The 288,358-nt window shown below is 46.0% G+C and overlaps 1 protein-coding gene across 2 annotated transcripts; it reads right to left on the bottom strand.

The window, feature by feature from the left end:
• Nucleotides 1-49,177: 49,177 nt before the first annotated feature.
• Nucleotides 49,178-284,933, bottom strand: LOC146796297 (meiosis-specific coiled-coil domain-containing protein MEIOC-like). 2 transcript variants are annotated; one of them, XM_085628809.1, is made up of 7 exons: nt 284,859-284,933; nt 270,492-270,658; nt 247,595-247,696; nt 176,699-178,517; nt 142,128-142,262; nt 130,900-131,080; nt 49,178-51,579 (listed from the first exon to the last, which is right to left on the bottom strand). In XM_085628809.1, the coding sequence occupies exons 1-7, from the start codon at nt 284,910-284,912 to the stop codon at nt 51,299-51,301; spliced, it is 2,739 nt and encodes a 912-aa protein (XP_085484935.1). In that variant the 5' UTR covers nt 284,913-284,933; the 3' UTR covers nt 49,178-51,298. The 2 variants fall into 2 exon arrangements, with proteins under 2 accessions (XP_085484935.1, XP_085484936.1); XM_085628810.1 differs by lacking the exon at nt 284,859-284,933 and adding an exon at nt 275,876-275,946.
• Between the last annotated feature and the right edge of the window lie 3,425 nt (nt 284,934-288,358).

The following is a 288,358-nucleotide window of genomic DNA, read 5'->3' as shown; positions in this document are numbered from 1 at the left end:
CAACAAGAAGAAGTCCATGCCCACCTCTGACAGGTGAACCCCGTCCTCCTCAAAATACCCTTTGGTGTTGGTTTGTACAAGTCCATAGCTAATGAAGCCAAAACCCCTCTGCTCAGTGAACGTGTGCATGGCGCAGTTTACCCTTCTACGGGAATGTTCGATGGCCTCCCTTGACCTGGCCCTGTTGTCAGACCCTCCACGGGGTGATCTCTGACCACCATAACTCACATTGCCCCATGCAAATGCTAATTTCTTTTTTTTTTTTTTTTTTTTTTTTTTAAAAACCTTTATTTGTGCATAGTAAAAGAACAAATACGGGCCTACAACCATCAGGCCGGCCACAATACGGTTGAGCACAGAGACAAACAATACATCCCCTGTGCGTCAAGGTCAAGATTAGCAACGATTCAGGATTCATATACTGGAGGGATCCTTGACACCGGGGGAAGGAGAAGTGAAGGTTAATTTTAAGATTTTCAAAAAAAAATTTTTATCGGGAAAAAAGTCAGTAAAGGATAGAAACAAGGAGATTCGAGTCCGCAAGTCAGCGTCATACACTGGAGAGCAGCAGCATCATTAAAACAGCCATAGAAAATCTCATACAGTCAGGCGATGCAATTAGATAACAGGATCATCACAGTAGTAAATACGCACCCCCTAAAAGCCGCCCCCACTCAATCCACCCCACACCCGGACCCCGAATCGAAACAAGTATAGCGCAGAGACATGAAAGAAAGAGGCCCATAGAACTAAAAAAGAAACAGTAAATTACCCCCCCACCCTACACCAATGCGGAGGCTATGGCCTACCCCCCCCCCCAGCATAGTGCCTGTCGCCCAATGAACCCGAAATATAGACGAGAGAGAAAGTAGGAATAGAGTAAAGAAACTAAGAGAAGAAAGAAGAAAGGAGGCGGGGAGGAGCCCACGTATCCTCAGGAGCGCCCGACACCACCGGCCAACCAAGCCTCCACTCACTGAAACCCCACTACACCCAAAGGCGGTCGTGGGAAGATAGCATGTAACACCACGGAAATGAAGGCAGACAGATCGCGACGAGTGCGCACAACATAGGTAGACAATTCCAGTCCCAGTCCAGCCCGGCCGTGAAGCCATGATGATAGAAAGTAATCTAGCCCTGGCCCGATCGCGGGCGTACGATTAGACCCGCCCCCTCGTGAATGCCCCGCATCCCGAACAGACAAAGACAATATGGCCACTTGGGAGAAGATGGAGAAGTAGAGTCACAAAATGGCCGCCGATCATCTATTGAGGTCCCCTTGCACACCATATAAAATCCAGACCTGGCTTGTAAAATACATGAGTTCCACATAAAAGGAGTCGTAGGCCACCGTGAACAGTTCCTCGAGGTCGCCAGGTGTAGTTCAGCTGGAAACTCCTGCGGGCACGGTGAGGCAGGCAACAACAAAGCAGGCAGCAATGACCGGGGAAACAAAGTATCTGCCATTGAGCAGGAGAGCGATTGATCCTGAGCGCCGGGAAAGCCAAATGCAGACACCAGTGTAGCACCGTTATACCCAGTCGTTGCTTCCCCGCAGGAGGACCACAGCACTGGCAGACTCACGTCTTGTTGATCACAAACGGGGCGCTCACGGCCCGCAGCAGACAGTGTAGAGTCGAACCGCTCACTCAGCGTTTGCAAGCCGACACACAATTGCAGACGAAAGTCCCGCAGGGCAGCCAGAACGGAGCCGTATGTCAGCGGAAGCTGCGTCCCCCCAACGGCAGCAATCCGGGACGGCACTGGGGAGCTGGAGTCTGGTAGAGGGAGGGCGAAGCGGGCAGCGGGCGAGACCGGAGCATCACCCCCCAGCAGCGAGCAGGCAATCAGCGCCATGTTTCACCGTTGAACGGTACCGTGGCCAGGGGGGGGATCGTGACAAGGAGGCAATTCCCAACAGGTCTGCGCCGCAACAGGTGAAAGCCAGCAGTCTCTTCCCCTCCCTCAGGCTCTCTTTGCAGCCGACTAGACCATAGAAGAAGGGGGTCTGCAGCCTTCTACAGCGTGGTCCACAGAGCGGGGTAGGAGACCCGCCACACCGGGGCTTACCCTCTGGCTCCAGCCCATCAGATGCAGGGTACAGGAGGTGTCCGGGCGTCTCTCTCCCGGCTCTTCTGGCGACCGTGCGTGGCGTGAGGCGGGATCGGGACCTCGGGCTCAGATTTGCACCAGCGGGTCCGGTGACTGCAACGATTCCAGGGGGCCGGCCGAGGCCACAGTAGAGCAAGGGTCCAGGGCGGGGAACAAAGGCACCAAAAACTCCGGCATCCGGGCGGGCTAAGACTTCGGGAAAGCGGCGGCGCAGTCAGCGCGTCGTCGCACGCGTTGCACCTCGAAAATCGACAAGGATAGGAATCAGGATGATAGTCCGAGGCCAAGGGCCGACGGAGCCGGGCGCTCAAGCGACTGCTCCGGTCGCCATCTTGGCTCCTCCCCTGCAAATGCTAATTTCAACCATCGTGGCTTTCATTGCCTGTATTAGTGCACCTCTCCCCATAGAAATAAGGTTGTTGCCACTAAGATGAATGACCATAATGTTAGGGGTGTGCCTCCACAGCTAGTCTCTGCTGCTGCTTGTTGATCAAGCTGTGCCATTGCATGCCAGGGAATCCCAACCAGGCTATCTGTGTGCACTGTGTGCAGAAGAACCCATGCCTCAAGGTCCTGGTTTCTGCCCATTGCACCACCCTAGCGATGCATGAGTTGCCGATCACCTACACCTTGAACACTGGCAAAATAAAGAAATGAAAATTTACACACACAATCTACTATAGTGAATCCTGAGATACACAATTCAAAGTTACAAAACCACAATGTAGATAAACAAACACTGCAAGCTAATAACATACTTTTGCAAACCACACTAGCTTACCTGGTTCGCCCCCTAGTTTCCTTTCAAACCTTATGGGGAAATATTTCGCTTATAGCACTGGGAATCCCACCGGGCCACTTTCTTGATGTGGTCATGAGGGAGGCCCACCTTAAAGGCTGAGGTGGCCACTCCAATAAGAAAGGAATGACTGCAAAAGCCCTTTCCTGGTCCAGAGTTTCCTGACAACTCTATGCAAGACCTCATAACCTGCTCAACTTGGAATTTGGTGAGGGGCATGAGAGCCACATGTATTAACAGGTAGCCTCCTAAATTGGGGCCTAGGGCTAAGTAGTCTGAGACCAGTCGCACAAGGCAGTACCTCCTGTCACCCAGGAGTTGTAGCACTATTACTTTCCCCTGCCCTGCCTGGTCAGTTTTGGATCTTCTTACAGATATGGTTAGGGCGTTTACTAGCAACAAAATGTCCTGTCTGCATATAGCATCCCCTGACCCATCCCTCTCCGATCTGGCTACCAACTCTCTGATTCTGAAGTTCCCTAAAAAACATGCCAGGCTGAATGCAGCAGCAAAGAGGCTGGCCTCATAGGTTGAATATGGGTCCCTGTGCACTTCATCTATCATACCCTGTAGTGTGTGAAATTCAATGGGCAACCTGGAGTCTGGTATCAGTGTCTCCCCTCTAGCCCATCCCTTAAGTGCAGTTCTTATGGGGAAAGCCCTGGCAGGGTCCTGTTGCCCCCCCCCCCCCCCCCGAGTTTGGCGTGGTGGCTCACTGTGGCTAAATGGCCCATGATCCAGGAGTGGCTCTTGCCCTGATCCTTGGCCCACAGGACAAATTGTTGCACCTTGTGCTTCAGTGACGGCGTGACAAGGCGAAACAAAGAGGAAGGTCCTTGGGCGGGAGCAGGTATAAGTACCTCGCCCGACTCGGAGCGCTGGAAGTGACATGGCATCGGTGCCGGATTTTGGGAGACTCCCCAGGGGTCCCGACAACTGGAGTGGGTGATGTGCCTAATGTGGCACTAAGGTGGCAGCCCTTCTGAATGGGCACAATGCAGGTGCCGCCGGCAGCCTCAATCCCTCTCTCCTTTCCTTCTATTACTTAATTTCAGCTATAATCTTCACCCCTAATAGGTGGTGCTGCAACACTAGAATACACCTGAGGAGGTTCTTTTGTAAGAATGTTTCCTGTCATGTTTACCTAACCTCTCCTCCTTGTGTTCTTGTTTTTGCTTATTTCGTTCTCCCTTTCTATTACAAATAAGTGGCGCTGCCCCAGGCCAGGAAGACTCGTCAAGGAGTGGGCGCTATTTGGAAGAGTCATGCAGAAAGACTAGGTGCATTGCATTTCACTTAATTGGTAGGCGTACCAACCTCCTCACGTTGGCCAGAAACTTGTTCATAGGGACTTGGGATCTCTACTATAACTCTCTCCACGTAGAATGTGCATTCACTTCTATTTAAAAGAGAATAGTAATTTGCAGGCACAGTCCTACTGCTTCCTGAAGTTTCCTGAACGGGCGCTCTTCAGGCAGCTTTGTTTTCAACCAGCAATACCCCTCAATCATTAAACATGTCACACTTTAAAAGATCGCATTTGAGGCAGTACATTACACTGCAGAACTCACCTTTGCTCCATGTGTTGGCCCCAGGGCTGTCGGAGGTTGGAACAGGTCACCAGTGTGGGGTTGCAGAATACAAGGGGCGCAAACCACCGTGGCGGAAAAGCAGGCAGGTCGAAACCTGTAACTGGCGGCTGCTATGGCAGTGAATCAGTGTGGGTGGATGGTAGTGCATCATGGGGGCAGGATAATCGTAGGATACCGGGGCTTTCAGTGCTGAGCCTATGGAATTGCAGCTGCCATTTTAACTATGCAGGTCAGTCGCCGCCCCCCCCCCCTACCTAACAAGGTTGGCAGGATTAAGGGTTATCACTCTTTTACCTATTTCTTTCTGAATTTGGAATTACCTGTAGACTTCGAGTATGAAGGGGAACTTTCACAGGAACTGCTTGTAAAGGAGGAATGGTCACTGTTATGATTTGTATTGTACCCTAATATAGGCCTTAGTAATCACCTAACCTTTCACCTACATTTTCCCTGCCATTGTACTGCATAACAGCTTTTGGTACTGACCTTTTACCTAGTTAGGTGCTGAATAAAATGTAGTGTGGTTTTCACGGAAAACTAGCCTCATTTATTATGCAATGAATATATCATGGTGGAGACACCTGATACAAGGGTAAGCGTCCCACACCCATTATACGAAATAACACTCCAAATGGAGGGGGACAAACCCAGAAAAATTAAAGGTCGCTTTTGGGAGAACCTGACTTATGGCTATGACATCCTTTTGACTGAAAAAGGTTGTCCGTCTGAGATCATTATGGAGTGCCCAAAGGGAGAAACAGTAATTTTACCTGCCTTTTCCAACCTCGTTCCAGTATCACTAAAACATTCATACGCACAGGAGTGGGTGGTAGCACTAGCTCCTGCATTATATCGCAACCATGTACGGTGGGATACTGAGTCACCTCATCATGTAATCCCAGTAAAAACAACTCCACGGAGACAGTACCCAATAAAACAAGCGAAAAAACAAATAGAGAATTCCACCTCTTCAATTAATAATCCTTTGATTCTCGTAATGAAGCCTGACAATTCATACCATCTAGTTTTAGACTACAGACATTTGAATACATGCACAAAGGCATTTGCAGTACAAAATGCACACAGTGCTGCATTAATGAATAACATTGTGTGGAAAAAATACTAAACAACACTAGATATCTCAAATGGATTTTTCTGCAAAAATATAGTGCCTGAAAGCAGATATTTGACAGCATTCTCAGCCCTCAGCGTCAATTCTGTTGACTGCCCCAAGGGTATGAGAATAGCCCCGGGTTGTTCTCGGAAAGGGAAACAGTGTTACTTCAAAGTTTTGATGAGGCATTGTCCTATGTAGATGATATTTATCTGATGGACGATGATTTATTGGATCATTTGACCAGGGTGAGCAACATCATTTTGTGATTCACATCTGAGGGCTACAAATTCAACTTGAAAAAATCGAAAAATAGCCCACCTCAATGTCCTATTTTTGCGTTACCAGTTATCAAGTGAAGGAAAAGGCTTAGCAGTTAACCTTTTAGACAAGTGCGCACTGCTCCACCCTCCCAAAACTCTGAAAAATTTACAATCATATTGGATTCCTAAATTTTGGCAGAACATACATTTTGAATTACGCAGAAAAAGTAAAACCTTTCTATGATCTAATCAGACCTGATTTTTCAATTAGACATTGGACACAGGAACACACGGATATCCTTAATTCCTTACAAGCTGACATGAAAGCTTCCAAACACCTACACACACGTGTAAATACCACAAATCTGGTGATCCGTGTAATCGCGGTCAATCAGGGTACACTTACTTAACCTTTAATGAAGGCAAAACTGTACCCATAGCATACAAACCTCATCTGTACACAAACGCTTGGATGTGCTTTGCATCCACTGAAAAGGCAAGCGTTCCGAATGCAAAAGCTTTACTTCCGCGATGGATACAATGGGCTAATTCTCTCACTGCAACAGATGTAGACTACAAATTTTATTCTACATTAAAAACACATACATTTCTGCAATACGAATAAGAATATCCTCTCCAAAATGAAATAACGCCTCTAGATCAGTATGAATACTTTATTTACACTGACGGTTCTGCTCAGCCTGCCATAGAAAGTAAACAGCAATACAGCACAGTTTGTGTGATTTTGAAAGGACGTATGCAGGTAGGCAAGTTCCATCCTAGCAGTACGAAGACAGTCTCTGGGAGACTGCACGGCACAGCTGGTAAAATTAAAAGCCCCATTACTGGCATTTATAAAAATCGATTGGGAATTCCCCACACTTACAGTGTGCGATTCATTTTACTGTGTCCAGTTTTAAAATGAATATCTTCACTACTGGGGTCAGAATGGGTTTAAAGACTCAAAAGGTTGCACAATAAAGCAAAAATTGCTTTGGGAACAAGTGGCAGAGCTGAGAAAAGACTTGCCAAGAGCTCACGTGATATACATGCTGAGTCGTCAAGGTGATATCGTTCACATTGAAGGAAATCCATCGGCTGATAAAGCCGCCAAGTCGACAGTGCGAACTGCTGCTGTAACTGCAATCACTCATTCTAGCACAAGAATTGATGGACAGATAATGGTAGCTCTCATTGCTTCACGCAAAAACAGCTCAGCTGTGCCAAAAAGCTTTCCACTCAAGTACTCCTACAAGATAGATGCAAAACATATTCCGTTTGCTAAAATTTTAGGAGTGGGGGATAGAGTAATACCAAACATGGATCGCAGATTAGGTTTAATTCTAGCTCCACACGAGGGTCTGGGTCCTGCACACGCAGGGATTACTGCAACAGTGTCTCTACTGAAACAATGCTATTGGTGCCCAGGTTTAACAAAATAGACAAAAGCATTTACCCTTAAGTGCGACATCTGTCAGCAGATGAAGCATTCCACCTTAGCACGTCCGGCACAAACACCACTACTAATATCAGACAGACATCTCGCATGTGTCTATTTGGACCACTGCGGCCCCTTAGAATCAGATGGGGCTTACAAGTACATCTTGGTGGCAGTGGATTCATGCTCTAGATTCCTGTGGGTTTGGCCGCAGCGCTCGGCTGATGCCGAAACTGTTATAAAGGATTTGCGGATTTTCATAGGGACATACGCAATTGGCACATTACATTCTGACCATGGCCTGCGTTTGGCTCTCGGGCTTACAAGGAAGCCATGGGAAATTTGGCTGTAGCATTGCGGTACTCATCTCCATATCATCCAGAGGGAAATTCGATTGTGGAGAGGAAAAACTGGGACTTAAAGCAATCCTTAGCAGCAAGGGTATGAGGCTCGGGTGGTAGTTGGGTCAATCACCTATATGGGGTCCAGAGGGCACTTAATAACACGTCAAGAAATTCCCTAGGTGGCATCACTCCTTACGAAGTCCTTTTTGGGACGAGAATGTGGGTACCTGACCTCGATTGTGGCAGCACAGTGGTGGATGAAAAACAATTTGACATCGATAAATGTTTGGCTGTTTTACAGGAACTCAATAAATTACGGGCACTACAAAGCAACGTCCAAGTAAAATGCACCGCCTCTAGGGAAGTAAAAACAGTAACAGCAAGACCGGCCTGGATCCTAAAAGTCGGGGACCTGGTCAGAGAAAAGATGGTAGACAAAAAAGAATTTGGGCTATCTTACAAAATGCTGTACCTGTCCTGGCTGTCGAAGGAACAATAACAGTACTTCTTCCATCTCTTGCCGGCAAGAAAGAAAAGAGATTTGTCTCCATTGATCTGATCAAACCACGCTATGTGGCCGATATTGAAAAACAGTCCGCGTGGGCTCCTGGGTAGTCACCGATCTCCTCTTGCTACCATACAGGAGGTTCATACAGAGAGACTGATAACATTTTAAGAGACTTCTATACGGAATAATGAAGTAACCAACAATGAAATGGAACTCGTTCCTATTGAAATTGAACATCAAAACACAAATGAAACACGGATATCAATTCGGCCTACCACCAACATCTACGTCAATATGCCTCTACAGGAGACATCTGCAAGTTCAACAAAACCTGCTGAGCTACCAAAGATAAATTGAACTGCATCGGGCTACTTCATCGATTTCGACACATTTTCTCTGGATCAAAGTGAACCCGAGTCACCGCCAGCTCCAGTTTCCCACAAAAAACAACTTCATGATTTCGACATTTGGCTGAAAAAGACATACCAAGTCTCACCATGGCTTCAGCTCTGGATAATAACTGTAATAATGTGCCTACTCTTCTTGCTAGGTTTAGTGACTCTTTTTCTTGCTCCTGAATGGACCCTATCTCCCAGAACGCTCCGCAGTATCAGATGTGAACTTGGTGCTCAAAACCTCAAATGTCTTTTCATCGTGAACAAAACGACCTGTCCTATGAGAACATTAAAGTGGTTCCAGAGTTCCTTACTGAATAGTTTGGGACAGGATTTATTTGATGTATTTGGTCCCACTGAACCTTTGAAAATACCACATGTATTTAACATTTCTTTAACCCCTTCCATGCTCAGGACGGCTCCCGGCCGTCATGAGTCACGGTAGTCGTGTGCTCATGACGGCCAGGAGCCGTCCGACCGTTGCCGCTCCGCCCACGTGCAGCACATTCCCCGCCTGTGCGGGCGAATTAATTAGCGGGCGGAGTTCGGACGGCTCTCGCCCGTCATGAGCACACGCCCACCGTGATTTATGACGGCCGAGAGCCGTCCTGAGCACCTGAGCGCCACGCCCAGCCACGCCCCCCCTCGCACCGCGGCGGAATTTGCCCCGCATGGAAGGGGTTAAATGATATCATCACCTCCAGCCCATACTCCAAGGATTGGGATTTTGAAACTGTAAATAGCATGCTGTCTGATTTAGCAATGTCCGCAGCATTTACGAAAAATGAAATGTTGGATGATGCATCTGATTTTGACACCATGTATTGTTACCAACACTATGGTCATCATTGATTGCATAAAACAAGTGCACCACGTAATGTTTTCACATACCACCAATGGGAACATTGCACAACACTTCCGAAAGGTAGTTCAGAAACACTTGCACAAAAGTTTGCTTATTTTTCTGGGTTTAATACATCAGATCCACACTCATATTAGTATAAGCTTAGAACTACATCTACAAAGAAAAGTATGCTTACTAACACAAAAGAGATATACTCTGCATCCTTTATTGCCCAACTATCTGAACAGGGTTTTGACTTATGTAAAGACACTAGAGACATAAAATCAGTCTGGGGTACTAAGAAATGGCATGTTCATGGAACTGAGGCACTATTTGGAGCATGCCTTCTACCACAACAGATTATTTTCTTGAAAGACACTGTGCAACAGACTTCCTGTCTTAGGTTAGCCAAGATTAAGGACTTAGGCACACTTCGTATCCCCTTGCTTTCACACTTGGAGGGCTGGCAAAACCATACAGAAAATGGTGAGGGTACACTAGATTACATCATGCATGGTGTTTCATACAATTCGATATCAAAGGGAATAATGGAAGGAGCGTTTGAGCAAATCAAACACTCACCCCCAGTCAACTGATCTGGGTTTAATCCATCATCATTCTTTAGCTCACTCCACGACCCCAGTTCAGACATGGCCATATGCAAATCAGTCTGACCCTGTGCCTCATGGGAACACTCCAGCCCGAACTGCCAAGCCATGTCTTCCCTGGACCGGAAACAAGCATCCTGGGACCGGTTTCGGGTTCATAACCCTCATCAGCCAGGCTATCTTGAACCCAGTGGCAAAGTGAGCAAGGGACCCACGTCTGGGCATACCCTGCCAACTTAGGGCAAACTAAGCGATATCAAATTCAACAGACCTCAATTGGAAGGTATGGTTAGTTTGGCCTATCGACACAAATAGATGTCAGTCAAGATTCAGGGGTACCACGAAAGATTTAGTATCCATAGGCCTGACGTACGCCATGTACAACGAGAGCATCTGGGGGTGGTGACCAGTGTTCCTTCGAAGGCGCGCGCCTGCGCACCTCCGTGTCCCGGAGCGCGCACTGCTCGGTCTGTTTCGCGCACACATCCCCGAGCGCATTTGCGACGCCGCTGCATTTAGCAAGTGCTCCCTCTTGCTAAATGTCTTGTTTTCTAGAGTGCGGCTGTGGGGTTCATTGTGTTAATTGCAGAGGCCGTCACGAGCTGCGATTAACATTAATGCTTTAAACAAAAGCACAAATCTACCCGCAGCCACACTCTAGCAAACAAAAGAAATGCAGCACCAAACACAGCGTGTGCTTTTAGAATCACTGAAAAGCACATGCTGCGTTTGTAAGCTTGCTGCATTCCTTCTATAAATAGAGCTGGGCTGCGGGGTAATAGTGTGCCTTTTTAAAAGTTTTCATGTTAATTGCAGCCCATGAAGGGCGCTGCCATTAACATGAAAACGTTAACAGAGTTAACAATCACCCGGCAGCCGCGCTCTATTATGAGAAGAAATGCAGCAAGCATACAAACGCGGCATTTGCTTCGAGGTCACGTGTATGTGGTATGTGCAGTAACCACTTTGTAACTTCTAAAATCAAACCTGTTTCTAGCAATTTAACAATGGTATTTGACAGTACGTATAAGCCAATGGCTGACAAGTAATTTAAATAGACAATTGCAATACTCCTTTATGAATTTTCAGCATATATTTAAATACCTTCACTTCTACATGGCTAGATAATGAGAGCTAGTATGCGATCTCAATTTTCTGAGGCATATTTGAGAGTAGCTCATACAGTCAAGTTTTATTATTTGCATGCAGGACTTTTAGTTATTATTTAGATTGAACTCCAATACCAGAATGCAATGAAAAATCTGGTCTGGATAAGCTACACATGCGTGGACCTAGAACATTTTAGAGCTCTCAAAGTTACTTTATTTAAAGGTTTCTCTTATCTTCTGACACCAAGAGAAAGGATATTGTGGTTACAACCACATAATGATGTTTTCTAAAGGAGAAAAAGGGCCTGAATGAGCCAGGTGCTTAGACAGACCCATAAACTAAAGTTTGTATTTTCATTTTCCTTTAGGACAAGATCAAAGAATGGCCAAATACCAGATGTAAGAGCTGGCCTATTCCAGAAAGTTACATTCCCGTCAAGGAAAGTGGTGTATTTTTGGGCAGAGCTTTCAGTCCACCGTCAAATTAGAAGACGGTTACTGCCACCAACCAAAAAAAAGCCTATTTTCACATTACACAAATACTGCCTTCACAGAATGTACTGAAATAGGAGGTAAAAGAAGCCTACAGGATTCCTAAAAAATTAAAAAGGTGCTGGCTCTTCCCTTGCAATTGAGGAGTGTACAAGAAACATGAAACACAGTTCACCACAGCACACCTACATTAAAGGACAAAAGTTAATCATGCCAATGACGGCAGTTGTGCCCAGCTGGCATAAAAAGAGCAGAAAATATAACAATACTTACCTAGCAGCAGAAGGAGCAGAAATACACACAGCTGCGTTTGCGAAGGCGTGCTTGGAGGAAGGAGCCCGATAACATGGTAAACAATCGAGTGGCTCGAGGTCAGAAGGGCCTGGTTACATGGAGTAGCAGGGAGCAAACGCAATGATTTACATTCAACAGATAACAGGATAAAGATACTTGTGTCGCTTATAAATTGTGAGAATATATTACCAATATACCACTGAAATACCTGGATTAAAATGGAGAAATCTCAATAAAAACATACCTGGCATTTACATAGGTCAAGTCTGTGCATGCCGCACTTGTAAAAGTATTTTAATTTAATGAGCTGCTTAAGGAACATTGATTCCAGTACAGAGCGCTCTGGTGGATTCATGGCGGGACGTGATGATCCTTTAGCAACATCCCTGCACGAAAAGTGAACGAGCAGCTGTGTTACCGATCAAGTGCAGCAGAGTGCTTTCTCCTGTGCTTTCTCCCGTGAGCTGCGGGAGACGCAAGAGCCGCGAGTACAGCGAGGGCCTCCAACGCGGCAGGAGCCATAGGGCATTGCTGAGCGCTGTGGCGGAGAGCCGCGAGTTGCCTTTCAGGGCGGCGGGAGCCGCGAACTGCTCTCCGGTATGGCGGGAGCCGCGAGTAGCCCTCCAGTGCGGCGGGAGCCGCTAATTGCTTTAACGTGCGGCGGGAGCCGCTAATTGCTTTAACGTGCGGCGGGAGACGCGAGCTGCCTCCCGTGAACCGCGGATAACTTGCCTGGCGCGGCAGTGGCCGTGTGGAGTTCTCATCGCAGCAGGGGTCGCAAAAATATTGCCGAGTGCGGCAGAAAGCCACGAGTTGCCTTCTTACATGGCAGGAGCCGCAATCCATTTTGGCAATAGCAGAGGAGTAGCAGCAGCTGTAGAGGGAGGACATCGTGAAGACACCGTGTGGGCTGTGAGGAGAGGCCATGAGTACAAGAGACGGGGGTCCATGTGAACAAGGGGGTTGCGGTGGATGAAGCTTTCCACTGGCATCTGCCTCTAATCACATCTAAGTGGCCATCTGTATTTACTATAGTGCCTATCAAGACCCTGGTTGTGGTTTAAGCCTAAGCTGGAGACAGGCTTTAATTACCAGGACGCCTAGGCAGCAGGAAGAACCAGCAGTAATAGCAGTCCAGTAATCAACTAATTAATGACCAATGATTAATGACTAGTGTCTGCAAAAACTGTAAAACCGCATAAGAAGTTGCGAGTTAGGGAGTGGAAACTTGGCGCTAGGTCCGGTGTTGCATGAGTGGCGCACCGGTGCATTGGTGCTTTGGAACTAAACCTCCCTGGCTGTGTTGGCTGGTATTGGCCAAGGGTATTTTTCTAACGTGGGATCATGTCGGCTTAATAAGGAGTGCACTACTGTCTACTGCTACGACCCCCAAAAAAAAGTAGTGGGGGAACAGTAGGATTAAGTGCACGGCTGGCCACGACTCACCAGGTAGTACCCCCTCAGCATGACCAGCACAATCAAAATCTTCTGCACTCTAATGGCATACAAAAAAATTAAGATCAAGAACTATCTTTATGAAGAGGATGGGAACAGAAGAGGCAACTGAAAGAGCGGTGGAAAGATGATAAGAGCAGGAAAGTCTGTATTGATCCCCGGAATTAAAAAATACTTCGCAAAACTAAGCTCAGATGAACAGGGGCAATTACAAAAAGATCATCAGATAGACCATCAAAAAAAGGGAATATTGAGGCTGGAAAGAATGGAATACAAACTAATGATCAAACCCAAATGCAAAATCAAAGAACACCAGAGGTTCCCCAAAAAAGTACCCCGATAGACCTGGATGACTCAATTACTAACCTTACTGTATCGGAATCAATAATACTGGAATCATTCCAAATACAGCAATCCCAAGAGTACAACATTACTTGCCCAGATATTAATATCAAAGATCTGATATTCCACACTGGAACCCAAAAGGAGCCACAGAATGTTCAGAGTAGTACTCCACAAAAACCATCTGATCTAGAGGGTTCCCTCGATAAATCACCAGATTGTTCTCTTTTTAAAACTACAGGACTCTCTAATAATCACACCCCAGTATCCAAATCTCTGTTCACCTTGCAAAGTATTCTGGAATCAGTTCTTACTCATTTAGGGAATATATTGGAAAATTCCGATCCAATGCTCGATACTCAATTAGGAAGGCTAAAATATTTAGTGGAGAAAAAAAGGAAGAAAGAGCAATTCAAATCTACACTAACAGCAGGAGTTTGTGGAAAATGTAAAGTGGAAAATTCTCCTAAACCAAAAGGTGAAAATTCTAAAAGTTCTTTCCCCGCTGAAGAAAGAAATCGCACCTCAAACTGGAAGGAAATTACCTAAGGATTCTAAGTTTAAACAGGAACATAACCAGATATATTCACTCAGAAAACCTTTCAAGGAGGATTATAAATCAGAGACCCATCAACTGCCTTTAGCATATTATCCAATTTTCACAAAAATAAAAACTAAACCACAATTGAATTTGAGCAGTCCTGTAACTCCACATTCTAAAGCAACACCTGCTACTGGGCTATCTACCAAAGCTTCACAGGGCCCAAAATCTCCAAATAGCAAAAGAAAACAAAAGAAGATCAAATTGAAAAGGAGAAAGGCGCTAAGAAGGATAGAGAAAAAGAAAGCCCGTAAAACAAGGTTCCAGAACATTTGCCGTACCCTAACCCGATCACTAGATAATGAGGAAAAGTTAGAATTGGCTCAGAACTCGAAGGTAAAAGAGCAGAATTCGGCAGTTGAAATACAAAGAGTCAATTCTAACCAACTTAATAAACTTAATCCAAAGGCGACAAGTTTCTCATTAGTAGATCACGGACCTACGACCCCAGCATTTAGGGATATCCCAAAAAGAACTTTCACCATCGGGAAAAAAGAACCCACAAGTAGAGGAGATTAGACCAAGCCATCTGGAAATCACAGATCTATTCCCTTCAAGTGATGCTCCACTCAACCGTAACCAAATTATCAGTCTGCTTCAAAAGATACAGCCGTTACACTCCCTAGCGAGGAATGAAATAAAACTAGTTACGTTCCCGGAAAAAACTAAAACAACAACAGCGATTGTAGAATTATGGTCCCCAGTAATACCAGGAATTATATTAAAGGAGAATGAGACTCTCCACAAATACGGCTATGATTTGACTCCAGTAATAAATCGCAAACTCCAAAAGATAGAAATAACAGAAGAATCTTTTAAAATGCAGCAACTGAAACAAAGCCTCAACGCCACGAACATTCCCCCAGACCCCTATGCAGAAAATATATTTGTCACCATAAAGAATGCTGAAAGAGTAATTTGGTGTAAAAATACTCCTAAAAGGGATATAACAACGAGGGATTACTCATGGGCCTGGATCTCAGAGAACCTGAACAGTAACAAACAACTCAAGGATAATAAATCTTCTGTTTAACACAGGCTTGACAATCTCTTCTTGGAATATTGCTGGGAAAACTCAAGATAAGATGGCTGAAATAACAAAAAACTGTCCAGTGATAGTCGCCCTACAGGAAATCTGGTCTACCTCACATTTTGATCAAGAAAAATACTACGTATATGATTTCCCCGCAGAGCAGGTTGATCGGGGACATGCGAAAGGTGGGATAGCGATTTTACTCAATGAAGATTACAAGTGGGCCCAAGAAATAATCCCAACTAAATAAAAGAATTTTCAATGTATCAGGATTAAGTTTGGGATAGACCCACTAGAAACTCTAAAAGATCTACTAATTTGTAATGTTTATATCCCACATGGAGCAAAAATGCACATTCTTACTATAGAAATCCTCGAGGATATCGAAAAGACAGTAGAAGGACAAGGTTATCCATCATTCTACATCATGGGCGACTTCAATGGGAAAATATCAAATGAGCTACTTCAAAAATGGGCAAACTGGCACAAAGAAGAGGCCTTGGCAATCTCCATTCCACTATTTCCAAAAGAAAACAAAGCTGATAAAAGAGGGGAGATTCTATTAGCCTCACTCCCATTGTTAGGTGGAATAACACTAAATGGTAATGTAGGAGGAGACATTTCCGCATCAAAGACAAGACAAGGGAATTGTAGCTCCTCACTCCTGGACTACATGATTTGTAGCTCGGATCTATTCGGAACAGTCTCACACCTCAAAATGTATTTTGTACATGGCAGTGACCATGCTATCCTGCAAGCAGATACAGAGTGGAAGACACAACTTTCTATTTCCAGACATATTATGTACATTCATAGCACAGTTTTGGTAAATCAGGCCCAAAGACGGATTCAATGGAATTCAGTAACACTAAATAAAATCATTACTATAATCTATACAATGCAACTATTACATACAAGTCACTCCACAAATCCGATAATAAACTTCGAAATGGTCATCAAAAAGTTATTACAAAAACTACAGGAAAAGCTAAAGCAATGGGTTCCAACAAAGAATCAATACGAAAAACAAAAATTCGTTACAAATACAAGACAATTAAATAAATTGATAAGATCGCAGTTTATTGAATACTCTGTATCAAAACAGCTAGAAATTAACAAATTGAAAAATCAACGCAGGAGAGAAAAGGCAAAAAACAAGGGAATAACTCAGGATAAAAACTGGGTAGACATTCAGATAGCAGCAAAACAAAATAACCAACGCGGCTATTGGAATACAATTGCTAAAGAAACAGGCACGAAAAAAACATTACAAGCCATCCCGGTGCCTCCGGCAGAATGGGAATCATACCTTGCCAATCTATACAAACTAAATACTAAGTCAGAAATTTCTAATAATCTGGCGAGAAATCCAGAAGTAAAATCTTTAAATATTGGAGCACCAAGTCCCTTTTCAATTGAGCTATATATAAAAAAGGCGAGATCAACGGGTCCTGACCAAATCGCGATCAAGGTCCTCCAATGCAATCCTAAAGCATGGAGTAAGATGTTATCTCCCCTTTTTAACCACATCTTTGTCACCGGGGAAATACCCAAATCTTGGAAGGGGAGCATTGTAATACCTATACACAAAAAGGGTTCAAGGCTGCATCCTGGCAACTATAGGCAGATAACCCTTCTAGATGCAACAGGAAGGATTTTCACAGCAGCAGTATTAGACCACCTTAAGGACTGGGCTTTTTCATCAGGACTAATCCCCCTATATCAAGCCGGATTCAGACCAAAGCACTCGGTCACTGACAATATTGCGGTGTTGCAAACCAACTTAGACAAATATGTGGCTATAAATTCCCAGGTTGTGTATGCTGCTTTCATTGACTTTACCACCGCATTTGATAGAGTGGATAGAGGAGAACACTGGAGAAAACCCAGCAAAATGGGTATCCCGGATAAATTACTTCATATAATAACATCATTACATTCCGGAACCTGGTGTCAGGTTCAAATGGGGAGGGAAAAGGGTCTCACAAGCCCTATCCTGACCTCAAATGGCCTTAGACAAGGATGCCTTCTTGCTCCCCTATTGTTTTCCCTCTACCTCAGCGATCTGCCTGAATGTTTTAAACAGATTTGCAACTTTCCACCTAAAATTACCATCCACAAAATTCACACCTTGATGTATGCAGACGATGTAATCATAGTAGACCTAACACCATTTGGCCTGCAAAGAACCTGCAAGCACTCCACATTTATACGGAGGAAAACTATTTAATACCGAACATCGCAAAAACAGTTCCGTTTTCAGGAAGGAAACAGAGTGCCAAATTCAACTGGACTCTAGGGGGAAAAACTTTGGAAGTGACAAATGAGTATACCTATTTAGGTCGAATCTTCACAAAGTCTCTACAAAATGTGCTCCATACTCAGAACCTGACTCGTAAATCCGACGTTCATGTGGGGGCAGTTTCACGCTTATATGTTTCAACTGGACAAAGACACTTTTCTTCACTGCTTCAGGTATACAGCGCCAAGATTCCACCAGTGCTGTCATATGCTCTTGAATACATCCCAATAAGCCAATGGAATTATTTAGACCTGAAAGAAGGGAAGATCTTACGGAAACTAACAAAGCGGTCTCAAGCTGTACCGGTACAAGCTCTCCGCCTCGAGTTCTCATTAATCAGCTCCTATGCCAGAGGAATTACTAATATCATCAGATGGGCATATAACCTCCTCCATGCTGAAGAAGGACCGCTTCGATCTTTACTTAAAATAGAGACATTTGGAAAAGAATCTTCGAAACATGTATTTTCAAGGAATGTTTTAATTGCTTTTAAGTCATCTAATGTTAATATTAATTTGTTACAGTCATGGACTCCTGCTCAGCTAAAGCTCTTCTTAAAACACTTTACTCCAAGACTCAGCTTTGATCTTGACTCAACACTGCGCTAAATTGTCGTTATATAAAAAATTTGCAGAAACTATGTTTTTAAAGAAAACACAACAGTATATTAATTTTAATTTAAAGCATGGGGTTAGGAGATTGATTGTATTGCTTCGATTTGGGATACTCCCTTTAAAATCTTTTACATATAAGTGGCTACCAAAAGAAAAATCAAGTATACTTTGTAATCTGTGCAATGGCGGAGAGCAGGCCTTGGAACATTTGTTGTTCACTTGCCCAAATGAGACAGTGGTAATGGCAAGAAAAAGGTTTTTACAACCAATTTATATAAAATGTAGAATTAACTCTGTACAGGAATTGATCACACTATGTAAGGCTCTGCCAAATGAGTTTGTCTGCTACAATTTATATACATTTTTAAAACCTATTTTAACTTTGTATTAGAATGAAAACCTTTCTTTTAACTAAAGTGTTTAAAGTTTTATACCATGTATTGAATATTTGTGGTTCTCAGCCGAGAACTAAACCAAATAAACTTGAACTTGAACAAATGTCTTAAGTCTGTGGGAGAAATAAATATCTCTTGATGCCGCATCGAGTTTGGAACCTTGATTTACTAATACTGCAGGGACCGGTAATACCGAAATGCAGGAATGTTTTGGTATTCCAAGGAGAAGCCTATAAAATGGGCTATTGCCACCCATCTTCAAGCTGGGTCTCAAGTGTTCTATTGGACATTAGCAGAGGACCTTTGATCAAAGGGCAGACAAGATCATGTGTGGACCTAGGGTCACCTTTCCAACTTTAGCCTTCTCTGGATGCTTTTTGAACTGTGGGTTTGCAAAATAGTGATGGATGTAACGTTTGAATTAATCTCTGCCACTGTTAATTATTCGGGCCACATCCCAAATTTGCTCTCCATGCCACCTCAGTTTGGAGCCAGCCATATGCAAATCAGTCTTGACTCTGCTCCAATGAGAACAGTCAAGCCCGACCAGTCAGACCAGCAGCTGCTGGCCTGTATATTAAGCTGCACAGCTCCTTTACACTGATTCGCACCCACACTTCTTTCTCCCTCATCGCTGCTAGAGCCCCTTATGTTGTGGACAACTCCTAAACAACAACCTACTCCCATGTTTCTGTCTCCTGGTGTTGCCACCTTGCCTCGCACAGCGCAGCAAACGCTCCTCTATGCACAAATGCCTTGCCCAGCCCCTCCTCCCAAACTGCGATCAATGGATGTTGTTTACTTTTCCATTATAAGTTTCAAAGTGGCCAACATGACATCTACCAAGGTTATTGACAGAATCCATGATGGGTTTGCTGGCAGGAATTTGGAGGTATAAAAGGCCCTCTTCCTGCCTGTACTGACATCACAACTTTGCCCTAACACTTTGGTGGGTCCCTGCTATTGGTTCTCCTGATCTAGTGGGTTATTTTCCATCTTTTCTACAACTGGATCTTAGGAGTTCCGTGTTTCTGCCTTCAGCTTTTTTCTTATGAGTTTTTTTCTGGCCACTCTCTCACATTGTTCCAAGACTTTTCCTCAAGGAGGATCCTACAAGGAAGTAGCCAGCAAATGAAAAGATTCCCACTTTGCATCATAATCTGCAACTTTTCTGCTAGCATGTTACCACACCCAAAGTCAGCGCCTGGTGCGATCGCACCACCCTAGAGCCAGGTAGATAGGTTATGTGACTTCTCAGCTGGGGGGTGCGAAAAGGAAAAATAAAGCTACCACCCGCCGGTGTGTCCAATCTTTGAAGCATGTGTGTGCTTCTGGTCACCAAAAGGGTGGTGTGATTGTGGGAAAACAGCAGGCAAGACCCGCTCCATGGATCACCCTTGTGATGGCTGGTACCCCCAGAGTAGACTCACAAGAAGGCTGGTTAGGGCAAGGCTAATTGATCTGTTAAGTTCTATCCTGCCTGCTCAGCGCAGTTCATGAATATTTTATCTCGGACGCATAGCATTTTGAAATTGAAGGCACAGTTGCATGCTCTCATATGTTAGACAATTTTAGCATGCTGGTGCTGCCTCATTGGCAGTGTGCCTCAATTGCAGTATTGTCAGAGGGGTGCTAGAATACGTGACTAATGCATTTTAATGAGGTGATGCAGACACTAGCATTAAAATGTATTAGTCAAAAGCCTGATGCGGCCCTACCCTAACCCAGCCCTGAAACTATGAAAAGTAAAATTATAATAACGTTATTATAATTTTATTTTTCCCGCTCAAAGAGAGCATTTGTTAAAGTTTTCATGTTAATTGCAACGCCCATCATGAGCTGAAATCAACATGAAAACTTGAACAAATGCACACAATCATCCCGCAGCCCAGCTCTATTAAGATAAGAAATGCAGCAACATAGCTGCTAAGGTTTCAAATTGCTATGTGGGACAGTTTCAAACCTGCCTTAACACCGACCACGTGGATCTGTATGTGAGGAAATGCACCGTCTTTTCACTTTTCTAAGCAAAAGTTTGGAGTGATATTTAGCGCTCCACCCACACGTGTGCCTGGTTACTGGCACACACAGACCTTACACTGCGGAAAAAAATTAGAGGGAACATTGGTGGTGACATCATACAGTGTTGGGAGGTGTGTCTAGATTGGCTAAGAACCCCTCAAAACTGTCACAGGTGAAACAACACTTGTCCTTACTCTCAGATGAAATGGATCTTAGGGATTTTTTGCTAGGTCCCCGAAAGCAACGTCGTAAATGTTTCTTATATGCTATCTATAATGAAATTTGGAATATCTCTTCAGAGAGATTGTGTGAAATTGACAGAGGTAACTTAGAAAAGGCTTTGGCTGTGGTTGACAATGGTATGACCACACTGACATCCAGGATTTATTCTCTGGGCAACATTGTATCTTCTGCTATATAGTGGAACTGGACCTGTCCATCTTACAACATGGACATTCACAGTTACGGTCCATCTTATTATTAAGCTGGACGCGACAATCTTTGCGCTCTGGTCATGTGCCCTGGTAATATTAACAGTACGTCTCAATTCTCTACATATAATCTATCAGAGAGACAGACGAGAATGACACAAAGAGATGCAAAATATACGATGCTGCACATTGAGAAATTGGACCAATTACCTTTCACTGTGGCAGAATCACCATCCACGGAGTGGTTAATTCATGGCCATATAACATTGCCAGTTTCCAATGTTAACTGGAACATTACAATTTCAATATTGCCTAGAACACCACCAGGTAGGCAGATATGAAGCAATGGGTAAGGACTTCATGAATCTTGGGAATTACTGAGACACTGACCTCTTCATTAAGTGGGTCCCTACTTTGCCAGGATATTATGCTTCACGGGGCTTGCAACAGTTCCGTTGCCAACTTATCCTGTCATTTAAAGCTGCAATGATTAATCCGGTGTCTAAGCTGCTCTCAAATGGGAGTTGCTTAATGCTGAATGATCAAGGTTGTTGTGGGATGTTTCAAGGCATCGCATATCTATTCACAGTGAGTTACAGGGAGGCGCTGTTATGGCCTTCGTTGAATGTTTCCTTTATACGGTTTGATACTTTGAGCCGTATGAAAGACATGCTTTTACAGAAAGATGTGCCCTTAACCTCAGCCCAAGAGACTTTTGATCTTCAGGTTGCAAAGTCCTCAGCTGAGACACAGGCTCTGGTATGATCTAACTGCCCTTTCCATTCAGAGAAACGGTACAGCGTATCTTTAACATGTCTGATACACCTCTTTAACACCATAGGTTCTGGTCTGTTAAGCACCTGTCAGACAGTCTTCGGAGTGATTCCAGCTTTTATGCACTCTGTATTTGGAAGCATTTTTGGAGGGCTTCCGCTAATCCTGATTCTGGTAGTGAGTATCCTGATTTTAATTCTGCTGCTTTGCAATGGACGTCTCAGTCACCAAGGAGATGGAAAAAACGCTCTTGGAGTGATGTTACCACGATCACATGATACTCCATCTGGGCACACCTCGACTTCGGGAACTAAGCGAGTCTTGGTTCCCATCATCCCGACCAGTCTGAATTGACTGTTTTGCCTGTTCTCTGATGCCTATTATGCGGTCAAGAATGTGTGTTGGATCTCTGTCTAACACTTCCATCTGTTGCGCCACTGGACGTGGATGTATTGCTGGACCCGTTAAAGGTCTACGTAGTGCAGTGTCCTCAGCGTGTTCCAATGTTGATGTCGGCATTTTTAGAACCACCACAGGTTGCTTCAGCTCCTGTTGGATCGGATATCGGCTCTACTACAGGCACACAGGCTTTTGATGTTTCAAATGCTTCCCCAAAATCAGCTGTGGGAACTGAAGATCATCTTTGCTCGCCTGACCTCATCTGTGAGGTCTTACAGGGACCGTCTGCAAAGGCAAGTAGCAGTGATGTTGCGTCTCCCACACAGGACACATTAACATTTGGCCCTCCGTGTGCTGGGAAGAATTCGGCCTTTTTCCAAAACAACCAAAATTGGAATTTTAAACAATTATTTTTCCTTCTATACTATTAGAGCACCATGGCTTTCAGATGCTCTCAGTTGCTCAAACTATATATATGAACAGATTTGAAAGGACTTATAGGGCTTTTTAACATATATAAAAGACTCAGAGTTTTTAGGCATATTTGTATACTTTTAGGAATTTAAATTCTGAACATTTTTTAACAATGTTTTATGATCACCTTTTTTAGTATATCGTCCGGTCGGATGAGGAGTGGGTGTTATGATTTGTAATGTACCCCAATATAGGCATGGGTAGTCACCTAACCGTTCACCTACATTTTCCGTGCCACTGTACTACATAACGGTTTTTGGTATTGACCTTTTACCTAGTTAGATGCTGTATAAAATGGCGTGTGGTTTTTCCACAAAACTAGCCTAATTTATTATGCATGAGGATTCTCAGAATCACAGCAGGAATACCATCTTTTGCATAATAACTATGTACAAGGGTCATCCTTAGCCGACATGACACAGCAAGGTAGAACACCTGAGGGTACCTTTTGGGTATATAAACACCATATCTTTACTGGGACGGGCAGAGGAGAAAGACTTCCATGCCAACACACTGAGGTTCCTGCATGCAGACACTCCAGCACGCAGTGGTCTGACATCCCTTGCGGGGTGCCCATCTCGAGACCAAGACGAGGTCTTCATTCTCTCACACCAGGTAATGGGGTTGGGTTTATCCTAGGGGGATTCTTGGCTATACACATACATACATGCTAGGTACATCTAGATAGCGCCTACATTATTACAGCCATGTATTTGTATGCTTACATATATTAATTGTTTTAGCACTATGTTATAAATCTACCATCCATTAACTCTGTTGGTGCTTATAATCGTTCACATCGTTTTTTGTCTTATGGTTGTTTTCAGCACACATTTTACACCAGAATGACGCTGGTTCAATAAATGCTTATTGAAAACGTCACCACCGTTTATTCTGTCTGGGACAAAATGAACACGAGTGACTGAGCGAAAAGTACTGTACTATTTCCACGATCCCTGATGGGACAGGGTGGTCATGTTCGATAGTTGCCAGAAACTATTCTCTCCTTAGTAAGAGGAGTTCATAGTGGCACTGTGAGCAAGCTGGTATACAGGCGAATACCCAGTGAGGGTGTCTATTATCAGTCTGGACACCAATCCCACAGTCTATGTTGTGTAACAGTGCAGATCCTATATATATTTATAGGAACTACACCTCGACCTGCCCTCATGAACCTTCTGACTGACGATTGGGATCTTGGCGTTGTGGTCTTGAAACACATTGGGAGTCTTCAGGGAACAATCCCAGCAAGGCTTGGAATCATGCAATGACCTAGGGGACCAGAGACACACCTGGTGAGGATCGGTCACAGACAACTGCTTGCGACCACACCTACAAGGTTTAAACCCTGTAGTTTGGGGACGGAACATAATCCCTTACACAGCACGATTTTGTTTTTTTGTTTTTACAAAAACTTGGCAACAAGACACAAAAAAGTTGAAGAGCAAGTTCTAGATCTGCATGCGTAGGTGGGGAAAGAAAAGAACTGATGTCAGCACGCAGGGAAAGCATGTATATGTAGCTCTGCCATCACTTCCGGGGAGGACAAAGCAAAGCTGCACACCACCTACAGGCGTGCAGGAATAATGCAGAGAAAAATCGTCAGATCCAGTCTGGCAACTGGGGTATTCACAAGGTGAGGAATCCAGGATTAGCAGTATCCGTCAGAAATAATCATACTAGGTTGGGCTTTGGAGGGTATTTACCCCCCTCCCTTCCCCACAAAGACAAACTAACCACACTGCTCCTGGTGGCCAAATAAATGATACTGGCTCTATGGTGGAAATCTACAGTCTCCCACACTGAATACTTGGTGGGCAAGGCTCTGCTCTACAATAGGCATGGCTAAAGTTGCATATAGAGCAAATAAAAAGTTACTAAAATGTGGCGTCTGTTTGTGTAGTATCCGTCTGTGAGGACTCTGGTGTATTATATGGTATGAAACCATCTTGGGTCCAGTCGAAAAAGTTACTTACCTTTGGTAACAATATATCTGTAAGAGACATAAATTAGGTAGGTACTTAGACGCCACCCTGGCGTGCTGTCAGTTCTTTTACACGACATTCCAAACCAGAAGCGCAGAGCCATGCAAGACACTGACCACTGGTGCACACAACTAGGGTCCTGAAAGTTATTCACTGACCCTAGAAGTCAGTCCACTGAACAGGGAGGATGGGTGGGGCAGTAAGGAATCTAGAACTAATCTATGTCTCTTAAAGATATATGGTTACCGAAGATAGGTAACTAGTTCATCTGAAAGAGACAATTAGTTCTAGATTCCTTACCTTTAGAATAGATACCCCAGCAATACCAACTCCGGAGGTGGGTGTGAACCAAGTTCACACCAGAAAGTCCTGGTGAACAGAACGGCCAAATAAGTCGCCTCTCCGGACTTAGCTGTCCAGGCAGTAGTGTTATGTGAACGTGTGCAGAGACACTCACGTAGATGCCTGACAGATGTCATTGAGGGGGACTTCCCGTCCCAAAGCAGTGGTAGCTGCTGTCGCCCTGGTGGAGTGGGCGCGCAACCCCACTGGAGGCTCCTTCTTCACCAAAAAGTAGCAAGCTTTAATGCACAAAATGACCCACCTAGAGATGGTCCTTTTTGCATGGCCCAACCTTTTTTGGCGACCAGGTAACCGTCAAAGAGCTGGTCATCCACCCGGAATCATTGTGAGCGTTACAAATAAAATGAAAGCGCACATTTTGGATCCAGACGGTGGAGCCTCTCTTCCTCCTCAGAAGGATGCGGAGGCGGAAAAAAGAGGGGCAAAGTGATGGTTTGACCAATGTGGAAAGAAGTAACCACCTTGGGAAGAAAAGAAGGTCTGGTTCTTAGGACGACCTTGTCCGGATGAACAGCCAGAAAAAGAGGCTTTGAAGAGCTTGGAGCTCCCCCTACGAGCAGAGGTGATGGCAACCAGAAAGGCAGTCTTTAAAGTAAGAAGTCTGAGAGGACAGCGGCTCAAAGGAAGCGCGCAAGAGGTGAGTAAGAACCAAGTTCAAGTCCCACTGAGGCATTACGAAGGGAACAGGAGGAAAAAGATGAGTAATGCCATTAAGGAAGCGATTTACAACAAGGGGCTTGAAAAGAGAAGGCTGATCAGAAATCCTAAGAAAGGCTGAAATGGCTGAGAGGTAGCCCTTTAAAGTGCCCAGAGCAGAGTCCGGCTGGCCCAAAGACAGGAGGAACAAGAGAACCTCAGAAAGAGGGGCAGAAAGGGGATCCACAGCCTTTGCTGTGCACCATGCCACAAATTTGTTCCATCTGCAGGCGTATACAGTCTTCGTGGAGGGACACCTGGCTACCAAGATAACATCACAGACTTCAGGAGGAAGGTCGAAGGCTGTCAACTGTCTCTGCTCAATCTTCATGCAAGGAGGTGGAGACTGGACAAGTTTGGGAGGTGGACCGTCCCCCGCTGCTGCGATATAAGATCCTCCCGAAGAGGCAGTCGGATCGGAGGATCGATGGCCCTGTTTAACAGCTGGGATACCAGACTCTTTGTGCCCAATCCGGAGCCACAAGAATGACTTGGGCTAGGTCGAGCTTGATCTTCTTCAGCACTCTGGGCAGAAGTGGTATAGGCGTATAGGTGACCGCAACTCCATTCACGATGAAAAGCGTTGCCTAGCGAGTTCCGCCTTGGAAATTCCAACGTGCAGAATTGCTGACATTGCACGTTCTCTTCAGTGGCGAATAGATCTAACCAAGGCTCTCCCCACTGCTGAAAGAGACCTTGCACCACTTTCGAGTGAAGACGCCATTCATGATCCATCATGCACCTGCGGCTGAGTTTATCCGACCTGGCTGTCACGGTGGCCGGGGAATTCTCTCCTCAGGATGACGCTGATGCTTTAATGGGGTCCACCTCCCATCCGTCCCCAGTCCGGGAAACGTGTGACACACACGGACTAAGGAGACAGGTGGGCCAGGGAAGGAAGGGAAGGAGCAGCTGGGAGAGGGACCTGGAACGAAACAAGCACACCGTAAGAAACACGTCACTTGTGACCCTCCCGTTACCTCCCCACCACTCTGTAGTTGAGTTCTCACCTGCTACCTTCCCACCCGTATGAAGGAAGGTCCCCCGGCTTGGAATGACGTGTAGCTCAGTTGAACGCGAGCACTGGCTTACGGTCGCAGAGCCAGGGCGGACCCTTGTGTCTGATTCGGATGGTCAATGGGGCGCGACCTCTCTGGGTGCAAAGACCAGCACTTCGACTGCAGTGCTTAATGCCCCAGAGCGCGTCCCGGATCAGGGTCGCACTCGGAGAACAGAGAAAGACGCCTCCCTGAAGGCAAAAGAAAAACAGTACTCACAGTTACGTAGAACTGAGAACGGAGCGGGCGCTGCGACTCTGAACCCGGAACTCCGTGGGCAGAGGAGCGCCTCTGTTCGCGCTTCTACTCTGGACCCGGCACTCCGTGGGCAGAGGAGCGCACCTGTTCGCGCTGCTACTCTGGACCCGGCACTCCGTGGGCAGAGGAGCGCACCTGTTCGCGCTGCTACTCTGGACCCGGCACTCCGTGGGCAGAGGAGCGCTTGGGATCTCTTCTGGAAAACTGGAACGCTGAGGGCTCAGATCTCTCAGACGCCTACCAGCGTCAGGGGTCACCGGCGAGGTTTTCACCTTCGCGCTACCACTCTGGACCCGGTACTCCGTGGGCAGAGGAGCGCCGGTGGTGACTTCCGGGAGGCTGGGACGCTGAGGGCAGGGAACTCCCCAAGGTCTTCCTCGCGTCGGGGCTGCCGGTGAGGACACACCGCTGGAGCAGGGGAGTCTGGATCCGAAGGATGAGGGCAAGGCCGAGGATACAGGACTGAAACGTTGCGTCAGCACAAAGGTTGAGACTGGACAGGCAGGAATCATCGCCACCGCTCGTTGTCCGGCGGCGGCTTTATCCGCTGTCGCGCTCGAGGCAGGTCACGTGGGGCGTGTTCCGCCGGACGTTCTGGGAAATGTAGTTCCCCTGGAGTCCGTTCGGCGGGGAATGCGTTGCGGTGATGCGAGCAGCGCGCTACCGGTTCTCGCCACCTGACAGTACACCCCTCTCCCCACCGAGTCACGCGCTGAGAGCAGCACCGGGCTTGCCGGGGCAGCGGCGGTGAAAGGCAGCCACCAGGCGGGGGACGTGGATCGCCGTAGCCGGCTCCCAAGAATGTTCCTCCGGACCGTACCCTTTCCACGCCAAGAGGTACCACACCCGGCCCCGCACCAGCTTGGAATCAAGTACCCTCTCCACCACGTATTCCCGCTCGTGCTGCACCCATACAGGAGGAGGGACTTGCTTCACAGGGCAAAGCGAGGGTTTGATCAACGAGACGTGGAACACGGGGTGTATGTGCATGTGCGCCGGGAGACGGAGCTGCACAGCCACAGAGTTGACGTGACGGACCACTGAATAGGAGCCTATGAACTTGGGGTTGAACACACTGGGTTTTTTGAAGGTGATGTTTCTCGTGGACAACCATACTTTATCCCCCTTACGGTATACGGGATTGGTCCTACGGTGCTTGTCGGCCTGCGCCTTGTACCTCTCCTTTGCTAGGCGAAGGTTTTCGCGGGCAGTCTTGAGGGTCGAGCGTATCTGCACGAGTCGGTGTTGGAGATCGGGCAGAGTGACGCCAGAGCGTGGGAGCAAAAAAGGGGTGAAACGAGGGTGAAACCCAGAAGAGAGGTAGAAGGGAGTGTGTTGTGTGGAAGCATGGACGGTGCTGTAGGAAGCTATCTCAGTTACCCATAGCCAATCCACCCAGGCCTCAGTGGCTTTGTTCATGTAGCATCGGAGGTACTGCTTCAGGGTTTGGTTGAGGCGCTCGGTTTGGCCATCGGATTGTGGATGAAAGCTTGTGGACAGGGATGATTGAATACCCAACTCGGTGCACCAGACCTTCCAAAAACGGGCGGTGAATTGGGACCCTCTGTCCGACACGATCTCCAAGGGAAGGCCGTGTAGCCTCACGATGTCTTTTAACATGAGCTTTGCCAAGGTACCTGCCGTGGGTATCTGCTTGCACGCTATGAAATGCCCCATCTTGGTGAGGTAATCGATGACGACCACAATAGCCGTGCAGTTCTGATCTTTAGGTAGTCCTACTATAAAACCGACGGAGATCTTTTCCCACGGAGTCATAGGGGTTGGCAGAGGACGCAGGAGGCCTTGTTGTTTGCAGTGATCGTTTTTCATCTGGGCGCATGTGGAGCAGTTCTTGACCCAGCGCAAGACATCCGGCCGAACCGATGGCCACCAGAACTGTCGCAGAACCTTTTCCAGGGTCTTGGAGCTACCCATGTGACCGGCGCTGGGGGCGTCGTGACACCAGCTGAACACGAGTTTTCGGAGGCGGAGAGTAGGGACCAGAACTCGGGATCCACACAGAGGGAGGCCTTGCTGCATTCGCCACTCCCTGTGGCTGCACAACCAGGACGACCAAGCGAATGTTCTGATACCTCGTTTCACTCCGTCTAGGAACGATTCTGTTTCCACTCCTCCCACCACGTTGTCGGGGGTTATGATAGCTCGTTCTGTGTCCGCTGAGGGGAGACAGGCCATACCCTGGCGGGACAAGGCGTCCGCTTTTTGGTTCTGGGTTCCTGGTCGGAACGTAACGAGGAAGTGGTACTCCGCGAAGAATAGCATCCACCGTTGTTGTCTGGGAGTGAGATGCCGAGCTGACCGTAAAAACTGGAGGTTGCGGTGGTCGGTATAGACCGTCACCTGGTGTTGCGCTCCCTTCAGCCAGTGTCTCCATTCCAGGAAGGCTTCCCTTATGGCCAGCAGCTCTTTCTCGGCGATTGTGTAGTTCTTTTCGGCGGGGTTTAGTTTCCTGGACATGTAGGCCACGGGATGGAGATGGCCGGTGTCTGGATGTCTCTGCGACAGAACCGCCCCAACTGCGATGTCAGAGGCGTCCGCCTCTACTATGAACGGGAGTTCGGGTTTGGCGTGGCGCAGTACAGGGGCGGTGGTGAAGGCTGTCTTGAGCTGTTCGAACGCCCTCTGCGCCTCGGGATGCCAGGAAAATGGAACGCCTTTGTGAGTTAATCTCGTGAGAGGGGCCACCAGTTGGGAGAAATGGTGGATAAAGCGCCGGTAGAAGTTGGAGAAGCAGAGGAAGCTTTGGACGTCTTTGACAGTTGTGGGTGGAGGCCACTTCACCACGGCTTGCACTTTCCGATCCGACATGACTTGTCCGGCGGGGGTTAGAAGAACGCCCAGGAATTCCACAGTAGTCACGTGAAATTCACACTTAGTGAGTTTACAGTACAAACGGTGTGCACGAAGGGCTTGCAGGACCTGTCTCACATGGACGACGTGTTCCTTCGAGTTGGACGAATAGATAAGGATGTCGTCGATGTATACTATGACGAATTTGTCCAGGTAGTCTCTCAAGGCCTCGTTGAGGAAGAACTGGAAGGCGGCAGGGGCGTTGCAGAGCCCAAAGGGCATAACAAGGTATTCGAATAACCCATACCGCGTCTTGAAGGCCATCTTCCATTCGTCCCCCTCTCTCATCCGAACCAAGTGGTACGCCCCACGTAGGTCCAGCTTGGTGTACAGGGCTGCCTCCCGGACCTGTTCGAGTAGCACCGGGATTAACGGCAAGGGGTACTGGTTCTTTATTGTTACTGCATTGAGCGCGCGATAGTCAATGCAGCAGCGCAACTCGCCGTTTGCCTTCGGGATGAAGAAGAGAGGAGAGGCCGCGGGTGACCAAGAGGGGCGAATGAATCCCAACGCGAGGTAAGTGTCCAGGTACTCTCGGAGGTGGCTCGTTTCGGGTCCCGTGAGCGCATAGACACGGCAACAGGGGACGATAGCTCCGGGTTCCAGGTCGATGCGGCAGTCATAGGTCCGATGAGGTGGCAGCTCTTCGGCCTTCTGTTTGTCGAAGACATCCGAATAGGAGCTATACCAAGCCGGAAGCACCACTTCTTTCTCTGCTGCCGTGGCGATGTGTTGCGGAGGGGCCAACGACGGGCTGGCGACGACTCGGTTAGCGTACAGTGTTGACGGTAAAAGGTGGAGCAAAAGGAAAGGGTGTTCGCGGACCACTCTATGGTTGGTTCGTGTTTTCTCAACCACGGTAGCCCCAGAATGAGCTTGCACCGGGGTGCTTTGATGATGTTCAAGGCCAGCCATTCGCCGTGGGTTTTCCCTATGGTCATCCAGAGGGCCGGCGTGACATAGCGAATGGGCCCTGAGTCCAACTCCTTGCCGTCTACTGCATAGACGAGTTCAGGCGTGTGTTTAGGTAGAAGAGCGACCCCCAACCTCTGGGCTTCGGTCTCGTCCAAAAAGCAGCCAGTGGCACCTGAGTCGATCATGGCCCGAATAGTCGAAGTGGTATGGTCTATCTCAACTTGAAGCGTAAGGAAGAAGTGATGCGGTTCTGCATCCGCGTCTGCCTCCACAGAAGGGATGGAGTGGTAGCTTGAAGGCTTCCCTTCGTGGTCCTTTAAGCCCGGGCGTTTCCCGCCTCCCCATCTCCTGTCACTGCCGCGGCTAGTCCTGCGCGAGGCCTCCCGACCTTGGGACGAACGGGACACTCCCGGAGGTAGTGACCTTTTTTGCCACAGTACAGACAGAGGCCCTGTTTTCTGCGGTGGTCTCTCTTGCTCAGCGTTAGGGACGCTCTTACCGCCCCTATCTCCATGGGATCGGGCCGGGCCGGGCCGGTTCGTGATCAGGTGTTCGCGTCGGGTCAGAGGACGGAGGGGGTCTTTCCTTCCTCCTATGGTCCCCCTTTCTCTCTCGGAGGCGATATTCCAACCGTGAGGCTAGCTCCACCATCGCGGCACAGGTGCGTGGTTGGGGGTCTATTTGTGCGATGACGTCCTTCAGTTCCTCCGTCAAACCCCGGTAAAAGATGGCGGATTGTTTCGACTCGGGCCCGTCCGTTTCCGCCACCAGCCTCCTGAAACTGTTGAGGTATCCGAGGAAATCGGAGCTGCTCTGTTTGAGGTCGAGAAGATCACGGTCCGCGGAGAAGGTGTCGGCCCGTCGGTCGAATGTCTTCTCGAACTCCACGCGGAACGTATCCCAATCATAGAGCAGGGCGTCGTCCCTCCTGACGATAGGGACTGCCCATTGGGCCGCATCTCCTGACAGGTACGAGATAAGGAACGCCACCCTGGACTGGTTAGTAGTGAACAGCTTAGGCTTACAGTGGAAATGTAAGAGGATCTGCGTCATGAAGACCTGCACTTTCTGTATATCCCCATGGAACCGCTCCGGAGGGGCCAGGGGAACGTGCGTGGGCATCTCAACCACTACCTGGGGCGCGGGGGCAGGCCCTATGGGCCCGGCCTCAAAGGGGTTCCTTTGGAGCCGGTCCATCCGGGAGTGTAGGGCAGCAGTTTCCTGCCGCGAAGCAGCTAGCTCACCCTGGACAAGGGCCAGGGCCGCCAGCACATCCTCTAAGGTGGTCATCCCCTAGGTCAGCGCGATCGGGAGGAGCGTTAATTCGTGGGTCGATGATTCTGTCACGGTGGCCGGGGAATTCTCTCCTCAGGATGACGCTGATGCTTTAATGGGGTCCACCTCCCATCCGTCCCCAGTCCGGGAAACGTGTGACACACACGGACTAAGGAGACAGGTGGGCCAGGGAAGGAAGGGAAGGAGCAGCTGGGAGAGGGACCTGGAACGAAACAAGCACACCGTAAGAAACACGTCACTTGTGACCCTCCCGTTACCTCCCCACCACTCTGTAGTTGAGTTCTCACCTGCTACCTTCCCACCCGTATGAAGGAGGGTCCCCCGGCTTGGAACGACGTGTAGCTCAGTTGAACGCGAGCACTGGCTTACGGTCGCAGAGCCACGGCGGACCCTTGTGTCTGATTCGGATGGTCAATGGGGCGCGACCTCTCTGGGTGCAAAGACCAGCACTTCGACTGCAGTGCTTAATGCCCCAGAGCGCGTCCCGGATCAGGGTCACACTCGGAGAACAGAGAAAGACGCCTCCCTGAAGGCAAAAGAAAAACAGTACTCACAGTTACGTAGAACTGAGAACGGAGCGGGCGCTGCGACTCTGAACCCGGAACTCCGTGGGCAGAGGAGCGCCTCTGTTCGCGCTTCTACTCTGGACCCGGCACTCCGTGGGCAGAGGAGCGCACCTGTTCGCGCTGCTACTCTGGACCCGGAACTCCGTGGGCAGAGGAGCGCTTGGGATCTCTTCTGGAAAACTGGAACGCTGAGGGCTCAGATCTCTGACGCCTACCAGCGTCGGGGGTCACCGGCGAGGTTTTCACCTACGCGCTACCACTCTGGACCCGGTACTCCGTGGGCAGAGGAGCGCCGGTGGCGACTTCTGGGAGGCTGGGACGCTGAGGGCAGGGAACTCCCCAAGGTCTTCCTCGCGTCGGGGCTGCCGGCGAGGACACACCGCTGGAGCAGGGGAGTCTGGATCCGAAGGATGAGGGCGAGGCCGAGGATACAGGACTGGAACGTTGCGTCAGCACTAAGGTTGAGACTGGACAGGCAGGAATCATCGGCACCTCTCGTTGTCCGGCGGCGTGTTCCACCTGGCATTCTGGGAAATGTAGTTCCCCTGGAGTCCGTTCGGCGGGGAAGGCGTTGCGGTGATGCGAGCAGCGCGCTACCGGTTCTCGCCACCTGACACTGGCGTTCAGAGAACCTGCCATGTGTTGAACCACCAGGGATATGCCCTGATGTTCCAGCCATGTCCAGAGACGGAGAGCCTCTTGACAAAGTCCACGACCCCACCCTGCCCTGTTTGTTGCAGTACCACATGGAAGTGATGGTGTCCGTGAACACCTGCACTACTCTTCCCCGGAGAGAGGGAAGGAATGCTTTTGTGCAATACGGATCGCCCGAAGCTCCAGAAGGTTGATGTGGAGCCCAGACTCCGTCGGAGACCAGAGGCCTCTGATCTCCGCTTCTCCCATGTGGCCACCCCTCCCCAGAAGTGAGACGTGCGCCACCACTGTGAACTCTGGTTGTGGAAGGGAGAGGGATCTGCCGCTGACCCAAACCTGGTTTGTTAGCCACCACTGCAATTGACGTGCAGTGTTCTCCGAGATCTGAACGCAATCTGACAGATTCCCTTGATGCTGTGCCCACTGAAACTTCAGGTCCCACTGCAGAGACCGCATATGCCACCTGACATGATCTACCAGCAGGAGGCCATGAGGCCCAGCAGCCTCATGGACATTCTGACTGAAACCCGGGATAGAGGCCGAAAGATCGGAATCATAGCCCGAATATCCCGGACTAGCTGCTTGGGAGGATAAACCCAAAACTGCGTCATGTCCTGAACCGCTCCGATGAAAAGGAGCTTCTGGTAGGAAGTCAGGTGTGACTTTGGTATGTTCATAGTGAACCCCAGCGAGTGCAGGTCTGCCGTAGTTTGGAGGTGGGAGACGAATGCCTGGAGCGAGTCCGCCTTCAACAGCCAGTAATCGAGATAGGGGAAGACCAGATCCCCTGATTTGCGCAGATGAGCTGCGACCACCGCCATCACCTTTGTGAATACCCGAGGGGCGCTGGTAAGGCCGAAGGGGAGCACGGTAAACTGAAAGTGCTTGTGGCCCGCCGCGAACTGCAGCTAACGCCAGTGGGCCAGTAGGACGGGATGTGAAAGTAAGCGTCTGGGCAGAAAGAACCTGAGCTAGCCTCACATTTTTGAACTTCTCCTTCCGGAGGAAGCGGTTGACGTTTCTGAGATCCAAGCTAGGATGCAGGCCTTTGTCCTTCTTGGGTACCAAAAAGTAGTGGGAATAGCAACCACGACCTACTTCTGGGGTAGGAACTTGCTCGATTGCTCCCTTGGCCAAGAGAGCCGTAACTTCCTGTTTGAGAAGGGCCAGATGATCCTCCGACATTCGATAGTACTGAGGTGGCTTGGCCAGGGGGGTAGTCTCGAAAGGGGGGGGGGGGAGGGAGGGGTAGCCTCTTCGGACTATTTGCAAAACCCACCTGTCCGACGTGGTGGTGCGCCAATGGGGGAGGTGATGGCGAATCCTGCCGCCCACTGGCGACTGGTGGCCCTGAAAGGTTGGACTAGGAGTGTTGCAGAGGGGGCGGTGGTGGACTGCTCGCTGGCCCCCCGCATTGGTGGGTCCCACATCCCTGGCCGCACAGGCGCTGAACAGCTTGTGCTGGCCTGTGGCTCTGGGTGGAACGTGGCGGTGCACCCCTTCCGTAGCTACAAAAGGGGGGAAAAGCAGACTGCGCATGGCGGGTGGTGGAGAGGCCGAAGGACTTGGCCGTAGCCTGAGAGTCCTTGAAGCGCTCTAGCGCGCTGTCTGCTTTGTCACCAAACAGGTGACGGCCATCAAAGGGCATGTGCATGAGGGTAGCTTGGACATCCCCGGAAAAATCAGTCGACCTCAGCCAGGCGTAGCGTCGAAGGGCTAACAACGTTAAAATCGTTCTGTCCAGCGAGTCAGCGGTGTCCAGTCCACATCGTATGGTAACCTTTGCTGCATCTCTCCCCTCGGCAACTGCACATGAGAGCACGGCCCGGCCTCCTTCGGGCACTGGTGCAGCACTTGCTCTACCCTATTCCACACAGAGTGGGTGTAACAGCCCAACAGACATGCGGTGTTTACCAACCGCAGTCCAAAACTGGAGGAAGATGGTCCAGCTTTTTGGATTCTCTATCAGGTGGAGCGTTCGGGAATGCGCCTTTGGAAGTCGAGGCTTGGACCACCAAGCTCTCAGCGGTGGGGTGTTGAGAGAGGAAAGCGGGGTCAACCGTAGACGGGCGGTGGCGTCAGGAAATCATCCTATCCACAGGAGCCCCTGTGTTGGGACTGGACCAGGTGCCCAAAATTATGTCAGTTAAGGCTTCATTAAACGACAGCAGGGGCTCCGAAGAGCTCGCTGCTGGTTGAAGCACCGCTGTCAGCAGGTTAGTCCTGACGGCCACCATAGGTAGGTTGAGAGCTTCGGCTGCCCTACGCAACACCACTGCGTAAGAAGCTCCCTCCTGCATAGCCACGGTAGGAGGAGACAACATGCCAAGGTCTGGGGAAGTATCTAGACCACTGGCATACCCCAACTCCTCTCTCCAGTCTGGATAAGACTGCAACTGGTCAGTTAAAGGGTCTTCAGACCCCTACCAGAGCAGAGGGTAGAGCAGGGGTACCAAAGTACCCGTCGGCGCCAGATTCGGCGTCGGTTGACGATGGTCCGGCTCCGTGTCCACGTCAGGGTGGAGGCCGGGGTCGACACCAGCTGGGGACACAGCCGGCGTTGGCTATGGACGTAGTGCCGGTGGAGGTGTTATGAGGTCGACCGGCGCCTAACCTATTCCAGGCCTAGACCCAAGGGGACCCTGCAGTGACGAGACAGAAGCCCCCTGTGTCGAAGGCCCAGGGCCCCCAGCTGAGTCCGCGGGGCCTGAAGGCGCGTCAGCAGAGTTGGGCTGCCCAAAGATGGCATGCATCGCTTTCTAAAAACTTCGAAGCTGGGCAGGAGTTGCTCTGGGTCACGGAAAGGGAGAAACTCTGAGCCGACACTTCAGGCTCAGTACACAAAGCCGTGGGAGGGGCACCACCCGCATCCCTCATTGCGTCGGCCGACAGACAGGGAGAAGTCGAAGAGCGACGATGCTTCTTCGACTTCTTGTGCTTCGACTTATCTGAGGAGTGCGAAGACTTTGAAGACAAGTGGTGGTGGTGGTTCTGCGACCTTGAACGGAACAGAGTGGACTGCCAGGCCTCGAGAAGCTTTCGGGACCGCTCACGCAAAGACTTCGGATGCATGGTCTAGCAATCGGAACAAGACTTGGGATTGTGGCGCGTTCCTGGCACCACAGGCACACGCAATGCGGATCCACCACTGACATCAGTTTTCGTCAGGAACCGCAAGCATTGAAACTGGGCATCCCTAACATGCACCAGGAGTCGAAGACTCAAAAACGGTGTCGACAAAAGACGCCAAAAAAGTCAGTCAAAAAGTGACTAGAGGTACTGCTCTCTCTGGATCTGCGCTGGCTAGAACGTAAAAAAAGAAAGAACGGATGTCAGCGAGCGAGGGCATCGTCTATGTAGCTACCGCGACATCATCTCGGCGACCACGACGCCAACAATGAACGCGGAGCCAACCGACGCCACCTTTTGACGCGCAGGGATACTGCTGATGAAAAAATTCTCACGTCCAGTCTTACACTTGGGGGTAATTATAAAGGTAAGGAATCTATAACTAATTGTCTCTTTCAGATAGACTTATTTGTAAAACTTCTAGCTCAGCCCAAGGTAGCTGTGTCTTCAAGCAACAAGGCTTAAACAAAGGAAATAGTGTGAAGCATTTAGAAGCACCAAACAACAGAATAACTAAGTCACACAACATGAAAGAAACACAACACCAATTTCTCAAAATAGATTATATGGTTAGGAATGTTTAGATACCAAGGTGAGAAAAATCCACTGGAGAAACAGATTTTTTTAAGTAAAACGTATCTATCAGCTTTTTAGTCCAACTTGCAAACGCACTGGTAAACCGTAAAGTCTGGAACCTTTCTAAAAGTTTTAGAGTTATGTTTGATTACTCTCCAGTCCAGACTGTGCATCTAATTCTGGTTTGGAGGGGGGAGCAATTCGATGAAGCTGGCTACTGACTCGCCAGACGGGCCAAACGGGGCTATCTTCAGCTTTTTTGTCCCTGGTGCTGGAACAGGGAGTCAGCCAACTGACTCTTGGAGTTCACCTTTTCTGTCTTATAACCGGGAGTGACTGTCCCAGGAGCCAGGCATCACAGACACAGTCTTCTCTTCACTAGCCCAAGTAGCAGCAGGTGCAGTCCAATGATTGGTGTAGCCTCTCGTCGGGTCCAGTTGTCAGCAAGGCAGTCCTTCGGTCCACTCTCCAATCCAGATGTTATCGGAGGTTCTGGGTGCCATATTTATTCCCAGAAAGTGCCCTGGGGGGGCTGAAGTAGCCACAAGCCAATGGGCTATCAGGATCCCTCCCACCTTATGATGACTTCCAGCAATCTGTGGAATCTAGCTATCCCAGAGTGCACTTTTCTACCCACTATCAAGATGTCTGAATCCTTCACTCTGTGCAGGGAGCTTTGTAGCCAACGCTAGAGAAGTGGCTGTCTGTGGGCTTCATGCCCACAGAAAAACTGGTTTGGCAACTAGTTTACCAGGTCTATTCCTGTACCAGCCCATCTACCTGAACAGAAGGGCAGCCCCTCTCGAGTGTGGCTGCCATTTGCTCAAAGACAGTTTCTCCTTTGAAGCTCATCTTTTGGGCCAACACCATTGTGCGACTTCCAACAAGGAGGTAACACTTTCCTCTGTAGTAGGCCTCTATTGTTCCTGGGCCTGGGAGCTGTTCACACTACTCATCAGGAGGGCAAAAGACTGTCAGGTGGCTAGCATATGTGAATGGCCACCAGATTAACTGGGCAGAGTGGCAACTTTCTAAAAGTGACTTTTCCTTAAAAGTTACATTAAATTGAACTTGAGTTTATGTTGGGTTCAATGCCATGATTAATTTGATACCTTGAAGTACTGATTTCAGTAGGCCCAATCAGAAGTTAGCAGTGCCAAGTTGCTAGCCTGTACCTCTGTATTTGCGAATGGGGTTACTAGCCTTTCTACCGTAAAAGTGACAATTTGGAGGTTTTGCTGTTAGAATACATTAAAGTTCATTTCCTACTTAATAATACACAGCACCTTTCCTTAGGGCTCGATAGACCGTTCTCAGAGGAAACATAAATCAGGGAGGTTTGGGATTTGCCATAAATTTAAATAGTAAAGTCAAACTAGCAGTGTAAAACTGCCCTTCCACTCTGCAGTGGCCGTCTGGGAGCCATGTTGTGCTTTGTCAGACTAAGGGTGGCACAATCAGTGCTGCAGTCCTAGGTGGACAGTGTAACTTACATGCCTTGTACCATAAAGTAGGGACTTATAAGTAAGTTAGCTTATGCAATTTGAGGTTAGTCAATTCAACATACATTTTGTATAAGGTTAGAACACTGGCACTACTGTTTGGTTACCACACCTCAGGACACTCTCAAACACCAGCCGCATCAGTCCAAAATTGCATTAGTCCAAACTTTGGAGCTGATCATGCAAAAAGAGGTATTTTCTTACACTGGAGAAGGACTATAGAGCACACCAATGCCCAAGAAGACAGAGTGCTTCAGATAGTAGATGCACCTTTAGGACTGACAAAACGAATTATGAGATACTCTGAAAGAGCGCATGAAATGGCAACAATGAACAGCCTGTAATGTGATTGGGGGATGGCCAGGTAGAGATATTGGAAGGAAGGTGAATGCTGGGAAGAGAATTACTAAGTTTTTTTTGCTCAATTTCTTGTTTTTGAATAATGCACATCTGCCACTGATTGAGGATGACTGATGAAGGTGAAGCAGTTGAAATCTGAAACCAAGAAAAAGTTTTTGAAAACGAAGGACCCAAGTATAATTTCATAGAGATCAAAGATTTCTGATAATGAATTAGTAGGTTCATTTGAGAGATTACAAAGTACTAAGTTTTTGTCCATTTTACTGTTCGGTGCCTGCCTATGTTGTGGAATCACTGCAGGGTTGTGTCGGCTTCAGTACACTCACCAACACTCTAAACTCTGGCTTTCTTGCGTTAGATATATATGGTATATGTTGTGTCACTAGTTGGTTTCTTTACTGCATTATTTAGGCCCTTTCATAGGGAAAGCGACAGGTGCTCTCAAGAGACGGTTTTCAGATTAGTGCTCTCTGGAGTTTGTTGAACAGCATGTGAAAGGATAAAACGTCTGAAAACCAAAATTTCAAGATGTTTATATCATTTGAAAACACAGGAGACAATCTGACAAGGCGTTTGCTGCTATATTTCCAGGACAAAGTTCATGGGTGAAAAGTAAATGATCTGAAAGTCTTTGCACCATTTTCAGTGTAGTTTTCGTATAAAATACTTCTCATCAATGATTAATCTTCAAACAATTATTTCCCTATAACACAGCATTTAGTCACACAGGAAGATTAGGATTAATAAAAAACTGCTACTACATCCTGTTACCATCTTGATCTCAACATCACAACAGGTCTGGGAGTGGTTCCAATGGCCCGGCCCAGGGAACTCGCGAAAAATGCAGCTGTGTTGGAGACTCTATTTTATGCTGATTATTACGACAGTGTTTACTATCAGCGTATTTTAGCTAAGTGATACAGTAGGGATTAGACGGGATGTTTTCCAGAGCCACAGTAGCAAAAACCTCCCCACTGGCTACGGGGTAGGGGTGTTATAGCTATCCACTTCAGTGAATTATCCATTTCGATGGCGGTCTTTTCAATTACTTCTTCATATTATTCTTTACCTTAATTGAGCGCAATTTCAAGTGCTATGGAAGCACTCTTAATGTTTGAAGATGTGAGAATGAAAGTAGTGCATCATGAGGACTAAAGTGCCATTTCATTCCATTGCAATAAAAAATTAACTCACTTTGTACACCACACTAACCAAGGGTAAAGATAGCATGCTGAGAAGGCTTACTGCATGGCATGGTTGAGTGATAGAAATGCAGAGCATGAAACAGTAATCCGAATGGATACATTTAGTGAATAGTTAGATTCTATATAGCTCTCATGCACACTAGAGGCTTAACTTAGAAGAGTGCAGTATGAAATGAGCTCTCATAAAATAAGCTAAATGACGCTCAGTTCACATCATGTACATGGTTTGCCCCAAACTACCTCATCCCAAAGTCACCCCCTTACCTGGCATCAATGTGATCCTTGACCACACCACAAAGCACATTTTGTGGCCCCTACTGAAATGGACCCAAGCAGTCTCTACTGACTGAACGTGGATACGAAAATCCAAGAACTTTAAGATGGTAAATAACTTGTCTGGTAACTTTGTTTTCCCTGCTTTGTTACACCTCTTCATTTAACCAAAGGAGAAACATCAGGTCATTGTAAGCCTTTTTGGAAATCCTGTTACTGGCAGGTGTGAGGACCAGTCTAAAAAACACAGCAGTGTGCAATGCTTGGCTACTAATCGGAAGCTTGGATATTAAAGATCATCAAAAATGAGTCGCATACATTCTTGCAGATAACAGACTCAAAGTACAGTTAAAAAAAAAGAAGTCTAAAAGAAACAATTTAGACGGTTAAGGGGTTACTAAATATGAGGCGTTGTGGAGAGGTAGCCATGGGTGGATACAAATAGAAGGCGCACACGGATATTCATTTACCACACTGTGTTCTCAATATTTATGGCCAATTTTGTAACCTTCATACCACTGCTGTAGATACAATTCATAGGAAAATGGCTGAATGAAATTTCTCATAATGTGAATTTAGTTCTAAAGTGATCCACTATTAGCCATGTCAAACTGAGCATTCAAGTTGGAGGGGGTGGAGGGGGGTTGGAGGCATCTAAACCTTTTCAGAGAACCATCCAAAAACAAGATACATTTTAAAGATTTGATGTTTAGAAATAGTAAATCAAGTGAATAAGTGCTCAACAGAATTACAATAAATCCACAGACCATGAAATGGTAAATATTTTATTATCGGTTTACGGTTTACATGTTTAACAAAATTTTATATTTGGTTAGCAATAAAAACATCATTGCTTTCAAACGCTACATCATATCTGTGTGCATTGAGTGAATCCATTTTAGCAGTTCCAACTCAGATGATGAATTTGAAATGATAGCACCCGAGAATGCATTCCCTATAATGAATTTAAACAAAGTACTGGTTTTGAAATGGCACTGGTTACAATAGTGTGCATGTTATACACACACATATTTTAAGGTAACATTACATTATTTACGTGAATAATTTAACATTCAAATAATAGAAATAGAATTCTCTAGGATATGAAAAAGCAGCTAAAATGAATGGAGACAATTACCTTGAATGTGAATTATAGATCACGGAGAACAGCAGAAGGTATAGGTGCAGATTGAAGAGCTCAATGCTACAATTGTCTGGGATGTTGTGGGGTTCTTTTGACGAACATGATTCTTTTAAAAGTTTCACTTTACAAAACTGAGGTGGATAACTGCTGAACTTGAGTCACTCAATCCTTTGTCTATGTTGACACACACCATTAAGAACATTTTACAATTGCAATGCCCATTAACTGGTTTTTAATAAATCACAGTGATTTAAAGTACGTTCGTTGCTATGACCGTCAGTGTTACCAAGAACACACACATTTGTTATTTCAGTGCTGTGTTTAACATCTTACATAGTCAACAGCACCAGGAACACAACACAAAATGTAGGCCAGAACAAAACAATAGTCATCACTATTTATTATTCAGACACAGTTATAGTTGACTGGTTAAATTATAAAAACACATCAAGCAAACATAGAAGTGCTGTACATCTTATATGAAATTATAAAGGATATTCGTACAAATGTGAAATCTTTCATCGACCTTAAAAACAGACTTTAGGTGCAACATCTCAATGTTCCACTTTTTACAGTTTAATCCCACTAGTATACTTCAACAAACAGTCGGACATCAGTTGAGAGACTCCAATGGTGCACAAGACTCTAAAAACAGGTAGCTACATGTTCCAAACAAACAAATGTATATAGATTGTATACAAACTCCCTCCCACATAGAAAATAACCCAAACATACACATGTAGAGGCGTACAGGCTTCACACAAAAAGAAGGGAAACCAAAAAACGGTGACATTTATTTATGGATCAAATGTGCCACATTACTGAAGAGGTAGAAGTGAAAGATTCTTAGATTTTACTAATTATTCAGTCATTTACAGAAGACCATCAAAAGCAGATTACATAAACTGTTTGTTATATCCAACATTTTCAACACTTTAAAACACTTCTCTGGCCTTTGACTCTCCTTTGTACAACAAATGCAAATCCACCAGCAATATTTTATAAGCTGTGAACACCTCCTTATATTGAACAATATGAGATGTTCTGCATCAGACATTTAAAAAAAAAAATTAAGCATTTGAATATTTTGGCAATAGACACTGGTCAAGTGTCTAATTAAAACTACATCATCGGTGTGTCAAATTTGGCAATGTTCATAAGCATTTAACAGAAATAAAATAAAGTAAGACAACAACAATTTGCACTGAAATATTAATTATCTAAAAGGAGATTTTTTTAAGAACAACTGATCTTATTTTTATGTGTCCTTTCTCAAAGCATGGGCCCACAATTGTTATTCTACACAATTTCTTATAGATTTTGGCTTTGAAAACTATTACAATAATCATAATCATGAAAATGTAAAAGATGTAGAGCACTTCATTAGCAGATGATGTTCTGCATCTTTTTTTCCACACTTAATAACTAAACACTGAAACACAGGCATGCTCTGTGTGCAGAAGAGCACTTTGTGATAGTTTGGTAAATACTGAAATAAAGTTATGTTTGAAGGAAAGTTATTCTTCATGGCAATTAGATTCATAACTATAAATTTAAACTTACAAAAATATTGTATGCCAGGGCACTTAAATAAACTATACGCTATGCAACTTTTAATTTCTACATTTGTTGTATCAGTTAGGAAAGTAACTAATAGTTTTCATACAGCTGATGCTCAAAAATGAGTCAAAGATATTTAACATTCAATTATAAACCTGAATACAGTTGTGAAAACACTAGTCTTGAAATTTAATTTCACTTTTAAGATCTACTTCCACTCTTTTTCTCTGCAGCCTATATCAATGATAATGTGTTAAACACTAGCTTTCAAGGTCCATCATATATACAGAATAGGTCAGCTAGTGTCGAAAGCATGGCCAGGACGCCTAAATCCATACAAGATTTTCTGAATCTCCAAACAAAATAAGTTTACATCAATGAAAATAAATGTAACTTATTTAAAGAGTCAATGGCTAGCCTGAAAATCTGGTGTGCATTTGGTCCTCTTGGGCCTATGATGCACGCCTCTGAAATAGGGGAACGAACAGCCAAATTGCAGAGACCTACCAAGCCTTGCCAGCAACCTTTCTATGGGAAAGGCCTTTGCGGATTATCGTTCCAACTAATCTTTGGAATCCAATACCCTCCCATAACTACTTTATCTGCTGACTACTATATAGTGCACATCATCTTAAAAGTAATTTTTGAGTGTAAGAAAATTTAATGGGAGCTCTTAAAGACACCGGCTGAAGACCCATTCATTTTTTTCAAAATCTTTGGCACTACATTCCATGGTTAAATGAAAATATATGTGCACTGTATTATTAACAGGTTTTCAAGACACTAGTAGTATAAATACATCAAAATCCGTTGTATTAAATATTTAGAAAGCATTGCTAATAAATTGCTATGATTGTAATATACTTTGTGCATGCATTACTTTTTCTCTATCTTCACAAAGAAGCCAATGTCTTTTGTCATGGCACCACTGATCCAAACTTTGGAAACTAGTGTATGCTTTATATTAAAATAGAATATTTGCTAATTATCTAAAGTATGGTATTTCACGACAAACTGATTTCACAGCAGTCGGTAAGTAGCCAATTAAGTACAGCAAGCAGATATTTCCTTTGATTTATTTAAATATATAAGCTGCTGAATGATTATGCCAGACAACTAGCAATAGCATGCAAAAGTTACTATTAAAATTAATATGTCTGATGGGTAAGATGGACTAAAGAGTGAAATAGTAGCAAAGCTACACTGTATTAAAAACTGACCACTTCAGTACCCAAGTATTTAACAGAACCAAGCTCAAGCATGCAGATGGCAAGTAAGAACCTCTAAACATCCATGCTTAGAGAAGTGTTCCAATACCCAATATAAAAAAACAGTTATGTGCCATACGTTTAACAAGTTAATGTACTTCTATGCACGTTTTTGCAATTTTTTTTAGTCTTGCCAAAATCTAGTTTAAAATTTGAATATTGTCTTTAATATTTACTAAGCAAACATTTTTTTACCTCTGCAGTTAATTTTGCGACTATTGTGAATTGCCTAGAACATGTAATGTGTACTAAGGAAATAAACATTTTGTGAAACGTATTACCTGAAATGGAAAATAAGTTTAAAAACACTAGTTCTAATCATATTCAAAGGAAAAAGCACTCTCACATGGAATGGACTGTAATAGTGTCAGAAGCTGCAATCTTAATGATATGTTCCTTTTAAACTATATACATATTGTGTATTATGAAATAAGAAATAATGTCAGTTTTAAGATTACGTTTTATTAGTTACGTGGTCCTGATACACCTTGCATTTTAATAAAGCATATTTATTAATTATGAAAATAAATATAATTATAAAGATACAATATGCTTATTTGGCCCTGTTTAGTCAACATAAAAGTGTAAATCGAGCCCCTTCCAAAAAGTAACTTTTACAGGACTCACTACTAATTGCATCTCCTCCCAAGTCAGGCCTAGGGCACCATTGTTGGGAAGGTCCCTGCTGGGTTTCCAATCACATGCTTGAACTCACTCAAATATTTCATAAGAAATTCTTAATTCATGCTCAAAAAAGTAGCACACCAAACAATTAGTTGAAACCATGCCACAAATGCATCCTTTGGAAATAAACACATCCAACCATAATTTCAGACATCATTTGGATAGAAATATGACACTTGTTGTCAAACTGAAATTTACAACCAACTCAGCACAATTTTTGCACTTTCCTATTAACTTACAAAACATTTTTCACTTTACCCTGGGACTGTAGATTGTCCAAGGATAGAAAACATACGTTTCATTGATACAAGAAAAACCCAACAAAAGCCTAGATCAATGCACAAAATACTGTGTATATTCTTTGTGTGAATATATAACTGATTTGTTTGCAAATATATCTCTGAAATCCATAAACACTACAGGCAGATCATAGTAATGTACACTTGTTTAAATAAGAATGCACTATTCTGTGAAAGCATTATTGGGTGTTCTGTTTGTTTAGCAACACACAAACACGGTTTTGCAGCAGGTATTCCCTTTTTTTTTAAAATCACACAAAAAATGAAGTTATTAATTTTTTTTAACAACATTCAAGGCACATATAAAAAAATTGAATGGATTAGTGTCACATGGAAGTAACATAATAAAGAAAAGGTGATTAAGATACAATATGCCCAGTGCAGTCACTACTACAAAGCAACCGTGCAAGGCTTCAAATTCTATCCCGTAAACAGTTTTGAAAATATAAAATAATCAAAGCTACATTCAGTTAGTACACAAACAATTAAATGGTATCACCATACATTTCAAACATTGTAAACGTTCTTACAGCTACTTTAATTTCTAAACAGAATTTATCATTCAATCACAAACACAAGTTTGACCTGAAATTTTTGTGCAAAATATTGCACACAAAAATGCACCCCGTGCAAAAAACACACAGCTAAAAATATTTGAACACATCTTGTACTAATATTGAGTATAGTAACAGCAAATGAGTTCTTTAATCCATTCATCTGCACTACAGATATACAAAGATGATGGGAGTTGTGCTCAGCCTTCCAGAAAAAGGAACAGTTTCTGTCACTGAGAAAAGGTGCTCATGAAACCTGATTCCCTCTAACACCATCCAACTCCTGCAGACATTTGTCTAGGAGACACGTATTCTCGGTCTAGCTGGCATTTATTCGATAATAGCAGGAATAACCTATTCCTTCTCCTGCGCAGTAAAGCACTCAACAAATTTGGTATAGCTATAGTTTATGATGGCACAATATGTTAATATGAGCTTCTTCCTAGCATGAGATCTTCCAAACAGATGACAAGGGTACCCTTGTCTTGTTAGGACCACTAAAGTTTTGAACATAGCAAATTTTCAGTGACAGAAACAATTAATCAAGACATTTATGTCATTGCTGGGGATGCAAACAAATGCTTCATTATAAGAAGAATGATGATCTCTGAGAAAAAGCAAAAGGAATAGCCCTGCAAACATTCTTGATGAAGGTAATGGATATCTGGGTATAACTACAAAGTGTGCCAAAAAAGCTAAGATTGTCTGGAAGCAAAATTCAGCACTGTAATGTTTTGACAAAAGCAACAGATTCTGAAAAACTATTATTTATGGAAACAGTTTTTGTTGGAGTAGCATACTGTAAAAGTAGAAAAATGAATCGGGTGACAGAAATTTCACTCTAAACAAAGATCATGGGCACTTTATTTGTGAACAGATTGTTTGATAGAAGTAAACTGACATGTCTTATCTTATTCCAAATTGAAACACCCAGCTCCAAGTACCAGTTGCTTTGCATTAAGGAGCATAAGTAATAGCTGCTTTCGTGTGGTTGCGATGAAAAGACATCTTTGTTTTGCAATGTTTTACACAACAGATTGAGTGAAATCCATTTCCACTTAGGAACTGTTAAAATCGGCATAGACCTCGGAATACTTTTGGAAGAATTATTTAGGAAAACTATTCAAGCCCTTACACCTAGCCCTGCCGCCACCTTCTCATCAAGGAATAAAAAGTGTCTAGTTTTTGAAAACTACATGGCTGTGGCTATCTTTTTGTTTGGTGGTTTGTAATAGTAAATGTTTTTAGCAGCAATTAATATGAATCCGTATGTATTTATCAGTATCAGAGATAAGCAGTACTGTCTCCTCTATCCCAGCATTTATTAAGATGAGCTTTTGGTTGTCAAAAGGACCACTGCTCTTTATTGACCTGTTTTAGCTAAACACAATCACAGTGAAGGCCAATAAACAAGAGTTGACCTGCCTCAAATATATAAAGTCATACAAGAACTATAATTGTTTTTCTGAAGCTTAATTTAAAGCATCAGCATTTCTAGTTTCTACTCTTTTAAGCTTTACACCTACAAACAGCATAAGAAATATAATCAAAAAGCTAATGGATGTGACCTCCAATGTAGGTAAAATGCACATTGCTTGACTTAAATGAAGCCTTTACTTTGTTCAGGAATCTGAGTTTAATCCAGTATAGTTAACCATTGTGCGTATCAAGTTGTTGTTTGCTTACCATATGAGGGAAAAACATTTTAACATAAATCCTACACGCATGACTTACGTGCATTACTCAATGCACACCTTTAGATTTATTATTTAAAAATGAACTCTGCTCAACCGTAAGTACTTGTGCTTCCATTATGGTACAACAAGAGATACCTTTTGAAACTGTGCTATCGTTAGGGTATTTAGACATGTTAATACCATAAAAAAAAATGTTTTAAAAAAGGAGTTGAGCAATTGAGAAAACTGAGAAAATTAGATAACTGACAGACTTAAAAGACCAGAAATGTATTTGGTAGCCCCACATACTTTTATAAGTCACCAATAGAATGTTAAGTTGTGAAATATAATACATAAAATAATGCTCAGTGTAAGAATACTGCTAATAATTCCAAGAACAGTGCAAATTATAGGCGAATCACAAACAACACAGTTTGGATTGCTGCATGGGGTGAAATGAGAAATTAATTTGAGGAGCTCAGTTGAGCCATCAAAAAATAAAATTAAGGTTGGCGGACATTTTTGGTTACAACAAGTAAAAATGCCATAAACCTAAATTAACGATCCAAACGTTTAAGAAAAAGGTCTACTATCTTTGAAGTCCATTTATGGATGACCCATTTAACTGGGTATGAGGATTGTTCCGTTAAAATGCACTTGCAATGAAAAAACAATTTGAAAGCAAATTGACCTCTTTAAAATGGAGGACAGTGATGGGTGAAGCAGTACAACAACTGAAACAATGGAGGTTTTGGAGAGAAAACAGACTAGTTGCTAATCTGGAACCCTAAAATCATCTTTGGCTTTGCAGAGTTCTTCAAGTTGAGATACATCTAGATTCCTTATTCACTCTTCAAAAAGAATGAGAAGACATTTGCAAACACTGCAGAATTCCAAACTATGGTATTTCTGAAATTTGTTGGAAATGTATTAACGTAGTTGTTCCTCATAACAGATTAAAAAGGTAATGGTCATTTTAAAGTACTCAACCTTGGAATATTTCTATAAGACACATTGGGTTCTTTATGAGTAAATACAATACTGATAACAGTTTAATGCGGATGTAGAAATTGAACTCTAGGTGTAAAGAATTATCTTTATGCTTCATATTGTTATATAGAACTATTATTCAAATATTTATGCTGGAAACACATCTTAAGTAAATATGTGCGGATCTGGGCATACATTTTTTATCAATATAGTTCAATACAACCACCACTATAAATATTCCCTATCACAAACTCCTACACTGGGTGAGAAACAGTCTGCTTTCTTAAATTCCCAAAATTAAGTTAAAGTAAAATAAAATGTTTTGTTGTTGAAACAGAGGGAATTGTCTTACATCATTAGTTGCCATGGTGGCTGTCTAAGGGAAAGGCTGATGAATGACTGGATAAGTTAAGTAACCCATCTAATTTGGCCGATCTGGGCAGCACATCTTACAACTTTAAGCAGTGACTTGCCCAGAAATTTGAGAAGTCAAAGCATTTTCTAGTTTTAAAGGGAGTGAGCTTAGATTTTTGGAGGCACATTTTATTTTTTTCTTTGGAGATGAGGGTCAGACGGAGGTAAAACAAATTCACTTTCCTAAACTCTGAGCTTGAAATACAAGTTAAATCTTAGAAGAACTGACACTGTATGACGGTTCTGAGGAAGTATAGGATAGGCAAGAAGAAGAGTTTGAAAATGCACAGGAACATCAAATGATTTGCCATTCTGCTATACGACTCTGAAGAGATCAAAGTTGTGAGTACCATGAACATGAATCCTTTTTTAGATATACGAACAGCCACATTATTTCAACTATTCCTTGAGAAGAGAAAGAGGTCTCAGATTGAGAGATTTTGAGACGTTTGAGCATCAGAGATAAGTCTAAATGCTGGCGGCTGTAATTGATGAGGGAAAATATCTTGAGTATTAAGGATGCAAGAAACGATAATCCACACTAGGAATGGACAGAACTGTATTTCAGTACAGTAGAAAATAAATAACCCCTTGATGAATCATCACATCAGAGATATGCAGCAACAGGAAGAGTAGAAAAAAGAAAGAATAGATAGTATCATTTATCTGAACATGCATGACTTCCTAAAAAAATGAATGTTTATCTTGTAAGGAGGCTGGGCACAAAAGCCATGATCTTGAAAGCTAATCTACAGAATAAAACCTTTTGTATTATAAAAGGAAATGTACAATATTAATCTCCTATCATCTTGCAGCCAGTTTTCTTCTTCCAATTTTACAAAAGTGGTAAAAAAAAAGTTTTTATGATCAACTGATATTTGTTGTCCAAAAATACATACCATTTCTAAAATACTATAGCAACAATATCAAATACTTTACCTACTTGAGGTTGAAAACTATTGACTTGCTTGAAGTAATTTTAAAAAAATTGCTTTGACTCATATAGAAATGAAGACATTAACACCATAATAGCAAGACATATGAGGCATCAATCATTTAAGCTATTCAGTCTTTTTTCTTGACCCTTGTGGTGATATTTATATTCCTTAATTATTAAACACTTTGAAAATATAAATGCCAAAGAACATGGACTGGTTATTTGTAAAATTATTTTTTAAAACAGTCCCAAATTAAGAAAACTGTTAAAGCGGTAAAATACTCATTTAGTGTTACCAGAAGAAAGCAAGCAAGGACGTAATTTCCTAATATCCCATTCTGTACATTCACATTAACACATAACACTTGTGATTGTCTAAGCCACAGGATGAACACCAGTTGTAGAAATTAAATACATTAAACTCGTTAACCTAAAACAAACTGGTTAAAACTGCTTTGGTAATCTAGGAGAGTTAGCCTTTTGAAAATACTTTGCAAACCACTTCCCTCCCATCCCAAATTCTGTATGTTATTTATTTATATATTGACTATACACATTTCCTGAGTATTGTTACATTGTATTAGTGGGAAGGTTGGCAAATATCTAAATGTAGATTTATATATGTATATGTATATATATATATTAACCTGGCCCTTTAAATAAAAAAATGTATTCAAAACACTAAAATAAATAGGGAATGTTTCTGAAAACGATAGTACCATAATCTATTAATAACCATATAATTCTGAATAAGTGCATACTATGTTAAACAGATATTCTTGTGGCAATATTACATCTAAATGCCAATCCTGAGAGACATTCTTTTAATCACCTGATAACTAAGACTTAATTAAATACTCCTACAAACGGCTTTTAATACAAACCATTTGATGTATATAAAAAAGTACATTTGCCACACGGAACACACTACACCACTTGAGTTGCATGAAGTTTAGCTCTGATTAACCAATCACAAAAGCAAACCAGAAAGAGTATTTGGGATACAAAACAATGAGTATTACCTACAACCAGATATTCCAAGACATCCTAATATAGAATGGTCAAAAAATACTTGTGCAGAACAAACAAGTTGGGAAACAGAATTTTGTTAGAAAGTCAGAGCTAAGTAGCTTATGCTTAATTTGCAACTTAATATATTCATTGTATACACTTCACACTCGAAATGTGTAACTTGTAAACCACATACTTTGCACTGTGGAAACAAAGCTCCATGACTATCAATTGTGGTATTCCACCTATTCGTAGTCAGTTCAACATTTTCTACAGTACAAGTGAGATCTTCCATACATTTTACGCATGGTTTCTTGCATCCTTGCATGGTTCGGACTGTTCTTCGTTATTCTGTTTTTTGCATTCATTGTGGACACGTTCTGCGTTTAAGTCCAATGCACTGCTATCAATAACCCATCCAAGACACAACTCCTGCAAAGCTCTCTCCACATCTTCTTGTTTCACAGGAGTAGTCAAAGAGGTTTTCGGTAAGGTCATTTGAAGGGCACACCAGAGTGCTGTACGTGCCTTGCGAGTTGAAACAACTAGCTCTTTAATAGCAGCAGCTAATCCAAGGACATCTAGGGGCAATAAGGCAGAAAAAAAACTATCAAAAAGTTGCACAATATTAATACAACTGATTGTTCTACACAAATGACTTAATGTGACAGGCAAATTCAGAGCACAAGTTTTAAAGAAAATTCAGGTATCCTTTACAAAATCACTTTTTTTTTGTGTTAATCGTGGAAAACAGGTAACTGATAACATCAATACAAGTACACTTGACTACTCACTTTCAAATTAACAATTGTCAATGTTATTGCACTTTAACACCTAGAAACATAACCTCCATTCTGATAAAGAGCAGCTGCGTATGCCATAAGTTGTCCTCCTTCTGTGTTAGATGACAACAGAAGGGCAGTTGTTTGTTAAGGACACATAATTTTATACAAGCACTCGATAAGTCAATAGGTTTTGCCTGTGACACTTATGTTTCCCACATTTCAGCTGCAAACGCGCGAAGGTATGACTGCCATACTGGAATGATTGTTCTTACAAAGAAAAACTACTGAAATATGGTCATTGTGAGCGCTTACACATGGGCATTCAACGCAAAACCATTTCTCCTTTGCTTTAGGAAAAATCACTCAATGACGTTTGCTGTGCAGGCTTTTGCATGCACAGTGGCCATCTTTGAATGACATTTCTAAAAACAGTAAAATTATTTCAAGATGGCCACAGGGCAGCTGTGTGCATGGTGACAATCTTCAAATGATTTTCTTTTGTTTACCATAAGAAAAAAACTCAAAGATGTTTACAAACAAAAGATGCACGCTTGCAGCCATTTTGAAACAATTGTAAAGTGACCAGCAACCAATACAGCAGCGGGCAGAGCTCAGAGTGTGAGAGCCCCAGGGAGGCAAGTGGCCGCCGAGAAGGAAGAGATTCATTTTTAAAGGTAGAGAGAGGGAAAGATAGAAGTCACTCATGTACTGCAATGCAAGGTCCGACAGTAATGGAAGGCTACAGGTCATCCAAGCAAAACAGTGGGAGATTGAAATGCTCAGTGGGCAGGGAACAACAATAGGGAGGAAAGCCAACAGAGCAGGAGCATGGCAGTTAGATAGACAAGAAAGTCATTGAACCATAAGAAAGGAGTGGATCCAAAGCCCACTCTAAGTTTTTAATGGATAGAAAAGGTCCATAGGCAAGTCCTAAAAACAACTAATACATTCAAGTGCAGTTAAGGGAGATAGATTAATTGTTACATTCAGGTATACAGTTCCAATCTACCTTATAAATACACACTTTCCTGCCCATGTTTCTGCAGAGCTTCAAGCCTCATACCACTTTCTAAAGGTATAGTTAGTCTAATATGAAGCCCGTGCTATTCACACAATGCATCAAAGGTATACTGTTCCTGTTGACAAGAGTGCAAGTACCTGCTTTGGGCTTTGGTAAGATGAAGCAATTTATGAAGTGATACTTAACAAGGACATTGTAAAAACTTAGTACTCAACACACATTATTATTAGATTTATTATTTTCTATGGAGTGGAAGTTAATGTAAAGCTTAGACATGATTTACTCATAAGCACGCTTTTTGAAGACTTACACTGCACTTCAGATAGTCTATATGCAATCGGGACTTGGTTTTGAAAGCGGAGATTGACATAGCCAATCAGAATTCTTTGAATAGTGGCACTATCATCTGCATGCATTGTACGTTCTGTGGTACGGACATGAAGCAGACAGGCAATGTGTACGTTTATTGGCGTGTGATGGGTGTTCTGAGCAAATGGGGCTAATAGTATTTAATGCCCAACAGGCTAGGGACACTAAATCTGTCAGCCCCCTTTTGCAGCCTTTTCTTTGGTTCTGGTTCATAAGCATGTGATGAGCTATTACCAGTAGCTAAAGTCTTCTGCACATAGGGCATTAACCACTGTAAATATCCTCAGCAGGGGAAATTAAATGTATTTGTCCCACTATTCATGTCCCAAAAACTTGTTGATTAGAAATAGCATTACATCTCAAACACCTTAATTGAAATAGATGAGAACCAGTTTGCTTATAAAGAAAATGAGAGCACTTATGACCTACATTGACACACAGACTACAGAACTACTGATTGACACATCCCTCTCCAACATGCATGCTAAACATTAGGCAAAACTAATTCAAATATACCAAACTCATTTAAATGAAAACGAACCAATAGAGTATTTAAGTGCTAATTTCAAAGGAGCAGACTGGTAGTACATAAGACATATAAGCTGTATGTACTGCATTTTCTCGGCACACACTAGTTTAACTAGACAATCTAAAGAACCTTAATCCTTGACAAAGCTGGTTCATGGATTCTCAAACATACTTTCCGGGTATGAAAAAGGAGGGGTCATGGTATGCCAGTTCCATATATCCATCTAAAAACAAATTCTACATTCAAGGAAATTCTAAATGTGCCCGCAGGTACTGCGTGTTCAATTACTTTGTCAAAACACCCATCGGGCGCCAACACGGGCCCAGGGGATGAGGTACCTGGGTCCTTGTAAGGCTTGGGGAGGAGGGCTGCGCGCCCTCAACGCCTCTATTGTATGGACCCAGGAGATGAGGTCTACCTGGACTATTTGGGCTTTGAGAAGGGCGCTGCATGCCACCCTCGCCTTAATCTAATGTGTTTGGTCCCAGGATAGGGTCACCAGGACTCCTACAGGCGCGTGGAGGTGGCCTACACATCCGCCCCACCATATAATTTGGCCTGGGGATGGGGGCCATCTATGGTTCGGGGCGCGGGGGGAGGGTGCATGCCCCCCCTCCCATTATATATATTTATTCACAATGCTGATGAACTTTCTATCTTTTTTTTAAATTAGTTGCGATCCCATGGGAGGCTCAATGGTTTGCAACTTTTTCCCAAGAAAATACATTTTTATATAATTTTAGCCCCCAGGGGTGCAGTGCTGGGGTCCCTCACAGGGCCTGGGGGTACAGGGTATCCCTACCCTGCCTCTTTATATTAAGGTTTCTGTCTTATCTTCAGGACAAGGAACTAAGCCCGAGTCTTGTAATGGCTGCCTGCAACACTTTCCCCTCATGTTCCAGGCAGCCAATCAGAGCCTTGCTCCTGCAGGAGCATGATGGCTCATGGGTAACTGGGCCAATCAGAAGCCTCGATTTTTAAAATCCAGTACGAGGGACTCTTGTGGAAGTACCTCGAACCCAACCGTCCAGATATATACAAATATATTTGATCATTAATATTTCAAAACAAGTAAATTCATTTTCACCAGATCAGTTCCTCTTCCTGACAAATGCAGCATAATTCCATTCACCAGTTTTTCGGTAGTGCTGCTCAAAGAAGTCCATGGAAAATGCATGGGGAGTGTGTGTTTTGGGACCTCCCTTTTTTATCCCCTTCCGCTTGGCGGATCTTCCCAAAATGTTCCATGCACAAACAAAACTAAAAGTAGCACATTTTGGAAAGTTTTGTGAAGATTCGACAAATGGTGCCAAAGTTATAAGCAAAACACAATCCTAACTAAAACTACCCAGTGGAGATTGCCACTGGGAGATAGATATATATATATATATACTCTGAAAAATTAAAGGTTAAAGTGATGTTCTAGTTTTAAATGTTTTCTTTTAATTGACATTTTCACATTACAAAACCACTGAAATTTAATAATTATGTTTGTTAAGTAACTCGAACTTATGCCCTTAAGTATATATAACTTGTGCTCTTGACATGCGCAGTGTTAGCAATGTTGCCATTTCAGATGTCATTCGAGATATTATCAAGAACATGTCATGAGTGATGTAACGTGGATGGCACACGGAATGCATGGAGAGGGGGAGCATTCTAGTCACTTTACGGCATAAGATATAGTTCCTTGAGATATCTAACTCGAGAAATTATGTGGTTTTGTTAGTTTCAAATATTGTTTTAACTAAAATTTACACCTAACTAGAACATTTCCTTAACCTTTGCTTTTTTTCAGTGAATTTCTAAGGATTTTTTGTTTAAATGTAAAGTAAGATTATTTTGATTCCCAACTATAACGCCGCCTTAACGTATGGTTTTACGGTTACTTACCTTCGGTACGATGGATATGTAAGAGACGTATATTAGTTATGTACTCCTTACCTTAGAATTACCCCAGGCGCCAGACTGAATACGGAGAATTTTTCTTCAGCGGTACCCCAGTGCGTCGGTAGGTGGCGTTGCTCGACTCCGCGTTTCTCGTTGGCGTTGTGATTGCCGGAATGATGCTGCGGTATCTACTTAGACGCCGCCCCTATGCGCTGATGTCTGTTTTTTACACATTACATGCCAGAAGCGCAGAACCATGCAAGACACCTGGTGCACAAAACTCGGGCCCTGAAAGGGAGTCCCTTACTTTAGAAGTCAGTTCACAGAATGGGGAGGTAAGAAATCCATAACTAATATAGGTCTCTTACAGATATATCGTTACCTAAGGTAAGTAACTTGTTCATCTGAAAGAGACTATTAGTTATGGATTCCTTACCTTAGAATAGATACCCCAGCAATACCAACCCAAGAGGTGGGTCTGCGAACCAAATTCACACCAGGAAGTCCTGCAGAACGGAGAGGCCAAAGAAGCCGTCTTTCCGGACTTGGCTGTCCAGCCAGTAATGCTTAGTGAACGTGTGCAATGAAGCCTACATGGCTGCCTGGCAGATGTCATGAGGGGGGACTCCACGTCCCAAAGCAGTAGTGGCTGCTGTCACCTTGGTGGAATGGGCGCACAACCCTACTGGAGGTTCCTTTTTCGCCAAAGAACTACAACTCCTAATGCAAAGAACGACCCGACCTTTCTTGGCACCCACATAGCCAACACAGAGCTGATCATCCACCCGGAATGGTTTTGTGCAATCCAGATAAAATGAAAGCGCGCGTTTTGGATCCAGACGGTGGAGTCTCCTCCTAGAAGGATGCGGCGGCGGGAAGAAGGTGGGCAAAGTGCTGGTCTGTCCTATGTGGAAAGAGGTAACCACTTTGGGAAGAAAAGAAGGTCGAGTGCGAAGGACAACCTTGTGCGGATGAACAGTTTGGAAAGGAGGTTTAGAAGAAAGAGCCTGAAGCTCACTCACCCTGCGAGCAGAGGTGATGGCAACCAGAAAGGCAGTTTCAAGGCTCAATAGTCTGAGAGGACAATTATGTAGCGGCTCAAAAGGAGCACACACAAGGTAAGTCAGAACATGGTTCAAGTCTCACTAGGGCATTACGAAAGGAATAGGAGGAAACAGATGAGTAATGCCCTTAAGGAGCGATTTACAATAGGGGACCTGAAAAGAGAAGGCTGATCAGGAAGGCGAAGAAAGGCCAACATGGCCGAAAGATAACCTTTAAGAGTGCCCAGAGCAGAGCCCTGCTGGGCCAAAGAAAGAATGAAGAGGAGAACCTCTGAAAGAGGGGCAGAAAGGGGATCCACAGCCTATGCTGTGCACCATGCCACAAATCTGTTCCCTCTACAGGCGTATACCGTTTTGGTGGAGGGACACCTGGCTGCCAAGATAACATTAGACTTCAGGAGGAAGGTTGAAGGCTGTCAACTGTTGCCGCTCAATCTCCACGCAAGGAGGTGGAGGCTGGACAGGTTTGGGTGGAGGACCGTGCCTTGCTGCTGTGACAGAAGATCCTCCCGAAGGGGAAGTCTGATTGGAGGATCGATGGTCATGTTCAAGAGCTCGGGATACCAGACTCTTCGTGCCCAGTCAGTAGCCACGAGAATTACTTGGGCACGGTCTCGCTTGATCTTCTTCAGCACTCTGGGCAGAAGTGGTATAGGCATAAAGGCGTGTAGAAGACCACAACTCCCCTTACGACGAAAAGCATCGCCTAGCGAGTGCCGCATTGGAAATTCCAATGCGCAGATTTGCTTACATTGCACTTTCTCTTCAGGGGCGAATAGATCTAACCAACGCTCTCCCCACTGCCAAAAGGGACCTTGCACCACCTCTGATTCAAGGCGCCATTCGTGATCCAGCATGCACTGGCGGCTGAGTTTGTCCGCCCTGGCGCTCAAGGAACCCGCCAGGTGTTGAACCACCAGGGACATGCACTGATGTTCCAGCCACTTCCAGAGACAAAGGGACTCCTGACAGAGGGTCTTCGACCCCACCCTGCCCTGTTTGTTGCAATACCACATGGCGGCGGTGTTGTCTGTGAACACCTGCACTACTCTTCCTTTGAGAGAAGGAAGGAATGCCTTCAGTGCAAGACTAATCGCCTAGAGCTCCAAAAGGTTGATGTGGAGCCCGGACTCCGCCAGAGGCCTCTGAGCTCCGCCTCCCCCATTTGACCGCCCCACCCCAGAAGTGAAGCATCTTTCACCACTGTGAACTGTGGTTGGGGAAGGGAGAGGGATCTGCCGCTGACCCAATCATGATTCGTTAGCTACCACTGCAATTGGTGTGCAGTGCCCTCTGAGATCTGGACGCAATCGGAGAGATTCCCCTGATGCTGTGCCCACTGGAACTTCAGGTCCCACTGCAGAGCCCGCATATGCCACCTGGCATGATCCACCAGCAGGATGCAGGAGGCCATGAGTCCCAGCAGCCTCAGGGTCATTCTGACCGAAACATGGGATAGGGGCTGAAAGATCGGAATCATAGCTTGAATATCCCGGACTTGCTGTTCGGGAGGATAAGACCGAAACTGCAGTGTCCAGAACCGCGCCGATGAAAAGGAGCTTCGGACAGGGAATCAGGTGTGACTTAGGCACATTGACAGTGAAACCCAGCAAATGCAGGAGGTCCGCCATTTTCTGGAGGTGGGAGATGACAGCCTGGGGTGAGCCAGCCTTAAACAGCCAGTCGTTGAGATGGGGGTGGGGGGGGGAGAGAGAGATGAGACTGGAACCCCTGATCTGCGCAGATGAGCTGCGACCACCCCAGCCGCTATCGTAAACACCCGAGGGGCACTAGTAAGGCCAAAGCGGAGCATGGTGAACTGAAAATGCTCGTGGTCTACCATGAACCGTAGGTAACGCCGGTGGGCAGGTAGGACAGGGTTGTGAAAATAGGCGTCCTGCAAGTCCAGCGCTACTATACAGTCTAGTGGGCAGACAGGACCTGACCCTATGTCAACATTTTGATCTTCTCCTTCCGGAGGAAGCGGTTGACGTCCCTGAGATCCAAGATAGTACACAGGCCTTTGTCCTTCTTGGGCACCAGGAAGTAGTGGGAATTACAACCACGACCTACTTCTGGTACAGGGACTCGCTCAATGGCTACCTTGGCCAAGAGAGCCGCAACTTCCTAACGGAGAAGGGCCAAGTGATCCTCCAACATGCGATGAAAAACAGGTGGCATTGTGGGTGGGGCAGTCTTGAAGGGGAGGGAGTAGCCCCTTCGGACTATCTGCAACACCCACCTGGCCGACGTGATGTTTTGCCAGTCTGGGAGGTGATGGTGAATCCTGCCGCCCACTGGCAAATTCGGGTCGTAACCAAAATCAATTTGTAGCAGGAGCCACAAGGTTTGAAGCCGGTCCGCCGATGTGACATCCCCGTGCACCAGGAGTCGAAAGACTCGAAAAAGTTGTTGACAAAAGTCGAAAAATGACAGTCAAAAAGTGACTAGAGGTACCGCTCTCTTCGGATCTGCGCTGGCTGGCGCGGAAAAAGAATTAACTGACATCAGTGCGCAGGGGCGGCGTCTAAGTAAATACCGCGACGTCATTCCAACGGTCACGATGCCAACGACGAATGCGGAATCGACCGATGCCAAATACCAACACACCGGGGTACTGCTGAAGAAAAATTCTCCAGGTCCAGTCTGACGCCTGGGGGTAATTCTAAGGTAAGGAATCCATAACTAATAGTCTCTTTCAGATTTTCTATGTTTTTTAATGTAAAGTAAGATGTCAATTGCCATGCAAAGAGTGGGGTTGGTTGCAGGGCCTGACTGTGGCCAGGTCTTGGGTTTAATCCCCATGAGCGCCACAGCGATTCTCCAGAGGGACGCTCTCATGTCGTGGTGGAACCACAGAATCACAAAATGTTTAAAAAAAAATCTATTTTGACCACGTGAGGGGACCATCCCAAACAAGGCAGAGGGGGGTTAAAGGAACCCCTACACTGGTCCCTTTTTATTTTATTGAATTTTCCAGGACTCAGGGACAGAGTCCCCAAGCCCTATGATGGCAGTAGTAACTTTTCTTTCAGGTTGTGGCCAGCCAATCAATGCGCAGTTGATCTAGCAGATCCACCAGAGTTAATCACGGCCAACCAATCAACACAGGAGGATTGGCGAATATTGGTGAAAATATAAAATATATATTTGTACACACTCGCCATTCATTCACACATGAATGCACTCACAAACTCACGTAGGCACTTATATACCTATTCACCTATCCACTCACACACTTAAACATCCAGCCACATACCCACTCAGATACTGATGCACCCACTCACATACACATTCTGGTACCTATGCACCCACTTGCATACTCAGTTGGAGTCATGCACTCATGCACCTACTTAGAGACTCAGTCAGACTCATGTGTAGCCTCATACCTACAAAGACTCATACAAAGACTCATACACCCACTCACAGACCCATACAGTCACCCCACACACTCAGTCACAGACCCTCTCAAAGTCCTATAGACTCAGTCAGTCAGTTACTCACTGAGAAACTCAGACACCCACTCCTAAACTCACTCAGATATACAGGGACCCACTCACTCAGTCCAGGCTTATGCATCCACTAACAGATCCACCCAGACAATCTGCCTCCCAGTCACAGATCCACTCAGAAACTCCTACATCTACTCACAGACCCACTCAGATACACAGACACCCATACAGCCACTCAGACGTATGCACCCAGTTACTTATACACTCAGAGACTCATGTACCCACACAGTCTCACTTACAGACTCACGCACCCAATGACAGGACCACTCAGATACTCATGCAGCCAGTCATAGTGCCACTGAGAGATTTATGCAGTCACTCACAGACCCACTAAGACACTCATGCACCCACTCACTCACCCTTTCAGACACCCCATTAGACACTCATGTATCCACTCACAGATCCAGTCAGTCATATACGTACTTACAAATGCACAGAGGCACTCATGCACCTACTAACAGATCTAACAGATTGAGTGAGAGACTTACATGTCCAAACACAGACCCATTGTGACAATGACGCACCACACATAGATGCACTGAGGCAGTCACGCATTTCTTTAAAAAAGTATTGATAGACTGATGCACTGTCTCACAGATCCCCTCAAATACTTATACAGTGAATGAGAGACTTGGCGATACAGTGATGCATGCAGTCCTAGATCATACTGAAAAGATATGCACTGTGTTCTAGAGATATTAAGAGAGTTGTACATGCTATTATACAGTCGTTTAGATAGTAATGTGTTTAGTGTGTTGGTTATAATCCATTTTGCAGTTATAAGTTTTGATTGTGAGGGTGGCTATTGAATGCCTGCATTTGTTTTGTCATTTCCTGAGGCCTTTACAGTGACCGCGTAAACTGAAAAATGGTTTAAATGGTTGGTTTAATACAAGCTCCCTACACAAATTTGACTTGAAACAGTGCAGTCATAAAGCCCTAGTGTCTAAAATACTGTAAATTGTGCACATATGTGTTTTGCACACCCTAAAAAAGGCACGCTCATCGCGGTTACCGGAGCCATTGCTACTTTCGGCGTGATCGTTAAAACAGGAAGTAGGGTTCAAACAGTTTTTTAAAAAGTAACCACAAATATATGTGTACAAACATGTTAAGTTAGTAATGTGTGTATTGCAACAGTTCAAAGCAAACACAAGGAGATGATGGACGGAGTGATGAAACATTTTTCTGACACTCACCCCCAGTCACAGAGCTGGGTTTAATCCATCATTGTTCTTTAGCTCACTTCACAAGCCCAGCTCAGACCCAGCTATATGCAAATCAGTCTTGACCCTGTGGCTCATGGGAACAGTTCAACCCGAACTGCCAAGCCAGGTCTTCCCTAGACTGGAAACAAGCATCCTGAGACCGGTTTTGGGGTAACACTCCTCATCAGCCAGGCTAGCTTGACTCCATTGGCAAAGTGAGCAAGGGACCCACATCTTGGCATACCCAGCCAACTAAGGGCGAACAAAGCAAACACAAGGAGATGATGGACGGAGCGCTGAAACTTTTCAGACACTCACCCTCAGTCAGAGATCTGGGTTTAAGCCATCATCGTTCTTTAGCTCACTTCGCCACTCTAGCTCAGACCCAGCTTTATGCAAATCAGTCTTGGCCCTGTGCCTCATGGGAACAGTGCAGCCCAAATTGTCAAGCCAGGTCTTACTGAATGAATTTTTAAGTTAAAATTTCCGAATGTGGTGGTGGTTATTGAATATCTGCTTTGGTTTTCGCGATTTCGCAATGCGATTGAGATTATCGCAATGTCTCTGCAAATTTCAAAAATTCAAAAAAAAAATATTTGACACGAAAATGAACAATATTTTAGTCTCTTGAGTGGCTCTGACTAGAGAGCCTTCGTGTTGAGAGTGTGTATAAGACAGCTAGAGATAAGACTGTATGTAGAGTTTTAGATTGCTTAGAAACACCCTGTTCCCTTTGTCTGTAAAATTTGAAAGCAATGTTTTGATTTGTTGACTTTTGCAGTACTGGGCAATGCAAACTTCAGAAGGTTGGCATTCATGGTTGCTCTGTATGAGTGTGGTGTGCCATTCTTGTGCAAAGTTTTTACAAACTCTGAGAATGTTGCATCTATCTAATAAGAGGAAAAAAGTGATTTTACCAACAAACTCAATCCTCTGTTATGTTAATTTAAACAAATTGTAAAACACAAACTAGACATGGCCATCTCTAATTTCCTATGGAAAGGGAAAAGGGCAAGAATCAGCATAAAAAAGCTTCGCTTAGACAAATCCGCGGGAGGGGTCAATTTACCAGACTTTAAGAGATATGAGACCGCTTTCCTAGCCAAACAAGGAGCCCACTGGCTCGCTCCCTCACCTGAATACACCCCAGTATGGCTAGAAATTGAGGAGGAAATTCTTAACGGTATCTCCCCTAGCGCGGCCCTCTCATCCAACCTGAACAAACTGACCCATTCTAAATCGATATTTCATAACACAAAATCTGCTCTCCTAAAGTTTGATAGAATCCTAGAAATCAACATCCGGGGCTCACGATGGGAATCCCTTTGGGACAACCGTAACATTCTGTACAAGGGTAAGCCCATGCACAACGAGACATGGATCAAAAAAGGCATACTGTTCCCACACCAGCTGTACGCGGGGGAATACCCTATTCCCTTCAGCGACCTACAAATCAAATACGATCTTGCACCAATTGAATTCTATAACTTCCTAAACGTAAAAACGGCTTTGTCCAAACTCAAACTCTCCCCGACACCGCCCTCACTCCCACCATACCTTGCCAGACTAAACAGACTAGGACACCAGGTTTCCTTTCTCTATAAACTCAGCCGTCCCCAACAATCTGGCCTTACTGCCCCAATCACACAATTCTGGAATAACCTTTCATCTAGGCCAATCACAGACTCAGATTGGACCAACGCATGGATATCCTGCACGAGACACAAAATCAGCCCTACACTATCACAGACAAAATACTGGCTCTTACACAAAGCCTTCTGGACCCCCTGCACGATTATTTGCACACAACCTCTCCCCAGATGCCTTTTGCTGGAATTGCAAACGCGCGGGGGGTGACTTATCACACATCATCCTAGAATGCGACTGCGTGGCCCAATTCTGGGAGAATATATTCGACTTGATCTCAAAGCTATTCTCCATCTCACCGGTGAAAGAGCTCCCTTACCTAGTTTTCGGGTTCACCCAGAACCCATCCCTTGATGCAGATGATAGGGCATTACTTGACCTCCTCCTCTCGGCTGCAGTTAAGACAGTCCTCAGCAACTGGAAAGATACCAGCAAGGCCAACTACGCAGGGTGGTTAAATTGGATAATTAGCTTACGTGGAGCAGACAATATTACACTCCTTCAGACACCGTGGCGTCCTGCCACGAGAAAACTATGGTCGACTCTTGATAACTACTTCACGACACGTAAGCCACCTTAGATGGGCCCACACACCGTCCACGACTCACCAACATATGCTGCCCGACTGCCTTCATTGCACTCCTAGCCACCGTAAATAATTGTCCTTAATGAATGAGTAAAATGCTGTTGAAATACAATGTCTGTTACTGAATTGTTGTGAGTATGTGATACGTGCTCTACTGTTGTACTTTTGTACTGACATTTACTATGATGTACTGTAGCGTACAGTAATTTTGATTCGTAAATTTATGACTCATATTACACTAATGGACTTGCTTTATATATGTCTATGCTGTAACAACCAATAAAAAACTTTTGAAATAAAAAACAAAAAACAAATTGTAAGTCAAAAAAATGATCAATGTGGTATATAATTATGTCATAATGTAATAAAACTATTTTTAAATATATAAAATTACTTAAAAAAAAGAAAGGATGGTATATATATCAAATTGTACTTTCTTTTATATATATATATCTATTAATAGGTAAGTAGGACATAGTTTGTTTCAGGTGCAGATGAGATGTCTGTCAAATTAGTTTAGAATGTGTTTCCATTGAGGTCAATCTTGCAATTGTATTGCTTTACTGCATTCTAGAAGTGGTAGGAGAAAAAAACTGAAGACTAATGGCTAAACCTATATGTTATTTTGTAGTATATCATGTCAACGTTTTATGTGTCTAAATATGATGTGCTGCTTATAATTAATGTTTTTATCTGAATTGTGGGAGTTGTGGTTTTATTTGTTTCATTAAAAAAGATGAATATAACCGTTTTGAAAGTGGAATTTATGTACAACAGCTGTATATGTATTATGATTATGAATAGATCTATGCATTGAGGTTTATTGTTAGGACTGCCTTATCGCTTGAAACTGATACACAAGGTGTAAATTTCACCTAAACCATATATAACTGAAGAATGTGGTAGGCAGTAGCTAGGCCATACTGCAGGGAGCTACTTGCTTCAAAATGTAAAGATGCAGTTTCATGTTTCAGTGAGCTATATTCACTCATAGAAACCCATGTGCACCATTATGCATCCAGCCTACGCCCAGACTTAAATCCAAGATAGCTAAGTAGAAAATCAGATGGACACTGAAACCTCGAGTAAGGTAGTTAGAGAAGGAAGCAAAGATGCACTCATACAGACAGGCACAAATGATGTGTATTTTGGTGTAATGAAGGCAGTTTCTTACACACTTCAATAATCCAATATTCACTACTACACCCACAAGGCAATATATGCAGACACATTCAGACAATCACATACCACATAAACAAAAGCAGTGACTTAGTAAAAGATTTGCATACATATGGAATCACAGCCCCCATATAGCAACTGAAACACTAATTGAGATGTCTGCTAAACAAGTGACACTTTCAATTTTACTATGCTGAGAAATAGGCCTTGCATTATGTCTTACACCCGATATACTTGAACTTGGGCATGTAGCTTTTTTGGTTGAGCATTCAAGACCTGTTGTAGCTTCCTTTGTGGGCTTTAAGCCACCCCCTGCTCTTGATTTGTTTGTTTCACTGTCCTTTAAAAATCCTTGCTTGCTAGTAGTCAGTCCTGACTCTTTGTGCCTCCTTATTCTCTTCAGTACTTAGTTCCTGCTGGATGGAAGGAACGGTCTCATTATGCTGTGATTCTTGATCTGTTCTTTGGGGGACTATTTTCTTCTTAATTTCCCACTGGGTTACTGTCTGCCTGTGTTCAACTTTGGTGTCATAGCTGCTTAGATTTTGCTATAGCATTCCTCCCTCCCACCTTCTCTTAATGCCACAGTTGTGTTAGTGCTGCCCCCAGTGCCGTGCCTCAAGCTCCTTTGTGTTTTTGTAGCTTTTTGTGCTTTTTTTTATGTCCACTGTCAGTGGGCTTTTTTTGGTAGGACATTCATATGGTTCGGGATTCCTTTTAAGGGAGATTAGGCTTGTTCAAGCCTTCTCTGTAAGAAGGAAAGCGGCAGTAGAACCCCTCCCACTCTTCTTGGTGCTCCAGCATGCCTAATTATGAGGCACACTCCGGCTCTCTGGGGAGAGGTGGGAGGAGGTGGCACTTCCCCAGAGCGCACAGCTAAGCAGAGCCCAGGCTCTTGCCTAAAGCTGATGGCACATTGTCTCCCCGGCTGTAATGGAGTCACTCCTGTTTGATAAGCCGTGAAGTGCCCAGGGCAGGCCGAGCTTCCTCGTACAAGCACCTTCCACTCTCCAACCCCTGTCCGCCTCCCCTGCCTTGGTCCTGACATCGCTTCAATAGCGGCAAAAAGCAGGTATTTTCTTTTCTACAGGGATCCGCATTTCCTGCAAGAACAGCTTTAAAAATAATATAGTGGTTCTGCCACCATACTGTCCTTACGAGCCCTGGGAGCAACCACTGAAAACAAAGCGACAAGTGCAACGTGTGGCAGCTTCCATCTCAATCCCGTTTCCAGTGGCAAAACCCGGCTGCAGCTCTCCTTCCACAGCACAGGGCTCCTGTAATCTTAAAATAGCGGGGTTGGGCAGTTCGGCTCTGTGCGGCTCGTTCACTGGGAGCAGCATTGCCACGCAGCGCTCCACATGCCTGCCTTTCCCTTTATCTACACCAAAGTCCTGCAACTCTTCCTGGCACTGGCCTCCAAGCTGACATCCCAAAGGGGCTTCTGCCGTGCTACGCCAGGGGTACAACAATCAGCTTCACCCTGGAGGCCACGGAGGACTACTGCCGATGGCGAGTGTCAGGTTTCAGGACATCGACCGTGTAAGAATGAAAATCCTCAGATATTTGAAGAAAAAAAAAAAAGCTTGCATTTTCCATGTTTTAGTATTTTGTCCCTTAGAAACAGTGCTGGGAATTTTCCGGTTTAAGTATGTTAACTAAAATTATCATACAATGGCGTCATATTGTTACATTTGTTGATATGTTTAAATCAAAAGTTACATTAAATGGGTCGAAAGTGCATTTTTTTTTTTTAATATGACCCGCAAGTGAAGTGGCCATTCCAAACTAACAGTTGAGGTGTATTGATACGCAGACGAGAGGAGGAAGGGGCACACGATGCGGAGCCTGGAGAAAAGGCTTTTCATCCCTTCCTGAGAAAGAAACACGGGGCTCCGATGGAAGATACAAGATAGTCAGGCTGAAGGAACATGTCAGATGACAGCACACTGCAGAGACACTCTCTGCAAGCAGCATGGCTTCTGTTGTGTCTGTTTAGGATCTTTTAGAACAACAGGTCTTAAGTAGTTGGCTAAACGTCAGGAGTTTGGTCTCAACCCTGACATTAGTTGGATATTAGTTCCAGGAGCGTGGGGTGCTTCGTCTGAATAATCACCTAGTGAAACAACTCATACAAGTTAGTTTATGCTTGGTTCAGTGTCACAACAGTCGTGCTTCAGCAGGATCGATTTTATAGTTAGGTAAGAAGGCCTTTTACGGCTTAAGGCACCAAACATGCACATTTAAATTGGATCCTAGTCTCAGAGTGGGTACAGTCATCTTTGTGTTGTCAGTGTAATGAATTCCTGCCACTTGGATCCACCACCAATCTGGCTGTCTAGTCGTGGGTTACTTGTAGCAAGTGTGCCTGTGATTCACACAGACCTTATAACAATGATTTACAGCAGTGTGAAATAGAGAGCCTGCTGCTGAATCCTTTGATTTGGAGCTAGCTAGGCTAAACTAAACTCAATGTTGTCACCTGCAACACACTGCCGCCAGGCCAATTCAAACACTCTTTAAAGAACCACTGCCATCATCTGTCAACCAGTTTGAATGTACAGTGTTTCTGATCACTCTGTACACCTAGCAGTCCAATTGTACACTCAGCAGTCCCCCAAAATGCAAGGAAATAAAACACAAAGCTGCACTTACAGTGTTTCTTGGCACCTGTGTTTGGTAGATAACGGTAGTGCAGCAATAACAGATACAGTGATTTGCCAAGAATCACACAGTTTGCTCACGTTGTGGCAATTAGAAATCGAATATTTGAGGTCAGCGATTGACTTATTAACATAATAAGACCACATTTTCTACAATATTTTATGCTCCTGATTAAATAATTTGTGATATGTCTTTTTTACAGATTCTTATCACTTACCTATTTTCAAATATCAAGAAAGCTGAATAGCAAATTAATTTACAAATGTTAAATTTTCCGCTATATGCGGAAAACCAGTTCACAATGTGCCCTTAACGCAAAGAGACGTCTCTTTAGGGATTCCTAGTTCATAGTTTGAGCAGAAGGGTGAGATGCTTAAAATATCATTATGAGGTGACCTGCTCTTAGGGCATGCACGGTAACTGGGACTACAGTGCAAAACTGGGAGACGATCACTTGAAGCACTTTCTTTTTTTACATTTTCCTATTATTACTAGTTTCCTTCATCGGCCTTTATGACCGTAAGGTAACTTAAGCACATTTTAAGATGCCGGACTGCCCGTGCTGGTATGACAGCGGAGCAGTTCACAATTAACTTCCTAGTCTTGGCCCAAGAGCGCTTAGTGTAAAATGATGATGTGCCAGAAGAGTTAGTCTCACAGTAACTTATGTGATTGTTCTCCGTTTTTCCTGTATATGAAACTTCATTGCTTTTTCTTTTTTTAAATGAAAATATACTATTTTGAAATATCTATTTTAGTGGTGTCAATCAAGTTGAATAATCAGGCAAAAGCTGACCAAAAGTAATGGGTTAAACATCCCAAATTCTGTAGCTGGTCCAGCTAACCTCTAACGAAGCCCATTTATACAAACATGGTCTATGAAGTACTGTGAGCGTGTAGAAGGCAGTCCATCAGACAGCGGAGTCATCTTGAGGTCAATTTTTCAGTCCTACAAATTGCCAAAGCTTACAGCACACACGGTGTGACTGTCTATACCAGACCTTCGCATGACATGGACACTCAAGTCTTCTAACAATGGCTCAAACTTGGGGTTCAGCTTGATTGTTTATTCTTGCAGCTATTGGGGTGCACATCAAGAAGCACGACCTTTGGATTTAAATGCTAAAAAATACTTACTAGTAGATGCGAGGGTGAATTGGGAGGTTGGTTTAGTTTGAGAGCAATCACGTGCCCAGCAGCCCTAAACCATGGAAGGGTAGATAATTTCACACCAAATTGTGGAGGGCACAGAACCCCATGCAGGGGAAGTATAAGTTCAAGTCTTTGTCTTGCATTCCATTGTTAATATTTGACAGTTTTCTTTGGTATGCCATTGTATTGTTTGCCTGATTGTGATTGCATATGATTGTGTGGTGAAGGACCCATTCAGTGATGGTGACAGTTCAAGGTTCCTGTCCGTCGCCTCACATCACTGGTGGGATCGTTGGTCCTGTCCAGTTTCTTTGCAACGTGGATCGGTTTTCCTTCTTTAAAGTTTTGGATGCCTAGATTTCACAGTGTCTTGCCCCTTGGACCCACAGCACTGCCTTTACAACACCTGGCCTCAGGTGGCAAAAGCAGTCCAGAGAGCAGAAGATATACAGTCCCCCGGTGAGCACTCTTTACTTTCAGCTGGTCAGACTGGGATTCCGTTCTATAAAATAAATTCAGCAGAGCAATGAACACACCTGAATATAGAATAATGTGACCTAACACAAATCTTTAAGCAGCTTAGCATTTTAAGGTTTGGCTTAACTGCACAGCTGTGACATACATTATATGTAATCAACTAACAGAGTTTTCAGAGTACTGCTGAGAAAGGGGCTTCAGCTTCACCCAAATGTTAGTTCCCCTGAGTACAAGAATTGACTGGGTCAAAGTTGAATGTTTCCACTGCATTTACTGGCTTGCGGCAAAGCTTATTCTCAATTAAGGAGAACTGATTTGGTTATGGTGGCAAGCCAGTCATCTTGACTATAGGCCTGATATGTTTATTACGAAATGTTATGAGAAGGATCGTGGACCTGATGCATTTATTTTGAAAAGTATATGTTAACAATCCATTTAAGGCTGGAAGGTTATTGTTCTAATTCAGCATCCGCAATGCACTATCCTATATCTCACCCTATAAGTCTCTTAATATATCCTCTACCTCCACACTCGGACTCATCCTAAACCCCATTCTACTAGTATGATCCCCAACATAACCCTTTTTAGACTCTTCCCATCATTTACTATTCAGATCTCCCAAACAAACCTTTCTAAACCCTTACCTGACTCTTCCCCCTCCAACTCCTCTTTACTCATCCCAAACCTCCTCCTACTGCTAAGATCTCCATATAAACACTTTCCTCTTCTATCCGTCCACTATCCTTTTTAAATCCAACTACCATGTCCACCGCTCAAATTCATTTCATATTTCCCTACACTAATTCCCCACTAATCCTGTTTGGGTTCTGAAGTAGCATGCTACCCGCCGAAAGCACTTTGACACCTCATAAGGAGTAGCAAGCGCTATATAAATGCAAACCGCTGCCTCTTCTATCCCTCCACTATCCTTTTTCAATGAAAATAACAAACTTGCATGTCCACCGCACAAACTAATTTTATATCTCCCTATACTAATTCACCACTAATTCTCTTTGGGTTCCGAGTAGCTTGCTACTCACCCCTACGAAGCCTCGTCAGGGGTAATAAGCTCAATATAAATGCAATTACAACAAAACCCCATTCTTTTTGCTTGCTTTGTGTGGTTTTGTAAGGTTTCGCACATTTTTTATTCAAAGCAAACATTTCAAGCCTGCTTTAAAAATTATATAGTGGCTCTGTCACCATACTGTCCTTACGAGCCCTGGGAGTAACCACTGAAAACAACGAGGGGTGGGTCGGGCTTAGTAGGGGCATGCGAGACAGAGCCTGGAGAAAAGGCTTTTCATTCATTGCTGAGAAAGAAACACAGGGGGCTCCGAGGGAAAATAAGCGACAGTCAGCCTGACGGAAAATCTCAGATGACAGCCTACTGCCTGAGACAGTCTGCCAGCAGCATGGCTTACGTTGCATTCAAAAGGCCATATTTGAATTTTCTAGTTGAAGTCCTAATGCAAATGCCTCAGCTCTAGTTGTATGTTTCAAGCTGCATAAACAAGCTTTCTAGATCTGAGCGGCGATGGCAGTAGCCCGTTGCAAACTGAATATGAAAAGGCTCTTTCCACACCAAGTGTATCCTTAGGATTCCAACCCCTTGAGAACATGCTCGCAAGCATAGCAAAATGCGCAAGGCTGGAAGAGCGCAGTGTTTGCTGACATTACACAAAACCGCTTTGATTCTTAACCAGCCAATTGCCCCGATTAACGCAACATACAGCACCCAGGATAATATCCTGCATTGCTAAACACTTATAAGGTCCAAAAGGCCACTGTACTGTAAAGGAAAGCATATAGATAAAAGACAATGTCATTTACACCGCCAATAGCTCTAATTCTTGCTAATGCAAGACCTATTGCATTGCAAATGCTTGTCTGGTAGAGCTGTCTTATCACTTAAAAGAGCTATACAAGGCGAAGACTATTCTTGTACCACATTTAAGTGAACACTAAGCTAGGCTGTAGCTAGGACAAAGCGAAGGGAGCTACTCTTTAAAAAATGAAAAGATGTACTTTGATGTTTCAGTGAGCTATAAGCACTCATAGAAACCTATGTGCCCAATTATGCATCCAGTCAACACCCACACTTAAATACAAGATAGGTAAGTAGAGAAGCAGACAGACACTGAAACACCTAGTGATGTAGTTAGAGAAGCACACGAAGATTCACTCATACAGACAGCCACAACTGATGTGTATTTTGAGGTAACGAAGGCAGTTTGTCACACACAAAAAACCCAATACTCCAGGAGGCAATCTATGCAGGCCTTTACAGACACATTCAATCACATAAAGAGAGTCAGTGATTTTGTAAAATATTAACATACACATGGAATCACTGTCCCAGATGGCAACTGAAACACTCATTGAGATGTCTGCTAAACAAGCAACCTTTTCAAGTTTACTATTCAGAGAAATAGCCCTTGCATTATATCTCACGTCTGGTATACTTGAGCTTGGGCAGGTAGTTTTACTGGTAGAGCTGTTTTATAACGTAAAAGTGGCACACAAGGCGAAGAATGTTCTTGTACCACATTTAAGTGAATGCTAAGGTAGGCTGTAGCTAGGCCATGCACTTGGATGTTTCAGTGAGTTATATGCACTCATACAAACCTATGTGCCCAATCATACATCCAGCCTACATCCAGACTTAAATCAGAGATACCCAAGTAGAAAAGAAGACAGACACTAAAACACCTAGTGAGGTAGTTAGAGAAGCACACAAAGATTCACTCACACTGACAGGCACAACTAATATGTGTCTTGTGCTAATAAAGGCTGTTAACACACTTAAATAACCCAATATTTTACAGACACATTTAGAGGGCCCTAGATATCACAAAGTCAGACTATCATTTATGAACAAACTTATATAGTCATAGAGTATCAGGTCCTGATAGGGACTCACACAGTCATTCACATATGAGTGAATTAACTGACACAGTCAAGTTTAACATGTAATGCCCTTGTCAAGTATTAAGCCACTCTTCTACAACAAATGACTGTCCCCTTAGGTAGGTTATAGTTAGAGAAGAGAGGATGCGCCTTTAAGTTAATGTCTGTGTGAGTAGGTATACGGGTGAGTGAGTGTGTGTGAGTAACACTATGGGTGAGCAAGTGTGTCTGTGAGTAGCTGTATGAGCAACCTCTCACTTGTATATAACTGAGCAGTAAAGTAGGGGGTTGGTAGTTAATACGATAGGTGCTAAGTACTTAAAAATGAACCCATGTAGTCTGAAGATTGCTTAAGTTATATATCCTCATGTAAACTGAATATTTAAATAGTTAAAATATGTAATGTGACACTATATAATTAAGTGATGAATGTACTTTTTTATTTTTGTTTTCAGACATCAATATCTTGTTATCTACATAGAATTACCATGCCAACAAACAGTCAGAAAAGAAAGAAGCAGCAGCAAATAGAGCATCTCCTTAGAACTAAGAAACAAAAGGAGCAAAATGTAGAAAAGATGGTGAAAGAACAGTCTTGCTGGTAAGAGGACCAAGAAGTTTCTTTAAATTGTTTGTACACAATTGGAAAAAGTACAAAAAGTAAAGAAAAAGAAAACAATAACACAGAGTATTAAAGCACAAAGTAAAAAGTAAGAAGTCATTGAAAAAAGGAAAGACTTTAAAAAGAAGGCAGAGGCAGTTCAAGGAAATCAGAGGTAGGATGTTTCACACTAGAGTACTTTGCAACTTGTTACCATCTATGAAGAAGCATAAAAGAAGAACAAAGGCAGTCAGACAAAAGGAATATATTGAAGGTATAGTTGATAAGGCGTTTGGTCTGAAGAGGAAACTATCTTAGTTTTAAACCGAATGAAGACACTGGATAAAACAGTGTTATCTATGAGGAGGCAGAGTCAAAAGAAAAGACTGGTTAATAGAAATAACTTATGCAAAGTTTTTAGTAGTGAATGGATATATACTTTCCCTTTCTTTCAAATAACTTTATTTCGGCTTGAGCCATAAAAGTAAGTACAATAAAAAATTATTAACATATCATTCTTAAACGCATAGAATAATCAGAATCGTCAATTTTCAGCTATTCACAGACATGATTAAAATTTAAATAATAACTACATACTTCAAGTACTAAGCCTTTCTTTAATGAAGAAGGCTTTTCCCAAGACAACACATTAGTGCATGCAGTTGAAGAATCTGGAAGATGTTGGGAGATTAACAATGGTATTCCTGTTCCAAAGGAAGTAATTGTACCCAGAAATGTTGAGGAAGAGGTTGTTGAAGAGACAGGTCCCTGTGTACAAAAGGAATGGAAGTAATGTGTGTAGTATCCGTCAACAATCAATTGATATATTGAGAAATTTCCTCCGTATGTTTGCTTTCAGAAATTTGAAAGCGAAAATATGTACTTTGCAAGGATTAGATCCATGCTGAGTAAGAAAGCATACTAATTTACAAGGTCAGTCACTAGCTTGTCTGTCAAAAAAAAGTGTGTTGAGGCAGCTTTCATCATTTTAGAATGTTAGGTGTACACTATTCAATAATGAGAACTTTTGATAGTAGGGATTATTCTATAAAAAACAACTCCTGCTCTATGGTTAGGAGAAATGAAAAGAGCTTTTTTGCATGGTAGTGTAGTAGAAGTACAAAAGGTTTGTGATGATGTTGAATTTAGTTTTTTTGGACCAGAACAGCAGTGTAGGAGGGAAAATGAAGAGTTAGTAACAACAGGAGTTGTGGAACAGAACAGATGTGTTAGTCATTTTGTAAAAGAGAAGAGAAAGTGTAACACAGTTTCTTCAGAGCAACCAAACTGTGTTTGTACATGCTGTTGACGCACTCACTACAAAAATCAAACTCGTAATGTTGATTTGTACATTAAAACTGAAAAGAATATTAAGTGGTGAGAATTTGCTGTTTATTTGTAGAGGGACGATTTGACTTGTCCACCCAACAAGTTATATGTAAGTACTGCTATAATAAGTTAGAGGAAAACTAACGGCCTGCTAGAGCAGTACACAACAACTTAGAAATAGTACCTGTTCCAGAAGTACTTAAAGGTTTGAATGTTTACCAATCCATATTAATACAGTCAATACAACCATTTCAAGCTATAGCTCGCATGGAACCAAAGTCAGGTAAAGTACCTCCAACTGAGCTCCAGAAAGGTCTCAAAGGTAGAGTTGTATACTTGCCATTACATTTTAAGGAAAATTTGAAGCTATGGGGTACAGACAAATTTGGAAGAGGGACTTATAATTTTAGTAAATGGTGTCCCGACCAAGAGTAAAACAATATGGCAAGAGTTAGTAGGTGTTAGCAAAGGTAAAAATGCAACTTCATACCTGGAGCAAAATAATATATATTGTAAAAATATAGAAATTCAAGTCATCAAACATCTCGAGGACAACACATCATCATCAACAGGTCAGATTGAAAAATAGGATCGAAGCCGTATTGAAGAAATTTATGACAATTACAGCATCCATCCCCTACATTAAAACGAGTTTGGTGGTGATGCTATTGATCAATATCAAATAAAAGAAGCAAAATTAAGTATCTTAATTATATGGGAAAAAGGTTTAGAAGCTTGCTGTTTTTCTCATCTGTTTCCTACTCGAGCAGGTGTTCGGTATGATGATTGGTCTGTACAAGCACCTGCAGCCAAGCACAGATGTACTAGAATTTATTCAGAGGATACTAGATTTCGTCAATGTATCCCTATAAGTTTCATCTACTATCTGAAAGTGATTTGTCTTCATTGTCTTATGCTGTAAACCACATTTTGAAAACAGGTGTAAATCTGCAAAATCTATCTACAACAGAATTTGTTGAGAAAATCCATGGAAAAGATGAACAACTGGAATACAACTTGATTCATCTCATGGCATGTCAATGTGGGACCAATGAATATTGGTATCATCGTCACAGTGAACTAAAATGCATGCTGTGAAATTTAGGAGCACCTACATGTTTTCTAACACTCAGTTGTGCTGAGTATGCATGGGATGAACTGCTTCAATTCTTGCGAGAAGCAAAAACAAATATAGAAGACATTGATCTAAAGACTCCAGGAGAACTATGCTCATTGGACCCTGTTAATGTTTACAGATATTTTAACCACAGATTTCAAGCCATGGTGGCTTTTATCTATAACAAGAGCAATCCACCTCTCGGTACAGTGACTGGTTTCTTTTGGCGTAAAGAATACCAGGCCAGAGGTGCTCCACATATTCACATGCTACTATGGGTAAAAGACACTCCAAAGTCACAGAACAGCCACTGATGAGTCTGTGTTGTCTTTCACAGAGCAGTATGTCACTTGCATCATCCCAAGGGAGTGTTGATAAAATCGTAAGACAACAAGTTCCAAGATTCCAAAACCATAGGTGTGGAAAATGCGGTCATAGAAAGGAATATGCTACTTACCAGTATGCATCTGTTCTTGGCATGTAGAGCTGCAGATCTACACACTTTTGCATAGATCGCCATCTGGTGTTGGGCCCGGATGTTTGCAGTTTGTTTTTCCTCTTGGAAAGTCTTTGGAAGTCACGAGGTCGGTGACTCCTCCCTTGGATCGTATTGCGCATGGGCTTCGGCTCCATCCTCAGATTGTTTTTCGTCAACAGGGAAATATGGAGCGTAGTAATAACAGTGAAGAAACCCATGTGTGTTGTATCTAAATAAGATAGACTGGAACAAATACAGGTAGCTGGGTGGGCGTGTGTAGATCTGCAGCTCTACATGCCAAGAACAGATGCATACTGGTAAGTAGCATATTCCGTTTGAGGCATATGAGCTGCAGATTACACACTTTTGTATAGACTTTATAGCAGTTCTCAACCTTAGCGGTGACCACCAGTATCTGTTGCAGTGGTTTGAAATAGTGTTTTTAGTACAGCCTGGCCCACACTAGCTTGTTGCTTGGTTTGCACATCTACACAGTAATGTTTAGTGAAAGTGTGCGGTGTTGACCATGTAGCTGCTTTGTAGATATTATCTAATGGGATGTTCCCTAGAAAAGCCATAGAAGCCCCTATCTTTCGTGTAGAGTGGGCTTTAGGGGGAACAGATAGCATTCGTTTTGCTTTGAGGTAGCAAATCTGTATACATTTTAAAATCCACCTAGCTATCCCTGATTTTGAGATGGGGTTGCCTTTGTGTGGTGGAGTGAAAGAGACAAATAGTTGTTTGGTCTTTCTGAAAGGTTGTGTTCTCTGGATTTAGGGCCATATGTAGGTAAATTACATTTACCGATTCTTAAATACCGAATTTTACCGATTCGGTATTTATGAATCGGTAAATGTAATGTAGGTAAACAAATACCGATTCGGTAAGTGTCGGTATTTTAGAATCGGTATTTACCGATTCGGTAATGGTAACCTGTATCTCATTGATTCCTATGGGCCAGGAGGCCCATAGGAATCAATGGGAAGCCAGTTAGCATTACCGAATCGGTAAATACCGAATCGGTAATGGGGGGAGCTCAATCAAGGGTGGCAGGGTGTCACATTGACACCCTGTTGCACCCCTGATTCCTGCATGTGTGCACATGTGGCACACATACATGCCCTGAGGGCATGTGTGTCTGCCACATTGCACACATCTAAGGGCCAAATAATGCCTTAACTGAGACATTCGTCATTTACCACCAACTTTCAGTTGGTGGTAAATAACGAATCCCCACACCCACCACACACTCCCCCTACATCTCATTTCTGTATTCGGTATTTACCGAATCGGTAAAATTACCGATTCGGTAAATTACCGAATACAGAAATGATCCCCCTACATATCAAAAGCCTAAATACCGGTCGGTAACGGTATATTTACCGAAAATCGGCCGTTACCGACCGGTATTGGGCTACCTACATGAGGCCCATAGTAAAGTAAGGCCCGTTTAACATCTAGCGTGTGTAGAGCCCTTTCTGCAACAGTTTGAGGTTGCGAGAAAAATACCGGTAATTCTACCGATTGGTTTAGATGAAAGGGGGAAATGACTTTGGGTAGGAATTTTGGGTTGGTACGGAGAACAACCTTGTTCTGGTGCTTTTGGAGAAAAGGTTCTTGTATAGTAAGTGCTTGTATCTCACTGACCCTTCTAAGGGAAGTTATGGCCTCAAGAAAAGCTGTTTTCCATGTGAGAAATTGCAGTTCGCATTTATGTAAAGGTTCGAAGGGCGGTCCCATTAGCCTTGTGAGAACTATATTTAAGTTCCACACAAGTGAGGGTGGTACTCTGGGGGGAATTATTCGTTTCAGGCCTTCCATGAAGGCTTTAATGGCAGGCACTCTGAAAAGTGATAGGTGCCGTCTGTTCTGTAGGTAAGCGGCAATTGCTGCGAGGTGTAGGCGAATGGATGTATATGCTAGGTTACACCTTTGTAGATGGAGCAAGTAGCATATGATGTGCTGTATAGATACGTCTAGAAGATTAATTGTGTTGTTATGGCAATAAACAACAAATCTTTTCCACTTGGCAGCGTAGCAGGCTCTAGTGGTAGGGCGTCTAGCTTCTCTGTTGATGTTCATACAGTCAGGGGGAAGGTTAAGGTATCCGAATTCTAGGATCTCAGGAACCAGATCGCAAGGTTGAGCTGAGCTGGGTCCGGGTGTCTGATCTCTCCATGGTTCTGGGTTAGGAGGCATGGTGAGAGGTGTAGCTTTTGGTGTGGTACTACCGAGAGTTCCAGTAGTGTGGTGTACCACGGTTGTCTGGCCCACGTTGGAGCTACTAGGATCAGTGTGAGGGAATGCTGTTGTAGCTTTCGCACCACTAATGGAATTAGTGGGAGAGGTGGAAAGGCGCACGCAAATTTGCTTGACCAGTTCATCCATATCGCATTGCCTTTGGACAATGGGTGTGGGTATCTGGCGGCGAAGCTTGGGCATTTTTTGTTTTCGTGGGTGGCAAAGAGGTCTATCTGTGGATGCCCCCACATCTGAAAGAACGGGTGAAGAACCTGTGTGTGAAGTTCCCACTCGTGGATCTGCTGCGTCTGTCTGCTGAGCAGATCTGCCATGGTGTTTTGGACTCCTGGGACATGTTGGGCTAGGAGAAAGATTTTGTGTGGAATTGCCCATCTCCATATGCTCTGTGCTAGTTGAGAGAGCTGTGGAGAGTGTGTGCCACCTTGTTTTTGAATGTAGTACATGGCCGTCATGTTGTCTGTGTGAATGAGGACTGCCTTGCCTAAAATCTGTGTTTGAAAGGATTTTAGGGCTAGAAAGATTGCCAGTAACTCCAGATGGTTGATATGGAGTAACTTTTGTTGCGGCGTCCATGTGCCCTGCACTGTGAGGTGTAATAGATGAGCTACCCAGCCGGAGAGCGATGCGTCTGTTGTTAGTATTATTTGTGGAACCGGGTCCAGGAACGGTCGACCTCTGGAAAAATTTGTGGTGTTCCACCACTGCAGAGAGCGATGGGTGCGACCATCTTACCAACACCAGATCTGTCAGTTGCCCCAGGGCCTGGTTCCATTGGCGCGCTAAGCACTCTTGGAGTGGACGCATCTGGAGTGTAGCGTAAGGCACTATGAAAATGCAAGAGGCCATCATCCCTATCAGTTGCATAAACACTCTTGCTGGAAGAGAGTGTTGAGGTATGAATCTTTGACGCAAAGCCTGAATGCTTGCAATCCTGGCAGGATTGGGGTAGGCTATGGCTTTTGAGGTGTCTATGGTGGCACCGAGGTATTGCTTTATGTGGGATGGTGTTAGCTGGGACTTTTGGTGGTTTACCGTGAAGCCTAGCTGGTGAAGTAGTTGGATTGTAGTGGCGGTGTGGTGTACACATTGGTTGTAGGACGTGGCTTTTATCAGCCAGTTGTCCAAATATGGGAAGACGTGAATGTGGTGTCTTCTGAGGTGTGCCGCCACTACCGCTAGGCACTTGGTGAATACCCTTGGTGCTGTTGTGACCCCGAATGGGAGCACCTTGAACTGGTAGTGTTGCCCGTCCACTACAAATCTGAGGTACTTTCTGTGAGCATGGTGTACCGGAATGTAAAAGTATGCGTCTTTCAAGTCCAGTGTGGTGAGAAAGTCGTTCTGGGAGAGGAGCGGAAGTACCTGCTGAAGTGTTACCATGTGGAAATGGTCCGAATGTATGTATGTGTTTAGAGGCCGGAGATCTAGAATAGGACGCAGAGTCCCGTCTCTTTTTGGTATTAGAAAATATAGGGAGTAGACCCCTAAATTTTGCTGATTGGCGGGAACTTGTTCTATTGCCTGTTTTTGTAGGAGGGAGATTACCTCCTGTTTTAGTAATGTGGAATGTTCTTGTGACATGGGCGTTCCCTGGGTGGAATGTTTGGGGGGGTAGATGTCAATTCTAGGCAGTACCCTGAGCGAATAATTTGGGTCACCCGTTTGTTTGAGGTGATGGTCTCCCAGACCTGAAGGAAATTTTGTAGCCTGCCCCCGACCGGAGTGGGATGGTCTGGAGGGAGCGGGGGGGAAGTCATTGGGTAGGCGGTGTGGCAGAGCGGGCGGTATTTGTTTTGCCTCTGCCTTTATTGTTATTGCCCCTATAGCCGCCTCTTTGATAACCCCTTGTGAAGGTGGACTGAGCAGGGGATTTGTAGGAAGTGGACGCGCTATCTGAGGAGTAGCCTCTAGCCGTACCCCGAAAGGAAGAGCGGCGAAAGAAGCGCCTAGGAGGGTGTGACTGCAGGGCTCCCATAGATTTCGCCGTATCCGTGTCCTTCTTCATTTTCTCGAGGGCCTCATCTACCTTTGGGCCGAATAGGTGTTCTTGGTCAAAGGGATGATTTAGGATGGAGGCCTGTACCTCAGGTTTGAAGCCTGATACTCTCAGCCAAGCGTGGCGACAGAGGAGGACGCTAGTGTTGATGGCCCTGGAGGCTGTGTCTGCTGCGTCTAAGGCACAGCGTATGGAGGTGTTAGTTATACTCTTACCCTCTTTAATTAATTGGCCCTATTTTTGTGTCTCTCTGGGAGGTGGTGCATTATGGTTTCTAGTTCATCATAATGCGCTCTATCGTATCTGGCCAATAGCGCTTGAGTGTTGGCGATATGCCATATATTGGCTGCCTGTGACGCAGTGCGCTTTCCTGACGCGTCCAGTAGCTTTGACTCTTTGTCAGGTGGTGGTGCTTCGCCTGACGCCTGGAAGTTTGACCTCTTCCGTGCAGTGGAAACCACTAGGGAATCCAGTGGCGCTGGCCCTTTGATATCGGCAGGATCTGTGGGGGCAGCTTTGTACTTTTTCTCTATGCGTGGGTTAATGACCCTAGCCCTGACTGGGTCCTTAAAAACCTCTGGCACACGTTTTATCACCCCCTTGAGCATAGGTAGTATGGAGGTAGACCCATGTGCGGTATCAAAGGTGTCGAGGAGGAAATCCTCCTCTACTGGGTCAGTGTGTAGCTCTACCCCGTGATAATGTGCCGCCCTCTGAAGTAGGTGGTGGAAACCTAATGAGTCTTCCGGTGGAGATGGCCTGGAAGGGTAAAGGTCATCTTGTGGGACGACTGGAATGTCTGGATTATTGTAGTTGTCCCATGGGTCTGGGGATCCTGTAGGGGTGGGGTCTTGGAGCACATCCCCTGGATCGTAATATGGGTCCCCCGATCATCATCGTCTGGAGACGGGGTCGGGGAGCGATGAGGTGGGGGTGGAGAAGGCGGAAGGGGCGGAGGTGGAGAGGGTGGAGGAGGTGGGGAAGGCATTCTGAAAGGGGAGGTAGCAGAATCCTTCCTCTTTGGAGGTGGAGGCGGAGCCGGTTTATCCAAATGTCTCTTTTTAGAAGAGAGTGCCAAATGTCCAGTTTTTGGATCCTTGGTAAGAGTCTTTTGCAAAGGATCCGGTGTAAACAGTTCCTGTGACAATGTTTGTTCCATCGGCACCGAAGGTTTCGGGGCCGATGACTTTTTAGGCTTGTCCGTGCCGTGCTTAGCGCTGGGCTTGGGAACCTCTGATTTCTCAGTCGGCGCCGAGGTGGGCTTCGGCGTAGAAGTGTCGGTGCCGAGGGCCGAATGGGGTTTGGTCGGTACCGAAAGGCTGGGTTTCGACACCGAGGACTTTGGTACGGAGCTCGGTGTCGAGGTAGAGGCCGGTCTCTTTTTCGGTGCCGAAGTGTGTTTCTCGGCACCGCTGAAGGGCTGGCTCGAGCCCGAGCTGCCGGGAGGCTTATTTGGCTTCTTCACCGGGCCCGAAGGTGGGGTGTTTGAAGCAGTGTCTCTAGTCTTGCCTAGGCCCGGAGGCAAAGGCGTGACCGAAGCCTTTTTGGGTGTCGGCGCTGGTGCGGGAGGGGGTATAGTACTCACGACCCTCTGCGCCGGGGTGATGTCCTCCACATCTGAGTCGTCGGCTTCAGAAGCACTGGCGAGGTCCTCTTCGGTGTGCAGCTGTCCTAGATCTTCGACGTCGTCCCCGAAGATGTCGACTGGAACGGAGGTCGAGGAGTGCGCCATGTTTCGTCTGGCCCTTCGATCTCGAATAGTCTTTTTCGATCTGAAAGACTTGCAGGCCGGACAGTCTTGAGCCTCGTGTTCAGGGGAGAGGCAGAGGTTGCACACCTCATGAGGGGCAGTGTGGGGGAATTTGGACCCACATCGAGGGCACTTCTTGAAAGGAGTTCTTTCCATCAGCCGGGACCGGAGCTTGGGTAGGCCCGAAGGCCGCCGTCGACGACTGGAATCGAAGATGTGTCGAAGAGAAGGTGATTGAGGAGATCTGGATCTGAACAATAACGCGATGAGCGAGGATTCCGCTTTGATCGTCGAACTGGAAATGTTCGGAACCGGAGCGCGAAGTATTACATCCGAGCCCAATGGCGGAAAAAAACAATCTGAGGATGGAGCTGAAGCCCATGCGCAATACGATCCAAGGGAGGAGTCACCGACCTCGTGACTTCCAAAGACTTTACAAGAGGAAAAACAAACTGCAAACATCCGGGCCCAACACCAGATGGCGATCTATGCAAAAGTGTGTAATCTGCAGCTCATATGCCTCGAACATATAGATCTAACGGAACACTTTATACAAGATGTCATTTTGGATTTCCATGACCTCTGATCTCAGAAGGAGGAGTTAATAGCTTTTTCTCTGCAGTCAGACATACGCTCACACGGAAATCACCAAAGAACGCATATAACCTCAGAAGACCTGAACCCTCAAAATACATCAAGGACTACAATCCTATGATTTTGAAGATGTGGAATGCGAATATGGATCTACAGTTTGTTGCAGATAACTCAATGGCTGATGCTTGGTACGTCATCTTATATTTGACAAAGTCAGAGAAAATTGAGTTGAAGGAGATGTGGGAGGAGATTTCAGCAGAAAAGAGTCTTACAAAGAGATTGTACAGTTTTAGTTTGAAAATGCTTTCCCACAGAGAGATCAGATCTTATGAATGTGAGGCCGGTTAAGCTCAGCTAGCTTGTTTTCCAAATCTGGAGGAGTTCTTTGGGGGATTTTAGGGCTTGCTAAATCTCGTAACAGAGTACTAAAGTATTTTCCTGAAATACAATATATTGCGGAATTTGAGCCAAGCAGTACAGATATTGTGAAGACGAACAAGCTGGATACATACTATCCAAGAAGGAGTCCTCATCTAGAAAGGACATGTCTGTATGAAATGCTTCAACATTATACATACAGAAATAATATCAGTGAAAACATAGAAGATGGAAAAATTACTGTCAATGGATGTGAAGGAAGCTTAATCAACCATCGAAAGCTAAGCTGTCAAACTCCAGACAAAAGTGAGTTTTTCTATTTAGCCTTTTTACAGTTCAAGCTTTGGCGAACTGACACCGAGCTACTTGGAGAATTTGACTGTTATGAAGACTCATTTAGCACTGTGAAAGACAGCATTGAGTGTTCTGTGTTTCCAGTGTATCTTCAGATGTTGAGAGATGAGATGGAACAAGAAGAAACAATTGCTGCTGAGATAGCAAGAAATAGTAGTCAAAGTTCAGCACCTGGAAGTCAAGATCCTCTTGGACAGCCAATCATTCAAAATGAAACTGAAAAAGCCATGAATGAAGTTGAGAATGCAATGCAGCAAGCAAGACAGGAAACTCTGGATCTAGAACTAATATAGCAACTGAATACAGATCCATCACTTTGGATGAAGTGAAAGGTAAAATAGAACATGGATTTCTGCATGTGAAAAAAGAGTGTACTTGTTCTATATATATATATATATATATATATATTCACTGAAAAAACCATAGGCTTCACACACGTTACAGTTAGAAATTAGCATTTAAAAAACCTTGCAAATTCACTGAAAAAACCATAGGTTTCACACACGTTATAGTTAGGAATTAGCATTTAAAAACCTTGCAAATTCACTGAAAAAACCAGAGGTTTCACACATGTTACAGTTAGCTGGACATTTCACTCATACCAAACCATTGAAATTCCCCCGTTATAGTTAGTTCAGCTAACTATAACTCGCGGGCCCGCAATCCACTGCTGATGACGTCACATATTACATCACTTCAAATTTTCAATACTCAGCTTCTCAAAAAGAAAACTCAGCAGAGAACAAAATCTTTTTACATGATTAAGTATTATCTGCTCTTGCAAATTTTCAAGATAAAATACAACATTCAGCACTACATTAGCGTAGCAGTTGACACCAGAGCTATTTTCAAAATGACAACCAACAACCTCTTGAATACTGTCCTTTTTCTTTTTGCTTGCAATCACATCACTCTCCTTTTGTTTTCTCTTCTGTACATCCTCATTACAGATATTCTCAATTCTCCTTTTCCGAGAAACAACACGTTTTCCAAGCACAGGATACTGACCTAAATGAGGAGCATAGGTTCTTCTTAATCTATTATACTCCTTTACACAATTTGCATCAGCACTAACTTTTGAGTCATCAAAGTCTATCATGAATAGACCAAATAATGTTTTCACTCGTGACAAAGCAACATATGCCATACCTTCTTTGAACACAGTAGAACCAATGTTTACAAAAGCACTATCTACAGTTAATCCTTGAGATTTGTGAATAGTTACAGCATATGCTAGAGAAAACGGAAACTGCTTCCTACCTACATATAAGTCTTTTACAAGCAAAAAACGGACTGAACAACGACTAATGTCTTTAACCTCTTCAATCTGATCAAATTTTATTTTTAAAATTCAATACCATCTTTTTTCTGGTATTTCACAAAACCCACAACTTTACCCATAGCTCCATTCACTAAACCTTTTTCTACATCCAAATTTCTTCTTAAAAATACTCGACAGTTCATACAAACAAAGATTTTTTTCTAATCCAGCTGTTTTCGAAATGTTCTTCTCTAGAGAATCCAATTTATTTTTCAATTTGCCTGTTAATGTAATAGTAATTCCTTCATGCTGAATTTTGTCCACTGCTTCCATTTTCTTAATCTCTTCCTTTTCCAATTTCAAAAGTTCCTCATTGAATATCGAGCATTCACGTAGTGTTGGCATTAAGCAGATTACAGTATTTTTTTCTGCAATGTTCTGGTATATTTTCTCTGCAACTATTTCTTCACTTGGAAATAAATTATGTAGCAACCGACTCTGTAATGCTTCTCTGCCAACTTCTGTGAGTAGTCCAATTCTGATATCTTTCAGAATACTTGCATAATCTTCATCGTTTGCTTGCCTCATATTGGTAGTGAGTTCTTTGTACTCAAAGAATGACCAAATATTCGCATTACCAATACTTCCTAATGACTTCTTCGTGTCTTCATGTGTCACAGTATTAAACACTGGTTGTCCTTTAACTGGAGTGAGCTGCAGAAGATCCCCAAAAACTATAACATGTTTCCCACCAAATAACACGTCAAAGTCTCTCTTTAGAATTTGCTGCATTCTTAAATGCAGAAAGGCAAGCATTAAGTTTAATACCATGCTTACCTCATCAATAATGAGAACTTGCATCTTCTTCAACACTCTTGAAACTTCGAAACATGGTTCTCCTGTTAGCTTGTGATATTCTATTTTGTTCTCATGCTCCACTGGTAACATTAGCAAGCGATGTAAGGTAATTCCTTTTATGTTATATGCTGCTAACCCAGTTGGAGCAGTAACAACACAAGACAAAGTTGAATCTGTTTTTTGCTGTAGGTAGCTTCGGATGACTTTAATTAAGAAACTTTTTCCAGTTCCAGCTTGTCCACTCACATACATCCTGATTGGTTCAAATGATGTGCATGAGCACTCTTTCTTTTCATGTAGTAATCCATGATCAATTTTTTTTGTGACTTCTTCATAAATTTGTTTTTGTTCTTCATTCAGTTGCTGTTCCAAATTTGGTAAATCTATTAAATCTTCCTGAGCTTGATTCATAGCTGTTTCCACTTCAGTCATTGCTATTGCAGCTTCATTTTCTACGATTGGTTGTCCTAGGGGATCCTGACTGAGCGTTCCAGAACTTTGGCTATCTTGAGAACTGTCTCTAGCTACTTCAGCTGCAATTGTAGCTTCCTGTTCAATTTCTTCATTTAACATTTGCACATAATTTGTTAAAGTACTGCATTCAATCGCATCTTTACATGCATTAAAGGAATCTTCATAGCTGTGAAAATCTCCAAGTAATTCATCCTCTGAGCGCCATGGTTTAAACAGCTGTAAAAGTGCTAAGTAGTAAAATTCCTTTTTGTCAGGAGTGTCGCAACTCAGCTTCCTGTGATTAATCAAACTTCCTTTTGTTTGCTTCACCAAACATCCTTCCTCACCACTGACTTTATATTTTCCATTGTTGATATCTTCTGTGGCATTCCGTTTAAAAATGAAGTTCTGCAGCACTTCATAGAGACACATGTTCTCAAGGTGATGACTTCTTTGTGGGTAATATGTGTCCAACATGTTTGTTCTTAAAATGTCTGTACTTTCTGGTTCGAACTCTGCTAAATATTCAATTTCTCGAATAGATTTCAGTACCCGATTTCGCATTCCTGCAAGGCCTAAACTTACCCAAATTATTCTTCTGGATTTCGAGTACAGACTTGCAGATGATAACCTATCTGAGCATTCGTAGGATCCAATTTCTCGATGCGATAACATCTTTAAACTGAAACTGTATAGCTTCTTACTGACAGTCTTCTCGTGAGAAATCTCTTCCCACATTTCCTTCAATTCCGTTTTCTCAGATTTAGTGATGTAAGATGTGACATACCGAGCAACAGCAATAGAATTGTCAGCAACATACCGTATATCCATGTTAGCATTCCACATGGATAAAATGACTGGGTTGTAGTCATTTATATATTTTGACTCTTCTTTTTTTCTTAGGTTGTACGTATTTTTGGGAGATTTTCTTGTAATAGTATGTCGCACAGCTGACATAAAACTGTTGACTCTTCATTTTGAAAGAACAGGTCGTGGAAATCCAAATTGACATTTTGTGTAGAATTTTTCTTTACTCTTGTACTTTCGTCGACAGTATTTTCCACACCAATGACTTTGGAAACGTAAAACTTGCTCTTTTAAGTTTTTCTCTTCTGTGCTTTTAGGTATAGCACATGTTGCATATTCTTCGATGAAACTTAAAACTGCATCATCAGAATCTGTTCCAAATTTTGGGGCATCCTTGATCCACAACAGCATATGAATATGAGGAGCACCTCTTGCTTGGTACTCTTTTCTCCAAAAGAAATCCACAACTTCTCCAAGAGGTGGATTTCTTTTATTGCAGATGAAGGACATCATAGCCTCAAATCTATGATTGAAATATCTGCAAACATTAACCGGATCCAATGAGCACAATTCTCCTGCTGTCTTGTATTGGATGTTTTCAATATTTGAATTTTCCTCTCGAAGAAAATCCAGAAGATCATCCCAAGCATAGTCAACACAGCTTAGGGTGAGAAACCATGTAGGAGTTCCTAAATTCCGTAACACACATTTCAATTCTCCATGGCGTCGGTACCAATATTCATTTGTCCCACGCTGACAAGCCATTAGATTAATCAATTGACATTCCAAATGATCATCTCGCTGTTGCACTTTGTTCATAAAATTCTTTGCAGACACATTATGTAGATGTACACCAGTTTTCAAAATGTGATTTACTGCATAAGATAGTGCTGACAAGTCACTTTCAAATAAAAGATGGAACAAATAAGGAATACTTTGATGAAATCTTGGATCTTCTGCAAATAATCTTGTAGTCCGATACTCAGAAGCAGGAATCTGAAATGGACGTTCATCATATCGTCCACCTTTTCCTGTAGGAAACAGCTGGGGAAAACAACGAGCTTCCAATACACTCACGGGACTTCCTGGTGCTTTTTTCATCTGAAACAGATCAATAGTGTTTGCCATAACTTCTTTTGAATGAAGAGGATGTATGCTGAAATGTTCATAAATTTCTTCTTCTTTTGACTTATCCACTTTTTCAATTTGCCCAGCTGGTACTCCGGAGTCTGGTAGTAAAACTTCTTCATCTTCATCCATATAAATTGTTTCATACCATTTATTATTTCTTTTCAAATATAAATTTGCTTTTCGTAAATCTACCAGCTCCTGCCAAATGTTCTTATTCTTTGTTGGTACTCCATTAACCAAAATAACTAATGGTTCTGTTTCCAATCTATCTGCATCAATAGTTTCCATATTTTTTTTCCAAATCCAATGGCAAATAGACAACTCTTCCTTTTAAACCTCTTTGTAAATCCGAAGGAGGTAATTTACCTGTTTTGGGCTCCATACGCACTATAGTCTGAAATGGATGGACACATTGAATGAGTATAGACTCATACGTATTTAAATCAGAAAGTTCTGCAGGAATATCAACCAATTCTAAATTATTATGTACAGCTCTGGCTGGCATTCTATTTTCTTCTAACTTGTTATAACAGTATTTACAAATACGCTGATCTTCACCCAAATCAAAACTATTTTCCAGAAATATATATGTTGCAAAATCCTTCCACTTATAATTATCTTCATTTTCACTTTTTTTTTATAGAGATCAACATTCCTTGTTTGAGTTTTATAATGGCTTCTCCGGCAACAAATACAAGTAATATTTGGTCTTTCATTAGAGATGATAGTAAATTTTGTCATTTGATCTTCAAAATTTTTACTAACAGTGGGTTCTACATTCTCTTCCACATTTTCTTCAATAACTGAGTCATTACCTGCACTTTCTTGTTCCGGACCAAAGTAACAAAACTGAATTTCATCAGTAACCTTCTCTACATCTGATACAGATCCACGGATCAAAGCCCTATTCAACTCATTTAACTTTAGTGCTGGACTTTTAGCAAAATACAATCTTCTCACAAACTTTCTCATTTCAGTATGATGAACTGCCAGCATCCTAAAATGGTGAAAAACCCTTTGGCAAACTTTCCTAGAAAGACAAGCCAGAGAATGTCCTTGCAAACCAGTATTCTCTCTCACTCTACATGGATCTAGTCTTTGAAGCGCCTTAATCTTCTGTTTAACACTTTTTTTTTACTATATTCTCTTAGAAACTCACGTAATTTATCAATAGATTCCTGTCGTACAGTACAAATACTACTACAATTCCAAGTGTACACTGGGGCTTTAGGACGTCTCCCCATAACCTCATCAGCTATCACTTCTTCCTCATTTCTTGGAACCATTTTCTCCTTTTCCATTATACAACCATCTTTCACTTCATAAGCACGACCTCTGGTGTCAACTGCATGCAGCAAACTATTACTTTGAAGATAACTCTCTTCATTAAAAAATGGTTCAGTACTTGAACTATGCATCCATTCTCCTAAAAACACTTTACAAAAGTTATTTCTTTTCACTACTCTTTTCGTTTTGCTTTGTGACTTCATTACATTGACCATTTTATCTAATGTACGGATCCTGTTCAAAATTAAAATGAATAGTTTTCTTTTCAAATCTAAATCCTTAGCTACAATTGATTTAATATCTTGCTTTCGCTTATAAAATTTCGCTTTCTTCTTATATTTTTTCACATCCTTTAGCAAATTGGACATCACTCTTCTCTGAAACATTTTTCTACGAATGTCTTTAAATGCTATTTTTCTTTTTAAGTCAATCTTTATTGCTTCTGATTGTACATTAGCATTTTGTAATTTCTCACTTTTATCCTGTTGTTTTCTACTTGAAACACTATTTGCAGTGGGGACATTTTTCAAATTTGTTCTTTTTTTGAAGATATTTTTTAAAAAAATCCTTAGTTTGCTTACCAGAAGACTTTTTCTTTTTTCCAACATGAGGATCTTCAACTAATTTGGGTCCTCCAGTTGTCTTCAAATATAAATGTTTTTTCTGTTCTTTTCTCTTTCTTGATTTTATAGGCATCTTTAATTTATTTCACTGTTGGTCAGCAATACCTGAAAGAAACTAAAAAAAAAAATACCTTTATGTAATTTAAATTTATTACTATATTTTTTTTGAGCTTTTCAAATCTTATAATACTATCTACCCCTTTCCTACAAGTGAAAAACACAATAAAACCAACACAAATTAAAGCTTCCCCTTTCCTACGAATGTAATTCTAAAAGAACCAGAGTAACACGAATTGAATCTCTGAGAACAATTCCTGTGTGAGCACAGACTCATGGTGTGATTCTAGGCAGAAAACGAAATTTGATTTGCAATTTGAAAGCACACTTACTACTGTGGTAGAGCAAGTGATAATTACTCTAACAGTCTGACACATTTTCATTATATTTTTCAGAAACAGAAAAGAGCACATGCCCAAACTTTTTTTTGAGACCATGAACATGTGCAACCTGAATGACGTACTACACTCTAGCAAAGGAAATGAGCCTTGGTGATGTTCAATGTATTAGCGTTACTCACTGCTATCTGAAACACCACACAGCGCTGAATAGTAAGCATGACTGTACATGAGAAACAGCTTGCTCTCTGCTAAGATTGTGCTTCTGGAGACTGTCTACTGTCAGGTGCAAAAGAGATCTGCATGGACGCTTGCACAACTGCATAAACATTGGAGACATGTATGTAACACTACATGTGTGGTAAGGGTTAATAGGACTTTTGAACATGTACAAACTACATGACCCATTGCAGGAGTGGAAGGAAAATCTACCATGTTGATTTCAAATGTGTTTGCATTGCCCTCTCATTTGTGACATATTAATTTGGGCTCAATGCTAGCCATCACAGTTCAAGAAAACAAGCTTCCCCTTTCCTACTAATGCAATTCTAAAAGAACCAGAGTAACACGAATTGAATCTCTGACAACAATTCCTGTGTGCGCACAGACTCATGGTGTGATTCTAGGCAGAAAACGAAATTTGATTTGCAATTTGAAAGCACACTTAGAGCAAGTGATAATTACTCTAACAGTCTGACACATTTTCATTTTTTCAGAAACAGAAAAGAGCACATGCCCAAACAGCTTTTTTATGCTGAATACAAACCATCACAGTTCTAAAAAACAAGCTGCGCCTTTCCTACGAATGCCATTCTTACAGAACCAGACCAACACAAATTAATTCTCTGACAACAATTCCTTTGTGCACACAGACTCATAGTGTGATTCTAGGCAGAAAACAGTATTCCTGGGTGATACCAGTACACCTTAACTTCTAGAGAAGACATACTCCATAATATCTTACAAGTTCAAGGCACTTAAATATCTTCCTTATCTTAAAATATAAAACACAACTTTAAAAGTGGAAGGAAAATGTTCCATGTTAATTTCAAATGTGTTAGCATTTGCCTCTCATTTGAGAGAAAGTGATTTCTGCTGAATGCTAACCATCACAGTTCAAGAAAACAAACTGCCCCTTTCCTGCGAGTGCAAGGCTAACAGAGCAAGAGCAACACAAATTAAATCTCTGATAACAATTCCTGTGTGCACACTGTCTCATGGTGTGATTCTAGGCAGAAAACAGTATTCCTGGGTGATACCAGTACACCTTAACTTATGGTGAAGACATACTCAATAATATGAACAAATGTTACTTACCTGTAAACTGTGGTTCTCCAGTATTGGTGTCTTTCATAGATTCACATGCTTGAATATTCCCCGTCGTCGAAGTGGGAGTCCCACGGTATATATAAAAAGCAATAAGTATCATGTATATATACATATACACATACCTAACCACATAAGAGTATATACATACCCAAATAAACATATATATATAGTTCAAATAACATATCAAGTTAAAAATACCATAGGATAGCATTGAGACATAGGAAAGCATAGAGAAAAAGAATCACTTTGCTAACATATCACTGTCACTTTATAGTCCAAACTCCAGCCAATCAGGCGCTAGCACCCTCTAGAACCTTCTCCTCAGAGGCTCAGGCCCTCAGATTTTCGAGCACGAGAGTGACCATAGAGCCGAAAGAGGAGAAGAGAGCCTCTGAGGGGAGGAGGGTGGGTCGCATGTGAATCTATGAAAGACACCAATACTGGAGAACCACAGTTTACAGGTAAGTAACATTTGTTCTTCTCCAGTATTTGGGGTGTCTTTCATAGATTCACATGCTTGAATAGAATAGTAAGCAGTAAACAGTATTCGGCTGACCAAGCGTATTGATATTGCATGTAATACAAACAATGTATTTAAAGCGCAATAATAATAACAATAATACCCCAGGAGGAGGGAAGTAGCAGAGGCTCACCTTATTTAAACAGATTTCGTAGAACTGCCTGTCCCACAGCCGTGTCTGCTTCGTTAATGGATTCCAGACAGTAGTGCTTCGTAAACGTGTGCCTGCTGGACCACGTAGCTGCCCGGCATATTTGATGGATGGGCACACCAGCGAACAGGGCAGTGGAAGATGACATAGCCCTCGTTGAATGGGCTCTCACTCCCGAAGACAGAGGCTTACCAGCCTTTTGATGGCAAAAAGAGATTGCTGATGAAACCCAACGGGCAATAGTAGGTTTGGTGACAGATTGTCCTTTGCAAGCACGCCCGTAGGCCACAAACAACTGGTCAGATTTGCGAAAGGATTGAGTCCTGCTAATGTAGAATTTTAGACATCTCTTCAAGTCCAGAGAGTGTAAGCTTTGCTCCGCCGGGGTTTGTGGATGCGGGAAAAAAGTCTTTAAGAGCACTGGTTCGTTAAGATGGAAATCGGATGGCACTTTAGGTATAAAAACCGGATTAGTGCGGAGGATGACACAATCCGATCTGAATTGAAGGAACGGAGGCTTTATTGTAAAAGCGTGAATGTCACTGACTCTGCGGGAAGAGGTCAGAGCAAGGAGGAGGGCCACTTTCCAAGTTAAAAATTTGACATCCGCTGAGTGGATAGGTTCGAAGGGCGCCTTCATAAGCTGAGCCAGCACGATGTTCAGGCGTCACGTGGGTGGAGGACGCCGAATGGGCGGGAACATGCGGAAGAGACCCTTGAAAAATTGTTGTATGACTCTGGATGAATAGAGAGAGGACGAGCCATCTTGTCGGAAGCGAGATATTGCCGCTAGAAAGACCTTTAAGGTAGAGTGCGATAATCCAGACTGCGCTAGTTGTAGGAAGAACGGCAGAATGTGTTCTGGAGGAGCGTGCACAGGATGAATGTGGGCAGAAGCACACCAATGACAAAATCGCTTCCATTTGAGCTTATACGTTTTCACTGTGGATGGAGCTCTTGCCTTAGCTAACACCTCCCTGCAGGCTGGAGGAATGTTCAAATGAGCAAATTCAAGGTGCTCAGGTTCCAAGCCGACAAGCTGAGAGATCTGGGATTCGGATGGCATATCCGACCATCGTTCATTGTGAGCAGATCCGGCTTCAGGTGGAGAAGGATGGGCTCGCGTTGGGATAGGAGAAGCAACTCCGAAAACCATGCCTGCCGAGGCCACCGTGGAGCTATTAGAAGTACATGGCACGGTTGTTGTCTCATCTTCCGCAGCACTCGTGGAATCAACGGAATCGGCGGAAAAACGTACGCAAATATCCCGTACCAATTGATCGAAAGGGCATTTCCGCACGACCCTTCGTGGGGAAACCAGCTTGCGTAGGACTGGCATTTTGCATTCTGCGGGGTTGCGAAGAGGTCGATTGTTGGGTGACCCCAAAGGTTGAAGACGAATTCCAGCGTCGGTTGATGTAACTCCCATTCGTGGGTTGATGATGCTGACCGACTGAGTGCATCCGCCAGAGTATTGGAAATGCCGGGCAGATGAACTGCTTGTAACGTCATCTGATGGAGTATGGCCCAACTCCAAATCCTCTGCGCCAGACGGGAGAGCAGTGGAGATCTTGTCCCGCCCTGTTTGTTCAGGTAGTGCATGCACGTGGTGTTGTCCGTCTGAATGAGGACTGACTTCCCTTGGAATTGCAGGCGGAAGGATTTCAACGCCAAGAAAATGGCCTTCAGTTCCAGTCTGTTGATGTGCCAGCAACGCTGAGCCGCTGACCATAGGCCCTTGACGGATAGATCTTGAAAATGTGCGCCCCAACCCTCCATGGATGCGTCCGTGGTAAGGACGAGTTCTGGGGTTGACGACAGAAAGGATGTTCCTGCTGCGATGTTGGCAGGACAAGTCCACCAATGCAGCGCTTGAGCCATGCGGGGTGACACCACGACCTGATCGTTGAAGGAACCGGAAACCTGGCGCCACTGCTTGTCTAACTCCTCTTGGATGATGCGACTTTTTAGTCTGCAGAGAGGGATCAAAGCGATGCATGAGGACGCCATTCCCAGAAAGGATTTTAATATGCGGACTGAAACTGACTGCTTTGCTGCGATGGAGCTCGCAAGCTGTTGAATCCGTTCCTGACGTTCTGCTGAAGCGAAGGCCATGGTTGTGCTCGTATTGATACAAGCGCCGAGAAAAGTCTTGCACGTAGTCGGCGTGAGTTGAGATTTTTGTACATTGATCGACAACCCCAGGGACTGAAACAGATCGAGACAGCGCTGGGTATCGAGGGCCGCCTGGTGAGAGGATTGAGCTTTGATGAGGCAATCGTCCAGGTAGGGGTATATCTGAATACCCTCTTGTCGTAAGTGAGCCACCACCGGGGCTAGGAATTTTGTAAAGACCCGCGGAGCTGAGCAGAGTCCGAAGGGTAGGACTTTGAATTGGTAGTCCCTGTGGCTCACTCGAAACCGTAGGTATTTCCTGTGGCGCGGTAGAATAGGCACATGGAAATATGCGTCCTGCAGATCGATCGTTGTCATGTAATCCTCCTGAGAAAAGAATTGGAGGATGTCCTTCAATGTCAGCATCCGAAAGGACTGAGTCTTGAGAAATTTGTTGAGCAATCTGAGATCGAGGATCGGACGCCATTCCCCTGATTTCTTTAGTATGAGGAAAAAACGGGAATAGAATCCCAACCCTCTTTGATATTTCGGAACCACTTCGATGGCACCCTTGTTTAACATTATTTGGATTTGTTTGAAAAGTTCTCTGAGATGGGCGGGTGGTGGCCCGGATGGAGGTGTGCGTGGAGGAACCTTCACAAACTCTAGGGCGTGGCCCCTTGAAATTATATCCAGGACCCAGCGGTCCGAAGTGATTAAGGACCAGGTTGAAAAGAACTGGGAGATTTTTCCTCCAACAAGAACTAGAGGACAACTGGGAAAAGGAAGTTCTTTCCGTACAGAGTCACTGCTTCTTGGTTGAATTTCCTCTGCAATTCGACTTTCCTCTGTATGACTTGCTAGTTTGCTGTCTGTAGGACTGCTGCGGTTGTGAATAGTACCGCTGTTGCCCCTGATTGTACGAGCGGAATTGGGACGAGGATCCACGAAAGGATGATGAGGAGGTGCCGCGGCCGCGCGCACCTCGAAAGGGCTGCTTCTTAAACTGTAGAGTGCCGAGGGAACGAGCCGTATCCGTATCCTTTTTAATGGTTTGCAAGGCATCTTCTACATGCTGGCCGAATAATGACTCCCCGTCATATGGCATGTCCAAAATCTTAGCCTGGACCTCTTGCCGAAAAGAGGTTGACCGAAGCCAGCCCTGTCTTCTTAGGACGGCTGCTCCCGCCAATTGGCGAAAACCGGTGGATGCGATGTCAACAGAGCAGTCAATGATCTCGGATGACGCCCTTTCTCCCTCTTGCAGGATTTTCTGAGCTTCCGCTCTTGAATCCTCCGGTATAAGTTTGACCAATGCAGCCATGTCCGACCACATCTGTCTATCATAACGGCCGAGGATAGCCAAGGAATTCGCAGCCCGGACCGTTGTTGACGCCATGGTTGAAAACTTCTTGCCTATAGCATCCAGGCGACGGCCGTCGCGGTCCGGAGGCGCCGACATAGGAGATGATGGATTCTTGGAGCGGCGCTGTGCCGCTTGTGTGATCACTGAGTCCGGCTTAGGTTGAGACACCAAGCAGGCTGGGGAAGAATCCGGAGCTTTATATTTTTTCTCCAGGCGTGGGAGCACCGCCGGAATAGAATTAGGTGTCTTCATTAATTTTAGGCCTTCATTCCATATGAAGTCTATGATTGGCACAGCTCGTACTTGTTTCTGAGGCTGGGACTTGAAGTCATATAAGAAACAGTCCTCTTCCCTAACCACCATGGGAAGGTGAAAGCGTTGTGCTGCTCTCTCCATCAGCTGATGGAACCCTGTTATGTCGACAGGTGGCGAGTTGACTGGTGACCTTGGCGGTGATGCGGGCGAATTGATTTGGTAATCATCCCAGTCCGCCATAGTGTCGTCCTCTGGGAGCTCGCCGTCTTCCGTATCCGGATTGTCCATATTATCATCCTCTGCATTGAAAGGTAGTGCAGGTGTGGAGGGCGTGGGTATCGTTGGCAATATAGGAGGTGGAACCTCAGATGGCGCTTCACGTGGAGTATTTTGAGGGGATGCTGGAAAACGACGATTATAGTCTTCCAACATATACTGGAGGTTGGAAACAAGCTGCACAGGAAGCTGCATCATAGGAACCGGAGCAGAGGTATTTTGCTCTTCTTCCTGTTCATAAAATTCATCCTCCTCAGACTCTTGGCATTTTATATGGAGCTCCGAAGGACTATGAGCATCCCGAAAAAGAGACTGATCGCCTTCATCCGAATCGTCCTCATCCCCTGAGGGAAATAGTTGACGAGGTGGCCGTGGTCCAGGTGGTAACATAACTGGGTCTAGCATGGCCTTACGACGAAGCATTAAGGAGCTGTCCACAGACCCCGGTGCTGGTGTTGACATTGGCACCAATGGCATTGTCGCAAAATTTGACCCTACCGTCGTCGAGGCGACCGTCGACGAAGCAATCGTCGACGGAGCTGCCGTCGACGAGGTTGTTGCAGTCGACGGGACTGTCGTCGACGGGGTGGCTGCCGTCGACGGGGTGGCTGCCGTCGACGGAATGGCTGTCGTCGACTGTGTGGCTGTCGTCGACGGTGTGGCTGTCGTCGACGAGGCTGTCGTCGACGAGGCTGTCGTCGACGAGGAAGATTTCCTCTTCTTCTTTTTACCCATCGTCGACGGAGTTGTAGACGTCGACGGAAGCGCCAGCTTCCCAGTCGTCGACGAAGAAGTGAGTGGTATCGTCGACGAGACAGTTCTAAGAGACACACATACTATCGTCGACGGAGAAGACGTCGACGAAGTCAGTGTCGTCGACGAAGGATATCTACTCGATACCGTCGTCACAGTCGTCGACGAGGCTGATGAAGTAGCCGATCTCGTCGACGGAGGGGCCGTCGACGGGCCCGTCGACGGTTTTGAAAGTTTCTGACTGGAAACATGTGCTGACGGAGTCACAGACGCCTGAGAGCTACGTCTCGGGGGCGCAGACGTGGAGACAGAGACTTTGCCTGTAGACACTTCCTCAAGGTGAAGTCTCTTCTTTTTCAGAAAAGGAGATGGCAAGTCCTGGACACTTCCACGCTTTGAGGAGACTCCTGTTTTGACAGAGGCTACACTTTCCACCTCAGAAAGTGGGTTGTCTGTGTCCTTTAGTTTTTGAAGCCATATTAAAAGGCGACCTTCTCTATCTTTCAAAGTTTTGTGAGAGAAAGTTCTGCAGATCTTACAATTAGCCACCTTATGATCAGGATACAGACAATAAATACATTTCTCATGGGGATCCTCAGAGAAAAGTCTTGACTTTCCGCAAGATGAACAAGGACGGAAAAGAGATTTCTTACTTGCAGACATGATGAGAGATAAAAAACCTCAAACCAGATGAAGAACTGAGCAGAGCTCAGGGAGACTCCCTTCACACGACGTGCGGTAGAAAATCTGAGGGCCTGAGCCTCTGAGGAGAAGGTTCTAGAGGGTGCTAGCGCCTGATTGGCTGGAGTTTGGACTATAAAGTGACAGTGATATGTTAGCAAAGTGATTCTTTTTCTCTATGCTTTCCTATGTCTCAATGCTATCCTATGGTATTTTTAACTTGATATGTTATTTGAACTATATATATATGTTTATTTGGGTATGTATATACTCTTATGTGGTTAGGTATGTGTATATGTATATATACATGATACTTATTGCTTTTTATATATACCGTGGGACTCCCACTTCGACGACGGGGAATATTCAAGCATGTGAATCTATGAAAGACACCCCAAATACTGGAGAACTTACAAGTTCTAGACAGTTAAATATCTCCCAAAACACAAAATGTGAAAAACAACTTTAAAAGAAGAATCACATTTCTATTATTTATATCAAAATGCACCACATACATTCCCTCTCAAATTCATAACTCACCTTTAAAAGTAGTTGGTTCAGAAAGAAATGTGGCACTCAAACAGCAGATTATCACAGCAACAATCTCTGAGCTGTACACCTCTCTCCTCTCACCAGAACCAGTTAATGGCAATGTTCCCCTCTCTTTTTTCACACATATACATGTTAACTCCAAATCACAGTGCTTCCCACATTTTTTCCAAATGGAAACACACATTTCTATTGGTTGCAAATTTCAACCCTTTCCAAATGATCCCTTCCCCCAACATGACTTCTGCCTGCTACCATAGCAACAGGTCATGGAACACTGCTGTGAGCAGAGAGGTCATAAGTTCAACACACAATGTTTCTAATCCTTAGAGCAAGAGTGCTTGACTTTTCAAACCTAGCAGCAAATCCAAAGTAATGTTCTGTGGGTACACATTTTTCTGAGCCAATACAAAACATGCTTGTAAAAATCTAAACATACAGCCTAGTATTAACTGTAAAATGGTTTGAATCAGCCAATCAGTTCTTTTAAAAAAAAAAAAAGTATGTTAGCCTCCATTTTACAACTATCTTTCTTTTCATATTGCCATTCTACTGAAAGACACCGTCTGAGTGCATCCAGATCTCCTTGAAAGATGTTCACAGTGTGGTTTGTAGGTCATAGCTATGTCTTCTGGAGTGAAAAGTTTGCAGAAAAAAGAGGTATTGTGAAAGACCTTGCTTTGCCAAATGTAGACATTAAATGGATTGGTCAGAGAGGGTTAAAGTGGCACCAATTAATGCCTTTGGTGAAAACCTTTCTACATCTCCCACAGCCTAACCTTATTATTGTGCACTGTGGTGGAAATGACCTAGGCACTTTAACTGGGGTAGGTCTGGAAATGCTTTTTAAGGACACCTTTCTGCAATTTATGTCACTTTTTCCACAAACTGCCTTTGTATATTCTAATATATGCCAAAGGCAAAAGTGAAACTGGTCCAACAAATTTTGTCCGCAGATTGACAAAGCAAGAAAGCACGTCAATAAGTCGGTTTCTGCTTTCCTCAGAGACTATGGTATGGGTTCTATATACCACAACAACTTGCGTTACAACATGCAAGACATTTATAGAGGAGACGGTGTACATTTCAATGATGAAGGGAACAGAGTCTTCCTCTTGAACTTTAGACTCTGCATCGGTACTTACTTGTAGGTACCAAAAAACACTTCATAAACACAATGGCTCTTTTTAGAGCCACCTAACATCTAAACATTTAATTTTGATTTTTAATTCTATTTGTTTTTTACCGCCGTACACGCACAGTACGCGTACCCCGCGAATTTTTTAAAAAAAATAAAAATTTATTTTTCACACTTCTGGGTCCTTCTTGGACCCCCTGACAAAGGCTAGGGGGTCTGCAACTCTCTACCTTGCCCCCTTTTCACGTTCTTCAGCTTTGTTTTTCAGTGTGAGACACACAAAATGGTGGCCGACACTTCCTGATTTCGACCGACTGGACTGTTTTCTGTCATGTAACCACCAATCAGAATTACACTCGCGCACGGCAGCGTGCGCGTACGGTGCGCGGCTATAGATATGTATGCACTTTTAACTGCAATTTTCTCAGGAACTACTGAACAGATTGACTCCAGATATCCAAAAGGCACAACCCTGACCTGAGGACTTTCTCTTTCCCAAATTTCAAATAATTCTGTTCAGCCGTTCGGGCTGTACCTTGGACTAAAGGTCCCTATGGAAAAATGCATGGGGAAAACGCGTTTTGGGACCCCCCTTTTTTCTCAGCCCCCACTTGACGAATCCCCCCGAGACTTTTAGGGTACGAGCGGAGCGGAGCGCCCCACCTATTTGAAAATTTCGCGAGGATTCGTCAACAGGCGCCAAAGTTATTCAAAATAGAATGTTGAGGATTTCCTATGGAAACACGGTCCTAACTATAACTATCTACCGGCGACTGCCAGTAGATAATAAACCAGCTCTATTATTTATAAGTGCTCAAGCTGGAAGTGGAAAAAAGCTTCTTGATTAAAGTACTGACAAGTTATCTACAGAAGACAACCAATTCCAATTTATCATGTGTAGTTACAGCACCAACAGAGTAAGTTGCACATAGTATTAAAGAAGTTACCCTTCATCGATTATTAATGCTGCCTGTTGAACGTGATAAATTAGAAAATAACAAATTATCTGGAGATACTTGTCATGAAGTGGGCAGAGTATTAAACAAATTAACATAGTAATTATGGATAAGGTCAGCATGGTATCTAACCTAATGCTAGCTTTCATACATTTAGGAATGCAGCAAATATTATAAACAGACTACGACATGCATTTTGGAGGAAAACACTGGACAGTGTTTTGATACCTGCTACAACTAACTCCAGTCAAAGGACAACCTGACTTCAAGACAGTACTACATAAAGAAACTAGCAATTCACTAGGAAGTATTGGAAATATAAACATTTGGGAAAACTTTAAATACAAAGAGTTAATCAGAAATATGTGCCAAGCATCACATATGCATTACGGATATATACTAAACGACATCAGAGTGGGAGTTTTCACAATAGAAGAAAGAGAGCATTACAAACCTGGCTGATCAAAAATCTGTTTCCAAGTAATGTTTTACCTGCAGAAGTATTGTATAATTTTGTTAAGAAAGAGAAGTTTATTGTTTGATGCCAACTCTGAAGGAGAGTAGTAAATTCAATGAACAGTTATTGTAACTGGACAAAAGAAGAGAATTGAAATTGGAGCAAATGATAAAATGGAACATCAAGGAGTTACATTTCTACTAACAGAAAAACTGTAACCATTTTGGATAGTTTAGAAAAGTCTGTGTCAAAAACTGCAGGATTAGAAAAACAGTTACGTAGCTGTAAAAATTGTCGTGTAATCTTATGTCGTAAATTAAATGTTGAAAAAGGCAAAGTGAATGGCGCAATAGGTAAAGTTATGAAATGTACCAATTATCCAAACAGAAATTACGTGGACTACTTAGCCGTAAAATTTGATATTAGTGAAGTTAAGCAGATTGGTAGATGCGTTGCACGTTTCCGATTTGTGAAAGATTTGTATGTCCACTGAAAGCAGTTCCGAGTGTCTTTAACGTATGCAGTATCTATCCACAAATCACAAGGCTTGAGTGTCATTACAGCTCTTGTTACTATTGGTAGCTGTGTATTCAAAGAAGGAATGTCATATGTAGCTTTGTCGTAAATTAGAAAATTGTCTGGTGTATTTCTGATTGGATCTTGATGAGAACAAAGTAAGTGCTGATATGAGCTGTGTAAGGGAGTATAACCTGTTAAAATCTCAATATGGTCCTCATTTAGGCCAGTATCCTATGTTTGAAAAAACAATGTGTCCAAAGCGGACAATTTGAAAGCAGTGTATCAGAGTTGAAGAGAAAGATGACCCAAGAGAAAAACAACAAGGACCTAAGAAAGAAAACTACAGCATAATGAGGAAATAGAAGGGCTTCACTTTGTTAATAAATCTGGAGTGAACTGTTATGCAAATGCAGGGTTAAATGGACAATATCATTTGCCTCATTTTACAAATTCTATCAAAGAAAAGGTAGATAAAAGAATGTCTTCACAACCATGTAGTTTACTTGAAGAAATAAGAAGTGACAGAAGTATTATACATTCTGCTACGTGAATAAGAAAACTTACAGATGACTGTACTGGATCAGTAGTGTTTTCTCAAAATCTTCAGCATTATCCTCAAGACATTTTTTTATGGTAATGCTAGGAGTATTAGAGGAGGAAGAAGTGAATTCCAATTAATAATTTGGTTTAACTTATAAATGGACCCATAACTGAAGTTTGTGAATTTATGTCTAGCACTGAAATCAATTCAGAACGATTCCTCTATGCGACATTACCAGATTGTAAAGCTGTGCCCTTTCAAAACTTAACAACAAACGCCAATCAAGATATGACCTGTCCAAACTGCAGATCAGAACTTAGGTCAAAGTTGTTTCTACAAAGGTATAGGAAATATGCAATAGTCATGCTACAACAATGCAAAGTGGATGGTACTAAATTATAAACTGAAATTATAAACTTTGTAGCTGGACAAATTTCCATTCCAAAAAGAGCTTTCACAACTATAGCAATCTTATTTCATGAAGGAGTTAATATAATCTCTGGACACTACACAATATATTTAAGATGTCAAACAAGATGGACAGAGTGCAATGACATTCAAGACTACTAACAAGTTACCTAACTCATATCTGCTATTTCTAGAACCAAAGCTCTAATAAGAATTTAGGGTAAGAAAATGGGGTATTGTGTTGCCATATATATGCATTATGTGTTTCTGAGACATTATTCAGCCTATTAGTGGTATTTTCTTCAGCAAGCTCTTAGAAACAAAAGACTCTCTTTAACTGCGAGAAAGCAATTTATTAACATTTAAGGACTACATTTAGTTACTACAGATAAAAACAAAATGGAGGTACTATAATACCAGTAGTAGCCTTTAGTTGCATTTGAAAAGTCTCATCACCACTTAAAAAAATGTCCCCTTTTGTTTCTGCTACAGAAACTTCTACGTAGTACTGTGTGTTTTGTTTTTTGTACACGGACTAAGAACATTTTAGACATCATTTGGCCTAACAGGGATGATGATTACAAAAGGATATCCAACAATGAAGACTGCTTCATAATTGTTGAACATTTTGGACCAGGTATAAAAATATCAAAAACTGTTTTAACATACAGTTGCTTTCATTCAGGTAGTAAGCTATCAGCAAGTCACTATTAAAAAAAACTTATAGTAAGTGGAGTGAACAGTACAACGTATTTGAAATGATGTACTGTGCATATATTTTTTTTTATAATCCATCGATTGTTCTTTCCCACTGTTTGATGATGATGCTTGCTTAATCTCCACAACGGCCCCAACAGCGCTGGGATGCCTGGCTTCACCATGGGGGTGCCCAGGAGTGGACACTTCACAGGGAAAGCCAGGAAGGGTTCCTACAGCGGTATGAGTTACAGCGCCGAGATGCCTCAGTATTGAGTTGTGCGCTATAAAAGTACCACGTTTTTTTTATGAGTGATTTCATTTGAGATGTCATCAGTGATGTCACTGACCAGGTCATGAGTGATGTAATATGCAAGGTCAGCTACCTATAACTGCTGAATTTCTCTGGATTTCTGAGTGGAACTTGAGCCTAACTATAACGTCTCTGTATCCTTTGGTTTTGTCAGTGGGAAAAAAAATATAAACACACAAACACAAAATTTGAGCCACCTTAACCCCTTCCATGCGCGGGGAATTCCCGCGCTGTGCAGGCATTTGTATTAGTGGGCGGGGATACGGACGGCCGGGAGCCGTCGTGCGCACACGCCCACCGTGACACGTGACGGCTCCCGGCCGTCATGTGCACGGAAGAGGTTAATTTCTCAAAAAACTACTTCAGATACGCAGCAAGTCTAAAAAGGAATATGCTACTTACCAGTATGCATCTGTTCTTGGCATGTAGAGCTGCAGAGCCACACACTTAGGATAAGATCGCCATCTGGTGTTGGGCTCGGATGCTTGCAGGTTGTTGTTGTCTTCGGAAGAAGTCTTTTGGTCACGAGATAGGTGACTCCTCCCTTGGACTACAGTGCGCATGGGCATCCACTCCATCCTCAGATTGGTTTTCGCCATGATGAGAAATGATGGAGTGTGTAAGAATAAGAAAGGATGTCCATGTGTAATGTCTAATTAAGACAATGCTGGAACAGATACAGATCCCGGGGAGGTGGGTGGGCGTGTGTGGCTCTGCAGCTCTACATGCCAAGAACAGATGCATACTGTTAAGTAGCATATTCCGTTCGAGGCATATGAGCTGCAGATCACACACTTAGGATAGACTATACAGCAGTGTCTCCCCTAGCGGTGGTCACCTGTATCGGTTGCAGCAGTTTGGAATAAAGTTTTAAGGACAGCCTGACCCACAGAAGCTTGTTGTTTGGCTTGCACATCAACACAGTAATGTTTAGTGAAGGTGTGTGTTGTAGACCATGTGGCTGCCTTACAAATATCTTCTAAGGGAATGTTTCCTAAGAATGCCATGGAAGCCCCTATTTTGCGTGTGGAGTGCGCTCTAGGGGGAACTGTTAGAGTGCGTTTAGCTTTTTGGTAACATATTTGGATACATTTAACTATCCACCTGGCTATCCCTGATTTGGAAATGGGGTTGCCTTTTTGTGGTGCAGAGAAAGCAACAAACAATTGTTTGGTTTCGCGGAAAGATTTGGTTCTGTCAATGTAATACAGCAGGGCTCTTTTAACATCTAAGGTATGAAGAGCTCTTTCAGCTACCGAGTCCGGATTTGGGAAGAACACTGGTAGCTCGACTGATTGGTTAAGATGGAATGGAGAAATTACTTTTGGCAGGAATTTTGGATTTGTTCTAAGAACCACTTTGTTATGATGTAGTTGTAGGAATGGTTCTTGTATGGTTAAAGCCTGGATTTCACTTACCCTTCGAAGGGATGTGATAGCAATAAGGAAAGCCACTTTCCATGTAAGGAATTGTAGTTCGCATTTATGCAGAGGTTCAAATGGGGGACCCATGAGCCTAGTGAGAACAATATTTAGATTCCACACTGGAGAGGGTGGTAATCTGGGAGGAATAATCCTTTTAAGACCTTCCATGAAGGCTTTGATCGCAGGCACTTTAAATAGTGGCAAGTGTTGTCGATTTTGTAAGTAGGCTGCTAATGCTGCTAGGTGGAGACGTATGGATGAGTACGCTAAATTACATCTTTGCAAGTGTAGTAAGTAACTAATGATGTTCTGGATGGATGCATCCAGTGGGCGTATATCATTGTTAGTGCAGTAAATGGCAAATCTTTTCCATTTTGCAGCATAGCAGGCTCTAGTAGTAGGCCGTCTGGCCTCCTTTATGATATTCATGCAGTCTGGTGGTAGGTTGAGGTAACCGAACTCTAGGACTTCAGGAGCCAGATCGCTAGGTTCAGTTGATGTGGATCGGGGTGTCTGATTTCTCCATGGTTCTGGGTTAATAAGGACGGGGAGTGGCGCAGTCTTTGGTGTGGAACTAGAGAGAGTTCCAGTAGTGTTGTGAACCAGGGTTGACGTGCCCATGTGGCAGCTACTAGTATGAGCTTGAGAGACTGTTGCCTGAGCTTGCGTACCACGAATGGAATGAGTGGGAGAGGCGGAAAAGCGTACGCAAATCTGCCTGACCAGTTCATCCATATCGCATTGCCCTTCGACTGTGGGTGGGGAAACCTGGCGGCGAAGGTTGGGCATTTTGCGTTTTCGTGTGTGGCGAACAGGTCTATGTCTGGTTGGCCCCATTTTTGGAAGAATGGGAGTAGGACTTGTGGGTGTTAATTCCCATTCGTGGATTTGTTGGGTTTGTCGACTCAACAAATCGGCAATCTGATTGTGAACTCCTGGAAGGTGTTCTGCTAGCAGGTAGATGTTCTGGGGAATTGCCCCTCTCCAAATGTTCTATGCGAGCTGGGACAGTTGGAGAGAATGTGTGCCTCCTTGTTTCTGTATTTAATACATGGCTGTCATGTTGTCCGTCCGGATGAGGACAGTTTTGTTCTTTAGATGTAATTGGACTGACTTCAATGCTAGGAACATTGCCAGTAGTTCCAGGCAATTGATATGGAGCACTTTTTGTTGAGTGGTCCATTTGCCCTGAGTGGTGTGTCCTAGGAGATGGGCTCCCCACCCTGTGAAAGATGCATCGGTTGTCAGCACTATCTGTGGAAGTGGCTCTAAGAACGGCCGCCCTTTGGACAGGTTTATGGTGTTCCACCATTTTAGTGAGCGATGTGAGCGACTGTCCACTAACACCAGATCCGTAAGGTGTCCGTGAGCCTGGTTCCACTGACGTGCTAGACATTCTTGCAAGGGTCGCATTTGAAGTCGTGCATAAGGCACAATGAAGATGCATGACGCCATCATGCCTATGAGTTGCATGAACACTCTTGCTGGGAGAGAGTGTTGGGATTGAAATTTTAAGGTGAGACCTTGTATATTGGCTATCCTGGCTGGGCTGGGATAAGCTATAGCCTTGGAGGTATTTATGGTGGCTCCCAGATATTGATGAATGTGGGAGGGTTGTAATGTAGTTGAGATTTGGGATAGTTGATGGTGAATCCCAAGTTGTGTAAAAGTTGAATAGCTTGGTGAGTGTGTAGAACGCATTTGTTGAATGAATTGGCTTTTATGAGCCAATCGTCGAGATATGGGAAGACATGAATTTATTGTCTCCTGAGATGCGCTGCTACTACTGTTAGGCATTTGGTGAATACTCTGGGCGCAGTTGTCACTCCGAACGGGAGGACAGTAAACTGATAGTGTTGCCCGTCTACCAGGAATCTTAGATATTTCCTGTGAGCAGGATGCATGGGAATGTGAAAATAGGCATCCTTGAGATCTAGTGTGGCAAGGAAATCGCCTTTCTGTAATAGTGGAAGCACTTGTTGAAGAGTGATCATATGAAAATGATCTGAGTGTATGTACCGATTTAAGAGTCTGAGGTCGAGTATGGGTCTTAACGTCTCGTCCTTCTTGGGGATTAGGAAGTATAGAGAGCATACCCCTGTGCCCTGATGTTGGAAGGGAACTGGCTCTATTGCGTGTTTTTGAAGCAAGGAGAGAACCTCTTGCTTGAGGAGTGCAAGATGGTCTGGCGACATGGGACGCTGTTTGGGTGGTATAAGTGGGGTTATTTGTGAGTTCCAGGCAGTAACCATACTGGATAATTTGTCTTACCCACTTGTCTGTTGTAATGGAATTCCAGACAGGTAGGAACTGTTTGAGTCTTCCCCCGACTGGAGTGGAATGGTCTGGGGGGAGTGGAGGCAAGTCACTGTTTTGTGGCGGGGGAGGTGCGAGTGTTGGTATTGCCTCGACCTCGTCCCTTGGTGTTGTTTCCCCTATATCCTCCTCTAAAATATCCTCTATTGGGGGATGTTTGTGTAGAGGTTTTGAACGTGGAGGAGGTGTCTGCTCCAATATTTTTGGATGCTCCTCTATAGAAGGAGCGTCGAAAGGAGCCACGTGGCTGTGGAGACTGCAATGCTCCCATGGACTTAGCAGTCTCGGTGTCTTTCTTCATTTTTTCAAGTGCAGTATCTACTGCTGGTCCAAACAGTTGCTCTTGGTTAAATGGTTGGCTAAGTATGGTACTTTGTACTTCTGGCTTAAAGCCTGAAATACGTAGCCATGCATGGCGTCTAAGAAGTACGCTTGTATTGATTGCTCTAGAGGCAGTGTCTGCGGCGTCAAGTGCACATTTAATTGAGGCATTAGAGGTGAGCTTTCCCTCTTGTATAAGGTCATTTGCCTGGGTCTTGTATTGGTCTGGTAGGTGTTGCATGAGATCTTCTAACTGATCATAGTGAGCCCTATCATAGCGTGCCAATAGGGCTTGTGTGTTGGCAATACGCCAATGGTTAGCTGCTTGTGCTGCTACTCTTTTGCCCGAGGCTTCTAATAGTTTGGATTCTTTGTCTGGGGGCGGTGTATCTCCTGTTGTTTGGGAGTTAGCCCGCTTCCTTGCGTTGGAAACCACCAAAGAATCCAGAGGGAGCTGTCCTTTAATATAAGAAGGATCTTCTGGGGCAGGTCTATAATTTTTCTCAATTCGAGGGTTAAGTACCCTGGCCCGTACGGGGTCCTTAAAAACTTCTGTGGCGTGTTTTATGACCCCTTTAATCATAGGTAAAATTTGAACTGATTTTTGAGACTGCTCAAAAGTGTCTAAAAGGAAGTCTTCCTCGGGTGCATCTGAGAGCATGGTGACGCCATGGTAAAGTGCTGCTCTGTGTACTAGTTGTCCAAACCCGAGGTGGTCATCTGGAGGTGAGGGTTTGGAAGGGTATGTAGTAGGATCAGGTACATCAGGCAGAGGGTAAGCCCAGTCGTCCAATGGTACAATATCCGGATTTGGGAAAGGATAATTATTATCATTAAGATCATCCGGATCCCCCCCTCCCCCTAGGTCATCATCATCATCATCCTGTGGAGGTGGTGTATGTGAAGGAGATGTTGGAGGTAATTGTGGTGGAGGCAGGGGGGATGGGGTAAGAGGTCGTACAGGAGAGGAAGGAGGAATTGGTGAAGTGGCTGAGTCCTTCTTCTTTACAGGAGCAGGAGAAGGTGTTGTGTCTAGCTTCCTTTTCTTACATGGCACAGCAGTGACATGTCCAGTTTTTGGATTAATATAGATCCTTTTTTGCGTTGGATCTGAGTGGAAAAGTTCTTGGTCTTCAGGAACAGACTTTGGCGCCGATTTTTTCGGTTCCGATCTATGTTTTGGGTGATTGGTAGAGTCTTTAGGAGGTGTAGTATAGACCTTAGCCGGTTGTTTCGGTAACGATGAGGGTTTTGGTGCCGATTAAGGTTTCGGTGCCGAAATGGAGTCTTTAAGCTTGGGAGCTTTCGGTGCCGACTTGTTTACGGGCCTCGATGGTTTCGGTGCGGACGGTGCCGGAGCCGGCTTTGGTGCCGAGAGGTCTTCTGTCTTCGGTGCCGAAGGTGCTGGGGGTACAATAATATGTTTGCTCGGGCCCGAGCCACCTGAAGGCTTGTATTTCTTCGGAGCCGAGCCGGAAGGCGGGGCTTCAGAAGGTTGTTTTCGGTCGCAACTGGGGCCAGCTGGCGAAGTCTTGACCAATGCCTTTTTTGGAGGGGTTGGGGTAGGGGCATCAGTACTCACGCGTTGCCCCGGAGTAATGGGGTCGTCGGAGTCGTCTGCTTCTGATATAATGTGAAGTTCCTCAGAATCTTCTTCCGGGACATCGGGGCCCTCATCAAAGATGTCCTCTGGTTCCGGAGCTGGTCTGTGTGCCATGATATGGCGTCGAGCTCTCCGATCCCGAATGGTCTTCTTGGAACGGAATGCGGCACAGGCTGGACAGCTGGACTCGTCGTGTTCCGGCGACAGGCACAGGTTGCAGACCTTGTGATGGTCACTGTGCGGGAATTTTGCTCCACATTGGGGGCATTTTTTAAACGGCATCCTTTCCATGAGCCGCAGGCCTCACGGCGCGGATAGGTTTATTCTCCCGCGTCGACGTCCGGAACCGGCCCGATGAATTCGATGTCGAGTAAAGGTGTATCGATGAAAATTATAAAGGTTTTTCGCTTCGAAAAGCTTGGTTTAGAAGTTTTCTACCGGAGTGGAAAAGTTTCATCCGAACTCAATGACGGAAAAAAACAATCTGAGGATGGAGTGGATGCCCATGCGCACTGTAGTCCAAGGGAGGAGTCAAATATCTCGTGACCAAAAGACTTCTTCCGAAGACAACAACAACCTGCAAGCATCCGAGCCCAACACCAGATGGCGATCTTATCCTAAGTGTGTGATCTGCAGCTCATATGCCTCGAACAATATGCTTTCTGGACAAAGATTTAGCTGTCTGACAAATTTGGTGTAATTCCGTTGAGCCGTTTGGGCATGCAAATTTTGGCCCACATTTATTTTGCCGACGATCATTTAGTTGCTTAAACAGCACTTTAGTTGTAGGTGGCAAAATGTCTGTGGGCACAGTGGGTGGGGGAGGCAGCCAACCTGCTAAAAAAAAAAAGTAAATCACTGTGGGATAAACACCGGTGTCCAGAGTGTTTGTGTTTGTCCGGAAGTGAAATGTCCGCAAATCATTTTGGCTGTAGTTGTGTCTAATTTTCTTATGGAAAATGTGATGTTTTCGAAATGCCCCACTTTGTTTTCCCCTCGGCTCCTGCTTCACTCCGCACCATTCCAGGAGGAAACTGTGGTGGATTAGACGTTTTTTAGTTAAAGTAAATTTCATGAAGTTTTGTCAAATGGCATCAAAGTTATTAGCAAACAAAAAAATCATGTGTAGTCCTAACTATAGTGGTGCCTGAGAGAGATAGACAGACATCAAAAGTTCAATAGTATACCAGTTCATTCTACTGATTATGAATTTTCTTAATGGGGTTAGAATCCTTAAAGCAGGAGTACAGAAATACCCTACTGTCCACCCTATGGATGAGTGGCGACCTATTTATGGTTGGCGATTTCTCATGGATTCAAAATAAAGTCATTCTTTAAATTTCCCTCAGACTAAAGTATCTGAGTGATACAGAGAGAATGACGTTGATCAGGGAAAATTGGCAACTAGAAACTGGGAAACAATGGGCAGATATAGTCTATGAAATATTGTCTAATGGGGATAATCTGGTCACTACCAAATTCACTCTGTACAAATTATTTCATTGATATCATTACCCACCTGTAAAACAGAGATATTATATACTTGTAGAACGTTGACAGTGATGAGACTACTATACAAGTAATCTGCCACATATTTTCCACTGATTTCTGATGTTCAAAACTTCATATACTCAAATGCTGGGAATCCAGATCAACTCTAATATACTCCTCATTAGATCAAATAACTTTAATACATACGCATATATAGGTTTTTTATTTACTTTTCTTATGTCATTCAAAATGAGTAAATGCTGGACTACCAGATCTCGATATCGGGTAATCTAATTTTAAAGCATTTATTTGTCGAGATAAAGTAGGGTCCCAAAGAACGTTTTCTCTATTAATTTTTTTCACAGAAACCTTAGACACATCTACAGCCCAAACAGTTGAACACATTTACACCAAATTTGTCAGAAAGCTAGATATTGGTTCAGAATGAGTGCTTTTAGTGATTTTGTGTAAATCCCATAATTGCAGTCGTTCTGAATTGTCCTTCTTGGATTTAAAAATCATCCGCTGAGACGGAGTACTTTTTTGCACTGGTTAATTAAAACCTACAGATGTGAACAGCCTACAAAAGACAGATACAGATTACTCTCGAGTCTCAAGGGCGAATTTACCTTTAAGCTAATTCTTAAGCTCAAGATTCAACTGTTTTAATATTCAGAATTTTGATGAAAAGGTCAAGATATTTAGCTATAAACTGTCAGACAGTATCCAAGCAAGATTATCAGGAGAGTGAACAAAAGAGCATGCCATAAATATCATGAGGTCCTATTGGATAATCATATTCAACAATCCAATGAGAGATTCACCTGTGACACCACACTTTCCTTATGTTTCCGAGTGATGTCGTTGGTGTCGAGATTGTCAGGACGTTAGCGTAGTCAATATAACCGCCTCTCCGGCACGCTGATGTCAGTACTTTTCACGACTTTCCACGCCAGAAGCGCTGAGCCATGAAGTGACAGACCATGGTGTGTTTAAAAAAAAAAAAGGACAACTAGGGCCCTGAAGGGGAACATACCGGACACTAAAAACAACTCAGCAGTGTGGGGAGGATAGGTGGGTCAGTAAGGAATCTGTGGCTAGATCATGTCTCTACCAGGTAAGGAGTTACCAAAGGTAAGTAACTTGTCCATCTGATAGAGACATCTAGCCGCAGATTCCTTACCTTTGAACAGATACCTAAGAAATACCTTCCCCGGAGGAGGGACTGCGGAAAAGTTTTTGACCAGAAAATCCTGCAGAACAGAGCGGCCAAATAGGCCCTCCCTTTGAACCTGAGAATCCAGGCAGAGTGCCTGGCAAACATATGCAAAGACACACATGTGGCAGCTTGCCACATATCAGCAATCGGAAACCCTTGCTGGAGAGCTGTGGTGGCTGCCTTTGTCCTGGTGGAATGGGCCCTAAGGCCTTCAGGAGGCTGCTTCTTTGCCAAGGCGTAAAAGATTTTTATACACAGGATGACCCAACGAGAGACGGTCCTCTTTTGAACAGCACGCCCCTTCTTTGCTCCCACGCATCCTATGAAGAGTTGGTCATCCACCCAGAACTCTTTAGTGCGATCAAGATAAAATGATAATGCTCTTTTTAGGTCCAGACAGAGGAGATGCTATTCTTCCTTGGAAGGATGCGGATGTGCATTGAAAGTGAGCAGAGTAACTGACTGTCCCAGATGAAAGGGAGTTACAATCTTGGGCAAAAAGACTCCCTAGTTCTCAGCACAATTTTTGACAGAAAAACTGTCGGGTAAGGAGGCTGTTATGACAGTGCCTGCAGTCCGCTCACCCTCCTAGCAGAGGTAATTGCCACTAAGAATGCTGTTTTGATGGTGAGCAACCGTAAAGGGCAGTTGTGCATAGGCTCAAACGGTGTGCACATCAAGAAGGCGAGGACCAAATTAAGGTACCATTGTGGCATAAAAAAGGGAGAAGAGGAAAACAAATGGGTTAATCCCTTCAGAAACCTCTGCACCAGAGGGAACTTGAAAAGTGAAGCCTGATCTGAGAGCTGAAGATAAGCCAAAAGGGACGAAAGTGCCCAAGACAGAGCCCTGGTGGGCCAAGGAAAGGATAATAGAAAGGATATCTGCCAGGGATGCAAATGAAGGGTCAATGGACCTTTGTATCCAATATTTACCAAATCTGTTCCATCGGCATGCGTATACAGATTTCGTGGAGGGACGCCTGGCTGACAGAATAACATCACAGACTTCGAGAGGGATGTAAAAAGCTGTCAACTGTCGCCGTTCAAACTCCACGCAAGGAGGCGGAGAGTGGACAGGTTTTGGAGGAGGACCCTCTTCTGCGGCTGTGACCGAAGATCTTCCCGAAGGAGCAACATGATCGGAGGATCGATGCTCATGTTTAGAAGATTAGGATACCAAGCTCTCCATACCCAGTCTGGAGCCGCAAAAATGACTTGTGCCCAGCAGCTCCTGATCTTCTTGAGCACTCTGGGCTGGAGTGGTATGGGCAGAAAAGCATATAGGAGGCCTGAGCTCCACTCGCGTCACCAAGCGAGAGCCACCTTGGAAACTCCAACGGGCAGAACTGCTGACACTGCGTGTTCTCTTTGGAGGCAAACAGATCTAACCAAGGCTCTCCCCACCTCTGAAAGACCTTGTGCCACCTCCAAATGGAGACGCCACTCGTGATCCGCAAGGCACCTTCAGCTAAGCTCGTCCACCCTGGCGTTCAGAGAAACGACCAGGTGTTGAACCACCAGGGAAATGTTCTGCTGTTCCAGCCAAATCCAGAGACGCAGGGCCTCCTGACAAAGAGTCTTCGACCCCACTCCACACCGTTTGTTGTAGTACAACATGGCGGTAGTTTTTTCCGTTAATACCTGTAGCAGTCTTCCTTTTATGGACTGTAAAAAGGCCTTCAGTGCCAGTCGGATCACCCAGAGCACCAACAGATTGATATGGAGCTTGATCCAATCGCGGTCTGTTAGCCACCACTGCATGTCTTTTGCAGTGTCCTCTGAAATCTGAACCACGTTGGTTAGATTTCCTCGATGCTGTGCCCATTGGAACTTCAGGTCCCACTGCAGAGCCCGCATGTGCCACTGTGCATGGTTCACTAGCAGGATGCAGGAGGCCATGAGGCCCAACAGCCTCAGAGTCTTTCTCACCAAAATCCTGGATAGAGTCTGAAACTTCAGTATCACAAGCTGAATAGCTTGGACTTGTCGTTCTGGAAGATAAGCACGAAACATCACTGTGTCCAGAACCGCTCCAATGAAAGGGAGCGTATGAGAGGGGGTCAGGTGTGACTTTGGCACGTTGATAGTAAACCCCAGCTAATCCAAGAGGTTCGCAGTAGTTTGTAGGTGGGAGACAACTGCTTGGGACGAGCCCACCTTCAACAACCAGTTATCGAGAGAGGGGAACACTGGAATCCCTGATCTCCGAAGATGGGCTTCGACCACCGCCATCACCTTTGTGAGGCTGAAGGTGAGCACTGCAAACTGAAAGTGCTTGTGGCCCACCTTAAACCGCAGGTAGTGACAATGGGTGGGCAGGCAGGACAGGGATATGAAAATAGGCATCCTGCAAGTCCAACACTCCCATCCAGTCTCCGGGTGCAGGGCAGACAGGGCCTGAGCTACGGTGAGCATCTCAAACATCTCCTTTTTAGGTCTCGCCTGGCGAAAGCAGCGCATGTGCTGCTCTCGCAATGCGAGTGCCTTTTGCTATCAATTCAGCCAAAGCTGAATGCACGCGTGTCCAGATGGACAAAGATGGCTGCTGTCGCCATCGCGTACGGACAAAAAAAGGCACGTGCATGTGGACAGCCCGACACCATCTTTGTTTACTTTATAGGGATGTGCACGCGTGCGCATTTCTTTTTTGTCCCTGCTTTCGCTTTCCCTCCCTCCCCCCCATCGGGCCCCTAAGTACCGGCGCACACGCGCGTAATGCTTTTATTAACTTTATACACTTTTGCGGCACACATGCTTCATCTTCAGCCATGGTAAGCTAAAGCGCGGGTGCCGGGATTGTTGAAAAAGTAAAGAAATAGAGGTTTGTCTATTTGTTTACTTTTGCTACAATTGGGGCACCCGGGCTTTAGCTTAACATGGCTGTAGGTAAAGAGAAGGTGCCGCGATTGTCACACTTCTCGAGGTGAGACGATAGCCGGTTACAGGCACAGTGTACAAAAGGGTGCTCAGCCTAGCCATAGATGACTACACCTTGACACACCCTACAAAATCCTTAGACATAGGACACTCAAGACGGGGAGTGTGGAACTTTCACCGGGGTACACTTCTTTCTTTACAAAGAATTAAACACGGGCATGAAAACACTGCATGGAACATCTCCCCCTTTCACAGTACATCTCCAGAGTCCATCCTCTAAGTTATCACGTGTTAGTTGGTTTGTTGCATGTTTGTGTGTGGGCTGTACGTTGGGAGTACTCGTGGAATGTCCTTGCTTCCTGTGTGGTGTTTTGTAAAAAGATCTGCTTCATATACATTTGCCTATATCTTTGTTTAAGTAATTCAGGTTTCACAATAATATTAACAATTGAGTCCTGGTCTGAATTGGTGCCTCTTTATTCCAAGGTGTCTGTTTTTGTGCTCAATAAATTTGAACTTTGTTGGTTTTAGCGGGATGTGTCTGAGTGAAGGATGATTAACGTTTTCAAAATATTTAAATTGTTACAAAGAATAATCTCTTTTTTTAATGCAGGCAGGCTAGTCCTTATTTGTATATCATTAGACCGTTTTTTATTATTTTTGTATCCTTTTAACATATATATGTTTTTAGTTAAAAAAAAAACGTGAAACACATTCACTAGCTAGTCGACTACAGCACAAACATAACTACGACATCTCAACACGTAGCTAATGTTCACTATCATCACGTTTTCTTATAAAATTTGTGTTTCTAAACAAATTAACACATCCCACTAGGACCAAATGGAATACAAGTAAAGCTGTTTTATGTGAATTTATTTCTATTGCATTTCAGTTGGTATTTGCGTGCATCATCGAAAGATCTTTTCTTTTTTTTTAGCCTTTATTTATCAATTTTTAGCAGGGTGAACAGTGCAGTACATCAAGAATAAGTGCACATCTGATACATAACAGGAGTACATGTAGCTCATCTCAGGGCCAGTGCCGCCACAGATGCAGTAAGTCATTTGGGGTACAAGAGGAATCAGGGTCGACAGCGCACAACCAACTTAACAGTGCATATTCATATAATACGACAATTTCCCGTGGACGTCCAATGAGTCCCGCTCCCCGCAAACCTCTTTATCACAAGAAAAAAACAAAAAACCCAGAGCATAACATGCTTGCCCCGCACCAGAGAAACAGCACATTCCAAGACACATCAGAGAGAAGAACACCCATGGGCCACAACTCACGAGGACTACTCCCCTCCACACCGCCACAAGGCCCCTGATCCGATGGCCAGCGCAGCACTACAGCCGGGTACTCCACTAGGGGATAGCAGCCACAAGCCCTTGGAAGGCAAGGAGTCGCGGGACATCATCAAATACCCAGTACATGCGCGCCGCATCCCGCAGCCCTCCCTTAATAGAGGGGAAATGGGAAGGGGGGGGGGGGCAAACAGCAATGAATACCGACGTATCGAAGGCAGCGATAGCAGACAGCCCTGTCGGGTACCACGGGATAATGAAAAGGAAGAGGAGGTATGGCCATTAATTAAGATCCTAGCGGTGGGAGCAGTGTATAATAAACTAATCCAGGAAATGAAACCAGCAGGTAAGCCCATATTCTGTAAGATAGTGAAGAGATAGTCCCATTCCACTGAATCGAAGGCCCTGGAGGCGTCCAAGAACACCGCCACCAAGGGCAGTCTAGGGTCCACCGCTTGTAAAATGGAGAACAGTGTTCTGAGATTATGGGACGTGGCTCTTCCGGGGATGAAGCCAGACTGGTCCGGCAGCGCCAGTTTATCCATAAGAAGACGGAGGCGATTAGCCAGTAGTTTGGCCAATATTTTGGTGTCGGCGTTAATAAGGGAAAGCGGCCTGTACGACTCGCATTTATCGGACGGCTTGCCAGGCTTAAGCAACTATGTAATCAACGCCTCTCTCATCGTCGCAGGCAGGGTCTGCACCTTCTGAGCCTCGGAGAAAACTTCCTTCAAAACAGGAAGTAGTTGATCTATATACGCTTTATAAAAATCAATGGGAAGGCCGTCTGAACCCGGCGCCTTCCAAGACGCCGTCTGCATTATGGCCTCCCGTATCTCAGCATCTTCGAAGGGTGCCGCCAGGAACTCACGCTGGGAGTCACCCAGCCAACCAAGAGTTATATCCTGCAAGTAAGGGGTAAATTCTGGAGGAGCAGAGCGCTGTGAGCTATACAGCTCCTTATAGTATGTCACAAAGACGTCCAGTATACGGAGACTGTCCCTGTGTCTATTGCCATCGCCGTCCACCACATACAGCACATAAGTAGAGAACCTGGGCTGTCGAACCGCACTCGCCAAAGCCCTCCCCCCCTCCACGTACCTACGGGCCGTAAAATACTTGCCTCGAAATTTCACCTCCTAAGTCGCCGTATCAGTATAATCTGTGAGTTTTTCGCGGAGTGTAGCGCGTTTAACATTAGAGTTAACTTCCCATAGATCAACCTCCAACCGCCTGATCTCCAACTCCAGACCACGCAACCGATTTCGAATGTCTCGGAGAACTCCGAAACTTTTGGAGATACAAACGCCCCTGACCGTGACCTTGAAGGCCTCCCAAAATATACCCATATCATCGACTGTACCTTTATTTCTTTCCAGGAAGGCGGCGATCTCCTCCCCCAGTTCCGCATGAAACACCGCATCATGCAGTGCCTCCGGAACGAGCCTCCAACAGCAGGGAGTAGCAATCGAGTTAGGGGGTTGCAGTTCAAGGTATACAGGTGCGTGATCAGAATGCGTGCGGGCCAAATGAGTGACACGGTGGATCCAGGGCGCCACCCCACGCGAGCAAATCCAGTAGTCCAGCCGGGACCACGTGGCGTGTCCCGCTGTATAGAAGTTGCCCTCTTTAGTAGTGGGATGGACGTGTCGCCACTCGTCAACGAGCCCATGATCAGCGAATAAACTGACGAGCGTCTCTCGAGTATTAGTATAGTGGTGGGGAAGTAGATCAGACCGGTCCATGGAGGGGCACAGAGCAGTGTTGAAGTCCCCTCTCCAGAGGACGTGCGTGGAGCCTATCTTTAGTATTTGACCCCAGAGGTCAGAGAAATAACCTGGGTCATCAATGTTAGGACCATAGCTGCAAACAAGCGTAACAGACTGCGTCGCTAGCGTGCCCCAGAGTAGACAGCTACGACCGGCAGAGTCACTATATGTTCCCCCTACGATAAATGGTGTGTTCTTTTTGATGAGAATTAATGTGCCGCGGGAGTATGTGGAGTAGGATGAATAGACACGTGTGGAGGCTCATTTAGCTCCAAAGAAGGGAGGGTGTTGAGGATCCATATGTGTTTCCTGGAGCAGAGCTATGTGAATGTGATGCCTATCTAGGTATGATAATATCTGTTGGCGCTTCCGAGGGTCGCGGAGCCCCCGGACATTCCACGTGAGCAATTTGAGACATGCAGAGTCGTGATGCGTCATCGATATTGGCAGAATAATGAAGAGCGCTGGAGTGGCAAGTTCCGCAGGGACACGCGACCGACCACGCCCACCCGCTCCTGCGCTGCCACTTCCGTCCCCCAACCGCATAAACCTCCAAAACAAGAGCCAACACATGCCTTCCTGCCTGCAACTGAACATTGATGTACACCCTCCCTATAGAAATTTAAGAACACCCAAACCCCCCCCCCCCCTCCCCCCCCCACATCGGCACCCCAACCGTGCCGGCATTGTATAGCCCACCCAAACAGATAGCCAATGGCCAACAATCTCTTGCAACCAGCTGCAGCCAGCATGAAAAGAACGTCATGTGGCAGAGGCAACACAAAACAATCCCAAACAGCATGGGGGATTTCCCTTAGGAGGGCGCTAGGGGACAATACTCCCTTTCCGTACCTAACTCCAGCCACCTCTCAGCCCATGAGTGTCACCCCATGACGTACGAGAGTGGCGCTTAACAGGAAGGGTGCTTGACAAAGTAGCTATTCATATACCTACACTGCGTGCAACAGACAATGCAAACAGGCCAGGTAGCCCTCAATCTGTAACGCAATGACTAAGGACGCTGAATTAGACAATTATCCATTCCGGGGCGGTGGGCTATGAAAGGCCAGGCAGAGAAACAAATAAACACTACCATGAAGTTGTCGTAGTTATTAACAGTGGCCCACCCTATAAGGAACTCTCATTAGAGAACACTGAGAAAAAAAGAGAAACACCCGCGGGGGAGCAACCCCGCCCAGTCTAGCCAGTCAGAGGGGAAGAAGATCTGGTGGAACTGCCCTGCAGAGGGGATTGCCTCGAAATGGACTTCAGAAAGTCTTCGACCTGCTGAGGGTTGGTGCAGAAGATCTGTTTCCCCTTATATGTAATACGTAGCCGTGCAGGGTACAAGAGGGCGTATTCAATCTGTGCGGTGCAAAGTTTTTGCTTGACGGCAACGAACTTTCGGCACGGTGAAGTCTGGATACATTGTGAAGGCGTTGCCTTCAAACCGCAGCGGTTTCAATTTGCGTGCCTTCTGTAATGCCACGTCGCGATCTCGGTAGTTAAGGAGGCGTGCGATGATGGGACGAGGAGCATTCCCCGGAGGAGGACGCGGGCCCAGGGACCGATGTGCTCGTTCGACCACTAGGTGCTTCGAAAAGGAGTCCTCGCCGAAGGAGCTCTTCAGCAGCCGTTCGATGTATACCTCCATGCGCCCAGTATTGGTGCGCTCGGGAATGCCTAAAATGCGGACGTTGTTGCGGCGGCTTCTAGCTTCGATGTCCTCATTCTTTGCCGCAATTACTTTGAGGAGTTTATCCATCTGAGTGACCTGAGTTTGCAGCAGAGTTGTGACATCCTCATTATCCGATATGCGTCTTTCCGCCTCCTTTAACTGCCCATCATGTTTATCGACCTTATGCACCAAGAAGTCCAGCCTAGTGTTCATAGTGTCCATATTCCCGGATAAATCCGATAAGCTATGCTGGACCACCAAGAGCAGTGTCTTGACATCATCCTCCGAGGATGACGGAGCAGGCTGCGTGTGATCCACAGCATCAGAGTCTGCCCCGGTGGAGTTGGACTTCGCCGCAGCTTTTTGCTTCTCAAAGTTCAAGCGAGACTGGCGTCCATCAGGTTTCCCCATCCCGGCCAGCAACCGGGTCCGCTACCCCACAGCGCGTAGCAAGCCACAGAAAACGCGCGGAGCAGCGAGGCGGCTAAGCCAGTCAGCGAGCCAACCAAAGTGGGCGAAACCGGCAGGGCAGTAATTGAGATGTCTGAGTCTCCCCGCACACAGACAATGCAGGCCCCCAGCAGGACCCACCAGTGATCTCCAGTGGCAAACAAGTGGACCTCATGCACAGTAATATGATGGAGGGGCCGTGTACCAGTGGGCGCCGCCAGCAAGAAGCCCTGTAATCGTGAAGGCACAGCCAGCTAGCCCGCCAGAGCAACGCGGCAGGGGGCCTAGGAAATCCTGCGCAGCCAACGTCCTGGAGGACCCCCGGAGAGGGATGACCGCAGTATCCACACCAGCATATAGCAGGGACCCCACTCCTCACCAGTGTCCAGCCGGGACGCAGCACAGCAGGGGAGCAGGACGCGCCACAGCTCACCACACCGCCAAATGTTCCAAGATGTACAGGTTCTCAAGGATGTGCAGGCAGCGGCAATCCAAAGCAGAACAGAGCACTAGTCCCGTGTCAGAGGGGGGGCCCTCCCGGCCCAAGTCCGCAATCGCCCGTCACAAGGAGAAGGGTCCCATCACAGGTCTCCTGCGCCCGGGACAGGAGCGAGACCCCCAAACCAAGGCCCGAGACAGGGCCGCTCCGTCACTGCTCCCGCTCGGCAACCGGGAGGAAGCGCCCCGCAGCGCGGGCCCGCCCGCAATTATGGCGCGATGACAGGCTCACCTCAGTACAGCGGCGTCCTGGCCCCCGGGACCACAGCAGGGTGTCGTGGGCACCGGCAAACCTCGCCAGCAGCACGGCAGGAGTCCTCGAGGCCGCAGCACAGACCCGCCTGCACCGATGAGGCCCACCGCCTCGTGGCAAGCCGCGGCTCTCGCGTAGCGGCAGCAGCCGGCGCCAGGCTCCGGGACGCAGTCACAGGAGGGTCCCCGCAGTCAATTTCCCCTCAGATCGAGAGCCAGCCAGACTCGAGACTCACGTCCTCTGGCACAGTGGTAGTGCAGCGTTCAGGATACAGCTGGACGTCAGCCATCAGTTTGCTGCAGCACAGGTGAGGATAATTGTCGGATTTGGTTGCCAAGCGTCCCGAGCCTCACAGGTGTGCGGCCATCTTGGATGTGCGCCACCTAGCGCCCCATCATCGAAAGACCTTTTCTTGTAAACCTAAACCGAGTTTACTATCTTTTTGTCATCTGCCAATAGAGGACAGCAGTGCAGCATGTTGAACAGGGCTTGGTATTTGCTCATTTTTGCTGGCAGGATAGCTCAGTTGACAACAAACAGCCATGTTGAATGTGTAACCTGCAAGTCCGGAAGTTTGAACCGATCCCGTGCTTCTACTCTGCATTTAATTCTCCCTAGAGGGCCCTGCAGCGACAGCGCTTCCGTGCATTGAGCCCTATTAATCTGTTTTTAGCTTAATAATCCCTTTCATCCTTGTGAAAGGCACCCACCTCTCATCTGATGTACGTCAATACAACATGATGTAGGCATTGATGCCTGTAGGAATAAAATTAATCTACGCTGGGAAAGTATGATGGCCCCAATCATTAGCATATAAGATGATGTTATCAAATAAAGCCCCCCTGTCTGGCTTTCCTGGGCCAGAAATTCTATTGCCCTTACCCCTAACGACTCTTACGCAACAGGCAGAGTGCCAGACACTTGTCTGCTATGCCATAAACAAGGTACCCCAAACAACAGCAGCCATCATAGGTCTCGCCTCTAACTTCAGGGATATAACCGATTCCAGGTCATTATGTTTACAGCAGCCAAGACCAGGCTTCACTCAACATAGTGTTCACAAAGGCAGTCTGGTGTTCATTGCCACATAACTGTCCCAGGAGGCTCTCTATTCTCTCCAAGATGAGGTTGCTGATACAATTCCTTTCTCTCGCTTTGGGACTCTGGGACCCCTTCAACCTTCTGCGCAGATACTGTTGATTCTCAAAGCTGCCTTGTGGGCCTAAAGTGACCCTGCTGCCTACCCCTGTGGGAACTGGAAGTGATTCTCTCATGTATCTTAGGGCTCAGCAGTGTATGAACAAAGCAAGGATACGATCTAAACATTTGTTAGGGACTAACCTTCCATTAGAGGTCCACCAAAATAGTTTTGCATGCCTCCTCACCTCTGGCGGAAAGTATTGCTTGAACCCTGGCTTGGGGTTCTGCCTGTGTGCCAAGTCACTTATTGTGCTTGTGGCCATAAAGTGGGCTCACACCTCTAGCCCTGAATTCTGCTACATATATTCTGCAGGAGCAGGATGGACCTTGTGAAACTTCCCACTGGTGTGTCACACCAACCCAGTGCTGTGTCGTTCAGATTCGTGGTCAGCGAAGATCTGGTCTACATCTCCTGGGTTGGGGCAAGGGGGGAATTGGCCTTCTGGTCACGGAGCAACACAAAAGGAATCTTTGCTTTTTCAACAATCACGGCACCCGCGCTTAACTAAAGTAAAGCGCAAATGCCGCGAATGTTCAAAAAGTAAAAAAATAGATTGGTAAGCCGCCCACTGTACAAAAATCCATATTGTACTGACAACTTGAAATAAAAACACAATGCCTGTGAAATGTCTTTTTGTAACACTACAGTTTGCACCAACACATATAATTAAATGAATATTACTGCTAAGTTGGAAAAAAAATTGATTTGTACAGCACACCTTGCTATACCCTCACAATGTTCTAAGCTCACATAGCACTGGGGATTTAACCACACCCCTGCGTGTTTTGAGGGAGCCTGGCATATATATCCATTGCAGCCTGAAGTCAGTATTTGTCACCTTGTCATGAGTTGGCTTGTGCAATGCAAGACTCATTTGGATGGGGTGTGTGTCCTGCGGTTGTGGTACTAAGAGTATGGTGGGCAGAACTGTTGAGCCTGGGTGCGCACTCTATGTAGGCAACACACACCATGTGTGTTAGTACTGCCGCTCGTGTCGTCATGCAGGAGTGTGCCAGAGTCTGCCTGTGCAAGTGTCACTGTGCATGCATTTGAGCCAATGTGAGTCAATGAATTCATTTTGTGGCTGCTGGCAGAGAAGTTTCACAGAGCACATGCGCTGCACATGGTTGCCGATGGTGACTGTTTGCACATCAGCGTCCCATGCGTTTGGCCGCCTGTTTGTCTCTGTGCGTGTTGCTACACGTATCCGCGGACCTTGCAGTTTGTCAACAGGGGGTGAATCAATGTTGCTTCATGCATTCCACTGCTGTCAGTCACAGCATCCACAAGTACCTCAGTCCTAGCTAGATCGCATTTTACGGCTCTTTTAGCAGCTGCAAAATTCAACTCTCAGCACTTTCAATAAAAACAAGCATAAAAAATGCAATAGCTCTCGCCTTTCATTAAGTTAAAGCCCTTTGCTTTGCTATACAATACCATTAGCAAAGCAAATGGCTTTAACGTAATCAAAGGTGAGACCTATTGCATTTTCAATGCTTGTTGAGGAAGTAGTTGAGGGCTCGGAGGTCTAGGATAGGACAAAGGCCTCCGTCCTTCATTGGGACAAGAAAATAGCGAGAATAACAACCACAGCCTATTTCTGGCCCAGGAACCCTCTCTATAGTTCCCTTGGCCAAGAAAGTCTTGATTTCCTCGCGGAGCAGGGCAAGGTGATCCTCTGTCAGGTGATCGTACACTGGAGGCAAAGGGGGAAGGTGTAGTCTCGAAGGGGAGGGAGTAGCCCCTTCGGACTATTTGCAACACCCACCTGTCCGATGTGATGTTCTGCCAATAGTGGAGATGGTGGTGTACTCTGCCACCGACTGTGAACGATCCTGGGGTTTTGCGGTGGACGATGGGGATCATTGCTAGGCTCGACTTCTAGCCTCCCAACCCACTGTGTCGGGGTGAACTGCGTCCACAGCCCCGCAGAGTTCACTAGCAGGATGCAGGAGGCCATGAGGCCCAACAGCCTCAGAGTCTTTCTCACCAAAATCCCGGATAGAGTCTGAAATTTCAGTATCACAAGCTGAATAGCTTGGACTTGTCGTTCTGGAAGATAAGCATGAAACATCACTGTGTCCAGAACAGCTCCAATGAAAGGGAGCGACTGAGAGGGGGTCAGGTGTGACTTCGGTACGTTGATAGTAAACCCCAGCTAATCCAAAAGGTTCGCAGTAGTCTGTAGGTGGGAGACAACTGCTTGGGACGAGCCCACCTTCAACAACCAGTTATCGAGAGAGGGGAACACTGGAATCCCTGATCTCCTTCGGACCATTTGCAACACCCACCTGTCCCATGTGATGTTCTGCCAATAGTGGAGATGGTGGTGTACTCTGCCACAGACTGTGAATGATCCTGGGGTTTTGCGGTGGATGAGGGGGATCATGGCTAGGCTCGAGTTCTGGCCTCCCAACCCACTGGGTCGGGGTGAACTGCGTCCACAGCCCCGCAGAGGTTGCTGAACTTGCGGCCCCGCTGGCCTGAATAGGGTTGGCGTAGTTGGTAGCCCCTTCCTTAGCCACGAAAGAAGCGAAAAGCAGATGCGGGCCAGGAAGTTGTGGGGAGGTCCAAGAATTTGGCCATGGCCCACGAGTCCTTAAAACGATCAAGTGCAGCATCAGATTTTTCTTCAAAGAGGCGGGAGCCATCAAAGGGCGTGTCCATGAGGTTAGCTCTGACATCCCCCAAATAACCAGATGTCCTCAGCCGGGTGTGGTGACGTACGGCCACCGTCATGGAAATAGCTCTGCCCAACGAGTTGGTCATGTCCAACCACATCTGAAGGCGAGCTTTGCTGCATCTCTCCCGTCTGAAATAGCTTGGAAGAGTAGAGTCCGGTCCTCCTCCGAGACTCTGGGCAGCACCTGCGCAACCGTGTCCCATATCGAATAGGAATAACGGCCAAAAAGGCATGTAGTGTTCACCGACCGCAATGCCAGACTGGCGAAAGAAAAACAAATCTTTCCAAAACTCTCCACCAGTCTCTTGGATTCCCTGCCCGGAGGTGTGGAAGGTAACACACCACAGGAAGTGGAATCCTGGACCACCAAGATTTGTGGGGTGGCTGGTGAGTAAAACTGTCGCCCTGTGCAGGGTGATGGCTGCAGGCAATCGTCCTACTCACAGGAGCCACTGTGCTGGGTTTGGACCAGGTGCCCAGAAGGATGTCTGTTAAGGCCTCATTAAAGGGCAGGAAGGGTTCCTAGCTGGAGACCCCAGGCTGCAGGACCTCAGTCAAGATCGATAGCCACGGAAGAGTCTACGACAATTATGGGTGACATGAATTTCTACTTAGAACAAGCCAATGATAGGGATACCGCCGCCCTTACATCAGACTTAGAAATAATGGGCCTCAGACAACTGGTTACCTCTTCCACTCACCAGGCAGGACATACGCTGGATGGCATTTTTTCAAACGTAGAGGGCTTGCATATATTAAACATTCTACCCATGCCATGGACGGATCATTTTGCCATATTTAGCGGACTGACTATCAAGGAATCACTGAGGAAGAAGGTTACATCTACTAAGCCAGGCTTTTTTAAAGTATGGAAGAATTTAAACCATACTGAATTAAAAATATTACTGGACAAAACTTGCCCAGATCTATCCAACGAACCCAATACCGCCACTCGTCAATTTCATGAATGGCTTGGTGATGCCACAAATCACCTAGTACCTACTAAACACCACTCTAGGAATAGAAGCACACCGACCGCTCCGTGGTACACAGAGGAATTAAGAACCCATAAACAATTAAGTAGGAATAGGGAAAGGCAATGGCGTAGAACCTACGACACCGAGAGCAAGATCAAATATAAAGAATCTTTGGCCACTTACAAAACTATGATTGTTGCAGCCAAAAAAACGTTTTTTTTGGAACAAATTGAAAATGCCAAAAATTCTAGTAAGCAACTATATTACATTACTAAAACCTTATCTGGTAATGCACCAGATCTAAATCCATCCCCGTCACAATTATTCTGTGACGCATTGTCAGAATTCTTTTTCTCCAAGGTTAATGATATATACCAAGCCTTTACTTCAAAAATTAACATCACCAGAGCCTCTCCCTCTTACACTTCCTCAGGAAACATCCTATCCAGTTTTAGGGCTCTTACTACTGATCAAACAAAAAACATTATTACGTCAATTAAAACGGGATCGGCTCTGGACCCTTGCCCTTCCTCAGTTCTCTCTATGGTGATGGACACCACTGTTCTGATCATCACTCATGTCTGCAATACAATATTGAGTTCTGGGACTTATCCGTATTCCCTAAAAAACACACTAGTTAAACCCCTGCTGAAAAAACCCAGTTTAGATAAGGAGGAACTCAAGAATTATAGGCCCATAGCAAGCCTCCCTTTCCTAGCTAAAGTGGCCGAAAAAGCCATGAACCAGCAGCTATCAGAGCATATAGAGAAACATCAGCTACTGGACGACACACAGTTTGGCTTCCGTAAGTATCACGGTACGGAAACCGCCCTTATCAAGGCAGCAGACGACATCAGAATTATCCGTGACCAAGGAGGGACAGCAAGGGACGGGCTTTGATGGGGTGGGGGGGCAAGGGGGGGTGAAAACACTTCAAAGCGGAAAATAGACGTCCTATGAGGATACCAACGACACTAGCCGATGAGGTCGATTGGGGACGCTGGCCCACCTGTTGACGCTGCCCGGCCCCCGGGATGTGGGCTAATAAGCTGTGTATGAAGGCCTCCTGGCCTAACAAAGAACTGGCACAGGTGATTGAGGCGCAGGCCCATAATGTATGTACAGTGAGTAAGTAAGTAAGTAATAATCCTGTGATTCTGCAATAAAAACGGTTTAAAAAAAAAAACAAAAACAAGGAGGGACAGCATTACTTGTATTGTTGGATCTTTCGGCAGCTTTCGACACGGTTGATCACAAGATCCTGATGGACCGTGTCGGAAGGATGGGCATCCACTACACTGCGAGAGACTTGCTCTCTTCCTTCCTGGCCGATAGAACGCAGGTGGTCACACTGGGGCCATATCAATCAGCCAAGATGTCACTTCCCTGTGGGGTTCCTCAAGGCTCCTCCCTTAGTCCGACACTATTTAACATCTATGTGTCGGACCTTGCACGGGTCATCAAAGCATACGGGATGAGCCTAACCTCATATGCAGACGACACGCAACTGGTGATGGCCATTAAAGGTGACGGGCTGGAAGTGGCAGAGCGCTTCCAAATTGGAATGAGGGCGATTGGAGAGTGGATGACAGGTAATTGCCTGAAGCTAAACTCCGATAAAACGGAGGTGGTCATCTTTGGATCCCTCTCCCCGATTTGGCCTGTATCCTGGTGGCCACCAGCCTTCGGTACCCCTCCTAGCCCGACCCTTAAGGTCAGGAATCTGGGAGTAATTTTTGATGATCATCTTAATTTCATGACACACGCAAACAAAGTAGCAGCTACAGCCCATCATAAACTTAGAATGATAAGGAAAATCATTCCTTTCCTACCAGATGCTGCTGCTAAAACCTTGGTCAGTTCCTTAGTACTTTCATCCTTAGACTACTGCAATGCACTCTTTTTAAATGCCCAAATTAGAGTAACTAAAAAATTGCAGACGATACAGAATGCAGCAGCACGTCTGCTGTCTCGAGCACCTAAGTTTGCACCCATTTCTGACACTATCAGGACATACCATTGGCTGACGATCCAAAACAGGATCAAGTTTAAATCACTTTGTATAGTTTACAAGGCACTTCACGATCAAGGACCACGCCCTCTTAAGGACCAGCTTGTACTCTATAGACCGGCTAGACAGCTTCGATCCACAACTCTCAACCAATTAGTGGTTCCACGTTCCAAAACAGTCTCTTGGGGTGACCGCCGTTTTTCAGTTGCGGCTCCCAAGATGTGGAATACTTTGCCACTACATATTAGAACCAGCCCCTCACTTTCCCTGTTTCGGAAGAAACTGAAAACTTGGCTGTTTAACCAGTAACATTGACCAAGATCCTCCGATGCTATCCATATATTGGGGAAAGATAGCTGCTATAGTCTAGCGCCGAGACGCCTACGGGTATTCGTTCGTGCTCAATAAATGTCAGAAATAAATAAATAAATAAGATGTTAGTCTAGACTGCCAACGTAGGGAGCTGCAGGTCCAGGACCACCGCAGCCCTACCCACCACCATAGCAAATGATGCCCACTCCTTCGTAGCCAGAGTAGGTGGAGACAGCATGCCAGAGTCTGGGGAGGTGTCCAAACCACTGGCATCAGCCAGTTCCTCGTACCAGTCCACCAAATCGTGCGGGTGTGGGATTTCAAAAAAAGGATTTCTGCTCCCCCTCCCAATCCTCTTCATCCATCCCTAACCCTTCAAAATAGGGCATATTGAACGGCATGGGGCCGTACGGCTCTGTCAGCTGCCCAAATATGGCACCCATGGCATCATAGAACTCCTTAAGCTGGGTGGGGGTCACTCCCGGAAAGGCGGGGAAATGTGGTGCCGACCCAGGCCTCGAACGCCGAGGTTCCTCCATTGCGTCAAGAGATGGGTGGGGTGAAGTTGAAGCACGCTTCGACTTCTTGTATTTTTTGTGGTGCCTGTTACCTGACTTCGACGAAGAGGATTTCGTTTTGCGGGAGCCGTGCTTGGACCTTCATCTCGACCGAGACCTGGACCAGGATCGAGACCGACGAGGCGAATTCCATGGTGCAGGACGCCGGGTCGCGAGCAGCTATAGGGACGGCTCCCTCAAAGCCTTCGGTGCCATGGTCCGGTAGTCGGAGCAGGTCTTCTGGTGACCGACAGGGCGCAGCGCAGTGACAGGCGCCAGACGGCATGAACTCTGAGGTCGTCTTACTTGACATTTCCTACACACAAGAGAAGTCGACAAAAAGTCAAATAAAGTCTGGCAAAATTTGACAGGGTGTAGTTCTCTTCAACGGATCGGCGCTGGCTGACACGGAAAGAAAATATCTGAAGTCAGCACGCCAGAGTGGCGGTTATATTGACGACGAGGACTTCACAACAACAACAATCGACGCAGACGTCATGCGGAGTCGACCATGCCACCTACTAGAGTGCAGGGGTACTGCTAGGAAAAATCTTCCGGATCCAGCCTGATGCCAGGAAGTTTAAAGGTAAGGAATCTGCGGCTAGATGTCTAACAGATATCTCATACTAATTGCAATAGATAAAACCATGTTGAAATCAAATCACTTGTTGATACAAACCATGCTACATCAGCATGACAACAAGGAAAAAATGGATAAAAATAACGGAGCATAGAAGTACTTTTAGGTGACTACAAAACAGCCATATGACCAAAAACTATCTGGAGTTAAGACATAAAGAAGTTGGTTTAACTTAGGTCTTACTTGAAAGTTTACCAGCCTACCTGTCCTCATTTTTCAATAGAACAGCAACTATTACTGAAAAACAAAGATGGGCCCATGATTTGAGCACCCTGCTAATGGCTTTAAATAGGACATACCGTGAATCCCACCTGGAACACAATGAACCCCGCAATCACTGATGTGGCACAAGCTCTGTCCCAATTACTTAGTGGTTCGTCTACTTTAAGATTTGTAGTGACATTTGGTTTCTGGATGTGATGTTGAATGTATACTAGTAGGGACATCAATTCTTTTTGGAGTTCTGTTCCATCATGTTTTTGTAAACCTTGCTTCAATATACTGCTGGTAGCGTCCCTTTAATTTTCAAATCGTAAATGTATAACCTCAAGAATTGAACATGATTATAATGTTCGAGACTGCTTCTCATGAGGGACACAACTTCCATATGTACCATTGTTTCTCATTGAACTGGTACTTTAGGGCCACCTGTCCCCTTCACTTCATTTACTAGCCTTGGGAAAAGGAACAATCAGGCCACTTGATTAAAAGAGCACAATAATGTGAATCAGTACACACATGACCTCACACATGACGCATTGAAGTATACGTGACTGAGGCATCTTGGGTGTACCTTTTAAAAAACGATCTGGATAACAACCCTGATTCTATGGAAGGCGCATGGATGATTTAGGTCAAATGGCTGATAATTCCTCATGACGAGGTGCATTTTCCTTACTGGAACAGTGGATCTTTCCAGCTCCATAAATTTCCTACACTAATGAAGTAGCATTATGTTTTGGTTCAAGTGAATGACTACAACGTGTTATTGTGGTGTCTTTCTTGGAGCTCTCTTTTCCTGCAAGAGGGTAAGGACAACAAAGACTCTTACCATTCCCAACAGCATATTTACAAGAAGTTGTTTTCTAGACACATTATGTGTGGAATTTTTGGAGTGTTTGTATTAGCTTTATTTTGTTATGGGGAAATTTTATTTTCAATACAAACACCAATGTGTAATCTGAAGTGCACGACTGACAACCGCACTTATCCTTATGTTCTGTTTTCTGCACTGAGTTTCATTACAGGTTGAACTAAAACATTAGTAGTTGATAGTTTGCAAGTATACATAATTAAATGTGTTGTGTGATGTTTATACTAATACCTTACACCTTTTCAATACCATTGTACACAGAGGTATGTTAGGGTAAGGGCACATCTGGGTCCAGGTCTGGAAGAAAACCGCTGATCTGGTATGAAGCTGAAACATGCTAACCATGGAAATTGAGAATCCTTGGTTGTCTTTTACATGTCCCAGAATTCTTGTTTTTAACCCTAACATATGGAACCAAATAAAGTTATTTACGGTTTACCTTTAAGTTATTTTATTTCTTTTTTTATGGATCTCACGGTCCATCTTGTGCATCTCCTGCACAATTACATTCAATAAAGATTTCCATTAAGAGCTCCTAGCTTATGGAGTCCATCTACACTACCAGGGGTGGAGTCCGGATGAGGAGCAACCTGATGAAACATACCACCTAGAAGGGTATGGGTTGGTACCTTTTCATATAGCCATAATTTGGATGATTTGGATCGATTCACCTTTATGCATCGCTCTCCTTTAGTCCAGGTTCTTTGACTGAGCAAGCGCTCACCATAAAATTTTTTTTAGAGTTTTGCCGGAGGTGCCCAAAAAGAGACAGTTCAGAGTCAACGGTAATATTATGGAAACTGTATTGGGTTTAACATTCACAGTACTTAAACTATAGAGAGAATAGCCCACAAATTCATAAAAGTCCAGAGGTACTGTTAAAAGGTTAAAGAGCTGACATGGTCACTTTATTAAGCCAGCAGTAAAATGCTGGGTTATTATACAAATGAAAATTTACTTTTCAGAAATATATTAGGCCTAAACCCTTCTTCAATAGGGTACATAATTGAAAAACAGCAGAGAATACTGAAGAGCTGCCCTTTACAGCTTTTCAATGTTCTCTCTATCAACTCTGCAAGTCCTTCTTTGAAGAAAACGCATACTATCTATGCATATTTTACTATTTCCAAGAGCTGTAGCACAGAATGTTCTCAGAAAGCTCACAATCATCTACCCTACCACATCAAGAAGTCAATAGGACCATTTGTAATCTTGTTCTAAGTGGCTTTTTGGGGTAAAACACAGAAACACAGGGTCCGGCTCTGGAGTTGCTTATTTAAAATAGGGGCTCAGGATATCTGTTCTTCCAAAGAAAGATATATTTACAGACTGAAACTAAAACGTTCTTAATCAGAGATGTGACATGAGTAACACAAAGATGAGGAAAGTGGATTAAACCAATATCAATGCCCAACTCCTTACGTAAGCATTTACAGTGCAAATACTTATCAAAGATGTTAATGTTTAGTACATCCTCCCAATATTTTTAATTTCTAGTAACTTATAAAATGTGAAAGAAGAATTACCTTTTTCATTATTGTAACGGGGAGCCCCCTGCCTTTGCCGGTTAGTGGCATTAACAATCTCATCTTTGCGACGTGCTTGCGTAACATGAATGGATTCCAAATGATGCTCCAGAGCAAGCGATATGTTACCATGAAGTGATGAACCACGTAGTCTTTCCATCTTGGCTACTAATGTGACAACCTAAAAAACAAGACAACAAGAAGAACATTTACTTAGTGTTTCAATGAATACAGTTATGTCATACCACTGTAGGAATGTAGTGGACCTCTGTACTTCACAGCTTTATTCTAGGTCACGGGGTCCAAAGAATATTCGAACAGCATCAAACTTTTAGTTACAGCCTCTGCCTTACTGTCAACTGGTACCACTTGATGCGTTCCTTATTTGATAATCAATTACTTGCCAATTCATATGTTGACTAGTGAAGAAATTCAAATTATGCTACTACGTCACAATCTGCTTTGAATAGACCTTCATCAGTCTCCAGGGGTTAAAATGAAATGATCTACCCCGAATCCACACTATCGCTTGACTATGGGCCATTAAATAATGAAACTAGCCCTACACTAAACAGGGCACACTTCGTGAATGTTTGGATTCAGAATTGATCAGATTGCAGAATCCACAATTTAATTACCCAGTCTAAATTAAGCTAAAATATCCACAAGAGAATTCAAGACAAGACATAGAAACATATCTGTAAGATTTTAAAGTGTATCTGCAAAGTGGTCACCACAGACAGACACATTTGTGTCGCTTGTGGCATCCCTTTTGACTGAGGTGGACTTGGCATAAGCATTAAGATTTGCCAAGACTGAAATGAACAGAAGCAGACTAGGTCTCACTCACAGAAATAATTCTCTCTGCTAGGTGAGAGAACAAGGTTGTCTATCATATAAACTTCCCTGAAAGTAAACTTCATCAACACTATTTACTAATATGCTCCTCTGGGATATTCATGCAACTACAAGAAAAAGTAACAGAACTTGTTACTTATTTATTCAACCTACTGTACTAATATTGCATGAATTACTGCACTGAACGGGGCAGATGTAATATGATGATAGATGAAGTGCATCAATCTGAAAAACCGCTATATAAGAAAATTGCTTTAGCCTAGAAACACATACATACTTGGCCTGAGAGAGAGAGAGAAACCCTGTAGCTAGACTGAACACGTTATTAGTAAGTCAACATTTCTCTATAGAGTTGCACACAGGAAAAAGCTTAAATCTAAAGTAAAGTAAACCCGTAAAATATTATACAACAGATTAAAATTGAAAACTTTAAAAATCTTTAAAAAAACAAAATGGGGACATGCCCAAGCCACAAATGGAGTGAGACGTGTTGTCGAGTCTCCGCTCCACCGCGGCCTGTTAAGAACCGCACCGTACTATCATTATGGGAGACCTCAATCTAACTTTCGAGCCAAATTGGGTAACCCATGAAATATCACCAGAGGAGGATCAAGTTTGAAGTATACCCCAATTGACTGTTCCATCCAGGTGTTTCCTAACAAAAGCAGCTCTACAGGTAGTAGACATTACCTTGACACGTGGACTCCCTCTGAGGCTCATCTATCCCCAACGTTTAAGAGTGGACTTACTAAAAGCCACATTGATTACATCTTATTAGACATCAAGCTATGAGCTCACCTGCAGGCATAGGAACTAGAACACGGCTCCTGGAATCCACCAGGGATCCCTAGACACCTCGGAAGTCCGCAGAGGGCCCTTTCTATCCAGACCAGAAGGCCCGACGTGAAGCTGCCGAAACATCCAAGGCCACCATCTTGGACCTCGCAGGTAAGACCGTGTGGAGGGGGACGCCTTCCCTCCACCCTTGCCTCTCCGCACAAAGATTCATCCAGCCTGGGCGCCGGCTCTGACCCCGTGGGCTCTCCTGGGGCTGTCACTGAGGCGGGAGCACGGCTCCACTGGAAAAAAAAGGGATCGGGTGGAGGCCTGACAGTGCCACGGCTCAGAGAGCGAGCACCCTTACCTGCCCAGTCTCTGATGCTGCAGAGTGAGTGCGGCGGATGGTGCCCTTCGAGGCGATCGGGGGGGGGGGGGGGGGGGGGGGGGTTGAGAGATCAGGACCGCCCACCACTCACTTGGAGCACGGCCCTGGTGACATCTCTGGACTCCCCTTTCTCCTGACTGGTGCCCCCCCTGCTCTGCCTGCTCCCGCCAGCCCGCCTTCCAGCAACGACAACCACAAGCAGTGCTTGCTGAGGTAAGAGGGATCAGCTGCGGGGTCCGCGAAGCATGGCTTCCCACCCCCCCACCTGGTGGGCCCCTCTTAGGGACCTAAAGTCCAACTTCCATCTTGCACTAGTGGACATAATGTGACCGGTGCGGATCTTTTACTGGCCCAGGGTGTGACACATGGACACACTGCTCCTTTCCCTGATGTTTCGGGCCCCTGGCTCATGGCAATCTTACAAATCGATATTGGGCCATAGCACCGAGGTCAGAAATACTATATGCCTGGGCCTCTGACTCTTCTTGCACCATCGCCCGCCTCACTGGGGCCTTCATCAGTGCCTGTGCCCATGGGCCCTCCGCCCCTCAGAGCGGTGGCCCACTCCTCTGGTTGGGGGGACTGACTGTGGGGATTGTCTGTGCACTCCCCCCCCCCTTCCCTGCCTACTGCAAACGCCCCCTCTGTGGGATATTCTTTGAAATCTGGGGCCTGCCTTTCCTGCAGCTGGACTACTGTGGCCGGTGCAGTCTCGGGGCCTTCAACGTTGCACACCTGGGGAGCGACATGAGGTTGAAATACCATTGAAGGTCAAAGTGCAACTAACGTGAGCTGCCGGCGGCGGAATCAATAGGCCCCCACAAACGAAAAACATTCCGCCCGGAGTGTATGGCTCTTGCACCGGTGAGACCCTCGGTGCGGGGCTGGGTTGTGGCCACCTGGACCCTGAGACCGGGTGTGATTCGAAGATTGGGGGTGAGACATTGGGAGTTGCTATGCCTTTGAGTCCCATGTGGGGCCCTCCCATCCTTTCTGACTGCCTGGACACTAACTCTCCCAACAGGCTGGGTTGGATAGCTGGTTGGGGGAGGGCGGGGGGGGAGACTACCTCATCAGCTTGAACGGCTCAACTGGGACCCCTCCCCCTAGCCACTCTGCATTCTACGCCTTGTCCTCAGCCACCTGAAACCCCCTACCAAGGACCGGAGGACACTCCCATACTTCTGCACTCACTCCTAATGGGTGGATCCGACCCCCACATTGTCTAGCAGGATTCCGCTGGACGCCCCTGGCTACCGAGCCCGCTTGCCTTGTGCCGGCTCCCACAAAGCACTGCTGTCCCTCCATCTCTCAACGATACTAGACTCGCTAGCAGCACCTCGCTTCTCTCTCTGGCCGGCTAGGCCCCCAATCACGTGGAGTCCCTTCTGACTGGTAATCGCATCGCCGTGCCAGCTCCAAGTCTGGTAAAGACCCCTTGCCTACCCCGGCTAAGGACAACCCTGTGGACTCCCTATGGCTGAAATCCAACCCTCCCCCGCCACCTGCCTCTGACCCTCCAGAAGCCACGGCTGCTGAAGAATCAACATCGGCCCGATTACTCAAGCCTGCGTGAGCTCCTTTTTACAGGAAATCAAGGCGGAAATTGGATCCCTCAAAAAACAGTTTTAAGCCGGCCTGCGGGAGATCCGTCAAGAGGTGACGGAGATCGGGGGTCAGATTGATGACCTGGAGCGCACGATGGATGCGCGAGTGGAGGACCATAAGAGCCTGTGGCGCAGGATGGCAAAGCTCGAGGACCAACGTATCAACCTTCAGCTGAAGCAGGAGGACTTGGAGAGCAAAAGCCAACATAACAACATCCGCATTAGGGGGGTCCCAAGCGGAGCATAGGGTCAAGACAATATGGCCTTTACGGCAGACCTTCTGCAGACAATCAGGGCAAATGATGATGCCTCCCCCACCTGTTGTGTGTAGATTTAGATTCCATATATAGGTTTCCCGATTTATGCCCTTATATAGGTACAATTCATATTACTCTTATTTAGGCATAGAAAATCCAGCCCTTATTTAGGCATTGTCCATGCTAACCAAACACAGGCATGGTCTCCTACATCCGTCCATCCACGTCACAGCGAGTTCTTGGAAAACCAGACTCTTAAGCCTTTAGGAATTTCCCTTGCTTGGATATTGATTTCTCCAAGAACTCAATTATTATGCATGAACATCTATTCCTTAGGCGTTCATTCAGGACGTTCCGATGCCCGACTTTTACGTCAATACAGGCATTCCTAAACACCTTCAAGGTATAAATATACCTGCACTTGCCCTGGCAAACCATGGTTCCGGTATGGTCCAGCTCGACTGCCTACTTGCGGTTCGCCACGGCAAGTTCGGAAGGAGATCGAGTTCCAGCCCGATGCACTGACCAGACGCTGTCATCCTCCTCGCAGAGAATCCAGCTCCAGTGTTTCTGACTCCCCTTGCAGAGTGTTAGATATCGCGTCCTGGAAAGAGATTCCAACCTCGCACATTCTAAGGTATGGAGCAGACTAGAACTTAGAGAAACATTTGGCAAAACTATAGCTAGCTATACTTTAGAAAACAGCACCTACTTCTTACCTCGTACTACACTTAGGTTAGGTACACTGGGGTAGAACTATTTAGAAGCATCAGATGAGTATTCACATTTTAGCCTGGGTTATTTATGTATGTATTTTATAAATATATGTCATAGCTACAAACCATGCTATTACAGTATTATTTTATCTTACTGCTAACCCTGTGCATATTGTACTTCGCAACCTGTCTTACGATTGTAGCAGTTCATATCTCTTGCATGAGAAATAAGACTGTTCAATGAACCCTATTTATTGAAATGCCAGTCTCTCTATTTCTGTGCAACTCTGTAGAAACAAAGCATGCACGATTGACTGAGTGAAACTGTTATCTATTGTTTCCACGGTTCTGAGATTGTTCCGACTCTAAGGGAAACAAAGTTGTCATGTTTATGCGGTTGTCAATAACTAATCCCTTCTTGTATATTCGAGAAGTTTCTAGTGCCCGCTGAGTTAGCTGGCACACAAAAGTAATTAGGTTCAATGTACTCGATAGAGACATACTGACCTCAGTCCTATGTCAAATCTATAGTATATATTATTCCAATGCACAGAGCCTATCAGGGATATAGGAACTACACTACATGGCGCCCAACGTATGGTAAGGCACTAATTTAACGCTAGATACTGGAGTAACTCAGTCGTGCTTTTCTCAGAGACTTCTACTCATAATACTCCATAAGACGTCTGGAGTGGGTAGGGATAATATCCGCCATAGCTGAGTAGGACAAAATCCTATGTATTAGCGGTTTGGTTTGTTCAACGTTGAAGGATAGTGTTCCAAAATATTGTGCACCCTATCTTTGTTCCCGTGAAACGTGCTCTGAAACTTTCATTAAACAATGACCGAAACCGACACAAACACAGATACTGGTGGAGCTGCGGCTGACCAAGTCACAGCAGTTTTAATCGTACAGGTTTTCAAGAAACCGACGAGGATGCTATAATCATCCATCCAAATTTAAGGAGAGCCATCACTCTAAAACTTATAAAACATGGCTGTGAGAAAGGGTGGCGACCTCAACATCCAGGCTTACCTTCGCAGTCAAACACCGGGGGCAACAACGGGGATAGCACAGACCTCCAGCCTCGAGATCGTTCACCCGCATAGTTTCTGTTCTGCACATGTTTTGACTACTCACTGTGTCCCATTTGTTTCTTTTACCCTTACCTCCCCAGTTTTCGGACCCTTATAAAAGTTTGACGTGCACGTATTCCTACCTTTCCTCACTCTTGCGACATGAAAGGGAAAAACAAAGAAGGACCCTGAGGGAAGTGATCGTGCTTCCAGCACAGCCTTCTACTGTAAGCCCTACAATCGACACAATTGCACCTGGATGTGGTGGTAGAATAGAAACAACAAAACAGGGATACTTATTGTCTCTCTTTCCTCCTAAGTGCATTCTGTGAATACCGAAAGTCTTAAAGTTAGGATTTTTCTCAGTTTAGGAGTAGTAAAGTTAGGAGTCCTAACTTTACTACTCCTAAACCGAGAAAAATCTTAACTTTAAGACTTTCGGTATTCACAGAAGGCATTTAAGAGTCCTAAAGTTAGGAGTCCTAACTTTACTACTCCTAAACCGAGAAAAATCTTAACTTTAAGACTTTTGGTATTCTCAGAAGGCATTTAGGAGTCCTAAAGTTAGGACTCCTAACTTCTGTGAATACCAAAATGAGTAAGTGCCTTCTGTGAATACCAAAATGGTAGTAAGTTTAGGATTTTGTCTTAAATTAGTTCTATGAATCGAGCCCTCAGTCTGACATCAAGGACTTCAGAGTGCAAGATTTATCTTAACACTCTTGTACTTTCTCTTTCGATCTAGAGAGTTTGGATCGGGTCGAGTCTTGCTTCTTTCTTTAAATTTTTGCTTGGACTTTGACATACCCGAAGACCTCGAGCGGGAAGTGGATCATCTGCAGGAATGGCCTTGTGACCAGGAACACAATTTGGAGGGGCGAGTGATACCAGAGTTTTGACCACAACCTTTTGCGTTCACCGATGTAAAGCTTAGATTCTCAGCCCCGTATTGCCAAGGGTGCATAAGATCGCACATGTCACACAACTTAAGAGTCAGGACTAGAGCCCAGGCAACAAAGGATTTGTGACCAACTCATGCTTTCTGCAATCTCTGTAAGGTCTTATGCCTGTAGTTTTCAGAGGGAATATGATACCTTGGCACACAGTTTACAAATTTTGAAGTCGTCATAAGAACGACAAAAGTTGGAGCCGAGCTCCAGATCCTCATCATAACATGCTGGAAGAAAGGAACGGACATCAGCACACAGAGATGGCACTTATGTGTGGCTCTGTTCCATCATATCCGTGTTGGTGCAAAGTCTACATGGAGCTGCATAGCTCCTCCTGCTAGCGCCTGAGAGCAATGCAACAGTTCCAGTCTGGGACATGGGTTATTGTAAAGGTGAGGAATCTGTGGTTCAACTTATCCTTCACAATTTAATATTCTTCATTTGAAACAAAAATAATAGAAATAAAAGAAGTTTAAAAATAAGAATGATTTACTCAAATCAATTTAATGAAACATCCTCTAAATGCCGATTATGATAGGACAGAAGGATTAGGATTAGTTACTTACCTGCAATCCTAGTTCTCTTCCAGGGGTATCCTCATCAAAGTCATAAGCACTAGAATATTCCCGCCCATGCGCGTGACCCCGGAAACACAATCATATATGTGACAAACATATATGTATCTCTCTCTCTCAATATATATATATTATCTACTGGCGGTCGCCAGTAGGTAGTTATAGTTAGGACCGAGTTCCCATAGGAAATCTGAAAATTCTATTTTGAATAACTTTGGCGCTGGTTGACGAATCCTCGCGAAATCTTCAAAACTAATGGGGCGCTCCGCAAAGCTCCTACCCTGAAAGTCTCGGGGTGATTCGTCAAGCGGGGGCTGAGAAAAAAGGGGGGTCCCAAAACGCGTTTTCCCCATGCATTTTCCCAAAGGACCTTTAGTCGAAGGTACAGCCCGAACGGCTGAACAGAATTACTTGAAATTTGGCAAAGAGGTAGTCCTCAGGTCAGGGATGTGCCTTTTGCATATATGGTGTCAATCTGTTCAGTAGTTCCTGAGAAAATTGCAGTTAAAAGAACATAAATATCTATAAGCGCGCACGGTGCCGTGCGCGAGCGTAATTCTGATTGGTGGTTAGATGTCAGTCAACATTCGAATCGGTCGAAATCAGGAAGTGTCGGACGCCATTTTGTGTGTGGCAGTGAAAAACAAAGGTGGAGAACGTGAAAAGGGGGCAGGGTAGAGAGTTCCTGACCCCCTAGCCTTTGTCAGGGGGTCCCTGAAGGACCCCGAAGGGTGAAAAAAACATTTTATTTTTTTTCAAGAAAGACATATTCACTGGATGATGTCATCAGTGATGTCATCAGTGATGTCATTTTAGATGTCATCAGTGATGTCATGAGTGATATCACTGACCATGTCATGAGTGATGTAATATGTGACGTCATCAGCAGTGGATTGCGGTCGCGCGAGTTATATTTAGCTGAACTAACTATGACAGGGGAATTTCAATGGTTTTTTACGAGTGAAATGTCCAGCTAACTATAACATGTGTGAAACCTATGGTTTTTTCAGTGAATATATATATATATATATATATATATATATATATATATATATATATATAAAATAAAAAAGCAAATGCAGCCTTTCATAACTAGAGCTGAATAATGCTGTAAGGACTCCCCTGTATATCATAAACAATACATTAAAAACAAGGGAAAAACAACAGCAACGCATGTTTTTAAACTGTTCTAATGCTTAGCACTTAGCACAATCTCTCAGATAGGACTGAAAGCATGGACAACTCACAGGCTGCATTGCAGAAAAACATAGCCTAGAAAGGCTGAAAAGCTAACTCATAGCAACATAGAAATAAACTGGGACCGTGCCTTTAAGGCAGCCATGACCCCTAGCTTCCCATCATGCCTCAGGGGTGGCAGATAGGTCAGTTGTTCTTTGCAGTGACTTAAAAGCCATGACACAAAGAGTTGACAATTCCTTAAAAACAAAGGTTCCTTTGCCCGGGGAGGCGGGAGGGTTGCTTATGACTTTAATGAGGATACCCCTGGAAGAGAACTAGGAGTACAGGTAACTAACTAATCCTTCTCTTCCAGGGGATCCTCATCAATAGTCATAAGCACTAGAATAGAATAGCGAGCCTCACCTCTTCCACCTGCGGGCAAAGGAAAAAATAATTAATAAATCAAGCTCAGATAACCAAACTTGAAAACCCAGATATCTTATTATCTGAATAGATTCCTCAAGGAGGCTTGGCCTACTTGAGTATCCGCTCTGGAATGGGATTCAAGACAATAATGTCTTGTGAAAGTGTGTACCGATCTCCAGGTTGCTGCCTTGCAAATCTCTGTCATGGGGACATCGCAACATAGATCAATTTGAAACATGGTTGGCATCCAGATACCCTTGCAGAAGCCACATATGCTTTAACTCAGGACCGATGCCTAACTCAGAATTATACCTTCTTAGCGTTTAATGATCACAAGATTGTCAACTCAGGTAAGGAGACGTGCGATATTGGTAATATCCTTTCAAATCTCAAGTTTGGCTTCCAGTTCTATGGGAATGTTTCAGGGGATTATATGATCCTTCTCCCCCGTTCATCCAAACATTCTGAAGTACTCTCACAGTTGACATCACCAACTGATGCTAGAGTGCTCCTTTCAGCCCGTTACACGGAGGATTATAGGACATGCTGAAATCCCGAGACTTTCGCAACAAGCCTCAAACGTCTTCTAAAATCATAGCTACAACACACCATCAAACAATAAAGCTCAGCTTGGAGATGATGGGCACGTTGGTGTCTGGAACATGGATTGATTCCAGTGGGGACAGTCGTCATTCATTTCCTGAATTTCTCTGAAGAGCTGGCTAATGGCAGGCTGGCATACCCTGATGAATGGCACAGCCCGAAATGCATTGGGCACAGTTACTAAATTGGATTTTAAAAAGTTGTTGCTTGTTTTGAATACCTTTTGGATTACAATTTGAATTTTTTAAACTTTATCGAATTGAGTGCAGATTGGAGACGCCTTTCACAGGAGGAGGAAAGCGCTTATCAATATTAGTTTTCTCAAATCTCTGACTCAGGAGAATATACCAACCTGCACCCATTACTGAATCATTTGAGTACACTTAACACTATTGAGTGTGTGAATCTTCCCACGTTTGGAGGAAGTTCATTAGGCTGGCATACCATAACATCAACACCTGCAAGCTTGCAATTTCAGCAGGTCACGCCGATCTCAATGGGGTCTTGGCAGAGGCACCCCTTTTGATTTGTAGGTTCCACCCCAAAACCTATATAATTTGTTATGAGAGGGTAATACCGTTCTCAAACTTTTTGAGTTTTAACAATAAAACGACTAGTACCTTCATAGGAAGGAACTTTCAGCAAAACTAGATATGGTGTTATGTTTGATTTCTCTCAAATGCATGCCTAATGTAAATGCACTCGATTTATCTGCCAGGTCTTACATCAGATGGGGAGTCTTTTACAGTTTCTAGAAGAATTGAAAACATCAGAAAGGTTTCTTACTCAGCCTTCCAGATAATCATAAGCTCTGTGTGGATAGGTATCTGAGGTCAGATGAGGCCATGAAAGAGACATTTTGAACACCTAACACCAAACAGATGATTTTCTCCACACTGAGTTGTTTGGCCCAGTATTCTCTCCCACTAACACCAGATGGATCAGCTGGCTCCAGGTGGAGAGAGGCATTGACAGTTTTCAGTTTTGTGGCTCACTCAACTTGAGGTGGCATGGAGTGCAAGACTTTCTCTCCCAGCTGTTGCCTAGAGGTTATTCTGCAGGCGGCAGATTGATCTCCAGATTCAAATTTTAGATGATTTAACTTTAAACTAATAGTGGGCTGGCATCACTGGTAGTCAGCAAGCTTTAAACTAGCATAATCGAAAGCCTCTGTTCCTGACATTGAATGTAAAATTCCCTAGCTCTACCAATGAAGACACATTTGAATTCTACTAAGGCCACAGAAGCAAGGAATACCCCACCAGTCTCCCTCTGCAAGAAGTATTCCGCCAGAAGAGGTGCATCTATCATTAAGAACAAGTATCAAACTGATTTAACTACATGTTCATATCCATGTTTAACATGATGGTTATATGGTCTTGATGTTTTCTTGCCTCGCTGATCCTATAGTTAAAATTCTTCAGTTTTCTTAGACAGGTTTAGATCAGAAACAAGACTGAGTGCGAAAGATTGTTCATAACCCACTATAACACAAAGAAAGATTGAGTGCTACTTCCTTGATGTCCATTATAATCCTTGCCTCCCTGTCCTTAACAGAACTGAAACTTTCCTGTACAATAGGTAGAAACTTTTATTATATCAAAAAACACTTACATCAGCTATGCAGCTCTTGCGTGCTATCAATATTTTAAATCTTGCAAACTTTTTATAAGTTCTGGAGAATTCAAATGTAAAGGGCTTTGGGACAGGAATCCTGTTGATTAAAATCGTACCACAGCGATCTTAGAGGATATTTTCAAACAAAGGATTTTTTGATCCATCAGGGAAACAATTTACATGTTAAAAAAAACATACTCTGGCCTGCTCTCTCAATTGATCCACAATCAAACGGTCCACTCGTGAAGGGTTGGCAGGAAGCCTGGATATAGGAGTGTTGTTTGAGCTAGATACTCTCCTTCCGGGGAAGTTTCTTGCAAGATCAGCCTCCGTCTAACAAAACATGGAAACATAAAAAACGTGTATAAACATTTATGCTCTTTCAAAGCATCTTCAAAAACAGTGTCCATGCTCTGGAATTCCACAATGAAAGTACAGTTTCTTTACTCAATATCTGTTCTTAAATTACGCTAACTAAGCTTACCTGCAACTTTGTTGGGTAACCTCTGGCCCAGGTCTACAAGGTTCGGATTCCTAACCCACAGATGCAGAGACTTAGTTCAGTGCACCATGATTGAATACAGAAGTCCAGGTTACTGTAGCCCCGCACATCGCACTGAGCATTCCTACTGATCTGGTGTCCATGATTTCTGGATTACTAACAGTCTCTTAAAGGGTTCAGGGATGCAGTGGTAATTCAAACCCAATTTCTTTTTTGGAACAGAATACTCCAGCATTACAATAAGAAAGGACACTATACATTTAAAAGTGTTTATTCAACCGGTTTCATCCTGCTGCTTAGTAAGTGAGTAATAACCACACCGAGTACAATGAAAACAGCTTTGACGCATGTTTTTAGCAGGGAGATAAAATTAACAGTTCTAACATATTCATAATGTTCCAGGCAGCCTACCATGCTAGAGTTACTTCTATCTGCTACACTATGAGAACATGGACTAGTTAGCTTGTCTTGTTTTTGGGAGCCCAGGGCACTGCATACCAGTGTTAACAGAGTATCTGCTGGGGTTATCAGTCTTCCACCAGGAGACAGTGTTCCTTGGAAGAAAAACACACAATCAATTGGGCTCAGCTCCTCTAATCACTGGACCGACCATGGGTATAATTGTGGATGCTCTGGCAGTTTGGCAGGAACTCTTGAGACAACTTGGTGATCAATTCAAGAAGTTCATGTAGGTTTTACCACTGACTTTTAGCCTACACTGCAAAATCTAGTGAGGACTTTCCAATAATTCAAGATGTAACCGGTCTACACCAGCAAGAAGAAACAATGTCACATCTGACATGTCTTCTGTAAAATCTTGAAACTTGGATATCATGTGACTTGTCGCAGACCTGCGTCATCTGATGTTATAGAAAAGTCATTGTTTAGATTAAAGTGACACTTTCACAGGTTCTCCGAAAGCTAATGATGGGCTTAATGTGGACCAAAAGCAGGCAAGCTAACTTAAATGGAATCCGGTTTTTGAGTTCACAACAAACTAAGAGGTAACAACTTTCTTCCATGTAGAATAGTGGGCCCTTTAATAAAACTAAAATGGCAAATTAAGAAACAATAAAAAATACAACTAGAGCCTTCGTGTTAACGTTTATACACTTTGCTGCAGATAAAAGGCTAAGTGCATTTTTTGATCTTTTTCAATTTTGCTCTATTCTTTACCAAATCAAAATCGTCATTCCCATTTCAAAAATGTTTTTTTCCCCAATTGGTTTCATTACTATATTTTTTTACTTTTCCTTATATTTTCATATATTTCCCACTTGACAACAAAAGATACCATGACAGCACTGTCTGTATATGAGTCAACCTTGGATAGAGCACTCTGATAGAATTAATCATGCTAGCATAAGGTTTCTAAGAGAGATTCTTATACAACATCTACTACTATAACTACATTTGTATAGCACCTGACATCTGATGAAATGCTATGCAAAAGATATTCAGATAGTTTAGAAGCACTGGTTTAAAATGGGAAACAGCCTTTACAACGGAAGCGTTACAATGCATGTCTTTACAACGCGAAAGGCTTGTTGCAGGGGGTAGAAGGTGATGGAGTTAACTCCAACACCTTCCCTACTGTTGCACACACTGGAGTTGGAATAGTAAATTATACACTTCCAACTTTCAGCGCACCCCTGACAGCAAGTTGGGGTAAAGGTATGCGTTGTAAAGGTATGCGTTGTAACGGCATGCGTTGTAATGGCATGTGTTGTAAGGTTATACAACCGTTTAAAATAATACCTTTATTGTTTCAGAGTTTCCTGCACCCAGACATGGGTTCCAAACTTGCTGCACTAAGGGTCTTAATATGTAGCACGATGAGGGCCAATAAGGTTGTAGTGCTCAGGACTGCCTTTGATACTGTGCAAAAGGGTCATGACCGAGTACTTCAGACTGGAGTGCTGCTTCAGTGAGCTGTCAATACTGCTTCTCATATGGTTGGTTACCTTTTGTTATAGCTCGGGAAAGCTATGGAAACATGGAACAGAAAGCAACAAAGAGGCATTCCCAGCAGATAAAAAGCACTTGTTTGAGCTTTTAAATCCATTACTTTTCTGTGACTTTGGTTGTTGTAACCATTAAGAAGGTAATTTTCTCTCAACGTTGGTAAACAGTGGAGAAAAAGTAGACAAACATTTACAATGCAATAGGTCTCGCATTCATGCGAGTTTGAGCTATTGGCATTGTAAATGACAATGCCTTTTATTTATGTTTTAAAGACCAAAACATAAATAAAAGGCATTGTCATTTACAATGCCAATAGCTCAAAGTCGCGTGAATGCGAGACCTATTGCACTGCAAATGCTTATTCTTAGAGCGCTGTGCTTTGCACAAGCGCTACTGCCTACTTGTTAACAGTAGTCCACATATAAGGTCCCAAAGGCAAGACCTATTGGCTATGCCAATGCTTGTACTGCATTTGCTTGCAATAAGAAATCAAAACATATGTAGCCATCGCACAAGCTTATCATGGCATACTGTTTGAATGCTGAACTTCAATAACATCGTTCAGCCAGACTCTTCAAAGACAGAAGTAATGATTAATTATTATTGTATGGGGGGGCTCGACCGAGCTTATTGGCTATGTGTTGTTTTGAAACTATCCTTGTGAAAGAATACTACAGGAGCCACTCAAAAGCAAGTGAAACTATATCCACTTACATGATGTGGAAGACTAACGGCCTATTCAGTGGAGCCTTCTCATTTTAAGTTCAGCAGAGATAGTAAACAGTTCTCTTTCCAGTTGTATGTAAAACCCTCTGTTGCCCGTGTAGCTGGGTCTGTGCTATATAAATACTACAAATAAATAAATATTAAAAGAAATTGCTTTGTCTCTTTCAGATTGATGTCAAACAATTTGCAAACCTCTATATAACGGAACCAATGCTAATGACCACAACGAAAAAGATTTAGATTTTGTTTTATCTCAAATAGGCTAATTACATTAAAACCACACACAAACACACACACAAAAAAAGAAGCACATGTACAGAATGAAGGACAAATCCATGCGTCTTTCTTATGAAGAACAAAGTATTGGTTTTTTGGTAGCACATGCATCTAAAAGATTTGTGGCCAACTGCAAATGGTTGTTAATGTATGACCTCATCTAGGACTGCTTTTGAGTTCTGCAAATAAAATACTTCACAGTTGCCAGCACTGGTGAAAAAAAAAACACATTCTCTTGCATTCAACACCTTCAGGATTGATGACTCTTTGCTACTGACGTCCATCCGCAGCCGTGGCAACAGCACTGTATTTCTGTCCAGTATTTATTATGTTTGTATGTTTCCACATACCAAGCAATGACTGCTCTTTGTTTGGAAAAACCTAAAACGACCTGAAAGTTGGCTGCGTGCGCACACTCGCACTTGTACACTGCTCCACTCTTGGTTAACAGGCACACATTCTGAGGCCCCAGAATGAAAATTCAACCCTCCGTCGTTTTTGAATAAGCTGAAAATGTTTAAGGGCTTTCACGCCGGTTCTTATCCAGGAATGTCATTAGAAAGAGACCTTTCAAGAGAGGAGTCTGCTGAACTCGGCGATGACAGCAGCCGATAGCATTTCAAATCACACAAACCAGACCACTTGCTTACAGAGCACGTTTACCTCTCTAAGCCAGACAGAAAAACAATCCTCTGTCGAGCTGGCGCTGGGGTGCCTCGAGCTGCTGCAGCGGACCTGGATGTCTTTAATCCACCTTGTGTCCAGCAAGGGCGCAGCACACGTCACGAAGAGCTGACGCTGCTTTTCTAGCACTTGTCCTACCTGTCCCTTCACCTCATCGTCCATAATAACCACCTGGGTGGCAGGAAGACTGATAAAGGGCACCCGGAGCGGCTCAGCCATCTCTGTTTTCAGTCTCCAGACTTTGCTATACTGCTCGCATTGTTTTACAGTGGCTGGAATGACAAGGGAAAGTGAAAGCGTGCCATGCGCGCGTTGTAGGCACGCCGTGAGCGTGCACATCGGCTGTCCGGGCTCATGCTCAAAGACACGGTCCTACGGCAGCACGGCCAGCGCGACAGCGGCCACCTGGGCCGAGAGGTACACCGAGCACCCTGTGAGGTCTGGGGACACACTGCAGGGCATCGCGGTGAAGCATGGCGGAACGACGGTAAGGGATGCGGGGAGAGAGTAGCTGTATGGAGAGGGCATCAGGGGCTGAAATGTTCTGAAGCGATACCTTAGTCCTGGCGGGGGAAGGAAACGAGGTGTGTAGTCATGGAGGAATATGATGGGAGTTGGCAGATGGCGCATAGATGGCTGACACTGGAGGGGGTGCAAGGACAGGTGGGGATTGTAGATTTAATTACACGCTGGCCACATGTGTTCACGTAAGTGCGGCGCGCACAGACAGGCGATGTGCACGCGTATGGTGCCAGCAGGAGTTGTAATAACGCTGCGATCCATACGCGTGCACAGCTCATGTCTTGCAGTACACGCGTTCACAGGCCATGTCCCGCTTCTGACTTCAAGTCGGCAACAATAGATCTCGCCGATAGCGAGCAGCGCTTTGCGCTGCGTCGCTAGGCGAGACCTAAAAAGTACAGCCATTATTTACATTCAAAAACTTTATCGTCCAGAATTAAGTGTACACTAAGATAGTAGCTCAAGCAATTCTGTGTGCTGGTGCAAGATTGGAAAGGTGAAAGGGAGTGAAAAAATAGGAAAATGCTACTTTCTCCACAAGCATCTGTTTGTAGCGTGTAGTGCTGTAGGTTCAACATGCTTAGCATACTCCTGTCATCTAGTGTTGGGCTCGAACATTTACAAGTTGTTTATGAAGTGTAAACGTAGGTATGGTGCGACAGGTGGAATGCGCAGTGACCTACACTAATCAAAAGATTTGCGATAAACACAGGCTTCCAGGGAAGAGGGCAGGTGAATGTCCATCTACAACTCTACACGCTATGCAGGGTTATGGAATTGTTTAAAAAATCTACTAGTCCAAGGGACAAAAATTTACAGACTTCTACTTGTCCTTCAAAGAAAGCTATTTGCCTTACCTATTCCCGATATCAGTTAGATTGAAAGGCTAGAGTGTAAATGTGATTTTATACTGCACATTTCAGACATCCAAGAGATTCATATATTGAAGCTTCCATTTGGAAAAATAGTGTCAATAAAGAGAGTACATTTGGGAATCTGCCATTAGACGTTTACATGATGTACTTTTTACTGTACTCCCTGAGAAGGTACTCGCGCTTTGCATTGCGCTATGCGCCTCAATACCGCGCTATCATTTTTAAAGCTACCCTTATAACTATTTGTGTTTTTCTTAGTTGTATTTTGCCCTGATTTTAATAGGATTTATTGTAACCCCCTCACCTGCACTCTAATCGGTTCCTTCACCGCTGTTTTGGCGGGTCCGGTCTCTGGGGTGGGATTGGCTTTGGGCGCCATCTTGGAGTGGTGGTCACTTTGGGCGCCATCTTGGAGTGGTGGTCACTTTGGGCGCCATCTTGGAGTGGTGGTCACTCTGGGTGGGTGTTGCTGACGAGCGGTCTAGCGCTCCGGCTGAGTGGAGGGACGCCTATTTAAGGCGACCTGCCCTGTGGACTGCCCTGAGAAGGTACTCGCGCCTTGCATCGCGCTATGCGCCTCAATACCGCGCTATCATTTTTAAAGCTACCCTTATAACTATTTGTGTTTTTCTTAGTTGTATTTTGCCCTGATTTTAATAGGATTTATTGTAACCCCCTCACCTGCACTCTAATCAGTTCCTTCACCGCTGTTTTGGCGGGTCCGGTCTCTGGGGTGGGATTGGCTTTGGGCGCCATCTTGGAGTGGTGGTCACTTTGGGCGCCATCTTGGAGTGGTGGTCACTTTGGGCGCCATCTTGGAGTGGTGGTCACTCTGGGTGGGTGTTGCTGACGAGCGGTCTAGCGCTCCGGCTGAGTGGAGGGACGCCTATTTAAAGCTCCCTCCAACGCGCAGCGGTTACGTGCAGTGGGCGTGCCTTCGCTGTGCCTGAGTCGTGCCAGAGTCCTGCCCGTCTGCGCCCGTCCGCGCTAAGGAAGCGTGGCTCGCGGCAGAACTCTGGACCTGGCCATCATGACTATACTTTTGAGAACTTATAGTAGGGCCGATCTACTGGCCCTTCGGGACCGATGTACACGCTGCGAGTTTTCGCCTGTAGTCCCGCTGTGCGGCCCATATCATTGTAGGTGTGGTGCTTGGTCATTGGAACCCCCCTCTCTTATACGCTCCTTGGGGCCTGTTATAAAGAGGGTAGGACAACGGGACCGGAGTATCTGGAGCTTAAACGTCAGATCTGTGGTAAAGCACCATCAGGAGGTTTACGACCTTCTTATTGATGGGTCGCCGGATGTGCTTTTTTCTGACGGAAACGTGGCTCCAGGACTCTGACTCCTCGATAATTAACCTAGCCTTTCCCCCAGAGTATGCCATTTTCACTTTAAATCGGACAACTAGAGGTGGAGGTATTGCGATGGCCACCAAACGGTGTTATCTGAGTGGAAAGCCACTGAACTTTTGGGGTGTGAGGGTGCCCTATTTAAAATAGCGTTTAGTCACCAGTTTACCTTCTCTGGGCTATTAATTTACCGGCCTCCGGGCTGTGACTCTGTTTTTAGGGCTGCTCTTCCTGAGTATATTAGCATAGAGGCACTAGGATGCGCAAATTTTAATGTTGTGGGAGATCTTAATCTCCATTTGGACTGCCCTTCTTTACCCTCTATTAGGAGCTTTCTGGAGGATCTTGAGGCTTTACAGCTCTCGCAGATGATTACTTTCCCCACACATACAGGTGGTCATATTCTTGACCCGTTCTTCACAAATCTAGAAGGACTCACAGTTCTTGGTTCCTCCCAGTTGGTCTGGACAGACCACATGCTGGTGAAAACGGCATGCTCTTTGTCTGACTCTCCTTTTCTATCTCAGGATAGACTTGTTCTTAAACGACACTGGAACAAATTAAGACTGGAGGATTTTTACCATCAGCTCGAGAAGGTTCCTTTAGGTCCGCTCACCGAGGTCGATTGTGGATACGACTCCTTCTGTGAGTGGATATCTGGTGCCCTCGATTCTCTGATTCCTATGTGTTGGTCCAAGTGTCACCGGAAGGAGCCGAGCCCTTGGTATGACACTTCCTTGGCATCTCTTAAGAGGGTCTGTAGACAGGCCGAAAGATTATGGAGGAAGTCGTACGACCCAGATCTGAAAATATGTTATCTGGCCAAGGTCAAGATTTATCACAGGGCAGTGTGTCAAACTCGCGCTTCCTTTTATGCTCAACAGTTTCAGAACTCTGCCAATCCATTGAAACTTATTTTTAAAGTATTAAAGGACTTGATGGCGAAGAGAGCAACTGCAGTGGAAATATGCTCGGACTCACATTGTGAGGGTTTGGCCTCTTTCTTCCATGAAAAAGTGCAAGCCATCTATCGCACTTTCCCAACGGGTTCCCTGATGCTAGAGCAGGTTGGTCGCACCTTAGGTGAGGGGGAATGTCTTTCCATCTTACCCCTCTTATCTCTGGAGGTGTTTGACTTTCTCAGCGCCAAAATCAAGTCTGGATCTCCGGCAGACCCGCTGAAACCGGCCCAGCTCAAGACCCTGGCACCGGTTTGCCGTACCCCGGTGCTGTTCTTGATCAACCTGTCTCTCTCTTCTGGAGTGGTTCCCGTTAGATGGAAGCAGGCAGTAGTCACGCCAATTCTGAAGAAGGCGACCCTTAACCCCCTTAAACCTGAAAGCTACTGCCCTATCTCCCTTCTCCCTTGGGCCACGAAAATAGCGGAGGCCCATGTGAATGCCACTCTTACAGACCATCTTGGTAGGCTTAACATTCTCGACCCTACCCAGAACGGGTTCCGTGCGGGTCACAGCACGGAGACGGCCCTTCTCTCGATGGTCGAGCATCTGCGTTCCGTGCTGGATTCCGGTCGGACGGCGGCACTACTGTTATTAGATCTTAGTGCCGCCTTCGACACGGTCTCGCACGGGATTCTGATTCGGCGTCTTGAGGAGGTGGGCGTTTCTGGCTCCGCCTTGCACTGGTTTCGTTCCTTCCTGACGGATAGGTCATTCCAGGTGGCAATCCCGCCCGGTAAGTCGTCATCCTACCCGCTAGACCAGGGAGTCCCACAGGGGTCTTCACTGAGTCCCACCCTTTTCAATCTGTATGCGAGACCATTGGCTGCGGTCGTCAAGCGGTGGGGCCTGACCATGGTCTCTTACGCAGATGACACGCAGCTGGCGGTCACACTGAGTGGGGACTCAGACCTGGAGGCTCCCAGGTTCTGTGATGGTCTGCGGGAAGTGGCTAACTGGATGAATTCCAACTGTCTCCAGTTAAACACCAAGAAGACGGAGATTATGGTGGTTGGTAAACAGGTGGCTTTGTGGGATGACAAATGGTGGCCTTCGGAGTTGGGTGTGACTCCCCTCCCAGCGGCAGAGATAAAAAACTTGGGGGTGTGGCTTGATCCTTCTCTGAGTTTCATCTGTCATACCAAGAAGGTGGCGGGTTCTTGCTATGGCATCATCAGAGGACTTCGACCCATCCTCAAATTCTTTGATGCACCCACAAGACAGCTGGTGGTCCAAGCATCAGTGCTGTCCAGGCTGGACTATGCCAGCTCCCTACTGGCGGGGATAAACCAGTCAGAATTTCTGCGGCTCCAGCGGGTTCAAAACGCTGCGGCCCGACTGGTGACAGGTCTGCCTAGGCGATGCTCGGTGTCCAATACTCTGCGCTCTCTCCACTGGCTCCCTGTGCAGCAGAGGATTAGATTTAAGGTTCTCTGCTTTGCATTTAAAATCCTTAAGGGTACTCCCCCACAAATCTTGGAGAAATTGCTGATCCCCAATTTCCCCTCTCGCACTCTTAGATCGCTAGGCCAGAACTTAGCAGTGGTCCCGCGTTTTAAGTTGAGCAGAATTGGTGGCCGCTCCTTTCGAGTCCTGGCAGCGAGCTGGTGGAATTCTCTTCCTCCACAAATCCGGGCCATCGATGAGCTCCTTCAGTTTAGGGCTATCAAGACCTTTTTATTTGTTTAGCTCATCTGTTGTGTCTCGTCTCCTTTTGTCCGCTTTTAGTGCTGTGTTGTGTTCACCTTCTCAAAGCGCCAGGACGCCCCTTTGCTGGGGCAGCTGTGCGCGGTACAAATAAAAATAACATACACATAACATAACTAGTAAATCAAAAAGCATGTTAATATGGCATACATGTTTGTTCTTAAACATTTCCCATCTTCTCAGCTGGAAACTGGAGAGTGATCTAGAAGGTATTGGGGGTATATTGATGGCATGGATGCAGACATAAGGGATACTGACTGTACACAGTAGTATGCAAATTGTTTTTACTTAGTGCTGCGTAGGTGTCCATTGGGCCCTCACTATTTCCCCCCCAAAAAAACCCAAAAACATCTCATGAGTCCAAAGGCAGAAATACTTGGAGGAAGACAGATCAAGTAATAGGGTTTAAAAAAAAAGTGGCATAAATGGGGGTGGGGAAGATGAAGGGAAAAATGGGATGAGTGGGTATTTTAGAGCATTTAAAACAAAGGGGGATGGAGGAGTAGCTAGGATGAAAAAGAGAACTTATAATACCTTGACAGTCAATTTTGACCTGAAGTTAATATGAGATAGTTTCACCATTAGCCAACCTCAAAAAATTGATACAGTGGAAGAGGGGTTACTGCAGGAGAAGTAATGGCCTTTGAGTTCATAGCTGGAGATGAAAGAGGCATTATTCAAGGAACCATTGATGGCTTTGGGGGACAGTGGATACATGCAGATCTACGGTGAGGCTGACGTCTACATAAGGAGGAGGTATGGTTGTGGGTTAGACACTAAAAAAAGAGCATGAGTTAGACGGAACCAAGATGATGATGGAGAGCAGTAGGACAAGAAATTGATGGGATGGTGGGAGTCCTGCGATGGGACAACAGTGAGGGTTCGGGGATGAGGGAAGGGAGTTAAATGACTAGAGACGGTTGAGGACTTTGATAAAGAGCAAGATAGGCAGGAGGACTTAGGCAGGGAAAGAGGTATGGCATAAGGTTTACACTGGGCACAGGACAGGGCTCAAGGAAAGAGCAAGAGAAGCCAGGGGTCGGAGATGGGGAACAGAGGTGTAGCAGACGAGTTAGAGAAAAAGAATGGAGGTCGATTAGACAATAAGTTAGAAAAAATGGCAGAATGCTGAGACAGCAAGCAAGAGAAGGGAAGAGCGTTAGACCTGATTTGAGGTGGTTGGTGTGCACTATTGGCTATTCTTGGGTTACTCATTTGCTCAGCATGCGTGTTAGAAGAAAATCTGCATTCCTAACTTCTGGGGGATAAAGGCCTTAGCTCCGTGATGCGTTTTAAAGTTCAGCTCTTTTGTAGGTCTTACTGTTTTAGAGACACTGGGAAGAGAAGTCAAATCTACCACAAAGGACAAACTCATAAGCCTGGGGAGACATTTGCAGCTGAACGCAATACATCTTCTTGAAGTGAAGAAACATGGAGCATCAATAATCTATCCACTCCAAGCAGCAGGAGAAGGATTTATTTGTGCCCATTTACACTATCTTCTTAACCCTGTCCACTTATGTCTACTGCTAAGAAGCCGTTTGTATACGCTGCATAGACACACTATCTAGCCATGCATTTAACTAGTTACCTTTGCCAGAAGATTCAAGGTAACCATCCTGCATGGTTGCCTTGTATTGGCGCAAAATGCATCAGTTCTTGAGGAAATAGGATTTAATTATTACCTACCAAACGAGGACACTGAACCTCTAGCCTCAGCTCGTCTCCCCTATCAGATAATAATACTGTGTAATTCTAGGCAAGTGCCTTATTTTTCTGGTCCTCAGTTTCCATATGGTCAAAATTGGTAGCACTTATATAGGGGTTAATCTATTAGTAAACGGTATCTACAACAACTGTATATTGATAAACCGCATAGAAGCACTGGGTTTAACCAAAACTTTAAAGAACAAGATACCTTCGGTAATGCCTCATCTGGTAGAGAATATCTCACCATAGATTCCTTACGTTAGAATATTCCTCAAGCATCACATTGGATTAGAACCTTTTGGTGAGCAGCCCCCCGGCGCGCCAGTATTGAGCATCATTTGGCTCCGCGTGGCGTTGGAAGTGACATGATTAGTGCCTATATAGGCATCACTTCACCACACTGACGTCAGTTTCTTTCGGGACCTTCCACTCCAGAAGCGTAGAGCCATGAGGAACACTGACGTGCGAAGCTAAGGCCCTTGGTGGGTTTATTCCTTTACACTATCGTTCGGTCATTGAGCAGAGAGGGTAAGAGGGTCGGTAGGGAATCTGCGGCTAGAGCCTATACCAGATACACCATTATCCAAGTTAAATACCTTGTCCACCTGACAGACTTCTAGCCACAGATTCCTTACTTTAGAAAAGATACCCAAGCAATACTTCTCCAGAGGTAGGGCTGTGATACGGATTAGACTAAAGTCCTGTAGGACCGAACGGGTAAAATGATCGTCACACTGGAACAGACTGTCTAGACAGTAGTGTTTTGTAAATGTGTGAAAGGATGCCAATGCTGCTGCATGATAAATAACAAGAACAGGAACTCTGCAGGCTAAAGGAGTGGTTACAGCTTTGGATCTGGTAGAGTAAGCGCGCAAACCATGAGGGGGTTGCTTTTTGACTAATGCATGTAAGATCTTGATGCAGATAACTATCCATTGCGGGATGGTTCGCTTCTGCACCGCCTTCCCTTTCTTGGCTCTAAAGAACAAGTCACTTACTTTCTGTAACGCCTTATCTGGCAGGGACTATATCTAGCTGCAGATTCCTTACCTTTGAATTTCCCAAGGTGTCAGACTGAATCCGGAAGATTTTTCATGAGCGCCGATAGGTGGTGTTGATGGGCTCCGCATGCAGCATCCACGACGGAAGTGACGTCTGTGTCACCTGTTTAGGGGCCACCTCAGTGCACTGATTTCAGTTACTTTTTAACACTTTCCACGCCAGAAGAGTGGAGCCATGAAGAACACTGACTCTGGTGTGGATAAACTAGAGCCATGAAAGAGACCGGTCTTGACCCTAGAAATCTGTCTGCAGAGCAGGGAGGATGGGTGGGTCAGTAAGGAATCAGCGGATAGATATATTCTCTATCAGATAAGGCATTACCGAAGGCAAGTAACTTGTTCAACTGATAGAAACATCTAGCCGCAGATTCCTAACTTTTTAATAGATACCCAAGAAATACCATCGCCGGTGGTGGTCTGCGGACCAATTTTACTCCAGCAAGTCCTGCAGGACCAAACTGGTGAAGTGCCCATCCCTATGGCCCTGACTATCCAGGAGGTAGTGTTTGGTAAAGGTGTGCAGAGAAGCCCACGTTGCTGCCTGGCAGATGTCCAGGACCATAACTCCACGTGCTAACGCAGTGGTCGCAGCTTTAGCGCAGTTGGAAAGATTTTGCAAGCCTTCAGGAAGTTGCTTCTTGGCCAGTGTGTAGCAGATTTTGATGCAGAACACTACCCAGCAAGAGATGGATCACTTCTGCACCGCTCAAACCTTCTTTGCACCACCATACTCCACAAAGAGTTTGTCGTCCACACGGTACTCACATGTGCGTCAAGGTAGAACCACAACACTCCTTTTGGGTCTAAACGGTGGAGTCGCTCCTCTTCTTTAGAGGCATGAGAAGGAGTGAAAAAGGTAGGCAAAGTGATAGATTGGCCTACATGAAATGCGGTGACCACTTTTGGCAGAAAGGAGGCCCTTGTGCAAAGCACCAGTTAGTCAAGATAGACAGAGAGGCAAGGCAGCTTAGATGATAAGGCTCGTACCACAATCACTCTGCAGGCAGATGTAATTGCCACAGGGAAGGCTGGTTTTAGTGTGGGAAGTCTGAGGGGATTGTTGGGGAGAGCCTGAAAAGGAGCACAGATCCAAAAATTGAGAACCAAATTAAAGTACAGCTGAGGCATAATGAATGGCGAAGAGACCTTTAAAACCTATGTACAATAGGGGATTTAAACAAAGAGGATTGGGCAGGCAGGCGCAAGAAGACAGACAGAGCAGAGAGATATCTCTGAAAGGTACCCAGAGCAGAGCCCTAATGGGCAAGCAAAAGAATAAAGAGCAATACTTCAGAAAGGGGAGCAGAAAAGGGATCACCAAGGCGTATGCCGTCTTGGTGAAGGGCCGCCTAAATGACAGTACAGATTTCAGGAGGAAGGGTGAAAGCTGTCAACGTCCGCTGCTCAATCTCCATGCAAGAAGGCAGAGAGGGGGCAGGTTCAAGTGAAGGACCCTCCTCTGCTGCTGTGACAGAATATACTCCCAAAGGGGCAGCCGGATCGGAGGATCAATTGCCATGCTCAGTAGCTCAGGATACCAAACTCTCTGTGCCCAGTCTGGAGCCATAAGGGTGACTTGGGCCTGGTCGTTCCTGATCTTCTTAAGAACTCTGAGCAGGAGTGGTATGGTGTTAAGGAATACAGGAGGCCTGAGCTCCGCTTTAGATGAAAAGCATCTGAGCGAGAGCCACCTAGGAAACTCCAGCATGCAAAACTGCTGACATTGCGCTTTCTCGATGGAGGCAAACAGATCCAACCAAGGTTCTCCCTACTGCTGAAAGAATCCTTGCACCACCTCTGGGTGGAGACACAATTTGCGATCAGTTAGGTGTTCAGGGAACAGGTCAGGTGTTGAGCCATCAGGGATATGCCCTGCTGTGCCAGCCATGTCCATAGGCGCAGAGACTCTTGACAATGGGACCACGACCCCCCCCCTCACCCTGTTTGTTGCAGTACCAAATGACGGTGAACACCTGCACTAGCTTTCCCTTAATGGAGGGTAGAAAGGCTTTCAATGCCTGTTGGTTTGCATGGAGCTCCAGCATGTTGATGTGGAGTCCAGATTCCGCCAGAGACAAGAGTCCTCCGATTTCCATCTCTCCTAGATGGCCGCCCCATCCCAGGAGTGGGACATCTGTCACTATTTTCAGTTCTGGTTGGGGGAGGGGTCTGCCGCTGACCCCAATCGTGGTTCGTAAGCCACCACTGCAGGTCCTTTGCAATTCCCTCTGAGATCTGGACCTTGTCGGAGTGGTTCTCCATATGCTGTGCCCATTGAAACTTAAAGTCCCCACTGCAAAGCCGTATATGCCATTGGGCATGTGTCACAAGCAGGAATGCTGGAGGCCATGAGTCCCCACAGGCTCAGGGTATGCCTCACCGAAATTTAGAGTCTAAAACATTGGTATCGTAGCCTGAATATTCTGGACTCGCCACTCGGGATGATAAAACCGAAACAGCACAGTGTTTGCGAACAGCTCCGATAAAAGGGAGCGCCTGAGAGGGAGTCAGGTGTGACTTTGCCATGTTGATAGCGAACCCCAGCGAGTGCGGGAGGTTCGCCGTAGTATGGAGGTGGGAGATAAAAACCTTGGGTGAGCCCGCCTTCAACAGCCAGTTGTCGAGATAGGGGAAGACTGGCACCCCTGCTCTCTGCAGATAAGCTGCATCCACCGCCATCACCCTGGGTAACACTCGAGGGGAGCTGGTAAAGCCAAAGAAAAGCAAGGTGAATTGAAAGTGCCTGTGGCCAACCGTAAACCTCAGATATAGCCAGTAGGCAGGCAGAACGGGAATGTGGAAATAGGCATCCTGCATGTCCAGTGTCAAGTGTCCTATGCCTAGGGCAGACAAAACCTGAGCTAGTGTGAGCATTTTGAATTTCTCCTTCTTGAGGAAGACATTTTGGGTCTGTAGATCTAGGATAGGCCGAAGGACCTTTCCCTTTTTAGTGACCAGGAAATATTGTGAATAGCAACTATAGCCTACTACTGGCACCAGAACCCTCTCCATGGCTCCCTTGGTAAAGAGAGACATGACTTCCTCACATTGCATGGGTAAATGATCCTCCATCAGCAGGTCAAGAGATGGTGGCATGGAGGGAGGAATATTCTTGCAGGTGAGGAAGTAGCCCCTTCGGACAATCTGCAAGACCGACCCGTCTGATGTTCTGGACTGCCAGCGGGGCAGGTGATGGTGAATCATGCCACCAACTGGATGCACATGGCTGTAAAGGGCAGATTAGGGGGACTTGGAATCTGCTGAGAGGCCCAAGGACTTGGATGTGGCCTGCAAGTCCTTAAAGAGCTGCAGCGCCAAATCTGCTTCGTCTCTGAAGACAGGTGCCATCGAAGAGCATGTCCAGAAGGTAAGCTTGGACATCCCCCGAAAAAAGCCAGCCGTCCTTAACCAGGTGTGGTGTCAAGTCCACTGTCTATGAAACCGATCTGCTCAGGGAGTCGGTCATGTCAATCCACAGCGAAATGTGAACTCTGCTGCATCTGTCGGCAACAGAATGGGTGAGGATGGCCCATGCCTCCTCCAGGACCTGTGGCAGTACCTGCACAACTGTATCCTATAGAGTGTGGAAGTACCAGCCCAAAACGCATACTGTGTTCACAGACTGCAATGCTAGGCTGGCAGAAGAAAAAAAATGTATTCCCCAAAGAGTCCAGCCTTCTGGATTTTCTCCGGGGTAGGGTAGGGAATGCGCTCTGGGAAGTTAAAGGTTGGACTATCAAGCTCTCTGGGGTAGGATGTTGGATGAGGAAGTTTAGGTCCCCTGGCATGGTGCAATGGAGGCGGGTGATCATACTATTCACAGGAGCACATGTTGGGTTCGGACCAGGTCCCCAACAGGCCGTCAGTGAGAGCATCATTTACAGGAGTAAGGGTTCGGATGAGGAGACTCCCGGTTGCAGCACCTCCATCAAGATGTTGGTCTTGACTATCACTGTCAAAGCCTTTAGGTTAACGGACAGGCAATCAGAGCATGACTGTGTCATGGTGGAGACACCACAGACTGATGAGGTGCGGGTCCATGACTGACATTGGCTGGTGACAGGCTCCGCAGGGCTTACCACATGGCTTCCTGGATGACATGCTACCACACCAGGAAGTGAACCTTAAAAACTCAACTAAATGTTGAATAATTCAAGTAAAAAATGACTGAGGGTGATGCTCTTTTCTCGGATCAGCACTGGCTGGTGCGGAAAGAAAAGAACGGACATTAGCGCACCGAGGTGGCACCTATATAGGTGCCACGAACGCAACTTACGGCACGGATGATGCACATGGAACTGATCAATGCTACCTACTGGCGCACAGGGGTACTGCTCATGAAAAATCTTCCGGATACAGTCTGACGCCTGGGGAAATTCAAAGGTAAGGAATTTGAGGCTAGAAGTCTCTATCAGATATACTCCCCCAAAGAGTTGACCCGGAATTACGATTATGACCAAGATAGAACGACAACGCTCTTTATGGGTCCAGCCGGTGGAGTCTCATCTTCTTAAGAGGGGTGAGGCGGAAAGTAAAAGGTAGGCAGCGTGATGGATTGGCCTACATGGAAAGGAGTGACCACCTTTGGCAGGAAGGATGCTCTAGGTTAAAGAACCAGTTTCTCTGGGTAGAAGTTAAGGTATGGAGAGTGTGCAGATAATGCCTGCAGCTCACTGACCCTCCAGTTAGATGTTATCGCCACTAAGAAGGCTGTTTGATGGCCAAAAGCCTGAGTGAACAGTTGTGGAGCGACTCAAAGTAAGCACATATCAAAAAGGTGAGAACCAGGTTGAGGTCCCACTGGGCTATAATAAAAAGGTGCTGGTGGGAACATCGGCTGAAGACCTTTAAGAAATCTATGTACAATAGGGGATTTTAAAAGACATGGACGATCTGGCAGCTGCAGAAATGGCAGAAAGAACCTTTCAACGTGCCCATAGCGGAGCCCTCCTGGGCTCGGGTAAGCATAAACAAGAGAACCTGGGAAAGGGGTGCAGATAGAGGGTAAACATATTTATCTGTACACCAAGCCACAAACCTGCTCCAAAAGCAGGCGTATACAGTCTTGGCAGAGGGACACCTGGCTACCAAGATAACACTGCAAACTTTAGGCAGAAGGTTTAAAACTGTAAACTGCTGTCGCACAATCTCCATGCTTAAAGGTGAAGCGTTTTCAGGTTTGGTGCAGAAACCTGCTCTGCTGCTGTGACAGTAGATCCTACCAAACAGTCAGCCTGATTGGAGGACCAATGCTAATGCTCAACAGCTCTAACACTAGACTCTCCGTGCCCAATTTGGAGCCACACGAATGACTTGGGCCCTGTCATGCCTGATCTTTTTGAGCACTCTGGGCAGAAGTGGAAAGGCGTTCAGGAGGCCAGAGATCCACTCAAGACGAACAGCGTTTCCAAGTCAGAGCTGCCTTGGAAACTCCAGTGCGCAAAACTTCTTACATTGGAGTGTTCTCCGCAGAGGTGAACAGATCTAACAAAGGATATCAACTGTCTTGAAAGAGACCATGTGCCACCTCTGGATCCAGGCACCATTTGTGATCCGCAAGGCATAGACGGCTAGGTTTGTCTGCTCTGGCGTTCAGGTGTTGAACTACTTGGGATATACCCTGGTGTTCCAGCCAAGTCCAGAGCTGCAAAGCTTCTTGATAGATAGAGCACGATCCCACACCACCCTGTTTGTTGCAAAATCACATGGCAGTGGAGTTGTCCGTGAACACCTGAGCCAGCCTCCCCCTGCCTGAAGGAAGAAAGGCTTTTAATGCCAACTGGATTGGCCTCTGCTCCATCAGATCGATGTAAAGCCTGGATTCCGCAGGAGACTGGAGTACTCTGATCTCCCCCTCTCTCAGATGGCCACACCAGCCCAGGAGTGATGCATCAGTCACTAAAGTCGGGTCTGGAGCTGACGCAATCGCGATTAGTTGGCCACCGCTGCAGAACTTTTGCAGTTCCCTCCAAGATCTGGACCCTCTCGGAGCAATCCCCCTGATGCTGCGCCCCTCTGAACGTCAGGTCCTACTGCAGAGCCTGCATACGCCAACAGGCATGTGTTACAAGCATGACGAAGGAGGTCATGAGACCCACCAACCTCAGGGTCATTCTCACCGAAATCCAGGATAGAGGCTGAGACATCAGTATCATAGCCTGAATATCCTGGACTTGCTGCTTGGAAGGATAAGGCCAGTAACAGCAGTGTCCAGAACACCTCAAGATTAAAAGGAACATCTGAGATGGAGTCAGATGTGACCATGGAACGTTGATAGTGAATCCTAGTGAGCACAGAACGTTTGCAGCAGTCTGGAGGTGGGAGAATACTGCTTGTGGCAAGTCTGCCTTCAACAGACAATCATCCATGTAGAGAAAGACTGGAATCCCTGCCCTCCGACGAGCGGAGACTACCACCATCAGCTTGGTGAACACCAGAGGGGCACTGACAAGGCCGAAGGGGAGAAAGGCAAACTGTAAGGGCTCTTGGCCCACTGTGAACCGCAGGTAAAGTTAATGTGCAGGCCGGACAGGGACATGGGAAAATGCGTCCTACAAGCCCAATGCTACCATCCAGTCTCCTGGGTCCAGGACAGAGAAGTGCTGAGCTAGCAGGAGCCTTTTGAATTTCTCCTTCTGGAGGAAGAAATTGAGAAGGTGCAGGTCTGTAATAGGACGAAGGCCTCAGTCATTGTTGAGCACCCAAAGCAGTGGCAATAGCAACAATGACCTACTGCCGATGCTGGCACCCTCTCTATAGTTCCCTTGGCCAAAAGAGAGAACACTTACTGATGTAGCAACGAGAGTTGGTCCTCTGTCTGCTTGTCATACATGGGTGGCATGGGTGGAGGGGTGATCACAAAAGAGAAGGAATAGCCCCTTTAGACGAGCTGCGAAACCAAACAGGTGGGTGTAACCGGCCTCCAGTGTTGCAGTTGATGTTGTATCATGCCCACCACTTGATCCTCATGATGGTAGGAGGGCAAACTGAAGGGGTTTGAAGACTGTGACTGCCATGGACTGGTCAGACTTCTGGCTACTTGTCTCACGTGATAAGCAAAGGCTCGGCCGTGAAAAGATTGTGAAACTTCCTGGCGGTGGTTGCTAGGCATGTAGAGAAGAGGTTAAAAACCCCTTTCGTGGCCACAAAGGTGGTCCGAGTTTGTAGAGTGCCCATTGAAAGGCCAAAGGACCTGGCTGTAACTGCGCAGTCCTTCTCTGTGAACAGACGGAAGCCATCAAAGGGAATGCTAGGGGGCCTACGTTTTGGGCCCTTGCCTGTCGCGGGTACTTGGGCCTCCCACACAAGTGAGGCACCATTTTTACCGGGAGACCCAGAGGAACGCTGGGAGGTGGGAAATTTGAGTGAGCCCGGTGATGCCACAACTTTCCCACACAAAAATGTGTGAAAAAGGTGATTGTTTCAGCTAAAATTGAGGTTTGCAGGGGATTCTGGGTAAGGAAACGTTGGGGGATCCACGCAAGCCATTCCTCCCTGGAAGCCCCCGGGTGTCTAGTTTTCAGAAATGTATGGGTTTGGTAGGTTTCCCTAGGTGGCCGCCGAGCACCGGGCCAAAAACCCAAGTGACCCCCCTTGCAAAACCAGGTGGTTTTGAGATAGGCAATTTTGATGTTACCTCACTACGTTTTGCGCCGTTTCCTGTCGCGGGCACTAGGCCAACCCACACAAGTGAGGTACCGTTTTTCTCGTAAGACTTTGGGGAACGCGGGGTGGGTGGAAATTTGTGGATCCAAGCAGATTCCGGAACTTTCCACTACAGAAATGTGGGGGAAATGTGGGTTTTTTGACAATTTTTTAGGTTTGCAAGGGATTCTGGGTAACAGACCCTGGTGGGAGGCAGTCAAGTCACCCCAACCTGGATTCCCCTGGGTGTCTGGTTTTCAAAAATGTATAGGTTTGCTAGGTTTCCCAAGGTGCCCGCAGAGCTAGGGTTCAAAAACTACAGCTAGACATTTTGCCAAAAAAGGGTCATTTTTCACTGCGAAATTGAGGTGTGACCAGGTTGCGTTTTGCGCCGTTTCCTGTCGCGGGCACTATGCCTACCCACACAAGTGAGGTACCATTTTTATCGGGAGACTTAGGGTAATTCAGATTTGTAAAGGAACTGTTATTATCTGAAATAAGGAGAAATGCCTTATTTCTCCTCGTTTTTGCTTTTTCCAACGAAAAAAGCTAAACACCTTTGATTGTTTATGTTCAGGAAGGTGACCCTTCCTGCACATAAACAATCTTTAATAAAAATGACGTTTTGTAACTTCCATGTGTGCTGCATTAGGCAGCACACATTGGAGTGACAAAACAGCATTACAAAATTGTTCATGTGCAGGAAGTGGGAACGTAGCAGCATCAGGATAATGATAGACTGGGAATAAGCATATGTTGCTAACTTTTACCATGCAGTTTGCAAGCATCACAGTTTATAGGACACTGCTAGATTACGATTGTCCCTTATGAATTGCACTGTGACGAAAGAATCTCTGTGACAAAATCAGTAACCCATGCACATAAAATACTGTTTTTTAAAATGCATTGTACACGTTCTTTGCAGTAGGCATATTAACTTTCTGTGTCACATTAGATAAGTCAAAGCTGCCACTGGAGAAAACTCTCATCTCTCTCTCCAGCAGGTACATTAATCACTGGAATTTTCTTGACACTTTTATAGTTGCTCAAAAACTGCTAATTTTACAAAGAACTTTGCAGTGCTTTTAAAATTGCTGGCTGAGGACCCCCTAGGGAATGTGCAAACGAACCCCAGTTTGGGAAACACTGATTTACGTGATTAAATGCCCATGTGGCCTTTACTACGTCAGTAAAACCAAGAGAACCTTAAGAACTCGCATCACTGAACATAAAAGTAGAATACGTACTAAAACATTGAGTTCCTCACTGGCTAAACATTGGGCTGATCATCAGCACACCATCGTACAACTTAGGTTCAGTGTCATTGAAGTTATTGAACAACTACCTGGTCGAGATTTATGTAGATTGCTATTACAGCGTGAGACACACTGGATCTGGTATCTTGAGACTCTTCAACTGAAAGGGTTAAATGACAAGTTTGAAATGTCTTGTTTTCTGTGAGCACTATTATTGTAACATCTCATGATGTCTTTGATTCCCCGGTTGCTCTTACTTTGATTGATGTAGCTTTGTATAGGAATGACCTTTATCAGTTTTGCATAGCCAGTGATTACTGGATGTTACAATGTTTATCTGTTTCACCGTTTTTATTGCATTGCATTTTGGTTCTGCTTTTTTTGATTATATTTTATTGTAATCTTCACACTGTACATAAGCATGTCCTATTCACCAAACAAGTGCGATTTTTCCGGATTCATTTTTCGATTATCTCTCTGTATAGTCAACCCCATCTTTCTCCTTTTTCTTAATCTGAATCTTTTTTCTTTTCGACTGAAACTATCTCTTTATTAATTCCTAACTCTGCAGTCTGTTTCACTTTCTTTCACGAGCGTCTTTCAGGTTTCCACTTCTATTTAGTCCTATTTCTACTGCCACTGTTAGTACGCTGTGCACGCTTTATCACGGTACATTTACTTCCGGGTTTGGGTTGAAGGCGTCCACACGCTTTGTAATCCATTCCGGCGGTGTATTCTTTACGGGAATCACGACACGCGTTTTGGTAAATTTTTTCTTTGAGGCTTTGAGTAACCGTTAATCTACATCACTCTTAGCGCCTAGAACTTATTTGAACTTTCACTTCTGTTTTACAGATTTTTTTACACTGCCTCCCATAGTTGCAGGCATTAGAGGTAAAATTCTATCACTCGTGTTTCGTCATTTGTCTCACATGCGGGTCTTTTTTGTTTACCATTCCGGTAAATTACCATTTTCTTGTTCCACAGTTGGATTTGATCCCACATTACGGTAGTTATTGTCGTGTTGCATACTCCGTATACTTTCAAGGTATTTCTCTTCTCCTTCTACTCACTTGTACCTTTTTTGCACTGCATGCTGGATATACATCTATCACTTTGGGTCAGTTTGCACCCGTTCTTTGCCCCTACGATCATTTACGTCTTCACCAAGGTTAATTTACTTATTTTCTCCTCAGGTTTCTTTAATGGTCTACTTTCACTCTCTCATTCTTTCAAACCTTACGTAGAGCCCTGTCTATTGCTCTGTATGAGCCCTATCATTTTCAATTAATTATATAAAGCTTTGAGTACGATACTTCGGTAACATTGGCTGTATTATTGATGTTTTACACTCCCCTGACGAAGGGCAGAACATTCATTGCCCGAAATGCATTGGGAATGTGAAAATTCAGTTGACATTCGACTTGTTATGCTGAGCGAAACATCATTGTGTTTCTTATGAAGATATTCTGCTAAAGACTGAATAAACAGCAGAATTTGGTAGAACTTTTGTTCATTTCATTTAGAAGCGCCTTTGACAACGATTATTATAATGATAATGACTCATTGACTACTTGTGTCGAGATTACCACGATTGTATATTTAACATATTGGTACAACTTCACGTACACTTTGGATTAAGTGACAATAGTAGTGCACCTTGAGATGCCGGATATTTATCCGGGCTGCTGAATTTACATTTGTATTAAGAGGCTGACAAAGCCACCTACTGGGTGCACACTTTAATTCAAGAAGCTTTTGTCGAATAGATTACTCCGTTTAATTTGTTTATTTTTGAGTGCACTTTGGCTGTAACCCCTTACGTTATACTTATATAAAGTGGGCACTTCTCTGTGCTTATGAAACTTTGTGCTTTGCAGCCTGACTCGAATCCATGTATAGGGTAGAGTGACCGCTGAGCTTGTGCATACTTTCCAGACAGCCATCACATAGGAGGGGCTGGGTGCATCTGCATAATGTTAGTCTTCCTAGCCTGGGAGAGTGAGGGTCGTTGACACTTTACACTTGTATAGGCTGTGTCCTGCTCTCAAACAAAGGGCTTGTTTACCCCCTAGTGATGTCTGGAGCCAAGGCAAGAGTGGAAGGAAACTCCTGGAACTATCCAGATCTTGCTGGAAACTTCTCCCACCTTCAAGAAGCAAAGCACCAGAGCATAGGTACAGGGCCTCTGACCCCAAATTTGTTAGAGCACTTTTGAAACTGGGACTGAACCTCTGTCAGAAGAACTGCTGAAGTGCACCAAGGACTCATCTGAACTGCTCTTCTGCCGTTGCCCTGCTGCCTACTAGTTGCTGGGTGGCTTAAAGGACTCTCTAAAATTGCTCTTCTGCTTGTTGCCCTGCTGCCAGTTGCCCCTGACTTTAGCTTCACTAAGCATTGCTGGGCGGCCAGGAGAAAGCGCCATGTGAACTGCCTGCTCATGTGCTGGCCTACTAGTCCGCTTTTCACTGTGTGTGCCCCCAAGTGTTCTCCTAGGGCTGGTTGGTACATACTGTGTCTACCAAATCAGCATGTGGCTGACGTCGCCTGGAGTGCCTGCTTGCGGTTTATCATACTGCTTTAACTGCCCTAGTGTTACTGCTCAGGAAAGTCTGCCCGATTAGCAGCTGGTGCTGTGGAGGAGCGAGTGTGGCGCTTTTGTTCCCCGTGGCTCTTGCCGTTTGTCTGATCCCTTCCATAATGGTGCCTAGCCAGTTGGACCCTCCAGTTAATTACTAGCCCAGTCGCGCTCTCCCCTCCCCAAAACAAGGAGACGTGCCCAGCGATTCCGAAGCCACGGCCGCCAAGGCAGCGTATTGGCTGGTAGCCTCCCCTCCTGGCTGCCGTACCTCGAGACCCTGCTTCAATGTGACCTCCCCCTTCAGTGAGCGGGTGGGCCAAGAGTGGAGCCATGGCGAATTGAATCTCCCTGCGGCCCCGTGCGGTTGAGTGTCATGTCCTGTGGCCTGTGAGGATCTACTCAGATCCTGTGAGTAAACAGACGGCTGGCTCCTCCCGAAACTGTGGTGGTGGTGGGGGGGGGGGGGGGGGGGGGAGAGAGAGCACCTATTTCTGCGCCAAAACTCGCTCTCATGAATTGTGGACCCTTATGTTCCCGACTGGGTAATGGTCAGTCCCAGTGCCAAGTTCTGATGGGGATCATAAGTTATACCACAGCGAAGCCCCTAGGAAGCAAGAATGTGCTTTGTCTGTATTCATTCCAGAGGGGCTCATCTCTCCACCAAGCTCGCTAAGATTACTGTAGCTTCCCTAATAGGAGCGCCGAGATTGCTGTGGGGTTCTTGTTCTGACAGGCTTATGGTGACTTTATTTGTATTTTAGATGGTACAGTGATGCATCGTGACTGATATACAACTCTTTAGCTGATTTGCTACTTCTCAAGCCCTGATGTAATGTGTTTTTGATGTTTGCATTCTCTCTCAAGTATGCACAGTATTGTTGACCTCTGTGCTTTTATGTCATAATCTGGTGCATTTCCTTCCACAAGTCTTTACTGATCGCATAATGGATGTTGTTAGGATGGCTGCATTGTCAGGATGACAAGCATTTTTGAAGGATTGGCATTATATGCAGTTTGATGGTGTTTTTATGATGTGTGCAACATACTTTACTTTATTGCACTACCTTTGATGTTATGACAATTGCCTAGTTAGCAAAGTGATTTATGATTTATGTGATATTGTGGTCTATGTGTTATATACAATATAGGAGATATTTTTATATACTACTGTGTGGAATCTGTCTCTTTTGAGGTGTATTTATTGTGTCACTGGTGTGAGTTTGTTGAGCAAACGCTTTACACATTGCCTCTGGGATAAGCCTGACTACTCGAGCAGCGGTTATCTTAGGTGTGTAACTCTCTTACCATGAACAGAGTGGTGGGTTCTGCCAGGCTTAGGTGCATACTCTAGCTAACCAGAAACCCCCTTTCGAACACTAAGACCATAGATATCACAATCAATGTACAAATAGATCAAATGGTCAATTTATTCAATTGTATATAAAAAAACATTAAAAACAACGTGACAGCCCAATAGGTGTGGTGAGAATCATACAAGTGATATACAATTGTAACAATACATAAATAGAAGTGTGTATCAAGTAAGAACAACATGTATTCTTAGAGTCTGGATGATAATCCTTCTAATTAATTCAGCAAAACATAGTCGACTAGTTCTACGGACCCAATATGATTGTACATGACAATAAAATGGGCCATGTTGTTCTTACTTGATACACACTCTTGATCACGTATTGTCACACGTGTATCACTTCTATGAGAACACTGAGTGCGTTTTCCACCCCACACCCACTGAACCGTCAATTTTTAAAAAAATGTCCTTTATATACAACTGATCATTTAATGGATTTGTACATTGGTGGAGGATATTCTGCAAAGATCTTGCCCATAAGGGTGGACGAACAGGCACTTCTGACTGGCATTAACTTCTTGCGGCAGGCTTTCGAGCACTGAGCACCAACATCCTCCTTTCCTAGCGTTGATGGAGGAATTGAGTTCCATATTGACTTTGGCATAGACTGAGTCTTATGCACAGGCTCAGGTATAGCGGATTGGGGTTCTTTTTGAAAAGATCAGTGATATGTATGACCTGAGAGCAGTTTTGATTATGTTTCATTTTATAGTCGGCCAAACCCAGAAAGCTTGGAGTCTCCTTGATGTTCAAAGGCACTGGCCAATCAATAACTGCCTTGACTTTCCTAGAATTCACAGCTAGTCCTTTAGCAGAAAGTACGCATCCCAGATAGTCAACAAATGTTACACTAAGCACACAATTTTAGGTTTGGGTAGTAGTTTGGTCTTTCAAAGACAAATGAGGACTTCCTTAACATGACCTTAATGTTGCGCTGATTTGCAGAAAGAAAGTAAAATATCATTGAAGAACATGACTGTGGTTTGCTGTAACAGATCAGAAAAAATAGAGTTTGTAAATCTCTGAAAAATGGTGGGGGCAGTGCAGAGACCGAAGGGCATTAAAAGATATTCAAAATACCACAAAGGAGTTTGGAAAGCGGTCTTCCACTCGTTTGCAGCTTTCACTCGTGATATATGGAAAGCCCATCTTAAATCTAATTTAGAGAAAATCAACGCTCCTCATACATTATATGGGGTTTAGGAAAGGGATTATTGACAGTGACCTAGTTTAAGCCACTATGATGTACACAAGAAAAAAGATCTGATGATCCTTTTCAGGGATGAAAAACAAGGAAAGATTTCAAAGGAACAATCAGGCCATTCTTTTCATTCTAATCTAAATAATCTTAAAGAGCCGATCTTTCCAGAGGTGACAGAAACAAGATGCAACCAAAAGGAAACACTGCCTCTGGGAACAATTCAACAGCACAGGAGAAAAGCCTGTGTGGTGGAAGTTCCTTTCCTCCTCTTGGATTGCCAAATACCTCAAATTCATATTGCTCCTTGGCAAGTGAGGCAATCTGACCAAATAATTTAGCAGTCCAATCCTTGTCCGTAGATTGGAGCAAAACTTCTTCTGGAGAAAGAGAACAACCCAAAGACTTATTAATCGGGCAGAGCTGTGATTCTAAGTTCAAGGTTCTGGCTGTCCAACCTACATAGGAATTATATAGGGATTGTGCTTGATTAGATAGGCTATGCACTACATTACTGGGTAGCAAGTTGCTGAAATCCAATAAAACAAATAGATTTATAGTAAGCTGTTCTAAGTAACTGGGCTTCTTCAATTTCTTGCAAATGAAATGTTAATCCAAATGAAATGTTAGTTATGTCCACAATTCTATTGCAAACTGATTATTTTTTCATGAGGTGAATGTGGTTTTCCATGGCACACTGAATGTCAATGTAGCAGTTTGATGCATCGCAGTCTACAAAAAAATGTACAAAACAAGATTTCTTAAAAAATGTCAGTACTTCTCTCAGGAGAATACATCAAGCTTGAATAGAGGATTCCAGCAGGGTCTGTATTTGGCAATGGCTAATCTGCTCCCCCTGCTTAAGGGACTAGTTAGTGTTTCTTATTTTCCTGGAGGCCTTTGGGATTGTGAAGGACAGATAGGACATTGATCTAAAAGATGTTATTTCTGTCCACAACAGAGGCATAATCCTAGTTCTTCTCTATTAGGATTTTTTTCTCTTCAATAGGAGAACTTCTAGTTAGACATATTTGCATCAATTCTTCTTCTTCTTCTTAGCTACTGGTTGCAAAAAGAACAATTGGACAGAATGTTGAACAATGTCAAACATTCACCTCAATACAGAGATCTGGGCCTACATCCATCATTTTTTGCTCCCATGCCATTCGAGTTTGAACCCAGCCATGTGCCAATCAGTCTTGACCCTGCTCCCATGGGAACAGTCCAGCCCGAACTGCCTGGTCCTCACTGGACCGGAACCAAGCATCCTGGAACCGGTTTCTGGACCGTGGAGGACCTGGCCTGGCAGTTCAAGCTGGACTGTTCCGATGAGGAGCAGGGTCAAGACTGATTTGCATATGGCTGGGTCCAAACTGGGGTGGCATAGTGAGCAAAAGAACGATGGATTAAACCGATATCTTTTGACTGGGGAGGCGTAGTTGAAACGTTTCCTCCTTCCATCATCATGTGTTTGCTTAGCTACTGGTTGGAAGTTTGGTCTTTGATTCAGTTTAAAAAAACGTAGTTTCTTCAGATCCATCTTTCGCTCTTCAATGTGTTTACAGAGCCAGCACCCATAAGAGGCAGACAAGCAAGTTCATCCTTTAATTCTTTTTTTAACCCTTTTCGAAACAGGTTAAACAAGGAGGAGCATGGTCACTCAACTTCTCAGGCTATGGCCTTGAAATTAATGTTGTAGGATTGTAGGTAAAAGGAACTTTGATGAAACTCTAGAATCTCCTCCTCAGCAGGATAGCTATGATTTTTGCGATCATACGCTGTCCTAAGTTCAGCAATGTAGGCCACCCAACGATGAGAGGGGTGGTCCCTGCAAGAGTATTTCCAAACCGGTTACTGATTATGAATCACATGTCTGATCTATCTGATGCACAGATATTCGGTTTCAAATTGAAATGAATCTGGCATGCTTCTAGAAACTCTATACTCCATTGCCAATGTTTGAACTTTCAGTGTTAAGCAATAAACTGCAATTAAGATTCTATGTCAGTAATGGAGGCTTCAGATTATGCTTCTCTTTCTTTACTTAGAGAAAAAATACAGCAGCCAAAGTATTATAAATGGAAAAAAACTGAAATTCCCATAAGCCCCAGTAGTCCATTTTCCACAAATCACTGGGGTTATGCATAGTATATAAGGCCATGTAATGACAACTCCTGCTCGGTCTTTGCTGCTGCAGCAGCTGAGCTAAGTCGTTTTTATTTCTGTTTGACATGTACTATATGTCTCCAGTAGTACTGTTTGCCTATTATTCAACATTTGTGACAGCACTGTATAACGCTTGATTACTCAGGGGCTTTGCCACCCGTTTCTGGTGTTGCTGTGGAGCGGGACGCATGGTATTTGTGCTTGGAGCCCAGTTCTCTTACGTTGCTCCTTCTCGCGCATGTGCGGTAAAGCCGAAATCGGGAGATTTGCCAACTGCTTAACCGCGCTGTGTGCAAAGAGGTTCTCGGCCCTTTCTACATCCGGCGAGGGCCTGGTGGAAAGGTAAATACAAGACAAGGGCTTTGCTTGAGGATTAATAGTTGCCTCCCTCCACCATTACATTACTGGCAACTTCTTGGGGCTTGCTTGCCCTGATACCTCTTTCTCTGAACTTGGGTTTTTGCGCCTAATAAGGGCTCTCTTGCCCTGAAACCTTCTCCATACTGGTTGATTATGGCACATCAAGATGAAGAGGGTGAGGACTAACTGGAATATGCAGAAGTTCCTCATGAACAAGACATGGAGGAGTGGGTGGTTGAGGCTCTTGATACACAAGTGCAGAGCTTGGTGAACCAAGCCTTAATAAAAGCCTTTCAACCATTTACACATACCCTCACGTGTTATGGTCGACATGAGCTGATGGGATCAGCAGGGGACTCTGCAAAACAATATGGTTTGGCATGAGGCTGGCACTGCCCGTAGTAATTCTTCCAGAGGATCCTTGGCGGAGGTCCTTTCACAGTTGGGAGTACTTGGTCCTACGTGACCATGAATATGGAAGTACTGATGGTGTTGAAAAATCTGGTTTCTCAAAGAGCTCCACCTTCACCGCGGATCCCACCACTTCACCCTCAGAGTCACATTCTGAAAAGGACACCCTTAGGGAGTACTTGGAACTGTCCGCCAAGCGTAAATGCAAAGTGCAGCATAAGAGACTGGACATTACACTAAACCAGAACATATTGTTTGACCTCAGAGAGATTATCCACCCCGATCCACAGAATGGGTCCCTTGTATGGAGGTGGCACACTATGTACAAGCTGATTTGCGCCACGGCTTTGAGAGGGAGGTAAGCAATACCTTCTGATCCTAATGTCCGTGCCCATCTCGGTTGAAGAAAGTGGTGGATTAGCCAGAACTCGACTCAAACATGGCCACTTTCCTAAAGTAATTCTCCAAGAACCCCAAGAAGGGTCTGACGGGGCTGCCAGGACAAACTACTCTACATCTCTGGCCCCATCACTAAAATACTTGCCCTGGCAGTTCAGGCTAAAGATGGTCAAACCCAATTGGATCCTGGTGAGGTCCTGGAATGGGCGCAGAGGGCCCCATTTCTTTCGGGTTACGCTAATTCCGCATTATCCACTGAAAAACGCAAGTCAATTCTTATGCGCATTGACCCCCAGCTCGCAGATTTGGCCTCCACCGAGGCTAGCACATTAGCCACCGGTTTGTTATTCGTGGACAAGTTTGTCAAAGATCTGGTAAAGTATGTGTCAACCTTTTCAGTGCTAGACAAGGCGCAAACATTGTTAAAGAAGGTCTTTAACAGGGGGCTTTTTGTCAGGGCCGGACGCTATTGTGGCAGAGTGCAAGGCCGTGGCTTCCAACAGACCACACATGGATAGCGCCCAGAGGAGGGGGCACTGCGCAACACTACTCCAACTTCTATCCCACGTGAAATCGGGGCGAACGAGGTTGTGCGCATCGTGGAGGTTACCGTGGTGGAGACAACACCATAGATGCTACTTACACAGGTGAGCTTTCTTCCTCAATCAGAAGTTATGGTGGGGGGGGAAGGATTCAGTTGTTTTCTCACAACTGGTTGACCATTTCGCAAGACCCATGGGTATTACAGACAGTATAGGCGTTTCAACTGGAGTTTTACTTTACCCCTCAGCAGAGGAGTCTTCCGTTCCCTCTCAATTTTTCCCAAACCGAGAGGTCTTTCATACACAAAGAGGTCCAGTCCCTCATAACCTAAGAGGCGGTGATGGAGACTAATTTACACCCCAGTGGTTTCGTCAGTACCATATTTTTGGTTCTCAGGAAGGATCAGGGATTTCACCTGGTTCTCAACCTAAAGGACTTAAATTCTTTAATTGTGTATTGCCCCTTCAAGATGGAGGCCATACACTTATAGCGAGATCTCTAACAGAAGGCGACTGGCTAGTTAGTTTAGCCCAAAGAAATGCGTATTTGGTAGTGCCCATTTTCGCCCCTCATCTGCGATTTCTACAGTTCCAATGGCAACATTGGTGATTCGAATTCACCGTCATGCCTTTCGGTCTCTCTTCAGCCCATTGGTGCTTCATCAAGCTCCTTCAAACAGTAGTGCAGAATCTTCGGGAGCAAGGGTTGAAATTGATCATTTACTTAGACGATATTCTTGTCATGGCACAGGACAGGGAGAAAGTTCTTCTTCACTTATCGCAAGTATTGGACTTTCTGGGCTTTCAAGTGGATCTGTCTGGGCTCAACTCCACCTACCATTGCAGAAAAGGTTGTCCATCAAGAAGGAGTTGAGGAGAGCCTTGTTTCTCCGGCTATATCCCCCGAGGACCCTAACTAGCCTAGTGGGTTTACTGGTGTCTTCTATACAAGCCATCTTTCCGAGTCCATTGCATTAATCGGGCTCTCCAGAGACTGAAAATTCTCCATTTTGGCAAGGGCATGCCTTACTCAGAACAGATTTCCTTGATGGAGGAGGTCAGTACGGAAATGTCCTGGTGGCAGGATCACATGGATGCCTGGAAATGGCAGAGCCATCTTAGCTTCGAGCCCAGAGGTAGTGCTAGAATCGGATGGAAGCCGATGGGGCTGGGGAGCCCATTGTTGTTCGGTGGAGACCGGGGGCTGACAATCATTGGAGGAACTCTCGCTCTACATCAATTGCCTCGAGTTACTAGCAGGGTCCTTTGCGATTTGTACATTGTCTCCACACAAGACGAGTTGTTGTATCCTATTGTGGATGGACGATGCATCGGCGGTATGCTACATCAACCACTTAGGCGGGACGAGGTTGCGTCTTTTAGCAGAAATTGCCAAGGACCTTTAGCATTACTGCCTTAAGAATCAAATTTCAGTGACGCAGGAATACATTACGGGCTTGTCCAATGTACGAGTGGATTGGAATTCCCGTTTTCTCCGCAACTCCAGCGACTGGATGATGCATCCCCAGGTGTTTCATTCCTTGAATCTGAGCTTGGGTCCATGCACAATGGATCTTTCCGCCTCACGACTCAACACTCACCTTCCACGGTTTTACAGTTGAAGACCAGATCCTTGAGCACCGAGCTCGGATGAGTTTCTCTAGTATTGGTCCGTGGGTCTGTTGTACGCCCTCCCTCCTTTTTCAATGATTCAGAGGGTTTTGACGCAGGTGAGCAGACATAGGGCGGAGTTAGTCCTGGTTACTCCTCTTTGGAAGGCACAGTCGTGGTTTCCAGTGGCAATGGGGCTATCCTGCCACCTACCAATTCAGACTCGACAGGATCTTCTGCAGTATCTGGCGAGCCATCAACCTGCCCTGGTGGTTCAGGGGCTCTTTTGTTTCATGGTGTGGCGACTTTCGGGAGACGTTGGCAAATGCCAGGCGGTTTGCCGGATACACTGTTTTTCTTATCCCAATTTCGGGCTCCCTCTACGCACAAGCGATATGAATCCATCTGGCGTCTACGGGTTTCTTGGTGCGGTGAACGGGGTGTGGATCCCATGGGTTCCAGGGTCCATATCATTGTGAACATTTTATCCGATAAAGGCTAGCCTATAGAACGCTGAATAATTTTTGTTCGGCTATTTCTGCGGTCCCATCCTCATCTGGATGGCAGACCTGAGGAGGAGCATCCACTTGTGTGCAAAGTTTTGAGGGGAACACCGCAACCAAAATTTTCTACTTTATGGGATGTAGATGTGGCCGGCCGGCTAATGAAGGTCTTACGTGTAAGCATTTATCTGCCAAGCTTACTTTGTTGTTGTGTCTCATTTCCTGCAGGAGGGTGTCAGATGTTCGAGCCTTGGACTTAGCAGGTAGAGTGTTTACTCCTTCGGGGGGTGTACTTTTCCATATCGAAACACACCAAAACTGATTCATGATGCATTGTTTACCCTGCTATTCCTCATGAGACCAAGTTAATTCAGTTGAGCAATACAACTATTAACATATACTAATCCACCTGCCAAAGAATTAGCCAGGAGTATTAAAGACAATAAATATAACCTTGATAAGGCTCCTCATTCAACAATTTGACAAGCACAGGTTGCAGAGAAACATTTGGCTAAATGACTAGCATAAAAATAAGGTACAAAAAACTATCACAAAGTTGCAAGGTGTGTGAAGCAATAAGGCTCTTCAGAGAAGTGACAGCACAAATAAAAGAATCACAAATTCCATGAGTTTAGACAAGGATGAGGCTGAGGGATTTCTTAACTATTCACAGTACAAAGCTTCACTTACAACATACACCACCAAACAAATGCCCATGTATTGGAAACAAATATGGTGTGCAGTGTTCACTGTAATTTGGACACATTTGGTTCTAAAGTTAGTTTTTGCCCTTGTAGGGCATCAGACACATTCACTTCCTCAAATTAAATAAATCCGAACAGTGGTATTGAGTTTAGGTAGAACGGCGCCACTTAGAATTATCGCACACAATATCGTGAAAGAACCAATTACTAAACGGTGCTAAAAGGTGAGGAGAACCATAACACTCCCCAGGACAAGCCTCAGCCCTCAAGAACGAAAAACACTCCTTAGCACACGTATATCAATTTTTAAGGAGTACCACAGGTACGTAACGTATTTAGTAAGTACACATAAATAATAGGCAGCAAATTTTTCTTCTTTCTTCTTTGTCGTTTAATTTAATATGTGCAAATCTTCACAAATTGTTCTCTTACAGCCAACACGTGTTTCGTCGCAACCGGGAGGTTGTCCCGTGACTTTCTCCGCATTTAACCGTGTTAATAAGATGCCGAGTACGCTCCCCGGGAGCGTACTCGGCATCTTATTAACGCAGTGGAGTCGCGGAGGAGATTTTCTACATTGGTGCGAGCTCTGAGAAGAGTTTTGATTCAAAGGATTAGATACCAGCTGAATATATTGAACACTGACACCACCACACCGGAAACCCTATGTGGGTTGGAAATATCACCACATAGAAAAACAGCATTTACACAAGAAATAACCTTGAGAAAGTCGCGGGACGACCTCCCAGATGCCACGAAACACGTGTTGGCTGTAAGAGAACAATTTGTGAAGATTTGCACATATTAAATTGAACGACAAAGAAGAAAGTAGAAAAATGTCTTGCCTATTATTTATGTGTGTACTTACTAAATACGTTACGTACCTGTGGTACTCCTAAAAAATTGATATACGTGTGCTAAGGAGTGTTTTTCACATCCTCAAATTAATAACAAACACTCTCTCCACTACCTCATTACATTCCGTTAGAACCCTTTTGTCAAGGAAAAACAGAAGCTTTGTTATTTATGGGACAGACCTGTTCAAGTATTTTTTACGATAATTATTCAGGAATGTAGAGAAAGGAAAAAAAGAGAGCAAGTGTTTTAGAATAACTCCCCAGCACACCTAATTGTGAAGGCCAATTACAGGACAGCTATCTTGAGGTTTACAAGTTCGATATTAACAATAACTAACTATATGCTTCATTAATGTTTGAGGCAGCAACTACACTCATTACTAAGGAACAAAGGACTTTACAATTAGTAGACTGAATAAACACTTGCTCTTTTCCATTTCAGCTTCCTTCACAAGGCAAATGTTGCACAAAATACACATTTTGTCCATGTCACTGTAGCTTCAGTGAGTATTTGTTTTAGCCTGCTCAGACGACCCTTCATTGGTTAAGGTGGAAGAAGGGTTAGCAAGGCATTCGATGTGTGTGAGTGGGTGGATTGAGAAGGTTTGTTTGCTGGAAAGTTTCAGTTTGCTTGAGGAACAATTTACATTATCACGAAGATAAAGCTAAAGCTACTAGACCCAATGATGTGATACTCCAAGTTCCAGCAAAATCATGTGTACTTAAACAGTTGCTGTTCAAAATCACTTGTGCCTCACCTTGTACAAACATTTTCACAACCAGACAGCGATCTAGTGCAGTTTAACTTAGAGCATCAAAATATTACCTTTTTCCTCTCCTTCTCCAAAGATCGCCACTGTTCATAACACTCCTCGAGCTGGGTATGAAGTTCATTAGCGGGCCCACTGCGAATGCGTGGTTGCCTATACTTGTTGAAAGGTGTAGGAAAGGCAAAGTAGGGTGCTGTGAGATCACCACAAAAGAGCTCGTTAATGAAGGGATTTAAGTGGTTAAAATCATCGTAATGAAAAAGGTCAACTAGTTCTGAAAATGGAAATGGAGATGGAGGAAAAGGAAAGTTATTAGGTGGTGGAAAAGCATGTGGGCTGAAGGGGGGATAATTAGGGGCTTGCTTAAAATCAGACATTGGAAATGAGGGAAGAAATGAGGGATTAATAAAGTCTGACATATTTCCATTATTTTGGTCTTGCTTCTTTCTGAACATGTTGAATGGTTGGCGGTTTTGGCCTACATAGCCTGGCTGAGGATTCCAGCTCTTCTTTCCCCGCCTTTCATCCTTATTGCTATTGTTGTCTGAATTTTGCTTCCTTCCAAATCGATTATTCTTTTCAGAGTCTTCTATAATGGTGTTGTGAGGAGGTGACCAGTTTGATGCAAAACCAACTGCCATTTTTTTATACTGATCTTCTCGGTTTGTAGAGGCATCATGGTGAGTTGGTCTAACAGGTTTATTCTGTTTCTGGTTTTCAGCAATGAAATTGGAAAAACTCATGGAATGCGATCCTTCATTTGGCATTTGTAACCTTGTATCATTTCTTACAGAGGGAACTGGAGAAGAGCCTTGTGAGAAATAGGAGGAGGGGGGCAATGGATGATGTATTGGGGATCCGCTAGACATAGTGGAAACCCCAGAAGAAGGCGGAGGGCTTGTTTCTACATGCTTTTGTTTACCAAATAAGGTGTTTGCGGTGGATGTTGGACTTAAGGCTTTACCGTTCATCCATGTGTGCTCCTTGTAAGATGACTGATAGTTCCCATTGGGGAGGGAAGCATTTATTGAAGCTTCGTGCACCGATTTCTTGTGGAAACCTTTAGGACTGGGGTGAGGTTTATTTTCAATATGTTCAAAGTTTCCACCAGAAGAGAAACTATCAAGCCCGTTCTGGTTGCCCTCTCTATGTAATCTTCTGTTCAATGGGCCAGAGTAACTACTTTCTTTACAGAACTGTTGATGTGTTTCATATGGTGACCGTTGGATATGAGGCTGAGATTTAGGATTACTAAAATCCTCATATCTTTTAGCAAACGGCATTTCTTCCTGGAATGTTTTGCCCCACATATTTCCAGAGGAATGAGATGATTTATGAGGGTACTTTATTTGATCCTTTGCATCATTTTTCATACATTTCCCTCGCGCCATGTCAGTTTTCCAATAATCTTTCTGAAAATGTGTGCCCTCTCTCATTTTATTTGCAGAAGTAAACACTTTGAAATCAGAACTGTTTTTCTCATACTCATACTCATTTTTAAATTTCATTTTGTCAAAGTCACCCGGATGTCTGTTGAAACTCCCATTTTGAAATGGATAGCCATCCTGTTGAAGGAGGGCATTCATATGGAAGGTAGGGTTTTCAGGAAAAGCTTTAAATGCTTCACTAGGACTCTCAATACAAGTTTCAGGCAGGGAAAGCCATGACTCCACAAGATTGAGGCCCTCAAAGCCCTCATGGATGCTCTCAATCTCAGGTGGCATTTGAATATGGTCTTGCTGATAACCGTATGGCCCAATCACTTTGGGGAAATCAATCGGGTCGATGAGGTTGCTTTGAGAACGTGAATGGTAATCTTCATTGGTGCCACTGTCGGTCGCCCAAACTGGTGGAAACAATCTTGACAATGCATTCCTGTAATAGAAACAGATTGTTTCAAAATAATTACCTCAATTGGAAAAAGAAGAGTTTCACTATCAGAATCACACACTAAGTGAAAGCTGTATCTAAACCTCTCACCTCAAACTGTTTGAATTATAAATTTGATAGCAGAGTGCCTTTTCATCCCAATTTGAGTATCGGTTGACTGTCAATTACAGCAGTTTACGATGAAAAAGTACTATTTGTTACAGTGTATGTACTTACGTTACAATGTATACAAATTATTAACATGACATAACAGCTACTGTTTTTTTTTTACTTTTGCAGTCACTTGCTTTATGCTAAGGACTGCCACAGGTATCTCTTTATGCTTAATGCCTTTCAGTCAGTCTTGACATTTAAGCTCTGTATCCGGCTTACCTCATGCTTCAAATCCCTCAATATGAAAGATGTTTCCCTCCAAAGGACAGGCTTTTCTCTTTCTCTAGACTCACCTCACTCTCCCTGGCCTTTTCCCAGTTCCTTCTCAATCAACATTACACCTCTTGTCATCCTCACCTTTGGGTTCATCAATCAAGGGCCTTTTATCTAGCTTTGACTGTCCCCTGATTTGAGCTCTGAAATTACTTTCCTGTTTCTGCTTTCTTTATTCTGGCCAGTCAACCACAGGCCTGTCCCACTCCCACTTCCAATTTTTGTTAATAAACATTATTGCTTTTTGGGCAGTGGTATACCATCAGTACAACCTAGGAGTCTCAGTTGAACAGTGTCACATTCCGCAGCTCAGGTATTATAAACATAGAAGTAAGCTGAGATTTCAAGTGCAATACAATTGAGAGACATAGCTTGCGTATCGTAATGGAACAGAGTGAAAGTAATAAGACATACAACAAGGTTTACAGGCACTAGTCTGCTAACACTAAATGATCAGGATCCCAGGATGAAATTAGTAATAGTCGCAGCAGAACATCATTGGTGATGAATGGCAGACAACCGTTTACACAACAACACCCAAGAACCAGAGGACAAGCATTTGCAATGCAATAGGTCTCGCATTTGTTAGAGTTTGAGTTATTAGCATTGTAAATATATTGTCAGCTCTATGGTTGTGTTTGCAGTGAAGTGAATTTATGTAAATATAAATAGTTGCATGTATTGTAGTGGATGATGTATGTGATTGCGAACTGTAATATTCGTTCTTTGTGCGGAGCTTGGATTTTTCACAATCCATATGACTTTAGGGAAGGAACATTGATTGCAGTCCCCCTTACCCTCCCTCTCAATATTGTTCCAGCACCACCGCTTTCACATAGTTCAAAACAATGACAGCACACTTCCAACCACACACCTTACACAGTGTGGCTTGTTGACAACGTAGCAAAGTGCTTCTGTGCCCCACAAACATGTAGTAAGCGCTATATAATTGCTGCAATACAATACACTAACTTTCAGCAAAATGCTGCGGGTCTTAAATGATCACGAGAAATCATATGAGTGCAAGTGCTACTAACTCAAAATGAGTCCTGAAAAGTGAGCAGTCCCAGAGTGTCTGCCTTTAAGGAGAAGGTGGTAAATGAGACAATAAAATAGATCACATATTCCCAAACCCTGCGTGTCCAGTGTGATTTCACCACTATGGTGACAATTCAAGATGGCGCAGCCCTGAGTCAGTTGCAGTGATGTAGTGGCCGCATGCAGACATCTCAATGCAAGTTCTCAGAGTCCCACTTCAGTACTCCGTGTGATCCTGAGCAGCAGATGTTTTCTACCTTTGTCTCATTTGCATAAAGGGCGGAAACCTGGGAGTGCACTGAATGGATTCACTGGACAAGAAACAACGCATCACATGGTGTGAAGAGGTTTTAATCGGACGATCTGTTATACACAAACGGGGCCGGAATTCACGCGAAAAATAATCCTGTCTTGTTTCACGAAACTCACGCCCCCATTTGTGCCGTGGCTTGTCCTACGATAAGGGGGAGGGGGGCGGCAACCACACTGCAGGTGTCTGGACCTGCATATTTTAATATAATAATTCACACAAACTTGAACTGTGAGTAACAAGATGTGCTTGTTTTCACCCCCTCCCCCCGTTGTTCAGGGGTAGCTAGCATTGTGGCGCACAGCATAAAGTTAAGAGAAGGTGCTAGATTGTGGCTGTGGATGAATGAATGAATGAATGCGGTTTACAATAATAAAAAAACAGTTACCGTACACGACCAGCAGTTTTCACTGTGACCATAATTGGAGAAATACATTTAAAAGCAAGCAGCACAGCATGAAATCAGCCCTTACCGCTTAAATTACATGCTCAGCTCATGAAAGACCACAGGCGGATCGCGATGCTGGTTTCTGCACTGCGCACGCGCAGAAGGCGTCTTCAGCGCATACACTAACGCAAAATATCTCCCAGTTAATGCATGCTTTTCTGACAAAAAAGCTCTGCCCTGCGTTTTCGAGCTCTGTGTCAGAAAACCAAGAGTTAACTCCTCTTTGTATTCAATTATATATGTATTTTTCTCACCTTTTTGGTATTTTTCAATATTTATGGTGTGGGGGAGAAAAAAAAAAGGTTGAATCGGGCATATTTCCTTTGCTGTATTGATGTACACTCACACTTTGATGTCTGTGTGACTGTAGTGCACTACGAATCATCAATAAAAACACCACAACCACTTGAAAATATTAGGACTGCAGGTGCATCTGTAGCTCTAAAACTTCATTAGGAAATCATATTTTATTACACTTTATACCGTCCTTGTGAACACGTATGGAGAGACTCTCAAAGGAAGACCTAATATCTCATTTTTTCTGTTTTTAAAAACAAATGTTGATGGGAAAGAGCTTGCTTTCTGTTTGCATTTGTATATAATACTCGTTAAAAACTGCAAACCAACATTCTTTTTAAGAGTGCACTGACAACCCCTGGCGGCAGATTCCGTCTGATGGCATTAGAAGGCTCCAGAGATCTCTGTGGTTTGGGACTCGTATTAAATTGATCCTGTATGCCAAACACATATTGTTTAGAAACGTTTAGAGCCCAACACTGAATGTGGCGGGCTGTCAGGCCGCAGTGAGGGGTGCATGAAGGTAGAGCTGATGCCGGCTGACAGGACAGCTGGTCCCGGTGGCGTGCCACTGTATGCAGTGACGTCACCTGAAGCCTGACGCGTTTGCTACTTTTAGAGTACAGCCACTACAATATACCCGTTTGCGTCAAGAGTCACTTTTGCATTTACTGAATGTTGAATCCAACTCATTTTAGATCAGTCTCACCCAGCAGCCAAATATTCTTTACATTCTCAGGGGTTTAGTAAACTGGCGTCTCACTCTAGCCAATCCCTACGTCATGGGCTTGTTAAACAAAATAAACAATTGAGCACAGGACATTTCAAAAACACAATATTAATTTCCTTGTGGGCGTGATGTTCAGAAGTAATGCTGGGAAAGGGTTCGTTACTCATAAGTGGATACAGTTGCAAACTGATCTGAAAATAGTGAGCCAACCTGGGGCTGTCTGGGATGCCGCCAAGATGTTGCCATGTAATTCCTACAAGCTGTGTAAACCGGATCTCAGAATGATTCAGAGTGGCCATTGTTTGCGGCACAAAAGTTTAGTCAGCACCCAGGTTTCTATCTCCTTTCCTGGGCTTCACTGCTTGCTGTGCGAAAGAGGCTTACATAAATTATCGCGCCCGTGTCTGGGCACGATAATTGAAACCATATGGCGGCGGTGCGGGTAACCGACACAAATAGGCCATGGGCGGAGCAATGCGCCCACCTTTGGCCAATTGCGTGCTGGCTTTGATAAAAAAGACACACGCAAAGGCCAATTGCGTGGCCCAAAAGGAAAAGCACCCGCACAAGCATGTGCGATTCCTAGGTCAGTTTTCAAACCCCCTACAAGAGGTCTCTCGCAGCGCGAGCAGTGCTATGCACTGCAACGCTAGGCGCGAGACCAAAAAAACTACTGACAAACACTTCCCTCCCTTCGTTGTTGTGCTAAAACTCTGTCTTCCAAATCACATAATATCATAATAAAAAAAGGGTGTGGGTATTTGTGGCGCAACATTCCGTCAACCAGAGTGTTCCTAGTATTCATGGCAAGCATTTGGGAGTATATGTAGTACCTCAGGTAAGCCCGCCTTCAGGAGCCGTCAGATCATGTGACACCTTCAAATAATGCAACACGGATGACCAAGCTCTCAGGCCATCTTCAAGCCGGTCATCTTTGCGCACATGTCGCATGCGTACCTCCTCAGCAATTGCCCATTCGGAGACATCTCTCAATCACACCAAATAATTAGGGAGAGCCAAGCTAAGCCAAATTATCGCTATGCAGTGTTTTGCCAAAACTAAGCCAAGTAAAACAAATTTCCTGCTTAGATCATTTATTTATTTTTAAAACAGGAGAAGGAGGAAGCAGTCCCAGGAGCACCTGACGTATCTCCAATGGCACAGTCCAACAGAAAGCCCCATTCAGATTGTGTATAACTTCCTGCCAGATTGGGGTTAGGGAGGGGCATGACCATACCATATGGATAAAGTCGGTAGTCGTGGCCCTACAGCGTGGACAGCAGTGAGATTCGGTGGGCTAAACAGAATGCAAGGTATGTGGAGTGAGGTATGTTTGATGTATTAAAGTTATATTGCAGGAGCTTGAAATGTGCATTTGCACTAACCGTCTTCACTCCCTCATGTATTTTAGTCCACTCCTTAGTCGATAATGGAGTCTTCCAAGACCACCTCGTAATTGAGCTGAACATTAATAAGTGGTAGATCATCCCGGATCGCTCTATGGATGTGGAAGATTAGTGTGTGGCCCTGTGCCATCTTCAGTAGAAAGACTAGGGTGTTGTATTGAGGTGGCGCCTCTGGAAAAGTCGGCCAACGGGTGCGGGCTGTAGTCAAAATTTTAATGTATATTAAATATGGCCCTGTACCGACAGAAAGAGACTCCACAGCTTCTGCCCTGGTGATAAACTGCCCCTCGGGATAAAGGTCCTCCATGGTATCACGTATTAGAACCCACAGTGACATACTTAGGGCATAAGGGGCACGACAAATACGCTGACGGCTCTTTACAGAGTCAGAGACCAAGGACTGTTATATGGAAAGTGATGCTTATCGATGCTAGACAACAGACATGCTGTAACAGGAAATTATACAGAAAAATGTACTAATAAAAGATATTCAAAAAAAAAAAAAAAAGGGGGCACGACAAAGCACTCTGCAAACAAAACCCTCCTAAGCAGTCGTCACCAATCAAATGACAGAGGAAGGCAGAAGGAACCATCAAACGCTCATTAGCAGGACTGGTAGGGATTTTCCCTCATGCATGCACTGCAAAAGTCACTTTTCCCAGTTGTCATTTGGGTCAAGTCAATGAATTGGGTGCTGGAGGTGTAACGCCATGTAATACAGTTCTAGGTGCAGGACCTCGAGGCCCGCCTACCCGGTCTCTGGTGTGTGGTTAATGACTCGCTTTAGTTTGGGGCCCCAGAGAAGGTCCATGATAAGGCTATTCAACGTACGGAAATAATGTCTGGGGACAGCATATAAGGTGCTTTGGAGTGCGTAGAGGCATTGTGGCAAAATGATCATTTTAGCAATGGCTACTCTGCGAATGAGGTAAAGCAGCAAGTCCCTCCAGAAGGGGACGAATACCTGAAGCCCCTCAATAACACCTTGCCTATAATTAGAGCTAGCAAAGTTGGGGCTGTGTGTGTTCTATGAACGCCCAGATATCGAGCAGGACACATTGTCCAGGAAAACCTCACCCTCGGAAGCTCCTCTAGCTGGACCCCGATTTACTTCCCCAATGGAAATAGTTTGGATTTCTCCGGATTGAAGCAGAGTCTGGATACTTCCCTGAATTCATGCATCGCTTTAGGTAGGACAGGCGTAGAGTCTACTGGACGTCACAGGTACACCAGGGCATCGTCAGCATAAAGGAAGACAACATGAGCGATCGTCCCCAGTGTAATCCCCCGCAAGGACCCACAGTACATTGCAGGGTCACCGCCAAGGGCTCCATGGCTAGGGTAAACAACAAGGGGTAAAGAGGACACCTCTGCCTTGTGTGCCTTTTCAGCTGAAAAACTCAGACACCACACCACTCGAGCATAGACGGGCACAGGGATCACAGTAAAGAAGACAGACATATTGAATAAATTTAGGGCCGGAGCGCATTGTACTCAGTACATGCCAAAAGGTACGTTTAATTGGGGGAATCAAATGCCTGCTCTATGTCTAACAGAACTAGGGCGTGGGTATCATCCAGAAGCTGTGGAGCGTGATAAACATGAGTTAGGCATTGGAGAGTATTTCGCTTTGAGATGAATCTGGATTGGTCAAAATGGACCAAACCAGGCAGAAACAGAAGCAGGTGAGCAGCCAGCACACTACTAAGCTTCACATAGAAGTTTAGGAGGGATATTGGTCAGTATGCGGACGCCTTCGTGGAATCTCAAACAAGTTTCCGCACTATTACGATTAATGCCTCATGCATAGTAAAACATAGGCCACCGATGCCCAGTGCTTCTTCATATACCTCCAAGAGCCTGTCAGCCATCATCTATGCACATTTGTGATAAAACTCTGCAGGTAAAACCAACACTACCCGGAGTTTTCGCATACTTAAGGTGTTGGACTGCGGCAAATACCTCCTCTTTGGAGAGAGCACTATCCAGGGATTCTCTATCCTCCGGGAGGAGATGCTGTAGGGAATTATCTGCTAGGAATTGCTACAATGTTATTGTGGAGGGGTTCAGCTGTACAGCATATGTATTACAGAGATGCGTCTGAAAACATCATTAATAGCCCTCTGAATACAGACCAGAGTCCCAACATTATTATAGAGCATAGAGCCTCAGGACAGAGGAACTTCCTGCTGGACCAACTGGGCCAATAACGCGTCTGTTTTATCGCGGAGGCATATGGAGCCTCTGGTGATAGGCAGTGCAAGTATGTTTTTCAAGTCTGGGCCAGTCTTCTAATAGTTAAGTTTCTGATCGCCCGCCACACAGGCAGTTGTAGCTGCTGAGAAGGCAATAACGCCTCCAATATTTTTAATTCCCACTCATGTGCATCACTGTCGCTTTCTACCTGGCGATGAGCCCAATAGGAGGTCTTAATACAAGCACCTTGTATGACAACTTTCATAGCCTCCCAGTCTAGGGCCTAATGCTCGGAGAGCCCCAGTTGTCGGCAAAATACTGCTCTAGTGTCTGAGTAACGTTCTCTGCAAATGGGGGGATCAGATAAGGCCTCAGCTCTGAGGAGTCAGAAAAGGATCGCAGGATGTCCAGGCGGACTTCCAAAGCTCACTAGGATCGGGAGTGGTCCGATAGATATCTAGCTAGATAGGAGATATTATGGGCAGAGAGTACCAGATCAGCAAAGACAGATAGTAATCAAGCTGAGAGTGGGTGTTGCCTGCTGGGGTGCGACAGGAGAACTACAGCTCCTGCTGTTAAGGTAGAATGGCTGAACCAACAATGACGAGCATATATTCTAGAGCATCCAGTGCCACCAGGGTCCAAGAGTTCATAGTACATTATTGTATCTGTCCCCCAAGGTCAACTTGGGTGCGTGGCAACACGTGCAAGGCTCCACTCCTGGCACAGGGCAAAACAAGCATTGGCATGGCCAATAGGTCACACTTTTGGAACCTTATACAGGGGTGTGGAATTTAATAAAATAACTACTTGTCCATGGGGCAGGTTGCTTCATAAATCTACTTGTCCTGTAACGAAATCCACTTGCCATGTAGTGCGGCGACAAATTATGGCAGCAATCTCATTATATAAGAGCTCTGATATAGCCTCTCTGATTATGCCAGGGCTCATACCGTAGTAGTGTTTAAATACTAGCAATCCCCTTATGTTGCCACGCTTCCGCAGATCTACAAACTGGGGCTGAAGGTAGCGGTAACTAATAGTTCCAGGGTTGGAATGCCCTTTTGAATGTGCAAACCTGCAAATTTGCATGTTTTAAGGGTTTTCAACAACTCTTCTCTAATCTTTTCCTATACTGAAAAATGTTGGAAATTTACTGCTGACAATGTCAGACGTAAAACTTCTTCCAGAGTTGGGGGGAAAAGTGGTTGGAGGGAAAGTAAACTTGCAAACACTCAGATTTCCGCATGACCAACTACACATGCATATTTGCTCATGCTAAAATGCAGTTCACAAATATTTTCTAGGAGTACTATTTCTTTTGTCCTACTTCTGTACATTCTTGTGAATACATGAAAGCCATATACCTGCACTTCATGCAAGGACATATACCATGGGTGCACTTTTGAGACTTTCTTTAATAATTGGGTCCTTAATTTGGCCTGGCGTTAAGTGTGACCTTTTGAGTTTATTAAAATTATCTCTCTCTTTCTGTATCGGTTGGCTTCACTGTGAATGACAGCAGTCTGCTCTTTCACAAGGAACATATCAGCACACAAAGTAGTTTTGTTCCGTGCCAGTAACTACTATGGCAGTGTGTGCTTTTTGAGACCAAAAGAACAAATGTTACTTACCTGTAAACTGTGGTTCTCCAGTACTGGTGTCTTTCATAGATTCACATGCTTGAATATTCCCCGTCGTCGAAGTGGGAGTCCCACGGTATATAAAAAGTAATAAGTGTCATGTATATACATAAACATACATAACCACATAATAGCATATACATATCCAAATAAACTTTATATACAATTCAGAAATAACATATCAAGTGAAAATACCATAGGATAGTATTGACACATAAGAAAGCATTGAGAAAAAGAATCACTTTACTGACATATCATTGTCGTTTTATAGTCCAAACTCCAGCCAATCAGGCGCAAGCACCCTCTAGAACCTTCTCCTCAGAGGCTCAGGCCCTCAGATTTTCGTAGCAGGAGACTGACAAAAGAGCCGAAAGAGGAGAAGAGAGCCTCTGAGGGGAGGAGGGTGGGTCGCATGTGAATCTATGAAAGACACCAATACTGGAGAACCACAGTTTACAGGTAAGTAACATTTGTTCTTCTCCAGTATTTGGTGTGTCTTTCATAGATTCACATGATTGAATAGAATAGTGAGCAGTAAGCAGCAGCCGCCTGACAAGGCCGTAATAATATTGCATGAAATACAATGACAATGTATTTAATACGCTATTAAGAAATCCCAAGGAGGAGGGAAGTAGCAGAGGCTCACCTTATTTAAACAGATTCCGTAAACTGCTTGTCCCACAGCCGTGTCCGCTTCATTAATCGATTCCAGGCAGTAGTGCTTCGTGAACGTGTGCCTGCAGGACCACGTAGCTGCCCGAAAAATCTGATGGATGGGTACACCAGCGAACAGGGCAGTGGAAGATGACATTGCTCTCGTTGAATGAGCCCTTACTCCAGAAGAAAGAGGCTTGCCAGCCCTTTGATGGCAAAAGGAGATTGCTGAAGAAACCCAACGGGCAATCGTGGGCTTGGTAACCGACTGTCCTTTACAAGTGCGTCCGTATGCCACAAACAGCTAATCCGACTTGCGGAAGGATTGTGTTCTGCTAATGTAAAATTTAAGACATCTCTTTAAGTCCAGAGAGTGTAAACTCTGCTCCGCCGGAGACTGTGGATGTGGGAAAAAGGTTTTTAAGATTACTGGTTCATTGAGATGGAAATCGGATGGCACTTTCGGCATGAAAGCCGGATTAGTGCGGAGAATAACGCAGTCCGATCTGAATTGAAGGAACGGAGGTTGTATTGTAAAGGCGTGAATGTCACGGACTCTGCGGGAGGACGTCCGAGCAAGGAGTAAGGCCACTTTCCAAGTTAAAAATTTGAAATCCGCCGAGTAGATTGGCTCAAAGGGCGCCTTCATGAGCTGAGCCAATACGATGTTTAGACGCCACGTGGGTGGTGGACGCCGAATGGGCAGGAACATTCGGAAGAGACCCTTGAAAAATTGCTGTATTACTCTAGATGAATAGAGAGTGGACGAGCCATCCTGCCGAAAGCGAGATATTGCCGCTAGAAAGACCTTTAAGGTAGAGTGTGACAGTCCAGACTGCGCTAACTGCAGGAAGAACGGCAGAATGTGTTCAGGGGAGGCGTGCACTGGATGTATGTGAGCGGACGCACACCAAAGACAAAATCGCTTCCACTTTAGCTTATAAGTCTTCACTGTGGAGGGCGCCCGTGCCTTAGCTAACACCTCCCTGCAGGCTGGTGGAATGTTCAAATGAGCAAATTCAAGGTGTTCAGGTTCCAAGCTGACAAGCTGAGTGAAATGGGATGAGGATGACATATCCGTCAGTCGTTCATTGTTAGAAGGTCCGGCCTCGGGAGAAGGATGGGTTCGCATTGGGAGAGGAGGAGCAACTCCGAGAACCATGCCTGCCGAGGCCACCGTGGAGCTATGAGGAGCATCTGCTGGCACGGTTGTTGCCGCATCTTCCGCAACACTCGAGGAATCAGAGGGATCGGCGGAAAAGCGTACGTAAATATCCTGTACCAATTTATCGAAAGGGCATTTCCGCACGACCCTTTGTGGGGAAACCAGCTTGCGTAGGACAGGCATTTGGTATTCTGAGGGGTTGCAAAGAGGTCGCTAGTCGGGCGACCCCACAGGCCGAAGACAAAGTCTCGAGTCGGCTGATGCAACTCCCACTCGTGGGTCGATGACGTTGACCGACTGAGTGCATCCGCCAGAGTATTGGAAATGCCGGGCAGATGGACTGCCTGGAGCGTAATCCGATGGACTATGGCCCAACTCCAAATCCTCTGAGCCAGACGAGAAAGCAGCGGAGATCTTGTCCCGCCCTGCTTGTTCAGGTAGTGCATGCAGGTGGTGTTGTCCGTCTGAATGAGGACTGACTCCCCTTGGAGCTGGAGGCGGAAGGATTTCAACGCCAAGAAAATGGCCATCAGCTCCAATCTGTTGATGTGCCAGAAACGCTGAGCCATTGTCCACTTGCCCTTGACGGATAAATCTTGAAGATGTCCGCCCCAGCCTTGCATGGATGCGTCCGTGGTAAGAACGAGCTCTGGGGCTGTTGTTCGAAAAGATGTTCCTGCTGCGATGTTGGAAGGACCGGTCCACCAATGCAGCGCCTGAGCCATGCGGGGTGTTACCACGAGCTGGTCGTTGAAGGAACCGGAAACCTGACCCACTGCTTGTCCAATTCCTCCTGAATGGTACGACTCCTCAGTCTGCAATGTGGGATCAAAGCGATACATGAGGACGCCATCCCCAGAAAAGACTTTAATGTGCGGACTGAAGCTGACTGTTTTGCTGCGATGGAGCTTGCAAGCTGTCGAATTCGTGCTTGACGTTCCGCAGAGGCAAAGGCCATCGCCGTGCTCGTATTGATGGTCACGCCGAAAAGGGTCTTGCACAGAGCTGGCGTGAGCTGAGACTTTTGCAAGTTGATCGACAAGCCCAGAGACTGAAACAGACTGAGACAGCGCTGAGTATCGAGGGCCGCTTGGTGGGAGGATTGAGATTTGATGAGACAATCTTCCAAATACGGGAATATTTGTATGCCCGTCAGTCTCAAATAAGCCACCACCGGGGCCAGGATCTTTGTGAAGACCCGCGGAGCTGAGCGGAGGCCAAAGGGCAGGACTTTGAATTGGAAATCCCTGTGACCCACACGAAAACGTAAGTACTTCCTGTGGCGTGGAATTATGGGCACATGAAAATAAGCATCCTGAAGGTCGATTGTCGTCATGAAATCGCCCTGAGAGAAGAATTGAAGGATGTCATTTAGCGTGAGCATGCGGAATGATTGGTCCTTGAGAAATTTGTTGAGCGACCTTAGATCGAGGATGGGGCGCCACTCCCCAGATTTCTTTAGTATGAGGAAAAAGCGGGAATAGAACCCCAATCCCTTTTGTGATTTCGGAACCACTTTGATGGCCCCTTTTTGGAGCTTTATCTGAATCTGATTGAAAAGTTCTTTGAGGTGAGCGGGAGGAGGTCCGGTTGGAGAGGTGTGTGGGGGAACCTTCACAAACTCTAGTGCATGGCCCCTTGAAATAATGTCCAGAACCCAGCGGTCCGAAGTGATTGAGGACCAAGTTGAATAGAACTGGGAGATTCGTCCTCCAACAGGAGAAAGGGGGAAACTTGAAAGAGGGGTCGTTTGATGTACCCAGTCATTGTTTTTTGGAAGAGTTTCCCTTATAATTTGACTTTCCTTTAAAAGATTTGCCAGACTGCTGTCTGTAAGACTGTTGTGGCTGTGAGGAATAACGTTGTTGTCCTTGGTTGTAGGAGCGGTACTGGGAAGAGGAGCCACGAAAAGAAGAGGAGGTGCCGCGGCCGCGCGCACCCCGAAAGGGCTGCTTCCGGAACTGGAGAGTGCCGAGGGAGCGAGCCATCTCCGTGTCCTTCTTGATGGCTTGCAAAGCGTCCTCCACATGTTGGCCGAATAAAGATTCTCCGTCATACGGCATGTCCAGAATCTTGGCCTGTACCTCCTGATGGAACGAGGTGGAACGAAGCCAACAGCCGCTCCAGCCAATTGACGAAAACCCGTGGAGGCAATGTCGACGGAGCAGTCGATGATTTCGGAGGATGCCCTCTCACCCTCTTGCAGGATCTTTAGAGCTTCCGCTCTAGAATCTTCCGGGATAAGCTTAACAAAAGCCGCCATGTCCGACCACATTTGTCGATCGTAACGACAGAGGATGGCCAAAGAGTTTGCTGCCCGGACTGTTGTTGAAGCCATGGTTGAAAACTTTTTGCCAATGGCATCCAGGCGGCGGCCATCACGATCCGGAGGTGACGAGAGCGGAGACGATGGATTTTTGGAGCGACGTTGCGCCGCCTGGGTGATCACCGAGTCTGGCTTAGGCTGAGACACTAAGTAAGCTGGGGAAGAGTCCGGGGCCTTGTACTTTTTCTCCAGTCGCGGAAGGACAGCCGGGATGGAGTTAGGCGTTTTCATCAGTTTAATGCCCTCGTTCCAGATAAAGTCTATAATGGGCACGGCTCGTACCTGTTTCTGCGGCTGGGACTTGAAGTCGTACAGAAAGCAGTCCTCCTCCCTAACCATCATGGGAAGGTGAAAGCGTTGAGCTGCCCTGTCCATCAGTTGATGGAATCCTGATATGTCGACAGGTGGTGAATTTACTGGCGATGTTGGAGGTGATGCTGGCGAATTGACTTGATAGTCATCCCAGTCCGCCATAGAGTCATCATGAAGCTCTCCCTCCTCCGTATCCAGATTGTCCACCACCTCATCTGTTGCAGGGGGAACCAATGCAGGTGCGGATGGCGTCGGCATCGTTGGCAACATAGGGGTAGACGGAACAGCAGATGGCGTCTCACATGGAGAGCTATGAGAGGAAGCTGGAAAGCGCCGATTATAATCTTCCAACATGAATTGAAGGTTGGAGAAGAGCGTCAACGGAAGCTGCGCCATGGGAACTTGTGCAGGGGGATGTTGCTCCTGCTCCTGACAGTAATAGTCTTGCGCATAATCATCCTCTTCGAAATCTTGGCATTTTATGTGAAGCTCAGAAGGACTACGAGCATCTCGAAAAGAGGACTGAACATCGTCATCAGAGTCCGAAATCTCCTCAGCAACCGTGGGGAATAGCTGATGAGATGGCCGAGTGACCGGTGGCAGCATAACAGAGTCCAGCGCAGCATGGCGACGCTGCAACAAGGAGGTGTCCACAGATACTGGCGCTGATGTAGACATTGGCACCAAAGGCATCGTTGCAAAATTTGACACCTCCGTCGTCGAGACTATCGTCGACGAAGTCGCCGTCGATGAAGTCGTCGTCGACGAGGCTGCCGCCGTTGACAAGGCCGCCGTCGATGCAGTCGACGACGAAGCCCGTGCCAACGAGACTGCCGTCGACGACGCAGTCGTCGACGATGCTGTGAGCGTCGACGTCGATGACTTCTTCTTCTTTTTTATTATCGTCGACGAAGCCTTAGACGTCGACGGAAGCGCCAGCTTCCTAGTCGTCGACGAAGAAGATAGTGGAATCGTCGACGAAATAGTCTTCAGGGAAACACAGACCACTGTCGACGGTGAAGACGTCGACGATGAAGGAAATCTGCTCGACACCGTCGTCGGCGAGGTTGATGAAGTGGCAGATCTCGTCGACGGAGGGGCCGTCGACGGGCCCGTCAACGGTTTTGCGCGTTTTTGACTGGAAACATGCGCTGACGGAGTCAGAGACGCCTGAGTGCTAGGTCTCAGGGGCGCTGGCATGGTAACAGAGACTTGGCCTGTAGACACTTCCTCAAGATGAAGTCTCTTCTTTTTCAGAAAGGGAGACGGCAAGTCCTGAACACTACCACGGTTGGAGGAGACTCCTGTTCGAATAGAGGCTATACTCTCCACCTCAGAAAGGGGGTTATCCGTATCCTTTAGTTTTTGAAGCCACAATAAAAGGCGACCCTCCCTGTCCTTTAAAGTCTTTTGAAAGAAGGTTCTACAGATTTACAGTTGGCCACCTTATGGTCAGGGTAAAGATAATAAATACATTTGTCATGAGGGTCCTCAGAAAAGAGCCTTAACTTCCCACAAGATGAACAGGGACGGAAAAGAGACTTCTTACTTGAAGACATGATGAGAAAACTCAAACCAGAGCAAAGAACTGAGCAGAGCTCAGGGAGACTCCCTTCACACGACGTGCGGTAGAAAATCTGAGGGCCTGAGCCTCTGAGAAGGTTCTAGAGGGTGCTTGCGCCTGATTGGCTGGAGTTTGGACTATAAAACGACAATGATATGTCAGTAAAGTGATTCTTTTTCTCAATGCTTTCCTATGTGTCAATACTATCCTATGGTATTTTCACTTGATATGTTATTTCTGAATTGTATATAAAGTTTATTTGGATATGTATATGCTATTATGTGGTTATGTATGCTTATGTATATACATGACACTTATTGCTTTTTATATACCGTGGGACTCCCACTTCGACGACGGGGAATATTCAAGCATGTGAATCTATGAAAGACACCCCAAATACTGGAGAACTATTTTTTGCCTTTGCCAATATTTGTTATAACGGTGAGGGGCCCAACAGCTCCCACACCAGTAAGGTTTTACCAAAACCATGCCAAAGCAAGTCACACAGTGACAAAACTAAAAAGCTGACCAACAATTTCAGACCTACTGGCTTTGCCAATACTTGCTTATTTTATGTTTCCCCTAATCTTATTGAAACAGGTTACATAGTTTTTCCATTATGAATATTTTTGGGAAATTCTAGCATGCATCAACACATTTTACTAAATGATGCTGCAAAGAAATGTTATCTGGAATTATACAGTAGTTTAGCTAAATGTTTTTTTCCTACTTTCATTTTGTTTATGAACATTTTATTTTAAAAGCAAAGAATCATCAATCTTGCTTTCAAGCTTCTGTAAATAGTTGCATCTAATCAGAGAGCATTCTGGGAGCATTATACATAGCCTCATATTGCTAAACTTTGAAAACGTGTGTACACATTTTTATACTGGAACCACTGTCAGTAGTGCAGTCAGAGCTTACAACATGTAGTTATAGGGCTCAGCTTAACAATAAAGGCTTTCAAATAATGAACCATAAATACAAGTTTGAACAGCATTAACACATGGACACAAAAATTACCTTAACTGCAGACAGTGCCCTTCCCTGATCCATAATGTGTTACTGCAAACTGGCAGTTAAACGGTTTTTGCTGCAGGGGTTTGAGCCTACTTGTCCCAAAGACAAAATACACATGAGAACTTGCTGCCCTTGACCCCAAACAATATGTACTGGGCGTGGTGCTATAGGAATTCCACATCCCTGGAATAGGTTCCACAACTTAAGAGCATGAGCAGGATCTACGCAAATTCTCTGTGTTTGGCGACATACAGTGTTGTCTTCCGATCTTGTATTGCCTTTGGGTGCATCAGGGTAGAATTATCGCATGACTTAAGAGTTGTGGCCCAAGCCCAGACCTCAATGAAACATCTTGTGGAGGTACAAGACTTACATGGGTTTCCTGTAGTTGCGGAATGGATTGAAACTTGTCCTACTGAGATATTGTTCCTTAGGACAATGGTGAAATCGATTAAAAGTCAGTCATCTGAAAAATGTCAAAGTTAGGAGCGGTACTCCAGATCCAAATCAGAAGGTGCACTAAGAAAAAACTGACGTCAGCGTGCAGAGGGGGCTCTTATATGTGGCTCCACTCTGTTACTACTGATGGAATGCGGTCAGTGCAGTGCCACACAAAACCAGAAGTATTTTAAGGTGAAGAGTAACCGGTTAGTAGCATCAATCAGAAAATAGTTTCTGTACCTTCCATCTGTTATATGGATACCTAGGCCTCGGATAAGAACACCACCATTTTACATGCTAATATTTCAAAGTTGACATCTTTCTTGAACGTTGACACTTTAAACACATTTGATTGCATGCCTGTATGGAATAATATTCTCTGAAATGGCCTTCCTTACATTTAAATTTCTTTGTAAGGATATTATCAGAGCCTTGAATATTCTTTATGAGGGCAAAGTTCACTGCACAAAATGTTGTTGTTTGTTATTGTATGCCCAGCGACAGCTCTGCAAAGATAGAATCAATAATTGCGGCCTGACTGGGGCTTCAGAATCGTAACACGGGGGAAGTTTATTATATAAACAACATCACTCCTTTGTTTAGACAGAGAAGAATTTAGCTGAATCCTGGTTACCTCCTGAGAAGGATGGTGCCCAGCTCTTTACTAAGAAGGGTTCCCCACAGGTAACTAGGAAGTTAGATCACCCTAAAGGATTCTGGCAAAAATCACACACCCTAGGCATGCTAGGATAGGGAGCGCTAGGTAGGAGCATAACTCGAATTATATGGAAGCATATAATCCATGTAACAGCACAATGGTTGAACTGTTAATTTTCTTTATCATTCTTGTGATGCTGATTACCCAGTTTTGTTTCCTTCTATTAATCACGGCAATATAGGTATGTTACACAAGAATCTTATTTCTTTCAATAAATGTTTGAAATGCCAATTTGAGTGTTTTTTGTGTCTCCTTTTGGGTATGCAGGAGTTATTATACGAAAGCGTTTAGTTCTCATTTCACGATTTTGCTGGGGAATTAGAGTTGTCATGTGTTGAGGTTGCAAATACTACCTGTTACCTTATCAGGTTAGGGGTACAGGTGGTGCACTGTGAGCTAGCCAGAGCTAAGGCCAACATGTTCAGATGGCATGCGTTAACTCAGTCTTGCACAGACTTGACGTTTATGTTGTACAAAAATGTCCTACTGAGAGAGTATGAACCATACAACATAGCGCCACCAACGTTCTAACTTGGGTATTTATTTATTGGGTCTTCCGAGTAGTTTACTTGTGTGTCTCCAAAGACCCTACTCACCAATGAACCGGAGGCGTCTTTGGTGGTAGGAAAAAATGCTACCCAGTAGGGAACGCCCATTTCTGGCTGTAGATTGTTCAAACTTGAACCTTAAAAAGCATCACCCCACTGAGGAACCCACTCTGGATTCCAAATATTCCAATGGCTAATCCGGGACAGGTTGCTCTGTCAATAAATTGCATACATGCACTAACTCAAATGTTGTTACAACATGGTCTCACCCAGACAGAAGGGACGTTACCTTCCTGATAGAGGTCCACAAAGCTTACAGAACAGGTATCCTATTCATGGGTCACCTTTCCAGCAGCAAATGCCTACACAGGGATTATCACACACACACTGAAGTAGCAGAAGCTAACCAATATAGAGCATATGTGGATTTAGAAATCCCATTGATTTATCAGAAACACAAACTGGTCCTGTGACCATTAACGCAATAATGGGTAAGGATCCCATCAGGCAGGATGAGATTAAATTCTGGATTGTATAAAAATTAATCAGCTTGAAGCAGTGTTTGTCCATCTGGGACTACCAAACAAACATAGAATTCTCACAATATGCCTGCCATTAAGGATGGTTCCCCCAGTGCAAAACTGTGCCACTTGGGGCTAAGTCTTTGCTGCAGTCTCTACCATAACGCATGGTTCACCATCATTGGCTGCCCTGGATTTGGGGATGAAATGAAAGAGCAATTTTGCTACAGTATCTTCAAATCACACTAATATAAAAGGGGACGCAGCACCATTGGCAGTACACCAACTGCTCATGCAGGTTGCTCAATCAAACCAGGAGCGCAAACTACCAAAGATTATTGCAGAAACCTATAAATCAATAGAGATCATTTGGGAGCCAGACCTAATAAACCACTAATTAAGGGTAATTCTTAAAAGGATAACTTGAAGCAGGCACCAGAGTATTCTAAAAAACGGCAGAGCAATAAGAGACAAAGAAAAGACTCAAACACGTGGTGGATATCCACAATAGGAGTCCTTTGAAAAGTGCTATAACTTGTGAAACCATGATATAATTAAACGGCCTAATAGGTATCAGGAAACTGATTTACGTCTTTTTCGTTTCTTTCAGTTATCATCCGAAAACCGCTCAGAGAGAGGAGGGCGATCAGAGCGCAGATCAGAGGAGTACATGAAACTGAATGACTTGCAACACTCTTCTGACTTCATAATAAAAAAATAAAAAAACATACAGTCAAAGCCTCAATTTAAAAAGAGGAAGGTTGCTGGCTAAAGTTAAACATGCCACAAATACTGAAGCCCTGTTTCTGAATGGGGAGTGGGCTCAGACCATGCTAGACAGCGCAGTAGAAGTCACAATAGTTCGCCGGAATCTTATGGAATGTCTGGCGGCAATAGCAACAAGTGACTTCAAACAGGTGGAAACACCAGACCAAAGACTTAGTGTCCCAAGTCGATTATATGCATTACAACTCCAGATGGAGCAGGATATACCACATACGATCAATGTTCTCTTTTGGGAGAACTTGCCAATTCAACTATGACATTCTCTTGGCTATAAAAGATTGGCCACCTGAGTTTGTTAGAGATTGCCCACAAGGAGAAACAGTAATATGACCAGCTTTTTCCCAGCTGGTTTCAGAATCAGTAAGGCGCACACATGCCCAGGTGTGGGTTTTAGCACAAAACCCGGAGTTATAGCGCAACCACATGGGTTGAGATAAAGCTTATCCCAACCCACATTTCCCTTAACACATCATACCCATGAGGTCAAACCCACAACCACAATACCCTATAAAACATGAGGCCAAAATACAAGTAAGAGAGATACTCACAGAACTTGAATATCGGGCTGGAATAGAAAGTTGCACCTCACCAATGAATAATCCTGTTTCCAGTAATGAAACCAGATCGTTCATTTTGATTAGTCTTAGACTATAGACAACTCAACAAAAGTTGCATGGCGCGGCATTATTAACAATATAGTGCCCAAAAAATATAAAACCACATTAGACATCTCAAACGGGTTTGTCTGCCAAAACATAGCATCTGAGAGCAGGTATTTAACCCCATTTAGCACTTTAGGCTTGCAAAAGCAATCCTGTCAATTGCCATAAAGGTATAAGAATAGCCCTGGGCTGTTCTCAGTCTGCGTAACAGAACTGTTACAAGATTTTGAAGACCAAGCACTGTCCTATGTTTATGACATACTTGACGGATGATAACTTAGCAACATACTTAGCCAGAGTAGATCGCATAATCTTAGGATTTGCTCACATGGGCTATAAAATCAATTTCAGAAAATCACTCATTGCCTATCTCATTGTCCTGTTCTTAGGATAAGAGTAGTCAAGTGATGGCAAAAGTCTGGCAAAACATTTCCTAGAGAAGGGAGCGCTTTTACAACCTGCAGAAACATTGAAAAACTGCAATCAGTATTGGGTTGTAGGAAGCTGGCTCTGTATATACTACACCAAAGTAAGGTATAGTGTGCACAGATTCCAGTGGATCCCCAGAGGTAAGAAGAGGCTAGAAGTAGAGAATACCTTACTCTCTTTTGTGGTACTGTGGTTGAGCAGTTAGTCAGGCTTATCAGAGGGCAGTGTTAAGCTTTTGTTGTACACACTCAGGCAATAAATTATGTCACATACTCAAAGGCGGAATCCAGACCAATTGTTTGTATAAAAAGTTATTTTGCTGTTTAATTTCTAGAACCTTCATTTGCTTAGTAGCAGGTAACTTATACTTTACAAACTACAGTGAGCACTGGTTTTGCAGTAACCTTCAGTTTACCTTTGCAGGCGAGAAAATGGTTGGAAGCTGATCAAAACACTTTACTTTCAGATTACTTTGTAGTTACTTTTCTAGTTTGGCATGAAACAAACTAATAACACAGTCTAAGCATAACAGGACATCAGTAAGCAGGTTAACTCTGTTAAAGGTACGAAGTTAATTTTGTTGCTGTACAAGACAGTTCAACACTTAGAAGATTTTTCAGAGAATCCGATGGAAAAAAATGAAGTGTTATGTTTACAGCTAAGTAAATGGAGTTTGGGGGGTAAAAGCAAGGTTCAGGTTGGCACCAGCGGCACTATGGAGGCTGGCTGCAGAGTGCCAATGTTAGCCAATGGGGCACCTCGGTTGGAGGCTGCTCACAGGCAGGCCACTCTGTCTTGGGAGGCATGCTCCTAAGGGCAAAAGGGGTCCCAGGTTAGCACCAAGTCCACACCACCAGCGGAGCAGGGGTGGCAGGGTGCTTAGGCGGTGTCGGGCGCCCAATACGTTCTTATGGAGGATGTCGGTCGAAAAAAAGAACTGCAGTCTAGAGCCAGAAGACTGGACGAAGGGAACCAACGACTGGAGGATGAAATTGAAGAGTTGCTGGACACCACAACACCGTCGGCCGGGCACCTCAGGACTCAGAGGCTGCGGGTGCAGGGGTGTCTTTCTGTGTCGGGTACGCACCGGTTGCGTTCGGGGGGGGGGGGGGGGTGGAAACCCTTCAGGATGAGGCTTCAGACGTCGAGGAGGTGGCCGGTGGAGGTCGTTTAAAGCTGGATCACAGGTCAGGATCACCGGGGGGAGGGGCCTCGCTGGGGTGTTGGGCCACTCTGACTCCGGCTATGGGCGTCAGGTGCAGAGTGGTGAGGACCCACAGATCCGGCTGGATCTGGGGTCCTGGCTTGGGTTGCTGTTGGACAAATTCGGTGTCCACAGGAGATCTGAGTTCTTTGGTAAGGCAGGGATGGTCCTCGGAGTTCTTGGAGGCTGCTGGACATGCTGGTTTCAGCTGATAGATGCTCCGAAGCAGGAGGCAGGCCAGTAGGGGTGGGGCCAAGGCAGCTGTCGTCCTCTTCTTCTGCAGCACAGCTCTTCGGTCCTCCTTCTCGTCAGGTCGAATCTGAAGAGGCAAGGTTCAGGGGTGCCCCTAAATACTAGATTTAGGGGTGTTACAGGGGTGTGTAGGTTGGAACCAATAAGTCACTTCCATGGGGTGTCTACATATGCCTATTTCTGATTGGAGGGGACCCCACCCATCTTCAAGATGGTGGGGACTGAGAGGTGGTCTTCACGCCCTACCTCCCCCACCTTAGGGGTGGGGTTGGCAAAGATGTGCACAACTCTCTACCTGCCTAGGTTTTCCTGCAGGTTCTTGTGTCCAAAATGGGGGTCAGAATCAGTAGGAGCCAGTTGCTGCTAGCAGTAAAAGGCTGGAGGTAGCTACCAAAGGTGGCGGGCCTCTGAAGCTCCCTCTTCGAGGACCCTGCCCGTCCTGGGGGTGGAGTCGTCACACCTCTCCTCAGGATGTGCTTTTGTTTCCAGACCCAGAGAGTCAAGGGCTCTCTACCCAGGGGTCCAGAAATCAGCCTGGTGGCAGATGGCTGGGAGCTAGTCAGGAACCACACCAGAGTTGGTCGTTTTTCAGGGGTCATCTCTAAGATGCCTTCTGAGTGCATTTTTCATTAACTCTCACACTGGCATCATTGTGGTTAATGTGCTGGGATGTTTGATACCAAACGTCTCAAACTTCAGTAAAGCCATCATGGAGCTGTGGAGTTCGTGTTGACAAACTCCAAGCTCATGCATTCAAAATGGCTCCACTGCGCTTACAATGTCTGTGGATGGCACAGACACTGTAGAATCATATTGCTCATGCAGCTATGCCCTCACCTGGGTATGGTGTACACTGGCTTTTGGGCTGTAACGCCTGCTAGAGAGGTGACTTATCCATGCCACAGGTAGTGTGGGGGGGGGGGGGGGGGGGGGGGGCATGGCACACATCTCAGTTTGGTCTTCACCAAAACACACTGCCTTTAATGGCACAGTGGGGTTGTTAGAGTGAGGGGTCTCAGAGAGTGGCCCTCTCTGGTCACAAGGCCGTTGCTACCAGGGGTACCTTTTACAAGGGACTTACATATGGCCCAGAGGTCTGCCATTGTGAGTACAAGGGTACCATTTTGGGAAAGAACACAGGTGCTGGTGCCTGGTTAGCAGGATCCCTGCACACGCTCAGCCAAGTTGGCATCAGATATCTGGCAAAAAGTTAGGGGGTAACCATGCAAAAAGAGTCAATTTCCTACATGGGTTTTTAATATTTCGGCAGAACTTACATACCCAATTATGTTATGTTAAGTACATTTATTACGCGCGCAGATACTCAGAGTGTCCCGGCGCGGTCGAGGGAGAACCAAATTAAAAGTGGAGTTTAAGAAAAGAGGTGCGTTTTGAAAAGTTTTTTAAAGGCCTCCAGATCTTCAACAGAATATAATGAAAGGGGGAGCGCATTCCAAGCGCGGCCAGCAGCCACGACCAGAGAGGCGCCACCTAACCGGTGACGCTGAACACCAGGAATCTTCATTAGCCTAAGAGAAGAGGACCTCAAGGATCGGCCCGGCACGTAAAACGAGAAGCGTTTCTGTAGGTAACCGGGACCTTGCCCATGCAGAGCACGATGGGCTATAATGAGGGACTTGAAGGCCACACGAGCCTTAACCGGCAGCCAATGAAGGGAGCGACGATAGCCATGAACGTTCTGCCTAGGACCCAGCCCACCCAGCAAGCGAAAAGCCGCATTCTGGGTAACTTGAAGCTTGTTGAGAGCATAAGCTGGGATCCCAGCATAGAGGGCATTTGCGTAGTCCAAACGGGACAAAATAAGCGCCCGAACCACCGATTCCCTAGCCGCTTGAGGGAGAAGCGGCAGAAATCTTCTCAGAGCTCTGAGAAGGCCAAAACAGCAACCTGACAGACGCTTGACCTGACTGGAGAAAGAGAGATTACAATCGAAATAGACTCCCAGATTCTTCACGGTCTGGCTGTTAGAAGCAGGTGGTGGAAACTCGGAAGGCCAAATTGACTCTCTAAACCCTGAGGGGAAACTGCCGAACATCAGAACCTCAGATTTGTCCTCGTTGCATTTTAGATGAGCCGAAGCCATCCACGCAAAAACCGAGAAGAGGCATCTCTGCACAAGGGCCACCGAGGACCCCTGCTTATCCCAAGTGAACAGAAGTTGAGTGTCATCGGCATAAGCAAAGACCTTAGCCCCCAACCCCTCCGCTAGATAAACCAGAGGAGTGAGATAGATGTTAAACAGGAGGGGGCTAAGGGAGGAACCCTGAGGGACCCCCGTGCCTACTTGACTGGGTGATGAGGCCACCGGTGGTATCCAGACTTGCTGGAGCCGGCCATTCAAAAAGGATTTAATCCAGCCCCAGGCCAGGCCAGACACCCCGATCTCCGTCAGTCTGTCAAGCAGCAGTGAGTGGGGGACAGTGTCAAAGGCCGCCGACAGGTCAAGCAGCACTAAGGCTGCCTTCCCGCCGGCGTCAAGACACTCTCGGATAGATTATGAGACCTCCACAAGAGCTCCTTCCGTGCTAAAGGAGGGGCGGAAGCCAGATTGGGCAGGGTGAAGAAGACCCCCACTCTCAACAAACTCCGACAGCTGTCTATTCACTATTTTCTCACAAACCTTAGACAAGCCAGGTAGGAGAGAAATAGGTCTGTAATTGCCTGGAGTGGAAGGGTCAAGAGTAGGTTTCTTCAATAGAGGAAGACTTTTAGCCTGCTTCCAACAGCTGGGAACCCTGGCTTCCTGCAAGGACAGGTTAATGATGTAATTAACCTCCCCATTCACCGTCTCAGCCACAGAGGCCAGAAGTCTTGCCGGGCACGGGTCGTCCGGGGAACCGGATTTAAGACCTTGAAGGATTCTCAGGGTGCAGGACAAATCCACCGGGGAGAATTTAGACATGGAGTGATTAAGGGGCAGAGCTACCGGACCCATAACCGATGAGTCCAGGGAGACGGTTGGCCCATCCGCACCAACCGAGCGGGAAAAGCAGCTTTGTATCTTAAGAATCTTATCCTGAAAGAATGCAGAGAGCGTCTCACACCAATCCACCATAGCTGGCAAGATGCTGCTCTGCGCAACCGGGGACATAAAACTTTGGACTATAGAGAAAATCTCCTTGGAATTGTTCTGAGCCTGATCAATCCGGGTAGCAAAGAACGCCCTTTTAGCAGAGGAGATAGCTTTATAGTAAATCTTCTGAGCCTGCCTGAGCTGCGCCTTAGCTTCCGGGCAGTAGTTACTGAGACGCCAAGAGCGCTCCAATTTCTTGCAATCCTGCTTAAGATGGCGCAGATCCTCCGAGAACCACGGTTTGGAGGGTGATTCCCGAGACTGTCTGGCCGAGGTCGGTATGGCAATTGCCGCCAAAGAGCCCTGAAGCCAGTTGGAAAAAGCAACTAGATACCGATCTAGGTCTTGAGGCAGGACTGGCCTGTTGTCCTCCAGCGCCCTGGCATAGAGGAAAGGGTCAGCCTTCTTAATCGCTGGTTTTAAACCAACGCTCGGTCTATTACTGGGTGAGGACACTGCCCATGAAAAAACAATTAAATAATGGTCGGACCACGAGACCGGAAGTGGGGCTTTGATTGAAATAGGAAAATTAGAAAGGATAGGATCAAGAATATGGCCCCCAAGATGGGTAGCCTGATTGATCCATTGTGAGAGCTGTGTGGATTGGCAGATATCAAGAAACTCGCATGTGTCCCTTGAGTTCGTAAGGTCAAGGTGGATGTTAAGATCACCTAGGATCATATAGTGGGAAAAATGCAGTGCTCTCATAGAAACCGCCTCCACACAGGCCTGGAGGAATGTATGAGCCACACCTGGCGGGCGGTAAACCAGAGAGCCCCCCCATAGAAAAATGGGCAGAGCAGCGGATGCTAAAATCCAAAACTTTGCAGCCGTCCCACGTACTGAGAGAGCACTCGACCACCTCCCACATCTCTTTAAAGATGACCGCCAGCCCTCCTCCTCTCCCTGTAGTCCGATCTGACCTGTAGATTTTATACCCCAAAGGAATAGCCAGAGGTATAATAGGATCGGAGGTGTCGTCGAGCCAAGTTTCCGTGACAAAGAAAAGGTCCAAAGAGTTGTCCTCAAGAAGCTCGAATACCTCCGCATGATGCTTTTTCAGAGAGCGTACGTTAAGCAACGCTGCCGAGATAGTGGAGGCAGTAAGCGATTTAGCGCTAGTGGTAGGACCCAAATCTAGTTGAAAACCACATGCCCCACACACAAAATTCAAAGCCCCATCCAAATTCGGGGAGGAACGAGAGTTACAGCGCGACCCGCGCAGCTGTTTAAGATACTCACTGGGGTAAGACCGGAAGCGAGGATCAGCGACCCCAAATAGGGCAGCATAACTGGCCCCGGCTCCCGACGGGCTGCTGACGGGCGCAGACGGGCTAGCCTTAGGCGCGCCTTCGGCGCGCAGCGTGCATTTAAGTACTGTCGGTGGTCCAGGAGACTAGAGCGCCAACCAAATAAAGAGGCGCCTAGCTCTATGCCACCGGAAGTGAGGGAAAAGCTCTCTTTGTAAGTAGAAAAGAGTATAAATGCCCCCGATTCGAAATTCCCCAAAGTTGTGCAAAATGAGCAATTAAAAGATCGTTTTTACTAAAAGCCAAACAGATAGATTACTGATTTTAACAGCCTAAAAACGGGAGTGGTGACGAGTAAATAATGCCCCCAATTCTGTAATTCCCCCAAAATTGTGCAAAAGAGCTATTTAAAAGATCGTATTTTTTACACAAAACACATGAATAGCAGATTTTAGCAGCGTTGAAACGGAAGGCAAAAACAGAGTGACATGTAGTAAAATGATTCAACCTCAAGCAATTATGCACAAGGAATAAAACTGTTTTATGTTTGAATATGTCCATACTTTTCAAGTACACATTGGACATAGGAGCACACCGACTTTACATTCAGTACAAGCCAACCTGTTAGCTTCAGGACACTTACACACACGTGTCAACACAACAAATGTAGTAATCCGCATAATTGTGGAAACATCAGGTTACACATATATCACATTCAATGAAGGAGACACTGTACCAATTGCATACAAATAACATTTACACACACACATGCAGAAATGCGTTTTGTAACGATAGTAAAAATACTGATGGCAGTAGAGAAAGATCGTTGGCTCAGGAAAAACGAATAAATGCTGAGACCTCGATTAAAGCCTTAGAAGCGGTCACAAAGACAAGCATTCCCAATGTAGAAGCTTTACATCCAAGATGTATACAGTGGGCCAAATCACTCACGGCAACAGATTATTTTTTTGACTCTACACTACAAACACAAGCATAACTACAAATGTGAAATGAATATCCTATGCCCATTTGAATAATGCCACTAAATCAGTATGATTTTATAATCTATACTGATGGTTATGCCCAGCTTGCAGTAGGGACAAAACACCAATACTCTGCTGCTAGAGCAGCAGTTAAGGGTAAAATGAGGAGGGGAGAATTCCAACCTCACAAAACATTCACGCAGTCACCTGGTGATTGCAAGGCAGATGGCTGAACTGAGAGATCTAATTCTAGTACTTGAGATTACAGATCCTGAGTTCCCCACACTTAAAGTGTGTGATTTGTATTGTTGTGTCCAGTCTTACAATGAATATTCACACTACTTTAGCCAGCATGGATTCCGAGACTCTAAAGGGTACACGATCAAGCATAAGATGCTTTGCGGACAAGTGACTAAACTTAAAGCAAGTTTGCCATGGACTCATGTAATTCACACACTGAGCCAGCATCGTGTAGGAATACACGCTGCAGGGTAATCATTGGCTGATGAAGCCGCAACAGTGCAAACTGCTGCAGTGACTCCTTCCAGCACAAGAATAGATGGAGACATTATGAAGGCTGTCGCAACTTAGCATAGTGGCACTCCCTTACCAAAAGGTTTTCCAACAAAATACTCCTACCAGTTAAGCGCGCAAAATATTCAATTTGGACTTCTTCCTAGAGTGGGGGATAGAGTAATACCTAATACAGATGATTGCAGGTTAGGATTAAATCTTGGAGCACATGAGGGTCTAGCATCTGCTCACGCATGGGTGGCCGCTAAAATTTCACTATTGCAGCAACGCAATTGGTGGCCAGGGGCCATATGTATCAACACATTTCCCCATAGACACAGAATGGGCAAAACACTTTGATACATCTGGCCCCAGGTCTTTACAAACAGGCTAAAGACTATGTCCTTAAATGTGACATTTGCCAACAAATAAGTTTCCACTACAGCTCACCCACTGCAGATATATCTATCTATTGATCTCAAACAAGCCTCTGGCTTGTGTTTATTCCGACCATTGAGGACCCTTACACTCAGATGGGTCTTATAAATACATCATGACAGTAGTGGATCCCTGCTCTCGATTCTTACGGGCAAGGCCACATCGATCGGCTGATGCTTAAACTGTTATACAGGACTTGCAAGTCTTCATCAGCACATATGCGGTAGCTCCATTCCATTCGGAACTGGGTCCGAAGTATGCCTCTACAGCTTACAGAGACAGGTATGGGAACATTGGGTGTGACTGTGCATTTCTCCTCCCCAACCCATCCCGAGGGAAATGTGGTAGTGGGGAGAAAAACACATGACTTAAAGCAGCCTTTAACACCTAGAGTATTAGGTTATGGTCACAGTGGGGTCCACCACCTGTATGGGGTACAGAGAGTCTTAAACAATCTGCCAAGAAGATCCTTGGGTTATCAGACTCCCTGTAAGGTTCTGATCGGGGTCCCAGATCTTGATAGCCCCAGTACAGTGGTGGCAGAGACGCCTTGTGATATCAGTAAACGTTTGGATGTTTTACAGAATTGTACAACTTTAGAGACTGTCAGAGCAACGTCCAACAGAAACGTTGTACCACTGGTGAAGTGAAGGCAGCACCCGCAACTCCTGGTTAGATTCCAAGGATTGGTGATCTAGTGCGGGAGAAAATAGTGGACAAGAAGGACTTTGGGCCATCTTAGAGCGCTTGTGCCTGTCCTGACTGTTGAAGGTACCGGAACTGTACTTTTACCGCCTCTTACTGGAAGCAAACAATAGATTTGCGTCTATTGATCTCATCAAACCACATCATGTGGCTGGTTCTACATAGTAGGCCGCAAGGACTCCTGGGTAGTTACCCGTCTCCTCTCACAACCTTACAGGACATCCTGTTGCAAGCTTTAACTAACAATGAAGTTGCTTCCCCCCAGCTGGGGACAGCTAACACTGAAGTTTCACTACTTCCAGCTACGTCTGAAAACACCATACAATCATCATGTATGCCTACACAGATTTCAACACAACAAGCAGACAGTGAAGCTGTTTATAACATCCATCCATTGGAGTTATCTACCAGTTCTACACAGCTCCATGAGCCTCCCATGTTTGAACAAACAGCCTCCAGCTATTTTATTAACAATGATGATTTGTCTTCAGATTCGTCAGAGCAACCTCCAAAGCGTGGAATAAGTAAATTTATTTGGTTGAAAAATACATACTTTACCCCATCCTGAATATATATTTGGATTACAATTTCAATACTTTTCCTCTTCCTGTGGATTGGATTTGTGACTGTGTTTTGTCTGTCTTCTGAATGGACAATATCTCTCAGAACGCTCTGCTGTTGAACTAGTAAACAAGGTGTTGAAACCCCCATTCTTTATCACACAAAGTGCGAAGAGACCTTATCATTGTGAGCATTTCAGCGGTACCAATTCCTGATTGAATTGTTTGAGATAAGACACCTTATGATAGATTTGGACTGTCAGAAACTTAAGATCCATATGTTTTTAGGATTTCTTTAAATGATGTCATCACTCCTGGCAGTGTCTCTGATGATTAGGACATTCACATAGTAAAACAAATGCTTGATGATCTAGATAATTATTCTGTATTTGAAGGTGATCTGCCCGGATGATCAGTGAGCGACAGGCACGGTCATCACAGCCACCATTACTTTCGTTAACACCAGAGGAGCGCTGGTAAGGCCGAAGAGGGGCACGGCAAACAAGCTCTTGACCGACCGTGAGCCGCAGGAAACGCCTGTGTGCAGTTAGGACAGAAATGTGAAAATAAGCGTTCTGCAAGTCCAGCGATACCATCAAGTCTTCTGGTTCCAGGGAAGACAGAACATGTGCGAGCAGGAGCATTTTGAATTTCTCCTTATTCAAGGAAGAGGTTGGGAAGGTGCAGGTCTAGAATAGGGCTAAGGCCTCCGTCCTTCTGGGGCACGACAAAGGAGCCGGAATAGCAACCACAACCTACTTCTAATGCAGGCACCTTCTCTGTAGCCCTCTTGGCCAAGAGAGCTAATTCCTCCTGATGGAGCAAGGAGAGGTTTACCTTTGTCATCTTGTAAGTAGGTGGCACTGGGATGGGGGCAGGGTCACAAAGAGGAAGTAGTATCCCTTTGGACGAACTGCAAATCCCAAAAGTCTGATGTTACTGACCTCCAGTGGTGCAGGTGATGGTGTATTCTGCCCCTCCACTGAATGACCATTATGGTCAGAAGGCACACTGAAGGGGTTTGGAGGCTGCAGCTCCCGAGGGTGGTGGTGGACTGCCTGAAACTCTGGCTACCTCTGTCCCATGTAGTCTGTGGGAACCGCATTCTCACCCACAAAAAGATTGTGCGGTTTGTTGGCAGGGATGTATGCGTGTGTAAAGAAGCTGTTGGAAGCCCCTTCTATGACCAGGAAAGGAGCAAGGAGGACTGAGGTTAGGGAGGGGCCATGGAAAGGCCCAAGGACCTGGCCGTACCTCTGCAGTCAAAGCACTCAAGCGCAGAGTCTGCCTGCTCCCCAAACAACCGAAAGCCATCAAAGGGCATGCCCATGAGCGAAGCTTGGACATCCCAGGGAAGCCAGTTCTCCACTGACAATGAAATCGCTCTGCCCAGTGAGTTGGTTGTGTTCTACCCACATCATATTGTGACCTTGGCTACATCCTTTCCATCAGCAATTGCTTGAGAGAGTATGGCTCAAGCCTACTCAGAGACCATGAGCAGCACCTGTGCAACAGAGTCTCAGATGGCATGGGCCCACGAGGCGTGCGATGTTCACTGACCGCAATGCCAGGCTGGTGGAAGAGAACATCCTCTTCCCAAAGAAATTCAGCCTTTTGGATTCCCTATCCGGTGGAGTGGTAGGGAATGTGCCGGGGTTAACTTTGGAGGTGGAGGCCTAGACCACCAAGCTCTCTGTAGTGGGCTGCTGGGTGACGTAACTGGGGTCCAGTGAGGTGGGCGATGGCGGCAGGCAATTGTCGTATACATTGGAGGCCCTGTGCAGGGCTTGGACCAGGCCCAAGTAGAACACCAGTAAGGGCTTCACTAAAAGGGAGTAACAGTTTGACTGGGGCCATTCCCGGCTGAAGTACCTCCATCAAGACGTTTGTCTTGACTTCCACGGAGAGTAATGTAAGATCTAGGACCTCAACCATTCTTCGCACCACAACTGCGAATGAATTAGCCTCCGATGCCACCACGGCAAGGGAAGAGTCCAGGCTAGTGTCTACTCCACTGGCATCCGCCAGAATCTCATACCAGTTGTTCTCAGGATCTACTAACTTGCATCTATAAGGGTCCATAGGCCCCTCCCAATTATCACCCACTTCAGAGCTATCAAAAGGAATAAAGCACTGGGTCCAACACGAGGGGTCTGTCCCCTGTCGGAGTCAGTGTTGGGGATGCGGATGGCGCCACCGTCAGCACTTGAGTAGGAGCAGCTGGAGGTCGTGATGGATATACCATTGCCACTCAGGAACCATCAACTGTGCCAGGGGGACTGACCTGTCGATGGAAGACCAGTAGGGGCCTCTCCCAAGGGGCATAAAGACACTCTAGTGAGGACAGGCCGCCTAAATATGAGGTGCATGGCATCAAAGAATTATCGTAACTTGGACGGGTGTCACTGCAGCTCCCAGATATTCTGAGAGGCACAAGGACAACCCAGGCTCAATGACAGAGCTAGGCATTGAATGGCGATGCTCCCTAGTCTCATCAGATGACTTAGACGGAAGTGGTGAAGTCCAATACATTTTCAACTTATTGTGCCTGTGGGACTTGCCCGATTTCCCAGTCGACTTAGAACTGTGACGACGAGCGCCTGGAGTGGCTCAGCGAATGAACTCTGGACCTTCCTCTTGACGGAGATCTTGAGAGATGTGCGTCGAGGAGCTTGAGGGACAGCCCCCTCAAGGCCTCTAAGTGCATGGTGTGGCAGTGGACGCAGGTCTTGGTGTCATCATCACGCTCCAAGCACTAGAGGCACCGACATCCGACGATGACAGATGCCACGTGGTTTAAAACCAGTTTAAAAAAAAAAAAAAAAGACTGGGGGTAGCTCTTCCCGGATCTGCGCTGATGACATGGAAAGAAAATGACTGACAGCGTGCTGGGGTGGTGCCGATCTAGGACCTGTGCATGTCACGGCACAGGCACCGCTGAAGACACCATGTGGAGCCGAATTATGCCACCTACCAGCCCACAGGGGTACTGCTCACAAAAACTTTCCAGAACCAGTCTAATACCTGAGGATTTTTCTAAGGTAAGTAATCTGCAGCTGGAAGTCTCTATCAAATAGATTTTTCATATTGGAAAGTTACTTACTATGTAAGCATCTGCTCGTGGCATACAGCGCTTTAGATGCACATGCTTTGCATACTCCTGCCATCTAATGTAGGGTCCGTGGTTACAAGTTGTTTTACCATGAAGAAGTCTTACGAGTCACAAGTCTCGTCCTTAGTAATAATGCGTATAGGCGTTGACTCCATTGTTAGATTGTTTTCCCGCAGATGGGTAAGAATGGAGTGTGAGAGTTTAAGTAGTAGAGAGCTGTCCATGCATATAAAAAGAGAAAAGAAAACAGCAACAGATGTTCGGGGGAGGAGGGTGGGCGCATGTGAATCTACAGCACTACATGCCACGAACAGATGCTTACAGTGTAAGTAAAATATTGTATTCAAAGCATGTGTGGCTGTAGATACACATGCTGTGCATAGACTGTAAAGCAGTCCTCCTCAGAAGTAGTGGATAACCTGTGGGTGCTGCAGTGGTTAGGAAAAGTGTACATAGCACTGCCAACCCACATTAGCTAGTTGGCGTGTTTTCAAAGTCATCCTGTGCCCTCGGCACCCCCATTTGTTTTGCTGACTGGTACTGGTTACACTATGAGTTAGGATACCCATATGATTGGCATGACCTCCCCTAGAAGGCCCTAGTACATAATAGGACAGGGGGATCAAACCTACCTTTAAGTCCCTAGTATATAATAGATCAGCCCTTTCTGCACTTGCTTGTGTGCACTGCTGAGGCCTGAGTTTGAGTTTGAGTTTAAAAGTATTTGTAAAGCGCACTTTCACCAGCGGTTTCATGGCCTGAGGTCAGTTTAAAAGCAGCCATGTGTTGCAGGACTGCTTTGGACATGTACATTGTGCCTAAACTGGACTTTGGTGTTTTGGCCACTTAGAAATTAATCAATTCTAATATTTTGGCACATTAGGTACCCTCAGCGCCTCCCCTATGTGCCCTATTGGAGGGGGTCAGGTATTTATAAGGAGGACCCTTTATATGCCTTGGATTTAGTAAAATTAAACATTCCACTTGCCACATTGTACTAAATCAACTTTTGTGCAAGGAGAGCCATGGTGAGGATCTGCAATATTTTTACATATTCAGAACTCCTAAAGTCTCCCTTAGGTGTTCCAGGGATGGGGGATCCTATAGATATAGGCAAGATCCTTATAAAAGATGTTGAAGTTATCCTAAAATGTACAGACAAGAAGTTATAGGACTTTGTCTGTGAGCCAAAATTCAGCTTTACAGTGATCTGTCCTGATTGGTCAGAGTTAAGTGGATTAGCTAGGCTGCTTTGATGAAGTGACAAGTAGCTCCTGGGGTGAAAGAGCCATTCTGGAAGGAGAGGATTCTGCTGCATAGAAATGCCAGAGCAAGAGGGAGGGGTCGTAAACCATGATCTTCAAAAGGAGGAGACAGGCAGAAGAAACCAGCTTCATTTACGCCCCTACCTGCTGAACCCAGTTGGCAGCATTAAGAAAGCAACGTGCAGATGTCAGGGGGAGGGAGTCTATGGAGATAAGCCATCTTGGAGGTTGGTTTAGCCAGCTCTTGCCTCCTGCTGAGACTTCAGCCACATTTAATTTGGGAGAAATAGTGCTTTCCGGGAGACCATTGTGCCACACTTTGGAGGAAATGGTCATGATCTGGGGTGTTGCCCTGCACCTCATTGAACACAACTACCCTTCTGTGTGACCCGAGAGAACACAGATTAAGTATATTAGAGGGGCAGTGCCTCTCAGATCTGCTCATTGAAACTAAAGGAAGAGGAAGGGTCCATGCTGGAAGTTTGATTCGCACCAACCAGGCCCTGCACTCTGACTGAACATGCTTCACAATCTCGAACTAAAGCATGGTGGATCGAACCTAATTCAACAGGAAGGGTTTTTTTCCAAGTAGATTGTGGGAATTTAAGTCCCAAACTTTCAAGGACTATGTTGGAGCTTCCAGATCCCAAAGGAATTTCAGGAAGAAGTTCCAGAAGTTTTGAGAACTTTGGAGTAACTTTGCAAAAAGCTCCGTAAGTGGGCCGACTCGACCTGGCCAGCCAAGCCGGTGACCCTCAACCACCTGCCCTCCAGGTTTGTCCCACTGAAAAGCTCCGGGGTCTGACTTCCACAGTTTGATCAGGAGTTTGTCGAAACCCAAGCAGGCAAACCCACACAGAATCCGGCCTGGTGAAGAGCATCTAGGGACCCAGGAAGAAAAAGCTCCATAGGGGGCGCTAGAGGGCGCCAAGCAAGATGGCCGCACTTGCGTGAGGCTCTTGCAGTTCGGGCTGCAATCCGGCAGAAATCCTTGTCATCTTGGGTGACCGGCGCTCTAGAGGCACGACATTGGCCGTCGAAATTGAGCATCTATCCCCTGCGGACAAAGCCGACAAAATACCAGCCAGTGAAACCTTGTAATCCTCTTGTTGGCTTCCGTGACCGCGCTGCATAAGATGGCGGCTGCATGGACCGAATGAACTGTGCCGAGCAGAGCTGGAACGAACGACCGGACCTGGCCGCCTGCGGTTGTGTCGCTGCGGAGATAGCCGGTGCGGGACGGCCCGGCATGGGGAACTGAAAGTGCTGCTTCCCCCTCTGCTCCGGCGCCATGCTGGCGCTTCTGCGAGCGGATCGCCGTGCGGACCCCCGCAGCGGAGGGTGACTGACTACCATAGCGGACCTGCGGGGAGCCTGGCGGAGCGGAGGTGAGGGTTCGGTGGGCCCCGGGGATAACGGACCCCACCAAGCAACGGCCTCGGCAATGCGCGCCCGGCGCCCCTGGAGTGACTGGCCTTGCGGGCTGCGGCCGGCCCCGCGGATCCCGCTCTGCCTCCCGGCTACCCTGACCCGGTCTCGCCACACCTTCACACTGTGCTACTGGTGCGGCAACGGCGCGGACCACCGCGCGAACCTGCCCGGGCCAAACTGCCTGCCCTGTCTCACTGCCGGCTGACCTGTATATCCACTGCGGATTCCGGAGATGGCGGGCCTGTACTCTAGGGCCCAACCAAACGACCCTACATACACATCACACGCCACGGGTTCTGGGCCCTCTGCGGCGTCCATGCGGGACCCATTCACCCTCCTGCCGGGCTGCTCCCCCCTGCTGGTGGCAGCTCCTGGAACCGAATTGCTGCACATTGGTGGCCCTGGCGGGGAAGGCACCGGAGGGGGCAGAGTGCAGAAGCCCCAGACTGCTACCTTGCTGGATGTGTTACCCTGGGGGAGAAGACGCGCGACTGGCCTTGCCCGCAATGAGGTGGAACTGACGACCTACCATCGCTGCTGATACCCGAGGCTCTGATTATTTAGGCAGCAGACAGTCCTATTCGTGGGAGGCCGCCGTGTGTGGTGTTTGAGGAGGGCATAGTGGGAGTGTTCTGGCCCGGCTGGTGTGGTCCTTCCTCGGGGCGAACCTACTGTATCCTTGCGGAGTCTACCTCTACCCGGGGTCTTGGGGCCGGCCCCTCTGTGGCGGCGCCTCCCGGAGGAGTGCCGCTGTACTTGCCACCTGACCCTGACCGGTCCTCATCACCCCCGCCGACGCTGGCCGGATACCCCCTGGCCATTCTTCCGACACCGCACTTCGCCTCCTGATGCCATGGAGAAGCCAGACGGGCGCCAGCCGAAGATAACCACCCGCTCTCAGGCGGAGCACGAGGAGGAACATGCGGAGGCCTCTGCCCCCTCTACTGCGGACCTCAAAGAACTATTATTGATCATGCAGTCCAGCCTGACCGCCATCAAATCGAAGATGGACTCCATGAATGCTAGGCTCGATGGTGTCACCCACAGAGTGGACAAACACGATGACCGCCTAGCGGAGGCGGAACGCCACGTTTCGGACCTAGAAGACACCACCGCATCAACTACATCTCGCACGCTGGAGCTGGAGCGGGCCCTCAAGGTCATAGCGGCCAAGAATGAGGACTTCGAATCCCGCTCTAGGCGGAACAATCTCCGCATCCTAGGGGTACCGGAAGCGACTGCTACGGGCAGGATGGAAGATTACGTTGAGCGTCTTCTCATTAAGTTGTTCAACAGGGATGCCTTTTCGTTGGTCCTGGTGGTGGAGCGAGTTCACCGGTCGCTGACAGCCCGCCCGGTTCCCAGCGCTACACCCCGCCCGATCATAGCCAGGATGCTGAATTACCGGGACACGGCCCTTCACCTCTCCAGAGAAAAAGGTCAGCTCCCCTTTGAGGGGATGGACATCTCCATATATCCTGACTTTACCATGGCTGTTCAGGAACAGAGAAGGAAATTCCTCCCGGTCGGGATTGCAACAACTCAATCTGCTCTACGCCATGCTCTTCCCTGCCCGTCTCAAAGTCACCCACCTTGGGAAGCACCACTTCTTTAACACCCCGCAGCTCGCACAGGACTTGCTCAAGACACTACCGAAACAACCTGCAGGTCGATCCTCCCCACCCCACCAGATGGTGGAGGCAACACCTTCGATGTTGAATGATATACTGCCACCCAGCTTTAACCATGACCATCACTCCACTGCAAACACCCTGGCGTAGATCGCGTGGAGGACTATTTGGGGCGCTGGGTGTGACCGCGACGGAGCGGAACATTATGCCCCTCTGTGGGGCGCCATCGCTCGGCCCCGGGAACCACGCACTCCTCCGACCACACTCATCGCAGGTCAGAACCTGGCGCACACACGGGACTATCTATGGCCCACTTCTCTGGTCTACACACTGGTTTCTTGTTTCCTCCATCGAATCGACTAGGACACCATCCATGCCACACGGATGTACTAGTAGTCGTACTAAGATTAACCTTCATGTGAATGCCCGAACACCCTCGCTAACGCAAGGAGACTCTGGTCGCCCTCTGGACTCCACCCATCAGGTCAACCCTTGCTATTGTTGTTATGTTCCACTTTTTGGAAGTTAGTTTGACATCTAGGCCACTTTCCCCAGTTGGGAACCTGGCACTATGGAGGGATTGGGGGGGGGGGGGGGGGGATGCGGGCCACGGCAGGATTGGGCTGCAGATGTGGGAGGGGGCTCATGCACGTTATTGCAAGAAGACGGAGATCTTATGACATGTTACATGCCACTGTTCTGTCGCACATCCACACACCTGCACATCGACGTCCACACAGACCGCGTCCACGCTTACATACATACACCTTAAGCTGCTACTATGACTGACTGCCCGAGACCCCCCGCATATCATTTCATTACCTGGAACGTACTAGGTTTAGGGGAGCCCCGCAAACACCACCACATTCTTTCTTATCTAGACCACCATAATGTCCACTGCGCGATGCTGCAAGAAACACACTTTAGTCCCTCTGCCCCCACCACGTTCGCATCCCGCTGGGCTAGTTATGCATGTTTTTGCTCGTACTCCTCCTATGCCCGGGGCACGTGCATCCTTATGAGGAAAACCCTCCCCTACACCCCCATAGGCTCCCCCATAGGCTCCCTCACAGACAAACACGGACGCTACACCATTCTCTGGGGCAGACTGGCTGCCCAGTCTTTCACATTTGTATCCTGTTATGGTCGCTGACGAATTCTTCCGGGTGCTCTGGGGCAAGATCATGGACATTGGATCTACTCATTTGATCTGGGGCGGTGACTTCAATGTCACGGTGAACCCTGCACAGGACCGCTCGCATCCACAACCGCATCACTACTCCAACTCACAATCCACCCTCAAACTAATCATTGCTGATCATGAGCTAATAGACGCCTGGCGCCATCTGCACCCACACTTACGTGAGGGATCCTGCTACACCACGGCCCGCTCCTCCTGGTCTAGGATTGACAGCTGGCTCGTCACCAAAGGCCTCGCTACCTGGCTGACGCACACTTCCCACCTCCCTCGCATGTACTCAGATCACTCCCCGTGCTCATCACTATTACCCTCCCACCCTTTCTAGCCTGGCGCCTTAACCCGCTATCCCTGACCGACCCAGTGTTTAAACAAGAACTAGAACAGGAGATCACCGACTTCTTCCAGGCCGAATTCTATAAAATGTATCATCACTTACTTATCCCAGTGCTGAGGCACGTCTATCAGGAGGCCCGTGAAGCAGGTATACTCCTCCCAACTATGCGGGAGGCGCGTATCATTTCCCTGTCTAAGCCTGGTAAGTCACCAACGCACTGCGACTCCTACAGGCCTCTCTCAATTAACGTTGATGCCAACATTTTGACTAAGTTTATCGCTAACCGTATAAGCCCTCTTATGACTGCCCTAGTACTTCCCGACCAATCAGGTTTTGTACCCACCAGAGGCACGTCTCACAACCTACGCACCTTATTCGCGATACTCCAGGACATTGACCCGGACATGAATGCCGCAGCAATTTTCTTAGACGCCACTATGGTGTTCGACTCCCTGGAATGGGATTATCTCGCCTTCGTCTTGCAGCATATGGGGTTCCCTGCTCCCTTCCTAGCCTGGATCAGTTTATTGTACACGGGGTTACAAGCTAGAGTCATGGTTAAGGACGTGCAGACGTCTCCCTTTACGATAGCTCAGGGCAATCCCGGCAGGGGTGCCCCCTCTCGCCTCTCCTTTTCGCCATAGCGGTCGAGCCCCTTGCGGCCAAAGTTAGACAACACTTTCGGGACTATACACTGATCTAGCCGGAGAGGCAGATACTCATCTCCCTGTATGCCGAAGATCTCACATTGTACCTGCGGGACCCCCCCCGTCAGCCTCAATCCCATTCGCCGTCTCCTCATCCTCTTCGGCCACCTCTCTGGGGTTACTATAAATTGGGGGAAATCGCAGATATACCCTCTGACAGACTCCACTGCGCGATTCGACACCAACTACCCACTGATGTGGAATGCAGACACGATCACATACCTTGGCATTATCATATCCCGCAGGCGAGAAGAGCTAATGCGCTCCAACTATGGCCGGGCACTAGACCTCATAACAGACAAAGTCTCCAAATGGGTTGCGATGCCCCTTTCCATGGCTGCCAGGGTGTCCCTGATCAAAATGGTTGTGCTACCCAAACTGCTTTACTTTTTCCATCAACATCCCCAAGCCCCCAGCCGCCACTTTTTTTAAAGTATTAAAACTCAGCTGATCCGTCTGGTATGAGGCGGAAAACAACCCAGACTAACCTGGGATGTCCTCACGTGACCCTTCGCCGCCGGAGGGTATGAAATCCCCGATTTGGAGCTTTATTTCGCATGCGCCCAAGCGCATTTCGCAGCTTATTGAATGCACCCCCCCTTACATGCCTCACTTAGCTATAGAACACGGGTTCATGACCCCCACGCCCTGTGCGACGTACCTCAGCACCCCGGCAGTCCCCAGACACCTAGCCACCACCACAGTACAATGTATCACCAGCGCCTGGCGAGAGCTGGCACGCAGAATCCAATGCCCCCTGCTCTACTCGCCCTTGGCACCTTTACTGGGGCACCATGATCTCCCGATCACACAAGAGGGAGGCTGCCGCCGTATGTTGCGTAAACTGTCCTGCCTCACCTGGGGCCAGCTGTACACACACAGGAAGTATGTCACAAGCGAGGAATTTTTCGGCAACACCTCCTCCACCCCCCTGAAAGATTCTATTATGTGCGGCTTAGGCAAGATATGCGATCCTTTACCCCGTGCTTCCCACTTGAACCCCCCATTATGCTTCCTTTACACGTTCTCTTGCAACAGACTGCTCCCACGCATGTGGTGTCCCAGCTCTATCGCACCACCCAGAAGGAGCGGGAGACCGTCCCCACTTCAACCAAGGGCAGGCGGGAGGAGGAACTGGGGAACCCTCTCACTGATGAACAATGGTCTTTCTGCTGCCGCCAGACTGGCGAAATCTCCTCCAACAGCAGGCTACGCCTCATACATTACAAATAAATTCACCGATTATACTATACACCGGCTCGCCTACACAGGTTACACTTGCGCGATAACGCCAGGTTCGATCGATGCGGAGCAGCGGGTGCACACTTCGGCCATTTGGCCTGGAGCTGTCCCCCCGTCCAGGACTATTGGAGGGAGGTCCTCCACACTCTTGAGGAAATGATAGGTAAACACATGCCCACCGACCCCCTCACCGCTTTTCTGGGTTATACTGAACCATTGCCTGCCAAGGTACGGAAATACACCTCCTTGGCCCTCCTCCTAGCTAAACGGCGGATTGCCTGCAGGTGGGGCAGAGGTTGTGCCCCCAAGTTTAAGGACTGGCTGACTGATCTCATGTATTGTCAGGAGCAATTACACACCTACGCCAAACTCTTACCACCCTCCTCCTGTCCGTGAAACATTTGGGCCCCCCTCCAGGCATACCTCCTGGAACATACCTCCACCACAGACACTGACCCCAACCCCCGCCAGGAGGGGGAGGCCACACGAGACGTGAGTGGGAATTGAATGTTGGGGACCTTCTAACAGACCGGGGCATGATCGCTAGAGTTCCTTCAGGAGAATTAAACTGAACTTGGTATGCGGATGCAATTGAGTAGCGAGGCTTTTTTACTGTGGACCCTGAGACATTTGGATGTAGCAGACGTACGGTGAAGATGTCATTGTGTTCGACTGGTTTAATTGTTGGATTGTAATGTTCAAGAGCTGTATTTGATGCCAACCATAACATCCGCCCAATTGACGCGGCTGGCCCAATGCGGTTGTAGGCGGCTTGCTGTGTTCCTTCCCCCAACTGCAGTAGTTATAGCATATATTATTCCGCGGTGCCGGCCCGCTGGGTTTAGGCACTACGCTGCGTTAGAACTGAATGGAGTCAATCTTTCTTGGTGCCTGTTGCTGCATTCCTGCTGCCACCGCCAGGAGAGTCACTCGGGCAGCCCACAGTCCCGGTTCCAGCCGCGAGCGGAGGACGCCAGCCGGGACTACTAGCCCCAGCATTCTCAGCGGCGTGCACGCCACCCACGTACACCCCAAAGTGCCGGGAGGCGATTAAGAACACCTCAGTGCGGGACGCGCGGGTGCGCGCCCAGGCTGCACCCGGGCTAAGCCCGGGCCAAGAGCGGGCCCGTCCATGCCCGTCGGAGCCCGGAGGAGGCTGGGCTGGGCCACCCCTCTGTCATCTACTCCCTGGTATCTACCTTCTCTACAAAATCCCAGGTAACGTGAAAGTCCTTGCTACTCTTGGCTTGTTATTCTGTGTTGCATCACACCCGGATATTTGGGTATTTGGCCTAGTAGAGTTGCTACCTCAACATGAATAAACGGAAGGGAGTTGCTGGGACTTTAGATGCATTTATCTTGGGGGCCGAATCTTTGTTGACCCACGAAATCGAAATTACTGAACGCCGCCTTTCCCTGGACCCTGTATCGTTACAGACTCGTTTGTCACTAAGTGGTCCTAATTCAGACAGTACATCACATTCATCTCCCCAAAAGTCTAAAACGAGTCACTCAGCCTCCCCTAACTCTGCCCTACTAAATCAGGATGTACCTGATATGACTGCTCTGGTTGTGTCCTGTATTAACACTAGAGCACAGGTTGCCAAGTCCCAGAGAAATGCCAAGACTAAAGTTCAACTAAATAAACAGAAGCGGACTGCAGGCACTTTAAAGACAACAACGGCCAAATGCTCTCGTCCTGCCAATTCCACATCTGATCCTGAAGTTACCCCAACAAACCTTAATTCTAACTCCATGGGTACCCAGGCTGATATCACTCTCAACCGATCAGGATATGCTGCTGGCGTAGACAATACTGTGGAAACTGTGCTTGTAAACTCTGTTGAGAAAATCTTGGAAACTGCATTGTCCCAAATTAAGGAGGCGATCAATAGGAATTTTGACCTCCGAAGGGGAAGGTTACAAAGGATGGACTCTATAATGGACAATCTTAGTGGTATTAAAGAGAACTGTATCTCTGATAATGCCGGGGGGGGGGGGGCTTTCTGTCAATGCAGACTCTTACAAATCATTGGTCCAACTTACAATTACCAAGCTCTACCCTGCATAAAGATACTTTAACAGCTAATCCATGTATCACATGCGGAAATCATAATAACCTTCCTGTTTCACATCCTAACTATGAGCAGAGGAATACACAAGACATACCCCGAGTGCCCAATATTAACACGCCAGATTTAGGTAATAGCCATCTTAAGCATCCATACCCTGGCACAAATTCTGGTTTTAATGCAAGTAATACAAGTGTGGGCACAATGGCTACGGACTGTAATAGGAGTAGTAGCCTGAGATCCAATGCTGATGTCTTGAGTCTACCCCCTGCCGCCTGTCCCTATGTGCTGGTTTTGGCTGGTGTTCCAAATCTCACCGGCGATCGGAGGGAGTCTTGGGTAGACTTATGCAATAAGTCAGTGGATTGGTTGGTCAAACATAAAAGATTTTATCCCTCAGACATGAATTAAATTCTTATGGTTAGGCGTGTCGGGTGGGTTGGTCACTCCCCCAAGAATATTAGTGGTGACTGTATTGTTATTAATTTTCGTAAACCCCAAATGGTCCGACGTCTACTAAGTATCCAAGAGCAACCACTTACACTAAATTCCAGCATTAGTGCGCTCCCATTGGGTTACTTTTATAAGCCAGAGCATAAAACTGCTAGGAATGTTCATGTTTTGCCGCTGGTAACTAACAGGTTTCACGCCCTTTCTAATCTGGATGCCCAAGATTGACAACCACCTCTATTAGTAGACCAACCTAATTTTGTAGGAAACCCCTTACGCTTTACACCAGTCGCCCACATTGATATGTTGGCTGATCTGCAATCTATAAATATTCAATCTTCATCGGCTGATCAATCACAACAGGTAGAAAACCCCTCAGGAACCATACCTGTAGTTCCCACTGATACGCCCTTCGACTTGCAAACCATAAATAAGGTCAAAGTCGACACCGATTTGAATGTCTTAAGTTGGAACGTAGCGGGTCTACAGTCAAGGCTTGGTGACCAGGATTGGCTGCGTGTAATATCGGACCAAGATATAGTTATGTTTCAAGAGACTTGGGCAACTCACAAATTATATATTCAGGGGTTTCATTGTTTTAGTATAGTTGCACCCAGCCCTAAATTTGGTCGACCGTCGGGGGGTTTATTCATTGGGATTAATGTTGCTGCTGGAGGGAGCTTTAAGGTCTTACCAACCAATAGCCGTAATCTCCAAATATTGATATACAAAAGGAGAGTTTCTTTTTATTTGATAAAGTTTTAGAACAATGATTTTTATTCTACTCCAAATAGGAATTGTATTGAGCTTTTGGATTCTATTTCTAATTTAGACTGCCAGCAAGGTTCAGAAGGGATTACCGGGATTCTCTTGGGTGGTGATTTTAATGCAAAATTCATAGACATGTCACATGGTGTGGGTACATTCAACCCAGGTCCTGCTTTCCGCAGGGGTGCAGAGTTGGCTACGTTCCTGAGCCTCCATAATCTTGTCAACGTTATGGATGTTGCGGGTATTTTACATGATATTAACCACCAAGCACCTACTTTCAGAGGAAGGGGTTGTTCCTCAACCATAGATTTTATTTTTATCTCCCCCCCCTTGTGGACAGCCTAATGGCTGCAGAGGTTACTGCCACGAGCCATGGGGACCATAATCCTCTTAAAATAGTCTTGAAATTGGCGCCTCGCCCCGTGTTCTTTAATGAATGTGGGGCCAGGAATATAATATCAACTGACAACTTAAGATTAACATGGAGGGGTCTTGATAGTGGCAAATTTTTTCAGATACTAGCGAAGGAGAATATGCACCTTATTAACTCATGTATATCGATTCACGAACCACACCCAGGGGCAGTCCAGGATTTTACAAAACTTTGCCTGGCAATTAAAACTCTCTGGTCGAAACCTATTCCCCGGGCAAAAAATGACCCAAGATGGTTTGACCGGGAGTGCTCCGAGGCTCATAGGAACCTGCGTAGGGCTTTGACATCTAACCCAAGGTGTACAGAAGACGTGAAAACAGCTAGGCGGAGGTACACTACAGCAATTAGTAATCGGAAAGGAGCTCTTCTAAATGACCGCTGGGAAGCCTTATCTAAGGCTGCCACTATAAACAAGCATTGGCATAGCCAATAGGTCTCGCCTTTGGGACCTTATAAGTGTTTATCCATGCAACACTTGATGTTGTTGCACCAAGGATATTGTGCTGGATAACTAAACACTTATAAGGACCCAAAGACAAGACCTATTGGCTATGCCAATGCTCGTTTTCAGTGAGGTCATCATGGTCCAAGGTCACACGACTTCTTCCGGTCCTGTCCGCAGTTGTATGACGTCACTTCGTGTGATATCATCACAGGTCAAAAGCGTCATATTACTAATGCTACTCCAGACGTTTTTGTGAATCGAAGTCCATCTTGAAATCCTTCTTTGTGACAAATCACATAGCCACAAAGGGCGAGTTATTTTGTAACTCTTTACCCATCACAGTGGTTTAAAGGACTCATGGAGTTTTATGTGCATTTCCCACCTTACCATTTGAAACTTTTTTAATTTAATAATAATAAAAAAAAACACAATGTAAATACACATAACTAAAAAACACACAGATAATGACAATGGCACTGAAATACATTTGCTTTATCACTTAGAACACATAAAGCAAAAACACAGAGTGAAAGCGTCAACCTCCATACTTATAAAACAAGCATTTACAATGCAATGGTCTCGGCAATATTATAGGTAGAGCTATTGGTATTGCTCATTATTTTTTTATCATTTTTGTATCCCTAAATAAATGGCATTGTCATTTATATTGGCATTAGTTTTTTTTTTGCATATGCGATACCTATTGCATTAGCAGAGAGAGAGTGAGGTAGTGAGATAGAGAGTGAGGTATTGAAAGAAAGAGTGAGGTAGTGAGAGTGAGGTAGTGAGAGTGAGGTAGATAGAGAGTGAGGTAGTGAAAGAGTGAGTTAGTGAGAGGTATTTTCTGACGTAGTGAGATAGAAACAGTGAGTGATGTTGTGAGATAGCGAAAGATTGAGGTAGTGAAAGAGAGTGAGGTAGTGAGGGATGTTGTGAGGTATTAAGATAGAAACAGAGAGTGATGTAGTGAAGTAGTGAGATAGAGTGATGTAGTGAAAGAGTGAGTGTAAGTGACTTAGTGTATTTGAGAGAGAGAGAGTGAGGTAGTGAGATAGAGTGAATTAGTGAGTTAGAAAGAGAGAGTGAATTTGCGTGGTAGTGAGAGAGTGATGTAGTGAAGTTTTGAGAGAGTGTGTTGTGATATAGTGACACACACGAAAACATAACTTAAACTGATGGAAAAAGTAAGTATTTCAATTGAATGCGGTATCGCCCACCCCCCCCAAAAAAAAACCACACACTAAGCAAAACGTACCATAGATGTTTACAAAGGCTGCAAAATACACTTTGCACACCATTAGTTTATACTTGTCGTTCATCCTCATCTAGTTGGCCTTTCTCTTGCCTTTTACTCCCGGGTTCTATCCCCTTCATTCCAGGGTTCCGCCCCTTCATTCGCACCCACACGTTACCCTTTTCGAACAATGCCCATCTGCTCCCTCTACCTAATTCCACGAATGGGTGTGACACTAACTGTCCCAAAACAAGCATTTCTTGATGTGACTATGTACAGATTTGCTACATAAAGCGTGAATTTCACCAATTGGCAAACGGAATACTTTGCCCTCTTAGCCTCCCTTTCCTCTCCTTACAACTGTCTACACACTCTGCCCTTACGACTAGTGATCTCGTACTTAGCCATTGTCGTACGTGTGCTACTCACCAGGGGCCTGCACATAGAGCGACCCAAAAGCACACAGGTAGATGCCGGCAAGTGAGACTAAAAACATTCGCCGGGGAAGCCGGGTGTCCGCCATGGTGGGGGCAAGGTGCAGGGGGCTCAGAAACGCAAACTCTTCGCCTTCAGGACAGCCAACGCACCACGCTGGGATCTGGCAGCAGGGCAGACGTGGTGGGTTACAGCGGTTCTATGGAACGCGCGCACGCTCTAGGGGCGTGGCCATCGCCTCTGAGGAGTGAGAAGGAGGACTCAAGCAAAAACACCGTGGAATTAAACTCCTTCAGTAATACATGTTGCCAGTTAGAACGTGGGGCCAGCAATGCATTGTACGATGTGGTGTTAAAGTTCAAAACGTCACATAGTGAACCACGTAATACAAGCTGTACTCTTCTTAGTTTTTAACCCATTAGTTTGCTTCAATCCGCCACACACAAGATGGCGGAGACTAGCCGGATGCTATACTTAAGGTCATCACACGCGCGCCACCGAATACAGTCAGTATCTCTTGTCTCGCACTGTCGACGTTTAATCATTAGAGCGAGCGGGAAAAACAACAAGGCAGAGCAAAAAGGCAAGCACACCACTGCCTTTCTCCGAGGCAAAGCAGAAATGCCTCGGAGAAATGCAGCGGCGTTTTCAGATTCGGGGGCGTGTTTCTTTTTCTCTCCTCTTGCCATTGGCAGGAGGAGAGAAAAACACGCCTAAAAAAGGGCGTTGCTAAAAAGTGGAAAGAACACCAAAAAACACGCCCCCGAATCTGAAAAAGACGGAGCCTATTTGGAGGGACGGCTCTCTCCTCCAAAGGCTGGCCTCCGTTTAGGAAGCAAGCCAATGGAGGAGAAGCTAAAAGAGAGGCGGGCTAAATAGCCACTCTAGAAAACATTAAATCTCCGACTTCCGGTTCTGCCTTCGGCAGACCGGTAGTCCTCGACCTAAAAAGCATTTCAGTTGTTAGTTTTAGAGATTTGTGTTAACCACTAGATGGCACCAAATACCAAAAAACATCGCATTGCATGCTGCTGATATTAATTCAATACAGTAACATACTCCCATAATGGCCCGACTAATTGCAGAAGTATTGCCAGAGCTTAGTTATTTACACATTTTCTTCACGAGCATCTTATATATATTAACTACTGAGAAGGAACAAAACAAATTGGGAATAAGGTGGGTAGTCATCCTATAAGTGCCTGGATGTTTGTGTCTACTATGCTGTTTGTTACAAGCAGTTTTTTCCGCCATTCCACTGATTTTGCCTAGCATGATCACATTTTCAGATATAACAAGCATTAAAATGCAATAGGTCTCGCCTTTCATGAAGTTAAAGCCATTTGCTTTGCTATACAATACCATTAGCAAAGCAAATGCTTTAACTTAATCAAAGGCGAGACCTATTGCATTTTCAATGCTTGTTTCTGTTGTGTACTCCACTTGATAGAGAATTAAAGACAAAATAGTTTAACAGTCTATCACACACCCACACGAAGAAAAGCCCATGCATCCTAAATTACGGGTTCTTTAAAAACCGACCTACAAATTTGCAAAAAAATAAAGCCCCAAAACAATTATTATGTAGGATGTAGACAAAGATCCCTTATAGAATTTTGCTCGAGACTCCCAATAACGCATCTTTCACACGCATACGACCCATGTTTTGCTAAACGTCTTCAGTGACAGTTTTGCGCAAACATGATGGTTTTGCGAAGCCACCTGCGCATCGAAAGGCTGCGAGCGATGCTGAATTCCTGAATGAATGAGTGAGAAACAGGAGCACTGGTAGTCTGAGACTTATCTGAATAACGTCTGTGAGCCTTTAATTTCCATAAGCAGACGCACAGGGCTGTCCTGTGAACCAGAGGGCACAGCTCCCTGCCTGCAACTTTACACAACTGACGACAGGAACAACGCACAACAATGTTTTTCTTAATCTCAGCGGCTTTGATCCTCTCCAAACATTAAGTGATTCATGGTGACACTTAGACATCAGTCATGCACAATTTATAAATGGAAGCTCGGCTTTAGTATTAATGAATTGGGATCAATAGCGAGCCAATGAAAGCGTTCACCTTTTCTATTGCAATACATAAATGTTTCACTAAAGCTGAGCCCGCTCTAGCTGAAGAGGAAACAAGTTAACGTTTTGCACAAAGTTCTTCGTAATTAAATGGGTGTTTCGATGAATGGACGCTTGAAATCTGGAAAACCAGCGGGGGTGTTTTATTCATAATCTGGTTCTGGAAACATCAGCAACGTAATAAAGACCAGTCAAAGGGTGATGGGGACTGAGCCGACGGAGCGCACGCAGCATACTCAAACAAAACTGACTGTAACCTCCATCACTACATTTATGACTCTACCTGTACTGGAAGAGATATCAGTCCTGGTCGACTGTACAAGGAAGGGTGGAAGGCGGATGGCACGTGGTGTCCCACCCACGTTAGTCTGGTGGCAGCATACACAACAGCATGCATTAAACTACAGCCACCTCGAACACCCACCACCACGTGCGGCAGCCAAACTTGATAACCGTATCCAACACGTGTCAACAGATAGTCTGAGACGCCGCCACAAACTAGCGCGTGCGCGCACACACATCCAGAGCAGTCTTCTAACCATTGTTCTGTGCATCACTCGACCTGTCCTTCCGGTGGCTGCCAGTCGTCCCAGATACCAAAATGCAGATTTATGAAGAGTGCGTAACTGCCCAGAACTGTCTAGGAAGCCCCAGCCGGAAACCTCTTGACCTCCCCACCTACCGGCCTTCCTGATTCTTTCCCGCCGGGTCCCAAGGGCAATAAATGCTTGCAGATACCATATGGCAGTCCACTGTAGAACAGTGATAGCCACCAGGGCTGCAGTGCTCACCTTAACCCCTTGCATGCCCGCCCCTTTCCCCGCTCAGTGCCGCGCCTTCCATTAGCGGGCGGAGTTCATGACGAGCTGGACTCGTCATGGGCACAGCGCCACCGCAGCCCATGACGAGTCCAGCTCGTCATGGGCACTGAAGGGGTTAACTGCCCTCAGGCGGACAGCCGCGTTAGCTTAGTGCCATCTGGTGGTTGCCCTGTCATTGAATGGAACACACTACGGGCCCTGCCTAGCTTCCAGCCATGCTGCACAGTTGTTACCATACTTAAGGGAAAGGGGGGGGGGGGGGTTGGGGGAGAAGAGGGGCTCACCATGTCAGCTCAAGGGCATAAGTATTGCTACAGTTTAAGTGGGGCTGTACTGGGAGTTTTCCATAGGACTGCTGCACTTTTAATGGGGCTGTACAGGGAATACTCAGAAGATCTGCTACATTTTTTAACGGGGGCAAAAGTGACTCTTATCAACGGGAATGCCATACTATTAACGGGGGCAGGACTGGGAGCTCTATACTACTCCACTTTTACAGCGCATGGAGTGCTGTGCCAGACGTGTTCATTAATTCATGCTGTACATTGATCACAGTTGTTCCCGGGGTCCGAGGACTGACCCGAAATATATCATTCCTGACGTCTGCCTGACCTGCAGTTCAAGCGTTCAAATAGGAGGCAGGTCAACTAGTGACTTAAAATCTAAATCATGGTAATATCTGTACTAAATAATGATTTGAAACCGATTATATTCAGCGCCATGTGTAATACACTAATATTATAATGACCACATTTCCCAATAAACCAGTCTATGGGTGCGCACTCCGATGCCTGATGGACAAGACGCGTTTCGGCCCTCCGGAACCTTGGTCCTGAGGCCCCCCAGACTGGTTTATTGGGAAATTAGTGAATTTTGAAATGGCTGCTCTCGTCGCGACAGTGCATCTGTCCCGCGAGGCAAGTCTTCGTCATCCCTCTTCCTTCTCAGAAAGCAATGTGGTGGGGAGTATAGGAAGCCGTTACCAGCCCGACTGACCAACACTGCTGTACTTTTAATAGTGCTGCATAAGCCTTAGCAGTGCTGCGTCATGGACAAGACAGTAGAAATGAAAGCATCCTTCACAGAAACACACAGCAGCTATAGCACACTGCATGCTTATGTCTCACCCACAAGTGATAGAGGTACAACAGCAGCTGAGAAACTTACATTTACACAGGTGCGGAATTAAGTAAAACGCACACACGTGTTTGAAAAAGCCCCTGCTGCAGAATTCGTTGTGCATCCAGCACTTTCCAGGCAATAATAAAATAACACGACACAATGTTATGAGTGCAAGTGACTTGCTGTCGACGTGCGCTTTTTAAATGCCTCCCAGCACAGCGGCTCCAGTTTGGATGTTGTGTATGATCCAAAGCCCGGCCAGATTGTTCACAACAGCATCTAAAGCTAGAAGACGGTGCGGCCGAAATAGAGTATTTCGCGCGGCGTCAGCCATAACAGAGGGCACGCGGGATAAAGCAGTGCGCAAGGTTTGAATAGCAGGGTCCTTAGGGATGGCATATGAGGGATCCAGTCCCAGCGCAGAGTCATGTCACCAAGGGAGGGGCCTCTTTTCATCCCGAGCATTTGGAAGAGACGGCAGAGCGAGCACAAGGCGGGCGGAACGTGGTTAGGCAACACCTGGCGAAAGCACACGGACAAAAAAACGCACGTGCGTGAGAGATGGCATATGGGGAGTCCAGTCCCAGAGCAGAGTCATGTCACCAGGGGAGGGGCCTCTTTTCATCCCGAGCATTTGGAAGAGACGGCAGAGCGAGCACAAGGCAGGCGGAACGTGGTTAGGCAACACCTGGCGAAAGCACACGGACAAAAAAACGCACGTGCGTGAGAGATGGCATATGGGGAGTCCAGTCCCAGCGCAGAGTCATGTCACCAGGGGAGGGGCCTCTTTTCATCCCGAGCATTTGGAAGAGACGGCAGAGCGAGCACAAGGCGGGGGGAACGTAGTTAGGCAACACCTGCACATCCCTACACTAATGAAACTAAAGGCGGGGGAGTGGATCCTTTGAAGTACGATCCCAAGGCTGTGGCTACACGTGCACGCGCCAGTGGGCTGAAGCGCTTCCCAAAACGGATTGCATGGCGGCACGATGCACGTGATTGTGCGAGTGCTCGCCATGCAATCCACTTTTGGGAGCACTTTGAAATGCCCCTCTTACTAGTCTTGCATAGCGATTGCGTAAACGCAATAGCTAGGCGAGACCTAAAAATCAAAGGTGAAGAAAAACAATCATAATGAAAGCACTTTCTGACTGTCGAAGGTGAGGTCCCCCTGCCTCCTGAATTCCAATTGACGCATATCATGGGCGGCATTCTCTCGCGATCACTAATGGGATCGTCCGCAAAATATGGGATCATCATAGTAACGTCAGAGTTTTAATTGCCCTGCCTTGTTCTGTGGGGTCATGCGCTCTGTTGAGCTGCCAGCATATGTTTATTACTCCATTGCGGACATTTCAACAGGTTCAAAGTTCTTAATATTTTAAATTAACATTGGTGCACCAGAGAGCTAAACCATATTTTATCACCCCCCGACTGGAAGATAGAACGTTCCCTATAGACGTCTGATCGGAAATAAAACGAACTGGATACAGTTAGATTAGATGAGACGCAGTAGTAACTTCTGAGAGGTCCCAAAAGCCCAGAACGCAGAAGTATGCTACATCCATATAACTCCGCATATCTAACCTATTACAGAAGGGGGGACTCTTTTCCCTGATTAGCACAATTAGATGTGTCTTCATATTTAGTTTCATGGGACTATGTAGATGTTTAGTATTGTAGCATTTTCATAGTTTCCTACCCCTTGGTGCGACGTCGAAGCGTATTATGCGGCAAGCTACACTATAGGCGAGGGAGTGTTGTGGTCCTATTTGGGTGGCTGAGTGGTGTTGTGTTTTAGTGGCCACAGAGGTGTTCTTATCTTCTTGTGTGACGCAAGACCTAGCAGTGAGATGGACCTGGAGATGTGAGCGATAGCGGTGCACATCGTAATAGGCTGGCGGCCATAACTTACTCTGCAGACACCATGTTCTATTTCATGGTTTCTATTCTGCTTTCAGTTTATATTCCATGGTAACCAATAGTAGGGTCATCCGCTCTATAAAGTGTTGTGAGTGTGGGAGGAGAACAGGGGACAGAGGCATTGAAAATAAGCAGACTTATCGGGCGGTCTGCATAAAAGTAAAAGTAACGGCCGCGAAAGTGAAAGTGATCGCGAGCGCGAACAAGTGCAGCGAGCGATGCGCTCAATGAGCATGACGAGGAAAGCCATATGGCGCCTCTGCTAGTAAGCGCGCCCGCGCACATGCACGCAAGCTGTAGGCTGGCCATGGTAGCATTTTTTGAAGCCCTTACTAAAAGTCTCGCCAGACCAGCGCATGCGCTGGGTCAGGCGAGACCTAAAAAGAGCAACATATTTCGGTCTGCCGTAAGGGACATGCGTTCTATGGGCCAGCTGTTAACACCTGTTAGCTGTACCATCTTGAGTGAGTCATGGGAGAGCCGCTTCTCAAAAATCTACGCTACTCCCCCACAAGGGTCAGATCAGTATGAACTTGGCCGACTGTCTAGCATGCAAATAACTTTGTCTGAGGTGGAAGAAGCCACCAGGGCCTCGGCCCTTGGTCCGGATGGGTTGCCTATAGATCTGATCAAATGGAAACAAGAGTTCTGGGCACCGCTTCTTCTGAATGTTTTTAATAATTTACCGCATGCTCCGATGCCAAGCACCTGGGCCATGAGTACCATCATTCCAATTTTTAAAAAGGGGGACCGGTCAGAACCTATTAATTATAGGCCCATCTCCTTGATCGATAATACCCTAAAGATATTGGGCAGAGTCTTATACATCAAGATTTTAAAGTGGTAAGAGGAAAGTGGCATTTTAGAGCCTTGTCAGCTGGGTTTCCGCAGCAAGGTTGGTACCAATGAACAGTGTTTAAATCTTAACCTGGTCATTGGGAAATATACCATTGCACGATCCTCTCCAGCCTATTTGGCCTTTATGGACCTATCTTCCGCTTTTGACCTAGTTAATAGGTCTAAGCTCTGGTCCATCTTATTGGCCTATGGACTGGATGAGCCTTTAGTACATTTTCTGGCGCACCTCCATAAAGACTTTAAGGCCCAGGTTAGGATTGGTAGTGGCGGTGAGGTCTCTGGAGCCATTGGAGTGGGCAGGGGTGTCAGACAGGGATGTGTTCTGGCACCCCTGCTTTTTATTATTTATATCAATGGATTTAACAATTCGCTGAAATCCACGACTCCAGATGTCCCCAGAATTAATGGGAAACCACTCCCGGTACTATTATACGCAGATGATGCGGTCCTCATTGGCCGCACTCAGAACTCTCTGCGCATCTTAGTACAGACCTTTGTTAACTATATGGGCAGTCTAGATCTATGCGTCAATTTAAAAAAATCTTTTATAATGTCCTGCGGCCCCGGAAAGCGCCAGCTCAGCTCTATTATTGAAGGTAGTCAAAAATTGACAAGCACTAGCACCTTTTCTTATCTTGGGGTGGTCTTTGCTGCGAACGGCTCAGGGACTGAGCATTTGGCTCACTCCAGGAGCAAGTTCTCAAAGGCCATTAATTCCATCCTTAGCCTCCCTCGCCCAAAGAACACAGGTGCTATTTTAGCTATCTTAAAAATATTTACATCTCAATGTGTCGCAGTAGCCACGTATGGGGCCGAGATCTGGGGCAACGCAAACAGCCTCTGCATTCAGCAAGAAGAAAATAGGTTTTGCAGAAAGCTGTTGGGTGTCCCAATGTCCACCCCACAATATATCTGCCATAGGGAGCTTAATTTAAATTACATTAATGATTTTATTAATGCTCGTCCTGCTCTTTTTTGGCTATCAGTCTGGAAGAATCAGGCCGCTTCTTTAACCAGAGAAATCATCAGTGACTGTTAAATGTGAGAGAGGAATGGATATCCCTTGGCTGTCTGGAGTGTACCATAGTCTTTGTAATGTTAATAAAGGTAGCTTTTTTTTTTTTTTCTTTTTAAGTCCGAGCACAGCCGAAACACTCCATAAAAATGAGCTCAAAAGTGCACTATATAACACAGAAAGGTTTGGCACGGAATCGAAAAAACCTTTTGCCTCAAGCTATATGAGCATAGAACAGTATAGGCATCCTTTACCAATTTATCTCACCTTACCAATGACCCATTGGGAAAGGAGGCTTCTATTCCGTTTAAGAGCGGGCACTGTTAAATTTGTGTTATGGTTTCCCCTTGGCTACCACCCTAACCTTGATCATGTCCCTTGCCCATGTGACGGTGTGAGATGACAAACTATCTTACATTTTTTGTTTCTTTGCAACTATTATTTGAAATACACCAAGTGTTTTTAAACCCAATTTTTTAAAAAGCAGAGACCAATTTGCCTGGACAATGCCTACTTGTGGTTACTTACTATGGCCAACGAAGAGTTGGTCTTTCGCACTAGCACTTTTTTGAAAATCGCCACCCGAGCACGTAAGACAATGTCCAACCCCTGAGCCCTTTTACTCTTGTATGATCATTTTATTAAACTGATGTGCTATATAGTTCTAAATCTTTAAAAATTCATATATCCGTTTTCCTACATTGGATATTTTTCATTTTGATGTCATTTTAAAGATACATTTTCTTCCTATTTTTAGGTCTCGCCTGACCCAGGGCATGCGCTGATCTGGCGAGACTTAGTGAGGGCTCAAAAAATGCTACCATGGCCAGCCTAGAGCTACAGTGCATGTGCGCGGGCGCGCGCTTAGGAGCAGAGGCACCATATGGCAAACCTCATCATGCTCATTAAGCGCCCGCGATCACTTTCACCGCGATCACTTTCGGCACCCCATTGATGTTCTCGTTCAAAGAACATCAAACATCAAAGAACATGTTGTTGTGTTAATGCTTTGCTGCGCCCGTTTGACTTACAATGTGCTTTCTCTTTCCACAAACTCGATGTTTGTGTGCCTTTATTTTGATATGCTTTTAGTATTACTGTCACACACACAACCAGACACACAACCACACACAACCCTACACACACACAACCCCCTTCCACACACACCCACACAACCACACCCACACATCCACAACCGCACCCACACCCATCCACACCCACCCACAACCACACCCACACACACACCACCACACACACCCAACCACACACACACAACCACCACCACACACACACACAACCACACCAAGCATAGCCAATAGGTCTCGCCTTTGGGACTTTTTAAGTGTTTAGCCACGCAACAGTTGATGTGGTTGCACCAAGGATATTGTGCTGCATAACTAAATACTTAGAATGTCCCAAAAGCGAGACCTATTGGCTATGCCAATGCTGGTTATAACTTGGAGTTGGATTTTTATTGTGTGCTGTGCCTTAATTATTGACTGAATTGGTGTTTTTAAATGCTTTAAATACCTGTCTCTGAAGTTAAACCTGCCCGCTCACAGCCAAGCTACTAAGGGTTGCGCATGGAAATAATTATTTGAGACATTCTGAGCCCTATATTGGGTTAGTGGCATTATTTCCATTGGTAGATAAATACTTCATCATAGGTGCAGTAGATGATGCTGTTCAGGCTGTAGAGAAATTATATTGTTACTTTGGAATTAGTATTACTACAACAGATCTGCATAGGTCATTATTGACCATTAATGCTTCTGTTACGTCTATTAATTTAAAACTTCAGCAACACCGTATGTTATTCCTTTTGTACTACATGCCTGAAATTATTTCTAAATGGGCTACGCTTAATATGACTGTTAGAAGGTGACCTCAGAGGGGCACGGAGGGGGCCCTGACTGCCCTGAGACCCACCCTCGAAGTATCGTAGCGGGCACTGGCGGGAGACTCCTCAGGGGGAGGAACCTCGCTTCTAGGATCGTACACTCGGCACCACACGACAGAGAGACACCACACGAGGAGTTCTTAAGAGCAAATCTTTATCAGATCGAGTGGTAGGATCCTTATGATCAGCAAGGCAAAATATATACAAGTAGAGCGCGGGCTCACAAAGTCTTGGAGGGGGGTTAGGAGGTAGCGGGACAGTCTTTGGGAATAGGAATCAAATTGCAGGAGCGTACCCGGCGCACAGCTCACAATCCTCGAGCTGGGGGATACGCTTGTCGTCGTGGGGTCCGGCGGGACCAAGAGAGTCTGTGGGAGCTGCGAGTCACTCAGCAGGCTCGAGTACAAGTTCGGAGGTCTTACGATATTCGGGGAGCCGCGAGTCACTCAGCAGGGCTCAAGCACAAGTTCGGAGGTCTTACGATATTCGGGGAGCCGCGAGTCACTCAGCAGGGCTCAAGCACAAGTTCGGAGGTCTTACGATCTTCAGGGAGCCGCGAGTCACTCAGCAGGGCTCAGGTGTTTCCAAGGCGAATCTGCCGGACAGTCCCAGAGCACCCCTTGTTATAGGGCGACTCCTCTTTGATGTCCGGAGTCTGTGCAGGCAGGGGTCTTGTCACCTGGGGGGTCGCTTGTTGGGGTTTCCTGCCATTGTCCTTTGATCCTTCCAGGGCCGGGTCGGGAGGAGTCCCAGACACCCAGCAGGCGTGGAGCCAGCCCTCGGGGAGGCCGGCAGGTCGATCGAAACCCACCTTCCCAGGGAAGCGCAGAGGTGTGATAGAAACTGCTCCTCCCTCTCTCATCCCAGGGGGAGCGCGATGTTCTCCAGCCGAAGTGGCGCCTCTAGGACAGGGTCGCGCTGGGGCTGGGCGGCCATCTTGTTGCATGAAGTGAGCACGCGGGCCCGGTGTGGCTGAAAGGAGGAAGGCCACGGACGGGAAGTCCGGGTTGGGTGCGTGTGAGTTCGGGTGGGAAGAATCGGCTAGGCCGTGGGTTTGGGGGCTGGTGTGAGGTGCAGGGGTCAGGTCTAGCTATGTTACGAGGGCCGGGTCTAACACGCGTCCCCCCCAGCTGAAAGCCGGAGAGAACTACCCATCCCCTTGGGGGTTCTCTTCGCTGAGGCGGAAGAACCGGGAGAGGCCATCGGCGTTGGCGTGGTCAGTCCCAGGGCGGTGTTCCACGGTGAAATCCATCCCCTGGAGGGAGATTGACCACCGCAGTAGCTTGGGGTTTTCTCCTCGCATCTGCATGAGCCATCGCAAGGGGCGATGGTCGGTTTGGACCTTGAAATGGGTGCCGAACAGGTAAGGGCGTAGTTTCTTGAGGGCCCAGACTACGGCGAACGCCTCGCGCTCGATGGTGCTCCATCTCTGTTCCCTGGGCAATAGCCTTCGGCTGAGGAAGGCTACGGGCTGGTCGAGGCCTTGGTCATTTACCTGGGAGAGGACTGCCCCGATGCCATGCTCGGAGGCATCAGTTTGTACTACAAACTCTTTGGAGTAGTCGGGGGCCTGGAGGACGGGGGCAGTACACATGGCTGCTTTCAGGGCCTCGAACGCCTCTTGGCAGGCAGGGGACCACTGTACCTTCTTGGGCTGCTTTTTGGACGTGAGTCCCGTGAGGGGACCGACCAGGCTGCCGTAATTCCGGATGAATCTCCGGTAGTAGCCCGTGAGGCCCAGAAAGGCTCGGACCTCCGTTTGGGTCGTGGGGGGTTCCCAGGCTAGGATGGCGTCGATTTTGGGCTGTAGGGGGGCGACCTGCCCGCTTCCGACCTGGTGCCCCAGGTAGGTTACCGAACCTTGCCCAATCTGGCACTTGCTGGCTTTCACGGTGAGGCCTGCCTGGTGCAGGGCAGTCAGCACCCTCCGGAGGTGCTGACTTCATTCGGAGCTAAAAACTGCGATATCGTCGAGATATGCAGCACTGAATTTTTCCAGCCCGGCCAGGACTCTATTTACCAGTCGCTGGAAGGTGGCCGGGGCATTTTTCATCCCGAAGGGCATCACGCAAAAGCGATAGTGCCCATCCGGGGTGGAGAAGGCGGACCGCTCCTTGGCTCCCTCTGTGAGCGCAATTTGCCAGTAGCCGCAGGTGAGGTCGAAGGTGCTGAGGAACCGAGCAGCCCCGAGCCGGTCAATGAGCTCGTCGGCTCGGGGAATGGGGTGGGCATCGGCTCGGGTGACTTCATTGAGTCCCCGGTAGTCCACGCAGAAGCGGAGTTCCGGTGCGACCCCGGGGGCAGCTGCTTTCGGGACCAGGACCACGGGGCTGGCCCAGGGGCTGTCTGAGGGTTCGATCACGCATAGGGTCAACATTTTCGAGACTTCGGCTGGGATACAGGACCGGACCCGATCAGGGACCCGGTAGGCCCGGTGTCTCACTGGCGGGCTGTCCCCGGTATCCACATCGTGGACACACCAGTCGGTGACCTTAGGGACCAGGGAGAAGAGGTCCGAAAACTGCCCTAGGAGCTGGCGGCAATCCTCACGTTGCTGGGGAGTGAGAGACGGGGAGAGGTTCACTCCCTCTACGGAGCCGTTCTTCTCTTTGGTGCACAGGAGGTCAGGGAGAGGATCTGACTCCTCCTCGGACCAGTCATCAGTGGCCAGTAGGAGGCTCAGCTCCGTCCGCACAAAGTGGGGCTTGAGGCGGTTCACGTGGAGAACCCGGAGGGGGTCCCGGGGGGACTGGACGTCCACCAAGTATGTGACCTGGCTCTTCCGCTCAACCACTTTGAAGGGCCCGGTCCATTTATCCTGGAGGGCGCAGGGTTTCACGGGGGCCATGACCCATACCTGCTGGCCCGGCTGAAACTCGACCAGAGTGGCGTTCCGGTCGTACCAGCGCTTCATCTCCTCCTGACTCGCCTCCAGGTTGGCCTCGGCCATCTCTCGGAACCTCCTAGTCTGATTTCGGAGGGTCAGGACGTAACGGAACACATCTCGGGGGGGGGGGGGGCCTCGGGGCACCGCCTCCCAGCCTTCCTTGACCAGGCTGAGGGGCCCCCTGACGGGGTGCCCGTAGAGTAACTCAAAGGGGCTGAACCCCAAGGATTTCTGGGGAACTTATCGGTATGCGAATAGGAGGCAGGGGAGCAGGATGTCCCACTTACGCCGGAGGGGCTCTTCCAGGCCCGCGATCATCCCCTTCAGAGTCCGGTTAAACCGCTCTACCAGGCCGTTTCCTTGGGGGTGGTACGGGGTGGTGAACTTATAGGACACCCCGCCTTGTTGCCATAAGGACTTCATGTATCGGGAGATAAAGTTGGTACCGCGATCGCTCACGACCTCGCGGGGAAAACCCATGCGGGAGAAGATTCCCATCAATGCCCGGCCCACCACGGGGGCTGTGACGGTGCGCAGGGGGATGGCCTCAGGGTAACGGGTGGCATGGTCCACCAGGACAAGGATGAACCGGTGCCCTTGGGAAGTTGGGGGGTCCAGAGGTCCTACAATGTCGATCCCGACCCGCTCAAAAGGGGTACTGACGACAGGGAAGGGTTGGAGGGGACCCTTGCGCTTCCCTCCGCTCTTCCCACTGGCCTGGCACGTGGGGCAGGACTTGCAGTGGGCTTCTACATCTGCTTTCATTCTGGGCCAGTAGAAGTGAGTCACAAGGCGACTGTACGTTTTGTCCTGGCCCAAGTGGCCTGCGAGGGGGACGTCGTGGGCCAAACCCAGGAGGAGGTTTCGGAAGCGTAGGGGTACCACCAGCACCCGGCCGGACCCTAGCTCCACCGACTTCTGTTCGCTGTACAAAAGGTCATTCTCCCAATACACCCGGTGCGTCCCCGTCTGGTCGCCGGCGGCCTGGGCCTCTGCCTGTTGCCGGGGCCCGACCAGGGAAGGACAGGTAGCCTGCTCTCGGCAGAACTCCTCTCGGGAGGGGCCCCCTTCGTGGTGCCACTGGGCTAATTCGGGCAGATCGCCTAACTCGGTGACTTGGGGGGAGTCGGAAGGCGGGGGTTCGTCACTGGCGATCGACTCTTCTGGTGGGGGAATGTGGGGACCCTCGGCCGGGACCATCCTATCTTCAGGGGTCGGGGCGTCGTCGACTTCCCTCAGGGGGGTCAGTCGAGCCGCCATGGATCGAGTGGTGGTGCACACCCACTCAGGGAGGCCCATCATCCCTAGGTGGGTCTTGCGCTCGACTTGTCTCCAGGGGGAACTTTCCAGGTCGTTCCCCAGGAGACAGTCGACGGGCTGGGAGGTTCTTACCGCGACCTTCAGTTTACCGACCACCCCGCCCCACTCAAAGGGCACCAGGGCTACCTTACATAGGCTTTCTGTGTTGTCGGCTGAAATGACAGGGCAAAATACGTTGGGGAGGACCTGGTCTTCGTGGACTAAATGGCTGAGGACACCGGTGATGCTGGCCCCGGTGTCACGGAGGGCTTCTACTTGGTGGCCATTGATCGTTACGAGCTGCCCATATTTCTTTGTGTTATGGGGCAGGAGGCCCCCAGGGACCATCTCTCTATCTCCTAAGGATACTAGGGCCATAGCAGCGGGTTCCCACTCCTCGGCCTCCTCAACCTCCTCCCCCAGTGCTACATTGGCGATTTGTCTAGCGGGGGGTGCTGCCTGGGTGGTGCGTGGGGCCATGGGGCATTCAGGGTCGTTGGCGTAATGCCCGGGCTTCTGGCAACGAAAACAAGTGATGGTTACCCGGTGCCCCCGTCTCAGGGGGGGGCCGGATACAGCTGGTGGGGGTGCCGGGAAAGGTGGAGGTTGGGACTTCGGGGGACTAGCCTGGGACTCTCTCTGCCCTCCCTGGTTTCCCCCCCCTCTCGGGCGGGGTGGTCCCTGACTGGCTCGGGGGTATTCTCCTACAGGGCCCCGGGAGACCCGGGTGTTGGTCCAGCGATCCGCCTCGACAGCCAGCTTTCTTGGGTCCGTGAGCTTGCTGTCGAGCAGATGTTGGCGTAGTTCCACAAAGCAGTTCGCAGCCAGGTGTTCCCACAACATAAGGTCGGTTAGTTCTTCCAGGGTGGTTACTTTGTTGCCCTTGATCTACCCATCGAAGGCGCGGCTGAAGAAATTCACATATTCCACCCAGGTGGTACCCGGGATCTTCCGGCAGTCCCGGAACCGCTGGCGGTACATCTCCGGGGTGAGGCCGTACCTCGTGAGGAGGGCCGCTTTCATGTGGTCATAAGAGGTCTGCATGGAGGTGGGTAGGTCGAGCAGGGTGTCTCTCCCTTCGCTCAGGAATCGTCCCCACAACCCAGCCCCCCAATCCTTCTGTGGGACCCGATGGGAGGTCATGGCGACCTCGTAGGCCCGGAACCACTGCTGAATGTCATCATTTTTGTAATATTCTTTGACCACATCCTTGGGGATGTGGACCTTCTGCTCCGCCGGGGCGGCCGCCTCCCGGTTCCCCGGGGGCCGCGCTTCTTCGCTTCTTGCTTTCAGTTCTATTTCCTTCAAGCTGCGTTCATGCTGCAGTTGAAGTCTCCTTCCCTCGTGTTCTCGTTGGAGTTTCTTCTCCTCTAGTTCTCCTTGTACTCGCAACTGTTCTACTGCTAGCTTTTTCTCGGCTAATTTCAACTCGCCCTCAATTTTGAGTTTAGCTAATTCGAGCTCGTGATGGCGACTTTTTTTCTCTGTCTGCGAGTTCCTCCGGGGATAGGCCCCCGTCTGGTACGACGCCTCGCACCTGGTTGCTGTTGCGTTCTCCTTGGGAGGGTCCAGCTTCGTCGTGGGGCTCCCCTGCTCCTTCTGGGCGGGAGGCCCCAGAATCCACCCAAGCTTTCAGTGCCTTTTGCATATCTTCTTTGGTGTTGAGACCAGTGGTAGCGATTTTGAGTTCCTTACAGAATTGTTTTAGTTCTTTGTGAGTGTACTCTTCCAGCTGTTCCACCTGGAACACGGCACTGGTGTCGTTTTCTGTGAGAACCACGGCGTTTCCTTCTGCCATCTTTGTCGGTAGTGCGTCAGCCGTTCACGGTACGATCTCTAGATGATGAGCCCGAATCCCGTCGCTTGCCACCAATGTTAGAAGGCGACCTCAGAGGGGCACGGAGGGGGCCCTGACTGCCCTGAGACCCACCCTCGAAGTATCGTAGCGGGCACTGGCGGGAGACTCCTCAGGGGGAGGAACCTCGCTTCTAGGCACCACACGACAGAGAGACACCACACGAGGAGTTCTTAAGAGCAAATCTTTATCAGATCAAGTGGTAGGATCCTTATGATCAGCAAGGCAAAATATATACAAGTAGAGCGCGGGCTCACAAAGTCTTGGAGGGGGGTTAGGAGGTAGCGGGACAGTCTTTGGGAATAGGAATCAAATTGCAGGAACGTACCCGGCGCACAGCTCACAATCCTCGAGCTGGGGGATACGCTTGTCGTCGTGGGGTCCGGCGGGACCAAGAGAGTCTGTGGGAGCTGTGAGTCACTCAGCAGGCTCGAGTACAAGTTCGGAGGTCTTACGATATTCGGGGAGCCGCGAGTCACTCAGCATGGCTCAAGCACAAGTTCGGAGGTCTTACGATATTCGGGGAGCCGCGAGTCACTCAGCAGGGCTCAAGCACAAGTTCGGAGGTCTTACGATCTTCAGGGAGCCGCGAGTCACTCAGCAGGGCTCAGGTGTTTCCAAGGCGAATCTGCCGGACAGTCCCAGAGCACCCCTTGTTATAGGGCGACTCCTCTTTGATGTCCGGAGTCTGTGCAGGCAGGGGTCTTGTCACCTGGGGGGTCGCTTGTTGGGGTTTCCTGCCATTGTCCTTTGATCCTTCCAGGGCCGGGTCGGGAGGAGTCCCAGACACCCAGCAGGCGTGGAGCCAGCCCTCGGGGAGGCCGGCAGGTCGATCGAAACCCACCTTCCCAGGGAAGCGCAGAGGTGTGATAGAAACTGCTCCTCCCTCTCATCCCAGGGGAGCGCGATGTTCTCCAGCCGAAGTGGCGCCTCTAGGCCAGGGTCGCGCTGGGGCTGGGCGGCCATCTTGTTGCATGAAGTGGGCACGCGGGCCCGGTGTGGCTGAAAGGAGGAAGGCCACGGACGGGAAGTCCGGGTTGGGTGCGTGTGAGTTCGGGTGGGAAGAATCGGCTAGGCCGTGGGTTTGGGGGCTGGTGTGAGGTGCAGGGGTCAGGTCTAGCTATGTTACGAGGGCCGGGTCTAACAATGACACCTAAAACCCTTTGCCCTAAATGTTCACTTTACGCTGCTGATATTAGACATATGTTCATTACCTGTCCAGCACTCTCTGTCTTTTGGTCACGGATTGCTAAGGCGCTATGCAATCTTTCAGGAACTAATATTGTTATCTCTGAGAAAGAGATACTTTTGGGGCTTACAGAGGACTTAGGTTTAATATCAACAGCTTTATTCTCTATTATTATGGCTTGTGGTCGCTTATGTATTGCCAGGGTCTGGATTGAGCCTAAACCCCCAACGCTTGCGGAGTTCTGGCAGTTAGCAAGAGGGGTATATGAATTGGAGATTGCCCTAGCTAAGGCCAGGGGCCTTCCCTCTCAGATCAGAATAGAACGAATTTGGCACTGCCTTCAATGGGACTAAAAAAGTTAGATGATTTGGTTTTCATATTTCATATCTGCTTATCCAGTCTTGATTTTCTGATTCTATGCTATGTTTTGTAATTTGTTTCATTGTTTTTCTCTTTTGGCTAAATAAAAATAAAAAAAATAAAAAGAAGGTAGATGCATATTTACCACTACTAATAATCCACTTTTGTAGGATCTGCACTTATGTTGCCCCCACTTTTTTTCTGATGTATACACTGGTTTCTGGCTATAGTTTGGCTGGGTCCCTGCTAATCAGGGCCCCAGTCTCTCTGTTCTCTCTAAACAACTTTGAGTGCATACTAGATGCACTAGTGATTGGATACTGTGGTACCTTATGAGCCCCTAGTATATGGTACCCTAGGTACCAAGGGCATAGGTACTTCACAGGCCTACCAGGGGCTGAAGCATGTATTATGCCACCCCTGGGAAGCAGACTAAATCTGACACCACAGGCCTGCTACTGCAGCCTGGGTGAGGTAGTGTTAGCACTCCTCACTGAGGTACAGGTTCCTATATCTCACCATACACACACACATAAACCTATCAGTCACCCCTAAGGCAGGCCCTATCAATCCTGAGGGCAGGGTGCTTGGTTTACAATGTGAGGGGTTGCCTCTGCCTGAGCAGGGCCCCTCTGCAGCTGGCAGGGTCTATTCCCTGTGGCTGTTTGTGGATGCGGTTACACCATATACTCTTAAGTGCATTATAAATGCTAACTGTGGAATGACTGCTTCAAAACATGTCGTATTTGGTGTCAAACAACTTGGAATCATACCCCTACATCAGTCCATGATGTGGGAGTATGATACCACCCTTCTGGAGGGGACGGCATGTGCCTACTGTGGTAACACGGTAGAAATCTGAAAGAGCCCTGGCATCACAAAATGGATGCCACCAGCAGACACTGGGCTGCCCTTCTGCTGCTGACTGAAACTCGCAGTGGAGGAGGCCCAACAATAGGCATCCTGTCACAGGGAGGTGTCACCACCTTCCAGACAGGATTTAGTGTATTGGGGCTGGGTGGGTGCACTCCTAGAGTGCTTTGAAGTCCTGCACTGGGGAAGCAGTAGGCTCCTCTGTGCATATGCCAGCTCAAACCGGTTCAGGGGCTACCTGTCCCTGCTCTGGCGCGGAACTGGACAAAGGGAAGTGGGTGTAACCACCCCCTACCACGACCCTCCCAGAGAAGTGGTCATAGAGCTAGTCCCTCCCCTATCTTCAGTATAAGATAGGAAACCTTGCCATTGCAAAGTAGATAACCCTGGAAGACGCTTTACAAGAAGAATCCTGGTCCTTTGACGTTCCACTACCTTTGGAAGACGGAAGAATCTCCCTTGGAGTCAAGAAGTGACTCCCCTGCTTTGCAGGCACCAAAACTTGAATCAACGGTCGCAAACTTTCCCGCTCCCGGCGGAGTCCGAAGTCCCTGCAGCCCCGGAAGTGGATTTCCTGACTTTTCGACGGCCATTGTGAGTCCCCAGCAGAGCTGAGGCGAGTGAACCACACGAGTGACGAGGAACAGCAATATCCGGGTACCGTGCACTATTGTCAAGTGCAACCCCTTCACGACGTTCTACGAACTTGTGCTTTGGACCACTTGTGGCCCAAGCCTCCAGCAGGTTTTGCAGCGAGAATAAGAGGCCTACTCTGTCCCGAGTGACCGTGGGTTCCTGTGAAGCATTTCCTCAAGAGGCGTCTTCGCGAACCCTTGCCCGTTGGCTTGTGGGTCCCCCGAAGACTTTATCGACTAAAAGGGCTCCCCTGGTTGCTCCAGGCCTGCCCTCACTCACCCTCGCTTGGTGAGTCCCTCAGACCTTGCTGGTCTGCACCATTGACTAAAATCACTTTCCACGAGACTTGCTGTTGCCAAAGCTTGTGGGCTCCAATCCGGTTGCCGACACCGCAGTCAGCTGCAGACGTCGTGGGACACTCTGAATCCAGCTGCTGGTCATCGTCGATCTCTTCTGGACCTCGTGAGCTAAGAGTTAAAACACCCTTGATCACCTGAAATGACCCGACATCCGTGGGCATCCATCTTCCTGGCCCCGGGTCACTGGCAAGTGACTGTGAACACTGTCCCTTCAATTTTCAGGTCATCTGCATCTTGAATCCAGCCTTGGATTCCACCGGACACTTCTTCAGTCTTCGCAAGCAGCAAATCTTCTTTGGTCTCCATAGAAAACAGCGACGTGACCTGACACCAAAAGACACCTATGCACCCGGCTTCCCTGGGTGTGGTAACTCGTGCACTCCGGTGCCCTAGTGTGTGTGTGGGCCCTCGAATTACTTACCTTGTAAGTGGCTTGCTTGTAGACTTCCCCGAAGTACCCTAAAACTTTAAAAATCAAACCGCGACTTAATCCATTGTAATCAATAGGGAACCCGCGGCTGTGTTCTCACACTGCATGCGTCTCCCGTGGGTCTGTTACTTACCTGCTTTCACTGTAGTAGTGAAGCCCCAGCGATTCTACAGGCCCTAGGCTTGGTCATTCTGCAAGTCGACTTTCCTAAACTTCTTTTTTAGTATATGGTCTGGTACGCCCCTGGGGCCCCAGCTATATTTGTGCTTAACTTATTGTGAAACGTTGATATTTGAATGTGTTCCTGGCTTCTAATCTCATAAAGAGATTAGTAGAGTGTGTCTAGAAATAAATACATATATATTTGATATATATACACCGGTGTGGTGTCCTTTCATTTGGTAATTCAAGAGATTATAAGGTAAAACAAGCTGCTTTACATTCCTCTGAGACTTAGCCTGAAGGCTGCTCTCCACAGCTACCACTAGGATAGCTTTCTTTAAAAGGTTGTCTTAAATCTATCTACCATAAGAGTCGAATTGGACTGGTGCAAGGTGGCCACTATAACTAGTGACCAGCATATGCCAGGCCAACTTCTCACAACTTTTTAACAGCTTGCTAGAACATCCACACAATAATGCTTGGTGAGTGTGTGGTGTAGGGCCTGTAGCTGCTTTACATATGTCAGCTATTGGAATGTTTTCTAGGAAAGCCATAGATGCTCCTTTCTTTCGAGTAGACTGTGCTCTAGGAGGCATAGGTGGAGTTCTTTTGGCTTTAGTGTAACATTTGAATGCACTTAACCATCCATCTGGCAATGCCCGATTTAGATACAGGGTTTCCTTTAGGAGGTGGTGAGAAAGCAACAGTTGTTTAGTGTTTCTAAAAGTGTTAGCCCTATCAATGTAGTACACAAGTGCTCTTTTAACATCTAATGTATGGAAAGCTCTACCCGCAGCTTAGTCGGGTTGAGGGTAAAAAACAAGTACATTGATTGATTGAAGTAGAAACGAGACTACTTTTGGAAGGAATTTGGGGTTGGTGCGGGCGGACCACCCTGTCTCTGTGGAGCTGGAAGGGTTTGTCCAAGGTTAATGCCAGGAGCTCACTAACACGTCTGAGTGAGGTAATAGCAATTAGAAATGGCACATTCCAAGAGAGAAATTGAAGGGGGCAAGTATGAAGGGGCTCAAATAGAGGGTCCATGAGTCATGTGAGAACAATGTTAAGACTCCATGAGGGTGCAGGTGGAACCTGTGGCAGAATTACTCTTTTAAGACCTCCCATGAAAGCCTTAGTTACTGGTATTTTGAATAAAGAAATGTATTGCCTGTTTTGAAGATAGGCAGCTACTGCAGCTAGATGTAACCTTATGGAGGTGAATGCTAGGCAAGAAAGCTGTAAATGAAGCATGTATTGTGGCATTAAAGGGATTCATTTGTTTTGAGTGACAGTAGCATACGAATCATTTCCACTTAGCTGCATAGAATGCTCGAGTGGCAGGCCTACGGGCTTCTTTAGGAATAGTCAAACATTCAGGTGGGAGATTGATCAGGAGCCAGATCACCAGGTTGGTACATTTGGGATCTGGGTGCCTGATTTCTCCTTGATTCGGAGCGAGAAGGTCCGGCTTGTTCGGCAGCTTCTCGTTGGGTATTACAGAAATGTTCAGTAACGTTGTGAACCAAGGCTGAGGAACACCATGTGGGAGCTAATAATACAAGTGTGAGAGACGTTTGTCTGAGCTTCCGAACCAGAAATGAAAGGAGAGGAAGAGGAGCAAAAGTGTAGGCAAATGTCCCAGAATAATTCAGCCATGCTGAATTGCCACTGGATAGTAATTATGGGAAGCTGGGGGCGATGTCTGGGCATTTGGTGTTATCCATGGTTGCAAACAGATCGATTTGAGGGACCCCCTTCCTGTAAAGCATGGGAATAGGACCTGCGGGTGGAGTTTGCACTCATGGACTTGTTGCCGCATCCTGCTGATGAGGCTGGCAAAAGCGTTGTCTTTTCCCGGAAGGTACTCCGCTAACAGATGAATGTTGTGATGGGAGAGCCCAGTGCCAAAGCCCGGAGATAGGTGACATAGGTGTGGAGAGTGTGTCCTTGTTTCTGTAGGTAGTACATATTGCCTGTCCGGACAGGGACAACTTTGCCTATCAGGTGAGGTAGGAAGGCTTTCAATGTTAGACCTGTCATCCTTGGGCAGTCTTCCCACAAACGTTTGGTCTGCTCACCTCCTCTTTTTGTCAGAGTTAAGACTCTGGGCACTTTACGACTTCTGACCAGTGCCAAAGTGCATATGCTTCTACCCTTAACATGGTAACATTGGTGCACACAGAATTGACATATTTAGTTTACCTCTAAATCAGTTGTAGAGCAGTATACTATATACCCAGTGCCTGTGACCTGAAAGCTACTAGTGGGCTTGCAGCACGGATTGTGCCAACTACAAAAGTACTCTTTCAAACCTATCTCAGGCTTGCCATTGCAGGGCCTGTGTGTGCATTTTACTGATACTTTGACTTGGCCTTTAAAACTACCAGCCATGCCTTAAACTCCCCTTTTATTACACATATGTCAGCCCTAAGGTAGGCCCTAGGTAGCCCATGGGCAAGGTGCTGCGTACATAAAAGGTAGAACATATACTTTTAAGTTGTGCATGTCCTGGTAATGACAAACACACAAATTTGTTTTTCACTACTGTGAGGCCGACTCGCCTCATAGGTTTAACATTAGAAATTCCTTAATACACTTTTAGGCTGTAATTTCGGATTAGAAAGGAGTAGCTGAACATATTTTATATCTTTGGAATGGTATTGATAAATACAACATGAACAGTAAAGAGGATTCAACATTACTATTTTAAAAATGCCACTTTTACTTTTTTTTAAAAAGGGCATTTCTCTGCTCTACCGACTGTGTGCCTGCAGCCTGTCTCTAATACACATCTGGGTTGAGCGACAGCTACACTTTGTGCATTTCCTCTAGACAGCCACAAACACAGGAAGGTTAGGTGCATCTGCATACTCATGGCTCTTCCTTAATAGGAAGAAAGGGGGAGCCGACAGCTGAAGAGGCAGTGTACGGTTTCCCACACAAAGGGCTGATTGCCCCCTACTGACTGTCTACAGCCAGGACTAAGAAGAAAGGATGGATCTGTGTGCACTTCAAAGACTCTTCTTTTAAGTAACCCCTACTTCCAAGGCACAGCTGGGTATAAGTACTGGGTCTTTACCCCTACCAAGACAGTGCACTAATGGACCTGTGAAGAATTCCATCAGGACGAAGGACTGCTGTGTTGCTACAATGCTCCGGGAGAACTGCTTTTCTGCTCGGATGTGGTGCCTGTTGCCAGCTGCTTGCTACCCTCTGCCCCGTTGAGAAAAAGGACGGGTCCCATCTCACTTGAACCTAGAGTGACTCCAAGGGCTAGCTGGCTTGCCACCTGTTCCGAAGTCTCAGGGCCATCAAAGACTTCCTACACCCTGCAACAGCACCTGGACTCTGCCATCTGTGAGACCTGCCTTGCCAAGTGGTGCCAATGCAGTCCTGGGCCCTTGGAAGTGCTCGTTTCAGTCATGACCCAGCAGAATCCACTCAGACGATTTTGCGCCAATCGAAACAGACAGATACAAAGTTTTTACTATGGTATTGGAGGGAGCAATAAAGAACCAGTGAAACTAATTAAAACACCTTGTTTTAACTTTTAACGGCCTTTCCAGGATGCAAGCTGCGAAAAGCAATAGACAGGAAGAACTGGAGGACTCGGAGAGAGAGAGGTTGTGACCAATTGGGGAGCAAAAAAAAAACGAACAGGATATTATAAAACTAAAAACTAGGTTTAGAAGTTCCAAGTGGGTTCATCAAAGACAACTATAAGAAAAACGCTGGGCACATTTAATATGAATTAGGCGGTCCACTCTAAAACAAACAAAAGGTGTATACAGGAAAGGAATATATAAGGAAATAAAGGTGTGTAGAGCTTAGAGTGCAACAAAAGATACACACATCATCAAAAAGATGTCTTTCATATACACTCACCAATCAGTAGCAGGTTCCAATTTGTTTGGCTCTTCTAAGATGCTTGAGACCAGTCCAAACATATCTGGTCCATTCCCAGAATACGAGAGATTTACCGGGGTCCTGGAAGAAAATAGTTTCAGAAATATTTTAAATATTCTGAAGTTAAACAGACAACTGAAATCACTCATTGGAATGGGAGTACTTAATTCTTCACGAATAAGGTATTCAAGCATCACGCTAAGCTCCCTCTCCGACTTTTCTTGTGCCTTGATCTGCTTTTGCACACTGTGTCTTAGCCCCCTCATCCTTGTGTCCACCACTTTCATGTCTTGGTCTTCTCCCTAACCCTCAGTACCTCGCGTTCCTATCTGTCTAGTTACCTTTCCTCATCTCATTGACATCTTCTTCCTTCTCTTAATTATTGTAACGCCCTGAACGTCTCGGGATCGTTTAACAGACACGATAATGAGGACGCAACCACTTGTGAAGGGTTAGTTATTTTAATGAAGGCAAAAATAATACAAAGAACAAACAAAAGTTATAGTCACTGGAATCCTCCAGGAGAAGTACGTTACCAGCCCACCGCACGGATGGTCCTAACCGTCCTCTGCATATACGCCGATCCCGGCGTATGCCAACAGAGGGCAGAAATGAAATGGCCGACAATGCCAATCGGTGGGCTGTGAGGGGCACGAAGAGTGTTGGGGAGAATCGAGGAGTCAGGGAAACACCCAGCCGGGGTCTCTACCTGAAGGGAGCAGCCGCTCAACCTCTTCCTCAGACTGCACCGGGACGCGGAGTCACCTCCTGGTGATGCGTCACCGATACCCCAATCAAAAAGCAAGAAGACTGAACCGAGAGCAGCCGCTCGATCGATCCTGTGGACTTCCGAGTCTGTAACGCGGCAAACACCTCCTGGTGTGCGTTACAGCTGGCAGACCCTGTATCTCTGGTCTGGCTGGGAGTTACGACTCCAACCAGCAAAAGCGCCACTGCGCTTTGACTCTGCCGAGTCAAAAAGCGAAGCTCAATGGTTGACCGGTAGAGCTTCCGGGTCCTTCACAGGTGACGATGGGGCAAGACACGGCCCAGGGAGTAACGACTCGACCTACCTCCGTTCTTGCCTTACTGGAGCACCACTCCGGAACACTGCTCTTCACGAAGCAGGTACGTCGGTGTAAACACAATATCCGACAGCGTTGTACCTCCCGGTTCCTCCCTTTATAGGGCGTGTTTTCCTTGAGTTATGTAACAGCTCTCCTGTTTACATAAGGGCGTGTTTTCCTTGAGTTATGTAACAGCTCTCCTGTTTACATAAGGGCGTGTGTTCCTTGAGTTATGTAACAGCTCTCCTGTTTACATAAGGGCGTGTTTTCCTTGAGTTATGTAACAGCTCTCCTGTTTACATAACCTCTCAACCGCTAAGCATCCTGGGAGATGTAGTCCGTTTTCGCTGGTTACCGTTTTCTTCCCCTCGCATGACAGGAATTCTTGACAGTACATCCTCCCTCTCAGCGGCTCCCCACGGGTCCAGCGCTGGCAGGAAAACGCCGATGGAACAAGGAGACCAAGCGCGGAGCATGAACCCCTTCAGCCGGTTCCCATGATTGCTCCTCCGGGCCATAGCCTTTCCACGCAACCAGGTACCACAGCTTCCCCCTGCACCATTTGGACGCCCGTATGCCCGATACTTCATACTCCACCTCCGACTCCACGCATACCGGCCTAGGTGTCCCAGACGGCTTGGAGGGTGCAGGTTTGAGCAATGATACATGAAAGACAGGGTGTATCCGCAATGACTGGGGCAAGCACACCTTCACGTTCACGGGACCCATACACTTGGTAATTCGATAGGGGCCCATGTACTTGGGATGGAACACACTGTTCTTTCGAAACCTCATGTTTCTTGTGGATATCCAGACGTAGTCTCCAGTGCGGTACAGTGGCCCGGGCCTTCTCTTCCTGTCTGCCGCAGCCTTGTATTTTCTCTTGGCCTCTATTAGGACAGCCCTTGAGCGCATCAACGTGTCTTTTATGTGTGCCACCCTGTCCGCTGTGGCGGGAATCCTGTCCTCTCTGAACGGATGTAGAAATGGCAAGAACCTGGGATGTTGGCCATAGTTGCTATAGAACGGAGATGACTGTGTGGAGCTGTGAGTGGCGTTGTTATAGGCTATCTCTGCAACCCATAGCAAGTCGACCCATTCTTCCCTGCCCTGGTCCACAAAACATCGCAGATACTGTTTGAGCGTTTGGTTCAGGCGCTCGGTTTGGCCGTCCGTTTGAGGGTGGTAGCTGGTGGACAGGGCGGTCTTAACATGCAGCGCAGTGCACCAAGTCTTCCAGAATTGCGCAGTAAACTGCGACCCCCGGTCCGACACGATCACCCCAGGTAATCCATGCAGTCGTACCACATTCTTTAGAAGTAGTGACGCCAATTCCCCGGCCGTAGGGACTCTCTTGCAGGGGATGAAGTGCCCCATTTTCGTCAAGTAATCCACCACCACCAGTATTGCCGTCATCCCCTGGTCTACCGGTAGGCCCACCACGAAGTCCAGTGATATGCTATCCCATGGTCTATCCGGGGTCGGAAGTGGATGTAAGAGCCCTTGGGTTCGGCCATGGTCGGCCTTCATGGTAGCACACGTAGGACACTCCTGTCCCCATCTCCTGACATCCACTCTCATGGTTGGCCACCAGAAATGCCGTCCCATGCTAGCCACCGTTTTTTCAAAGCCCAAATGACCTGCGCATGGAGAGTCATGGCACCAGATGAATGCTTGTTTCCTTAGCCTAGGCGTGGGTATCAATAGGCACCTGCCCTTCAGGGGTATCCCGTCCTTCAGCTGCCATTCTCTGTGACTGAGGAGCCACCTCCGCCATGCGAACGACCTGATCCCTCTCTTTATTCCCCTCAGGAAAGTATCCGGTTGGATAACCCCCAATACCATCCTCGGGGAAATGATGGAACGCTCGGTCGCAGGCAATGGTTCCTTAACTGCAGATTGACGGGACAGGGCGTCCGCCTTCCGGTTTTCCGTCCCCGGCCGATATGTGATGCGGAAGTTGAACCCCGCAAAGAAGATCATCCACCGCAGCTGCCTGGGAGAAAGGTGTCTTGTGGCCGTCATGAACTGTAGATTCCGATGGTCCGTGTACACCGATACCACATGTCTTGCCCCCATCAACCAATGCCTCCATTCGGTGAAGGCGTCCTTGATTGCGAGAAGCTCCTTCTCCGCAAAATGGTAGTTGCGTTCGGCATCGTTGAGTTTGCGGGACATGTACGCAACGGGATGAAGCACCCCTGTGTCGTGGTTGTGTTGGGACAAGATAGCCCCCAGCGCCACATCCGAAGCGTCCGCTTCCACCACGTAGGGGAGATCCGGATCGGGGTGAGCCAACACCGGCGCCTTACCAAAGGCGCTTTTCAGGGCCTCAAAGGCTGTGTTCGCTTCAGGGGACCAGACAAACTCCTTGGACTTCCTCAGTAGCTGTGTGATGGGGGCCACCACTCCTGAAAATCCATCTATAAACCGCCTGTAAAAGTTGGCGAAGCCAATGAAACTTTGGACGTCCTTCACGCTTTGGGGCACCGGCCATTCTTTCACAGCCTTGATCTTTCGTTCTGCCATCTCCTGTCCCTCTGGAGTCAGCATCACTCCGAGGAATTCCACGGACGTGACGTGGAAGTCACACTTGCTGAGTTTACAAAACAGCTTGTTTTCCCTCAGCTTTTGGAGCACAGCTTTGACGTGGTGTACGTGCTCCTCCACACTGGACGAGTAGATGAGGATGTCGTCGATATATACGACCACGTAGATATCCAACTCCTCTCTGAATACCTCATTCAAAAAGTACTGAAAGGCTGCCGGGGCGTTGCACAGACCGAACGGCATGACGAGGTACTCAAAAAGGCCGAACCTGGTCTTAAAGGCTGTCTTCCACTCGTCTCCGTCCCTCATGCGCACCAGATGGTATGCCCCTTTCAAATCCAACTTGGTGTAGATACGAGCTTTCTTGACCTGTTCCAGAAGTACACTGATGAGAGGCAAGGGGTACCGATTCTTTATGGTTATCGCATTCAATGCCCTAAAGTCCACACAGGCTCTCAGCTCCCCATTGGCTTTCGGGATGAAGAAGAGTGGCGAGGCGGCCGGAGACTTGGACGGGCGGATGAATCCTAGCTTGAGGAGTTTATCCAGGTACCCCCGGAGATGCACGTTTTCAGGCTCCGTCAGGGCATACAGCCTGCCGCTGGGAACGCTGGCCCCTGGCACCAGGTCGATCTGGCAGTCAAACTGTCTATGTGGTGGTAGCACTTCCGCCTTTACCTCATCAAATACATCCTCAAAACTGTGATAAGCCTGGGGAAGAGCCACATCTTTTTCTGCCGCTGTAGCCACCGTCTGACTCCCGCTCTCATCTGCGTCAAGGGATTCCGTTCTTTTTCCACAATGCAGGATGCAATACGGTGACGTAATTTCGACGCGATGTGTTGGCCAATCCACAGAGGGGTTGTGTTTCTGTAGCCACGGCAATCCCAATATGACCCCATATTGGGGCGCTCGGATGATGTTAAAATCGATTTGTTCCAAATGGTTCCTCCCATATCTCATCGGAAGGACCCCCGTGTGCTGCCCGATGGGCCCCGTCACCAATCGCCTTCCGTCTACAGCATAGACGTCTTCGGGTACAGCTTTGGGAAGAAGCACTAGCCCTAGCCTGCATGCCTCGTTGTGGTCCATAAACATGCCAGTGGCCCCTGAATCCACCATGGCCACAACGGGTATCCACTGGTCATGCACTCCCACGTGCACCGTGAGAAACAGGTGTCGGTGTCCCTTAGTGACCGAGTTGGAAAGTGAAGGGATGGATGAGTGACTCCGAGATGCCCCTTCTTTGGTCTGGGAGTCCTCTAGTTTTCCGCCGGTATGTCCACCATGGCTGTTACCGACCGGTTGGCCCGATAACGTGACGTCTTCGGTTTGGCAGGGCATTCACGTACGTAGTGGCCTTTTTTGCCACAATATAGGCACAATCCTTGTTTACGGCGTGACTCTTTCTCCGTGGCTGTGAGGCTCGCTCGTATTGCGCCGATGTCCATGGGTTCTCCCTTGGATGCGGTGGAAGTTTCAGGACTTCCCACCGTCACATAGGATGGAAGGGATTTTCCTTTTCTCCCATGATCCCCTTTTCTTTCACTTAGCCTATGTTCCAGCCGTAATACCAGGTTGATAAGGCCCTCACATGTCTTGGGTTGAGGGTCAATATGAGCCACGGCGTCTTTGAGCTCATCGCACAGCCCGTGATGGAAGAGCGCCGTCTGTTTAGCAACAGGCCACTTGGTTTCCGCAACCAGCCGTCGGAACGCGTTGAGATACTGCACCAGGTCGTTGGATCCCTGTCTCAACTCAAGCATTTCACGGTCCGCCGTGTACGAGTCAGCCCTTCTGTCGAATACCTTCAGGAATTCCTCGCGAAAAGCACCCCAATCACATAAGATGGGGTCGTCCCTGCTCACCAGAGGTACGGCCCATTGTGCCGCGTTTCCAGCCAAATAGGAAATAAGGAAAGCCACACGAGCCTGACTCGTGGGGAACGCCTTTGGTTTGCACGATAAATGTAGCGCCACTTGTGTGAGGAATACCTGCACTGTGTTAGGATCCCCACTGTACCTCTCTGGTGTTGCCAAGGGGATGGCTACCGGCATTTCCACAACTACAGCAGGGGTCTGGTCCGTGAGGGAGGTGCTGGGCGTGAGCGGGTCCAAGTGGATAGCATCCAGTCTGGCTTTTACATCGGCTGTTTCTTGCCTAGAGGCAGCCAATTCAACTTGCACGGTCGCTAAAGCAGCCAGCACATCATCAAGTGTTGCCATGTCTGTTATCGACCGGGAGACAGTTAGTGTATTACGGTCGGATAATTTGTAACGCCCTGAACGTCTCGGGATCGTTTAACAGACACGATAATGAGGACGCAACCACTTGTGAAGGGTTAGTTCTTTTAATGAAGGCAAATAAAATACAAAGAACAAACAAAAGTTATAGTCACTGGAATCCTCCAGGATAAGTACGTTACCAGCCCACCGCACGGATGGTCCTAACCGTCCTCTGCATATACGCCGATCCCGGCGTATGCCAACAGAGGGCAGAAATGAAATGGCCGACAATGCCAATCGGTGGGCTGTGAGGGGCACGAAGAGTGTTGGGGAGAATCGAGGAGTCAGGGAAACACCCAGCCGGGGTCTCTACCTGAAGGGAGCAGCCGCTCAACCTCTTCCTCAGACTGCACCGGGACGCGGAGTCACCTCCTGGTGATGCGTCACCGATACCCCAATCAAAAAGCAAGAAGACTGAACCGAGAGCAGCCGCTCGATCGATCCTGTGGACTTCCGAGTCTGTAACGCGGCAAACACCTCCTGGTGTGCGTTACAGCTGGCAGACCCTGTATCTCTGGTCTGGCTGGGAGTTACGACTCCAACCAGCAAAAGCGCCACTGCGCTTTGACTCTGCCGAGTCAAAAAGCGAAGCTCAATGGTTGACCGGTAGAGCTTCCGGGTCCTTCACAGGTGACGATGGGGCAAGACACGGCCCAGGGAGTAACGACTCGACCTACCTCCGTTCTTGCCTTACTGGAGCACCACTCCGGAACACTGCTCTTCACGAAGCAGGTACGTCGGTGTAAACACAATATCCGACAGCGTTGTACCTCCCGGTTCCTCCCTTTATAGGGCGTGTTTTCCTTGAGTTATGTAACAGCTCTCCTGTTTACATAAGGGCGTGTTTTCCTTGAGTTATGTAACAGCTCTCCTGTTTACATAAGGGCGTGTGTTCCTTGAGTTATGCAACAGCTCTCCTGTTTACATAAGGGCGTGTTTTCCTTGAGTTATGTAACAGCTCTCCTGTTTACATAACCTCTCAACCGCTAAGCATCCTGGGAGATGTAGTCCGTTTTCGCTGGTTACCGTTTTCTTCCCCTCGCATGACAGGAATTCTTGACAATTATCTTGTGCCTCTTTAAACACTACGATGTTGTGCTTTGGTGTCCCCGAGATAGTGAGTAGGGAGGCAATGGGGTGGTTTTGGACTTTGATAGTTATAATTTGGAGACTAGAAGACAATTGAGTGTGTCCACGGATTATGTACAATGTACTTGTAATAAGTATGTTGATATTCAAAAGAACATGGAATTTTTGTTGTCCAAGTGGTACAATGCAGGCTATCTAGATCATGAAGAATTCTGATTTTTACATGTCATGAATCTGGTCACACCTATAATACATTTTTTGGCCAAGATTCATAAAGGTGGACAGATAACCCTTGTTTAGGCCTATAATATCTGGAGTTAGGTCCTGCACTGAGATAATTTTTGAATATATAGACTTTTTTGGCACATATGGTTAGTAATTTTGCGTCTTATGTTAAAGACGCTAAGGACATATTACGAAAGCTGTCTGATATTCCATGGGAGGACACTTACTGCCTGGTATCCATGGATTATAAGTTTCTATTCCATCATTAGACAATGATATGGTATGGCTCCGCTGAGATTTTTTTTCTCTTCCAAGTCTGCTCACTTTTTGAAACATGTTCAAATAATATTGGAAATGATAGAATTTGACAGAATAATTATTTCTTATTTCAGTTAGCTTGTACCATCAGATTCAGGGCACGGCAATGGGTGCTAGGTTTGCTCCTTCTTATGACAGCCTATTCATGGGATGCTAGGAGAGGAAGCATGCTTGGAATGAAAACCTGCATGGTGGCTTTAATCATGTGGTCACATGGTATTGATACATGGATGATGCTTTTGTAATATGGAATGGAGTGGAAGTAGAATTATTATCTTACTTTGAGTTTCGTAATTCCCATAGTTTAAATGTTGAATTATCTTTAGAATATGACAAATTTAAGCTAACTTTTTAGATCTGGGACTTTTATATGAAGTAACAGGTTCTACATAGCAGATCATACAGAAACCCGACAGCTAGCAATAGCATTTAACATTTTGACTCTGGCCATCCTTATAAACAGAAGATCAACATCCTGAGTTGGGAATTTGAGACACAAACATAATTGTGGTGAATTGGTGCAATGCCACAAACAGGAATTGGAGACTACTGCTGGAATACTTAAATGTGGTTATCCAAGTAAGATTATATTTAAGGCATTATCCAATGCTCGTACTGTTAATCGTGGAGCCCTACTGCACGACAAAAATAAGAAAAACGACAACCACTTATTATAAGTTGGATCAAGTTAGATTTATCACAAAACTCTGTGCCAAGAATAAGAGGATGTTCAACAGTTTGCGTTAACACTGGGCAATATTGAAAACAGATATGGACTTCGGTGATTTCATTACGGATTATCCAATTGTTACTTTTAAAAAAGCAAATAGGTTGAAAGGCATTTTAGGGCCAAGTGACACATATAGATATGTACAGAGAGCAACTTTTACTTGGTTGGTAAACAGACCAGTTGGTCGTTTTAAATGTAACAATTGTGTTTGCTGCAAATATGTCAAAGATATAACTGTCATTTTCACAAATCTGATTATACTAGTGTTTAAGATCTACGAGTTTATCAACTGTAACACTCATTTTTGTGGTTATATTGTGACATGTGTCTGTTAATTACAATATGTTGGATCAACTATCAGGCCACTTAAAGAGCAATGAAAAGAATATATTAATGGCATACATAATGGCGATAGGAGATCTACAATTACGATGCGCTTTTTTGGATAACAGCCAACACAGTGACAGGAGTCTGATTTCACTATTAGGGATTGAGCATATATACTCAAACACCATATGGGTGGAGATATGGTGGTAGTATACTCCGTAAGGAGACTAGGCGAAATGATGTGGTACGGACTGTTTCGTTTGGTTTAAACATTGATCAAGAAATGTACACTACATTGTAATTAGCTGTTTGGTGATCTTTTGTGTGTACCCATTCAATTTCACCACTTATGGATGGCTGATCAGATTTCTTTTTTCCAAAACCTTTTTAATGGGTTTTACAAAGATATACAACAATGGTATCCCAACTGAGCACATTTCTCATGCCAAAAGTTACAGATATCGAAAAGTAACACACAGCTTTTCAACACGGTCTTGGCAAATCATACTTTTTCTTTAAGGAAAAAGAATTCCCAGGCTTGATGGGTCCATCAATGAGGCCCCACACATTTCCCGCTTAACATTTCCAGTATACATCGTTCGTTTGTGCTCAGGAACCAACAGAAAGAATATAAAACTTTAGAAGAAAGCGAAAACAAATAAAGAAAACTTGATAAACACATTTCCATGGTGATTCGTGCTAAGGTGCCCTGGGGGGAGGGGGGGGGTTAGGAGGGTTCAGGGGGTGGCACAGGGCGGCAGCAGGCCCACTAGATCTGGAAAAGATGTATGGCCCGCAATCACACAGATAACCCACCAACGGGCTCCAAACGTAGTCAAAGCCCTTACCCGAGTCATCGACTATGTCAGTCTTCCTCTCAAGGGCCAGTGCTCCCCATAACCGAGCATGCCATTGCGTAATGGAGGGGGCCTCTGCCTTCTTCCAGGCGGTGGCTATTGCCATCTTGGCTGCTCCCAAGCACAACCACATAATGGATCGATCCCCTTGAGTTGATACTTCAAGCTAGGGTTCCGCACTCCCAGGAGCGTATGTCCTACAGTGCCCGGACTGGGGTATCCCAGGATCTGTTTGATTTGTGAGAGGATTTCTCTCCAAAAGGGTTGGATGGAGGGGCAGTCCCACCAAATATGACAGATGTCTCCCAGCAGCCCACAACCCCGGCAACATTTGTCTGAGGTATTTGGAAATATGGAGTGTAGTTTCTGGGGATGCAAGTACCATTCATACAGGACTTTATAGTGGGCTCCTCTTAAAAACATAGATCAATTGTGTTTGATGATATCGTTCTACAGGGAGCCCCACTTTTTGTCTTCTAACGGGGAAGGTAACAGAGCATCCCAAAGTTTTCTATGTTGCGGAATCGGCTGGGGGGCCACCGTCAAAAGTAGAGCATACAGACAAGATAGGCAACCCTTGGTAGTGGGGCCCGATCTCATAACTTTCTCCACTGGGAGCAAGTCCCTGTTCACGGCCTGCCACACCTGGGGTTGTTGCACCCAATTTTTTAGTTAGAGGTAGTGGTATTCTTCTGAGGGCGGTTATTTAAAACGGGTAGCACATTCCACAAAGGAGAGCAATTCACCCCGCTTAACAAGGCCAGAGAGAATGAGGCATCCACCCTCCCTCCACCCATCAAAGCAGCCCTCTAATAATGCCAGGGGTGAAGGCTGAATTAAAATGAATGGGGGCGTAGGGAGAAGGGAAGGTCGTCAAGGGCAGTGGCTTGTTAATGGTGTCCCATACGTGGAGAGTAGTGGCTGTAGGGATGCAGAGGTAAACATTAGGCGGTCTGTCGCGTTGTGGTTTCCATGGAAGGTCCCATACGGTTCTACCCGCTACCTGTCTATCCATATGGAGCCAGTGTTTGTCGGAGGCCCTAAAAGGTCGTCAAGGGCAGTGTCTTGGTAATGATGTCTCATACATGAAGAGTAGTGGCTGTAGGGATGCAGAGGTAAACATTAGGTGGTCTGTCGCGTTGTGGTTTCCATGGAAGGTCCCATACGGTTCTACCCGCTACCTGTCTATCTATATGGAGCCAGTGTTTGTCGGAGGCACTAAGGGACCACTCCACCATGACCCTCAGCTGGGCAGTCTGAAAGTACAGGCGGAAATCAGGAAGGGCCGGCCCACCCTTCAAACGTGGACAGGTCAATAGCCGCTGGGATAGCAGAGTCCTCTGTCCCTGCCAGAAGAATTTGGTGAAATTTTTTTCAATTCCGGGCAACAGCGGCTTATCTACTGTAATCGGGAGGCCCTGGAAGAGGTAAAGGAGTCTGGGTAAGACATTCATCTTGATTGCATTTATCCTGCCTATCCAAGAGATGAATGCAGCCCCCCATCCACGGGAATCCGATTGAAGCGGTCGCAACGGGGGGGGGTTATGTTGGCCTTATAGAGGTCAGTTAATTTAGGTGTCATTTTTTTAACACCCAGATAGATGATTTATTTGCGTATGCAGCAGAAAGGAGACGTTTCCTTGACCCTCGCCATCGTCGCTTGGGGCAAAGTTAGATTAAGTAGACAAGATTTGGATAGATCGGATTTAAATCCTGCTGCCTTCTCGAAAAGGCAGAGTTTGCTTTGAAAAGCCGGCAGCGACGTTGGTAGGTCGATAATGGGTAATAACACATCACCCGCGAAGAGCAAAATTTTGTGTTCATCTGGGCCAAATTTGACCCCATGAATATTGGGGTTAGCTCTTATCTGCGTTGCAAATGGCTCTATGCAGAGGACGAAAAGCATGGGGGAAGAGGGTGAAACCCTGCCTCGTCCCCAGTGAGAACGGAAGAAAATCTGACGCTTCACCGTTCACAAGGGTTTGGGATCTGGGGGAGTTATAGTTAGCCTGGACCATTCCGATAAAAGACTGACTAAACCCGAAGCTGCGAAGGGTGCGATGCAGGAAGGACCGTCAACCCGGTCGAAGGTCTTCTTTGCATCCAGTGAGAGGAGGGCCACCGGGACGTGCTTGTCCTGCACTTTGTCTAGCAAATGTATGATCCTGCGCAAGTTTTCATGGGTTTCTCAACCCTTAATAAAGCCTGACAGGTCGGGATGGATAAGAGTAGGTTGGACATTTTCTAGCCGACAGGCCATTAACCTGCATTCACAATATTCCCTTCGTTGGCGAATTCACGTTGCGTGGATTCATGCGAAGGGGAGTATTGAGCTATACTATTTCGTATGTGAACTCAAGACCATTTAATCATGAACTAACACAGTACTGCCTATCACAAGGTGTGGATACCTGTAGGGTGTGACTATATTCAGACACTGTTTGTTAATTTTATGTGGTGTCCTTGTTACATTCTGTGGCATATCGCACAGAGAATTAAACCCGCAGCTGGCGGTCACACTGAGTGGGGACTCAGACCTGGAGGCTCCAGGGTTCTGTGATGGTCTGCGGGAAGTGGCTAACTGGATGAATTCCAACTGTCTCCAGTTAAACACCAAGAAGACGGAGATTATAGTGGTTGGTAAACAGGTGGCTTTGTGGGATGACAAATGGTGGCCTTCGGAGTTGGGTGTGACTCCCCTCCCAGCGGCAGAGATAAAAAACTTGGGGGTGTGGCTTGATCCTTCTCTGAGTTTCATCTGTCATACCAAGAAGGTGGCGGCTTCTTGCTATGGCATCATCAGAGGACTTCGACCCACCCTCAAATTCTTTGATGCACCCACAAGACAGCTGGTGGTCCAAGCATCAGTGCTGTCCAGGCTGGACTATGCCAGCTCCCTACTGGCAGGGATAAACCAGTCAGAATTTCTGCGGCTCCAGCGGGTTCAAAACGCTGCGGCCCGACTGGTGACAGGTCTGCCTAGGCGATGCTCGGTGTCCAATACTCTGCGCTCTCTCCACTGGCTCCCTGTGCAGCAGAGGATTAGATTTAAGTTCTCTGCTTTGCATTTAAAATCCTAAAGGGTACTCCCCCACAAATCTTGGAGAAATTGCTGATCCCCTATGTCCCCTCTCGCACTCTTAGATCGCTAGGCCAGAACTTAGCAGTGGTCCCGCGTTTTAAGTTGAGCAGAATTGGTGGCCGCTCCTTTCGAGTCCTGGCAGCGAGCTGGTGGAATTCTCTTCCTCCACAAATCCGGGCCATCGATGAGCTCCTTCAGTTTAGACGGGCTATCAAGACCTTTTTATTTGTTTAGCTTATCTGTTGTGTCTCGTCTCCTTTTGTCCGCTTTTAGTGCTGTGTTGTGTTCACCTTCTCAAAGCGCCAGGACGCCCCTTTGCTGGGGCAGCTGTGCGCGGTACAAATAAAAATAACATACACATATAGGGGATATAACTCACGCAGGCATGGTAAGTGTACTACCGGTGGCTTACTATTGAGTATTATTGTGTATGAAAGCCTCACTGAGAAGAAAGAGAGGATAGTTTGTGTAAGTTCAGTTAGTACCACAACGCTATTGACAAATAATTATTTTCTATGCTTAGACGTCACATGTTAACAGGGGATTGTGGAAGAGAGTTTCCCTGCAGCCTCTTACCACCCTGTGGAGCGAGGCAATTTTCACACACGGGTAGGTGAAGACCATTATGTATGTACTTAAATGGAGCCAAGGTTAATGTCCCAGTGGAATTATTTCCGTGTGTAAATTGTGGTTATATTTCAGTTGTGTTTCCCACAGTGTAATCATAGTAGGCTCTTACAACAAAGTTCCTGGTAACACTACCGCACAACAAAGTTCCTGGTAACACTACCGCACTGGTGACACAGGTACAAGATACTCCTTGTGGGCTCATCTGAACCGTTAACCTTTCTTTCCTTTACAGGTAGTTATTGTTTACTTAATCGTGATAGAGGTACCTAGGAAGAATACATACTGTTTTTTATAGGTTTTCTATTTCCTGTTGTTTCAGGTCTCCTTCCCTGCTGTCCCCCCTTTCCTTCTCACGCTTGATCGCTTCACTGATCTGTGCTATAACAGCAAGCAGACTTAAAGCTATCGAGACCATTTTTGAGCATCGGTCCGATCCCGAGGAATTGGTGACACGACATTTTTTGTTACTAGTGAAGGTCGTTCTCATGAGCTCATCTAAACACCTGTTCATATTCCTTGAGTGATATCTTACCACGTTACCAATACTAGCAACTTGTATGTAGTTGAGTATAAATTTAGGTCTTGTCAGTAGTACTTCAGCTTGCCTCCATCAATCGTTACAGGGGGACCACTCCTCACCCCCACCAATTATGTGATCCAAAGACCAATAATTTTTCATTTATCAATAAACATTTTTAGAAATTAAGGAGATTTCTTTGATGAACCTAACAAATCAATAACTCTTCATTTTGCTTCCACAGGTCAATAAATCACCCAACACAACACACTAACCACAACACATCGAAAAACACCAAACACAGGTCAGCTATGTCACAAAGATTGCCATCTTGGAGCTCCCAATAGCATTTACCTTCTAATAGAACACTAATCAATGCTTTTAAATACATAAAGGTTCTTCTCTGCTGACCAGATCTTAAAACTTCTGGCTCAATAATATGGACAGCTAGAAACCAAACCAAAGATTTGACAGAGAGCGGACAATCTAATAACACATCTCTCACAAAACCAAGTTAAATTCGTAGTCACAATGCATCAGTCTCACATGCAAGATAAGGTACTGTAGCCATAAAGTAACTTGAGAGTTCCTCACCTAAGAACACATCCCAATTTTTACTTTCATTTCTTTTTTTTAAAATATATATTTTTTGCATGTTTTCAACAATGTTATTTCCAACAATCCGCCCGCCCTCCCCTACCCTCACGCTCTTATAGTGCGAAAAAGTAAAACCCGTAATTCATAACAAACTGGGTGAAATTAACCGTACAGAATAATTTAAATTCGTTAGTTGAGCCGACAATCGAAAAACCTTCATTAATACTTCAGAAGAAAAACAAACGTGAATCACAAAATTCAAACTGAATTTTGCTAAAAAAAAGAAGATCCTCGACCTAAAAAATGAAGATCCTCGGGCACCCGCCATACTATACAGTAAGCATACATACTACATTAATTAACCCATCTAGATAAGGGTGCCTATATTAACTGCCCTTTCCTCCTTGCCTGATAGCCTTTTCTAGCATAGACCGCTTTCTCCAGATTGAAGACAACTAGTAAGCGAGCCAAACACTGTTGAAACTGTGGGAGTTGCGGGTCTAACCATGTTGAGACAATTGTTAGTCTTAATATAGCCATCGAGGCAGCGAGAAAATATTCTATTTCCTGAGTCACTTCCTCTTCTTGTACTCCTAGTAAAACTACATTTGGGTTCAACGTTTATTCTATATTCAATTTACAATGAAAATAAAATTGGATTTCATTCTTTAAGGGGTTTAAAGAGGTGTATATAGCAAACATATGAACTACATCTGCGCACAATGTGGCACACCGGGGGCAGCTCGTTCCCTACCCTTTCCTCATTTCACAATTCTAGCTGGTGTGTAATATAGTATAAAACAGGTCTTAAAAAACTGCACTTCAGGACAGGGGGGGGGGGGGGGGGGGGGGGGGGGGGGGAGGAGCCTAGCGCGCAACCAAGATGGCCGCGTAGGCTTACGGCTCTCGAGGGCCTCCGCAACCTCCCACGTCTATCCTGACTTAATCCTGGTTTATTTGACGGGCTTTTGCAGATGAACTTGCGCGGAGGTGCCACCCATTTTCCAAGTTCAGATCGGACGCCGGGACCCGGAATGGTTGCACTCCGAAGTTTGCGGCCTGCTCTTGCCTTGGTCCCAATCTCGAGCTGGTGAAGTGCCCGGGTACGAAGTGAACAACAGCGGCTGGCTGGGCTCGACCTGCCATGGACCCCGCACTTTCACTTTCGTTTTCAAGCTTGTTCTCTGATATCGGCTGAGAGACTTTGGTGTTTCAGAGGGGCGCGGACGGCGAAGTGTCTGGCCTGACTCTCGGACTATACATGGGCTGACTGTCGGCGACGGCTGTGTTCAATTGACTTAGCTACCTGGTTCCCTTTTTCCTGGTGCGGGCGGGTGCCAGCCTTGGTGGCCTCCGGACGATGGCGGCGAGACTAGACGGAGACAAGTCGAAACCCAAGTCAACCCGGAGGGGTGCCTATACCCAGGTCAATAACATGGATCGATATGCGCAGGCAAAGGGATCCCCTGGTGGCTCGCATAAATCGCCTGAGAGGTCTAAGGAGGTCTCAGGCCCATCGTCAGAATTGACCCTACTGGACTTCATGGGCGCCATTGAGGAGATGAAGACCGCTGTTGGTCAGCAGTTTGATACCCTGGCTCAAACTGGACGCGGTCCTGATCGATGTGAATTTGGTCAGGGCAGACCTGTCCAAAACTAACGAGCGGGTCGACTCCTTGAGTCACGCGGCGTCGAGCCTAACTGTGGACGTGGCCGCCCTGCAGACGGAGGTCCGTAGGTTGCGGCTAGCCAGTGATCTGACGGACCGTCGACTTGAGGACTCCGAAAGCAGGGCTAGACGGAACAATGTTCGTATCATTGGAGTGCCGGAAAGATCGGAGGAATCTGCTGCGGATCTTTTTGTTGAGGATCTGGTGACCAATCGTCTCGCGCCCAAGGGACTGAGCAAGTTCTTTGCAGTGGAGCGGGCCCACAGGATTCCGGGTGGTGCGCCCAAGGTGGGTGCTCCCCCGCGGCCTATAATCGCCCGACTCTTTAACTTTCGGGATAGGGATGCTATCCTTCAGGCGTCGAGGGTGGCCGGGCCGCTGAAGTTTGAGAACTCCAATGTCAGCTTTTACCCGGACTTCACGCAAGCGGTCCAGAAACAACGGCTGGGATTTTTGGGTGTCAAACGGCGCTTTAGGGATATGGAGCTGAAATATGCGATGTTATTCCCGGCGAGGCTGCGGGTTGAGTTCCAGGGTCGTTCCCACTTTTTCGACCGGCCGGAGGCGGTTGGAGACTGGTTGGATGCCCTGCCTCGGGGACAGGATCGAGACAGTCGGATGGCGGATAGCGGACGGGATTTGGTGGAGCAGGACTAGAACTTGGTTCCTGGTGATGGACTGGACTGGTGACGTTTTGCACCTTGGCTCAACTGGACCCTAGTTTGGCACAATATGCCCTCCAAATGCCTGGGGGTTGTGGGGAGCTTATTGGGGTCCTTTCCTCCTTCTGGGGTTCTTTTTGTGGTATATGTTAGGGCGACAGGCACACTGCGAGTTGGGGGGCTGTTTGGGTTCAAGCAGGGGTGCAGGGAGGGGAGAGTTGTGGTTTGGGGATTGTGGGGGAGGGGGGGTTGTTGGGGATTGTTTGTTTGTTTCGCAAGGCAATGTGAAGTTCTCTGCTGACGTATCCGGGTTGTGCTTTCCGGGATGTGGGTATCATGCACGGGAGTGGGATGGGGGGTAGGGGATTGAGAATCCTTTCGTGGAATGTGAATGGACTGGGGGACAGGATCAAGCGCGGGGTGGTGTTGCAGTTTTTGAAGCGGATTTCGCCCGACATTGTTTTCCTGCAGGAGACACATTTGATTGGGAACTCCTTCCAAGCCCTAAATAGGAGGGGCTATCGCTAGTTTCACTTCTGGCTCTAGGGGAGTGGGCATTTTGGTTAGGGCCTCTCTCCCATTGGAAGTGGACGAGGTGCTTCACGATGATAGGGGGCGCTATGTGGCACTGGTGGGGAGATGGGAGGGTAGGACTATTTCGCTCGTGGCTGTGTATGTGCCTCCGGGGTTACAGACGGCTACATTTGCTGATTTGGGGCGTTTGGTCCTGGGACTCCCTGGGGAGGTTCTGGTGTTGGGGGGTGACTTTAATGCCGTTGTCTCCGGGTTGGAGGACCATCACCCCCCCAGGGATCTCCCTAGGGCTCAGGCCTGGTTGGGTGGCTTTTTGGACACTTTGGGACTTGTAGATTGCTGGAGATTGATGCACCCGGGACAGGCACAATATACCTTTCACTCGGGGGCCCATGGGAGTCTCTCGAGACTTGATTACATGCTTATGCCGGCGATCCAAGCTGGGATGATTGGGGAGGTGCGTCATTTAGCCCGAGGTATTTCTGATCATTCCCCTATATGGTTGCAACTGAAGGTTGTCCCTGGGGCAGAGGGGAGAGTCGCACCCATTAGCCCCTGGTATCTACGTAACCCTAAGATCCGCGCGGAACTGGTCAAGTCCACTGAACACTACTTCAATGATAATGTGGGGTCGGTGTCGTCGGCCGTCTCCCTATGGGAGGCTTATAAAGTGGTGATCAGGGGGCAGGCCCTGTCCCTTATCTCCCATGCTAAGAGGTGCGAGAGAGCAGAGGTGGTTCGCCTGGAAACTGAAATAGCTGAAATGGAGGAGGACTTGGAGCGGGGAGTTACTGATGAGAAATTGCATGTTCTCAGCCTCAAACAATCAGATTATAGAGCGCTAGTCACGGAAGCTGCTAAAGGGATGAGTAGAGAGCAGCAAGGACGACTGTATGATGTGGGGGATAAGGCCGGAAAGTTGATTGCTTGGTTGGATAAGAAGGAGAGAGCGAGCAGGGTGGTGCCAGTTGTGGAGAGAATGGATGGAGTGCGTGTGACTGACCCGGTGGAGATCGTTGACTGCTTCGCGGCTCATTTCCGCGGGGTATACTCTCCGGTTTCTATGCGTTCGGAGGAGGATTCTCATCTGTTGCTTAGAGACATTGCATTGCCAGCCCTATCGGAGGCTGATGCAATATTGATGGAGGCGAAGTTGTCGTCAGATGAGATCGCTCTGGCCACTCGCTCGATCGCATCGGGTAAAGCTGTGGGTCCTAATGGTCTTCTCATCGAACTATATAAGTTGCGTCCCGATAAGATAGCGCCGTATCTTCGGGACATGTTTTTCGCGGCACGTGCGGCGGGCTTCCTCCCCCCTGACCAACGCCTCGCCAACATAGTTGTGATACATAAAGAGGGGAAGCCGCGAGATCGCTGCGCCTCCTATAGGCCCATTTCGCTGTTGAACGCAGAACCCAAAATTCTGGCTAAGGTATTGGCTAATCGACTGGTTCGGGTCGTGGGCGACTTGATTCATCAGGACCAGTCCGGTTTTATACCCCATCGGAATACCGCTCTAAATTAGAGGCGGTTGCACGGCGTGCTTGCTAGAGCGGAATTTATACGTGAGCCGGCCATCTTGGCATCTTTAGATGCTACGATGGCGTTCGACACTTTGGAGTGGCCATATATTTGGGCCGTGTTGGCGAAATTTGGGTTCGGCCCTGAGTTTATTGGTTGGGTAAAATTACTATATGCTGACCCACTGGCTCAGGTGGTGGTGAATGGTAGGGTGTCGGCTCCCTTCGCACTGGGGAGAGGTACGCGGCAGGGATGTCCGTTATCACCCCTTCTCTTTGCACTTTCTTTGGAGCCTCTCGCCGCCTGGTTGCGTTGGGAGCCGTCGTTGCGAGGCATTAGATGGACGCCGGAGTTTGAAGACCGTGTCTCCCTTTATGCGGATGACATCCTTCTGTATCTCACCTCTCCCCGACAGTCGCTAATTGTGTTGGTGGATGTACTGAATTCTTTTGGTCGCAACTCCGGCCTGGTCATCAACTGGGCCAAGTCGTGTGTTTACGTCCTCTCGGGTGAGGCCCCCCTCCTGCCACGGGACTGCCCTATCCTGATTGCTACCCTGGGGTTCCAATATTTGGGAATCTTTATCTCACTGGATCCCGCGGTCCGCTATGAGCGAAACCTTCTCCCTCCCCTCCAGCGATTGAAGGCCGACGTCGCGAGGTGGCGACGACTTCCGCTCTCCGCCGCTCGGACGGGCGGCATTGTTTAAAATGATGTCGCTACCTCGCTTCTTGTACGCTTTGCAAAATACTCTAGATGTCGTGCCAGCCCGTTATTTCCGGGAGGTGGAGGGTCTTCAGCGCCAACTGTTTTGGGACGGGCGGCCGCGGATTGCTCTCGCCAAGTTGACGCTCCCTTGGTACGATGGGGGGGGGGGTCGCCCTCCCCGATATTAAACGATACTATTGGGCGTCTCAGTTGGCGGCGGTGAACCACGGGATATACGGTCCTGCCTTGAATCCGGCCTTCGAGATGGATAAATTTCTGCTCTTGGGTGGGGACTATAATAGGGCGCTGTACTCGGTGACCCCGGACACGCGGTTGACAGGACCCACGCAGGTTGCGGTACGTGTGTGGCACGCGGCGAATGCTGCGATGGGGTGGAGGGATCGCTTGACTCGGGCGACGCCGTTGTATGCCTCTGGGCGGTTGGGCTGTTTGTGGTGATCGAAAGGCTTTGAGAAATGGGATATGATTGGTATATGTAAGGTGGGTGATCTTTGGGCGAAGGGGTCTTTCAAAACGTTTGAAATGCTTAAAACTGAATATAAATTAAACGATAGAGAGTACTTCCGGTATGCTCAAGTCTACCATGCGCTGTGTTCGGTTTTTCCGGACGTTGCTGCTATCCCCGAGTATTCCCCACTGGAAGATAGAGTGTTGGATGGCTACGTGCCCGACAGCACTATTTCTCTGATTTATAAGAAACTCATTAATGATCGCGCGGTCTTGCTGCTCCGTCTGCGGGAGGCATGGACGGGCGATGGCTTGGAACTGGACGATGAGGACTGGGTATCGGCGGTGGCCTCCCCGAAAGAGGTGGCGATCCCGGCCCGCTTACGATTCGTACAGCTGAAGATCCTTCATAGAGTGTATGTTACGGGGCCCGGTTTGCTGCGTATGGGTTACACGATGGATGGACTGTGTAAGCGTGGATGTGGCCTGCCGGGTACCTTTCTTCATATCTTATGGGAATGTTCGGAGGTTGTGCAATTTTGGAACGGTATCCACACCGTAATGGAGGAGGTCACGCACGTTGCTCTGTTGCCAGAGGCTAGGAGGTGTTTGTTGAATGTCTGGGAACCGAATGATTGTAATGCGGCACAGACGCAGTGGGTGACCTTGGGGTACATGGTGGCTAAGCGTAACATTGCACAGCTGTGGGGCTCCCCGAGGCCGCCCACGATCGAGGTATGGAAGGAGAATATGGACTGGTGTATGTTTAGGGAAAAGACGGTGTATGTGGCGAGAGGCAAGCCAGGGAAATGGACTAAAGTATGGGGTCCATGGAATTTATATTGTGGACGTATCTGCACCCCGCCTCTGCCATTAGAGGTCGATATTGCTTTGTCCCCCTAGCCACACATTCTGCGGGATGGTGTGAGGTGTGTTCCATGCTTTGTTTTCCCGTTGCCCCCCTCTACCGCTTCCAGACAAGAACTGCTTTGGACACTGTACGTTGTTCCCCGTCCTGGGAAGAGCACGCTGCTATTTCGGACTCTCATTGCCTTGAGTGTGTTTTATATTTAATAGAAAATGAAACTGTTTTTTCCGATTGCCCCTGGCCTATGGCCACGGCCTGTTACATGTGCTCACGAACTGCCGGGAGCTTTGCCTCTGGTTCATTTGAACGTGTGGCGTTGTACTGCGGGCCCTCGGGCTTTATAGCGGCCGGCCCTGGTGGTTGTAGGCCCTTGTCTGTATTTTATTGTGTACCAACGGTTTCTAATAAAAAAAAAATAAAAAAAAAAACTGCACTTGTAAGTTAGCCAACATTGAAACAGTTTGAGATAAGAGCTTTAGCGAACTTGACTTCTGAAATCGCCGTCTTCTCTTGCCACTTAAGAGAAAATTTGTCAAGATAGTCTTTCATTATTTGATAAATTATATATTGTCCTGATACCGATATTATTCTGTGCTATTAAAAATCCATTGGGACCACCCCCTTGCGCTGTAGGAAATCTCTCATTTCCAGATTCTTAAAAATCTCCCTATTGTTAACACCAAACTAACTTCAGGTCATCAAAAGTTACAAAACCAGAAGGAGAAAAACAAGTACCTAATTTATCCATACCTGCTTGAACCTAGTTTTGTATATAGCCGTCCTTAAAGATTTCTGTCAAGTTAGGTTATCCTGAATCTGAGTATAGCGGTTCAGTCTTCCTAAACCCATCAATTTCCGAAGTGACGACCATAACTTATAGACTTCCAGGAGATACTTAAAACGTACTTTTTAATAGTAGCTCAGCTCCAATTGTCTCCAAAGGCACCCCATTCCTCCCTGCCAATTAACAACTCAAATGTAGAAGGGATGGGTTTTGTGGGTTTGTTCGTTGATGGCTCCCTAGCAAGATACGACTATATTGCAGCGTGGTGGCCGCATAATACAATTTAAGATTTGGTAGAGCCCAGCCTCCTCTTTCTCTTCGAAGTGAGAGATATTTCAACGCCCTTCTATGTTTGACATAAGCCCATAAAAACCTTGTAAAGATAAAATCAAATGCTTTTAAACCAGTCATTCAAGAATTCCAGGGGAATAGATGTAAAAAAATATATAAGGTCTTAGGGAAGAAAATCATCTTATCACATTGCATCTTCCAATCATTGCAAGATGCAAATTATTCAATCTAAAAAGCTATTTTTTAGTCTTTCCTACTAGAGGCTGAAATTTTCCTTTACAATTTCCTCCACTTCGGATGATATGCAGACACAAAGATATACAGCATTTTTTACCACTTGTTTGTCTGCCATCAAGATCTTATTCTTAACAAATTGAGTCTTATCTTTATTCAAAGAGTAGCCGGAACTCTTCCCAAAAAGTAAGGCTTCCTCCTAGATTATTTTGAGTGCAATTTCGGGTTTGGAGGTCACTAATGCTATATCATCCGCATATGCACTGTTATTGGTGGAATTGCAGTATTTTGCTCTACTTTTCATATAAACGGATCAATATACAGTGCAACAGATGTGGGGAGCAAGGACATCCGTCAAGTTCCCTGGGCGACCACAGGGCCGGTCATGTCCCCGGCAAAACAGATATTAGCTACAGGTTTGTAATATAAGGCTTTAATTCCCTGCATAAACTCTGTTCTTTCTTACTTTCATTTGAAAGAGCTCCTTTAGAATATGCAAGCTAAAGCATAACATATCCACATGCAAAATTCAGCTGTAAAGATATTGCATTCAGTAAGTAGGACTTTTAATAGCACTATCATTTCTGGCAAGACAATGGGCAACTCCTCAACTTTATTTTAAAAATTAAACATCCAAGTCTAAGGGCTCACACACCTCAATTTAGATAATTCTTGTATTAAAAAACATATCCAACAATCTCATCACTTCACTGACAAATACATTTAATCCACAATAGCCAACTACAGTCAAAGGGGAAACGCCAACACCTCGTAGAAAAGTGCTTACGTTCTAGAAGTGCTACGAGATCCTGCTAAGTGTACAAGTGCATTATACAAATATTCGTAATGTAACCAAATGTACCTTTTCTTTGTGCACTCCTGTATTGCAGCTGGTAAGGCAACATCATCAGCACATGACGACCAGTTACTGTATAAGCGGGATGTTTCTAGGGATGGTGAAGAACTTGAAATGCCACCTAGCAATGGGGAAAACAACTGTGCGTCCATCGTTTGTTCTTTATGGTTTACCTAAAGCAAAAAGAAATCTGCACCTAAGTAATTTTAAAATATAGTCAGTTGAAAACACCATAATATGCAAAGACGAAAACCTATATGACGTGTGCATTTCATGTACTCTGATATATCGTATCTGTCAAAAGAAAAAGGGTCCTCAAGAGCGCTGAGAAAAAATATAAAATTATCAATACTTTAAAATTGTTTGCACAGTTTGTTTCATTGTATTTGGGTGAACAAACGGCAAAGTATTGGAGGCTTTCGCACTGGCAGTTTTTCACTGCAGTAATGACTGCCATGCATGAAAAAGGCTAGCCTCTCCTCTTGAGGAGACGGAGTGCATACTATGTTGTACAAACATCTGGTTCCATCCCTTAGTATTTTCATCATGAGGACAGGGCAAGTCAAGAGCTGATGAACATTACTGTAGCTTTCTACGAGAGCAGAAGATCGCCCGAGCAAACACACATTTAGTTGGGCAGAATCAAAAGCACCTGAAAGCAGTTATTTTTGGGGGGGAATTATTATCAGCCACAATGATCACTACTTACAATTACTGGTTCGTTTGGTCTTTTTAATAATAAAAAAACAAATAAATGTATATTGGCACAATACTGAGGAATACGGTAATGCTGGGGAAGGGGGGGGGGCAAATTATGAAAACATCTGGTATCAAACAAGGTTGCTTCCTGTTACATTTGCAACAAGTCGGCCTTGTTGGCACACCAGAAAATATAACATATTGATAAGTGCTTTAGAAGGATTCTGTCACACAGTCTGTCGAGGATAGCACTGTGGCCCTACCTACTTCACATTATCCTACAATATCCGATTTTAACTTCCAACATTCTAAATGACTATGCACTCTACCTTTGCCTGGTAACTTGTTGGTGCTTCTGAACTGCTACTAAATTTACCCTCTTGTTTCTGAGGGTATGTTATTTCTTTCTAGGTCTGGAATTTGATAGCACGGTGGTATAACGACCTAATGTTAACATTACCGAGAGGTGGTTTTGAGGCTGCCCCTTACATGGCCTTTCTTAGATCAGCTTTTTTTTCACTCCAATAGAGCTTTCATTTCTCATCTAATGCTAATAACTGTATAAGAGTAATTGAATGCGAACGCGGAGAAGAAATGGCCACTTGATCAAGTGGCTCCGTGAACCACCCAGACTTTCTCCCAGAATATCCGTACACACACTTATCTGAAAAAGTGGTGCGGGCGAAGTCGTGAGAATTCACGCAACGCCCGGGTGCAGTGGCGAACTGAGAAACTGAATGCACGGCAACTCTCTGAGGCAGAACTGATTGCAGGCCTTCCGACAAGCGGTGTCCCCGGGCTGGCGTGTGCGGACGCGGAGCCACTGAGACGGAAATAAGGAGCTGATTGGGAGAAAACCAGCCAACGCGCCTGGTAACGGCGGGAGCTATGCTACGCCCGTCAAATATGACGAGGTGAGCCGATTTGGTGCGGCCAGCGGGGGTGTCAAAAATTGGGGGCCGAGTCCCCGGGGCACGCAGCACCAGTTGCATACGGAGGGGGGTGCCCCGACCGGTAGACACCCCACTGACCGCCAATCGAGAGCGAGTGAGGGAATCGTAGAGAAGCACGCAGCGTCCCAGGGCATACACAGTAGGTGGCTACTTCCTAGCAGAAGTGCACAGTGAAGTGGGGCTGCACAGTTAATGACTAGTACAGAGCGGCCGTCTTGGACCTACGGAGAAAAGTGGCCGAGTTAGACGGCGCGGTACTTACGGGAAAGCGGCCGGTGAGCTGCCTCACCAGCGGGGGATTGGCAGCAGGAAATTGGTATGGTTAAGTGCCCAATTGGTGCCTGGAATAGGGGGCCCTGCTGATACAGTGAGGATGAGGCCTACTCGGTGGGGCGGAGGACCCATCTGGGTGATCCATGGGACAGTGGAGGCATACAGGCCCGGTAGATTGCGGTGCCGCCACCACCAACTTCGGGTCCGAGGTTTCGGGTCCGAGGTTTCGAGTCCGAGGTTTCGGGTCCAAGGATCGCACCAATAGAAGGGCCCCAACGGACGGCTGGGCCCTCTGATCTGTAAGGTACCGGGAAATGACTGGACGCAAGATCCTCGCAACTCCCAGCAGACGAAGCTAGATAAGAATACAGTGCCCAAAGAGCCAGTGCCTGGCCCTTGGGGAGGAGAGAGGCGCATAGCAGAATCACCAACGGCAACCCTGGAGCCCACATTGCAGGACATTATGGCAGCCATCCAGGGCATCAGTACAGAACTAGAAGGGAAGATAGATGCGGTAACCTCGGAGGTGCCTCGCTTGATAGCGGACCTGGGCAATATGAGAGCGCGAGTGGTAGAAGAAACAACTGCTGAACTAGCTAAGGACACAAACACCAAGCAAGAACAAATCAAGGAGCTGACAGACTACGAGGAAGCATGAAGCTAAGCTTGAGGATCAGGAAGGGCGCTCCCGCTGAAACAATATACACATTATTGGTGTGCAGGAAGGGGCGGAAGGACAGGCAGCGGATCTTTTTGTGAACAGAAGATCTCATAACAAACTCTCTCCAGCCGACAGGCCTCTCTAAATTCTTTTCATTGGAACGCACGCACAGAATCCTGGGAAAGAGACAGAGACCAGGAGCCCTGCCACTGCCCACAATAGCGGGACTGTTCAATTTTATGGATAGAGACTTAATCCTGCAGGTGGCAAGAAGTACACCAGCCCTGAAATACGAAAACTCTCACATCTTCATTGACCCAGACTTCACTCAGAAAGTGCAGCAGTAGCAAAGGCCCTTTCTTGAAATTAAAAAACTCCTCCGAGCACAGGACGTGAAATATTCCATGCTGTTTCCCACAACTCTAAGAGTGATTGCTGAGGGCAAGGTATGGAGGTTTGCAACTCCGGAGGAAGCACACGACTGGCTGGAGGGATGGAGACAGGTCACAAAGGGAAAGCACTGGCAGAAAGCTGCAGCAGAAGTACGAGAAAGAGTAATCGTATGCCACTACAAAAGTGCTTGCATAAAACTCCAAATGGGACTACTTCACAACTATAATTACCCTCTCTGTTGGGTCGTGTTGCCTATGGATATAGGCAGCACGACCCGACAGAGAGGTTGTGGCTTTCTTTAATTTTCTAATGCTACAAACGTTAGCATACTAAAAGCATGTCTATAGGCTGTGCCAATTCTTGCTTTATCATTACTTCTTTCATGATAGTTCTTGGTCTAGTATTTAAATGTGTGGTAACCTTCCCTCTTCCCTGTTGAAACAGTCTAGGTTTGCCTCAGTCTCTACAGTTGCATTCTGAGCTGCTCTCTTATCGGATAACACAAATGTTCTACTCTCTATACTGAGGACTGCGAATTTGTTTTTCCTGCAGGTGTTAATATGAATTGTTTTAAATGAAAAACAAGCACTGGCAAAGGCAATAGTTCAGGCTGTTAAAAGTGTTTGATAATATTTTGGCAGCTTTATGTATGTTGTCCCTCAGATGCCCTAGAAATGTAATTTCATAACAAAGCAGCATTCTGGAACTACATACAACAGGATGGAATAAAGAAGGGACTATTTGCTATACACACTGTATTGTCAGAGTTAAGTTGTACTTTAAAAGGAAGAGAGTTTTGAAAAGGAATCCGGAGGAAAGTCAGAGGATGACGTTTTAATTGGTCAAATTAAAAGGCACACAGCAAAGTATTTGATAAAAGACTAATTATTTCATTTCATATTTAGGAAAGCCTATGTGCATGCAGTCTTTACTTTGAGGGTAAAAATGAAGTAACTTCAACCATATAGCAAGAAAGCAAAACAAATTAACACACAACAGTGATTTGTGAATCCAGGTGGTGTCCTGGCGCCCGGACTCTGCACCTGGACACAGATAGGACAATACACCAGTGTCCAGGTGCAGTACCCAGTGGAATCTGAACCCGTGAAGTTTCCACCCTATTGGCTCACTGGTTACATCTTCGAGGGAGGTTGTATTTATTTATGTATTTTTATATAGCACAAACTTTCCCCAGAGGTGTCAGAGGGCTTTACAGTAGAGCAAAGTATATTACAAAGAATAACATGGTAGTGGTTACACTACTTATATGTACAGCAGATATTCATGGTGTGATTTACAGATTAACAAGTCTATCCTTCCGAATCCAAATAACTGACTAACCTATCCACCACTTTAATTACTTTCGTATTTCACTATACTAATTCAACACTAAATGCTTTATGGGTCCCGGAGTAGCGTGCTACTCGCCGAAAAAGCGCTTTGACGCCTCATCAGGGGTAGTAATCGCTATAGAAATGCAATTACAATACAATATTAACTCAAGATTATACATTAAGAAAGGGAGGGGTGATTAGGGTTACACAAATACATAATTACAAAATTGAGACCATCGTAGTAACAATCAGGATCATGACCTAGGATGAGGGGGCTTATGCCTGGAGGGGAGCTTGGTTAGGAGAATTATTGATCGAAATGTTTGTGAAAAAGAAGGAGTTTTAATATCCGTTATGGAAATCCAGAAAGAGGCAGTAGTAGGTTTCAAGGTACTAGAAGCGTCTTAGTACTGTGTACATTTGAGCGAGGGGCGTAAGCATTTATCGCTATCTGGAAATCCTTTTGACTTAGAGGGGATTTGAGCGATGCTTTGATAATTCACCTCTTGCAAAAAGGTAGCAGGCTCGTATGTGGCTAAGGTACAGATTGTAAAACAGGAAAACAACGTGCAGACTGGTATTTTTAATTAAACAACGCAGCAGAAAGCAGCCGAAATCCACACACCTAGAAGCAGCCAAAAGTCGTTTAATGAACGCGCGTCCACACTAGAAGGCAAAGCCAGAGACCACTTCGCAGACGCCGTCCCCGGCCATGGTACTAAGAAAGGCAATAACATCTTAATGCAATGAATCGATGGCAACGGACAGAGCATGTGCGTTTTCAAGTGAGTTTTAAAACCTGTTAGGGGGGCTGCTGTCATTAAACTGGCCTTAATCTGCTCCACAGCAGCCATGGAGCTCGGGTAGTGACTGCTGCAGCTATGGCTCCGCGGCTACCATGGAGCCCGGGCCCGCCCGACCGACCGAGCCGGAAACACAGACTGTTGCCATGCTATCAGCTGCTCTGGCTTCGGTCGCTCCCAAGCCAGTTTACGACAGCCCACCCATCGCCAGGCTTGACAGCGAGCACCTACTGTCCTAACACCCGCTCCCCGCATCCCTTCAACCAAGACTTACATGGTAGGGCTCCAACCCTGCGCCCCGCGGTAGCCATGTCAGATGACGTCACTGTTGAATCTGAAGAGCTGGGAAGTGTAGTCTGAGAAGGGTAGGGGCGGAGTTAAAGAGGAAGTCTGGGCAGTACCATTATATCAAGCAGATTACAATCCAGTAAACCTCGGTACCATCTAATGGGAGGATATTTGGTATCGACGGGGTACTGTAGGCGACGCAGCAAAATGGGTCGTCAACTGGGTTATCTTGGTTAGTCCATTATACCACCAAGGCTCTTCGTTTGATAAGAGAACAACAATTCTTGCCATATAGGCACATGTCCCTGAGCTAGAGATCGTCATAAGGGTGCTGGGCCCTCGGGACCGGCTTCCGGCATCGGCGAGTACGGCGCCGGCTCAGGGCGCCAATATTCTGAGGGGCACAAGGAGCTGTGTGCATTAAGATTATGCAAACAGCAGCGCTCCTCTCATCTTGCTCCGGCCCTTCCCGTGTCCCTGTGTGCTGGTTTTTGTTAGATTTGCAACTTTAAAGTGGTTTTAATCATACCGTGGGCGATGTTTTTAACACCAAATTAGCCCCGTTCCTTGCCCTACCTATTTTTTTTTAAAGAGTTTTATATAGCGCGAACTAGACCCGAATCGGGTATCAGAGCGCTTTACACGAGCATCGGTTTCGTTACAGAAGGACACATTCATTTAATCTTCTCCTTCTCACCCCTGCTGACGCACACCAACACCCTCAACCGCGTATTGCAGGGGAGCTATGGGTGATTTATGTTAGCTCTGGTCGAGGTCTAGAGATGTTTGTGTTTAGGGGTCAGTCACTGCTCAGCCATAAACTAACCAGTGATCAATAAAGGGTCCCATGTTGGCTCGTTTTAATCACTAGCATCAGCAAGGGCTCCAAATGTCTCTCCGCCCAAGGCGCTATATCAGCAAAGACTGGCTCTAGTGGTGGGGGGTACTTCTAATACATTTTAGAAAGCAGAGCATTGCCAAAGCATCCCGAACCACATCAACCGCAGACTAATGAGCATAGGAGCCATCATAATGCCTGGCGAGAAGACTTTCCACACATACTGGATGAGAAGCGGGTGGGTATGATTTATAGTCTTGAGGTCACATGTTGTTACTTTGGAGTGTACTTTTGAGCACTGCCTTAGCATCTCAGCCATTATCTACACCAAAACCAGCCTACCGGTCTGGCTTATGAATATAAGTGCCTTTTGTGTAATTGATGGGTTTAGAAACTAGAAAAGTCATCATACATGTACTCTGCCACTCTTCTTTGCACTCATGCATCCATACAATTAGAAAAAAAAACATGCTTCTGTCTGTTTCCCAAACTGGGGTCCCTGGACCCCCAGGGGTCCGTGACACATGCCCAGGGGGTCCCCAGACAGCAGTTTTAAAAGCACTGCCAAGTTCCTTATACAATTAGCAGTTTTCGAGCAACAATAAAAGTGTCAAGATAACACCAGTGATTAATGTACCTGCTGGAGAGAGATTAAAGTTTTGTCCAGTGGCAGGTTTCACTTATCTAATGTAGCACAGAGGGTTAATATGCCTGTTGCAAAGAACGCATATCATGCACTTTAAAAACAGTGTTTTTATGTGCATAAGTCAGTTGGTTACTGCTTTTATCACAGAGATTCTTTTGTTTCTCTGCAGCTCATAAGAGACAATCATAATCTAGCACAGTGACCTATAAACTGTCATCAAAGAGCTGCTTACACACTGCATGGTACAAATTAGTAACTTATGTATTTCACAGTCTTTCATTATCCTGATGCTGCTAAACGGGTTTATTTGGGTGGAAATACATTTTTATTGTTAAAGTCAATGCATAAGCACTGTGTTATATTTCGAATCCTGAGTTTGTGCTTTTCCAGACAAGCGCTCTTTAAAAATGCCTACCAGTATGAATGACATGAATCCTACACCTTGTAGTCCCCTTTGCCTTATGTAACATTTTCTCTACACTGATTTACACATATGATTCATTGTCTGTATATATGTGCGATGTAAAATGCTCTGACATCCTACAATGGTATGAGAGATGCTATAAAACAAATGAAATAAATGTGACAGATGTGCTATGGAGAGATGAGAGGCACTGTTGAAGGGTGACAATAAGGGAATCATTGAAGAACCCCAACAAAGACTGTTGTATCCTGGTGCATATTAAGGTCATCATTTACTAATCTTTAAAAGCTAATACAATTCAATATATAATGATAAATGGGTTGTAGAATGCACCATTGATTCCTAACTTTTCTTGGGGGGAGAGGCCACTCACTGCACTTAGCGTGCACTGTATGGGGATTGGTCCGAAACCACTTGCCTGGGCTGCTTTGGGTTTCCACTCTGGCCCTGGCAGGAGCCTTGTACTGTGAAATAAAACTAACAATGTAAAAGTTAATCACAGAGATGCAGCACCAACCTTCCCATTACATTTTCCAATTTTTTGCAAACTCTTTCAATATAAAATACTAAAATCCTTAGTAATTAGAGTATATGTTTTGTGTGCACATGTGTGTTTATTTTTTTCGAATTACTCTTTTAATGTTTGAAATTTAAATCATACAAATTGCTGGGGGTCCCCGGCTTCCAGTGGTGAGTCAGTGGGGGTCCTCAGGAGTCAAAAGTTTGGGAACCACTGCACTACGGCAACAATTCAAGCTAGCGCAGCTGATTAGGGGTGTTACCCCGAAACTGGTCCCAGGATGATTGTTTCTGGTCCAGGGAGGACCAGCTTGGCAGTTCCGGCTGGACTGTTCCCATGAGGACAAGGTAAAGACTGTTTTGCATATGGCTGGGTCCAAACTGGGGTGACTTAGTGAGCAGAAGAAGGATGGATTTAACCCAGATCTCTTGACAGGGGGTAATGTATGATTCATTCAGCATTCCTTCACCGATGCCCAGACGTGGGTCCCTGGCTCGCTGGGCCACTGGATTCAAGCTAGCCTGGCTTATGAGGGGTGTTACCCCAAAACCGGTCCCAGGATGCTTGTTTCTGGTCCCGGGAGGATCTGGCCTAGCAGCTTGGGCTGGACTGTTCCCATGGGGAGCAGGGTCAAGACTGATTTGCCTATGGCTGGGTCCAAACTGGGGTGGTGTAGTGAGCAAATGAAGGATGGATTTAACATAGATCTCTTGACTGGGGGTGAATGTTCGATTCATTCAGCATTCCGTCCATCATTTGTTGCCGCAGCACTTTTCGCCCTAAGTGGGATAGGTGTAGGAGAGTAGGGTCTGCAATCCTATGATCACCCAGATTTTTTGCTTTTTGCTTCATTGGTTTACGACTTTCCCTGGCTGTGGGCCTGCCAATCAGACCCACAGCCTAGCTGTTCTCTCTCGAAATTAACACACATGTACATTAGGTGCATCCACTAATTGGAACTGGGCCGCCTTATCAGTCCCTGTATCAGCATACCACAGGTATCCAGGGCATCGGTGTACCCAGGGCCTACCAGGGGCTGCAGCATGTATTATGCCACCCCTGGATGGCCGCCCAAATCTGACACAACTGGCTGCACGACAGCTGGGGCAAGGTGGTGTAATCACCCGTTGCTGTAGGTGTAGTATTCCTATACCTAACCCTAAAATGGACACGTGGATTCCTATCAGTCACTCCTATGGCAGGCCTTATCAATCCTGAAGGCAGAGTGCGGGGAATCATGTGGGATGGTGCTCTGGCGCGAGCTGAGCCCGTCGACGGCTTGCGGAACCAAGTCCTAATAGCCGTTCCATGGTGACGCGTGCCAAATACCTTAAAATGCATTATAATCCTCGCGGTTACTTGCTAACTCCGGCATCGCATCACCCACACATGTCGAGTAAGGTGTCATACGAATTGGAATACGAACCCCTCGCCAATTCTGGCGACGGGGTTAGCATTCCCCCCTTTTAGAGGGGCACGACATGGAAGTAACCTTGAACCCCGGTTAAAGTTGACTCAAGCCTCAGCATCACAAAATGGATGCTGCCACCAGACACAAGTCTGACCTCCTGCTGCTGGGAGACCTTCCAGCGAGGGGAGCTTGGACAAAGGGTTTCCTGTCGAGGGCGGTGTTAGCACCATCCCAGACAGGGTTTGTGTATCCCAGGTAGGCAGGGCTGAAAGGAAGGTGATTGCAAGTGGCACCCCGGTGCTCACTGTGCATAGCCCGGCTCAAACCAGTTTCGGGGGCAACCCTGCCCCTGAGCTGGGGCGAAGCCGGACAAAGGATAGGGGTGTAACCACCCCCCTCCTGGCCCCACCCATAGGTAGGACCTAGTTACGGACCAGCCCCTTTTCCTAGAATAAAGGTAGGAGCGAGTCCCCTTCCCAAATTGGATAATTCTGAATCTTGAACTACTTTCCACGAAAGGAACTCTTGACTATTTCTGAAGACTCTCCCTTGTGGCTAAGGAGTAGCCACCCTGCACCAGCAGGCACCACCTAAGCGCTTGCGGTTTGCTGTACGTCTCTCCCACGGATCAAGACTGCCCAGCTCGACGAGACCCGGGTTCCCTGCCATCTCTGACCTCTACCTACATCGTCAGCCCAGCTGAGATTCGTAGGTGTGACGAGACCTGCGGGACCGGCCATCTTCAGAAACTGCACGACGCTTATCTAGCACGCCCACCGAGGGACCCTCGAGTGAGTGCACCTAGGGTTTGAGAAGCCCTAACCCTGAGCGGCTCCAGCACCGAAGTCTGCCTCCCCAGCATCCACGAGATCTGCGTGGGGGCCCTTCTGCTCCTTGCTGCTCACCGCGTTGTCCGACCACTCGCCGACCGGCTTGTGGCCCTCTTCACGACGCACCACGACAGTCTTTCATCACTGGTCTGGTTGCTCCAGACTGGCTCTTGCTCCCCTTCAACAGAGGAGTACCTCGGACCCTCCTGGTCCACTCCCGACGCCATCTTGACTCCACCGCGTGGGTTTGCCACTGCCAAGATCTGCTGCCCCACTCCTGGGCCCAGCATCATCGACAGCAGACACCTTCGTGGGACAGCTCGCCCTCCATCCTGGTCGCCGCCGCGCCTCCTGGTCCGAGGAACAGCCGAGTCCGACGTCATCCACTCACCTGGTCGAGGTGACTTCATCCGGTACCTTCCTGGTACCCACACAATCGCTGGCTAGCGGTTGAGAACTGAGTCCCCTCTGCTTTCAGGTTTCCTTCATCACCGATCCAGGCTTGGATCTCGCTGAACATCGACACTGGTCGCCTGCCAGCAACTTCTTCTTTCAGGCTCCTGAGACTACAACGAGGACTCCCGACATCTTGCTGAACCCCACGCAGCCGCAGCCTCTGGGCTAGGTAACTCGAGCATCTCGGTGCTCCATCGTAGGTTCACTCTACAAGTGTCCAGTTCCTTTTTCGTTTAGTCCCACTGATCGGATTCCTCCGGAATCAGTAACTTTAAACTTTCTAACCTCTCCCATTCCACTTGCAGTGTAAATGGTTTCGTGCCCTTCGGGCATTTGTGTAAATTGTGCAACCAGAAGTATTTTCCTAAGAGTTTTGTATTGTGCTTAGCTCCCTGACTCATAAAGAGCCAGGGTAGTCTTGTTATAAATAAATATCCTTTATTTTCATAACAATTTGTTTGGTGTCCTTTCACTTGGCGTTCAAGGGGTATATGTGATGGTAAACAGCTGGCTTAACACGCCCTCTAGAGTTTAGCCTGAAGACTGCTCTTGTCCACGCTACTAGGATAGCTGGTCTATAAGGTTGACTTACAACCAATCATCAATAAGGGTCGTTTGGAATGATACACAGTGATCACTAGAATAGTGAGCACTACATATCAGGCCAACTTCTCACAATGGGTATGCCCGGACATGGGTCCCCTGCTCATTGTGCCATTGGATTCAATATAGCAGAGCTGATGAGGGGTGTTACCCTGAAATCGGTCCCAGGATGCTTGTTTTTGGTCCAGAGAGGACCCAACTTGGCAGTTCAGGCTGGACTGTTCCCATGAGGAGCAGGGTCAAGACTGTTTTGCATATGGCTGGGTCCAAACTGGAGTGGGGTAGTGAGCAAAAGAAGGATGGATTTAACACAGATCTCTTGACTGGGGGTGAAGATTTGATTCATTCAGCATTCCGTCCATCATTTGTTGCCACAGCACTTTTCGATCGTAGTAGGATGGGTATGCCCAGACGTGGGTCCCTTGCTCGCTTTGCTACTGAATTCAAGCTAGCCTGGCTGATGAGGGGTAATACACCAAAACCGGTCCCAGGATGCTTGTTTCTGGTCCAGGGAGGACCTTGCCTAGCGGTTTGGGCTTGACTGTTCCAATGGGGAGAAGGGTCAAGACTGATTTGCATATGGCTGGGTCCAAACTGGGGAGCCATAGTGAGAAAAAGAAGGATGGATTAAACCCAGATCTCTTGACTGGGAATGAGTGGTTGAAAGATTTCCGCACTCCGTCCATCATCTATTTGTGTTTGCTATGTCTGTCCTAAGTGCCAATGGTAATACCAAAACATGGGTCCCTTGCTCGCTTTGCTACTGGATTCAAGCTAGCCTGGCTGATGAGAGGTGATATCCCCAAACCAGTCCCAGGATACTTGTTTACGGTCAAGTGAGACCCTGGCCTAGCAGTTTGGGCTGGATTGTTCCCATGGGGAGCAGGGTCAAGACTGATTTGCATATGTCTGGGTCCAAACTGGGGTGGCATAGTGAGCAATAGAACAATGGATTAAACCCAGATCTCTTGATTGGCGGCGAGTGGTTGAAAAATGTCAGCACTACGTCTAGCATCTTGTTGTGTTTGTGATATCCCCAGAGCGCAACTGTTATTCTGTATGTTAGGTTTTAGTGTCACAAAAAGATGTAGCCAAAATGTGGGACTGAAGCAAACCCTCACAAAAGCCATATGGCAAATGGGTATGGAGGCATAAAGGATAGTATATGAGGGGCGGGATGTCCAAGGAAATTTGATAAGAATTGGCAGAAATGGAAAGCCTATCTCGGGTTCAGCGATGCTTCATGAGTGATCGGGTAGTGAGGCCTCCTTATAAGATCTCCTCAAATCAGGACAAGCTGATGACTACGCAAGAACAGCAGTAGCAATGGAGAACCATGAATCTAAAGAGGTTTGGTTGAGAAAAGGGTTGAATGGAAATCTCATTTTGGAGCTAGTGTTTGCTCATTTGAATATGTACAGTGTTTTTCATTTTTAAAACAAAAACAAATAAAAAGAATTACTGAAACCTATAACTAGAGCTAACGGGCTAGTGCCTTTATTACTTGTGGTGGACCTTCCTCCACCACAACTAATAAACCCCTTTCTCACAATATACACCGGGAGATTCTAGGGAGGTTGACCTTCCCATTATGAAGATACTGGAAACTACATATACTGGAGGGAGTAATGTAGCTCAAATGGGAAACTGATTTGCCATTGTACTTACCACAAATACCCTATGTTACATTCATTAGTGTTGCCTCTGGGTAGTGCCCTCAAATGAATGAACATCTAAGCAAATCCATATTAAGAAGTCTCTTGTATTGCAGGTAAGTCTGATTTTGCCACCAAGAAAGGGTTTCCATGTTTTAGTTCTATGAAAGATTGTTCATTGGTCAGACAGTGTTTAGTATATCAAATGGTCCTTTGTCAGAGGGTCATTTAATCCCAGCTTGTGCTTGGCATTTCAGTACTTGTTTTTACAATGCGTAACAAGACTGGATGAGATAAAAATACTGTACCACACGTACCAGATATCCTAATATACGGCTCTATATTTTAACAGCAAGGCTGTTATTTATGTATTATTTTAATTTATATTGTGACCTAAAACATACCTAGACCCAAAGAGCAGCACAGCACTTTACATAGAAAATCCTTACTATAGAAGGAAAATCTCAAATGTTATGTTCAGCACACCAAACCATATGGTACTTGGAATCTACTTGAAACAAGATTACCAAGCCAAAATCTGGTTACGCCATGTTATTTGGTCAGGAGCAGAAAGCACACTATCTCACACATTAAATGTATAAGAGTGATACAAATAGAATGAGATAATTTACTTAAAAAGTATTGAAGGCAGCATTAGAACCTAGATATTCAACCTCCGAGTCAATAATTTAGCCATTGTGCATGTAAAAAAATAAATAAAAGGAGGTTGCTATAACTTTAAAAACATCTCTCATAAATATAGAGACTACATTCTGAGATTTAGGAATTAGTAATTGTTTTAATTTCTTGTTTTCTACTCATAACTATATCGTTTTGGGAATTAGAATCTGTCTGTATAAGATTTTCACTGTGGTTCCCACAAAACTTTTCCATTCAACCGAACAGTGTTATTTATTTACTTGTGTTCTTAAGTAGCGTGAACCAGACCCTGAAACGTAGTATGGTGCTTTACATAGGCCATTTTCAATAGTAACATTCACATCCAAAGCTGTTCCATTTGCTTTTCTATATATGCTAAGTGTTTTATCATTCCAAATTTGAGAGGAATTGAAAATGAGCTGAATATCAATATTAAGCACGATATTACATTGCTGTTGATTGCAAATTGCAATTAAATATATCTAACGCGTCATACAGCTGGCAAAGGCCAGAGCGTTTTCGTGGATAGCTAGCACCCTATTCCGTACACTTTTGACCATGTACGAAATCTCAATTGGAAAAATGTGGGCATTGATTCTTAATTCATTCGCCATCGTGCCATACAACACATATCTTAAGTTGACTGGCACGCTCCCTTTAACAACCAGCGCAATAAACACACTGGGTCTTGGTAACTAAAATAAGTCAGTGCCAAGCGTTTAACGTGTTAATTTAGGGCCGTGCATCAGAAACATGCTAGTACACCTGGATGTTTTCATTAAAACGTAATTTAATAGATTACACTGAAAACTTTTTTTCTCACATAAAAAGAGTGTAAAATTGGGGACGGGTCATTTTAGTCACTAAGGACTATCCCGTGGCCGCGCAAGCTCTATTATAAGAGGTTAGTATAACAGGGGACTCACCTGAGCTCCTGGATATTGAGGACTCGGAGCAGGGCCAGCACTGTCAGCTACCATCTTCACTTGCTGCTTACTGTATCAACTGAGTACTTTCTGGGCCAGAATGCAGTCAGTGGGCGTGGCTGAACCACTCTGACTGAAATATGTTCACAAGTCCTTCTTCGCTTTCTTTGGTGTCTACGCTGTTGTCATGGTACTTTCCAACATAAAGGTTTTTATTGATTCAAGCTGCGCGAGCTAGGAGCCAATATAATCCGTGCCGTATGCCTTGTTTATTGAATTGTCTTTGCCACCGACAGCTGTAACTGTACTTGTTGATTCATAATCTAAGGCCAGTAGAGATTTCATAAAATTATCTATCCCAGAATGTCCTCACATTTGCCTTCGGAATATATTTTTCGGATCTAGTCTTTCAGGCACCTCTTTCCGTCGCCCCTCCCTTAACTGTATTTTTGCTGCCTCCCGCTGTTTCCCGCCACACCGTATCCTAGCCAATAAGAAGGTTGACATTTCAGTGCGCTTCGTTAGGAGTTGTTTCCACCCTTGCCGTTGATTTATTTTTTCATATTGGCACTGGCTGTTACTCAGGGCAGTTTATAGGGAAGCAGTTGGAGCTTGTTTGTCTGTACACAGTGTTCAACAAACAGCGGTTACACTGGCACGTAGAAAGGTATTTAACGTCACACTCCATTTAACTGCGATAACATAGAGCGCCTTTTAACCGGCTAACTACAGAGCCTTCCCCACCCCAGTGCACAGCCCTCTTTTAGGTATTCCGGGTAGTTCGCGCGCAGGCCCCCATAACACAGAAGGTACCCAAAACAAATCTGCGTCCTGTTTACCCCCACCGTAATGGTATCCAGGGTTTGTGGCTTCCCTAGGAGAAGACAGAGAAAATAGTCAACATATAACTACATTTTGTTTTTTGGGGGGACAGATTGAGGAAAAGTGTTTTGCAAAACAGTGACTTAGTTTCCCGCTAAAAATAGCGGCAACAGAAGATTTGCTCTGCTAAAATCACTATCTTTGCAACTTTTGGGAACATGCAGAGCTGTATAAAAAAACAATTGTTTTTAACCACAATTATGGCATTTTTCTTAGATGTAGCTCATTGTTTCTAGTTTGTGTGCTTGTAACCTAATTCCAATATGGGGTGGCAACAGGTGTGAAACCTATGGGTGATCCCTGAAAGCTTTCTATTTCCGAAAAGTAGACAACATTCTGAATTCAGCAAGGGGTCATTTGTGTAGATCCCTCAAGGTTTCCTAAAGAAAATAGCAGTTGAAATAAAAAAATATTGAAAATAAGTAGAAAAATCAGCCAGTTCAGTTCAGTTCATAAGGCTTTATTCGGAGCTTAAAAACAAAGTCCATAAAAGCACAAGCATACATAAAAACGTCATCATTTTAACAATCAAACATATAAATACTTTAAAACAGTTTAAAATGACAGATTAGGCCTCGCTTTAATAGCCCGTAGAAGGAAGGTGGCAGTGAAAAAACATACATCAGGTGACGGGTTAAATAACAGATTCATAGTGTCTTTTACAGTCCTGACTCCATATTTCCTAAAAACAGGTTTTAAAAAAGCTGATCGGATGTTTCCGTAAAATGAGCAGAACAGTAAGAAGTGTACAGTACTTTGTGCGGTAATATTGTTACATGGGCAAGAACCTGTTGGGTGTTTCTTAATGCTTGGAAATGCGACCAGATGATGAACAATACCAAAACGGAGTCTTGTCAGAACAAATCGATGGGAGGGTCTAGAAACAAAACTCAGATACGGTTGAAACCCTATCGTTTCACTAAAACTTCCATAAAAACGATAGGTTGTTAAATTACCACTGGTCCTCCCTCGCTTCTCATTCCTGTGGTTCATAAAAGTAGATTTCAACTCATTTTTGGTAAAACAAGAGGCTGCATGATGATCCTCTAATACATTAAGATCATAAATTTCGGAAAAACTTTCTGAGACAAATTTTACCCATGGAATCAATAGATGCTTATCGGTGGAGAGACAATCTTCAATAATGGCTCTGTTTAAAGATGTCTCTTCCTTTATCCATATTGCACGCCAAAGCATAAGCGGTCTAAGGGCTACATGGTCTGTGAGATGTTGGATCCCAAACTCCCTATGCACCAGATCGGTAGAAGCCGAAGTGGGTAGACTTAAAAGTCTTTTAAGAAAGGTATTTTCCTCCACTTGAAGACTACTACTCGGTGCATGCCCCCAAATACCGGCACCATAAAGAGTAATAGAAAGGCACCTCATTTGGTAGATTTTCAGCATATCCATGAGCCGTTTATCCCCTAATTTAAAAGCGAACTGAAATACCCCATGGGCACTTTTCGCCATTCTACCCCTTACATAATTAATCTCATTGGACCAACTACCTGATTTAGAAAAGGTGATTCCTAGGTAGTTGAAAGTGTCCACTGTTAAAACCTTTTGTCCTTCAATGAAAAAAGAATGTGGCTTCTTACAACTATTGCCACACTCCATGACAAAGGTTTTTGATTTATTGATCTTCAACTTCCTGTCCTTAATGAACAGAGAAAATCTGTCCATTAGACGTTGCAGACCGATGGGAGTCCTAGATAAAATAACGGCATCGTCTGCATAAAGTAAAACAGGAATATGGAAATCAGGGGTTTTAGGGGTATCAGCCGCAACAGTCTTTAAGACCGAATCGACCTCGTTAATAAAAAGTGTAAAAAGCAGGGGGGCGAGTACACATCCCTGCCTGATACCACGTCTAATAGGGAACTTAGGGGTACACTCCCCAGCCGAGCCATAACGTACGCTCGATCTAAGATTGGCATAAAGCCGGGCCAAGAAATGAACAATGCCCTCTGGTGCACCCATTTCCAGGAGTTTCTCCCATAAGATCTTATGGTTCACCATATCGAAGGCACTGCTCAAATCTGCAAAGCAGAGATAAAGAGATCCTTTCTTGGCCTTCGTATATTTCCCTATTAGAAGTTCAAGATTGAGGCACTGTTCTACTGTTCCCCGTCCCTTCCTAAAACCATATTGAGAGTTGGCCAGGATATTATTAGAATCAGCCCATTCTTCGAGTCTAACCAAGAGCACCCTACTCATGATTTTCACGGAGGAATCAAGAAGGGAGATTGGGCGGTAGTTCTTGGCATCACTTCTCTCCCCCTTCTTGTATATTGGTACTATAATAGATTCCTCCCATGAGGGTGGGACACCGAGGCAGACTGCTGCATTGAACACAGTTGTTAATAACGGGCCCCAGATCTCTGGTTCTTTTTTGTAGACATCAATGGGCACCCCGTCCGGCCCCTGGGCCTTACCTCCCTTACTGGCAGAGATACTATTCTGGACCTCAGTAATGGAAATATCTAAGGGAATGGCAGACCAGTCGTCTCGGTCTACATCCAAGCTTATGTTCGACTCGAAAATCATTGAAAAATGGGAGACCCAGCTTTCCACGCTGACGTTAGCAGTCAACTCAGGCATCTCCTCGTTTTTAAGGA

Source organism: Triturus cristatus, chromosome 10, assembly GCF_964204655.1.
Source record: "Triturus cristatus chromosome 10, aTriCri1.1, whole genome shotgun sequence".
In the NCBI taxonomy this organism is placed as follows: Eukaryota; Metazoa; Chordata; class Amphibia; order Caudata; family Salamandridae; genus Triturus; species Triturus cristatus.
The sequence above is the reverse complement of the archived record's forward strand: the minus strand, read 5'-3'. Positions and strand labels throughout refer to the sequence as shown.

Excerpts from the sequence above, each read along its gene's own strand:
- LOC146796297 (XM_085628809.1), bottom strand. The coding sequence starts at position 284,912 with ATGGTAGCTGACAGTGCTGGCCCTGCTCCGAGTCCTCAATATCCAGGA. Across the intron at positions 178,518-247,594 it reads TTGGAACCTGCTACTGATTG|GAATGCATTGTCAAGATTGT; the intron begins GTGAGTGTATAT and ends TTTCTATTACAG. Across the intron at positions 51,580-130,899 it reads CCGTTACAATAATGAAAAAG|ATGTCCTTGGATTAGCTGCT; the intron begins GTAATTCTTCTT and ends TATTGCCCCTAG.